The sequence below is a fragment of the Leuresthes tenuis genome, unplaced genomic scaffold (assembly GCF_036924035.1).
Source record: "Leuresthes tenuis unplaced genomic scaffold, fLeuTen1.0.hap1 SCAF_20, whole genome shotgun sequence".
NCBI classification, from domain to species: domain Eukaryota; kingdom Metazoa; phylum Chordata; class Actinopteri; order Atheriniformes; family Atherinopsidae; genus Leuresthes; species Leuresthes tenuis.
The window spans coordinates 12,834,672-13,121,351 of NW_027325374.1; the positions used below are offsets into that span (position 1 = coordinate 12,834,672).

General features: G+C 40.3%; 13 protein-coding genes across 22 annotated transcripts in view; 6 read left to right on the top strand and 7 right to left on the bottom strand.

Moving 5' to 3' along the window:
• The first annotated feature begins 4,381 nt into the window (after window positions 1-4,381).
• LOC140278105 (supervillin-like) lies at window positions 4,382-160,385 on the top strand. 2 transcript variants are annotated; one of them, XR_011909177.1, is made up of 29 exons: window positions 4,382-4,851; window positions 9,949-9,983; window positions 13,142-13,203; window positions 16,819-16,913; window positions 18,517-18,616; window positions 19,827-20,347; window positions 20,829-20,961; window positions 26,167-26,314; window positions 26,464-26,547; window positions 26,779-26,865; window positions 27,093-27,276; window positions 27,408-27,580; window positions 28,112-28,267; window positions 28,477-28,613; window positions 28,915-29,062; window positions 29,268-29,413; window positions 29,615-29,790; window positions 30,035-30,170; window positions 31,079-31,379; window positions 31,519-31,673; window positions 31,807-31,909; window positions 32,089-32,296; window positions 32,388-32,521; window positions 32,619-32,774; window positions 33,304-33,447; window positions 33,893-34,005; window positions 34,126-34,281; window positions 34,554-35,525; window positions 160,374-160,385. XR_011909177.1 is itself a non-coding variant. In XM_072373021.1 (28 exons), exons 1-28 carry the CDS (start codon window positions 4,466-4,468, stop codon window positions 34,638-34,640), a joined length of 4,464 nt encoding a protein of 1,487 aa, XP_072229122.1. In that variant the 5' UTR covers window positions 4,382-4,465; the 3' UTR covers window positions 34,641-35,768. The 2 variants fall into 2 exon arrangements, 1 of the variants encoding a protein (XP_072229122.1); XM_072373021.1 differs by lacking the exon at window positions 160,374-160,385 and having other exon boundaries at window positions 34,554-35,768.
• On the bottom strand, window positions 77,139-89,828 carry LOC140278172 (G protein-activated inward rectifier potassium channel 1-like). The gene is made up of 3 exons (XM_072373109.1): window positions 89,055-89,828; window positions 80,427-80,643; window positions 77,139-80,052 (listed from the first exon to the last, which is right to left on the bottom strand). The coding sequence occupies exons 1-3, from the start codon at window positions 89,721-89,723 to the stop codon at window positions 79,379-79,381; spliced, it is 1,560 nt and encodes a 519-aa protein (XP_072229210.1). The 5' UTR covers window positions 89,724-89,828; the 3' UTR covers window positions 77,139-79,378.
• znf281b (zinc finger protein 281b) lies at window positions 93,347-101,782 on the top strand. 2 transcript variants are annotated; one of them, XM_072373107.1, is made up of 7 exons: window positions 93,347-93,458; window positions 95,661-96,185; window positions 96,306-96,419; window positions 96,569-96,692; window positions 98,362-98,445; window positions 98,570-98,688; window positions 99,005-101,782. In XM_072373107.1, exons 2-7 carry the CDS (start codon window positions 95,733-95,735, stop codon window positions 100,628-100,630), a joined length of 2,520 nt encoding a protein of 839 aa, XP_072229208.1. In that variant the 5' UTR covers window positions 93,347-93,458; window positions 95,661-95,732; the 3' UTR covers window positions 100,631-101,782. The 2 variants fall into 2 exon arrangements, with proteins under 2 accessions (XP_072229208.1, XP_072229209.1); XM_072373108.1 differs by having other exon boundaries at window positions 95,666-96,185.
• LOC140278024 (uncharacterized) lies at window positions 114,349-117,867 on the top strand. The gene is made up of 6 exons (XM_072372913.1): window positions 114,349-114,405; window positions 114,590-114,645; window positions 115,759-115,796; window positions 116,343-116,430; window positions 116,681-116,942; window positions 117,028-117,867. Exons 1-6 carry the CDS (start codon window positions 114,349-114,351, stop codon window positions 117,157-117,159), a joined length of 633 nt encoding a protein of 210 aa, XP_072229014.1. The 3' UTR covers window positions 117,160-117,867.
• On the top strand, window positions 122,149-155,812 carry lrp2b (low density lipoprotein receptor-related protein 2b). The gene is made up of 77 exons (XM_072372914.1): window positions 122,149-122,215; window positions 123,646-123,756; window positions 123,939-124,061; window positions 124,558-124,674; window positions 124,836-124,946; window positions 125,492-125,608; window positions 125,722-125,838; window positions 126,141-126,284; window positions 126,756-126,872; window positions 127,047-127,175; window positions 127,557-127,726; window positions 127,909-128,132; window positions 128,352-128,558; window positions 128,652-128,854; window positions 129,071-129,211; window positions 129,552-129,761; window positions 129,926-130,118; window positions 130,455-130,580; window positions 130,662-130,792; window positions 131,180-131,317; window positions 131,425-131,703; window positions 131,809-132,048; window positions 132,164-132,286; window positions 132,411-132,527; window positions 132,685-133,062; window positions 133,189-133,437; window positions 133,593-133,801; window positions 133,966-134,150; window positions 134,244-134,472; window positions 134,568-134,745; window positions 134,921-135,049; window positions 135,220-135,386; window positions 135,615-135,758; window positions 136,235-136,344; window positions 136,550-136,724; window positions 136,997-137,210; window positions 137,457-137,693; window positions 137,823-138,014; window positions 138,094-138,566; window positions 138,948-139,395; window positions 139,493-139,658; window positions 139,775-139,933; window positions 140,025-140,314; window positions 140,703-140,906; window positions 141,036-141,278; window positions 141,857-141,982; window positions 142,133-142,252; window positions 142,422-142,553; window positions 142,807-143,008; window positions 143,096-143,391; window positions 143,729-144,248; window positions 144,348-144,503; window positions 144,746-144,916; window positions 145,020-145,243; window positions 145,331-145,508; window positions 146,250-146,446; window positions 146,578-146,823; window positions 147,316-147,444; window positions 147,978-148,097; window positions 148,430-148,546; window positions 148,632-148,748; window positions 149,415-149,552; window positions 149,759-149,881; window positions 150,560-150,688; window positions 151,327-151,458; window positions 151,669-151,794; window positions 151,997-152,140; window positions 152,246-152,411; window positions 152,550-152,678; window positions 152,926-153,146; window positions 153,293-153,475; window positions 153,807-153,926; window positions 154,510-154,672; window positions 154,813-154,847; window positions 155,029-155,168; window positions 155,456-155,539; window positions 155,705-155,812. The coding sequence occupies exons 1-77, from the start codon at window positions 122,149-122,151 to the stop codon at window positions 155,810-155,812; spliced, it is 13,626 nt and encodes a 4,541-aa protein (XP_072229015.1).
• Window positions 158,789-174,398, top strand: LOC140278106 (MAGUK p55 subfamily member 3-like). Of its 2 annotated transcripts, XM_072373022.1 has the most exons (20): window positions 158,789-158,982; window positions 163,204-163,356; window positions 163,632-163,750; window positions 164,204-164,281; window positions 164,409-164,489; window positions 164,963-165,100; window positions 165,422-165,503; window positions 165,871-165,956; window positions 166,061-166,135; window positions 167,396-167,592; window positions 167,689-167,753; window positions 168,243-168,260; window positions 168,754-168,795; window positions 171,567-171,632; window positions 171,905-172,063; window positions 172,175-172,255; window positions 172,809-172,902; window positions 173,048-173,156; window positions 173,403-173,522; window positions 173,647-174,398. In XM_072373022.1, the coding sequence occupies exons 2-20, from the start codon at window positions 163,320-163,322 to the stop codon at window positions 173,824-173,826; spliced, it is 1,827 nt and encodes a 608-aa protein (XP_072229123.1). In that variant the 5' UTR covers window positions 158,789-158,982; window positions 163,204-163,319; the 3' UTR covers window positions 173,827-174,398. The 2 variants fall into 2 exon arrangements, with proteins under 2 accessions (XP_072229123.1, XP_072229124.1); XM_072373023.1 differs by lacking the exon at window positions 171,567-171,632.
• On the bottom strand, window positions 174,186-178,205 carry psmc5 (proteasome 26S subunit, ATPase 5). Its single transcript, XM_072373025.1, has 12 exons — window positions 178,129-178,205; window positions 176,965-177,036; window positions 176,804-176,873; window positions 176,621-176,718; window positions 176,479-176,535; window positions 176,171-176,401; window positions 175,656-175,782; window positions 175,361-175,551; window positions 174,853-174,951; window positions 174,632-174,742; window positions 174,462-174,548; window positions 174,186-174,354 (listed from the first exon to the last, which is right to left on the bottom strand). The coding sequence occupies exons 1-12, from the start codon at window positions 178,150-178,152 to the stop codon at window positions 174,301-174,303; spliced, it is 1,221 nt and encodes a 406-aa protein (XP_072229126.1). The 5' UTR covers window positions 178,153-178,205; the 3' UTR covers window positions 174,186-174,300.
• Window positions 178,206-178,821: 616 nt separating this feature from the next.
• smarcd2 (SWI/SNF related BAF chromatin remodeling complex subunit D2) lies at window positions 178,822-188,061 on the bottom strand. The gene is made up of 13 exons (XM_072373024.1): window positions 187,469-188,061; window positions 185,892-186,094; window positions 184,827-184,869; window positions 184,618-184,740; window positions 183,910-184,029; window positions 183,148-183,243; window positions 182,664-182,765; window positions 182,401-182,562; window positions 182,115-182,212; window positions 181,491-181,626; window positions 181,259-181,381; window positions 179,997-180,098; window positions 178,822-179,916 (listed from the first exon to the last, which is right to left on the bottom strand). The coding sequence occupies exons 1-13, from the start codon at window positions 187,619-187,621 to the stop codon at window positions 179,863-179,865; spliced, it is 1,515 nt and encodes a 504-aa protein (XP_072229125.1). The 5' UTR covers window positions 187,622-188,061; the 3' UTR covers window positions 178,822-179,862.
• Window positions 188,062-190,677: 2,616 nt separating this feature from the next.
• atxn7l3b (ataxin 7 like 3b) lies at window positions 190,678-194,614 on the bottom strand. 6 transcript variants are annotated; one of them, XM_072373707.1, is made up of 9 exons: window positions 194,487-194,614; window positions 193,892-193,940; window positions 193,667-193,790; window positions 193,386-193,518; window positions 193,057-193,228; window positions 192,643-192,743; window positions 192,516-192,538; window positions 192,375-192,420; window positions 190,678-191,612 (listed from the first exon to the last, which is right to left on the bottom strand). In XM_072373707.1, the coding sequence occupies exons 3-9, from the start codon at window positions 193,715-193,717 to the stop codon at window positions 191,533-191,535; spliced, it is 606 nt and encodes a 201-aa protein (XP_072229808.1). In that variant the 5' UTR covers window positions 193,718-193,790; window positions 193,892-193,940; window positions 194,487-194,614; the 3' UTR covers window positions 190,678-191,532. The 6 variants fall into 6 exon arrangements, with proteins under 6 accessions (XP_072229808.1, XP_072229810.1, XP_072229809.1 ...); XM_072373709.1 differs by having other exon boundaries at window positions 194,435-194,614; XM_072373708.1 differs by having other exon boundaries at window positions 194,431-194,614.
• Window positions 194,615-195,303: 689 nt separating this feature from the next.
• On the bottom strand, window positions 195,304-199,946 carry LOC140278674 (nucleolar transcription factor 1-like). Its single transcript, XM_072373737.1, has 16 exons — window positions 199,661-199,946; window positions 199,395-199,570; window positions 199,133-199,210; window positions 198,765-198,920; window positions 198,622-198,686; window positions 198,452-198,530; window positions 198,258-198,313; window positions 197,941-198,085; window positions 197,754-197,795; window positions 197,617-197,685; window positions 197,397-197,452; window positions 197,118-197,307; window positions 196,988-197,035; window positions 196,854-196,916; window positions 196,401-196,469; window positions 195,304-196,313 (listed from the first exon to the last, which is right to left on the bottom strand). Exons 1-16 carry the CDS (start codon window positions 199,716-199,718, stop codon window positions 196,263-196,265), a joined length of 1,401 nt encoding a protein of 466 aa, XP_072229838.1. The 5' UTR covers window positions 199,719-199,946; the 3' UTR covers window positions 195,304-196,262.
• A 2,179-nt stretch (window positions 199,947-202,125) lies between these two features.
• On the bottom strand, window positions 202,126-208,725 carry slc4a1b (solute carrier family 4 member 1b (Diego blood group)). 2 transcript variants are annotated; one of them, XM_072372976.1, is made up of 16 exons: window positions 208,508-208,723; window positions 207,907-208,042; window positions 207,114-207,186; window positions 206,761-206,803; window positions 206,438-206,622; window positions 206,085-206,295; window positions 205,744-205,947; window positions 205,496-205,644; window positions 205,190-205,384; window positions 204,829-205,077; window positions 204,618-204,707; window positions 204,110-204,276; window positions 203,767-204,008; window positions 203,496-203,665; window positions 202,741-202,914; window positions 202,126-202,622 (listed from the first exon to the last, which is right to left on the bottom strand). In XM_072372976.1, the coding sequence occupies exons 1-16, from the start codon at window positions 208,704-208,706 to the stop codon at window positions 202,542-202,544; spliced, it is 2,568 nt and encodes an 855-aa protein (XP_072229077.1). In that variant the 5' UTR covers window positions 208,707-208,723; the 3' UTR covers window positions 202,126-202,541. The 2 variants fall into 2 exon arrangements, with proteins under 2 accessions (XP_072229077.1, XP_072229076.1); XM_072372975.1 differs by having other exon boundaries at window positions 205,496-205,947; window positions 208,508-208,725.
• Window positions 208,726-223,052: 14,327 nt separating this feature from the next.
• Window positions 223,053-257,314, top strand: ngfrb (nerve growth factor receptor b). Its single transcript, XM_072373409.1, has 6 exons — window positions 223,053-223,414; window positions 226,917-227,058; window positions 234,519-234,875; window positions 248,710-248,944; window positions 250,859-251,019; window positions 253,183-257,314. The coding sequence occupies exons 1-6, from the start codon at window positions 223,361-223,363 to the stop codon at window positions 253,524-253,526; spliced, it is 1,293 nt and encodes a 430-aa protein (XP_072229510.1). The 5' UTR covers window positions 223,053-223,360; the 3' UTR covers window positions 253,527-257,314.
• A 20,704-nt stretch (window positions 257,315-278,018) lies between these two features.
• Window positions 278,019-286,680, bottom strand: part of LOC140278906 (alpha-tectorin-like) — a 13,199-nt gene continuing 4,537 nt past the window's right edge. Inside the window, exons 7-24 of the mRNA XM_072373990.1 lie at window positions 286,171-286,571; window positions 285,507-286,083; window positions 284,826-285,409; window positions 283,871-284,423; window positions 283,185-283,783; window positions 282,927-283,081; window positions 282,149-282,549; window positions 281,812-282,008; window positions 280,890-281,285; window positions 280,520-280,803; window positions 280,157-280,434; window positions 279,932-280,051; window positions 279,611-279,795; window positions 279,356-279,516; window positions 278,870-279,121; window positions 278,596-278,755; window positions 278,404-278,506; window positions 278,019-278,312 (exon numbers count right to left, since the gene is read on the bottom strand). Coding sequence (XP_072230091.1) covers window positions 278,218-278,312; window positions 278,404-278,506; window positions 278,596-278,755; window positions 278,870-279,121; window positions 279,356-279,516; window positions 279,611-279,795; window positions 279,932-280,051; window positions 280,157-280,434; window positions 280,520-280,803; window positions 280,890-281,285; window positions 281,812-282,008; window positions 282,149-282,549; window positions 282,927-283,081; window positions 283,185-283,783; window positions 283,871-284,423; window positions 284,826-285,409; window positions 285,507-286,083; window positions 286,171-286,571 — 5,501 coding nt within the window. The 3' untranslated portion in view covers window positions 278,019-278,217. The remainder of the gene's footprint in view (window positions 278,313-278,403; window positions 278,507-278,595; window positions 278,756-278,869; window positions 279,122-279,355; window positions 279,517-279,610; window positions 279,796-279,931; window positions 280,052-280,156; window positions 280,435-280,519; window positions 280,804-280,889; window positions 281,286-281,811; window positions 282,009-282,148; window positions 282,550-282,926; window positions 283,082-283,184; window positions 283,784-283,870; window positions 284,424-284,825; window positions 285,410-285,506; window positions 286,084-286,170; window positions 286,572-286,680) is intronic.

Here is a 286,680-nt window from a genome sequence, read left to right on the forward strand (position 1 = left end):
CTTGTCAATTTGTTTTTCATTTCTTTTATTGTGCAGATTCTATTTTCAGACACACTGGTTTGAGCTTTCTTTTCCGAGGCTTTGACGTCTTTCTCGGTCAACCCCTATGTTTCCCATTTACAGCCATGCCATATTGTGTGTACTTGCTCCACGCTGTAGACACAGCTGACTGGGAACAACAACGTGGTTTGCCATACTTGGGGTTGAACTACCTCCTTGAAGAGGTTTTATGATCCTTTCCCATTGTTTCCACTGACAGCTCTTTTGTTGGGCCCATGTTTCCTGCCAGTCAGCCTGGTGCAGCAGCTCATAAAGCTCAGCAAGGACTCTCTTTTAACTGCAGACTCGTTTGCATCATTCAGCTTGTCACGTATTTGTTTAAGAAATACTCTTTTTTTTTTTTTTAATAAAAAAAATGATACGGATATCCCATATTTTGTGTTTTATTTCATTTGTTAAAAAAAAAATAGCAAAAAAATGTTGCCAAAGTTTTTTGTTTTGTTTTTGTTAAAGTTAGACATGCCAGAATTTCTTCAACCTTTTCTTACCATCCACGTCATCTTGGCTGTGAACATACTTCAGTCAATAACTCAAGTCTGCTCCTGTGCATCTAAGCCAGGACAAGGACAATGGTCCAGGTAAAGGGCCAAATCGAGCTGCAGTTGTAGGTCGACTCATCCATGCGTGTAACCAAGCTGACTGTAAAATTACTCTCTGCTACGCAGGAGCAAGTCATAAAAGGGCAGTTATTCAGCCATGCACATTTCAACCGTTAGATTATTTGAGTTACGAATTAACCAAATAGCCGATGAAGCGACAGAGCAATGTAATCTCAGAAATCTTCACACTTTTATAAGCCTCCAAGTTGGCATGTCTATGTGGAGATGGATTGGTTTTCTGTCAATCGAAACGTTGCTGTTTTGAGTTCCAAATTCCCTCGTCTACATGTACAGGTACGTCTTTTAACGAGATACAGAAAGCTAACATTTCCTCCTAATGTTATCCTTGTAAGTTAATGAGGATGAAAGTGTCTGCTAAATGAAGCCAATGCAATGTAATAGATATATGACCACTAGCTTTACAATGTTGTCTAACAGGTGTCATGTCATGATTTAACTTGTTAAACAAGTGAAGTCACGGTTTTATGTACACATACGTACACTACATTAAAGCAGCTCAGAAGCTTGAAACAACGTTGGTAATAAAGTGCTTGGATTTGACTTGAGGAAAGATGTGGAAACCTCCCTAAAGCATACAGGATGTTTACCGAGAAGGGGTAAATGTGTTTTTATCTAACCGAGCTGGAGGAGAACATCAAACCCACGCGATTGCGCGTCGCGGTTCTTAGACATATCATCATCTTTGAACTGTCTTGGGTGTTGCAACTTCTGCATTTGTGATATAGTGTCAGTGGGCCTGTAACAGTTGTTATGTAATCTTAAGAAACTGTGTGTAATCATTTGAGGTCTGTGCAGAGAAGTAAACATTTAAACTATGACTAATTTAGGTCTTAAAAGGAAATGCTAGCATTTATCTGGCATTGTTCTGAAAACAAAGGATCCTACAATTAACACAACTCACTGCCTTCTCATTGCTGTTACCTATCCCAGCTTTTGGGAATTATTTTGAACATATGCCAGGCTCATGAGAAACTTTCCTATTAATCGAGCTGCTATGATGAAGGACACTGGGTATAGTCGGGAAGTGACACATTTGGCCTTTGTTGAGACAGATCTTCCTTTCATAGCCAGCAACAACTCCCAGAGGAGTAACAAAAGTCAGAGTTCACTCCAGTGATGGGAAGCTGAGGATTTAGTTTGTTTACATGCCCTCTAGGAGCAAAAATAAAATTGCCCAAGTGGACTGGCAGGTAAAACCAGTGTAATGACATGCCTAAAACAATAAAAGTGACACAAAAGCCAAACTTGTTCTAAGATGTTTTTCTCTCTCTCCTGACAACACCACCTTTGTAATTGCATGTGCCACTGAATGCCTTTTGCATAGTCAGACTCAGCCCGCTCATTTTCCCCTTTCTGTTCGTGGGCAGCCTGAAGCAGATTAAGTTTAGCAGCATTCATCATCTCGCAACGTCACCGGCTCTCTTTTTCAATCTGGCACACTTCTGCACGCTTCATTTGTTTATCTTAAGGAACAAATTACCTTAAATAGGTAGGGTTTTGGTGGTATAAATCGCCTAACAAAGCAAGTACTGAGCTAGTCCACATTTGCTGATAGGAGTGATGATTTTTAATGTATGAGTCACCACTGTGTTCTCAGTCCCCCCCCCCTCCCTTTGTTCCTTAAAACAACAGTGACAGCTTCCAAACAAAGCGCCGGCGGGCCTACATGACCAAGCTTAAGTGTACTGTGTAGCAGTCCTTTTATAGGTAGAGGCTAAGGTGATTATGTAAGTGTGTCCTGAAATCAACATTCAAGCTCAGATCCTTTTGCCTTCATAAGGCAGTTCACTGACTTTGTTTTGGAGTTACACTAATTCCAAACCCCAATCTTAGGCTTATATTTCATATTTCAATTAGTTATTCTCTGTCCATGACCCATCAGAGAGCTTGAGTTTATTGCTGCCCTGATTTTTACTTGATTTTTCAATTTGGTAAATTATTCCTTGGATTCTACAACCAAAGCAGGCCTTCCTTTTAATTGCCTCACTTTTTAACCCTCAAAAGGATGTGTCAACTCCCATAACATCCCATTGGCATTGAGCTGTGTAGCCTAGAAAGCTTTGGGCTTGGTAGAAGTAGATTTACTGCAACCCATGGATGAAGCCTGAAATTTTAATTGGCCATGTGGTTTTCTTATTATGTAGTGAACTCAATTTAAAAGCTTTAGTTTCATCTGAGCCTGGGTACATACCTACAATCTGTTCTAGTTTCAGTTCTGTTCAGGTTTAAGAGACTATGGGCGCTCGTCACTAGACTAAGTTGGAATGGAAGTCAGCTGTGGTGATTTGTCAACTTACAAAACAGATGGCGGGTGGCTTTTATACATGGTGTAAAGAATACATTTCTCAAGCGAAAGCCTCGTATACCTCTCTTAAACTGCATTTAGATGTACACTTGGGAGGCACTCTAGTCTCTCAGTGTTTAACCAAGGACTGCTTTGTTTGGTGGATTACACACATGCTCTCCTCCACACACACACACACACACATCTGTAGACTTGAAGACTGATTCTGTTTACAATATTTCAAATCTGTTTTTCATTTTATTTATTTATCTTTGTGTAAAGGGGCTGAGAGTCCTGGTTTTGGACCATTACGTAGACCAGCAGGTAGTCAGGGGTCACAAAGGGTTCACTCAAAATGAGTTTGTTTTGCAGAATGGATTCAGATCGTTTATTCTTTATTCTGTCCTTGAACCATTCTTCTCTTTCCCCCCCCCCTTTTTTTTTTTCTCTCACTTTGACTCTCTCTCTCTCTCTTTACTCATGATGTCCAGACACAGTGCTCTCATTTGTTTCCTTCTATCCCACGAATGTGAGAACTTATGTGCTAAGTTAACTCCTGCCCTGTAATTTGAGGGAGACCAGGGGGCTGCATTAAAAAAAGTGTTTCTGCACAGTATAAATAAACCCCTCTCTTCTCCTTCTCTGTCCTAAAAATCATAAAAATACTTGTGCTGTGAGAAATGTCTGCAGAAAAGCCCTTGTGCTTGATGTGTGGAGCGGTCAGAAACGGCACCTAATGATTATTGCTGTTGTCAGCTGGCATGCAGTTAAGTGAGCGCAGTTTTCAAACTTGTGCATCCAAGCCTTTTGTGGTTTTCTGCTCTGAGAATACTTAATGGAACAAAGTGACTTCAGCTTCTAATTTTTTGCCTCCTAGCTGAAAGTCACGAGGTATTGAAAATGCAAAAAGTGCCGTTTTATTGTGCTGAAATATATGGAAAGGAGTTTTTATTAGTTTTCACAGAAACACGTAGGCGAAGCTTGTCCCTGCTTACAGAGGTTTGAGAGCTTATATTCAGTCTATAACACAGATAATATGTAGACACATCCATGGTCAGTTTATTTTCTGTGTTGTTTTTGTCATGAGGATTGAGTCATTTTAAGGTGAGGTAAAGTGATTTTTAGCCCAGGTACAAATCCTCTACTAAACAGGTAATAAAATGGGATGAAGAGGTTATTTGATATGCATTTAAAGGGGGGGGGGAGGGGCAGTTGAAAGGGCAGGGCTTGGTTTGGAGATCTGCAGTTGGCCAGTTTCCTATAAAATATTCAGATGTGTTTATATCCTGGTCAACCAGGCTGACAGTGCTGTAAAGGCAGTCCTTGAAAATGATATTATACTAATGATGTCCTCCTGCCTTTGTTTGCAGCACCGCAATGATTTTGATGAAGTAAGACTGCTGTCAAGGGAGCAGCTGCAAATAAAGTTGGAAACCTGAGGGAATCGCCAGCTGAGGGAATCACCTTGAATTCTATCACTTAAACGGCATTACATTGCATAATGGATGGGATAGATACCCTGCAGAGCTCTGCCCCAGAGACCAAGGCTGAGCGAATTGCTCGCTACAAGGCAGAAAGAAGGAGGGAGCTGGCTGAGCGCTATGGCAACACAGATGAATTCACCTCCAAATATGTCCGAAGAGACAGGAAAACCGCTGAGACATCTGAAACAGCATCTTCAGCGAGCAAGGAGAGAGAGAAACATGAGGATAATGGATCAGAACAAACATATACCAGGAGGGGCTTAAGGAGTAAAGTGGCAGACACTGTGGAGAATGTTGGTGATGAGCCTGCACGGGACAAAGAGGCCACTACCCGCTTCAAAGCAGGCACAATTTCATCCTCCAAGTCCGAGGTTGTCTCCATAAAGATGTCCTCTAATTTCAGGTGAGTTTATTTACATTAACACAAGTTCAAGCTTGTTTTGGCCATCTTTGATGCAGAACAGTTGGCGTGGCATAGAATTTCTAGAGATATGGCACACAAAGCTGTACAGGGCATAGTGACATAGAAGGCAAGTAGAAGTGGGCCTGCTGAGGAACTAAAAATGCTGCTGTATATCTCTCTCTTGCTTTTGACCAGTAAGTGGAGAGTAGGCAACAAATTGACCCATTAGGGGGGCACTTAGTGCCATTTTCAGTTTGAAGTAAACACAAAGGCTAGCTTTTCCAAAGTTTGCCTTGAGTGCGATGCACGTTGTGTTTTGCGGGGATTGCATACCAACTGTTTGTTTTGGTTTGCTTCAGTCGTACAAGGCCTAATAAAGTCTGTGAATGACAGGCCGGTCAGAGTGACTTGGAAGACCAATAAAGCGTGTTCATTGGTTGTAAGGAATGCTCCTGCAAGAATTGCATGCACATGGAGGGTAAGCATGTCCAATTGTAGGCAGGTCAGGCCGGGGATTGTACTGTGCACACATAGCTGGACTTGTCTGTTCCTGAAGAAACTGCCAGAGGGGATGTCAATAGCTGTGGGAGAACTGAAATAGACAGAGTGTTGAGATAATGTCAAAGTTTGGAGCTCACAGCTACAGAGTTATTGAGCTCAGCCAAGTTTGAGTGCCTTTAGCTTAACGAAGCATGATGCAAAATCCTTTTGATTGATTGCCCGTTTGATATTATGGGCTGATTATTGTATGGCTTTTGCAAAGGCATGTCCTTTCTTGTAAGAGGATTTTTAGAGAAATGCAGGCAATTGGCACATTGTGCAAGGCATTTTTCGGCTAATCTCAACTGTCAAGTGCTTACTTTATTTGAGACTCAATTTATCGGCAGTGGTATTTTTATAAAGCTTAGTATTGATCCATTCACCCTGACTAAGAAACACTTTTCTGTCTCACTGCAGATTTGTATGAAATTAATTTTCACAAAGCACTGGCTCAAGGCAGTGTTGAGAATATTTTCCAGCGGAAAAGCCTGAAGCACGAAGATGGTTTGACGTGTCGATGTGTTTGTCTCGCATGCCTTTCGTGTTAACTACTATCCTTGTCAGTTGTGTGATGACATGCATTGCGTGCGCACGGTCATTTTGTACAATCTTGTATGCAGGCACACAAAATACAAAGAGGGCAGTAAGCGGGTTACTGTTGTCAGTCAGTAACGGCCCAGCCGACACCAGACATTTTCGGTTCTACGTGGTAATTGTAGAGCAGTTTGTGCTCTTTGAAAGTAGCCTTTAAGAAAATGCAGATGTCTTTATTAATAAGGATACTGACTTGTATGTTCTTATTAATAAAGCTTTGCACATGTTCACAGAACCCTCATAAGCAGCTTGTTTGTGTCTCTGTTACAGGAATAGCATAAAGGAAACTGGAGCTCAGCTGTTCTAGTGATAATGAAAACTGTCTGACGCTTATCGGCGTCAGACAGGAATCCGTCTTGAAATTATAGTTGAAGGGTAACATTCCAAAACACATCACTTGACATTTACTGTCAGCTGTCTCTTGAAATGCTCACGTAGACTTTTTTTTTTTAATGTTTCACTACCTGATATATCATCCACTCTGTCTTTTTGCTGCTTAGATTTCACATCCGAGAGAACACGGATGATTAATGTTTGCATCTGAACCGCAGTATACATGTGCACAATTGAGTTTTAGCAAAGGGATTTAAACATTAAAACATTTTGTGCATATATTGAAGTCACGAAACAATTGCATGGAGAGCGGTTCACGGCGTTCAGTGTAGCAACGAGAGAGAGGAGAGGACCGGTTTGTTGAACTTGCACCTTCTCCACACAACTGCGTGTCGTCGGAATTACAAAAAGGAACCCCTCAGCTAGAGAGCATTCAGTTGACAAAGTAATGTTGTAACAATAATGTTGAAGTTAAAAGAAAAGATAACAGCAGTAATTTCTGTGTGTTGTTGAGCATGTGTAGGAAATACCAGTCATTTGTGCTACTGGCTCAATAGATACTGTTTTGGATTAATAAAACCACAGAAGGACGCTGGAGCTGATTATTTTTTCACATTCTCAAGGCAGAATTAAAAACTGAGCTTTCTGTTTTCCTCCAGCCAACTTGGTCCATTTTTTGACTCGGTGCTTTGTGTGCATGATATGATTTAGTGGAGCAAGAGAGGGGAAGTCTTTCCTAAGGGTTTAATTAATGAAGCAGTGGCCTTGGTTTGAATGTATTTACCTTTTTCTTTTTTTTTTAAACTTTCCCTGTGACTCACTGTGATCACTGTGTTCTCAACATCTCTGCTCTGGGTTCAACTCTTCTTCTGTGGGTAGTTTTGGCAACATCGAGCTGATGCGTGTCATCCTTCTTCCTCAGCTGATTGTCAAAGTCTGGGTTGGGCAAGTGTCACCTTGCCTTATGGTTCCAAAGAAGTCTGTTGCACCAGAGAGTCTGAGAACTAGATATGATTAAATGATGAGATTGCCATGTCTCAAAAACAGTCTTAAGGTGTTGAACGTGGTAAATTTAAAGACAATGGTGCTTTCATGTTCTTTTCTTTAATCGTATTTCCTACCATCTCCAAATACAATATGTTCTCATGCCATGAATACCGAGGACTGCCGTGTTCCAGTTTCCACTACTTCACAAAGCTGTAAGGACGCCTGCCGGCCCTAAACTGACAAAACTTTCCACAGTAAGCAAACCAAAAGCCCAGAGTTACTCATGGTGATAGACTGCAGTAGAAATAAATTTTCTAGACATAACCATAACACTCGTTCAAGGGAAAGTTTAACAATACTGAGGTAAATCAGCATTTTCACAACACTGTCACAGCCTCACGGGAAAGATGGTGTTATGTGAGACTCATACGCTGATGAGCAACATCATAACAACCACCTGTCTAGTGTTGTTTAAGGCAACCAACTTCGCTCGGACTTGCCAGAACATAGCAACAGTATCTCCAAGGTTATCCTAAGGTATCTGGCACTAGGATGTTGGCGGTGGATCTTTTGATCCTAAGTGTATTGGACTTGTTCTAGATGCTCCATGAGATTTGCTTCCAGGGGATTAGAGGCTGGGTGTTCCTCAAACCATTCCTGAGCAGTGTTTGCAGAGTGGCAGGGTGCATTCTTCTGCTGGGGGAAGCCAACGCCACGAGTAAGTGTTTTTATGGGTGCTATGTGTCATAGTAACATCCACAGAAATGCAAAGACCCAGAGGAATTGATTAGTATTTCTTCTTCTGTCAAATGCCGACACCTGCAGTTATAGTAGTTATGATAGTAACGAAACTTCTCTCCATGTTGGATCCTCAAATCAACAACAAGCCTGAGAAATAATAGCAACAGCAGCTGAACAACAGCATTACCTCAGTGATGTGGAAATGATAACCTCTCTATTGTGGGACAGACCACGCAAAGTTTATGCAAAGTCCTATTGAAGCCAAAATTAAAAGCACAAAAAACTTTAGAGCAGCTCTAGAGACAGAAGCCCACAGAGGAATGTGAGTCTCTTTGCTGGTGTCAGGTTGCGGGACAAGACGGGGCGTGATGGAGATGATAAGAGCATTAGAGTTTCACATCTGAGCAGTAGGCTGGATTTTTAGGATGTTGAAAACAATACATAGCGAGTATGACCCACAGAGCCACAAATACATTGTCCCTTTTGCTTGTAAAACACATCAGAGAGAATATTACTGATAAGATTCTGGAGAAGGAGTTGTTTTGTCATGAATATCTCTCCATCTGTTGTTAGATGTAGGATACACACCTACGTCACAGTTCTATGTAAACACGCCTAGTGTGGCTGTGGACCATTGGCAGCTTTTGTTACCATGCCAGCTAAAAAAAAATTATTTCTATGCTGGGAAGATTCACGAATCAAAGCCTGAAAGCTAACTCGACGAGCTAACATATAGCCCTCATCCACAATTTAGAGCAAAGGGAGCCTTTTTCTTTTTTTTTTCATTTTTTTTACCATCAATGCATATTTTGTTGTTGCAAAAACCATAAAGTGGACATGCTGAATAGTACATAAGTTTTCTTGTTTTTTTTGTTTGTTTTTTTTGTTATTTTTTCCCGAACGGTCAAGCAACGTATGGCCATACAGGCTGCTGCCACACAGGGGCATAATCAGGCATCTCTGCAGTACAGATTCGTGTCTGATGACATCACGTGGATTCCTTCTGTTGTTGATTGTTGCTGATATTGTCGGTCAGTGGTTTTAATGGTTGTAGCTGCTTGGTTTACGTTTTAGCTTTAGCCTCTGTTAAATGACCAGCTTTTCACACTAACCCGAAGTGTCCATATGTAACGCCTATTAACTCTCTTCCTCCTGTCCCACAGGGCAGTAGATTACAGCTGTCCTTTAGATGTAGATTATTGTAAGTAATTAACAGTATGAACTAAATATATATTTTCAAATGCAATTTTAAATTGTTTGTGGAGTTTGTCTCAACTGTAGGTTGTTGCACACCACAAGCTTCGTTACACAAAGCTACAAGAAGCATGCTGTCAGAGGATGAATTGTGGTTGCCACTGAACATTTCTTTGTCGGCCATTTAAAAATGCTTCGATCGGCCCAGATTTTGATCATGCAGCTTGCTGTCTGGCCTTCTTCAGTAACCTTTGACCCTCCCAGATGTCCACTACGGTCCTCCTTTGTGTTGAATTCAGCCCTCTCCCCTCCTCCTGTTACATCATCGCTGCTGCCCGACAGGCAGCTGCTGTCCCCATCCATTTTTAACAGCTATTACTTAGAGATGAATGGCCACCCTCAGATGCTACACAGGCAGTGCTTTTTCACCGCAGCAGACATGCTACCAGAAGAGAAGCATTTATAAACGATGTATAATACCTATCACATGAGGCACAGTAAGTGGCCTGCTGCTGTTTTCTTGTTGCTTGCTAATATTGGATCATGTATATTAGATTAGTGGAGTGTGCATTTGTAGATTGTGTTCATATATTTAAGACATATTATTGTGTTTCTTCCTACTTTACAAGCATCTGTTATAACAGATGTAATTTAATCACTTTATTATGTTTGCAAGTGACTTAATTTGTCTCTGCATCTCTCTGCTAGGCTGCTGGAAACTGATGACACAGACGAGCACAAAGGTAAGACGAACCCTCCACTTTCACACCACTGAAATCCACTATTGTTCCGCAGACTGCTTTCTCATTCAGGAGCTTTCTGTTACTCTGTCTGAAAGAAGCACTGAGCTCATTGCTTGTGTCAGATCACCTGTTATTGATGTGGGCTTTTAACTTCTAGTTCGCTGAGGGGATCTGACAGAAAATAAACTGCAACGTGCTTGGTTCTATTATGTTATTGACAATTCATGCAAAGTTGATGATTTACTAAAGGAAAAAAAGGCATGTTTGCACACTTTTTGCCCAGTAACTGTACGTTAGCGTGTATGCGTGATTGTATGCTTAAACTTTCTCCAACATATGGAGCTAAGCTTGTTTAGCAGGGTTATGAGCTGCATATGTGACTGTGAGCTTAGAGATGCAAACCGCCGTCAGAAGTCAAATATTTATTAGAATACAGAAGCTATTGTGTTTCTCGGTTCAGTTGAAAGATAAAGAAACCTGGTTTGTATTATTTAGCAATATTGTCAGTGATTTCCTGCTTCCTTGTTTTCTTTACTGTTCTCTACCAGCTTTCGTCAACCTTGATTATTTGCTTATTTCTCTCAGAGAGGTGTGTTCGAGTTCTTGTCAGCACAAGAAAAAGAAATGTAGGACAGAGAGGAGTGATAGAAGATAACAAGAAGCGGAACAGTTTTGTCGCTATTTGAGGACTAGTGGAGTAGTGTTGTGCAACTTATTTGCTCAACATAATAATTAGATTTTTTTTTTTTTTTTAGAGAACACTGCAGCTTATTCAGGACCAAGTTCATCCCTTTTAAATGTCTTCACTTAAGAAAACAGCTTTTGAAAAAGCTTTTTTATTATTATTTCTATAATAATAAGAAGAATAGTTTTTACCAAATGATTGAAATGACAATTTGATCCAGATTGATTTACTTTTTGCATGACATTCCTACACTTAGTAACAGAGATGGCTCAGGCAAGTTGGCAGATTTAAAAAAAAAAAAAAATGTTTTTATCAAATACAATATCATCACTGCAAAATATTCTCTACCAAAAGGGTGAATGATATTCAGCAAAACTTGCCATTAAACCACAAGGAGAAAAAATGAAGCTCACGCTGTGAGAAAATCTGAGTTACATGTTGAAAGCAGTCATGTTGAGGTAATATTCTGGTCAAATTTTGTAATCTGACATCTTTATCTCCATTTGCACAAGAGCACACCTTGAGGACATGTATATGACAGACCTGTTGCTTCATGTGCCAATAGATCAAAAGTAACACAGGCAAACACTGCTCAGTGATTTGTGTGCATTGCTTCCTTCACCAAATACCATTAGAAGAGCTTGTTTTTCCTCGCAGTCACTCTGGCTGGAGCTTATTTCTTGTAGGCTGGGTCTGATCTGTGATTAGAGGGTGTGAAATTCACATCAAAACAAGGACAGAACTCAATAGGAAGTTAATTTTCTGTAACATAGTATGGTTCATATTTTGTAATAATCTTCTCAGTCAGTATTCTGCCTGACTGCCATGAATATATTCACATTCAGTGGTTTTTCTATTCTTTTTAGCTGGATATTAATTTACTGCTTTTGTTCCCCAGCTGATTAATGTACCTTAGCTCATTTTTTTGGCTCCCTAAAACTTTTCAGCCAGGTATCATCTCTTTTGTATGTGAGAGCACTGGCAGTGTGTGTAGGGCTGTTGGAACTTCCTGTCCAAACTGGCTGAGGAGTCAGAGCTCTGAGCCAGAACGAACGCCTCTCGTGGTTACATCAAGGGCTTCCCTGACTCTTCAGCAGCATCTACAAGTCAGCAATACTTTGATACGAAACTCCTCATCAACACTAAGATTAAACTAAACCAGTGTTAACGTGACTAATAAACTGACTAAAGTAGGTGAGATGAGTCAGATGATGTGTTACAGGTGCGGGAAGCTCCAGTTTATATTCCATTTGACTTTTGTGAGTGTTGGGAGGACAACACCTCCGCTCTGAGTCATATTATGCAGATTTGATTTACAGCACTATTTTTCAGCGCTTACTGGCTTATATTTACATGTGGCTGTTCCCAGGTCAAAGGTCCATCCCATAAACCCTCAGCAGCTGTAAGTGAGTGGTCTTGTCTGAGGGAGACACTTGCAGAGTAGTCTGTTAACTTAAGTGGAGGTTTTTCCATCTCTTGAGTTTCTCTCTCTCTCCCCCCCCCCCCCCACTTCAGTTTTCAACCTTGAATAGTTGATGACTTGAAAAATATTGGACTAAAGTCAAAACTATGAGTGCAGCCTGAGTTGAGTCACCAGTCTGCAATGCGTGATGTTTCATCATTTGAAGTAAATCATGCTAAGCTCTGGACAGCAGGGGAGCTCGACAAAATAAATCAAAACTGGAGTTTTTTGGGGTTTTTTCTTCCACTGGAACCACTTAATTTGTCAGACATGCTATTATTCTGGCAAGAAATGTCACCTTGTCAGGGCAGTAAAAACAGATTTAGAGAGAGAGACTGGATTTGAGTGTGATGACTTAAGAAATCTGTTGTTTTGGAATACCATTAAATTTAATGGTTTCCTCTTGTTCAGATTAGAAGATTATATTCTCGGGGCTGTTTTTCATTAGATAGGTCACATGGAACTCGGTTGTCTTTGTCTCTTGCACAGATGTTAAATACAGCGTGAATGTATTCTTCCCCATTTAAAAAAGAAAAAAGCTAGATAAGTCATCTTTGATCTATTGCGGTGGAGACTCAGTGAATCCAATGTTGCTCAGTGACTTTCCACATTCAACCTCAGGCCTTTTTTTAGTTACCGTACCTTCCTGGTCCAAAAACATCTGGAAATCACTGGTGAAGCCAATAATGTCATCAGCGCTGTTGTTTACATTTTATCAAGTTTTTATCCCTCGCAAAGGACAACTTCCACTTGACCCAAACGCACTTGTGTCTGCGAGAGTGTTTGATTCGTTATGCCTTGCATAAACACTTGTTAAGACATCGTTTTTTAACTATGTATGGTCAGTGTTTGTGCACTGACATTGCATAAAGAGTCACACAGTCAAACTTAGGAGGTCATTCCAAGTTGACACCCTTTCTTATCATATGTTACACTACCAGGACATCATTGCACATATTAATTCTCATTGTTGCGTTCATGGTCAACGTTAAATGTGTGTGTTCTTTTCAGCTGAAGAGAAGCCTGCGGATTCTGCAAAGACAAGCATCACTTCCAAGATAGCTCATCGAAAGGTACGGTATTTCTAAACTCACCTTTTGGAGACAAAAAGCATGTTCATTCAATGTAAATCATTTAATCCTGGTATGAAGTCTTGGCTTACAGCGCAGCTAAGATTAAATTAACTTTAGATTTCGGGGTCAGGCAAGGAGTGGTTAGGGTTAGGGGGAGTTTTAAGTGGATTAGTACAAATCAGTGTAAAATCCTCTGAGGGGGTATTTATAACTTGCGATCCTTTCATTGTACCGTGTCTCATAAAAATCAATTTTGAACTAATTAGAAAAAACATGCAGTTCATTCAGATTGACTAGAAAATATAATAAATCCCTTAACCCCACCACTACCGCACTCAATTATAGCATTTTTATGAGCTTCTAGTGAGAGGCCTTCTAAAGCTGACTGTGCGGCAGAGTAGTTCTGAACATGAACATGCTCTGCTGGTCTATGATACCATTACTGTGTCGCCGAGGTGGCAACCTTCCAGGGTGAATCTCCAGATTTTTATTCATTGTAGTGTCTTCCAAAGAGCCAAAAAGCCTTATTACGGTGAATTGTCATGCCATATATCGTGTAGGATCATGAATACTGCTTCTCAGATGCTATTGTGTAGCGATTGTCCAATCAGGACGGCTTTGCTCGTTAGTGTCATCTATCCTTGTTGAAAACATTACATCAGCTCACTCATAGGTCTGTTGGGCATAAAGGAGGTCAAGGTCATAGTGAGTTTTCCACCTCCCTTTGCTTGATCTCCAGGTAAAGTTCTGCAGCCGATCCATTGTGCTGACAGATAATCATCACAGTTCTAATGTGTCCCATGTTTGAATAACTGTTAACATTTTTGATAATAAGCAGCAGCTCTACGAGAAACCTTTTGCCAAGATTAGAATAAAATACTCCTAAAAGCATCAAATATGACAGCACAAATGCAAGCTGATCAAAACTGATTTTATTAATTTCTAGCTAATGCCAGGGTTGTTAAATATTTCTAAAGTCTGTGGTTGATTCTTTTCATTTCACTTGCAGATGTACTCGCAGGCTTTTCCAGTGCAGCTGTTGCACACAATAACTCCTCTCTGGAAGTGTGCTCCATTAATAACAAATTGAGCCATTCCTTACGGCACTGAGTTTTCTGCACCTGTATGCAAGTCTGGCCAAAGTCATGACTTCAGCTCACACAGTCCGTGGAGGTCTTAAAGTGGTTGTGGGAAGAAAAGTTTTGAGGGCTAAAGGATGGACTCAGGAACAAAAAACTCGAATGCCCTCAATCCTGTGGGAGATATTCACATCTGAGCTTAAAAATTAACCGAGTATCTGGTTTTCCCAGGCTGCTTAGGTTTCAGAAGTGGTTAGGTTTCATAATGCTTGATGTAAATAGCTGTTCTAATTTGGCTTTTGCAGGCCAGGAGCAGTGCCAAGCTAGGCCAAGTGAACCCAGATGGTAGCAAGTTGCTTCAACCAACAAAACTTTCTGGGAAACAGGCTCCCACAAAGAAGAGAGCCTATCTTACTATCACGGTGCCCCTTCCCATACGTCCTTTGCTCTCTGTTATTTTAAGGTGTCTCATTTGACTGTCAACAGTAGTCACAGATGCTGCTTTTCTGTCTTCACTTATCACCCATCACTCATTTCTTCCCCACAGTCTCCGCTGATAACCGGTGAGTCAGTGTCTCCATCAGTTGAGGCAGAGTAGGAGTGAGGTTATCGTACATCTGCTTTCCAACAAGGATGAGGCAATAAAATGTGTCCGATGAGACCTTTTGAGTGAGATCCAACTCATTTATATTTCAGGTTTCCTGACTGAATTTCCTTAATGTGTAAATCTGTGTTGAAGGGGAAAATAAATCCAGCTAAGTGGAAAATAAGTTTGTTCTTTATGATCAGTGAGCATGGCTGAGTTTGTAGGAGGCTCCTGTAGTTAACGGGAGATTTTTGGTATTTTCCTCACAGCTGGAGATCCACTTACCTTCACCCAGGCACCCCAGGGTCTCTCTAAAGTGTTTACTCACACAGCTGCATGCTTCACACTGCACACAGGTTTGAACAGGACTCCGAACTGGAATCAGAAGCCAGATGCATTAAGCCTCTTTTTTTTCAATCAATACAATAATCATTACTCTGCTTAAATGAGAGAGTTAAATGAGAAGATTCCCAAAGATGTTTGAAATTTTGAGATTATTGAAACGGATTATTCCACGGCATCAGAAGCCAGACATGCTGGCTCATAGTGAACAACTAATTGTTGTGAGATCATGTTATTTTCCATTATTTTAACTATGAACTGGCAAAATATGGGCATCAGAGGAGAAAACCATGCGTTGTGAACAGTGTATTCACCCCTTTGATTTTTGAATAGACAGGGAGTCGGACTGTGAGTTTAACCCTGGTGATTGGGAAATAAAATCCTATAAATGAACTGCAATTATTCCCAAGAGTAGGCTTAACTTTAATGTGGAAAATGTAGTACCAGCAGAGCTCATATATTTCTATTTTAATTTCCAGAGTACACAGTACAGTGGCATGCAAAGGTTTTGGCACCCATAGAGTTTTGAGCTGTCAGATAAGTTTTACTTAGGTCTCAGACCTGAGCTATCTTGTTAGAACTAAGGCTTGTTTGTATTCATTGTTAGATTAGATCAGGATAAACTGTCCAGGCGTCTGAAACTTCATATAAATAAAGTCCAAAAAGCACTAGATGGATATATGAAAGTGTTTTCCAGTGACTGTTTTCTCACTTAATTGTTGAAATAAGAAGTGGTGGTTATGCTTGAGAAGAAAATGTTGAATTGTTAAAGACCCAAAAACTTTAACTGCTCAGAGGATTGCTCGAAGGGCAAATCAAACCCCCAGTCTGACTCCAAAAGGCCCCCAGGAAAATTTGGCAGTCTTTGTGTTGCTTCTCTGTTCTACTGTACAGAGTCACCAACAAGAATGTGACCTTTATGGGTGATTTGTCAGTAGAAAACCTCTCCTGCGTCGCCGCCGCAAAATTCTGCATCAGAAGTTTGAGCATCATCGTCTTAAGACACCCAATGCATTTTTAAAAACGTTATGTTAACTTATTCATGGGGAAAATTTCTCAGTACCCTTTTCAAAAAGAAAAAAAAAGAGCAGAGCATCCTCAAACAGGAACTGAAATGTTCTACTAGATACAGAAACATTTATAAGCTGTTCTACTTCTCAGTAGGGTGTTAAGTGGTGCCAACACAGCATTTTCTTTTATTTTCAACTGAAAATGTAATATTAAATGTCATGTTTTACTTAATGTATTTGGAGATCTAGTCATTTCTCACTGGCTTGGCCTTTTGCAGCAACAGAAATTCTGACTTTAGCATGCCACTGTAAACACAGGTAGGGGCAGGTAGATGTTTCGCGTGCATTCTCTCTAACTTCACTCACTCCTTTTCGGTAACACCCTGCCTCAGAATCGCACATCACAGTGCTGACCTCGGACCAGCTCAGCTGGAGTGCTGAAAGGGTTAATTGCTCTTCTTATAAGGATGGGTGGAGTCCTATATAGTGCTTCACTTCCTTTATCAAGAGTTTCTTTGCTGCTGGTGTAGGACTTAAGAAGGATTTCTTTGAAACTTGAGCCTAAGCTTTAGGTTCTGAACCCTCTCTCTGCTTGTAGGAAGCTGAGGGGAAGGATGATGGAAGCAGCGGCCATGGTGATGACAGAGTAAAGCATCAGCTAACCAGCAGTGACCAAGAGGAAACTTCTAATAGGTGAGTGATTCAGAGTGATTCTCATGCAAGCATGGTTGGACTGTTTTATTAGTTTATATTGAAACTCTTTTTCATGCCAACAGTTAAACTGGTTGGCTTTAATACACACAACACAAACAATTAGACTAATACACCTTGTTACTAGCTGACACTCTTGCATCGTACACCGATCAGACGGAAAAGTGCACATGGATAATTCCAGACCAATTGAAAGGCTATTGCATGCAGTAAACAGCTGCTGAGATGAACCAGATAAACCTGCCAGGCTTGCCCATAGCACCATACACTTCTTCCACACGCATGCACACATATAAACATACAAACTCTCAGGGTTTATGATAGCCACGGTAATGCAAGCTAAACTGAAGTTACTCCAGTAGTGAAAATCAGACTTTACTGAGCCCTGTTACCTCCACTGCAGACTGATCACTTTCTTGTCTGCATGGAGTCTGATTAGACTTGTAATCTGCAACCAGTTTCTCCTTAAACCAGGAGTCATTTGAGTGTGTTTCACTATGTCCAGGTGGACTTTTCAGCAACCCTTAGTTGCATTGCAGACAAAATGTTACCATTAAAAAAACACAGTTTTACATACTTAAGGTACTGTATAGAAATTGAGAAGCATGCAGAAAGCAAAAGAGAATTCTTCTGAGCGTTATTACCGTCTGAAATTCAAAATCAAGATCATATGAGATAATGAGGAGTTGTGCTTCTGCTCCAGTTTCATTGTCAAAGTGTCCTTGGATGAGATGCTGAAAGCCTAATTGCCCTTCAGTGTGTTAAGGAAAGATAGAAGTGCTATATGGATGAGCATGTGAGTGTGGCCTGTGTTTTAAAGTGCTTTAAGTAGTCGATGAGACTAGAAAAGCTCTGTTAAATGCATTCCATTTTCCATTAATACATTTTATGTTGGATGTCTATTATTATAGTGGGCAGCGCTGACTAGAAACAGAGACTGTGTTAGCGAGATGGTTAACTCTTTTCCTGTATATGTGTCACATGGTTTTCCTTGACTGATCCTCCACTTTAGGAGACAAGCAACGCACTTATTAATTCCACTGAGACATGAATACAGGTTCTGATCTATTCTTTTGTTCCACGGTGTCTGAGGGAAATATTGGGTCCACTTTACACCAGCTGCTAAATTTTTATTTTTTTCCTCCTCACTAATTGGAAAATTAGTGAGGAGGAAATTGCTTTGATTGTGTCTCAGCAGCACACACTCATAAGACCTGCTAACACAAACATAAAAGCTAAATTCATGACCCAAATGTCACTATTTGCTGATGATCCCATTTACCCATAACCGATTAAAATCACTCACACATCTAGATGCACTTTTTTCTATCCAGCACGGTGCTCACAACTCTGAGTTTATACTGTTGTTGTGTTGTAAGCACAGTCCCTGTTTGTGACATTTTTGTGCATCTGTGTAGGAAACAGCTTGATTACAAGTTCTGCTGAGATCACATGTGCCACTAGTCACTACTTTATTTATCCTTAGCAGAAGAAAGACATTTCTAGATTCTGGGTTTCATTTCTTGCAACAGCTGTATTGTTTCTTCATCATTGTGTCTGTTTCCACAATCATTGTCCATTTCAGCCTCTCTAAAGCTGATATCAGGAAGGTAATGGAGAAATCCACTGAAGAATCCTCCTGGAAGGAGGAGCGTACCTATTCTGCCACTACAGAGGAAAGCAAGGTCAGCTTTCTCTTAATATGTAAAGCGGTGTGTCTTACAGTGCAAACTATGATACTATGTTAAAAATAAGAGTTGGTTTTCATAAATCACCAAGCTCATCTATAAAAAGGCATCTCTGTGGACTATGTTTGGAAGGATTCTGTTTTTCTCCTCTGCTGTTGCACTGAAAAAGACCATATGTAGGCCAATTCCAAAAGTCTTACTCACCTAACTTTGGCTTTGTTTTTCCTTCGGTCTGGTTTAGTTTAATTTTTTGCGTTTGAAGTCGACTTGCAGATAATAATTCATGCCACTGACATAGGGCTGTAACATGGATACACACACACACACACACACATACATCTTTTTCCCCCTGTGGACAAAATGTTATAACTTAAACCTAAACCAATCTGTGCAGATAATTTCATTATCACCACATGCTTTTCCACACACATAAATGCCCACACACCTCACACACTCTGGTGATCATTAAAGCAGACCACCAGGTTAACTATGCTCCGTCACACTCAGCTTGGCCTCACAATCTGCTTCTCCTCTGAAATCAGCACGCCCTCATAACCTTTGGCCTATCAGCGAGGAGCCTGGTGTTGTTCCAGCTGCTGATGTTTCTTTAAAGTGATAACACACACAACGCATGTACCATTAATGGTGTGTTTTGAAGAAAGTAATACCATTATAAATTCATATTCCCAGCTTCAAAGTGTTGGATACTCTCAGATGGTTTGGCCTTGAAGCATCATTTTACGTGACATCTGTTCTCCATTATCAGGACTTATTTTCTTCCCAAATTAGTCTCACAGTTTTGTTGACAAATGACAAATGCTTCTCAATGCTTCTTGGCATAATGTTAGTTTTTCTTTGTTTGACCTGTTAATGCTTGGGTTTTCATATGATGTCATATGAGATATTTAGTTGTAATTTTTTACTTCTCTGTTTTAGACCCATCATCCTGCTCATTAAACTTCTCGTTAACAGCTGTTAGGCCATTGCAAGCAGAGACAGCAGTCGTGTGTTTTTCTTCATGGTTTTAGTGTATTTTAGTGTAACAGGCAAGCAGTATGAAATGGTTTATGTTGAAACTAACAGTGGAACTGTTTCTGTTGAAGAGGTACTTACATTCATCAAAAACCCACTTTAGGTTGCATTGAAAGTTAAGTGTTTTCCAGATATATTAAATATAATGACTGGTCTCTCTCCTCCTCTCTGTCAGCCTTCCAGTCTCCTCTCAGACAGAGTTTCTCCAGTCAGTAAGAATAGAGATGCCTCCCCCCCTCCTAGTCCTTCTTTCCAGTCCGCGTCCTCCCTGATGTACCAAGCTTCAGGGCCTCAAGGCATCAAGGGGATCCTAAAGAAAAGTCGCTCTACTAGCGTGGAGTCGGACCACAGCGAGGGCTCGATGCCTGAACACGTGCCAAGCCGACAAAGCAGTGTCACCCTTAGCCACCCTGAGAGCGGGGAGGAGGAAGAGGACGAGGAGGAGATGGAGGAAGAGGTAAACGGGGAAAGTGACAAAGAGGATGAGTCATTAACTGATGACATCACAGACGGTGCGAGTTTCAGCATGGTCAGAGAGCAGAGGGATGGCAACAGCGGCAGCAGCAGAGGGAGCTTTGAGGAGATGCGGAGTCCGTCGCCTGATGAGAGCCTGGAGAAGACCTCCTCAGTGTCTGAGGATGTCGATGAGCTGGAGAGCAGTTTGGAAGGAAGTCTGGGCTCATCACTTAAACAGAGGTTAGGATGTACACAAATATACATGTACTGAGAGAACAAAGCCTAAGTACTAAGTTTCTTTGCTAAGTAAGTACGCTCAAGTAGAATTTGGAATGATGCTGTTTGATGTACAGACCATAAAAAACGTGGCTCAGAGGTGGCTGATCTAGCAGTTGATACAGAGCAGCCACATGCCTGTCTGTGGATACAGAGAACTGATCACAATGAAAATGAACTAAATGTGAAGAATTTTTCAAGCAATTTGGTTTGTTACTCCTACCTGTTAAAGTACTCTAATGTCTGACTGAAGGTTTCTTCTATATATACAATATCACAACGAACCGGTGATCAGCTTAGGGCCAAGCGACCATGCAATCTTCCCAAGTCTCTTAACACCTGCACTTGTACTTGAAATGAATGTTTTTCTAAATAAATTCTGAAATTCATTCATTCATGCATCCATTCATTTATTCTGTCTACATTCTGTCTATTTATTTTTTAGACTGGCAGAGTTTAGTGGGGAAGGTGAGAAGAGGGATAGATCGAAGAAGTCAAGATCATCAGAGGTGATCCAGACGTCGCTGACTGATCGCTTCAGCCAGCTCCAAGATGCTGAAAATTCCTGGAAGAAAAAGGTAAGTTGTTGGCACGGATCAAACACTGAGTGTTCTGTCTGCTCCAAAGTTAAACAGTCTGCATACATGACACCTCTGTAAATTCCCTTCTAATATTTTCCTCCAAACCCAGTATACATATTAGAGAACAATTAGAAACTACTGTGAACTATGTACTGCTGCTTAAATATTTTTCATTATTTTTGCATGTTTTTCGCAAAGAGACCTGATATTGTGGATAAATAATGTAGTGGAGCCGCACTTAAAATGACCCCTTTCCCACAATTCTTTTTGGAAGCTTATTAGCATCAAACTGACTAACCGTACTGCATTCACAATGCAGTGCATGTTGGGTCACCAACGGCACCCACTTCTGCAATCATCTTTCTATGTAGCTTTTCAAAGCAGTACTGCATAATTTTTCAAGATCAAAATCAAATTCTATGCACTTGCTAATGTTTTTCCATAATTTAGTACTTATTTCTCTGTTATGTGACAAACCCAGAGTGCATATTTATTATTGCTTAACATTTTTATTGGTGTGCATTGCTTTTATAGTGACATCAAGTAGAGAGTTACCAGTTTTTTTGAGGGGGGGAGGTTTGGAGAATTGGCAGTAATGAGCAAAAACAGCCAAATATTACGGCTTCTTTTCAGCAAAGAAAGACTTGGCTTTGGACACGTTTCTCTCTCTGCTGAATCAGCTCATTTATCTGAGTTGCTGCCAAGAGGGTGTGTGGTTTGTTTAGGAGGGCTTGGGGTTGCAGAAGATTTGGGAGTGGAGATCCAGGGCTCAGCGAGCTTCCCAAAGAGAATGAAAGACACACCTTCTACCCCTTTGTAAAAGTAAAATTCTACACCATGACCAAACACCTGCAAGCCTTCCAAGCTAATGCTTCCTTTGTTTATTGGTGTTTGCGCTCCCCTTTTCTCTCCTCTTCTCAAAGATACAAAAATAAATTCCTCCATAAGCAAGCTGTTGTATTCATCATAGAATTTTTCCACTTGGACATCCCTAAAACATTTCCACATGGACAGTCCAAAAACATTCACTTGAGGTGATGTCATGTGTATTTGTACAGGGCATCTTCATGCCTGATGCCTGTCAAGTTCAGCGATCCTCTTCAGGGGATTTCTGGCTTTGGTTCATATTTCATCCAAAGATGAGCTCACCTTAGATCCACTTCAAGCCTGGAAAAAGCCGCTCTTTAATTCCCCACTCAAATACTGCAACATGATGTCATTTTATATTTGTGTGGTCTGTTTGCTTTAGAATACATGAGCTAAAGTCAATAGAGACTCATTATCACAAACCGACTCCTCAACACTTGCATGCACAAACATGGTCCAAACTGGGTTTTTTTTTTCTTTTCTTCTATCTGACCTTATGGCCTTTTGAATTTGAAGTTGCTGGTTACTGTAGACGCTACTGTAAAAGACTTGGGAAACGTGTTGCTGAAGCAGATAATTCATGGCTCGCCCAAATTTCTGGTATTTATACTGTGTCTGCATCAGCTCACATATGACCAGTTTTGTTTCCTTTTTTGGTCTCTCTTTTGAGTAAAAGCCATTGTTTTTCATGTTTTGGCGTTTCCTTTTATCCAAAGTTTGCACAGTTGGGTCAGATGTTTGTCCTTTTTTTGGTTGAAACGTGAAAGAAAGAGCAGTGGATGTAACATGTATGGTACAGATCATGATAGGGTCCAGATGTTTCCTGTTAGGACGGCTAAGCTTTTCTGCACACCATGGTGTTGTAAAGTGATGCCTTGTTGTAAATTTGATTTAAAGGAGGCCTGCTGTGTCCTGAGGAATGACTGTTAATCATAAGCTGTGTTGACGGATGGCAGCTTTTTCCCCCTTTAGAAAAAAAAACAAAACAAAACAAAACAGCTGCTCTGTGAGCATAAATGTAGTTCTGGGATAACATTAAGTCACCATTTCTAAATGTTGGTTAGAAAGTCCATACACTGATTGAAAAGCATTAGAAATTAGGAATTTTCTTTCAAGTCTCCAAGACTGCTGAATGTCTGGGTTTCATATTCCAGTGATGACTCAACAAAGCCTAGCTGGGTCTCCAAATTTAAAAAAAACACTCAAACTGCAGCTCCCACACAGGGACTGAAGCGTATTAAGTATTAGCTGGAAACACTGGTCGTAGTTTGTTAGTTTCCACAAAGTAAATGGCATATTTCCAACTAAATCTTGGTGCATTATCTCTAAATCATTGCAAATGGGTTGGACCAAGATAAACTTAATCATAGCATTATCTTGGGAAGCTTTAATGACCCCCACCCCTTTAGACCAAGTCTACCAATGGAGAAATGCATTTTTAGTTAAATCCAACTAGATCTGTAAGCTAGCTTCATGAGCTTATACATTAAGTATGACAGATTTATGCATACACGTTGCATTTTGTAACCATGTACTGTTGTAAACATTCCCGCCCCGCCCACTTTATGCCCCGCCCATGTATCCTTTAGTCTTCCATCTTCAGTCTCACGACAGTAATTCCCATCTTCTTGAGTCGAAAACTACCCTGCTTCTTCCCCATTTTCTACTTCTAATTCTCATTTTTCCCTTTTCTCTTCTTCTTGTATTCCCTTCTTTGTTTACCCTGCTCTCGGTCCCTACTGTCCCCTGCCTTCCTACAGCTTCTGCATACACCTGCAGACTCTTCCCTCTTTCTTTGACTTTGACACCTGCCTGTCAACCTTTCCCCATTCCTTCAGGTGAGTGTGTGCACATGTTTTTTTGCATGTGCCTATTTTGCACAGACTTGATAACTTAAAATGCTGCTCTTATTCATGTGTCCTTGAAAACCTCTCACCCCCTTCTGTTTCCCACTGAGAAACCAGAGCTGGTTTTGCCCCAAGAATGTGTTTTGCTGCTTCACAGGTGGTTGATATCTGTGTCAGTGGTTCAACTGAGGAGCTGCTTACACTGTACAGTACAGCAGGGTTGGGAAAAAATGGTTTCCTGTGGTGGTTTGGGGCCTTTTCCTCCCCTCCCCTCTCTGGGGTCCTGTCAGGCCAAGGTATTTCCCCTCTCTGATTGACTCCAGAGACTGGATTTTAGCTGGAGGGGATATGGCCGCATATTAGTATGTGAGAGTACAACAAGACCATGTATTAAGACAAATACTATAGTTTCTGTTTCATCGTGGTTGCAGGAGATTGTATTGTGATATAAAAAGAAGCCAGATGGGTCTTTTTTTTCTTCTTTTTTTTTTTTAGCATTAAATATTATCAAAGGTTTCATTGAGTCCTTTCGTGCAAAAGTTACGTTGTTGTGAAAACTCATTTCCTTACCCATGTCAGCAACAACAAACAAAACCAGCAAGCTTATTTGATGCTCATCTCTTGTTTATGGGTGGCTGTGGCTCGGTAGATAGAATGGGTTGTGCAGCTGAAGTGCTCTGGAGTGAGGGACTGAATCCCATGTTACGGGCCAGCATGTAAGATGGCAGCTTTGTTTGCGCTTGTGCAAGAGTGAGTGTGCATGCGTTTGTGTGTGTCTATGCATGCCAATGTGATCGAATACAATTCTTTGAACTTTGCTGTCAATGCAGGCTAATATTTGACCACAAAGGCAACCTGTTTAACATGAAAGGATATTAAAAGGTATGTGGAGCTTTTGGTTGACAAGGTTTAGAAATAACTGCAGGCAAAACTTGTCCGCTGTAATTAGTATTGATTTGATGAGTTGGCAAAAGCACAAAATCAAATGCATTAGCTGCCGTCAGGTTCTGGCTTTACATATTCCTGGTCATTATTTCTAAATGTTTTTCTTTGGGGAAATAAAACTTTTAAAGGAGGAGTCCTGGAGCGTTAACTGCACTCACTCTGCATACATTGATTATGCCTCTTACAGCTTGTCCTTCAGTGTACTTGGCAGACAACCGATACCGACCTGAGGAGAAATCTGTGTAGAAGATTACATTTGAATTGCTGCATTCGTCACATAATTGCACTTACACATTTTTCTTAAATTGGTCAGCTACATAGTTTGTTGACATCAGGTTAATGCTGGGAAAAAAAACTAGAGTATGGACAGCCTTTTTTTTTTTTACAAATTTCTCATGCCACATTGCTGCTCAGCACGGTTTCAGCCAAACATCTTTTTCTCTTTAAAGCTGCTGACATCTGTAAATGTTTAAATTGACTCTACACTGCGTGAAGATGACGACGGCCAGCGGCTTACACAGATCATCATTCATCCGCACGAAAAAGTCCTCTGTAAATTCAACCAAGCTATTTGGTTTAGGGAATCCCCTCTTTGGGGGGGGGGGGGTTATTTTATTGCCTTTAATAGAAATCCCACGCAGCACAAATTGTGATACAGTCGCGCTCATGAAAAGAAGTTGAATAACGCATCACAACTGGCACATGAATTTACAGCAAAAAAAACCCTCAAAGGTAAAAAAAAACAACCTCCTTCGACTTTTTACAATTGTCTTGTGCAGCAAACATTTTTCAGTCTTGGAATTACTTTGACTTGTGCAATTATAGAATGTAAATAGGTCTGGTCTTGCTGGGCTAGACTAGGTGTACCACTCATGGTGAGTTATACTCTCTGAATAGCTCATTATTTGCAAAGAAAGACAAAGTGGTGGCAAAATTCCATGCGGGGACATAAAATGCTTCAAATGTATAGGAGGTGAACATCATTATTTACTGTAACACGGCTCCAGTGGGACATGGGGGGCAGTAAAGAACCATTAGTAAATTTTTTTTATAGTTGGGTTTGGGTGAAAGATGGCCGCAGGACTAAATCACACAAGGGAAGTGCTGCTAAATAATGAGCGACGAATGGCAGTGATGTATAAATAAGGGTTTTGCTGTTTTCGTTTAAGGACTGGACATTCTTTATGTTCGTATTTATTGAAATTTCGTTTAAAGGTAAAATTCTTTACAAGTAGTTGCTCTTGGACAAAACCCAGCCTCTCCAGGATAAAATAGGAAGTCTTGGAACTTCTTATACTTGCATGCTACGAGCGTGCTCTTTTATCCTGAACCCTCACCGGAACACATAGTCATAACTCTTTTAAGTTTTTTTCATTTCACTCATTTGTCGTTTCTTCTCTGCGTCCTTTGTAACAGTCTGTTTTCGGTGAAACGAGGTGGAAACTGCATGCATTACCCACATTTTGTCCCTTGTTTAGTAAAAAAAGAAAAATAAATCCTACCATTTTGACATCTTAAGGCAGATTGTATTTGAATCCAACAGAAGTCCAACGTTGATCTGGAGCCAAAGATGTCGCTTGCAGAGAGGATGAAGATCCTCAAGGAGAAGGAGGAGCAGTGGAAGTGCAGAGGCAAAGGAGCAGCCAACGACTCGGTCCAGTTCACTGTGGCTGGACGAATGAAAAAGAGAGGTGAAGTTGTAGCAGTTTTTCTAATTCTGCTCTAGGTGGCCCAAGTAAGCTGGTTGTGAGGCAAAGACTAACAGTTGGAGCAGTTCACTTTTGTAGTTTGTTTTTGACTTTTCTCTTTTTTTTTGTTTTTCTCTTTGGTGCTCGATCAGGTCTCGTGTCAGATGCAGGAAAGGAAGAGTCACCCAGCATCTCTCTCAAAAAGTCTCATGCCACACCTGTGAAACCGCACGAAGGTATTAATTAATGGGACGTGTCTGTGAGCACTGCAGATGTGAAATGTAGCAGCCGAACTCAACTCTTCTATCTCTGTGCCTCAAATCTCTTTTTGATTCCAGTAGAATTCACATTTACAGTTTTACATGTCCTTTGAGCCGTTTCAATAGCTCCTTTAGTGTAGTAGCGTATTTTACTCAAACAAACACCAAGCCACCACCAATTAAATATGTGCGCCTTTTTCTGGATAGAAATCTCCACCAGAAGCGATGTCAAAGTGGAGGGGGATAAACGTCTGGACAAGCTGGAGTCCTTCTTAGACAAGCTCCACAGTAAAGGTACAATCCTCTTTTGTGTACGTTTTGTTTTGTTGTCTGTGTATTAAAAAAAAAAAAAAAAGCCCCATTCACAGCCTGTTCTTTCTTCTATCTTACCGAAACCTCGTCTTTGGTCAGCTCACTGAGAGCAAAACACAGCAAAAAAGCCTCAGTCAGAGAGAGAAATGTTCCGTGTAACGCTCCCCTTTTGTCCCGTCTGTGTCCTGATATCATGGTCGCGGTGTCAGGCGTGAGCAAAAGCAAGACATCCACCATCGAGGTGACTGCAGAGATGGAGAAAGAAGTGATGACGCTGGATGACGAGGAGACGTTCGGCAACTTCTACAAATCTGTCTCGCCCACGACGCTCCTGGACTCCAGTGTGGTTTTGACTGAGGAAGACCTCAGCCAGATCCAACCTGATACACCAAAGTTAGTCCATAATTACTCCAAATTTTCATCACTTTTCTTGCTAACAGAATTGTTCAGTTTGTAAACATTTTGCAACAATGCTGTCTTAAGTGTTTTGTTAAAAAATAAGTGAATAAAGATTCTCTCTTTAGACTCACGTCAGCTGTGGCAGAACACAAGCGCGCGGTGCGACCGGCCAGAAGGAATCAAGGCTCCAGGAACCCTCTCCGTGCTCTGGCCGCCCGTAACGACATCCGGCAGGTCTACACCGAACAGAGGCTTAACGTGGCCTCAGTGGAGACCAAGAGGATCCAAGTGGAGAGAAGTAAGATAGTTACTTATGTGCAGTAAATAAGGTTTTTACACAAGAGTCTTACACTGCCTAAACATTGCACCAAAAGATGAAGAAAAAAAAACCCATTAGATTACAGTTCATACAATAGATTATGGTAGTGAACACATTTAAAGTAAGTTGAAACTGCATGACATTCACTTTTATTTAAGAACTGAAGATCTCCTGAATGTGTTAGCAGCTGTGCTGGTCATTGGTTTCTTCTGCTTTTAGCGTGGATATTTTCAACATTCAGTTCCTCTTTGTGGATGTTCCTTAGTCCAAACTGATCTCTAGGATCTTTTCTGTTTACACAAGAGAAAGTGGGCTCCACAGCTGCATATACTTGCTTTGTAGAGCTCACATGGAGTTGGTTATTAGAAAGTGTGTGCTTCTAGAGGTTTGGTCACGTCACTTGATCTATTGATTGCAGATTAAGGAATAGAAATCAGTTAGTTAAGCCCAGTATCATTTCAACATTTAGTACATATTAACAATTGTCTTCTTGTTTTCTCACCCATTCAGTGGCAAAACATTCCAACCTGGCAGACGTGGCCTTGGCGGGCCTTGCCAGCAAGGAGAACTTTCGCAAGGTTAACCTGCGCAGTGTGAAGTCCACGGATGTTGTGACCAACAACAGCGCGGTGCCTTTCAATAAGCTCATGCTGATACGCATCAAAGGTCAGAAAACATAGGAGGATTTACTGTGTTTGTTCAATACAGAAGTTCTAAATGTTGAGCTGCCACAACTTTATTACAAAGGGAGCATATAAGATGGCTGAATATCAAAGGTGTATTTCCTGTGAATAGAAAATGAACAAACCACAAAAAGAGGATTTAGTTGTATTAACGTTGCAGTGATATGCAGTGAAAGCTGTTGTTGTCTGCAGGTCGGAGGCATGTCCAGGTGCGTTTGGTGGAGCCCACGTCCAACTCCCTAAACAGTGGCGACTGCTTCCTTCTCATAACACCAAAACACTGCTTTATGTGGAGCGGAGAGTTTGCCAACGTCATAGAGAAAGCTAAGGTAGTACTGTTCCCACACAAAGAGCCTCATACTTGTGGTTGTCTATTGTTGAACTCACTGGAAAGAACACATAGACACTTTAGCCTGCTCTCATAACTTTGTGTGAGTCGCAACTGCAACAGCTGAACAACCGTATATGGAAACCTATTGGATGACCTTCATTATGAACAAACTACTTAGCAGTTGAAACTGCATCCTGCGAGATGTGCCAGTCATTTTGCATCTTATAGGCCTGATAGCAGTCTCTGTCGGTGGTGGAGACCCATATTTTACAAATGTAATATGTTTTGTGTGACGCCAGGCGTCGGAGATGGCATCATTTGTTCAGGCCAAGAGGGACCTTGGCTGTAAGGCCCTGCAGGTAACTCTGCTGGAGGAGGGCATCAACACCGAGAGCAGATGGGCCAAAGAGTTCTGGAGCCTGCTGGGAGGAAAGACCAAATACAGAGGTACAGAAGTTGCTCTCTTCCAGACAGTTTAGCCACAAACCTTTGGACCTCTAATACGAAATGATACAGAAAGGTTCTCTGCCCTGTTCACAAGAACCCAGCTGCATTGGTCCTGTCTAACACAGGTGGACTGATATGACTGTCATTCTACACATATATTTAGCCCAATGAAAGTACTATGTGTGCGCCTGTGTGTGTGTTACAGGAGCAGGGGAGCCAGACGAGGATGAGCTGTATGAGAGTGGGGTGGTGGACTCTAACGGAGTGTACAGACTGCAGGGAGACAAACTGGTGCCTCATGAAGATGCCTGGGCCTCTATCCCAAGTGTTACTTTGCTCAACTCCAAAGAGGTAAGGTCACTCATATGTATCAGAGGTTGCTATAAGTATGGAGCATGAAAGAGTTTAAATTAATTTAACATCAGTAACGCTTCAGGAGCTGTGCAAAAAGTGCAGTACAAATTTCAAATGGTTTTGTTGTTCATGTTGAAGTAGCTGTAATAACCTTAACTTTCTCTTTTCTGTCCTCCTGCTGCCAATTACACATTCTAGGTCATAGTGTTTGACTTTGGCGGTGAGGTGTACGTATGGCATGGGAAAGACGTGCCCTTAGGTGACAGAAAAGTAGCTGTGAAACTGGGCAAACAGCTCTACAGTGGAAGCTACGACTACACCAACTGCAGAGTCAACCCATTAGATGCATCCTGCACAAACAATGATGTGCCTCAGTGAGTATTATACCAAAGCAGTTCACACTTTTGTGTGAAATTAGACATTTGCCATGTCTAATTTGAGTTTTCTACTTTTGCGCTCATGTGAAGTGAGCATGAATGCACAGATAGTGGACATACATATTTGTTAGATAATTTCTTGTGTTGTTATAGCCCCCTAGTGGATTTATTATAGCAGTACAGCTGAAAAGATGAGTCATTTTTTGTGTGTGTGAGTTTATGATGTCTGTGTGACATGCAGGCAGGGCGAGGGGCGTCCCAGCTGGGCGCTGTTTGGCAGGCTGTCGGAGCACAATGAGACATCTCTGTTCAGGGAGAAGTTCCTGGACTGGGCCGAGAGGAAGAAAGAGGAAGCAGCTCAAGCTGAGGAAGTCAAGGTTGATGAGATTAAACTAAGTGTCTCTATATTAAACGACACAGCTGCTATGTATCTGTTTAGAGTATTTGTGGTCACTGTTAGTTCTTGTTTAACCTTTTATTATGACACTCAGTCATCCTGGCAATGCTTCAGCAACTTAACTGGAGTGCACCTGTTCCTGATTTAATTAATTGGACATAATTAGGATACCATATGCCTGTCCATCTAAGCTCTCACAGTTGATGGTTGTCAGTGAAAAACAAATCCTTGAGGTTGAGAAAACTGTCTGTATAGCTGTGAGACAGGATTGTTTCAAGGCACAAGTAACCAATAAGTCAATGGTCAATATGAATGAGATCCAGAGATCTGTAGAAGAGATGGTAGAAACTTACAGAAAGACAGCCATTGTTGCAGCGATCCACCTATCAGGCCTTTACGGTTGAGTGTCCAAACAGAAACAATTTTTCACTAAAATACTGATGACAATTTTGCCAGAACAAATCTGAATGACTCTTAAGATCATGAAGGGTTAGGGTTAGGATCTCAACAAAGGCTGGACTGTTTAAACACAATAGCATGTCTCAATAGACACCATGACTTTGCACTGCTGCTTCCCAACCAACCGGGCTGAGTTTGAAACTTTCTGCAAAGACAGATGGGAGAATCTTCCAAAAAATTATGTGCAGAGCTTTTATAATTCCCAAGAATACTTGAGACTATTATTGCTTACCCGACCAAGATGCTAAGTGAAGGGCCTGGATACCCATCTAAATGATTAGGAGAAAAACAATTGTACTATTTTCTCATTTCAAGATAAATCAGAAACGACTTTGAATGGTCTAAAAAAATATGCTTTCCATTGTACCTTCTATACTGTGTGAAGTAACAAATTCCAAACTAACAGAAAGCCTTCTTTTATTTGCTCAGAGCCCAGACCACTCCATGCCACGCTCCCCTCTCGATTTGGAGCTGCAGCCATGTGATGCCAAAGCCCTACTGGACAACGAACCAGAGCCGGTGAAGACAGTTCTGGAGGGGGTTGATGTGCAGCGGGGTCACGGCCTGGTGAGAACAGAGGATGGGAGACAGGCAGCGTTGGACACAGTGGCTGTAGAAGCCTGGCACATCAGAGAGCACGGAGAGGAGGAACTGCCTGAGGAAAGCTTGGGCCAACTGCACGAGGGGGACGCCTACATCATTCGCTGGAAGTACTCCATCACCACACTTGGTGAGCTATGTGACAATAAGTTAGTTTAACTGTTGATGGTAATATGTGGATGGATTTTAAAGTGAAGTCTTTGAAGAAGTGAAAGTTTTTTTGTTTTTTTTCTTCTTCGTTTAATGTGGTTCTTTATCTGTTGTGTCAGTGGGGAAGCGGCAGAAACCCGGGGAGCTGAGCGCTGGAGGCCCTGGGCGAGAGAGGACCGCCTGTTTTTTCTGGCAGGGCCGTCACTCCAGCGTCAGTGAGAAGGGAACCTCGGCTCTAATGACGGTGGAGCTTGGCAGCCATCGGGGCTCACAGGTGGGTATCGGTTCGTCACAGACTAATTAGAAATGTCAAGTTTTAGAAAACTGTCAATGCCTGTGGTGTGTTCGGGTATTTGCTCATATAAATGTGTCCTTCTCCGTGTGTTTGTTTCTGATTTGCTGTGCAGGTGTTGGTGAGTCAAGGAAAAGAGCCCCCGTGCTTCCTGCAGCTTTTCAAGGGAGGTTTGACCATCCATAAGGGCAGTAGAGAGGACAGTGCCAACAATGGAGGTACGAGTGATGTGGAAGCTTTGATTTACTGTAAAATACTGTTTCAGAGTCATAACTACCAAAACATCAAACTTCTGCTAATACTCAGTATGCTAAGTATTATAATTGAGTCCATTATTGAGTTAACAGTCTAAAAGAGCATACTCCATACCATGCATGTCTCCTCGGCCTGTCTGCAGGTACTTGGAGGTTGTTTTGTGTCCGTGGTGAGGCTGAGGTGGAGGCCTCCCTGGTGGAGGTGGACTGCCAGCGTGCCAGTCTGCGCTCTCGTGCCTGCTTGGTGCTCCTTAATGCTCAGAAGAGCCAGCTCTACTTGTGGCACGGATGCAAAGCACATGTTGGCTCTAAGCTGGTGGCCAAAAGAGCAGTGGACAAACTAACCCAGAGGTAAGACGGAGACGTGCATGTGGATAAATGTGCGAGCGATTAACAAGCATGTGGCTGCGGCGGTTGACTGGTGTCTTTCTGCGTTTTCAAGGTGCCCGACGGAGTTAGGACTGAGCAGCACCAACAGGGTGAAAGTCGAGGAGGTGGAGGAGGGATCTGAACCTGCGGAGTTGGTCAAGGCTTTAGGCCCACAGGACAAGAAGGCTTATGACTGCATGCTGCAAGGTACGGCATGTCAAGCTACTTAAAGCCACTTAGAGACTTAGCGGTCAGAAGAGAGAGGGATCATCAATGAGTGTGCGTATGTGTGTGTTATTTGCAGATCCAGGAAAGTACAACTACACGCCTCGGCTGTTCCGACTGAGCGCCAGCTCTGGGATGTTTGAGGGGGAGGAGCAGCTGTATCCCGCCAGGGTGACGGAGGGAGTCATGGCGATGCCTTTCTTGCAGGACAACCTCTACTCCGCCCAACAGCCAGGTAACACTAAAACCAACCAGACACAAACAGAGATTTGTACATACACGTTTTAAACGATACAAACAGCTCTAAAAGTAGCTCAATTAATTTTTTTTTTTTTTAAAAACAAATAAAGTTAAAACTCTCAAACACAAACCCTTGAATTAAATTGAATTGAATACTACTTTATTAATTGCAAAATAGGAAAGAATTGTTGCTGCACAGAGAATTAAAACAGTCAGTCAAAAAATAATAATAATAAATCAGCAGCAGAGTTGTTTGTTGCGGGCAGGAATGAACTCCAGTAAAGTGCGGGATGTATTTTACTAATCCTCTATTTTGCCTTTGTAAATAAAACAATCCAAATCTGGGACAAAATGTAACGGGTTCTTCTTTTACTCGTGTGTAACTTTGTCTTGAAGTTTCATAAAATCCAGCTTAGTACTTTTTGTGTTGTCTTCCCTACAGACATATGTACTATAGCACTGTGTCCGAATCACACGTATTTAACCAAAGTAGTTAATCTTTTGGTTTTCTCATTCCCTTTCAGCATTGTTTATGCTTGACAACCGCATGGAGGTGTATCTGTGGCAGGGCTGGCAGCCTGAAGACACGCAGCGCACCGGATCCGCAAAGATGCGTTGGGACAGCGAGAGAAAGTGCGCCATGGAGACTGTGCTGCAGTACTGCAAAGGTTCGCACACAGGGACTCAAGTGTTTCTTGTTTTTGGCATCAGTTTATACACCTTCACATTTATAGAATTTGTTAGATTACTAATTGAAGGAGAGAACAAAATTGTTAAAGCAAGGAAAGAGAGCTGCTGTTTGTGGGAAAAAAAACACTGTTTGTTTCCCATGTGTAACAATCCAATCTTATTCAGGAATTGTTTTCTTCAGCCGTGTGGTGTAAGCCATCTTTTTTTCCACAAAGCGTAGGTAGTTGGCAGTGTCAACATAGTTTGAAGGCTCTCTGGAGCCACTGTTGAGTTGCAGTATTTTTGATGTGACACCATCTTTGACTTATGGAGACTAGTTGTCCCTTTTGATACCTTCAATTCATGTTACTTGATGGTATTTAGATCTGAAATTATACTTGACTTTTAATTCTTAAGTTATCTGTGTGGTGCTCTTATTTACAGAGAAGAATCCTCGGCGCCCCCCTCAGGCTTACCTGGTCCTAGCGGGGTGTGAGCCCCTGACGTTCACCAGCATCTTCCCCTACTGGGAGAAGGACCCCAGTATTACTTCAATGGTGGCTGACCTTCTTCTTAATGTTTTCTTCATATCGATAGAATCCACATTATCTAACTAAGCAGCTTGAAGTTGTAGAGTTTTGCACGTATTTATCAAATGCCATTTCACTGTGCTTCAGGCGGAGAATTCCAAGAGCAAAGTGGTCCTGGTGAAGGAGGCGCTGTCCAAGCTCAGTAAGCAGCAGTACTCCATTGAGGAGCTGACCAGCAAGCCTCTGCCAGAGGGAGTGGACCCTCTACGCCTGGAGGACTACCTGTCTGACCAGGACTTCAAGGTAGACGCACAACTTCTCAAGATGAGCTTGAATAGAATTCAAAAGGGACATTTCATAATGATATTCAAGCAAGAGTTATGAGTCACAATGGAAGCATGTAGAATGGATCACAGCTTATTCGAGCAGATGAATGCAGATTTAGATATTCTAGACACATAGATGTGCAGTCTATCAATGACTGCGTGAGAGCTGTAAGTACAGCATTATTGCACTTGTTGACCATCACCTTGTATAGATGGTGATTTCTGCCGTTTTATTTGATTGCTTTGTAGACACTTCTTGAGATGAGTCGGGTTGAGTTCAACGCCTTGCCAAACTGGAAACAGAAGAATCTGAAGAAGAGCAAGGGTTTGTTTTAAAAACACGTCATTTTGTACACAGATAATGTTTTTTTTTTTTTTTTTTTTATCCTTCTCAGCAGCTTTTCTTGCACGTTTTATTTCACTAAAAACAAACATCAAAACCATGTCATTTTGTAAAGGCTTGCAGCAAAGCAACTGTACAATTTTGTTCAAATGTTGATCTATTTTTAAAAAGTTTTTTTTTTTTTTTTTATGTTACCTTGTAACGGAACTATTTTATCCACCAATTATGTGCAATTGTTAATCTTTTTTTGGTGAAATATGGTAAAAAAGTATGGACTGATAGTTACCTTCACATTATAAATATGTAATATACCTGTGATGTGTGTTGATGTTTACTCGACTCGCGTGTGAGAATGTGTTTGTGGTTTTTAACCGAGGGGGATCTTTTACATTTAATGGAAAAGGCCGGCTCCAGGTGCAGGGGAGAAAATTGCCTTGTAAAAATGTCACACTTTGAAGATGGCAAAACAAATCAAAAGTTCCGAACACGATCCCTGAAAATTGTGGTTGTTTGATGATCTCAGACCAAGATCTAGACACGGACGTCTGACTCTTCCGTTGAAATGACTGCAGAAATGTATTCCCTCTTTTATCTTTCATTCTTTAAAAAAAATAAAAATAAAAAAAACTACTAATTAGCTTTATGGATAACGGTTTTAATGGAAATCTTTGAAACCTGAAAGTGTGGTACTGTATACTTTCTGGTTCTCATAAATAATTGCCTCTGTGCCGGCGATGGCAGCCCTCTGGTTGCTTGGGACCAAATCAGTTCTGTTTGTTTTGTTTTGTTGTCATTTATTTTATTTTTTTTTTGTCTGTTTGTTGGTCTTTTGGGTAAATGCACAACTTTAGAAGTATTATGTATGCATGTGTTTCGGTGTGTGTTTGAGACTGTGAGAGTGTACCTGCTGCATAAACTGCCTTTTATATTGAAACCTGTGCTCCTTGTAATGTTATGTTGCCTATAAAACTGCACGTGATGTCTGAGTTAGAAAAGCCTCTGCAGTCATGTATTCATTTGTTGCAATATGCATCTTATCTGTGATAAATAAGATATGTATTATATGTAGAGGCATGTATGGGAGTGTTAGTCAGACTCAGCATTCCCTTTGAAATAAAAGGGGGGAAAAACAATGTGTTCAGATCTTCTAAACTTCACCGGAGAGGATTTTTATTAAAACATCAGTCTTCCAACAAAATGTCTGGCACTTTTTTTTGTTCTTCCCTGGAGACATTTTGTCATAAGAGGTAAAGAACAGGTGTAAATCGTAAAACTCCATTTTAAGGCTGTGCTTACGTGACGTGATTGGAAGAAGGGCATCATTAAAGTTGTTTGTAACACCAGTTCCTCTCCTGCTAAAACAAGGGTCTGCAGTGAAAATGCTTCCTGTTTCAGTGCATATACAGAATATGTCTTTGGAAAAGCTTTTTTTTGTTGATGTTCACCATAAGGGTAACGCGGCTGTGCAGCCAGCAGTGTTTAGACTTGTATGTTTTAAGAATCCAGGCTACATGCATTTCGAAGCCAAATCCTTATGAACAGGACTTACAGGTGGAGATAATAACGGTAACGAGCCCTGCTAGCGAACCAGCTAACAGAACTGGAACTGATCCATCTTCTAAAGTAAGGAGAGCCGGCGTTATTGTCATCGGTGATATGCGAGTTAAACACAGTGATTGTTGTTGTTTTCACGTGAAACCACCAGGGAGCGGTGTCTGATCAACCTTAACTTTGTCTAAGGCTGAATAATTGATGAAGGATGAGCAGGATGTTAGAGATCATAACAAATAGACAGAAAAGACGGGGGAAAAAAAATACTTGTTTATGTTTATGCATAGACTCATTGGAAGTAAACCCTGTCAACAAGGGTTGGGAATACAAATTGGGTTCAGCCTGACTCGTGCATTGCAGTAGCTGCTTTGAACAACATCTGCTTATTAAGGATTCAGTGCATCTGTGAAACACACATATCGGAAAATCAACTGGTTCCCCTCTCCGTACCCTGATGTCACGATGATGCAGACAAATGTGCGGCAGCAAAGTTATTTCCACAACAGATGGCAGGAGGCAGTCCATGCTTCCCCAAACATCAACGGGGCGGCCAGTTTGTTTGTTTATCATACATCAACTTTGTCCTGCCTGCATTAATCAGCTGCCTAGCGCTGCCTTCTGGCTGAGGTGCCACAGCAACCCAGAGCGCCGACACGAAGGCAAACAATGTGGCTGCTAATACAAGGCAGATTTGGTTGAGTGATAACTTGCTGAATATGAAATGAATGAATGAGCTGAAATTTAATGGTCAACGGCTTTGATCAGACCACAAACCATGACTGAGAATGAGCATGAAGAGCTCCTACATGAGTACTTTAAGCGATTTCTTCATAACATATTGGTAAAGTGTATAAATGACTTCTTAATATTCAGGCTACCAGGATAATTTAGTCTTTCATTTTAATCAGCCCATTCTGATTTTACAGGCCTGGTTTTAAAGGTTGTGTACACAAGAGCTATACACACTGCAAGGAGTCAGGAGGGCCTTGGTCTTATCCCAGAGACCCAAAACAGGCAAAAGAGATGCAAATGAACAGATGGGACATAATGAAAAGGTTAGAAAATGGCAGAGGTGTAAATAGAATTATAAAAAGACTATGAAGAAACCTAGAGTGGTTGAGATGTGAAACAACAGAATGGGACACTTCCAAAAAAAACTTCCAAGAAGACATGCAAGGTATCTACAACATTGTAATAGGATGTAAACCGAGCACAAACAGGGTGCTGTGACCAGTCCAGGATATGCCCCACAGCCAGCCTTGTGTCAGCTGGGTTAAACTTCAGCCCCCTGCTGCCCTCAGAAGGACAAGAGCGGGCACAGCAAATAGATGGATAGATGTCCGTAATCTTAAAAGACGTGTTTGCAACACGTCTAAAAACTATGGGCAACAAAAGACTGGAGAAGTCAGTGTTCCTAAAAACCACTAGTTGGAAGAACTAATTCAGTTAATAGGCAACAAATCAGTGACCTGATTGGGGAGGGAGAGTCTCCTGATAGTAAAGATTGGCGGAGGGTCAGTGATCTGGAAAAAGACTGCATCTACAAATTCTGCCTCTGCCTTGATGAACGGCATTTTGTGCTGATTTCAAACCTTTAAAAAATAGACAAAAATAGCTCAGGTGATTTTTTGATTTCCCTCGTTCTTTGACAAATGTTTACTTTTTAGTGCTAAAAGATGTGATGAAGTCTTAACGGCTTAGCAGAAGTGGATGACATAAAAAAAAAAAGTCGATCAATTCTCCTCTGCTGCAGTAGCTTTATACGCAGCTTTGTGGACGTCTTCTAGAATGGCAAGATAGGACGTGAGAGTCGAAGAGAGAACTGTTCGGATGAGATGTAAGTAACTCACAAAGCAATATCAGCTGGCTTGCTTGGATAGAGAAATAAAGAAATAAAACCTCTTGTTTCATGAGAGAAATTTTGAGGCCTTGAAAATTTCATTGTGAGGTCTGAGCGCAGCAGCCAATATTGAACTGAAAGAATCCTGCAATAACCTTGGATGCCTGAGCGTGCCAATGTGTTTGTGGTCGGTGATAATGTTGTTAATCAATGTAGCTCCCTGACTCCCTGGTCTCCCAGCAGCACGCTGACTCTGGATCTCTGCTGCTCAGATGAGTTTGAGCGAGTTCTCCCAGACTTTTGAAGAGCTGCAGCGGGGTTAACGATCTGAGCTGTATTTACAGCTCGTTCTCATCAGAATATACATTGATCTATAAATCCCATTTGTATCCTCTGAAGTTTTTGTGCAAGTTGAATTTCTTTTCAAAATGTTTCTGTTCTCCATTTTTCTCTTCGGGTTAAGGACCTCTCATGTGTCAAAGGTTGCTTCACAACAAGCACTTACTTTTCAACTACTTGGTCTTTAACATAACTTTTGATTACTTAAATTAGTAGATATTTGTAGAGATTTTCTTTTTTTTTTTTTTACCACCAGCCCCAAATTGGGCTGTTTGTTCATAAAAACAGTAATAGTTTTATCTTTTTTTTAGCTTGTAACCACACCTTTTGCGCTTTATGAGTAAATAGTTGGGATTAAAATGTGACAAGTCATTTCATTGATGAAGGGAAGATCTGTTTTCTCTTCTGACTCCACGACCCTATTGAGGGCAAAATTGCAGTATGTGAAATACTGAAGACCTTCTCCTCCTCTTGAATGCTCTTGCATTATTTTAATAGCATCATGATTGAATAAGAAGTCTCCACCACTTTTTTAAAATGCCTCTTTTATTTCCCCCTTAAACTTGCACAGACAAACACACATTGTGAGCAACCTGTCTGACGTAGTTCATTAGGTGTTGTAGACGACTCAATTCTACAGTTGAGTTTTAGGTGTTGCAACAGTCAAAAGAGATCAGTTTATGGCATCAGTTGCATGTTTGTACCCTGCTGCTGACCTCTGCATTTGATTTGCTCTGCCTGTGTTGCTGGTCATTGGTGACAGGAAGATTCATCCAAGTAATATTTTGAAACCGCTCGGCCTTTTTCAAACTATTTCTATGGATGACCTTCGAGATGGTTTTGTGTTACGAAACATCTGACACATCGTGTTCTTCATCCAAACCCCTTCGTTACATTGTTTATCCATAAGAATTTTTTTTTTCTCCCTTATTTGCGTGCACACTTCCTGTCATCACAAAGTGATGCCCTTGGTAGCAGCTCAGTGACTTATGGAGGATTCATCAAAAGTTAATGGTGCATAAGTGGGTGTGTGCTTCTGCGCGTCCTTCTTGAATTGTCCTTGAATTTGAGGCAGTGAATTATCTGCAAGTGTGATGTCAAACACTCTATTATGGGATGAGTTACAGGCAGCAGGCCTCACTTTCAAAAGAGAAAAAATTGAAAATACCATTGCTTTCTTTTTTCCAATCAGAATTGTAGATATTTTATGCTAGTTAGAGAGGATAGATCAGGAAAAAAAAAACTGGAAAAAGTCTTATTGTTTGGTTGTCTTCGGGGACTTATCCATAGAAATACACGATTAGATCTAAGCTCCAGAAAGCTGTGGGCATGGTGGTACATATGTTTCTCTGATTGCTTTTTTGAAGGTTGAAATGAAACTTTGAACATCCATTTGAACAGAACATTATTGAACTCTCTCTGAAGGTTTACTGTCAGAAATGTTATCAATAAGTCAACGAGTACAAGTACCAACTAAAGATACAAGCAAGTTAGAAAAGTGCTATTTTTTAACTGAAAATTTGAGGCTTTTGGAAGATTTTCTCTTTTGTAGTAATTGAAATAATAAATAGATATTGTCACACTTGGAGAGAACACACATGCTTGGGATTAGAGAGCTGTTCCCACTGAGTCAATTACTGAAGTGAGCATTTGCATTGTCTGGTGTGTGATGTTGGCACATGATGATGGTATTTCCAGGCAGTGGATGGTGACAGTTTGCCCACTTCAAGATAACATGTCTGAAATGACCCACATACTAATGCTCCTTATGTATATAAGCTTGCTCCAAACGGAGAGAAAACAAGTTCATAAATTTTCATTCAAATTTTCTATGCCAACCGTATGCATACACATGAAGACAGAGACGCAGATCCCTCAGTGACAAAAGCCAAACAGTATCGACCCTGACATCAGTTCTGTTTCCCTCGGATGAGACGGGAACTGCGGATGACAGATTGATTGAAAGATCCTCCTCAGGCTCTCATCCATCATGTCGGCCTGTTTAATATCCTCTTGCTGCTCATTCCATTTGCTGGAAGGAGACAGAAAACCACTTAGGACAGCCTTGACCATCGAGTCACCCATAGAGGCTTTGGACCACACACAGCTGGGTCTCTGGTATAAGTACCCCCACAGAAAGCAAGGGGTCCATGATTTGTTCAGCTTGTATCAATACAAAAGGTTATTTACCCTGTCCTTCAGACAAGAAAGCTGTAAAACCTGTACCTGATAATGAATATGACTGAATGTTATAGGCTGGTAGTTGAGCTGCTTGATAATCTGATGCCTAAAGTTCTGTGAGGGTTTTTCCAACCTGGAATGCTGGAAGAAACTTAAAGAGATTTGCTTAGACTCCCCTGAGATATAGCTAATGCTGACGATGCGGCAAGTTTTAAATTCTTTTTTTACGAACACGTTTAAGTTAAGAATGAGGCTGTGAAGAGGGTATAAGATATTGCATATGTCAGCCATAACAGTTTTTTCTCATTCTACATAAGTTGTTCAGTCAAACACCCCAAGAAACAGCAGCACAGATACACAAAGAGCTATTTCTATTTCTATTTCTATTTCTATTTCTATTTAAGATTAAACACCTACATAGAAACCTTGGGAGGAGGTATTTCAGCATTTTTCAGCATTTTGTGTTATCTAAAGGTATAGTGAAAGGTATGTAGTGACAAATCTGAGGATCTCAACCAACTAAATACTCATCACTTCACCCTCAGCAGTGCACTGGAGAATCTATGGCAGCGGCGAAAGCCTCCTCTCATTGTTAATCAAGCTATCAGTTGATTAAATGTGAAAATGGATAAATGGAAATAGTTTTGAAATAGCTAAAGATAAAAACTGGCAAATTTAGCAAAGACTGATGGACAAAAAGACAATGAATGGATAAGCAATTGTACACAATACATTGAACTGTCAAAACATTTGTTTTAATGGGCAATGGGAAAGTAACTGCAGTAAAATATTTGGAGGTTATCATCAGATTCAAGAAAAGGACTGCCAGGGTCCTACTGACATGTTCCCCTTTTCTTTAGACAGTGATGAACTTTTTTTTTTCTTTTTAAAAAGCCATCTTAATGGAGTCATCAACAATAAGTTGGAGTCAAATAAAAAGCGGCAGCACAGTTATGCGAGTCAATTTTTTTGTTCCAAATAGAACGACGGAACTCAAATAGTGAGTAGGGTTTTAAACTTTGCATTGTTGACTTTAATATTTAGGGGCACAGCTCTTGGAGGTAACAATTTCTCCATTTAGGGATGCCGGTGAGCCATACATTTTGTCCAGATTTAACACCTTAGCATCAACTAGATGAATTGGCAAAAGATATCTGTAGATGAAGAGTCTGAATGACAGACGATCTTTGATCTTTGATCTTCAAACACAAGCGTAGCCTTGACAGTTAGCATCAGCAATGGCTCAAGATTTTCATCAGAACAGTTAAATGGCAATTGGTTCAATGTTTTGTTAAGACATTCACGTTTCCCCGACAATGCCTTTTCATATTCATAACTCCCTGACTCTCCTTTAGCATCACCACCAGACTGAGGGTTTGTTTCCTTTTTTGAAATACCTCAGTAACTTCTTGATGGATCATCATCAAGCAGATCGGGCAAGTTTAATTGAACGATGAGTGAATATGTGACGTTCCCTGTCATCCATTGTCCTATTTTCATCAGCCTTTTCCCAATGTAGTGTTACTCCTTTGTCATCGGCTGAAAGAGCAGCCGCAGCTGTGGTCTTCTGTTGCTGTGGTCCATCTGCTTCAAGGTTTGATGTGTTGTACTCTCAGACATCTTCTTCTTCACGCCGTGGCTGTAACATGGTTATTCGAGTTACTGTCAGCTCGATCCAGTCTGGACATTCTTCTCTGTCTCCTTAGGCACTCTGATGCAAAGAATTGCCTCTCACTGGGTCTTTTTTTTGGCATTTGTACAGCCACAACACACCACTTAAGTCACCTCTCTTCTCGATTCTTTAGATTTAAGCACATACTCATGATCATGTCCAAAAGCTGAAATGTGTGTTCTGCTATATGATTGCCTGTTTGAATATTTGTTTTAACAAGCATTCGGATTGGTGTAACTAATGTAGTGGTCAATGAGAGTGTTGTAATGCCAGAACTGGGTCTTTTAGTGTTGTGTGTGTAAAATTATGTGAATAACTTTAAAATCCAGTGGCTTTTGATACTTGACTCGCTTACTTTGTTTTATGAAGAATTGTAAGTGAGGAGAGGTCATGTTTGATCTAAGTCAAAAAGCTCAATTACTGGACTGTAAATTTCTCTTTCATCATCAGACAGCATAGAGCCATTGAGCTTTAGCAGTAAAAGCGGACCTAAATGTGAGCATTTAAAAAAGGAGTTTCACAGGCCTAAGGGATTTTAGTAAACGAAGACTGTTTTGTAATTGGCCCATAATTTCTATACATAAGACTCAGCTATGCCTGTTCTGTACTTACTAAAGTTAGAGAGTGTGCTTGCTGTCTAATCCTTGCTAAGCCTGTTGGGTTCTCTGATACAGCTAAATGGGGTTGCCTGCTCTTTCACAGGGAATATCCTCATATGGCAGAAGAAAACCAAATTACCTCAGCAGGGCTGCAGTTTCTGCCGTACATCATTTTCTTCTTTCCCACTCACTTCCAGTCTCTATACACAGTAATACCCTCTTTTCCTGCTTTTTATGAGGTGATTTACTACAAAATGACACTTTCATCGTTGTGTCACAAGGACCCCGCTGACTGAAAGCAACAATCTGTGCTAGCTGGCGAAAGTCGGGACAACAAAATGGGAGCGATTTTCTAGAAAATGTATTCAGTTTCTGTATGTTAGTGCTTTATTAACTACATCGTTTTTCCCCTACTTTTTTTTTATCCCTTTTCTTTCTTTGACCTCGATTTCTTCCTGCAGTTTATCCTTAAAGTTTCACTGGGCAGCAGTTAGGCTAATGTGTGTGTGCGTGCGAGTGTGTGCGTGCGAGAGTGTGCGCACGTGTGTGTGCGCACGTGTGTGTGTGTGTGTGTGCGTGCGCGTGTGTGTGTGTGTGTGTCAAAGATGTGTGCATATAGTATGAACAGGACGTCTTTTTCTGGGGCTTTTTACTCATATGTTTTGTGCTTCGAAGCACATGTTTTATTCCAAGTTTAGAGGGTTCCCCCATGAGTCTCTTGTGGTTACACGTCTTCAAAATTTTATATTTCCACTGCATGCAGTACATATGCGCCTCCTGTGATTTTACACACTCAGCTACGTAGATGCTGTGAAATTGCTTTTACGGTTGTTTACCGTTGCCTGTAATGCTCACTGCACACAAGCAGGCTGCAAGGGCATTAACAAATATAATCTGCAAAAATTCTAAAATGTAAATCACTCGCTGACTTCTCAGCTGAGTTTCAGTGTCACTGCAGGTGTTTTGCAGCGCAGCAGCATGTGCCTGACTTTCAGAGATGTTTTTCTCTGGCTTCCTCTCTCCCCCTTTCCTCATCTATTCCCTCCCTTTTTGCCTTTTCTTTCATTCATGGCTTGTGGGCCACCACCCTGCTTCCCCTGCCCTCCATCCTGCTCCCTTTCCCCATCTCTTTTAAATCAGCCATCAGCTGCAGCGGACAGGCTATTTTCCAGCTCAGCACCGACATCTGTAACTTGGAATCGAAGGTGCTCCTATGTACACCATTGAAGGGGGAGAAACACAATGTGGGTAATTTGGCCTTGATTACTTCCACCAAAGACTGACCCTGAATTTGTAGAGGACAAATTTGGTCCTGTTTAGTTTTGTGACATTTTCTATATAAGATCTTGATCTCTCTTTCTTCAGAGATGTCAATTGGTGCATGTTTTCTTCATCGTTGGTAAGCTTGAGTAATCTGAATTGTATGTGGTGAAATAGGATAGAAATGAACTGCTCTCTAATTGTCCCATGTGGTTTCCCTTGACAGGTTTTTCCTACGTGTCAAAAGTGTTTGCAGTGTCGTGGTTATACAAAAGGTGGCGGGGGTTGGGAGGGGGCTACAATTTAATTGCAGGCCTCTGCTGCAGTTGTGATGACAGGAGCGTTGCACTATTGAAAATGATGGGAACTCTGTAATTGTGATGAATGATGTGTGACGGTGTGCGACACTGAAACACTAGCCCCATTGTTAAGTGACACATCTGACTCTGGCTCACTGGAGGATAACGGGTCCTCACTGGGCCCTGAGGAAGTATTGAAGTCAGACAGTTGACACAATTCCTCAAGCTTGTGTCAAATCGCGCACACAGCAGACTCTGTCAGAAAGAATTCATATGATGAATATGCAGGCTGTACTGCCATGCAGGTGCAGACACAGTCAAGTTCTTTGTGATGTAAAAAAAAAAAAAATACTCTTCACACATCTGCAGAGCAGGGACACTGTCAAGTGTTTTTTCCCCAAGAGACAAAACAAACTTTAATTTTTTTTCTCAACAGGATTGTAATTTTCTCTGAGTAACATGGCTTGCCTTTGGTGTTTGTGCTAATGTTGTCAGTACCCCCAGCATGTGTGCTAAAGCAGCAAATGGAGAGGTGACGGATCCAGAAGATGATTTAGATTTTTCATTATTTGCTTTCTCCTTAATATCTACAAACATGCGGACGCATTTTTTCTTTTTGGCAGCATCCTCTTGCGGTTTATATATCTGAAAAATGCAATAAGGATGATACAACAGCAATATTCTACGAAAAGCTCCATTCTAGCAGCAGAAGGGACTCTCTGTGGTGCTCGGCGACGCTGCATTCATAGTGTTTTCATCATGTCTCACCTCAGTGCAGAACATTACAAGCATTAGCTATCAAGGGAGTTTATTAGTGGCAAAAACAAGATTTCCCCACAATCCCACCAGCACGCATTTCCCATAATGGTGCTCGTACACGTTGACATGTTTCTAACGTAATCCGTGTTTTGCCCCCCTTCTGTCAAGGGGTTATGGAAAAAAACTACTTTTTCCTGCTGCTTTATAGCCTCCCTGATGAGTTCTGCTCCTGCTGCCTGGTTGCATTTTATTAGCCCCTGATCCATCTCGGCATGACCCCGAGGTCATACCATAATGCCGATACAGTGTATTAATGCAAGGAGTTGGTTGTAATCCGTGGGTTGGTTGTAATCATTTGATGGATGATACAAAGGGCATATAATAAGATGTCTGTTTTGTGAGGAGGCAAAACTTTACTTGGTCAATTCATCTTTATCAGTACTCGTCTACAGTACTGAGTGAGGGTCCTTTTCTTTCTCCCAATGCAAGAAGAGGTTTTGTTGAGATCATTAAGGGGAAATTATTTTTCATTTTTCATGAATTGTTCCTGTGGTACCATTTAACCTTTGGTTCCTTACCATCCTCTCTGTAAAACTCTTGACTACACTGTTTACAATAAGCAGAATAAAGAGCTCCCTCAATTTTCACATCAGTAAAGTAGAAACTAGATTAACTAATTTTCTGTGAAACTTAGCATTTAGGGAGGACTTTTGATGTTTATGTACATGATTACTATAGGAGCAGATCAGCTCTGGGATATTTCAAGTTATTCTGAATTAGATTACTACTGTCCAGAGTATCCACGTTAATGCCCTGCCTTTCATCAAATAAATTCTTCTACATTTTGGAAAACACTTTTTTCATTCCCTTTTGTCTTGCCTACAGGCAGAACTCTCAATCAATCATCAACTGTTTGAGTTGATTATGATGGACTATTTCTTGATAAGGACTATTGAGTCGCTGCTTGTTGCTGGGCAAAATTATCATGGTGGCGAGATTTAATTTCCCACACATAACACCCCATGAAATGGAAAAGAGACATTGACATTGTCATTGCGCCCTTGACACAGAGAATGGGGAATGGAATGGAACGTGTTAACTTGTGAGATTTAGAAGTGTCTTTTTTTTTTCTTATTACCTTTGAAGAGAGCCAGGCTAGCAGTTTCTTCCATTTCAATTGTTTTCTGCTAGCTCCAGCTTTATAATTCAATCATTGATGCACTCTTTCAGAGTGACTGAACGCTTTTCATGGCAACAAATGGATTTTTCTCTTTCTTCTTTTAAAAAAGTGCAACTAGTTAGCACACTTTACCTGCAGTAAACAGCAGTCAGACCACTCTCATTCTGAAGAATTAAATAGTTTCCTGATGGGTGAGTTCAAACTAAGAGCTAATCGAAATGGGGTCACCGGAGGAGCAAATTTTCAACCATCTAAAACAACTCAAACATCAAAAGCTGCATAGCAGCTTGAGCGAATAATGTGTTACAGATTCTTGTTTTATGTTATTCATGAATCAGACAAATGTAGTGGAGTGGGTAACATGGTCCATGTTGCAACATGTTATTGACACCCTTCCTCTTCTCCAAAGTAAGAGCACTCTGACTGCTGTCTTCTGCAGATAAGGTCCTAAATAATTAATGAATAAAAGATTGATTACTAAATTTGGCTGAATAAAGTTCCTCTACTGTCACAAATGCAGCCTAATCTTTGTCAGATTGGATTTTACTGCTGGAGAGATCTCAGGGGAAACAAATAGGATGACAGGCGGATGCAGAGTTAGCTTTGTTGTTGCTCTTGGTAACTGATTAGCTTTCTTGTTCTTTTGCTCGGCTCGGTGGGTGAAGTTGCTGACATGCAGCTTTAAAAATCTGTCTGCTCTGTGCATACCGTGAATAAGAGGGGATTGAAGCTGTAGTTTATTCTTGAAAACATGTTTATATACTCCACCCATTTACTTTAGTGCGCTGTGTCATGACTTCATGGAAACACACAACTTTACAACAGCGGTGTGTTCGTATGTGTTATGTCATACATCAGAGACTGAAACATAAGCTACACCTAAGCTATCTTTTTATCATCTCAGTCTCACGGATGAAGCCTCAGTTAGCCACGTCAGTCCAGTTTCAGACTCCTTTTCAGGTGTAAAAATTCAAAATTCAAAACGTTCTTTGCTAACTTGCAAAACATGGCACTGTGACATACATGATGTGAGTTGTGTTGGACGTGTTCTGATTTCCCATATAGCCCACATTCAAACCCTTAAAAAAATGTGGATATCAGACCTGATTCTCTTGTGCTTCTTTAACAGCTGCCTTGGACTTTCTTGGCTGGATATTGCTCAAACTTACACTTTACATTCAGCCTCATTCTGTAAAAAATAAATCTGATTTTGAATATCCCTAAAGCATTTTAAAACTTCTACAATATCAGTGCAACTCTATAAAGAGGAAATACAGTATTATGCTTTTAGGATTCTTTCCCTCAGTGTGTTTTTTAGCTTTTTGAGACTTGGTCTGTCATGAGAAGAGACCTAAAGAGTTAAGCACTAAAACACAATGTACAGAATGACACTTTTTTCACTATTTCACTGTGGTAAACTGATTTCTGAACATCGGTCCTTTAACAAATATGTTATATCTTCCATCTGTGTAAACAGAGCATATCCATAAAAGGTCACCTGCTCATGCGTAAGATGCCCTCAGAATTTCACAGCTCTCGTGGACATCGTATCCCCTGTGGATGGCCAATGATCCAACCATGGGAGGTTCCCTTGCCTGACAGCACTCACAACACAAACTCTGACGTGAACGAAACACACTTCACTGAACACTTCCCATCCTGTCATCCTCCTTCCATCAACTCCATGCTGAGATTCATACACACATGCACACAAGAAATCAATAAATCTGTGCAACAGCTCATATTAGACACACTCTATTTGCAGCGTATACATTTATGAATACAGGCTTGCTCAGATACTCATAGTACATGTACAGTATGCTGTTTGAAAATCAATGCATGTCTGCCCTCCACTCCTGGGGCTTGATGCAGGTGTGCTACAGAAGCACTATAGATTAGTGGGGTTGGGTAGGGCTTAGTTTTAAAGAAACACCAGAATTTTGTGGGGCTTGACTGGGCTTTTTGCTCAGCTTCATGAGAAAGAAATGACAGGCACAGTGTACAGCACATGTCCCCTGGTTTTAGCTACTTGCTGGTTGGTAAATTGATTGTTTCAGTCCAGACTGAAATATCCCAACAACTATTTGATTGATTTTTTTTATTTTCATTGCTTTATTTAGCGAAACTCAGTACTATAGTACAGTACTATACAGTATGGTTGCCATGAAGATAAACATTGCCACAGTGCCAACATAAAGTCAAAAGGTTAATTTGCTAATTTAAGCAACTTTAATTTCTAATTAAAAGATGGAGTCCCACAGTAGAGATTCTCGGCTGTTAATCTGCGTTAATCACACAAATAATCATTTGGATTTTATGATTTGAATCATAATGAATGTACTTATGAGCATCATGCAATGTCAACTGTATTTCACATCATCCTCATTGTGAACTATTTTTTCTGTTTCTCTCTCACAGGATTCCAGACGGACCTACAGGTGGTTAATGCAGGCTACTTAGTACTCAGGTGACAAACAACTGCTGTGTATCGCACAGCTGGTGTTAGTCAGGTGTTTAGCAATACAAAATGGTACATTTCCTCCAGTTTTACTATAATTCTCCTGTCCCTTATTATCAAGTATTCAGTGCACTAACAGAGTTCCTTCAGCAGATTCCTTTTATTCTGCATATTCAGACGCATCCACAAAAGTTGTTTTTGAATGCTTTATTTGTGCACACTTTAACTTCGTTTCCTAAACAGCTTTAACAGCTCGATGTGAGGAAGTTCTTGCATGACTTGAGGGTGACGTGTCAGACATTACAGCTACAAATAAAAATAATTCTAAATGTTTCAAAGCTGCATTTAATCTGTACTCATGAACTAATGGCTGTTGAGGATTGGGAAAAAATAAACCTAAACTTCAACAGCCACAAATTTAATATGAAAATTATGCTAATTAGCTCTAAAATATGTGAATCCAGTTTTTCAGAAATCTTCCTTTAAGAAAAAGCTCTGTGGTGGCAAAAGTATTTCAATCCTTAACTTAGATAAACTGTAGCTGTTAATATCACATAGTGACAGGTACCTTTAGTGACAGGCATCTTTTTACAAGTGAAATTTGTGTTGAATAGGTTTTAAAGCAAAAGTGTGCGAGTATTTCCTCAAAAATGTCCTTAAAGTAGTACAGGAAAACAACTGAATTCAGGAAGATTTCTGCTGTGGTTGTTTTACGATGTTATAGTACATTATTACTTGTGCATTAGTGTAAAAGCAGTGTTTTTCTGTTGGAATACTTTGTTTTAACTCTGCTGTATCAAACAGCAACTAATTGTTTTCATGATGAATAATGTTATGGAATTTCTTTTTGAAATTTGTATTTATTACTCCAGCTTTCACAGTATAGATTGTTGGGTTGCGTCATTACATCTTATTGTATAAGATCATATTGTGCTTTGTGTGTGTTATGTTTTAAGTCCTTTAATGCAGCCTGCTTAGAGTTACTTAATTTATGGAATATGTATGCATATGGTTTTAAAAATACATAATATATGTTTATAGATATCTGTGTTTGGAGTGTAATTTCTGAAAAGTGTCTCTTTAACACACATTATACTTGTTTTCATCAGTGTTTTCTGATGGATATTTTCGAAGCTGTGCATTAGAAAAGTTAAGTGAAACTTCAATTTCAAGTACAACGTTTGCTTGAGGCAGTTTTTGCCTTATTCTTTTGTGCATCAGGAGAGATGGAAACGCTCTCTGGAAATCCATTCTGACGTAGCACGCTCATGTCATCTTTACTGACACATAAACAATTAGCGGCTTCTGCTCCCAGAGATAAACATAGCCAATACTTGCTGACATGGAACAATAACCGCATTGTACCCCGCTGAAAATCTCTCTCCAGTTTTCTGTTGTAACTGGTCAAGTAGACTGCTTTTTTATGATCTTTTATCTTGAAGTTTTTGCTTACATTTAGTCAAAACAGACATGTGTAACACTTGCTTGTTGGTCAAATGGAAACTCAGCTATTGATGGCGTTATTATGATCCTCTTATGAGTGATCAATAGTACACAACCTCCATAAGCTTTGTGTGAACAAGTGAAGGCATTGGTTGTGGCTTAGCTGCTGGCCATGAGATGGTCAGAATCTTAATTTGAACCTTAATTTTAAGCATTAAAATGTTCACATGCAGAGCAAAAGATCAGAGCTTTTGTCTAAAATAATTATTTCCTTTTACCTGGGCTGTCTTTGGGTTGAAGGAAAGAAAAGGAAAGAAATCTTCCTTGAGGCTTTCAGGAGATTCTTAGGAGTATTCTGGAGAGTTCTAGCCAGCCTTGCGGCTCGGCATTATGTCGTGGGTAGGCCAAGTGAAGTAACCTGCAACACGGAGTATTAGTTTTCTTGCCACTGATTGTTTTTATTTTTTTTACTTAGCTTTGTTTTTTTAACACACAAATAGCTGAAAGGAGAGAAGTTGGTTTTGTCACAGACTTACTGACAGCCTTTTTTCAGAAGGAATTTTGAATTGGACAGAAGGGTCGTCTAACCCTCAGCTAACTGCAGTAGCTAACCATCTTAGTTAGGGAAAGGATTTGTGAGGATTTGCACTTTCAATCAAGCAACTAGAAAAGCTTCACCTGGCTTACTGCATAAACAAAATACTTTAAATAGTACTGCTGGGAATGTTTATTTGCTACTCAACAAAATGTTTTTTGCAGTCAGGGTGGATTACTATCATCACTGCTTTGTATCGTGTCGGGTGGCATGTGCACTTGAGCTGGAATCTGTGGGGGTGGCGTTTTGGGTGTATTTTTTTTTTAGTAGGTGTTTTGAATTTGCCATCCTTTTTTTGATACAGACATCGATTGTGCAACATCTGTGACTCAGCATCCTAACAACTAACCTAACTTGACTCTTAGTCACGTGATCGTGTCTCTCAAATCGTGCATCGGCGCCATATTTTTGTAGTGTCTAGTTGTGTTTTTCAAGGTCCTTTTCATTACAAGATGATAGTGCTGAAGGTCTGGATGTGAAATACACATCTGCAACTGATCAGAAACTGACAGGTTTCAGACAGGCGTAGTCTTTTTTATTATTATTGTTATTTTGCATCTTTTTGTTCTTTCTTGTAAACTTCCGCCAGAAAAAAAAAAAGAAGCAAAAATTACACAGAAAGCAGTCTACTCCTGTAAAACAGCAATGCCCGATCTTAGCCTCTCTGGAAAAGATAAAGATGGTTAGACAGTAATAAACGGTCTTCAAGCAGGATTCATTAACAAGGTCTAAAAAAGGTCTGTTCAATGCAACAGACCTTGGACAACCTTGAGAAGTGGCGCAGCTTGTGTTGTAAAACCACAAGGACGCAGCCTGCTCATGCTGCAGGGGCCTTCCAGGATGGAAAGGGTTAAGCCGAGCCTTCAGACACATCGGCACAGTATCTGACGTGTGTATCACATGTGACAGGCTGAGAGAGTGGGCGTGATGGACCCCTGTGTGAGCAGTGACATGGGACAGAATGTCAGAGCCATATGATAGCAGTGAAGCAGCTGATTAACGTATTGAATGTGTGAAACGGAGGAGTGTTTTTTTTTCCTTTTTTTTTGTCTGAACTGTTGACTCGCAGTGCATGAGCTCGCAGCATGCATGTTTATCTGTGTGCTCATGTGGATCTGTGCGTGGACATGAGTGTGTGTGTGTGTCATGCATCTACCAGATGGAGCACTTGACAGTGAGCAGTTTTGGAGGGGGTGAAAGGCGACATTGGTATGATGTCACTGAGTCCTCTTCCTGTCTCTTTTTAATTAAATAATCTCTCTCCCCCTGTCTCACTCTAATTCCATCAGATCCAGATCCCCTTGCGTGCATTGCAGGGGCAGGTGTGTGTGTGTGTGTGTGTGGAGCGCAGGGGGTTAAACATGCGGATAAGACAGTGGGTGCAGTAAAATTCATAGCCTTCCTCATTTGACAAATGACTCTGTCAGCCTGTCGAAGGGCAGCAGCCCTCCATAGGCCCTCAAGGTGCCTTTCCACACATTCAGCTGCGATTGTAAGCATCTAAACCAAAAATCTGCTGCTGGTGCATTAGGAAAGTACAGTTAACACATTTGTGTCTCGCAGCAGAGTGCCTCCACCTTTAACAGGGATGCTTGTTAAAATGTTTTTCATGTTGACTTATTCCACAACATTTACACAGAGAGGGTTCTTCTATTCAAAAGGTTTTCAAAGTCATAAGCAGGGATGTTACAACCCATCATTAATGATAATGATTAAAAAAATAGATAAAAAAAAGAAATAAAAAGGGAAAACTTTGTGTTTTGGAAAACTTTTCATGTGATACAGAATTGTTTAAGGATTGCTCCAGAGGCATTTTTCTTTGATTGAAAGTGCACTTTGAAGTCTGATGAAGCCTTTTTTTTAAGTATTTAATTTTTCTGCACCACAGAAAAAAGGCGTTATTAAAAGCCCGGTTAAATTTGAAAGGTGAATAAAAAATCATTATAAAATCTGTTGTATTCATTGCTTTGTTTGCTAATCTCAAAATTCCATTGATTTTTCACATTTATTTATCTATTTATTCATTTTTACATGACTAAACAAAGTCCAGTAGAACAAAATCAGGGTTTTCATTTTTTCCACAGGCCCAAATGAACTGTGCAAACTAGCCAAACTGAACAAAATTTTAGGAAAGTGTTGGGATTTGAAATCACAAACTCACAATATTGATCCTGAATGTTTTTGTCCTTTTAACAACAGTAAACTTCCTCATCAGTGAAACTTAAAGAAGCTCACAAGCAACCTTGCACACTTTAGTGGGCACGTCCTTGCTGGAAATGCTGCGCCACATGTTGTCAAGATGAGGGTTTGGGAGGGATGTGGTTGATACGAGCTAGAACGAGCTTGAGGGATGCTCTTATCTGATGGGGTTGGGCACCAGTTGGTTCAATTAGTTGAATGGGCACCCCATATACTGAGTCCTGACCCATGGCCCTATGCTGCATGTCATCCCAATTTCCTGTCTCTTTCCTTGTTGGTTAAAGGCCTCTTGATCCCAAAAGATATTTGAAAAAAGTAGCATGACAACTAATTGTCACCAGTCACCTTGACTATGCTGCTTGTTTACATTTAAAGTTGGTCAATTAGCAGACATTTTTATCCAAAGCAACTGAAGAGTGAGTGTTAAGTGTATCTATAAATTTCTTAGAGCTAAAGCACATTTGGTTTCAATGGATTCCTTTTATCCACTTGAAAGACATTTGGTTTATAACAAGTGGAAATAAACTGTTTTAGCTGAAGTTCAGAAGCAAGACAGCTCCTCTTTATTATATAATTAACTACATACCTACCTTCTTGAAAATTCCTGAATAGTTACAAAACTGGTTAATTCACAGTCTGTTTGGAATAATTTTCTTACATTTACAAGTTGTAGAAACTGAATTTATTTTGCCCTATTGCACACACACTCAGTGGAGCAGTGGCCATGGACTGACACCCATCCAGCAAGAGTGGGAATTGAATCTCTGACCTTCCGATTATTGGACGACCCACTCTAACCACTGAGCCACAGCCACCAGTACATCAAAGGAATTGTTGTGAAGTTCAACGTGAAAAAACTCAGTTAAAAATCAGAAAACAAATTTCAGGCTCAAGCTAAGCGAGCATGTGAACATTGTTGGGGGTTTATGGGCCAATCGGGACACTTAAATGAAAGAAAGATGTGGAGAACAGTTAATCAATTTATTCGGCATTCACTCTTGAGGAAAAGTGGAAGAGAAAAGGGAGGAGTCTGTAGTAATTAGAACCAATTTTGATGGCCTCTTTGTTAAAGAAATGCCTCGAGCTAAAGTATACAGGAAGCAGTGGCAAAAGAAGACTGTTGACTCGATCTTTATGACTTTTGTTTATTGGGGCTGTTGTTGTCATGCAACAGATGAATTTAGGACTTATCTGATGGTGTTGGTTTCATTAAATAACCTTTTTTTGTAAATAAAGGAGGTTCATTAATGTCATCCTCCTCATACAGGAGTTGCGTTTATAGTCGCAAAAATAATTGGTTTGAAGTGTCATCCAAACAAACCTGAGGCCGAAGCCATTTCTAGTTGTTATGAAAGGTCTCAGTCGAAAGTGAGAAAAAAACTGTCATGAAAGAGTACAGCGAGACAAAATTAATCATAAAGTACAAATGAGGACATCAGCAAAGTTGCAGACAGTCTGTCCTTTCACAGTCTGCATTCACAGTGCTGCACTTGAGCACATAAAAGTGACAATGAATGAACTTTTCTGATTTTAGCTTTGACAGAAACTGTCAGACCATTTTCCAAGCAACTTCAAGCTTTATGCTGTCATTTCTAGTTGTAAATATTCTACTTTTGAAACACTTCATCATTGCGGCCTTTGACGATGTTAATAAATGTTGTTGATGATTCTGTCAGGCCTAAAACTGAATGTAAGCTGAGACTTAATGGAGGCTGTAGATTTGTGGTTTTCTCTACAGACTGATATTTAGTTAACATGTTTACGGAATTCAAAGCTTTCTCGTGCTAAATGTACAGCATTTTGAAATTCCAGGATCAATTAAAGGTTGAATAAAGTTGAACCAGACATTTTAAAACACATTTTGTCAACCATTAGCTACTTCAGTCCTGAAGAAAAGAAGAAAAGAGCAGAGACTGTCGAAAAGCATTGTGCAGGCTAACTCCTCAACCAGATTCAGCTATTAGCACCTCCCACACCATCCCACTCGTCCTTCCCTATAAGGATTTGTGACCAAATAAACTAGCAGGAAGTGGAAATGCAGGAAGTCAACGTGTTGACAAGTCGAAACTTAAGCAGTATGTTTGTTGGCAGTTTAGATATTTACTTTTGCTATCAAACTGTGGATCAACTCATACTGAACTGTCTTGACACTGATTGGCTATGCGCACACATGCACTTCAGCCCTGAAATTTACTAGATATTTCCCAGAGGAGCTCCATGTGCAAACGAAATTGTGTGCAGCATTTAGACAGCACTCATTATGGTGTTTACCCAGCCAATTACTTAGCCATGTATAAATGCGCCTGTCGATACTACAGAGAATCCACGTGAGCAACTGTGCATGCTAATAACGCTTGTTGCTTCTTACTCTTTTTCTGCTGGACTGTACACCTGCTGCTGTTGATTTGGAGGATGCTTCATCCTCTGTTATAGATTTGCTGTAAATGCAATATTTTCACAGCATCATTTTTGTGTCATGTCCAACCTCTTGTGCCCATATTTCATAGTTCATGTTTTTTCAGTAAAAATAGCAATTTCAACTGAAGAACTGGAAGAACTGAATGCTGATATGAGCTGTAGAAGTGTTTAAGTCACCAAACGTTTTCAGTTGGAAATAAGTAAAAGGGATTCTCTTTTATGTCTCTAAGCAGGGACACCTGAGAGAAATCTTCCCACTTCACAGTCCTCTTCTAACATCAGAAAGATGAGGAGGAGGGGGTTTCTGACGCAGTTCGATCGTCCAACAAGTACTTCAGCTGAAACATGCTGACACTTTTATGGAGAAATATCATCAATGTAGGCAAGTGCTCCTTTATTAATCATGTGTGTGTGTGTGTCTTTCACCATTTCTTTTTGCTTCAAACAAACCCTTCAGGGAGACATTTTGTCATAGTCAGTTGCTGAATGATTTGTCAGTGCCTCTCCTGGACAGCTCGGTTAAATTAATCACTTTTTATTTCCAAAACAATATTAGCGTGTTAGACTTTGGGAGAGTATGGCAAATTAGTGAGTTTGGCGTGGGTGGGCAGGATGTGACTCGCTGTGTTGTGGAGGGACGAGGGGCATTGTTTGACGGAGTTGGGTCAAAGTGGGCTGGTAGAGTTGAGCTTCACAGTTATGAAAGCAGCTCTGAAATGGAAGCACGTGGGCGCCAAGTGCCTCGTTGAAAATTCTCGCTTATCTAATTGCATGTCGACAAGTAGGGTGGATTAGGAGAAAATCACATGTGCACACGTCTGACTGTGTGTGTTAATTTCTCCCCTGCCTATTGTAATAGGCAACTGTGATATGAAATCCATATTATTGCCTGTGTGCTTTGTGGTTTGCAGAACCTGCTTACGTGTATTTGCCACTTACCTCGATGATGCAATTAGCTTATTTGTGTTTTTACAGTACCATTACTGTTTGATTGCTACAAATCATACTGTAGTCTCATGTGGATGAGCTTCCTCCTTTTCCACACAAGTGTAGCTGCAGTGACTCAGAGTGTGAGGCCTGAATAATTGTTGTGGAGAGTCAACACAACAGCTCCCAGATCAGTGCCGCCAAACCACTGACTCAGGTTTGAGGCAGGATTGCAGCAACGTAGCACTCCTCTTTTACAAAAGTCAACATATTATTCTGTGTTGTTTTTTTTTTTGTTGTCTATGAGGAATATGAAACACTTTTCTTTCTTTTCTTTTACATAAAACATAAAATGTACTGTATCTAAATTCTTCTGAGTAAATTGTAGAAATGAATTCATCTGTGTAAATCTTCGCAAGTAGCTGCTCTTTCTTTTTTTTTTCACAATAAACTCACGAGTATACTGTAACGAGTGTGGAGGTTCACCTTCTTGCCCAGGGAGAACATGTGGAGTATGGAAGACTCTACAGATTAGGGAAGTTTAGAGAAATACATTGGTGCAACCTCTATAATCTAGAGCTTAAATATCCTTCTATCTATAGTATCTGCCGATACTGATGCGGCCATTTTTGTTGTAGCCATTGATTTATTCATTAATCAATTCCAAAGTAATAGAAAACTATATATTAGGAGACTTTTATTCATATAGTTGTATTTCCTTTGATTAAAGTTGGTGCCCCAATTCAGATTTCCTTCTTTATTTTTGTTAGTTTATTGTTCATTCGAGTTCCAGAATTCTGATGAATCATTTATTAGCTAGAGTTAGACCAGAATATCAGCACTGTAAATCCCCAGACTTAATATTTTATGAGCTCTCTGCTGTTATTTGCATGTATGGCACATTGTGACCTTGACGTTACCATCAATCAGTGTGTCTGTGTGTGCAAACATTAATGATACATGAAAAAAAGACTGATTAAGACACTCCTTCCAGTTTGAACATTTATTTCTGCTTATAATCAGTAATGAGATACTTGGCTGCAAAGGTAAGCTTGATTCCACTTGGCTATGGGTCTCAGACCCTTTCAGTAATGTAAGCTATGAAATGATTGCTGGGGGGGGGGGGCAGAATCTTGTGTGATGACAAATGATGTGAGGAGCTGTGAGCATCTTCAGAAAAAATGACAATTAACTGAGAGACTGTAGCGTTCATGTTTCATTCATGACTTATTAAAAAAGGAGATGATTTTTTTTCCACAAGATCAGGTGTGCATTGATGTGCAGTGGCTGTGTGTTAAAGTTGATCCTGTTGTACTGCGCCTCGGAGACAACGGTGCATGAGCGCATGAATGACCTGAGTTCGACAGGAGCTAACCTCTCAGAGGTGCACTTGCGTGCACGCACTGCATGTGTTTTGCATGAGTGAGCATTTATCTGTGTAGCTGTATACAAATGAACTGAAGCAGTTTGGCCCCACATAAGAACAGACAAGCACATGTTCTTATCTTTAGGCTCCGGTTATCTAAGTAGCACTGCTGAGCCCTCAGATACTTCATCTTATGGAGTACACGGACCTTGATTCCGTTGTTTCAGTTAATCACTCAAGGATTCATCTGGAATAAGTCCTCAACTGCTGTGGATTGAAAGCATCTTCTGACTAACGACACAGCTTACTTTAAAGTGGCTCTTCTGCTTAAGTCTATTTTTAGTTAAAGTCTGTAAGAATGTTTAGTTTCCCGGTATTGGTGCTTGTACTTCTCATCATTAAATCAAGAAAAGGCTGAATAAACGCATCAACTGAGACTGCTGTCAACATGTCAACATTTAGCTCAGTATGAAATTTTGGACTGATTTAGACCTAGAACACAAGTCAACTGCTGCAGACGTGCACAATTCGGCTGTGCCCCCCAGGCTAAAGGCTGTGTCTAGCTTGGTCAATATGCTGCTGAAGTTGCATTGAAATATCAGGTCACTCAAATGTGAGTGTATAACACAAAGAGGTTTTTTTTATTGGTTTTTCACAGTTTAAAAACAACAGGAAATATTTTGCTTGCGGTACCTGTGTCTTTGATCTTTCTAAATTGATTGGGAAGTTCATGTATTTATGTTCTGGATACAAGCTAGAGACGTTTTTGTTACTGGAGATTTGCATTCCTACATGCAGGCAAACAGCACTGAAAGAGTTTTTTTTTTAATTATTATTGTTTCATCAGCTGATGATTAAACCTCTGGGAACAACATTTAAAGATAGCAGATATTGCTAAAAAAAAAAAAACCCAGCCAAGGCTCGCTGCATTACTTTTTATTATTCAATTACAGATAACTATAAAATGTTCATTAATAATATGTTTAGTCCGATGATGTGTTGATGTATAATATCCGACGCCAGATTGCATTTCTGCATATGGATTTTTTAACGGCATTAAAAAACAAAACCTACATAAATGGAATTGCTCAATACTACTCAGCCAAAAAATGGTAAAATCTTTAATCTGCCTTTGGACTATATTATTTAAGTGCCTTGAGATAACAATTGTTGTAATTTGGCACTATATAAATAGAACTGAACTGAATTGAATTGTGCCATACCAACATAATAATTTGTAGATTCATGGTTATAGAGTATAAAAGTTTTTGATCCATTAAATTTGTTGTAGACCATTTTCTTAACATTAACTTGATCTCTTTGCATTGTTGGCCATGCGTTTATATCTATAATCCAACATCATGTCATTGTTTCATGACTTACCAAAGGACTGAAGTTGCCTTTAAGTCCAACCTGAGGAAGGATCTCAGGAATCAATCCAGGCTCACTTAAAAATGTAAAATTGTCACAGAAACTGTAAAGATTTGCGGTTCTTCTGTTTTATTTTGTGACTTTGGGTTAGATTTCCATGTCTTGTTGTGTTTTTTTTGTTTGAGCCTTTTTTCATGCTTCTTTGTATTTTTGAGTTACAGCTTTGAATTAGGATTCATCTTCTGTTTATTTTAGTAATTTCTTGATATGCCTTTCAGTTTCTAGTCTCTCTTTTATGATTTGCATCATTTGTTGTTCTTGCTTTTGTTTATATTTATCAGATGCAGTCTTTGTCTTGTCTTATCTTGTCCTGCCTTGCCTCACTTCTGTTCTTATGATTATCATAGTTAAATGGTCTCAGATGCTGTCATCTGTCTCATCTGTTCCTTCTGTATTTAAGCTCCATGGTCTATCTCAGTGTTTGTCATATCCTCACCAGTGTCATCACATAGTTTATTCCAGGTTGTTTCCTGGTTTACATCTGGTTAGTTTCATCCTTTGTTTTTCTCATCATTTTCGTTTATGGTTATCCAGCCTGGCTGCCCTTTTTGGTTTGAGTTTAAAAATAAAACCTTCAGTAAGTTTTAGTCTGCCTGCGGCCTGCTGTCTGCACTTTGGTCCTCAACAACCTCCACAACATAAACTTTTTGCCGACACAATTTGCCATCTTGGCTAAAAAGTGCGCAGAAAAAGTGCTGGACATACAAATGAGACATTCTGCTAAAATACATTACTTTGAAAGTCATGCTGCATGGCACCACACAAATACACTTTGGTGTACAAATCACATTTTTTTACCAGAGACTGTATTGCATAAGAACACTAACACTGTGACCACAGGAACTTTTCCCAAGGACTGAGAGACCTTCGGAGAGCCGTTTCTATAACGCCCATATTTTGCCCCTATAGTAACACTGATTTGGATGTAGCACTTTTGAACAACCACTAACCACTTTTTTTTGTCTCTTGAATCTTCACTATAATATGCTGAATCATGTTTAATTTAATGTGAACTGCAGATGTCAGTGTTCTTACTGTTCTTTTCAGGACAACATTTATAGTTGGTCATTTATTTCCAGATTAATTATCTGGGCAGGCTAAGTGTGCATCTGCCTCTTACCATATATCTCACTTAGTTACATAACACAATAAACAGAGAGGTTGTTGTTATACTCCTGTTCAGTGGAGTGATGTGATTGTAAGCAAAGTAATCCATCAGTTCAGTTTATCTGATCCTCGAAGTAGCTTCATTTCGAATTACCTCCAATACTTAATTAAGAATGCAGTTTCAAGCCAAAAAATATATATATATAAACATGAACTGATGTTTTATGTATCGTCAAAGCTGCAAGTCTGTTCCAGTGTTGAACCACCCAATCACCTGTTTCGATTCAAGTTTCGTACATTCTCAGTTAGAGGCTTTTGAGCAGCAGCAGCCCTGACTACAGCAACATATCCACCCTGTACTTCACCTTACCACCTCGCAGAAAGCTGACAAGAAGCTTACAAATAGATTTTTCTCGATACAATGAGACAAAACCGGTGTCAGCGAAAATTCTGCTGTGGCCTTGTTTCGCTTGAACGATCCTTTCTTTCCTGTATGTAGCACCAGAGCAGCACTGCGGGCTGTGAGCTCTTTGCAAAACACAGTTGCTTTCTCAGACCAAAGGTATAAAAGAACATGTTTTAACTGTAATGGGTTATGCATTTTTAAACAGCTTAGTGCAAGAAAATGTCTTCCCTGTAGTTTTATTTCTTTCCTTTCTTTCTTTATTTTTATGTTTGTCCTCTTCTACCTCTCACAGTTTATCAAAGCTTCAGCTTTAAACTTTAAGGGGATCATGACTAAAGCACTGCACACTGATTTTACAAACCTATTGCAATCATACAATGAGCCTATTCTTAGCCAGGTTAGATAATATTACTTAAACTCAATTAGCAATGAAATGTCATTTTGAGAACAAATTTTAGTGGTGCTTCTGATCTTATGCTTCTCTGAAGTATTGAAATGGCTGCACAAGCTATTATCAAATCCCTTTTGAACAAATATGATTCAAGGAAACACCTTTTCAAACTTATCTCGAAACCTAACATATGATCAGCTTCAGGACCTTTGTGATGATGCCTATACAAAGTGATTATCTTAATCTTTGCACACAGAAAACTAACATATTAGGTTCAGGTGTCAGGTGTGGTGACCTGTGATTTCCCAATGGCCTTTTGAGATTACTTTTTCTTTCAGTAGCTTCATTTCACCTCCTGACTCCTCCCTGCCGTGTTTGTCAAAGCCACTTTTCCCAAGGATGCCACAAGGTCTGTGAGCTCACAAGTGCTGCGATCAAGATATTAGCATGCTGCAGTGTGTTGGTTTAACTCCTGGGACATGAATAATTTACAGAAATCACCAATTGTCTCCAGCCCTGGGGCTGAGAATCAGGACATTTCATACTTTTAGCTGAAACTGGGGGTTTAATCTTTAAACAAAAGCACATATATGCTGTGTGAGCATTTCTCGAAGGTCAGCTGAGGCAGAAACTCCCCTCAAGCAAAATTCAGAAAATTTCCCCTGACAATGAGCAATATATCTTTTTATTCTTACACAAGGCTGCTGTTGAAGAAACCCTACCAGGAGACACCTGAGGAAATCAAGAAAGACAAAGATACAACTGTGGGGAGTCAGTGTCTGTACATAACGTGCTTTAATATTCATATTTAAAGAAAGGTTATTATCAAGATTGATAAACATTATGGTAGTAAATAGCTTGCAGGCTGAAGAGTTAATAACTTGGAAGAAGAGACTTGGGGAAAAAAAATTGCAGGCTGTAATTTGCAGGCTGAATTTACGAGGCTGTCTTCTTTCCAAATAAGATCCCGTTGTTTGTACGAAGAATATGTGACCTCTAGTGGTTATAAGACTACAAAACCGTGCAAATTGTAAAATTAGTAACCATGAAGGTCACAGTTGGGTAATAGTTTCCCTAATTCCATATGTAAAGTTGTTATTATACAAGAATTCGTTTAATTCTAAGATGACTTATCTCAGTACAAAAAGTACAAAAAACTTCATGAAGGATGTGACCAGAATTCTTTTATGTGTGCTTGGCTGAGATTGTTTGAACTTGAACACCTGTACTTCAAAGAGCCAAAGTGAAACCATGTGTGCCATCAGCTTTGGGAAGAATTTGTATCCTATCTTGTGGAAAGTGCTACCAGACAGTAAAGCTGTTTTCACACATGTGAACCAGAGATTTCAGGTGAATGTACATACTGATAGTAATGGTAGAGAATGAGTATAAAACTGCATGATTGAGTTTGAATAGCTAAGTGCAGACCTGGAAGTCACTTAGACATTAGGCATTAGTATGTCTCTGACAACATCATCCCTGACTCGCCAAAGTTTCCAAATATCATTGCCTGTACAGTTAAGACTTTTATGTTTGTGTCTTCGTGTTCGTCTTCAACACTCCTATGCACTTGCCTCAATTGTCCCAACAACGAGTTGTGATAGCCACGCATGGGCTTTATCAGACATTACTTTGTATCAAGGAGCTTAAAGGTGAAAGTTCACAAAGTGTCGGATCTGACTTAGTTTGGATATTTGAATTTACACATGCAGCTCCTCCTAACATGGAGAAAAGTCCCCAGCAAAAACGACACATGCAAAAAGCTTTTGTCCTCTTTTCAAGTCTTTTTAATTAACAATTCATCAGTTATCCAACTCATAAAAATGCCCTCGAAAATTTGATGCAGTTTTGTCAGCATTTATGGACATTTCATTGCCAGAGGATCAAAAACCTTTTGCTTCTTACTTGCTTTTTCTAACAATGTAATTTCAAGAATTAGAAAGAAATTTGAAAAGCCACATGTAAATGCATATTTGTATATTTAATACTGGCTGTGGTGCTGAAATGCAGTGGTTTTGTATCTTTTAACTATGCAAATCAAGGATGGACATAATAGCTGAGAAGTAGTAGTAGAAGTAGGTACTCAGTTGATTAAATCAGAATAATCAAATCAATCAAGTAATCAAATCCAAAGATTTCCCAATTGATGAATCACAAGGTTGTATAAGAAACCACAGACCTGTGCAGAACGCGCAATGAGATTAAATCCTTCCCAAGCACAATTTGTTTGCTGTTAATGAAAATAAATGTAACCTTCCTCCACACACTGTTAAGAAGAAGGAACGTGAAGAGGCTGAGCAACAGAATTAGTCCTATGATTTCAACGTAAATATGTATCCCTGCTCTCGTTGTAGTGTTTACTAGTCATCGCCTTAATTCTAATTCTGTCTTTTGGACCTCAGCCTTTCGTAAATTGAACAACGGCTACATTGATTCACACAGAAAATGTTCACACCAAAGGCTCTACAGTTGTGACATGTCTGTGTTGTTTGTTGTTAACAGGTCTGCTTGTTTGCAAAAGCTACTTCACAAATGATTGGAAAACTCATCATTAGCAGGAAGGAGGACCATGAGAGTTTTGTGTTAGACCATCATCTTTTCTTTTATGCCCTCACTTCCTGTTTCCTGTTGGATCTAGGATCTGATACTAGTTTCGGACGCAAAGCCGATTAGGTTTAGGCACCAAATGTTCAAGCGTTCCTGGGAAAGCAGTGTTATGTGATGCACTGGGAGTGAAAGAAAACTCTCCTGCCTCATCTGGCACCATTACGTTTTCTGTATTAGTTTTAGACCTTTCAGTTTTCAGTCCCTACATGAACTTGTTTCGTGTCTGTTTTGGTTAGGTTTAGATTTAGGTTTAGGTTTTTAAAAAAAACAACAAAAAAAACTCACTGTCTTAACCACATGTTGGAAAGGTTTAATTTTCATTTCTCTAGTGTAAGGGATCCTATTCAAAGGATACCATCCCCCTATAAAAATGCTTCATAACAAAAATATGCCATGAAATAAAAGAAAGAAAAACCTTGCTGCTGTCAAAGGATAACAAATGCTGCCATGTGAGCCAAAGCAACTTTTCCACATTTTAATGTGAGACTCACACTGTTAAAGATCATTGTTTGAGCCTGGGTCCTAAAAGACTGGAAGAATTGGTTGAGGAGGTAATACGCCACCAGTCGGACATGTCTGTCAACAACGGCTTTAATGAGATTCAGAAAACAGATGAAATGCCTCTGACATCCATGTGTGTGTGTGTGAGTCACTGACAACCTTACTTATCTTAATTCTAATAACCCAAATGCCAATCATGAGTAGTAGGAAGTAGTCAGCGAGCAAACATCCTGCGTCTCAGCTGTCACAGATTTCACTGATATTCCTCCAAGCTCTGATGGAGCCTTTGAATGATTAGGTCACTAAGTTAGTTGTGAGAAACATGAAATAAGAAGCAGGATACTCATTACAGGGTTCCTGATTCAATCTGCATTCATCATGAAACACTGCTCTTTCATGTATTTCTGAGTATATAAAAGGTTATGCAAGGTTATCTGAAGTGTTTTGCACTGACATTTTTTCTGTGGTTTTTACTGAAGCTATTACAGCTTCCTGGATTCTAGCAGGAAAGGGAACCATTTCCTCAATTCAGCACTCTCTAAAGATCAAGTCTGATTTTGATTTGAGAAAAAAAAAAACATATTTTGTAGATGCACAATTGTTTTAACCAAATACGTTAAACACTGTTTTGTTAACAATAGCTCAAAAAGTCTTTGGAAAAAAAGAGAACAAACTACCAGTTTTTGAGAAGAATATTAACTTATCGTGGGGACAACATCCTGGGGGAACAAGTTCATCTGACTGTTTCCCCTCTATGGTAAATTAGAGCGTGGCAAGTCATATCAAGTGTGCTTCAAGACACAAGATTCACTATGAATACTGATGAGAGAGAAGGAGGTGCAGCGTCAATTTTTCTGGTTCAATATCTGATGACCATCTGTTGGGCCTGTCTCCTCACTAAGAAGTATTAAGATATCACATAAAGATCAATAGCATTGGCTGATGAGCGCTATTTTACAATTGCAGGTATTGAAAAAAACAAGCAATGTTTGGATTCAAGGATATGCTGTTATGCCGGGGGCACAATTTCTGAAAGTAAAAATCATATGATTTCTTTTTTTTTTACATCTAAAAAGAGCAGAAGTATGATTACCAAAGAAGAACAGGCTTGGGGCCTATTTGTGTAAATCTGTCTTCACCAGGGCTTGTTAAAACCAGTAGCGTCTCACAAAAAGATCCAGGCTGGTGTCAGCTGCCAAGCAATCCTTTAATTGATACAGGTGCAGCTGCTAATGTGCTGGTTTTACACGTCTATGTGTATTCTAACAAGACATTAGCTTTAGATTGGGGGAAAGGTAATATGAATAATAAACATATTCACAAGCTGAAAATACCCATTTTAGTGGTTTCATTGCCTCCACTAATTTGATTTCAAACTGAGACTGGCAGTCCAAAAAACCCAACTCAATTTCAGAAGGTTTTCAGGCATGGCATATTCCCCCAGACTCTACCAGTTAAAATTGCTGTCATGGATTGCTTGTGTTCTGTGCTTTATGTATCAGTAACTCATCGTTGTTCTGAGGTTGCCATTTGCTCATTTGAGTTTTTATATTTTGAAAGCAAAAACATCAGTTTTTTCTTGTTTTTTCTAATATCGCTTTGATCCTTTAATAAAGTTTTTTTTTTCTCTGTATCTACAAATTCTAACATACGTTACATATCCGTGACGCTCAGGTTGTTTAGTTTGCCTTACAGCTGTGCAGCTCTTACCGACTGAAATTTCAACCAAGTTAAATTGGTGCAGCAGCCTTTCATGTCAAGTAAATAATTTTTTGACAAGCAGTAGAACATAAAGTTTACCTTCCCGCTGATTTAATTAAAATATTTACTTTGTCTAATATAAAGTATATCTTGAATATGCAATGTAGGTCATGGTTGTATGATTCAAGTCTTCCAAACCATTTCTATGTGTGCTAATTACACAAACCTGCCTCTCTGAAACTATCTCTTCACAGTCCAATAGAGCCAGATGGCAAAGAATCTTTCTCTGGAAAAGATCTTTTTTAACCCTACCGACATCACAGCTGCCATATTTCCTTGTTCAAGACTGTACATGCTGCTGCTTTTCTTTTTCTCAAGGGCATTTTTACATGTGAGACACTCCTCCTCTGTAGATAATTACTTGGCAGGCTGCGCTACATTAATGCTGACACAAGACATAAGAAAGGAAGCCATGTTTGTCAAATCCTGGTGTAAGAAGATCACTTGACCCACTTTACTGCCAGAAGATATCAGACACTGTACTAGAAGGTTGCCAAGCATCCCTGAGGATATAGTTGTAATGCCCCTTTAAGTTTTATTGAGTCCCCTGTAATAGACTTGGCTTGACTTCTGCAGCATATATGAGGTGAATGCAAGGGCACACACTGAAACTGTCCTACCATTAATCTGTGCTTTACAGCTTTGAATTACAACGGTGTATGTGTATATATGTCTCTGTGTGTGTATAGATATATATGTGTATATATAGTAGGGTTTACTTAGCTTTTTCACAAAGGAAAGTGTCATTCCATATGTATAAACACCCAATTGGTCAAATGTTGGAATATTATGCCCACAAGTAGGTTTGTCAGAGCTAATCCATAATGCCAAAAACACTACTGAAACATTGACATTTGCCAGTAATCACAGATGGCTATCTCACTCTGACTGGAGACAAATGGTTTTCCCGTGAGTACAAGTCTCCTCACAGCATTAACTGCTTTAGCAACTGCTGACAGTCTGGTCACAGATGGTCAATGCACAAATTGTACAGGACGATCGTGTTAGCAATTAAAGAGAAAAAATAACCAATAAAATGGTATTTCTTTATGTTTTTTTATTTTCATTTTTCTAAATGAGTAAGTTACATTTAATACTTCAGGATGGATCATTCTAAACTGGACAGAGTTAGTGATTTTACAAAAAACGATATGCTCCAAGTGGGAATCGTACCTTTTAGCCTGAAATCAGTTTTGCTGCTGGGAGTGGATGAGAGGTACTTAAGTTGTTGTCTGAGTGATTCCCATGGGGAGTTGCTGGGTACATAATGCACTGCTAATTGAACTGAACAACTCCCAATTGATTGGGATACTAGAGCCAGTGAATTAAACTGGAAAACTGTCACTGCTGTATGGAAGGGTTCGACCTGAAGTGCAATAAATATTTCTTCTCCTGGCTTGTGCTGCATTGTTTTACCAAGGACAGACTGACATTGCGGCCAGTCTGGGACATTTGCACTCAAAATGAATGTGTTGGCCAGATTTTAGAGACTGTTTGCTCAGCTGTTTACTTTTTTCCCTCCAAACTAGCAAATGTGCGAGACACGTCCATTCACTGTTTTTCTGTGCTGACAACAAATCTGTTCCCAGTCTGGCATTTAAATGCTTGTTGTATGTTTGAGTACTGTTTCCAAAATCTCTTTGAGATAACTAAGTGACCAAAACACAGCCTTGTGTTCTCCTTACTTTCATTTTCTCCATATTAGCAATTCTACACCTATTTTGTATGGATAGTTTGCATCTATTACTCTGTTACTGTTATTGATTTTTGAAAATACAGCTTATACAACATATTGATTTAGTAATACCAGGCAAAACTCCATCAAGGGACTTTTTAAAAGAAGTTAGTAATTAAGAAGGGAAATTGAATCACTTAATAGCAATGACAAGTTAATAAATCAAGTGAGAGACTTCTTATCCAGTTTTAAAAAGTTATTTCACCTGTATCACAGTCATCCTCACTGTGGTGCAGATGATACTCACATGGTCTCAAACACAATATGACAACTATACTAAGAGTTTTCTTTGCAGTGCATTGATCACAACAGGAAAAATGACTTCTCACTGATTGATGTGTTGTGCCCAAAGCCTCACACAGATTCATTTTTACACCAGCGGTTATTGCAGTAATGTGTGGTGAAAATTTTATCACTGGGGGATTGGCTGAGCAGCTCTCCCTTAACCTGTCTGAGCATCAAATACTTTAAAACAAGTGTATGTTGATCTCAGTGTTTCAAAATGAATAAGTTATGTTAGCTATGTTGAACAGTTATGGAAAGATTCCATAAAGATTGCGTGCTTGAGAGCATATATTCGGATGTCTGAAGTTCTTTGTGTTGTACTGTGATTATTTCCATCTTGATCCATTACCGTTGATGAGAGAGCATTTGTTGTTAACTTACAGAATTAAACTGCGAAACAATTTTAGGTATGACCAGAGGAATAAGTCCAGTCATGCCAAAATTATGTTTCCGTTTGCTGCATTAAGTTGTGCGCCGGAGGCCCAGGTTTTGATGACAGGTAGCGTAAACATGCAGTATGATACAAACTTATACCAGTAACAGCCAGCAAGAAGGTGTCGCCTTTCTCAACAGCAACCCCAGAAAGGGAAGGCGGGGAGTGGGCAGGGTGAGGAGCCGCTTAACAGGAAGGGAGGGGGTGGGAGAGGTGAGTAGTTGCTCACCCTGTCCCTCAAAACAGGAAGAGTGAGAGAAGGGCCACTGTGCTTAAACCAAGAGGTATTTTGACCAAATTTTGACCAAAGCCGTTTCTTCCATTTCAGTAACAGCTCAGGAACTTAAAATGTTATCTTTAAGTAAAAGTATTTTTTAAGGGAGAAGAAGATAAATAGATTCATTAGAGAAGAAGGCAACACTGTGGGGGTTTAAATCACTGGGATGAGTGACCTATGACTGTTCTTCTATACATTATAAATTTTGAATGAAAAAATGCTATTTCTTCCCACGATCAGAACTAGGCCAGTAGGGCCACAAAAAAAACTGCATGTTGTTGATTCTGCTTTACTTCCTTAAGAGAGCACTTAGTTGCGGTCTCGTCGGTTAGAAAACTCATTCCGGCAGCCTTCGTTTTCTCATCTCAGCTCTCCTAGGAATTGTATTTTGGCATCCGGATATAATAAAAGGTTGAATTATGTATCAAATTTAATCTGCAAGAAGCATCCCTGACTCAATCAAATGGCACTGCCCCAAATAAGTGTGCGCTCAGATAATCAGATTTATATTTGTTGGAAACTATTTGTTTTGATAGGATACACCTGAACAAAGCTTGGAAATGTCGGGCCAGAATTTTTGAGGAGGAAAGTTTGAAAAGAAACGTAACAGGTTTTGGTTTTTTTTGTAGTATTTTCAGTGCTCAATTGCAGATTTTTAGGAGATTAATTTGTTTGTGTGCAAGTTTCAAAGGTTCCACTATTGTGTTTGCCTTTCCACTGAGTAGGTTACATATCATATGCCAGAGTCTAGACAAAGCTGTACTATGTGAAAAGGATGATGAAAATCCTTAAGGAGCTGAGACATCTCTGTGTCCCAGAAAATATGTAAATTTCCTGAAAATATGTTAATTTTAAGGGACGTGAACAAGTCCTCTTTGTGAAGCTTCTCTTTGAAGATCACTAAATTATCCCACATGGTGGTAACTGAATGTGTTACTTAGGTAATCCAGAGGGGGGAGATAAATTAATATGATGGAGACTGAACATCGCATGGCTAGTGCAGGCCTTTTGGAAGATAAAAGGTTTGGTGCTACTTGGTTGCTGTGCTGAAGCTGTATTTGTCTGCGCATATCAAAGACAAAAGAAGACAGGAGAATGTAGCCTTTGCACTCACTCAAGGTCTCATCTGAATCAATGCTTGAAACAGAACAGGTGTGTGGGAGAAGCAGAAAACAGAGTTCAGTTTTATTTGAATGAAAGAAGAGCAACATATACCTTGAAATAAACTTGTTTACAGCTTTGCAGGGATTAAAGTAGACAAAGGACTCATCTTTTCAGGCACCAAATCTCTATAGTTTGTCACAAGGAAAAAATTTTCAGTCTTTGCACCACTGAGGCTTGTAGTAATATAGTTCTCGGAGATAGAATCTTACCTAGAATAGTCTAGTGCTCTTTAAAGCTAGATGAAGTCAGGCATTCAAGAGGAAATGTCTTCCCCGAGCAGCATTTCTTACTTATTAGAAGATCGATCAAATATTTATTAGACAAGCATGTTGTTCCCAAGAGAGTTGAACATGCTCATAAATATTCCCTCACGTAGCTGTTTAACCATAAATGATTCTGCGTGTTTCACTTACTGTTCGCTGAGAAGTTTTACCCATTCGGAACTCCTTCCATTTAGAGCAAAGAAAAACCCTGTGAGGGCAATTACTCATTCAAAGCAGCGCTCACTGCTAAGGTGCTTCATCGGCTAATGTTGAGTGATTGTTGTGATTTAGCATGCACAGTGGTCGGATTGTAATTCAGGGTTCGAGAAACTCTGAGTGGGAAAAAAGCAATTAGGGTGGCATGAATGGTGTGTAATCAGTCTGTAAAATGAAATGGAGTGAAACAAGAGCAAATTTCAATCAAAGTCGCCCGGACAGGCATGTATTGCCTCAAAAATCTGATTTTCTTTATACCTCGGTAAAGGACTTTGCACAACAATAGCCTGAATATTCTAAGAAATGGACTGTATCCATATTGTTTTTGTTGGCTTACTGTTTACTTCTCTGCTTCTCTGACATGTTTAGGGAGTATGTGTCCAGCGGGTCACACCACATTTTGGTCACGGCTTCAACTGAGATTATACAAAACAAAGTGAAATAAATCACTTGGCTCAATTCTTTGAAATAGTCAGAAACTGGATCCTTCACATCTGTCTGTGGACCAATCACATTTAAGAAATATTTGAAACACATGCATCAACAGACACAGGCACGTGCCCCAATATTAATTAGCTGTTCCGTTGTTTAATCTCACACAGGAATTTTAACAAGATGGCAGTATGGAATCTAAAATGATAGCAGGAACAGTTATTTTCACTTACATCTACATTATCAAAAGATGTAATTTAATTCAATACAAGCTGAAGTGAACTCCAAAAGCGTCTGTGTCTGTACAGCCTTGTGCAGTATGAAACCCCATATTGAGAGTGTAGTAGTCCAATGTCAGTGCACGGCTTCAAACAACAGGTGAGACTTCATCCCGGAGAGGAGACGGAGCAAACAGTTGCCACAGCAACACAGATCATCTTACTGTTAACTTTATTCATATTAAAGAAGAAAATTACTTTTATGTATGAATATTCATAACCTATGTGGGAGAAAATTGTTAGCCCACATTGTTACTTTTACCAGTTGAATTCATGTTGAATTACACGTTTCACACACTTGGTTGGCCTTTACACTTAAAATGTTATTTGGGTGATGGGAGATTTATGTTCAGCAATACCCCTGGTTTGAAACTAAGTCTTGCTAGCTCCTGTTGCCATGTCACAATCAAATCTGAACAGTCACCATCCAACCCTTTTGGTGCAGATTAGCTGAAGTTTTAAGTGTTGAAGGGGCAATATGTATTTTATTGATTTTTAAAAAATATTTTTAGTATGATTCGGAAAAAAAAAAAGAGTCAAATATAAGAACAGCTTGTGAAGAAATTACAGGATTGATGTATCCTCTGTGGCAGAGATTATTACTGGTGTTAGCCAGTCGAGCAGCTAGCACCTCAAGAAGCAATTGTGAATCACCGAAGCACCATGTCTGTCCTAGATTTAACTTGAAAACATAAGGAGGCACTGCCCAGGTAGAGAACATACAAAAGTTAAACATTTTAACAACAACTTTCTCAAACGGTTTTCATGTCTGTGGCAGCCAGACATCTCTACATGCAGCAGCCAGCCACATGATGACCTCACAGCAGGGGGCCACTGCCTGAAGCCACATGCTATGTAAGCATAGGGTGAGAAATCAGGTTGCCTCAGCAAAACTCAGATACTAACCAGTAGCTCTCTTGTCCATCCCACTCTCCAATATCTGCTTTCCTGGGTAAATATTTGGGCTACAGACTACACAGCTGGAGTTTGAAAATGTTTCTTTCTTTTCCAGCGAGGCATAGCTCAGCACCAGTAGCCACAATAGATTGACTCGGCTACAAAAACAGCTTTGTAATCAAATTTGACATGACTGTTGCTTGAGTGATGCTTCTACTTCCATTTGCACAGAATTGTGAACTCTGAGCTACTTTCTTGTCATTTTTCATCCCTGGTTATTTTGTGGTTCAGCTGTTCCACTCTGTGTGATAATTAACAAGCACTTGCTGTATTTGTAATTTTTCTTGCACCATTTAGTCCTCCTACTTCTTTTAGTCAGTATCAAAAATCATGAATATCATTGCTCATTACTTCCCAATGAAAGGGATCCCTTCCGAAGAAAGACGGCACATCTTTGTTTAAGAAAGGATTTACACCACTACTTTTCCATGAAAATCTTTTGCTCAGGGAATAAAAAGTCATATTATGATGTATTAATTCTAAATGGTAAGATTTCCATAATACAAATTGGAGATGAAAGGACCTGAGTGACAGTGCTGATATGGTTCATGAATGAAAATGCTGAGATAAAATTAATTGGAGAAATCCATCTTTCAGGGTTTCTTTATACTTACCAAAAAAAAAAAAGAAATCTTACTTTTTTTTGCTGTTTTACCTGAATGCACACCAAAAAAAGCATTTGAGCTGATGTATAGTGACTTGTGGAGAAAGCAAAGACATAAAAGCTATTGAGAGTCTGTTGAGGAGAGCTGGAAAACAATTTTCTCTGTGTTGCCCAGAACGAGCCAGTGGGCACAACACACAGATGACAGCAGGAATAAATGATGGCCTGCGGTGAGCAAAAGGAAGTGTTTTAACATCTGTTTAACTCCTTCACCATCATTTGGACATTTTCCATTGAATAAAATATTGTTTATTTTTCTAAAGTATTAACTTAGTCTCTAAAAGATTATTTCAAACCCTGAGATAGTTCTTTATTTGTTTTTAAACTCAATTTTCCTACTCGAGTGATTATCAGCGGTTGTGTGCATTTACAGTAGGAGAGCATATTCGTTGTCAAGTGAGGGTGGAAAACTCCCTCTAGGTCATGTTCGGGAGTTTATTGGCCTCTCCCTCCCTCACTTTGCATTTTTCAAGTGATAAAAACAGCCTGATCCAGACTTATTCACCGTTCCTGCAAACCTGTAAATGACTGTATCCATGTCAAGAGGTCAATATACAACACAACTGAATCATCCCATCCCAGAAGAGCTTTCCGATGATCTCTTCACATGATAATGCAGCTCATGAAGTTAATGGTGGTACAGAGAAGCGACAGCTTTTTTGCTCATTGACTATGCATGAGCATCTGGTCAGTGTGAATGTGTTATCTGATCACTGTTCTCCCTCTGTAAGAGTCCTGATGTGTTTCCCTGGGCAGAAAAATAAACATGCAGGCTTGCAGAGCACACAGTCACGCTATACCCCCACATATGCCTCTATGGTGGCATATATAAATATATATGCTAGAGACCTGCATGTGCAGAAGAAGACGCAACATCACACGGACGCTGCATATATTGCTGTTATTTAATCCTTACAAGTGAAAGCACAGACTAGAGGGACGGTGACTGACTGAGTTCCCCCTATGCACATTTTAAATTTTTAGACCGGGATTATGATTCAATTACCTTGTCAAAAAGTAATCAATGAATGTTTGATCGACTTATTTTCTTGACTATTTGATATTCTGTTGGAATGCAAAAATGAAAAAGAAAATCATTAAGACATTGATTTTAACATAAGATTACCTTGGGAAATGAAGCTTGAAGTCAGATCTATGATGGACCAACAAATAAGCAAAACAAATAAAGAAATAAAAGATGGAGTAAATAATGATATTGAAAGGATTCATGAGTATTGACTTAAATCTTGTTTAGTTCACAGTCCTTGTGGATGAAAGAAAGCCTCCTCCTCCTCATTCCCACTTTTCTTAAACATGAAATGAACAAACAAAAATGAAAAAAATTGATTAAAAAAAGACTTGCAGTGCGATTGTAGCCCAATTGCAGCACTGCAGCTACCTAACCAGGGCCCAGTGTTTGTGGTTACTGCCACATAAAAGTATTTAAGACGAGACAAACATGAGTGAAACACTCATACCCACAACAACAAAAAGGTTATATTGGCCAGGTAAGAGTTTTCTTATTAGACACTGATCAACACTTAGGCCCAAGGTGGGAAATATGACCCGTATGAGCATTTATACCAAACCATGGAATCCTTAAAAAGAGGCAAGGAAGAGAAGGAGGTTTGATGGTACAGTTATGTGTGGTGCCTCCAGTCATTTGTGATTCCATGTAGACTATTTGAGACCGACATATGACATCTGTTTTTGTTTTTTTTTCTGAATTCATTTAGGTTAATCAAGGACAATACTTTCCAAAAGTCTTTTGTCACTTTCTGGCTGTGTTTAGGTAATATCATTACTTGGTTAGAGTTAAAAATTGAAACTACTTGGGAATAGCAAACAATCATGGTCAGAACTTAAATATTCTTTTAAAAATGCAACTGTTATATTCATGAAGGCATATTTTCACATTTTAGATGCAGTTGCTCAGTCTCTAAATGTCCCATATTTTACGAACACCATTTTAGGTTTATATTGACCTGCATAAGCAAATGACCTGTGGGTTCATATTTTAAGGGAGCTTAATCTTGACAGTATTCTTGGTAAGAGTAGTAAGTTCCAAGATGCCAGCTTTCCCCTACACACATAGGCCCTTTCTTTACTCACGAAAACAGGTATTTGCAAATGCAGTTTTTTTTTTTTTTTTTTTTTAAAAACGCCTTCAAGGGTCAACTGTTACATTTATGCGTGGAAGGGAATTCCAAGGTTTTCAGCTCGCAACAACACCTTGTTTTAGCGTAAGAACATGCGCTGATCTCTCCTTTGTTTACATGGTAATGGCAGACTTAGCCAAGAGAGTGCTTGCGAACAAGACTTGTTAGCACTTGTTACATGTTTGACCAAGAATATACTTTTTAATGACACGTTCACGTGAACAACTTGCTCCATTGTTGGGGCCGTAATTGTTCATGTACTTGCATGTGAACTACACTTCTTAGTGGAGGATTGCTCCAGGAGGCACACCAGCTGTTTTTATGTGGATAAAATGACAAAAAGAAAAAAAAACATGAACGTAGATCATAACTTGGAATACTTTTGTTCATAGTAGTCTAAATGAACTGATAAAAGGATGGCAAGAGGAAAAAAAAACTCTAAATGTGCTCAAAATCCAGTGTTCACATGGAGTTGTGTAATCCAAGATGACCCCGTATGACATCATTAGTGATGTCATGCATATTAGGTGATTAAATGAACAACCTTCATAAACGTTGGGTCACAGTTAATATTTTTCTTAATTTTAGTACCTTAGTATCTCTAACCACCTATAAGCAACAGCTTTTGGAATCTTGTCAAAATGAAAAAAAGAGAAACTGGCACCTAAAGGGTTAAATAGCAGAAAACTATTATGAGACGATACACGCATAGATGCACTTTACTGCTGTCTATGCATTTTCATAGATTCTTTTGAAAATATGCTTTGTGGACTTTTTGTTTAATTTTCTATTCTAATTGGTAAAATCCCACTTTTAAAAATACCCGTTTGTGTGCACTCAGCCATGGACCGTTTTGCCTCTATGACTACCTCCCTTGTCAGCTCAGAGGAGGATCAACTTTGACCCTTCATCACTTTCGAGCATAAAACAGACGCACCACTTAGGTGCGGCAGCCCCAGCTTGAAAGTGATGTGTGAAAAGGGCTTATTTCACATGTCCAATGACATTGAATTTTTCTTTTTTGTCCGCGTAGTTCTTTTTTTATCTGCCAGCACAAAAACAGAGAAAATCCTTTCTGCGGACACAAATTAGCACATGAAGTATTCATTCCTATTTCCCAAGCTGGACCATACTTCAATCACTTTCTGTCAGATGTATTTAAATGCCCTCCTGCCCTACACACCTTCTTACTTTCTATGTGCGCAGCTGCCACGGTAAACCATAATAGATCTATCTCACAACCTCTCCCAAAAACCCACCCTTCATTTTGTTTCACTGTCTTCGTCTGCCAGATGCTACTGATACGTTTCCTCTTCAGCAAACAATCGATTTGCATCTCATTTGATGGCGTGAATGATCATTTGTAAAACAGTACAGAGAAAGACAGAAGTGATGTAGAAATGTGATGTATACTTAAAAAAAAGATGTTGAATACTTTCTAATCAGTGCTGGTGCTGATTTAAGGAGATTGTGAGGACATGTTAATCTAACCTCACTGAAAGTTTTTGGCAGTTTTCATCAACTTTGCTGTGTAGATAAATTACACGAGTATCATAATAAGATCAGTTTGTTTTTTATTTTGAGCACTATCAAATGAAAATCTTCCTTGAAGCAAAATTCCTCATTATACATTATTATGTCTTTGTGAGGAAAGGTCTGTGAATTATTTTCACCTGATCATTTATCTGAGCCAATTTTGTCTTAAGCGAAGCGGAGGTCATCTTGTGTCATCAACCAGTTACATAATCAAATTTATTTTTCTGCTATACTCGGCAGTATGACTAATTAGCCCTGGATGTCCTCAGATGTCTAATATCTAGAAAATCGCCTTCATCTATATGCGTAGTCGAAGCAGAGCAAGTCGCGGAGCAATCCGGTAAACAACATGACTTATGTTGACTTGAAGGCAAAATAATTAGCTGAATCTGCAGCTGGAGGAGAAGGTCAAGGGCTTTGATTTCAAATAAGAGAAGGACGAAGGGAAGTTGGTTAACCTTCCAGCCCATGGTTATTTGCCACCAGAGGAGCTTCTATTACTCTGTACTCTTGCCCTCTAAAAGTGTCCTTCAATACATAAACAACTCACACTCACGTGTAAGGTTTTAATATTTGATCGGTGCTGGTTTAACTGTCCCAGCAGGTGACACGTGTGCTGTTGATGCATTCTGCAGGCTGAGGTAATGCTGGATGTTGAAAACAGCACGTACACAACTGCAATCATTCAGACATTATGATGCATCCTTCTTTATAAGGGAAAAAAAAACAAAAAACAATACTCAAACTTATGCTTTCAAAAAATTTATTATTTAGCAGTTGGAATATTAAGTTTATTTTTGCTTTATATTGGCAATAATACACATATCCCCTGATGTCAGCATCCCTGCATTCCCAAAGTTTTTGTTGTGAAATTAATAATCAAATTCAAGAGAAAAGAAAGTCTCTGGTCCAAAAGTGATTTGTGATTGCCTTTGGTCTCCCATGCGTAACGGGGTGATGTTCTGCACCAAGAGATTTTACCACTGTACTGTGGTAAACAAGTCAAATAAGCATGTAAATAAACACTTATTCAGTAAAAGTGATAAATACCTACGGTGTATGAACGTGACTTTGTGCATGATTTTAATCATTTTTTTCACCCAGTTCAGGTTGATTGATCATATGCTTAACCCTGCTCCCACTCCTTGCTTTTTCAAACTGCTTTGCTGCCGACGTGCAGACTAAATGAGTTTCAAAACCAAAACTGTGATTAAATTTTACATCCCTGATTGATGGCATTAACTGGTTTTAGTAACATGCCTAAACAGAGTGCGGTTTAGCAATTCCGAAAACAGTCTTGGAGCTTAAAGAATATGCCTTCACAATGCTTTTTTTTTTCTTAAACCGTCTACCCAAACCTTTAAGTGATCACAATTGATGACGGGAAAAGCAGCAAATTTGCACATTTAAGAAACTGGAACCATCAAACATTGGCAAGCTTCAGCTCTTCCGCTAGATACAATTTAAAATATTACATAATATCTCATAAGCACAACATTGTTTTGTATTTCAAAACCTTATTTATAAAAATAGAAAGTAACTACAACTTACAGAAAACTATATTGACATAAAAAAAAACATTTTTTTCCCTAAAAGATGAATATATAGCCACTGAAATTATAAATATTCAAGCAAGGAACCTTAGTTTGGACTTCTGAAGCTGACAGTTTTGTGAGGCTCAGATGATTGCGCTAAATGATCTGATTCAGTCAACAACTTCAGTCAACAGAGAAGTGGCCCTATTTTCCCCAAACAATGTAATAACCAATCACAGTGGAGCATCCATTCAGTTGATTCAATATCGCACAAACGCGTTCATGCTCACACTGAGCATGTGCAGTTTGCAGCGATGGTTGCTGAAGATTTGCCAGATAACATTCTTGGGAATCTCACAGACAGAGGTAGACAAAAGGCAGGTTGATGATATTTTGTTCAGCCTAGTCTTGTGGAATAGATTAACATTCCATTAGTAATGCATGTTGTTACTATGCATTTTGTTTATTGCGTGTCACTGTACTGCTAAGGGAGTATATCATGCCCTGTATGTTCACCCTAACCATAGACATTTTTTGTGGGTTTTTTTTAATGGTGACAGATAAAAAGCTGAAATATTGTATAAATGACATGCAAAAGGTGCCAGAAATAGCATGCTATTTACACACAAAACCGGGAAAAGCCAATTAGGTATGCTAAATAAATGTGAGTTATAAATAAATGAGTTGGGCGCCTGATTAATTGATATTTTCAGCTAGTTTTAAACTACTAAAAAAGAACAGGAAAAGTGGTCTAAGTATGAACCAATATCCATACACACAACACTGTGCTTAAAGACTGAGACTAAAGCTAATGGCTTTATGCAAAAAAATGGCAACCTTGAAATATGAGGACCTATGATGCAGTCCTTGGCCTTGTCTTTTAAGCTTATTGGCTGGACTTGCTGTTGATTGGAATGTACTTACTCAAATTCCAAATTAACAAATTATCTCCCTCTTAAATGTATTTATCCATTGAAAAGGAACCAACCTGCACACTCTTTACACCAGACACTTTGGCATGTTAACAAATCTACTGTAAAGCTATACAGGCAGCCTGTCTTGGTTATCTTTGCAAAGCATTGTCAAAACAATCTGTCACTGTTCTTGGGGAGGGTTTAGCAAATGGTCAATGCAGCTCATTTATAATTGTCACTTCAAATAAAAAAAAAGTAGAGTGGTTAATAACAATAACAAAACATTTGATGTAACTCTGTGAGCTTTAAATGAAGGAAACAAGCACATGGATAGAAGTGTTGGAAAGCAGAGGGGGGCACAGACGGTGATCTGTCAAAACTGACTCACAGTTTGAGCGGATGGATGGCTTAATAATGTTGTCCCTCTATTTGTGGCCATGGACAACTAGTAGAGAGCTTGTAGCTAAATGTGAAGCACTGAACAAAAATTACAGAAAAAAAACAAACATTATGTATCACAGTAGTTTTTATTTATATGCAATGCCCATCAAGCCTGTTTGAGTTTTTTGGGGTTTTAATTCTATAGTTAGAGGTCAACGATCGGCGTTCATCCTGCGCAGTTTGGCGGGCAGGTTGTCCTCTGGCCGACTCCCTACAAAAGGAATCTGGACTGGTGCTGGGGTCGGAACAGTGATATTACTAATTGCTGCTGACATTCTGTGTTTCTCCAGATCACCCTCCTCAGCATCTCCATCCAAGGACAACAGCTGGACCTGCTCCTCTGGTCGTGCTTGTCTCACTGTTGTGATAGAGCTTGACCTCAACCTCTGAATGCTAAGTGGCAGGTCTCCTGTGCTGGAGGCTCTATCCCCAGGGAAGGCTGGCGCTGTCTTCAACCCCCTCCACAGGTGCTCCTCCTTGGTGGAGCTCATGCGCTGGAGTTTTTTGGGCAGCCTCGAGGCCTGGTCGTCTGCGTAGTCTGCATTGTCAGCTGACAGGAGCCTCTCCCTCCGGCCTCCGCGGCTACTGTTACCCAGCAGGGGGGAGGAGGGAGTGGGTGCAACCGGTAAAGGGTTGGGTGATGTAAGTGAGGACTTCTCCTCCTGCTCTTTGACGCTGTAGGGAGGTGTGGGGACCTCAAAGGTGTTGTGGAATTGGGAGTAGTCTACTCTGAAGAACCCCTCTTCCAGGGACATGACAGGGAGAAAGCGATGGCCCCACAATACTTCATCCTCGGTGTAAGATGTCCTTGCCTGGCATGTCATACCTACAATAGAGAAAATTAACATAGCAGAGCAATATTTCAAATACAAACCATCAAAAGACAAAAAGGAGATGACTTGAGAGGTGACTATTAAATAAAAATGGGAAGTCTGCTGCACAGGAGCGGGGAATTGCTTTAGGGAAAAGGAGGAAAGGAGCATGAAAAAAGAGGCAACCACAATGGATAAAAACTTGCGCTATTGAATAATTAAAGCACATGAAATTAAACATTCTGTTCAATATTTTATTCTATATTACCGCAAAAGGCTGTATCCCACAGGCTAAAGGATGATGAAACAAATGATTAGGAGCAGAAGCTCTTCTGTAAAGTTACAGCAGGAAAAAAAAAGAAATGAGAAAATAAGAAATTGCTCTCACCTGTGGTCTCCACGATGCCCTCGAGAATAACAACAATCTCAAACTGCTCGTTCATGAGCGAACGCTGTGAGAGATCAAAGAACGGGCTCTTGGTGTTGATCTCATGGCAGATGGTTAAAGGGGACACCAAGAAAAGCTGGTCGGCCCCCGTGCCAAAACCTACGTCCAGCTCACACTGGTCCAGGGGCAGAAACTCTCCCTCTGGGGTCTGCCGAGACTGAAAAACCCAAATAATGAAGACATTCACATTTTTACTGCATTAAGAGTAATGACCATGAACAACTTTTTAATGTCCTTATACTGTACATTGCTGCTGCGCATCTTTTTCTTCTTCAGTTTGAAACAACCTGTTTTGACTCGAAAGCGAGTCCAGGACATCTGCTTATTCCATGTTTGAGGTGCGCCACACAAGCCTATAATCAGTCCAGTGTGACAAATGGGGAAATGACCAAGTCAAGGAAGAAAAGATAGACTACAAAAGAGGTGGTGTCAACCAGAGGAGCCCAAAGAAAAGCATACGATAATACATAAGAAACAGTCCAGAAAGAGGCACTTCACTACAAATCATATTGACCTAAAAATTTACCATGACCAAACCCTGCAAGTTAACAGGATTTGATTTTTAGGTTTGTAATATATAAAATCTAAAATCTAACCCCACAACCTCAGATGGATGGTTGAGTATTTCCATGTTTGACATTTTAGAAAACACTCCTTTTCACTTTCCATTTAGTTTATTTACATTCCGTGTACAAGAAAAGTCATTTTAGGCCAACTACAGAGAAAGTAAACGAGTCCAATGCAGGTCCAGTTATTTGAAAGTCAAATTCACTTTCAAATTCAAGTGTTATCCAGTTCAATCTCATTCAGTCAGGTGCAATCCAATTCAATCCAGTGTATCACACAGTGGGTTTACATGATTAGATTATAGCTATAGTTGGGTTATGCTCCTTATCTGAGCAAGGGTAATTATCCTTTGTTACATGGCGGTGAATGAATCGAATCACTGGCACAAAGCATGCAATACCACATGGCGCTGTACCCATTTCAACTATCGCTAATAGAGCCACTTCCGGTTGACGTCGGTGAAAACAGTGCTGAAAAGAGCCACTTTGAGATTTAAGCCACTGCTATTGGTAGCTTTATTTTAAAGCCCTGTGGGTGACTGCTATTCAGTTTACAAGAACACTTTAGTGGCCATTTTTCATACAAAACACCTGACAGGTACCATTTGTGTGCCTGTACTTTTAAACCTTGGATTGGGAATGTGAGCGAAGAAAAGAAGAGGCTACATGAAATAGCTATGACAACGTAATTTCTTTTGTCATTTGGAACAGGGATAGGGCAGGGAGGCAGTTGTTTTATTGTTTAATATTAGCTGGGGTGACGCCTGTAAACTCAGAGACTCCAGTTTTCGAGGACTGCTTCCATCATTCCCACTCATTGAGCAAGTAGGTGATAAAAAGAGAAAAGATGCATTTTCTTTGCTCTCAGGCTCAGTTACAGCTGTGCTGCTGCAAAATGATAGTACTTAAATATACTGTTGTGGAACAGTTTGCTTTACAGACCCATTGATTTTTAAAGTTGGGAAAGGCTGGCTACATTTTATTGGCTGTAACATTAACTTTTTTTCTGAGCGTAAAATGAGTCAACAAAAAAGAAAAATCTTTTTCCCACAACTTTGTCAGACAGTACAAGCATTAGTAATATATATACGGTATTTATTTTATTTTGAGACACCTCTTCAGAACATAAGACCATATTGAAACCTAGATTAAACTCAATTTAAACATGAATAAATAACCAAATGGTCACAACTGAAATAATCTGTCATTTACTAAGATTTTTATTCTGCCAATACTCAAATTGAAATATTTCTTTAGTCATCTTCTTGGCTCTTTAGCTAACGAGCCACTTGGTCCACAGATGGCAAACAGGCTGTCATTTGCATTCACAGTGATGCTGAGGACAGAAGAGTGTGACATTTCACAGGAAGACGTCTGTGCCCACAGATCCCTGGCTTCATGCCTTCATGAGGGAAAGTGTCATGTATGGGCCTACATCAGTGTTGGGTGCTCCCATAATACGCAGACTGGGAGGTTATGTTACATATCCTCTAAGGTTAAATCAGAAACTGAGAGAGCAAGACCGTTGGATGTCTTGCATAGACGTGTGTTGATGATAACAGACCAAGTTTAGAAGAAGAGAAGAAAAGCTGCAAATCCCAGCACCACCTACTGGTCTTTTATCTATCAGTCTTTGGGTTAGATCCTTTAAAGGAATGAAATGCTGTGATTAAATTTTGGTATTTCTGGTCTCTTTCATGTCTTGACAGGGTGTGCAGCAGGGGGTGCCAACACAGTGGGCTGTGACAAAACAATGCAAGCTCAGTTTTTGTTTCCGCCTAATGCCATCCTTCAAGTCACTGAGTCAGCCAATCCAACACAAGCGCATAGTCTGTTCTATTTCCCCTGTTTACGTTGTTGTCTTTGCATCCAAAGATGAAGTATTAAGTATAATAGGCTTTTTTACAGCTACATTACAGCTGATTTCCACCAAATTTCCTCTACTGGAAACCAACAAGTCCTCCAACTAAATCTGACACTGATAAACTGATGTGACTCATAACAGCATGTTGTAAGGTACCGCTCCTACAAGCAACAGGAGGGAAATACAATTTATACTACCGTTACCACATCAGAGCAGACGTCTTTTGTTTCAGAGGTCCATCTAAGGAGGATGGAGGGAAACAATTTTTTTAAGTCAAGAATTTTTTTCAGATTTGGCCTTTCCATCAGTTTTGATAAAGCAATACCTATAATGCACATATTTGATGGACAAATAACCCTTTTTTGTAGATACTAACTATCAGATCCAAAAAGCATCTATTAAATAAGACGGGGCCAGGCGAGCATTTTCGCAACTTTAGGCTAAGTTAAGCCAGCCAGTAAAAGCCCCCCCCCCCCCCCCCCCCCCCCCTCTGGAGTTTCTACGGGATCTTGAAATGCTGCTGGCCCCTTTGTGAAACAAATATTTCCAAAAAAGTCAGGTGATTTCTTTAAATGTACATTACACTACCAACTTTCAGCAGAATATAAATTGTTCTTCATTAAACAGCTTTTTGCTACCAGCCCTCAGCAGATTGACATTTAATGTCAAAAACAGGCAAAACAATGATGAAGACAGTGGAACTGATTTCCCCATTTTACTGTCAATCTCTCCTCTTCTGAAAATGCTTCCTCCACCCTCTATAAATGGCACATCAAAACAACAATTTTAAAAGCCATATTTGCTTAATAATTTACTTATGTTCCCAATTAATTTGATAACAAATTGTAAGTAAATTGCCGTTGCCAAAGTGCAGCCAGGTCCCATGTGTTAGTTCTGCTCTCCATGTCAGTGAGACTGGAAACCCATTTCCTGGGATGGGATATGTAAAATCCAGCTATAAAAGTGAAGCTTATAATGTTAATATACTGCTCATGGCTCCAATGACTACTGTAGCAAGGAGGTGTTGCAGCTTACCTCAACCTCTGCAAAGGAGAAATATGCTCGACTTCGAATGGTTTTAACAAGGAGAAAGCCTTGTGTGTTATCCTACTGCTGCTAAACAGTTAGTGCCACGGGGGGGAAATTAATGGACTTTGGAAGAGGTCTCGATATGGAAGGAGCGCTTAATTTACCAAGCCACCTGAGAGTCAGGGTGAGTGAAAGCAGACCTTATCCCCAGTGACTCACTTCCTCCTGTGTGCGACAGTGAGAGAGTGTGTGTGCATGTGTTTGTGCGACTGATGCAAAAAAAAAAACCAAAGGGTGACTATGAAAGTTGAAAAAGAAGCACATTCCTACACATTTGTCCTTGTGTCTGTTGTGAGAATTAGTTGTTGTCGACTTGTCCAGTTTGGCTTTGATCCCAGCATCAAACATCAAGCCATTCACAATCTATTCACAGTGACATTAAAGCCAATTCAATTTCATTGTCCCCTCCTCTCTCCTTTCTCCCGCTTTTTCTTATTGTCCATCAGAGTTCAGCAGTGGCAGATGTTGTGAGTCATGCTGACATGTGTGCCTGTCTGTCTGTCTTTCTGCTGCAAGCCCTTATCACCTGTCTCCTGCTGTGGACCAACCTACTGAGCCATGCTTCTGCTGACACTGATGAGCACCACCCAGCTGTCACTCCATCTCTTTGTATTGTAGTTTGGTCCCATTTGCCACATTGCTGCTGTTAACTGCTTTGTTCTCTTCCTTTGTCTGCGGGATTAACGTGTTTTCTCCATTCTCTGCATGCAAACCAGCTGCAAGCTTCTTCTTAACTCACATACCACCAGTGCTGCAAGGGTCAGTGCACCTCTGCATTCTACTGATTTATTAATGGATGCTGCATTAATATTAATAGAAACTCAAAAACTGTTTTCCCCTTCATTTAGGGTGTTACATGGTTTCTTGCACTTGTAAATGTTCTGTTTAAAGTTCATGTCATAATTCTCTTCCACTGAAATGCCCCATCTGTAGTTGGATTTTTTACTTCTTCAGACGTCCATATCATTATGAAATACATTTGCAAGATGTTTGCCTTTTGGCTCTACCTTGATATACCTCAAACAAACAACAATAAAAAGCATTTGCCTCCAGTGTTGCTAACTTTTTCTAATTTATTACCACTAAAGTTTGCAAAAAAAAAGTAACTAAAGGTCACTAGATGACATCATACTCTAATTACAATATCGGGGACATCATCACTTAACATTGCATTCTGTTCGGTTTCATCCTTTTACATCTGTTTTTTCCGGTTCTATGGTCTGCGCTCATATATGCTGTATATTAATACAACCAAATTCCCAATTTTTGTTGTCAGAGGTGACAAGCTGTGACAGAAAAGCACCCCATTATGTGTTCAACCATATTGCATTTGAAAGCATTGCAAGGCTGCTTCTCTTCTGTAATAAAATCTTGATTTTATAAGCATGGTGTTTATCTGACAAAGCTACCATCCACTCAAGTTAAAAGAAACACCTGTGCAGTGATTTTTGGATCTGTGAACATGTATGATGAAAATGTCTTGAACATTTTCTCTAAGTCACAGTTGGCTGTCAGCTGCCATGCAGTGGATACTGCTACACTTCCTTCGCTCTGTTGTGCTGGTAGCACTGCAGCTGCACAAGCATGAATAAGCCTGCCTGCTACCTTTTTCTCTCTAGAATGCATGACTCCCACATAGCAGACAAATAGATCCTGCCCTTGCAGAGCAATGTTGGCAACTCTCTTCCCTATAAAGTAGTTAAGGTTTATCCAAAAAGTGACTAGAATTGTCGCAAGGAAATTAAAAAAAAAAAGGTTGCAAAGGGAGTCTAAGGTGATGAAAATCTGAGGACAGGTGAGGAAATCTGATGACAAATACATTAAGTAGGTAACACTATCTGCTTTACACTCATTTTTATTAATCAGGTGACTGGATCAGACTGGGCTTTTAGACAGAAGGTAATGGGATGTGTTGCAACAAAGCAATATGGAGTAAAATTACATGTTTTCATTAATGTGTTAAAACCTACTTGAGCACCACTGGAACCAATTTCTGATCACAAATTTAGTCATGGCTTATTTAGAATTTGCCACTGCTCTTTCTTTTGTCAAAGAAAACCTAGCTAAAGGATGCAGATAATTAAAAAGGACAAATGTAGGATCACAACCGTGACAGAATGACATGCAGAGACAACATGATTAAGGTAAAATAACTCAAAGTAGGGGCCTTAAGATATAAGGTCAGTCAAATCCAGGCAAGTCCTGTATTTCCATTTGAACTAACACTGGGGATACTCTGAAAAGGAACTTTTGAAATGGAAAGAGAGACGCCTATCAGGTGCAACCACTTCTTTTGAACAGTTCTTAGACCCAGAATTCTATCCAGGAATAAAGCCACCTCCAGCACCACCATATGGATGGTGGATGGTGATAAACTGATTGCAAATTGTCAACCATATGCAGGATTGTTTGTTTTGTTTTCATTTTCAGTTCATAAGATGTTATTTTAGAAACAAACCCATACTGGCATAGGAAATATTTAGTACTTTTTACACTGAACAAAATTAAGTTATAAGGTTGAAACACTGCACCAACATTTGGTTATTATGACTTTTATTTAACCAGGAGAAGTCTTATTGAGTTGAAATATCTCTTTTTCAAGAGAATCCTGGTCAAGGCAGCAACATCATAACATGCAGAATATTATGTTTCATCATAATACTTATTTACGTCACTTAATTCTTATAACACAGCTTGACTAAATTCAGAGAGTCCAAATCCCATAATAATTCACAACCCATGCTTACTCATGACTATCCCATTATTTTATTGCTGCTGCCATGTCACAGGACATTTACACGGCTCTGTCATCTGGATTTACGGCTTCATGCCTCATTTCTCCAGTGAAGTTTGTGAGCCGGCCTCTGACTGTGACCTTGAACTGCGTGTTACCTGAACACAATCCACAGCATTGTTTCCAGAAGTGCTTGTGTAGCACTACGGGATGATATAGAGTGAATTCACCCAATAATACACCACTGACAGGCACGGTGATGTAGCTTTAAGGGCTCCAAATCAGCACAGCAGTGCAGCTACGCCGTTATCCTGCACACTGTTTCTAACTGCACATTTAGTCCAGAATCAAAAGAAACCAAAGGTTTTCTTCTGACATAGTCACTACATCTGTTTCGAGAGAGTATGCCAGTGTGCAAGAAGAAAAACAAAACTTCAAGAGACAATCGGTGAAAACACATTTCGATTGTTTCCCGTTTGTTCTGTAGGCAACTGATGACAGTGAATATGTTTTTTAACAGTTAATTAGGATGTCTATTCTGTCTCAAAAAAGCAAACACATAGATAGTTTCTTTTTAAAAAGATTACTTATTATTATAAATTATTATTTAACTGGCATAACTCACAAAAAAAGTTAATTGCATATAATGAATCAGATGATTTCTGAACAGAAGCCAGTGACAATTTAAATTAATACAAAATCAGAAATTGTCATACAGGTTAATTAAACCTGAGAGCTAAAGGCAAGACTGCGTGGCCAAGGATTTCAGTCCTGTATATGTGTAAGTATTCATGCAGCAGTTGTTATGCCAGATGTTGAAGCCTCCAAAAATCAAGACCTGAGACGGCCCCAACAGTTTTCTTTAAAAATGAATCCACAGAGATTATTCTATAAAAAAAATAGGTAATTGTGCCACTGCAACATTTTGTCTTGTCAACCATAACAGAAAGCATTACAGAGAACTATTAGTGTTGAAATGTCTGAATCCAGCTGTCCTCTGTGGGGGAAGAAAAGTCGATAACACAGCATTTTCTTTCTTGATTAGCCCTCTTTAATAGCTTGTTGATTGAGTGCAATCAAGAAACTGTATTTTTCTTTGACCTTCGAGACTACTAATTAAAGAAGAAATGATAAGGAATTGGAAAATAAAAGCCATCCCAGAGAGAGCAGAAACAGTATATTAAGTTAATTAATCTTGACGTTTAATGTGCTGAGTGACTTTTATTTGTCTAATAGATACTATTCAAATTCTTTTTAATTTGACAGAAACTAAAGAAAAAAACAACAGGCATTTAACAAAAAGCATTGCTTTCAATGATAGCATGTGTCTGGGTGAGATTGGAGTCATAAAGTAAGTCTTAAGGGTAGTTCTCATATACTGAAGGTTCAGAAAAGTCACTTGACATATACAAATAAGTAAAGCTGCTTTTAGACATCTGCTAAGGTTTGAAGAGGAGTACAGTGAAATAATGCAGCATAGTCACAACATATATATATATATATTCTGAGAGGAATTGAGAGGACTTTCCCCTGGTGGAGGTATGAGATAAAGAAAATGCTGTTTGGCACTAAAGTATTAGTCTGTTTTACTTGTGAGGTTGTTTGACACATGTTTTCCTCCTCTCTCTTATCATAGTCAGCACCAGCTGCCTCGCAGCTCTGCTTTCTACTTCTGGCTTTTTTCACCGCTTCATAAAAAGCTTTATCCCTGTCAGCTCTTCCTGTTTCAGATTTGTAGCGTTCTTACATTCTGGAAAGAATGACCGCGGAAGTTGTGATCCTTGTGGCCCTGTGGAGATTGATTCAATTGATCTTTTAATCAATAAGTACAGTTTCGGCTGTCCTCTGGGAGACCATTCTTCTCATCTACGGACAGCGGAAGCAGAGGCTGAACTTAGATATACAGCCATATGACAGCTATTCTGCTGACAGGGGAGGGGGCGCAGTTTGTGATGACCCAGACTGTATGTGGCAACACAGTAGGGAGCTCAGAAATAAAAGGGGGGCGGGGGGTTGAAACTGAATGGTGAATGCAGCTTTAAAGTAGGTCTTTGGGGGGGTAAATGATGAGTCATTAAAATAAACCTACGAAACAATGGACCCTCAGGGAATGCAGTTAACTCTGGGGATGACAATACAATTAATGCGGGGCTCGTGACGCGTTCACTCAACAAAATGAGCGCGTTCCGAACAATCAAGTGACGGTGATGATGACATTTCAGGAGTTGAGATTGTGCAAAAGCAATAAACTGGTGTTTTCCTTTTCTTTTGCTTTTTTCAATAGCCCGTATTGCGATCCTCGACCTGTAACCTACCTTAATGAGTTTGCACCTGATCTGCGCGGACACCATGTGGCTGTTCCGCAGGTTCCCCACTCGGAACATGAGGCACAACTTCCCGTCCCGCTGCGAAATCACCGCGTCCTGGCTGAACATGAGCGTCTCCGCGCGCTTCTTCGGCTGCGACATCTTGATGAACATGCAGCCGATGAGGAAGGCGTCCACAATGGAGCCCAGCAAAGACTGGAAGAGGAAAAGGATGATACCCTCTGGGCACTTCTCTGTGATGTAGCGGTAGCCGTAGCCGATAGTCGCCTCGGTCTCGATGAAGAACAGGAACGCGGAGGGAAAGTTGTAGACGTTGGCGACGCACGGGGTGTAGGACGACTCGTGGCCGGCGTTGCTCAGGTCGCCGCGGATGTATGCGATCACCCACCACATTGAAGCCATGACCAGCCACGCGACTGTATAAGTGAGGATGAAAATGAGCAGGTTCCATCGCCACTTAAGATCCACCAGCGTGGTGAAGAGGTCGGAGATGTACCTGCTGGTCTCCCCGCCAAGGTTACCGTGCTGGACGTTGCAGCGGCCGTTCTTCTCCACAAAGCGCTGCCTCTTTTTCTTCACAGGTGCGGAAAAAGTCATGCTCCGGTTGGTGTTCACCACCTGGTAGTCCTCACCAAATTTCCTCCGTAAAGCTGACATTGTATCAATCACCTACTTGAGACAAATGATCAATACTTGTGCAGAATTAGGCTCTTTGCGCAAGTTTGGTGCCCCCCACCCCCCACCCCCTGCCCAAACCATGCAAAAAATTCAGCGCGCTCCACGCATCCTGTTAGATGGAGATGCGCCTCTATCCAGTACTAAATGAATCGTAAGTGAGAGATTCTGCGCAATGCATGATACCGACTCGCTCCTTTACGCAGAGGGATCTCCTCCGAGTGCAAACTTTGAGTTCAGGTCTCATCCATGAAGAGAGAACACACCGAATAACAAAATCAAAGATGGTTTACAGTTGGATTCAAAGCCCATGTCCTTGATAGATCCACTTCAGTAAAGCTGAGTGGCGGGTTGCAGTGCGCACTTCTGCCCGTGGGATTACGTTCTCGTAGAGACTTCAAACTTAAGATTGTCGTGGTACTGCAACACGGATGGTAAGCCCCACTTTCTCAAGAGAAATGGGAGTGCTTTTGTGAAGATACACAGTTGGGTTGTTATTTCTTCTGCCTCCACCCAATCAGGGGAGAGCATCCAGAGCAAACAATGTAACCTGACCGCGAAATAAACGACATCCTTGATGACTCTCATTTTTTTAAAGATACCGATTTAAATGTTATATGTTCCAAATACCAATAAGATTATCTCGAGGAAAGGACTGTACACTACAACTGAGTAATTACGGTTTACTGTATAAGCAGCCCACTGCAAATTGACGGCTACTTAGTTCCCTCTAGTGTCCCTGCAGTGGAAGTAAACCTTCAGGGTAATGCCAGTAACTAAACTGTAAAGTTAGTGAGATGGAAGATTAATATTTCAACAAGTTGCATATAACCATGTGGAATATAGCAATGTTTTCATTACCAAATAGAGAGTGTCTGTCTCATTATGAGTAGTTACTCATGGTTTATCATCAAAGTTAGGGCTATTAACAGGATCATGAAAGCAGTGCTGTGATCCTCTGTGGCCGGGTGGTTCTCTGAGAGCAGTGATCAGTATCATGTCAGTTTTTCCACAGAACTGGATGTTGTATTGTTACTCTTCAAAAGCATATTATGAAACAAAGACTCAGAGGGATACCGGCTTAGTTTTAGCACTTTCAAAAGCCATCCCAGTTGAAGAATAATGCTGCATGAGGCTGAGAGAGACAGGAAAAAGAAAGACATGTCAGACCCGAAAATAAGTACTCCACAATGAATTGGTCGATCTTGGTGTGCACATAAAAGTGTCACTGAAAACTGACCTTTACAACAGTGGTTCCCAAAGTGGGGATCAGGGCCTTACTGTGGGCCATGAGAAACCAAATTCTCTAATCTTTGACATTTAGAATAATTTACCATTTGCTGCATGGAACCATGTGAGAGGTGGAGAGGGATAAATCAATATTTGCTGCAACTGTCTGCTACTCAGGCAACTGAGATATGTCTCCAACTATTTATTAGTTATTCCAGTTATTATATTTTGTAAATCTCCATTTCAAAATAATCTAAGATTCTCAAACAACATATGAGGATCATTTTTCCCTCTTGTATGGAGATAAGTTCAAGTACTAAGTAGCTTAGAATAGCCAAAATACTCAAGATCTGCCCTTGAGCAGTGTTGTTGAGCTCCCTCACGAGATTCACACTTCATCTCAATTATCATTTTTTAAAATTCGAATCACTTCTTTTAACCACGTCTTTCAGCTTTCACACATTCCGTATTCAAAAAGAGGGAGAACAGTGTGTTAACCGTATGAATGGCAATGAGATGGACTAGAAACAGATTTGTCAGCATTTGTCTGGCACAGTGTTGATACGAAAAGAATAGTTGCAAGGCAATTGTATTTGCTTGCATTATACAAATACGAGTTGGTAACCGTTAGAAATAGTGTATATTTCAGTAAGAGTAATACTTAAGCTACACTTTCTTAACCTTTGTCCGGGTGTCTAATAATGCATCTGCTGCCATCAGAGATTGTGCCATGAATCTAACACATACACGTAAAACAAGCTTGTGTCCAACAACATTAGTCAGCAGCAAGAGGGATTTCGACTTGAATTGAAAGATACAAAAAAAAAATAGCTGCTTTTGATTCATTTGACACATGTAACTATTAAATCATCTTTTTTTCATGCTTCTGGAGCCAATTTTACATTGTGGCATGATCAAGTGACTTGCAGGCTATACAATAAACAGTTAATGAAAACCATAATAAAATATTCAGTCAATTATTTAAGGTTAGTTGGTTTGCTGTTTGCCCTTGGCAGGAACACAGGCACAGGTACAGTAGGTACAGTATAAACAGCTAAATGGAAAGTACAGTAAAGTAGAGTAAAACTGTTCTCATACATACATGCATATATATTATTATCTGATTTAAAACCCATCCATTTTCTGTACCCACTTATTCCAATTTGGGGTTGTGGGAGCCTATACTGGAGCCTATCCCAGCTTTCATTGTCAGGGTACCTCCTGGACACCCAGTCCATCACAGGGCCACATGGAGACAACCATACACACTCACACTCACTTTAGAGTTACCAATTAACCTAACAAGCATGTTTTTGGACAGTTGGAGGAAGCCAGAGTACCCAAAGAAAATCCACGCATACAGATGGAAAACATGCAAACTCCACACAGAAAGGCCCCATCCAGGATTTGAACCTTGGATCTCCCTTGCTGTGAGGCAACAGTGCTAACCAGGACACCACAATGCAGTCCCTGACATTAAATATTAACTTTAAAATGTAGCAGTGGAAACAGAAAAGCTCTCACAACAACCTGCTTTTCTCAACCATAAATGCAATGCACCAGTTTAGATTTGGAATGTATGTTGTGTTTTGTCGGTGTAATTGTGTCCATAATCAGAAGAAAAAAAACCTTCCTTACAGCAGGTTCATTACCCAATTAAAACACCAAGAAACTATCTATGGGGAATTATTTACGTTCTTCCATACAAGTACCTACATAACCATTATCCTGCAGCCACTATCTTCGTTTAAGGAAGCCACATGCATTGACTAATCTAGTGTGAAGTGTATTCAGAAATAATGGTGAACCTCTTCTCTCAATGGCCTTCCTCTCTAGAAGTTTTTGGAGAAATTCATTTTCATTCTTCGACTCTGAATGTCCTCTTCACGGAAAGAGAAAAAAGTTCTGATTGGTTTTTAAGGTAAAAAATAAAGCAAAATACAGAGATATATAATCTGACAATAATAAAAGCAAATATGGTCATTCTATACTCCTATTTATTGCATTCAAAAAGAAACTGAGCAGTGGATTAAAATCCCCTCTAATTTATGGGGGGTGGGGGGTGTCAAAACATGTTTTTTTCTTCATTGTACATGTGATTGAATTTGGCCACATGTTCAGATGTTTAATTAAATCTACACAAAATAAAACGTCGTTAGTCACCCTCAATACCATCTTGATAAAGCCTTGGAAAACAAAAAGAAGGAAGAACTGTGTTTTTGCAAAATAGTGCGAAAATGTCCTGTTGGTGTATTGATCTCTGAGTTATTTCCATAACACACGTCAGTCTGATGGGGACCTCTCCACCTCCCCAGCCTTCGCCTGTCTCCTCTCACGACCCGTCCGCTACACCCATAATTCCTCGCGCTAGGACAAGATGGAAGAAAGCAGCGACCGCCGGAGAACAATGTTTTGGCAATAAAACCCCCGAGCGGCGAATACAGAGTGAATACAGGCACGTTTGTAACCAACTGCGGTCATGCGTAGGTGAGTGGGAAACCAAATGGTGTTCTATTTGTGTCGTGGGCTCGGCCTTTGTCGAGATTTACGTGAACGATTGTCTGGCTCGGCGCAAATGGGAGATGCACGGAGACCCAGCATCATTGTTTCTGTTGCATGGGCCGTAATGCGGGTTTTCAGACGGGGCAGCTAGCTGCTAACTAGCTAGCTCGTGGCAGCTTGATTGTTATAAACACAGCTGCTTTAAAGCGTGTAGTTTTACTACGTTTGGTCTGTGGATTATAAGTCTACATGGGGCCCATTGGCTCGGCAATATTTTCCCATCTGAACGTACTGGTAAGCGTTATCCAGTGGTAATTACAGCTAAAGTTAGCTATCAATAAATAGAGCGCCAGCCGTTGCTCACAGCCAGACAGATTTGATTTCACGGGCGTCATCAAAGCTGGGGAATTGGAGAATGAGCGATACGTGCTGCTGACCTGACTTCAAAGAAAATGTGCTTATCAATCTTATTTAATTTAATATTCTTGCATTTCTGTGCAGCTATTTGTAGCCTTTTTTTGCTTTATAAAGCTTTCAAAAAGTATTGACATATATATGGTTTTAAAAGCGTTGATAGCATTAAATATCTGGTTCTATTTTAGCGTTAGCTAGCTTGATAGCAACTCCAGGTAACATGCTAAAACGTTACATTGGCAATAACGAATTTAATGAGAAGTTATTGGCTGGAATGTGGTGATTTGTGTTCTCTTAACTTTCAATTTTGGTGCGGGTTTTTTTAAGGGTCAGAATTTGTATTTTTATGGCGTCTCGGTCGATTGTTTTGATTGAGGACGCAAAGATGCTTTGATTGTGTCGCATTGTAGCTGGCTAACTATGCTAACTAGCTGGCTAACTATTATGCATCACAAAAGCTCATCCGCTTTCTGTTGACTGCGGTTTCGCGTAGCCAAATGGTCAGCTGGTCTAGACTAAACAATAAATTCTCACGTCTTCGTACTTCCGTGCCTGTTAAGTTACACGTCCCTCTTAGTCACCGGACTGTGCCTGCTTTAGAAAAAATAAACGCCAAAATGAGTCACTAGATTTGACCCAAATATCGTTTGTTTTAGGCAAGTGTGCTGAACCGATTAATTCGCCTGCGTTGCAGCTACCGTCCTTAGCTTTTGCATTCATGTAGGGATATTAAGTCGAAAGTGGCAAGTGGTGTGGTCCAGGCATGCATTAAAGTGTGGGAACAATGGGGATGTCTGTCAAAGAGATGTAAAGCCTCTACGCGCATTTTATTTTTGCTTCAGTCCTGAGCATGTATGGTGCTAAATGCGGAACAATACGTGAGGTGGATTAAATGTTTCAGATGCCATCTTTGTTTTTTGTTTTTATAGTTTTTTTTAACGCCTCCTTGTTATCAACAGACTTAAAGAAGAGCTTCACTTCTGTTGTTTTTTTCTTTCTTTTTTTTTAATCTGAATGCAGAGCTGCACCATTTCTACTAAATATGTACACCAAACCCTTACAGAGCATAGCTGATTTATTGCATTCACCCTTAATATATGCAGTATCTGTCCTGGTCTTTTACTTATTTGTTGCTTTAGCAAATGGTGATGACTAGGCCTCTTACATTGGTTAAGATGTGATGGTGATATAGTTGATATATTTAAAATCAACCTGCTTTTGTTAGTTATTCAATTCCAACCTTTCAACCATTTCTTTGCAATTTGTCATTGTTATATTTCACTTTACTAGGTAGTTATTTGAAATAGAATAGTTTTGTGTGAACTATGTCTTTTCTTTCTTTCTCTCTTTTCCCCTTTTTAATTGACATGTTTTTTTGTGCATAGTACTGCAGTTACTCTGGTTATTTTCATGAAAGCCTACTCAAAGAACTTCAAAGATGATTATAGTGCCAGAGACGTGTTTTGTTTTTGTTTTTTTTTGTTTTTTTCAATTTAGTTATTTAGTCTTCTATTATAATCAGTGTTTTAGCATTTTAGGTTGTCAGTAAAAACAAAAATGTTTTCGGATCAAATGAATTTTTGAATGATCAAGAAAATGGTGAGATTTAAGGAATCATCTTATTAATAGCCTGTGTAAGAATTAACTGAAAAGACTAATGTCGAATGAGGTGTTGAGAAGAAATGCTCAAAAAATGTGGTCATCGGTTTGTATACGTTTCATGTCCCTAATCATCATGACAGAACATGACAGAACATCTTTCCTCTCTTTCAGGATAGTCTCCTCCTGCATTCCTCATTAGATTAATTACCCTCCTTCTCCCCTGCACAGTCCAAAACTACCACCATGAGTATTATCCAAGACAAGTTAGGTAACGAGTTTTTGCGCAATGGAGGCATGGACCCCAATTTTGCACCAGGTATGCTTATGTTCAGCCATTTGCCACCAGTCACCAGCTTTACGCGGCTGGCCTCCCAGTCTGTTATGGGGGAGCTTCCCCAGGAGATGATCCTTAAAAAAGAACGGGACTCACCCCCAGAACACCAGGGCGCCACTGGTGGGAACTCGGGGGGCTTCCTGCACAGCATGGGCATTAAACAAGAGCGACTGAGTGAGGTGGATTACAGAATGCCCCTCTACGGCGGGGGTGGAGGAGTAGGAGTGAACTGTGCTGGAGGCAGCGCAGGGAAGAGTGGTACTGACATGTCGGATATGTCTTTCGGCAACCACCACCAAAATCACCAGAACATGCTCTTGCATGACCTCAGCCTGAGCAACGTTCGTTCTTTGGGAGAACCGGTGAGAAGGGGGGGCCGTGGTTCTAAATACTGTTTAACATTCATGTATGGTTATGGATATGCTGCTGAGAAATTCCTGCCCCTACCATAACTTTGTGGCGTCTTTTTTGTGTCTCCTTAGATGCCTGGAAGAGCAGGCAAAGAGCCAAAAGAGTCCTCGGGTAGAAGAGGGCGGAGGAGCAACGGGGATGGGCAAGGAGGCAAAGCTCGAAGGAAACGCAATGATGCTGCAAAGGTTGCTAACTTTTTGTTCTGGCCTCTTTCATTACAGTAAAAATCAGTTTAGCTGAAAAGTATCATTACATGAAGAAATGGCAGTCTTGCTCTGAATTCAGATGAGATTTTGTTTTAATGTGCCCTTGCTTCTTGTCTTTCTTATCGTAGGCCATGATGTTGGATCCAGACGGAGCCTGCCTGTCCCCTAACTCAAAACCACATATCTGCGAGCACTGTAACGCTGCCTTTCGCAGCTCCTACCACTTGCGTAGACACGTGCTCATACACACAGGTAAGAGACATTTGGTGCTGTTTTTTTCCTTAGACTTAACATTTTCTTTGAACTAACCTATTTAGAATTTGTTCAACAAAGCAAAATGAGCTGATCGGTGCTTTTATCATTTAAAAATGGAGCCGTATGAGATGGAGACGGCATATTTTAAGATGATTAGGAGCGCACGGAAAGCAAAACGTCTGCTCTGCTATTCTACATTATTGTAACTGCATATAAGACAACTTTACACAAGTCTGAGGGGAAAAAAAAAAGAATTAAGAAAAGATTTGTGAATATAACACACACTGAGTGCCTGTGAGCTGACTTAAAACCAGACAAACACCGAGACCAGGGATGACTCGGTGATTACTCATGCATTTCTGGACGTCTTAGTCATTCTTTTTGCTGGGAAATCCTCTCTTTGTTTGACATCAGTCTTGAATGAGTAAAGGAAAATCCACCTTTTTGTACAAGCTCATTTAATATGTATTTATTTCTTTAGGTTTTTGTCCCAATTTTAAACACAAGGAATATGGTGTCGTTTTACAAGCATGTTTTCTATACTGTGCAATGTAATCGGTGAAGTTAGCTCAACCTTTCTGTCAAATACAGCCCGGTTTCCAAAGCAGTAATGTAATGTATTTTAAAGGAAGTAAACAATAAGTTCAGTTGAAATTAGTGCAAAGAATGAATGCTACATGTTGAAACAGATTTTGAAACGCATATGACTATTGTGCATACCTATCATTATTATTGTTGTTACTTTAAAGCTCACTTTGAATTTGATGCTGGGAGCACCTTTCAGTTAGCTGGAACAGGGGCAACAAGAGATCCATTTATGGTCCTTTTTTTTTTTTTTGTACAGATGAGGTAAAAAGAACATTAATCAGAGACTGGGTCGTTAAAGGGTTTGTACATAAATCCAGCAATCAGCCCTTGAGCTTGTCTGGAGCATCTGTGAATGTCTTCCTCAACTAGTAGAATCAGCATGTTGTCTGTCAGTAAGAAGGCTCACTCTGATTGGCTGTGGAAACAGAGGGTACAAGGCTTGTGCTGCCGCGCCCATCGGGTATAATCTGTAGATTATACATCCTGGCTGGCAGTAGAAGTCACCTTTGTGGTGTTGGTGTGCCGTTTTCTTTGCAAAGACACTGGTAATGTGAAGGGGGCCCCCAGAAGGAGGCCTCTGGCCGCCACTGGTCCTTAATGTCACTTTGGTATTGAAGAGCCCTTAAAGGTAAAGATGAGGAGAGGTTCTGCTTAATGCTACATTGGCAAGCGCTTCAGCTGTTTCATGCTACCATTTCTCAGCGTAATATTGCAGCGCTGTAGTGGATTTTATCATCTATTTTACACAAACTTCTCATTGCAGAAATGGCACTCATACATATGTCCCACCTTTTTTGGTGACATCTTTCTGGCATCAAATTCAAAACGAGCACAGACCTTTAGAAAAAAAGAAAACAGTTTTAATGTGTTGTCTTTTTACTATTTTTCACTTGGTTCTGTGATTTAGATTCCTTGCAAATCAATGCTGTTTTTACCATTTTAAATATTTCTCAGTGGACTGGGTAGCATTCTTGTGGGTGTATTTAGATACCACAGGCTCATGTGTCCATTGTGCCTATCCTGTCACTGGGCTTTAAATAATGTGGTGATGCGGATGGTTGTACTCCTGATTGTACAGGTGAGAGGCCTTTCCGTTGCAGTCAGTGTAACATGAGCTTCATTCAGAAGTACCTGCTCCAGCGGCATGAGAAGATCCACAGCGGTGAGTGTGGGCGGTTGGATCTGTTTTAGACTGGGAATGAATGCCACGTCAAGAGTATCGGTTCATTCTATAATCTTTGTTGGAGTGACACAGACTCTGAAACTGTATCTGTTGTCTCTTGCAGGGGAAAAGCCTTTCAGCTGTGACCAATGTAACATGCGCTTTATCCAGAAGTACCATATGGAACGACACAAAAGGACACACAGCGGCGAGAAGCCTTATCGCTGCGATACCTGCCAACAAGTAGGCCCTTCGTTTTTTATTTCTCCGTTTTTCACTGGTGTTTAGTTAGCTTGTAATTACAATCATTTGTATGCATTTTAAATAATGTTAAATGGTATTTGTACCATTACTCTTATCGCATGTGGGTTGTTTAGATTTTGTAAATTTTCATTCCCAAGTCTCTTACGTCAAGGTTTATGTTTTAATGTGAGGCATTAATGCTATACTCTATGTAAAAAAATCTAGATGGGAGGTTTTAATACTTTTTCTATTCGATGAAAACTAAGTCCACATTTCTCTATCTATTTAATTATTTATTTATGCATTTATTTTTTAGTTTTTCTCAAGAACAGACCGGTTACTGAAGCACAAACGGACATGTGGAGAAGCCATAAAGAAGGGTTTAGACCCAAGCATGCTGGAGCTCAGTGAAGCGGAGCTAGGCCAGGGCAGCTATTCACTCACTCAGGGAAACTCTACCACCTCCGGACGCAAGAGGGCAAAGTCCAAAAACGGTGAAGGTAGTGAGCGCAAGAGGAAGAAGAACACATCAGCAGCATCAGCAGCCTCATCTTCTGGGGGTATGGCCCGTGACCTGGGCCTGCAGGATTTTAACATGGAGCACCCCTCTGGCTCTGACCCTGCCATGCAGGGACGTAATCCTAAACTGGTCTTTAAAAAAACAGGTCGCAAAGGGCTTGATAAGGGCCTCCTCTCCTTAGAAGACAGTGCTGATGGAACAAAATTGTTGGGCCAGAAGCCTGGCTCCATGGATCATGTGGAAGGTTCGGGGCTTGATAACATGGGTCTACTCCAGGGACCTGGGGGCAATAAGACTGGGCCCACCACCAGCAGCAACTATGATGATGCAATGCAGTTTGTCAAAAAGCGGCGCTACCTCCATGCAGTTAACAATGACTACGGAGCCGGCTCACTCCACATGGCGTCCCAGGGCAGCAGTGTAATCCAGGGTTCTCTGGGGCCGGAGCCCACACTGGCCATGCTGGACTCATCACCGCTGGAACTTAAGCACGACAAGTCAGGCATTCCAGATGAGGTACTGCAAAGCCTGCTTGATCATTATAGCCATAAGCCAGAGGGAACACACCACCACGATGTGACTTTTGACCTGTCCGACCACCCGCACCATGTCGACCTCCAGCCAGCAGCCCCTGTTACCCCAGAATTGGATGATGACTCCCCCAACGGTGGTGACAAAACAGCAGTGATGAGTGAGTACTCCAAGTTCCTCTTGCAGGCTCTGGAGCGCACCAGCCACAGCGGGCCCTTCCCCAGCCTTGGTCCAACAGGGCCTTTCACACTCCTGTCCAGCAGCTCCAGTCCCACAGGGCCTTTGTTCTCTGACAAACATGGCTACGCCACATCTCCACTGGATTGTGGCTTCCCACCTACTGTCTCCTCTCCGCTGCCCCTAGCTGCCTCTTCATCAACCTCGTCTGTATCTTCCTCCAAGTCCCACTATGGCATGCTTGTTGGATCCCCCTCCCAGACAGGCTACCACCTCAGCTTGGAATCTACTAGCCACCAGCAGCTGACTCCATCTCAGGAGCTGACTGAGCAGTTGGAGAAGCAGCATTCCCCTGGCACCTTCAACTTGCCCCCCCAGGAGCTTACTGCCACGGCAGAGGGCTCCAAGGGGCAACAGCCTAAAGCTGGAGGGAACACTGCACCCACCAATGGCTCCACCTACCCAGACCTGTCCCCACTGAACCCCCCAAAAGAACCCACGTACCAGATCGAGAACTTTGCCCAAGCTTTTGGTTCCCAGTTCAAGTCTGGACGGCGGACCCCTCTGAGCTATGGCAGTGATCCTGGGGGAGAGGTTGACCACAGAATACGGACTCCAGTGTCAGAATTCTCAGGGTATACAAGTTTGTTAGCTGACGTCAGCGAGCCAGTGAGTACAGGATCAAAAACCCCGACAAGCCAAAGTTTCAGATAAGGGTCAGACGAGGTGAAGCCAGTAGGGGTCTGTTGTTACAGTCCATACAGTCCCTACACCCGCTCAAATTTTTGTTTCTGTAGCAAAGTTTTGTTTTTATGAACACTGCCATTAAATGTTAATACAAAAATGACCAGGGAGGGTCTTCTATGGCCTCAAATGCAATTTTTTAATTGAGAATATTCTCGTTTTTATTATGTAGTCGCCTATGTTTTGTTTAAGGTTAGTGATTTTTGATATGACCGTACCGTAGATTTAAATGTAATTTAAAACATTTAGAGGGTAGCTATGAACTTGCTTGTTTTTTTTTTTCCTTCTTTTTCTGTACCATTGTGTTTTATCAATCATCATACCATTGTAAAGTAATAATGAATAATGTTGATGATTTCAATAATGTTAACATTGTGGCAGGGAAAGGCCCAGAATTCAAATGGCAAAAAAAAAGTATATATTGTCTGTTACAAGAAACGTATTAACTCAGGAAAATAGGCGAAATTGTGTAATAAGACTTTGTATTATGAGATGCAATTAGCACAGTTTTTACAGGTGTACTTCAAGACTACAAAGCTTTGATTTTCTTTTCATTTTAATTTTTTTTTTTTTTAAACTTGCAAGAACAACAAATTTACAATCCATGATAATGGTTGGTTTCTACTGCGCAGAGCTTTGTCGAGATTATGGTACTGTTGTCTCAAGACGCCTAAAGTTTTTCTGAGAGCCACGTCTACACGAGTTTGTGAAATCCGTAGCGGCTTTCAGCCTGTTGTGCTCGTACGTAATGTTCGGAAGTGAACGTGTTTCAATATTGCTGACTGTTGTAGTGTCAGTTGATGAAACCTGTATAACCACACACTCCTGTGTGTGTGTGTGTGTGCGCGTGTGTTCGCATGTATGTATGTATGTGTGTGTGTGTGTGTGTGTGTGCGTGCGCGGAGAAAAAGCAGCTCTACCCAGGAGTAAATACATGGCTGTCTGTCTCAGAATCCAACGAACGCCACAAATCGGTGATCTTTGCATCATGCTGTTGCTGAAGTTATTCATGTTTTTTTTTTTTTTTTTTTTTTAAATCAAGCCACCACTTTTCTACTCCACTCCTTACTGTTCCTTTTTGTGTCAATGGAATCAAACAAGCACTTTTTTTAAAAAAACAAATCATTGGAAACAACAATAACCCATTCAATTTGCATATGTGATGCGTGATTATTATGCTGATGATTATTAATTTTATTTTTAAGAGGAGAAAACTGTGAATGGGAGCTGGCTGGGTGGGTCGGGGTATTTGATGGGGCTTTGATAGGGGTCAACTAGGCGTGAAAATGGGCATTTAAGGGTATCTTGTTTTGTTTTGTTTTGTTTCTTAAGGGTGGGTTGGGTGGGGGTTTCTTTTTCTTAAGGGTGGGTTGGGTGGGGGTTTCTTTTTCTTTTCTTTTTATATATATTTTTTTTTTTTTACGGTTTTTCGGGTGATGTTGCAAAAATAATTTGCCATAATTTTGTTATACAATATTTTGAGAGTACCTCTTTGTATTTAAGTGTTTTGAGAGATGGGCTGACATGCTGGAACGGGTATGTCGAATGCATACCCAAACCCTTTTATTTATTTTCCAATAGCCTCACCAGAACTCAGTAGCAGATATTTTTAGGCAAAAGAAAGGAAGAACAAAAATCCCGGACCTACACTCAGTCCCTCCAATTTCTTATGATCTTCTTGAGACCCGTGGTTTTTAATAATTTCAAGAAGCCGCTTCAGTAACGCAGTTCAGAAACAAAGTTAAGTTATGTCCACCTCCCTTACCCAAAATGCAGCCCTGCACTCACAAGAATGAACAATGGCCTTCTTTGTCTTCCGTGGCTAAAGCCATTCTGTCCCGGCAGCCAGGGTTGATATTTAATTTAGTTGATTTCCTGTGAGCCGTTCCCCCCCTTCCCCTCCCTGCCCCTTCCTTTTCCTATGAGCTCCACAGCCAAGAGACTTTGAAGCTGCTCAGATCACATGGAACAAAGACTGACTGACCAGCCACTTCGCTCCAGACACACTATGCTTTTTTTAAAAGAGAGAAAAAAAAGTGGGTGAGACGGAGGACGGGAAAAAAAAAGACAAAAAGATTGACCTAAATATACCTCATATCATTAAAGCGTAAGAAAGCAGGGACGTGCGTGTCATGTATGTAGTGGAAATATTTGTAGTATAGGTTCGACATATTGTATAATCTTTTAACACTGCCTGTGTTTACAATTATAGAGCAAATGACTCATCAAAATGCAAATGTATTATTTTTTTTTCTTTTCTGTAAAAACATCCGCACCGAGCAGTGTTGCATTATAGATGCCTCATAGAACATTCATTCTTCTCATGTTATATCCCTTATTTTTGTTACTTGCCATAATGTGTTTTGATATGATCTCTAGAAGGATAATGTTTACAAAAATGTACAAAAACACTAAAAATCTGTTCTTTTTTTTTTTTTTTCCAGTATGCATGAAAATGACATTTTGTACGGCTTTTTTTTCTTCTGTCACCTCAATACCAAATTTTTGTAGCATAATCCCCCCCCCCCCTCCTCCCCATATTCCTTTGTCTTATTCGTTCTAGACCCCCTCGTGATATGATTTCCCAGGCTGTACCTGTTATTGAGATGAACGGATTAGAGAAGCCAATAAAAACTTTTTGTTACAAAAAGTTCTCGTTTTTTGACTCTGAAAAATAAAAAAAAAAGCTTAAAGTGTTTTTACTAGATAATGATATTGAGCTCAGGTACTTGGACGTGAAGACTTCCATAATTGGCCAATAAAAGTTATTAAACAGGTCATGGTTTTATTGGACATCTGTCAACTGCACGATATATGTGGCATCCTTTTATACTGCATCTGTAATGGCCTGAAATGAGGAACAATTCTGCTCTACTTTCTTTGTGTAAATAAACTGTTTTTGCTCTACACTCAAACACAACCAGACAGAACTAAAAGTACCACACCCGAGAATAGTGGCAGCCACTTGATTTATTTATTTATATATTTGTTCTGTTTAAGCACTCCGAGTTTTAAAAACTAGTGCTCAAGGCATTTCTGTTGGTAATTCTGGAAAATCTAACCATTTATGATGAGTAATCAGGCTAAAGGAGTAGTTGTATGCATTTGGGAGCAGCTGATTGAGCTTTGCAAAGCCCCAAAAAAATGCCTATAATAACACCCCAAATCAAGACGAGTTAAAGGGGACATGTCGCCTTGTGAAGGCAGGAGCAAAACTGAGCCCAAGGAGGAGGAGGTTGAAATCCTCCATGCATTGTCCGAGGAGATCGCTGATACCTGGAATCCAGAATGCGGCTGAAAATTCCAGGGAAATGATTAGATCGTTTTTTTTTTTTTTTTTTTTTTTAACTTTCAGTAATTTCTTTCAAACACCCTCACCCTGTGACGCGTACACACGGACTTGAACAGTCCGTCCCCCTCTTCACAACACCTGTTTATTTGCCAACAGGTTTCTTAGCAATGAAGTGCAATAACACAGGTCATAAACTTTCATACGTTGGGGAAAAAGTGCTTCGCTCTCAAGTTTATAGTCGTGTGGTAAACCTGTGGCCTGCTCGCTTTGCCTGGAAGAGTTGGTACATGTTTCTTCTCGTTGGAGCACCATTAGCATCACAGTTCACAGTGTCAGATACATTGTAGAGGAGCTTGGCGGCAGTGAAGCACTCGTCTGTTGTTGTTTTCATGTTTTTCACTTTCACAGTCGACTAACAGCTCAGTGTCACTACGACATGGCAGTCACACCATACCAGCTGCTGGTCAAATTAGAATAGCTCCATAGCAATACTATAGCCACATTTATACCATAGCCACGTAAACGTTTCCGTTTCTTACAGTTTAATGACTTTTCTGAAAAAATGGAAAATCACTTCCCAGAATGACTGTGAAGGAGCGTCCCAATGCTGGATTATTGGCTGTACATTTCTGTTCATGTTGTCTTAAAGGAGTTCACCTGTGCTCCTCACAACTCACAAATGCATCCTAATGCATTCACAACAACCTCAAGAGGCTTCAACCATGCTTCCCTGCCACACTTTCAACTTTCCCAACAGTTTCTCAACTGGTCTCTATTTATTTTTCATCTATTTATTCGTATTCAATTGTTTTTTTTTTCATTCATCTATGTCAAATTCACACTGAAACAGTATGATGTGGCACTTTTATTGACGCAGGGGACTTTCCAGCCAGACGATGGAGCTGTTTTCTACCAAGTAATCCAGGATTTCCTTACCAATATCTTGTAAACTCAAATGCAAGACCAGCATGATGGATTATGCAACAGATTATTATGCAATTGATGTTGCTACACAAGTGACCTCTATTATAGGTGGTGGGTTTGGAATGTTACATGTAATATTAGCAATATTCTGTTGTTTCCGTCTCATCGGAGACTCTCAGAACAGACTAGTCACTTGCTTTATTTCAGGGAATAAATTAGTTCTTATTCAATTCAATTCAATTCAATTCAGTTTTATTTATATAGCGCCAGATTACAACAATTGTCATCTCAAGGCACTTGATTTATATAGTCCAATTCAAGTCAATTGGAATTCAATTCATTGTAATCATAATCCAATTAATTCATATAGAGCCAATTCAAAAAATAACATCCAAGCTAAGGAAACCAACAGATTGCACTGAAACTCGTCTTCAGTCCAATCTCCCGTCCTGAGCGTGCCTGTGGCGACTGTGGAAAGGAACGACTCCCTTTTAACAGGAAGAAACCTCTGGCAGAACCAGACTCAGGAAGGGTGGCCATCCGCCTCGACCAGCTGGGGTTTGGGAAGACAGAAAAGAGGGAAAAAATGGGGGAAAAACACCATAACACCATTCAAAGGATACCTGTTGGAACAGGGAAACACAAGTTAATAACCACAATAATGTCACATGTACATAAAATCATTTGAGAAATTAAACAGGGGGAAAAAGAGAGAAAAGTGAGGAAAGGTGTGACAGATGAGGTCCCCCAGCAGTCTAAGCCTATAGCAGCTTAACTATGGGATGTTTCAGGATTACCTGAGCCATCCCTAACTATAAGCTTTATCAAAAAGGAAAGTTTTAAGCCTAATCTTAAAAGTGGAAAGGGTGTCTGCTTCCCGGACATTTACTGGCAGCTTATTCCACAAGAGAGGGGCCTGATAACTGAAGGCTCTGCCTCCCATTCTACTTTTAGAAACTCTGGGAACAACAAGTGAACCTGCAGTTTGGGGGTTCTCTGTTAGGAAAATATCTTACTATTTAACTGTGTAAATCAAATCAGCCCATAATCACTGTACTCATCTTGCTTCCAGGCATCCAACACTCCTTAATTGTAGTTTTCCTTTGATCAGACTGACTTTTGTAAAACGGTCCATTGTGGGTTGTTTGGATGCTGTTTGGGTTGGTTGCAAAGCGCCATATATTCAATAATGCTTCAGTCGCTAACAAGGATTTCGGAAAATTGGTGGCAAATGCTTCAAGCATATATGAGCAAGTTAGAAAGAGGGTTAGAGGTTAAAATGTGTGAGCAGGGAGTTGGTTGGCAATCCTAGAGCAAACCTTCAGCAAACATGCGGAGGAACTAAACAAATGGAGACGTTTCCATGCTGGATATGACGTTTCACTTGAAAATGACAGCTAGTACGTGCTGCTATTAAATGCTTTGGATAATTTTGGTTGGACTTTGTAAAGAGCTCTTCATCACAGTCCTTAAATCACCATTTATGGGAACATATTTTGAAACAAACGTTTTCATCTGGGGCCTTCTATTGAGGAAACTTCTGGTGCTATGGAAAAAAATCGTCCAGAACTTTACCCCTCATCCTCAGCTGCTATATATACATTTAGGATCAAAGGTCTGTAGGAGAAAGACCAGCATTTTTCACCTTTGCCTTTCGTCTTATCAGTCTCCCTCTTCCTTATAAACGTTATCTTCTTATCTTCTAATCACAGTTGTCATGAGTCTGCCTCACTGCCAGGAACAGTTTGTTGTGGTTAAAGATGGGCGTAGCTGGGAGTGACTTTGGACTTTGTCAAGAGAGGCAGTTATTGCCCTGTAATTGCACCTGTGTTGACACGAAGCACAACAACATATTCATAAAACCTTCTGTGACACATGTAGCTGGTCAAGTACTGTCTGTAGATGTCTCTATTTGCAGGTTATGCCACCCTTCTAGCGCTTTCTGTGGTAGATATAAAAAAAACCCAAAAAACAGAAACATCAAACATTGTGAAAGATCGTATGGATAAGTGTGGTACAAGCAGCCACTCCAACCGAGCAGGAGATGGCGAACCTGCTGCAAGTACAATCACCTCATTAGTACTTTCAGGTGGACGTAGATCAGCCAGATAGAAGCTACTTCAAGAAAGAGGCTCTCTGCTTAGTGTACAAACCACATCTATTTCTTTTTTTCTTCTTTTTTTTCTTTTAGACACAAGCAGTTTTCATTTGATCATTTTGAAATCTAACTTGGCTTCCATGGCCCTCTGATTGCATATAGTATTTTCTGGCAATTTAAATCACCATAACCATTCAAAATGATTTATTCAGATTCCTGCAAGCCTTCAACACTCACAGAAACATATATGAGCACCGGAGGGTCAGCTTGGACTGACTTGTACAGCAACACAGCAGCAGGGTTAAAGTCAAACACAGGTGACTATAGGACAGCAGGGGTGATGTCAAGTTCATGTTGGCAAACAGCAATAAAAAAGAACCAGGTAACGAGGCTTTCTACAGGAAAGTTTAGCTTTGGCCTTCCTGCTTTTTAGTGTTTGCAGAAACAGCACAAAGAAATTTGGATTTCCTCAGGGGTAGCACCTGGGGCTACAGACAGTCAGGAAAGCTAATGAGACTCTAGTACAGTTTGAGACAAATCTGCCAGAATAAAACTGGTGTCCGGCCACAAAGTTGTATACATTCTTCTTTTTTTAAATGTATTTATTTAACGTACTTTCAGGAAGTTGAAGTAGAACATAAAAAGTCAAGCACAAACAAAACAACACATGACAATGAAAATGCACTTCTGTTCTCAACACAGTTGTGTTTGACGAGCACTTTATAGTCTCTATTAACTCATGGACTCTTTACCAAAGTTATAAAAAAAATTGTTTCTCCTTTTGTGGGCCCACAGGCCTATATTTAGATGCGTGGTGAAGCTCTTTGTCCAAAGGGTTTCTCTCCTATGTCAACTCTTATTGGTGGATCTATATTTTACTTGGGCAGAAAACCTTTCAGCAGTCACCTATCACTGACTTTTTCTCAACGTGTAATTTCAAAATTAATTCTACTTTTTGTTTTCACTCTGTATTCTGTGTACTGTAATGTTTCACATAATGTCGCTATAATATAATATTCTGTTTTTAGGGACTATAGATGAAAAACATCCTTGTGGCTAACTCTAGCTCTATGGTTATGTTTATTAATGTGCACTGTCCCTGTCAGATAAACCTAAATAACAGGTCCAGACTGGGCCTTTATTTGCACTGAGCGTAAAGTAGGTATCACTGTAATTACTTTATGCTAGTAAAATCAGAAAATTTATTTCCAAAAAGATAATAGAAGATTAATCCTTTTAGTCAATAACTGGATTGCTTTTCCCATGTGAAAGTTAGGAAAGAGAAGCAGTTCATGTGTAACAATGGTACCTGTCAGCAGCGACTAGATTTCAAGATATGGCAGAAAAAACTTATATACTATATACATACTTATATACTATATATACATACTTATATACTTATATACTGTATACATATACATACTATTCAACCTTACGTTTGTCTGCCAAAATAAGAAAATTGCTCCAACTTACACATAACACATGCCATGTATAATTTGTGCCATTTCTGTTCATGCTCTGTGCAAAACTAAGCAGGAGTTTCCAAATGTTTTCAACTATTGTTTCAATGTCAATATGTTAACATTAAAGATGGAGTTAAATATTTTGTAGTTTTGCTCTGGTCAAATAATCACCACAACGAGTTTAACCAGGTGAGGTTCATGTTTCCATCCTTATTCAAGGTTTGAAATGATACAGTTAGCTTTGCTTTAAGCACAAATGGGGTAGCAAGCGCTGCAGCCCTTTTCACTTATGAGGCATCCTTTTTAACCCACTCTTTGTATTTGGTCATTTGCACATTATCAAACAGAGGGGGATCAGTGCCTAATCATGTCTTCACACACAAAAAGCTGGCTTCATGGAATCAAATGAGAAAAGTTATAACTGCGAAGTAAGCGGCATCCACGGCGTTAACAATACCAGGTTTTCACTTACCCATCCAGAAAAAATCTGCTACCTCTGCACCATATTTCAGTCCTTGACAGCTCAAAAACAGTCTCCAGTAAATAAAAGCAACATCAGTATTTACTCTTGTTATGGCTCTTTATTTATTTTTTTGTACTTGCTATTTCAGGTAGTGTTCGCTTGCCAGGGGCCATTTTTGTAAGTACTGTGCTTTCCACTAACCTTTACAAATCTGCTCTCTTTTTGCTACTGCTGACGTCAGCTACTGCGTTCTCTTCTTCCTCTTCTGTTGGCTCCAGGACAGACTGAACACTATGGTGACTCTTGTCCTATGTAGTGGTACAAAGTTGTATTACAGCAAAGTGCAGTTCATCCTCAAATATCTACACCTCAATTGTAAAGTAGAGTACTTTTCTATATGATGTCATAGTTATTGTGTTTTCCAATTCTGTTCATATGTGTAGTTTAATTTTTTAATATTAACAATATTTTTTCTTTAAAGTGCACCTTTAAGGAACAGAACAAGCTTACAGTGTGTGTCAATTCACATATGCAGCTGGGATCAAGGTCAACCTAGATAAATCATTTTATGAGAGCAGGTGAGGTTATACTGTGACGTACTGGCAACCTGTCCATCATGTATCCTGATAGGTTCCAGCCTATCAACCCTGAGTTGAATTAAGTGAGTGTAGAAAATGGATGGATGGTGAGATTGTAGTTTTGTTAATATGAAAAGATTTTAGATACTTAACTTCAGAGTTACAATTTAAAACAGGCTTTTCAAGTAGTCCAAAGTTAATGTTGAATTCTTGTCAGCCTTTAATGTGTTTATTTTTAGCTTTTTGCAATGTCATTGGCTTATCTTACGCTATATAATGTCTTTAAATCAAAGGTTGCCCCACCTCGTCCTACTGGTCATCTCATTTCTGATAAGACTGTGGAAAGTGGGTTCAATCACTCTCTCAGAGGCAACATTTTCAAATTCATTGGTATTACTGCATTTTGCCTAATCCTGATGTGTGGACATAGTTTAGCTCTGAATAGCCCTGTGAAGGAATCCTGTTAGAGGAAGTTGTCTCACTCTTAAATGAAGACATAGAGAACTGCCATAAATCCATAAAACAAGGAGTGTTATCTGTAACTTGTACAGTCTGAACTAGAGCAACATGTGATAAAAGACGACCAAATGATTTCCTGAAAACCGAATGCTCCCATTTATATTAAAGCCAGATAGTTTCTCATTAATATAATACTGTCATATTGTGCATTTGTTTATGGGTTTACTAATTTTCCAAACCCTTTCCTGCTTTAAAAGCTGTTCATGGAGGAAAAGAGTTACTTCTGTTACGTATTGTATGCTGCACAATGACAAAAACTTCGTCCTTATTCAACAAACTGGTGTCAGTCCGGTTTTGTCCAAGTAATCTGAAAACAGCCATTTATTGAGCTGATATTTGCTTCTACATGCATCAAACTTGGCTTACACCAAATGCAGGAAGCTGCCATTCATTTCTTCTAATGTTCCCAGGTACATTGACACCTTCTTTCCTTTTTCTGTTTCACCTCAACAACATTTATTTTAAGTATTGGTTATCATGAGTCTTTATGGTTTTGGAGTAGGAATTTTGACAAAGGAATGAGATGTATGAACACATTTAATAAATGGCTATGAATTATTGAGGAAATATATGTAGTCTAACTAGGACTAAACTTACCATCTAATTGACTTTTACTACCCCATTTTTATTTTTCAGTATTTAATCTCTTTATTTTTTTCTTGACGTGGCTGGACCCATTTACTGACGCACCATCTGGTAGTCAATGGAAACAAAAAACAAAAACAGATATATGTCATTGGAGATTTATGAGGAGATAAATTCCTTAAAATAGTGTTCCCTTACGTTTTCTTTTCAAGGCTGTAATCACATTTTAGTGCACTGAACCACCCTAAGAGGAGTGGCTAATGATTAAAACTCCCCGCAGAGGAGGATTTCACTCACATCATCCAATGTTTTAAGGCACTAAAGCCTCATCTACAGATAGCCCTCAAAGCTTTTTTTCTTGTGGTAAGAATTTGGCATTCTGCTTTTTTCACTATGGCCAAGGAATTGAGACTCCTGTATGTCCTGTGGATTGTTGTTGCCGTGTTTGGTAAGTAGTCTTTTCTTTATTGTAATATTAATTCAAAATTACATTTTTATAAATTCTACAAAGGAAATGTTCTAGTCTTGTGATTTCAATATCTGGCTTTAAGAAACTGAATATCTGTGAAACTGTTTTAGGTTTTAGCTTAAGTTAAAGCAGAAAGAGATTATACACACAGATAAAGATTAAATAAGCTTTTAGGGTGAACATTTTCTGCTTCCACAGTTTTCTTTCTGTCTTAACCAGTAACTGAATTAGTCCCAGTGTCCTTTTTTTCACTTTTGGAAACAACTGTTCCAAAAGTGAAGGATCCTGATGAAAAATCTTCAGATCCGGTCAAATGGTCAAAATAATTACCTCCTATCATCTTTTCCTGAGCTTGTGAAAAAGATTCATGGGGTTGAGCACAGATGGTATCAAAAATTCCCTGAAACTACAAATCTTCAATAAATACTCTATCTGCAATCTTACCACATTGTTACATGTCCTATAGACCATATAAAAGAAAATATAGGACATTACTTTATTATCAAAGTTCATAACTGAAAAAGGAATGAAAATTTATTTTAAAAGTGAAATATTGTGTTGTCACAAGCTACACATACTCCTGTCTTCATATCAACGCACAGGAACCACAGTTAGTTAATCAATATAAAAATTGCGGCTGCAAGGAACGAACTGTGGGACGGAAGTCTCTCTCTCATAAAGAATGGATCCTATCCTATCCTATCCTATCCTATCCTAGCCTATCCTATCCTATCCTATCCTAGCCTAGCCTATCCTATCCTATCCTATCCTATCCTATCCTATCCTATCCTATCCTATCCTATCCTATCCTAGCCTAGCCTATCCTATCCTATCCTAGCCTAGCCTATCCTATCCTATCGGATCCTATCCTATCCTATCCTATCCTATCCTATCCTATCCTATCGGATCCTATCCTATCCTATGTTAAAATAGATAATCGAGCAAGCATTGGAGCTCTTTTCTTAAGCATTTAGAGACATAAAACAGCTCTTAATTTGACTTCCAGGTAGAGACTTCTGTGTCATTTCACTCACCAGGGAAGGTTCCTAAGCAAAGTAGAGTATTCGACCAGACCCTCCTTCTTGTCTTTCTTCTAACCATTGATCTGACAAATAAAATTCAAAACCCAGATATACAGTTTCCTTGTTTACATGACTGCTTTAGGCTTTGCCTTGCAGTCTTTTTTTTTATGGTTTGGTTTAGCCCACCAGCAATCAACTGTGCTGTAAACACTCACTGCACAGCTGTCACACTCCCATCAAGGAAGTGTCTTCATTCCCATTAAATCCTCTGGCCTACTTAATACATCACTTATTTCAAACCGAAAGTTGAAGAAACTAGTAAATTAGGGATGATACAGCACATGATACAGGTACTCATTAACATATCTAGGTGATAAAAGAGTCTTAATTTCCAGTCTCGTTGACACTGTTGAACTACTTTTAAATCTAACACCTAAACAAGACAAGTCAAAACAAGTGCATCGAGTCAACAATTCACGATATGAACGTCAACGTGAATTTGAGTAATTTTTTTAACCCGTTTCTTCTGATGGCACTTTGTTACCACCACTGTAATAATTATTAGAACAAAAATTAATTCAGAATAAAGAAATTGTTTTCAAGGTAATTATAGCTATTATCATAGTCTTAACCACAGTCTTTGGTTTCTTACACTGTGGACATCAAGGACGCTGGGCCGTGTTGTCCCCCCCTCCTGTTAAACTTGAATTCTTGTTGCTATCATTAATTATTTTGTTTTATCTTAATATCCATTGAAATTTATAGTCAAACTCCTAAATCATACCGCTGTATCATAAAGCTTTAGATAATCAGACCCTCTGATCCTGATAAGTCTCCTTTTTCTGAGATGTGAGAAGTGAATGTCTTTTCCTCTTGTGTTTCATGCCCACTTTCTTTCTTTTTCTTTTTATCGTTTTTGCTACTAACATGTTAACATTTTAGTTAACCAGAGATGAACAGGTACTAATTCAATTGTGCTACTTTAATTACAACAAACACCGGCTACATCAACAGCAACAGCTTCAGGTCTAACTGAAACTGAAATAGCTGAAGGTGAAACAGAAGCTACAAGTGGAGCAACAGCATCAACATCTATAAGTGGAGCAACAGCATCAACATCTATAAGTGGAGCAACAGCATCAACATCTATAGGTGGAGCAACACTATCAACAACTATAACAGCACCAACTCCAGATGTTTCACTAACAACTGCAACTTCAGCAACAAATAACACAAATGCAACAGATGCTTTAACAACAGAAGGTCCAGCTACAACTGCAACTTCACCAACTACACAGCCTCCAAGTAATTTACCCACTGTCCAAAGATGCAAAATTGTCTTGAATCCAAATATTAGTTCTATTAATGCCTACACTGTTGTGTGTGTGTTTGTGTTGGTGCTTCTTGTCCTTTAACTTTAAAGATCCCTGTAATTCAAACACATGTGGCCCTGGAAGCACCTGTGAGGCTCGTGCCAATCAGAACTTTGTGTGCTTGTGTCTGCCCGGTGATAGATACAATAATGAAACCAAAACTTGCAACAGAGGTAAGTGTTTTTGCACCAACACCTTCAATATGGGTTTAAGATGGGATTTATGTCTTATCAGTCAAAATTAGAAGCATCTTCAGAAAAGAGTTATAGATCCAGGAGATGGTTAAAGCACAAATGATGATGTCACACACTGGTTTGGGACCATTCTGCAGCCTCAAGCTCAACGTTTTGGCTACTAACAACTTGCTCTTTCGAAACCAGACATTACAAATGAGTGGATTATTTTAAATACATATGGTCACTGAACAGCAGATCCCTTGTTGACTATTTTACTCTGAATGAGACACTGATTCACAAAAGTACATCATGCTGTAAAATGTTAAATAATACAAATTTACATTTAATTTATCTATTTGTTTTTTCAAGCTGAACCCCTTGGTGGCTATTCAATAAGATGCGTGTTTAATTTCCTTTCATGTTCTCTTTCTCATTCTCGTATGCACCCCAAATTCCAATATATTGGTGTAGAAGAGCCGGAAAAGTGATTTTTGCATAAAATGTCCCCTTTAATACACTTCCTCTTTGTATGGACTCACTTGCTTTGACAATACTGAATCGGTATTCCTCCATCACCATCGTTAACAGTGGCGAGTGAACTAGATTTTCTGATCTGAAAGCAAAAAAGTGAAACTGATTTTTCCTAACTTTCCCTACATATTTTTCTATTTAGCTAGAGTTTTCCCTGGGCAGCTTGTCTTTGGGAGTAAAGACTTTGAGCAAGCGATGAGTGACAAGACTTCGCAAACATTTCAAGATACGGCAAATGACATTACTTCTGAGGTAAGCGATCAGTTATCTCTCCTATCTCTTAATTTCAAGACAATTCTTTAAATGAATCCTAGAACCTAGAATCCTAGTTGAAGTTATACTAACAGCACTGCCTAATCTCTTCTTCGCTTTTACTAATCTTATTCGTGTGGTACCAAATGCATAAACAAAATGAAACTTTATTTCCGATGTACAGATTGATAAAGCTCTCAGTGGTGCTGGATACGTTGGATCTATAGTGCTGGAACTACGGTACGTTTCAGAGTGACAACAGTACTATCTTCCTATTTATCTAAAACCAACGATTTACTGCACACTTACATCCAATTGCACTGAATCATCGTAGAATATCGTCATTATTAAGTGTGATATTTGTCTACTTAGGCCACTTTCCATGAGGGAAACAAGCCCCGGAGTAAATGCAACAGTAGAGATGGCTTTCGAAGAAAGTCATGAAATTACAAAAGATGATGTTAAAGATAAGATGGAAGCTATTCCAGATGCAACATTTACTGGTCAGTTTAATACTCATTTCCAGTGCACCATGATTTTTCAGTTTCCATTTCTTTTCCATGGTATATCCATATTTGTAAATTAATAATAATAATACAGTTGATTTATTTTCCTGCACCTGTCTAACTTGATTAAATAATGTGTTTTTATGTATGTGGTAGCTTTTATTCACTGGTGCATATTTTTCTTTTTTTTTCTAAAAGCTTAGTTTATTGTCAACAGTATGGAGAAAAAATGATAAAGCAGCTATATATGGGATCTAGTTATCAGTAATTTCACTATTCTGCATGGGCATGTAAAAATGACTTCCTGTTGTCACATGCAAAATGTGGAAATGTTGTTAAAAGTAGGTTATTTGCACATTATGAGTATATGAGCTTGTTGAAGTGAGGTTTGCCTTTTTCTCTTCAATTAAAGCCAGGGAATTGTGTGGAGAAAGTCCTTGTGATGACCAAACTTCAGAATGCAAAGAAAATGGTGGCATTTTCAGCTGTTCCTGTCTGGCAGGCCACATTACTACGAATTTCACTGACAGAACATGCATTGGTAAGAGCAACTTGGAGAGCAGAAAACAGAAAATGTGTGTTTGTGTGTGTTATTCTGACGGTTTACCTGTTATCCCTCATATTTTTTTTCAGCTTGTGTTGATAAAAAAGAAGTTAATGGCATTTGCGTCTCGTAAGTCAGTCAATCTATCTATCTATCTATCTATCTATCTATCTATCTATCTATCTATCTATCTATCTATCTATCTATCTATCTATCTATCTATCTATCTATCTATCTGTCTATCTGTCTGTCTGTCTGTCTGTCTGTCTGTCTGTTAACATAAACTTATTTTTTGTCTTTCAGTTGTTCATTTGGTTATTCTGGTTTCAACTGCCAGGACAGTGAGTATTACAATATATTTATTGGTGACAGCAACAACACATTTACAATACGACATTCAGTTTTACAGTGTTTGGCATGTGATGGCTTAAATGATCAAAAATGTCAGTGAAAATATTTGTTTCTCTTAGAATAGATGAATCAGTTTTCATGTCTTTGATGTGCAAATGGTCGTGGATGGTAAAGTCTGTAGTGGTATCCTTCTTGTCTGCATGTGTCAAAATAGGTGCAGTCTTAGCCTAAATCAATGAGAAATTCAAATCCATTCTGAACAACTTGAATGTTTAGGAATGTAAATCTATTGTGCTCAACCAAATCAGTTCTCAAGAACTGAACCAAAGCAAATGGAAACCGATTTTAAAAAAGTTTTGCTTTCAACAACGCATCAAGTCAGTGGTAGTGAACAAAGTAAATTACACAGCACTCTGTAAGTTGTTAGTGTATACAATCATCAGCTTTTTCCTTGAAAGGTGCAAGATAATCCTATTCAAGGACAGTTTTTGAAAAGGCTCAGTTCTGTGACTGATAGTCTCTTCCTTGTGTGTTAGATTGGCTGTACTTGCTGACTATCATTGGCTCCGTGCTCGGAGGACTGCTGCTCATCACTCTCATCGTTCTGCTAGTAGTGGCGCTGAAGTGAGTTTCTTGCCTTCGTCGTTTCCAGACTATTATCACTTCTGTCTTTGTCATGCTTCTCCGTCACTCGTGCTACACGCTAGCCTTTGTGTTATAAGCGATGTAAATCATGAACTTTCGTTATTGTGCCACGTTCGTGTGTTTATAGTTTAAAAAAAACAACTGTAGATACACTCATTTTTTGAAAAAAAAAAAGACTAATATAACTGCAAATGTAATGTGATTTAAATGTTCTATTTACTCTTTTTAGGTCCCCAAAGAAAAGCTCGAAGAAGAGCAAAAATGAAGACATTGGGAAACCTTACATCAGCCATTCTGCTGCCAAGGCACCACTAGCTAACGGCAGCTATTCCAATGGCGCTGTGGGTGGGCCAGCCAACGGCCTGTCAGCAAATGTAGGGGTACCTCGAATCCCACGGGCCACAAGCACTAACGCCTGGGGCAGCAGATCCAACCTGGAGATGACTCCCACCAACAGCCGGCAAAACCTGATCGCTACGGGGACAAACTTGGTGGGTATACTTCAGTGAGAGTATAAAACTGTGTTTTACTCAAATTTCACTCACAACTTTTCACTTTTTCTTCTCACTCCTGTAGAGGTTAAACGATGACCGAGATGACATGTTCTCATACTCCCAGACTCGACCCCAGACCAACCCGTATGCACAGTCACGACCCCAGAACAACTCCTACGCCCAAAATCGAGCAAACTTCAACCCATATGCATAGAGCCAAGGCCAGTCCAACCATTACTACACGATAGATGATGGAAGACGGCTCAACTGATTTCGAATAGCAATAAGTTGACCCAACATTGATGTTTCTCCAGATCAAAGATGTGTCTTAGACATCACACAACTTTGTGTCATTTTATAGTAAGAAATGAATAAGCAGAAGCACAATAGCTGCCTTTATTCATACATGTGCAATGTGTCGTGTGCAGTAATGAGTTTTATTGTAACATATGTCCTTTCACCAGTTTGACTTGTGTAATGGGATTTCTACTCTGGTCAATCATAAGCTGTCATAAGTCAGTCCTGTCTGACAATGCCCTCGTTATTTTCAGTATTTTGTCAATATTTGTCAGTTAAAAGAAATATCAGTTAAAGAATAATTTATTTTCATTAAACTAAAAACTAACATCCTTAGATCAAACTGACACCTAAAAATTACGAGCTGTGGAGCTCTTACCCATTTCATTTCTCACTCAAGTAATTATTTTACATGTTGACAGTTTGTGATGAGGTTGTGATCTCAGTTTTATGTTTAACTAATTTTTTGTGAATGAGGTGAGCTTCTTCTAGTTTACTTTTTTCCCCCTCACCTTGTAAATCAGCCAGCGTAAACTCACTTTGTGTAGAATGTTTATTAAATCTAGATTGTTTGATGTTCTGTTTTATATGACTAAGAAGATGTTTTATTGTTAACCACTTTCATGACTGATTTGAATTTGTCTTTCACCATAAAAATATTTTGCAAAAAGTTTTGTATCCTATTAGCTTCCATTTGTCATTGGTGTAATATAGCAATTAAATAAAGTCATAAAACATCGACTTTCATTCAACTCTGTCTCACAGGAATTTCCTCTGTGTTCCACAGAGAGAAATAAAAGCTTAGAAAGCTGGCGCTGGTTCTAACGTGTTTAGCAAGGGTTAGATCATTGTGTTAGAGTGACAACGAGTCACTTTATTTTAAACCTGATATGTCTGTTTAACACACATGTGTATATATAAAGACAAATTAAAAAAGTCTATTATTTCTATCCATATCTATTAACAAGTAACTTACATGCATCAGTATGTTATCATACTTTTGTGAAGTCCAAAAAGTGACCCTGCACCATCTCCGTGAATGGTGTAAAGTAAAAGATCTGCCATCTGCTTAAAGGTGGCTGCTGTGCAAACTGCTGCTGTCGCTTGTACCACTGGAGGGTACCAAAGTTTCACTAAGAGCCATTCTGTGTAAGAAATTAAAAATACGTCAGGCTCCTCAGTATGTATGTACATATCACTACCTCAAACATGCATGATCTACAAATGTTTCCCCTTAAAACGTGGATAAATAAAACGGTGTCCCTCTCCAAATAAGTTTTTGGTTATTGAAATAGTTTGTTTGGTTTATTTTCGATGTAACATAAGTCACGTTGAAATCGACACTTTTATTCCACATCCATCCATTTTTCCATCCATTTCTTATTAACTTGCATCAGCAGAATAACAGTGACAGCTGATGATGTAACATTTTGGAAAAGCTCACAATTTTCAGTGTGTGGGAATTAGTGAACAATTAATCTGCGATGTGGGATGTTGAAATTCTGAGGTACCTCGTGGCCAATAGGTGGTCTCGGTATTATCCAGTTGCTATTATTCCACTGTGAAAAAAAAGCCTCACATGCCAGAAATGAAATTAGGCATTTCTCATCCGTTGTTTTTGCCATTAGTCTTCAGACATTGATATAGCCTCACTTTCATTTAACCTGACAGAATACTGAGTGCTTCTTCTTTCTGCCACAAAGTTATAAACCAGTTGAGCAGCATTGCTGCTCCAAGGTCATACACTGTAAAATCCAATAAAGAAGTCAGCAGAAGCTGCCTATCATCAGTTTCTTTCATCGTAAATATGATAATGCCCCAATAATGTTGCTATAATCTATCATGAAAATGCAGCACACAACATCTTAAAGTAAATGATATCTTTAATTGTTAACCTAAAAAGGAGTGGAGTTTACGTATATATGTATCAAATAACCATCCACATTTCCTAAGCTAAAAAAAAACAATAGTGTACATGCATGTGCGGTTGCGTTTAATCAGTTGTGGGTGGCCTGTTTTAGTCCAAGTCTCACACAACAGACGTTTGTGAAAATGTGTCACAGAAAGAATAAAGGAGATTTCTGAGGGCTTCATGTTGCTGATGCCCATCGGTTTGGAAAATGTTACAAAACCATTCCTAAAGGAATTGGGGTTTCACTCACTCAGACAGGCAGACTGGGTACAAATGAAAATACTCAAGAGCATTGTTTCCCCTTTAAAGAGTGGTTAATCAGCGAAAATCCTTCCAAGAACAAAGCAAGTAAAGTCTGCAAACCCATAAAGGAACTCTGGGTAGATTCTTAGCAAATAAAGGCTTGCCTTTATTTGTCTTTAAAAGTTCATGATTCCACCATCAGCAGAACACTAGTTAACTATGGTATGCATAACAGGACAGCGAGGAGGAAGCTCCACCTCTATAAAGCAAATATTGCCTCCCCATCTGATGCTTCCTGAAAATCAAGTTGGCATGCCAGAGAATTGTTGGGGGAAAAACATGTTTTGCGTTCAGCTCCAAATAAATTCATTTTATTTTTGCTTAAATTGCTGGCATTGTGTTTGGAGAAAACGCTGTTTTCCAGCTTGAGGACATTAGCCCATATTTGAAACATTTGAAACCAGGATGTCCTTTCATCATAAGCATTTTTTTTTTTTGCTGTTTCTTGATTCATATCTGTAAGATGTCAATAAGAAAATGTTGGTGGCAAAGCATCCTGAACACAGCTTTTTGAAGTGTGTCTGACCTGGATAAGCATTGAACTGACATGACTAAGCAGCTGTTTCCAGACTGACCTAATGATAAGTCTCACATGACTGACCGACATCTTTCCAGATAAAATCCAAGATGTTCTGATATATCAAAGCACTTATTTTCATCTTGAGGAAGTCATTGCAGCAGTCTAGTTATTTTTTCTTCCCGCTTCTTGGTGTTATTATGGGCTCAACAGCCATATTAAGTCAGTTATGAAGTCAGCTGAAAAATGTTTCAGGGATGAAAGGACTAATGTGTCAGCGTGATTCAAAGAAAAGCTGACTCATTCAGTTATTATCAGTGGACTTTATTGTTGCAGCATATTTACTGGTTCACCTAAAAGATTGATCAAACAGTTGAAGTTGTTCAGTAAAACCAGGAAAGAGAAGGAGGTCTCTACACTCTCTCCCTGTCTGTCAACGATTCTATTTCAACATACTGCGGTTGGTTTTTAAAGCTATAAATGGTTTAGGGCCAGGGCACATCTCAGTTCTTGTAGTACGTTGTGACTGTCAAGTCACCCCAGATTCTGAGGAACAGAACTGCTTTCTGTCCTCAGATTTAGAACTAAACATGGAGAAGCTGCTTCCGATCTTTATGTACCATATATGTGAAACAAACTCCCAGAGAGCTGCTGGTCTGCGTCAACTCATGCTTCCTTTAAATCAAGCCTAAACAGTTTCCTGGGCACCGCTACATTTAATTAACTGATTCAATTGTAAGACTTTGATTAAAAACTTTCACTGCACTTTTCATTCTGTTTTGATTTTTTTCTGTGGATTTAGTTTTTTGTGCTTTTATGTTCTATGTAATGCACTTTGAGTCACCTACTTATTGAATTGTGCTGTATAAATAGATTCGCCATGCCTTGCCTTACTGCAGTGGTGGCAGTGTGCGCTATGAGCAGCGTAGTGTGTAGTGCCACCTGCTGACACGACACAACCTCGTTTACTTGCCTCAAACCAATCTTGGAAACGTGTCTGATTTCTGATTCTTTTTTTTCTGTTTTTTTTTTCTCCAAAAGATTCCTCCAGATTTGTTCAGATAGTGAATGGAAATCTGACCATTTGTGTCAGCGAATTCTGAGTTAAACACGTGATTCTAAACTGATTCTAACTGAATTTCAGGAGAGCATGGGTCATTCTACCGGAGAATGGTTAACAATGAGTAAACTGCATGTGTTAGAGTGTCCTAGCCTTAATTCATTAGATCTGTTTTATTAGATATCACAGTCAATGTGAGGAAACCCACCAACATCCCAGTTGTGGTAGCTCTGAACGGAGGATTTGAATAAAACTCCAAGATGATCTGCAAGACTGACTGACAGTAAATGGTAAGGTTTAGTTGCAATTGCTGCTGCACAGAGGTCACAACAGAAAGAGACAGCAAAGATTTCTATAACCACATACACACATGTAATATTGGATCATTTTCCTTCATAAATTATCAGTCGGTATATTGTCCCGTTTGTTTAACTGAGTGCTCTTTATTTACAAAAAGGTCTTAAAGGCGAAATAAGAGGATGTTTTCAATCTTTTTAATACCAAAAGTTCATGTGTTGCTCAAGCTTTTTGGCACCACTGTTTGCTGATGTGTGCATGACACACACTGCAAAAGTTCATGTCTAAATCATGTTCCTAAAAGTCTTTTATTTCAAGTCACTTATATGGAGCATGGAGGACCAACCTGACTCCCAAGAAGAATAATCACATTAGACTCAGACGTGAAGAACAAGGTTTTGAAGTGAATATCAAATGGTATGCTGAAATGTACAAACATGTACATTTAATCCACCATCAGTTGTTAGCAGTGAACTTCCTGTCATACGCATTCTGTTACACAAAAATGAGCTGTCACTTTTTTTTCTTCTTTTTTTTTTGCTGAGGTAGACAACATACCAACAGGTAAAAGTTAATCGTAGATGAAGTTTATGTAAAAGAGCAAGCCATAAAAAGCTGTATCACTCCATGTCACATTACTGACCTGCTGGTTGTTCGTGGTTTTACATCTCAATCCCAAAGTCATCATCCTCTTCAAGATCATTTGGGCTTTGACAGTCATGGGTGCAGATTGGGCATGAGCACACACACTTTGGCAAACCAACACCTGAGCTGTGAAAAGACAAGGACGCGAGAGAAGAAAACAAAGTGTTAAATCATGCACCTTAATGGTCTTCATCTTTTGTCTCTTCTGCTGCTAACCCAAGGAATTCATCTTGTTCAAGGTAAGTGTTCTCGCTTTTTTCCATCTTAGACATTTGTTAAAACAAATAGAGATTAAATTAAAGGAATAGTGACAACCGTGACAGAATATACACATATAGAAGTTATGAGAGCAGTAGGCCTATGTGTTGGTTTTTTTAAAATTTTCTCTTCTTCATCACACTGCTGTCATCACCAAAAGACTTTGGTGTCCTACTACTGTCATTTCTGGGATAGACAAAAAAAAAAAAAAGTTCAGCTCCCTGAAGTAGTTTCACACTTACTTTGACAAACTATTACAGAAAAAAGATCTATGACATTATTGGTCAATTAAGCTGGTTCTAAACTATCAAAATCTTTGACAAAACACAAGAATGCGAGGTCCCAGACTATATGCAACATGCAGAGAATTGATAAGCAATTATGCATTTACAATGAAAGTGGGTAGTTAGCAGTTGGTGTTTTACGCGTCACATACATTTTTTACTTAACCAAGGGCGCTAGGAGTCCATTATGTTCCATTTTGCAATTTTAGCAATCTTTCAGATCTGTGCCCGTATCTCACTGTTCTACAGAGCAACTGAAATTTGGATGGTTAGTGAAATTTTATGTTTATTTATCTATTCATTTATTTTGTGTAATGCTGCCAGGAAACATCCAATCAAACAAACATGATTCATGTGGAACTAAAGAATATATATGAATCCACAAGAGATACAAAAGCTAAAAACACTGAATTCACCCTTTCGAATACTGATAAATGTCTTGAAATGGCAGCTTGGCATGGTGCATGGTCACGAGATGGACTGTTGATTCATGGTGAAGAATTAACTTTCCTTTAAAGGCCAGATCACATGCTTTAAGGTTCAGACTCCGCACATAGAGAAATTATAAGTAATATAGCAGTCATAAACATAGTAATTCATTTGTCAAAGAAACAGTAAAATAGACTTTTTTACACCAAAGCAGCAGTAACATAAAACATTTAAATAAAAAGACTTTTTATTTTATTGCACCAATCAATTCACGAATCACTTCTTGCAGACAAGCGCATGAATTTATTAATGTACAATGAAAACTAGACTGATCACACAGCTGATTTAAAAAATTCAAAGAACAAACATTGTTATTAGACAAAAAAAGCTGTCCTATTCAATATGCAAAGTGTTAAATTTATTTTTATTATTCAGTCGTCACTAAGTAACTCTCTCATGGTTCTAATAATTGGTATCTCTTTGATAAATCTTCCACCTGGAAAATGAACAATATGAAATATTTTAACCTATCATATTCTTATTATATTTGAAACATAACCTTATTTGACACAGAGCACCAGTTTAAACAATTGTGTTATTTCAAATAATGAAAAAGAACTCTCCAAGCAGCTCATGCAGCGCCCATAAAAAGATAAATCAAACTAATGTTTTTGTCTGTTTCTATGTCTTCTCTACAGGGAACTGTGGCAGTAATGAGTTCCAGTGCACCAGTGGACAATGCATTAACATAGCCTGGAGGTGTGATGGAACTAAAGACTGCGCAGATGACTCAGATGAGCTTAACTGTCGTAAGTTTTACAACTAGTCGCAGGACTTTTACAATACCATGATGACATATGAATTTGTAGTTATTTCTTAATTTGGAAATCAACTAAAACAAAATAAATGAGTTGTGCAGAAGCAAAAACATCTAACAAAAGCACATAGCTCTGTCACTAAACAATTCACCTGCTTTGTTCCCTTGTGGCAGCACCGCCAGCCTGCACCTCGCAGGAATTTAAGTGTGTGACAAGTGGTGAATGCATTTCATCGGGATTTGTTTGCGATGGCGAGGAAGACTGCGTTGATGGCTCAGATGAACAAAGAACATGTGGTACAAAATACATGCTGAATGTTTATGTTAAGGAAAATACATATGTGATTTTATTCATTTTCTATAGATGTGTGTTAGTGCTTAAACTGGCTTTAAGTTGGGCATTCAAATCTGTAATAAATAAGTCTGCCTATGTGGAGCAATATAGACTTAAACCACTAGGTGGCCACATCATGTCAGTATAAAGCTCAATGTCACAGTACTACCAGAGTTCAATAAAAATGTTTAATTAGAATTCTAATGATCTTTTAATACTTAGTTCAGATCAGTTCAGTTGGGTTTGTTGATCTAACACCATTTCATAACGTGTCATTTTAAGGCAGTTTAGGCCGAGAATAAACAAGTTCAATAGAAATCCAATTAGATTGAGTCCAATTAAATCCAACCATGATCCAATATGTTGTAACTTAACTAAAATACAATGCAGTCTATTTCATAGTAACAATTCATGATACCACATGTGGAATCAATACCCACTCACTCAGTCTTATTTCAGGCGGACGTACCTGCAGCCCAGACCAGTTCACTTGCCAGGAGGGCCAGTGCATCCCCAGTAAATTCAGATGTGACCGCGTGAAGGACTGTGTGGACAACTCTGATGAGAACAACTGCAGTAAGACTTTCACCTAATCTTGGCAGCCTAAAATCATAATACTCATAATACTCAACATAATACCAGTAGGTGGACAATCTCCAATAACGTCCGAAATTTGTTTGATTTTTTATTGTTGCATTAAGATAAAGTTGTGTTCTTTCTTCCTCCTCTCTTTTTAGACTATCCGCCCTGCACTCAGAAGACATGTGCAAATGGGGCCTGTTACAATAACTCTCAGCACTGCAATGGCCTGCAGGACTGCAGAGATGGTTCTGATGAATCTAACTGCAGTGAGTTGACAAAATTCAAAGCAAACTTGGTCTGTGTATGTTTTAGTGATACCATGATTTCTGTTTGATAAACTGGGGAAATTTAACAGGCAATTTTGCCTTAAAACCCAGTAAATGAACTGATTTAGCCACACAAGAGCTGCACATACAAATCACACATTAATATATGAGTGGAAATAGAGAACATAGCTTAGCATATAGATAGTACAGAAACCTATCTAAAAAGAACAACATGTCACTTCCGGTCGCCATCTTTATTTAGACGTTGATAAAGTTTGTTTGCGTGGGGCTGGTAAAGTATCTTTAGAAGAAACGGCCGAACACAATCCTTCTTGACACTAGTTGTGGTTTAGTGAGTTAAACAAGTTAGTTATATCCCCAAAACGAACGGAAATATCAAACAGACAGTTGGTTTTGAACGGTTTATCTAATTGAGGAATGCTTATGTGAGACGTATCGAATTTCGAGACCTGTTCTTACATTCTTTACTTTACTTAGAATGTGATTAAACATTTAACACAGATTTTTTTTTTATCCATCTCCAGCAACTCAGCACTGTCCCCTCCACCAGTTTGAGTGTGCTAATGGCTACTGTATTCCATTTCCGTTTGTGTGTGACCACTGGAACGACTGCGGGGATAATAGTGATGAGCAAGACTGCTGTAAGGATTCAATGTGGCCGAACAGTCACTTGCACACACTTTCACAACAACGAGTCGCTTTTATTTCACGATAAAGAGGGGATTCACTGTTATGTGATGTACTTGTTCATTAGTGTACCCGAGCTGTAGTGGCAGTGAGTTCGCATGTTCCAGTGGCCGTTGCATTCCTCAGCGCTGGGTGTGTGACAAGTTCAACGACTGTGGTGACTTCAGTGATGAGAGAGGATGTGGTGAGAGAACTTGCTCATGCATGTGGGCTCCGATTCAGTGTCAATGGGGTTGTGGTATTTCTGAAATCATTGTGTCAGAAATGAGTAAACCTCAGCACAAACAAGACTCACTGCAAAATCATTGAAACTTTTTTTTGAAAAATATGTAAAGAAACTTCATAATAAATGTGATGATTAGTTATAAATGTGTATATTTCTCGATTAGCATAGTTTATATGTTGAAGTGAGTGACCGGGTACGTTTCATGGGGCAAGTTTTGGGATTTTTCTGTGTTTATACGCGTGTGTTTGTGTTGGTGTTAGATAGTAACTCCCGAGACTGTTACCCTGGTGAATGGGGATGTCCGGGCTCGGCGATGTGTATACCGGTGGCTAAAGTGTGTGACGGCAAACCCGACTGTCCTGGTGGTACAGATGAGACCAACTCCACAGCACAGCAGACCTGCAGTAAGTGTGTCTGACCCATCAGTTTTCCTCAGGAATTTGAGACATGTTCACAAACATGAATTTGAATTTAAAGAAACCGTACTGAGCCAGCTCTAAATGAGACCAAGTCTGATTGAGACCTGACTCAGTAGAGTTAAAGCTAGTGAAAAAAGCTTGTGAAAATGTGTTTTTGCGCTTTTATTAGACTGTAAATTTAGGTACGGGGTGTTAAACACGGTGTGTTGCCCCTATAAACATAATCGTAACTTTTGTCTTCCTTATTACTGCCCTCGCACACAGCTGTTTTTTTTTTTTTTTTAATATTCGTTTGCAATTTTCAGTAAGTTGTGACCATCATTATGATGATCTTGTGATAAAGTTTGAAACGACACTCTCCCATGGTGATAATAAAACAATAAAAACATTTTATAAAAAGCACAACATATAACTAGACTTAAACATGATGCTGATCAGTACAATTTCTATCCACAGGCCTGGATCGGTGCTCCACCTTGAGCTGTGAGTTTCTCTGCCACCCTTCTCCGCAGGGTGGCTCATGCTATTGCCCTGATGGCTTCATAGTAGCCAATGACAGCCGTACCTGTGAAGGTGAGTGCCACATTTCTCCTTTGAAAACACAGGCAACATCTGTTAAGAAGTGGATTTCGTCACAGTGCCCTGGTGCAATTGCTCTCAGTCAATTTCACGGAGTCCGGTTGCAATAGCTCTGCAATAGATCCAGTGTCCATACCATAAAACATGGCTGTTTGCTCTGTTGCACAGATTATAATGACTGTGATATCTGGGGGATTTGTGACCAGCTGTGTGAGGATCGTCCTGGGACACACCACTGTAGCTGTGCTGATGGATATTTCTTAGAGCAGGGTCATATCTGCAAAGCCAACGTCTCAGGTACGGAGTGACACATCACAAGGCGGTTTTATATGGCACCGATGAGCTGCTTTAGCCTGTGTGGTGTTTCAAAAGTAAATTTGACTCATTTAAGAAAACCAGAAGTTGTACTTTTACTTGCCTACATCATCTTTCGACAGACCAACTGGCTAAAAATCGCCTTTGACCTGATTTTATTTAAAAAGACATTCACTAAAAGCTCATTTTTCTCTTTGTGGTTAAAGAGAAGTTGCACAGATAATCATCTGTGGTTAGCTGCACAGATGATTATCTGCATGTTTGCTTCACAGTTATATATACATGTATATTTTTACTCACTCAAATTTCTGCTTCTAAAAGAAAATAAATTTAGCACTTGGTCCTTGCATTAATGTTTTTCAGCTGGATTACCACAGCTCATTTTCACCAACGGGGGTGATGTGATGATGGCCGACATACACGGGCGCTTTGTCAGAACTCTGGTGCCATCCCAGGGCAGAGGTTATGCTGTCGGAGTGGCCTACAACTGGCGCTCCGACTTAGTCTTCTGGAGTGATACAAATACCCAAAAGGTCAGTGTGGTTCACTGTTGGATGAGATTCTCGACTACAGCATTTTTTCTTCTTTCTTTGGTTCTTTTTTTTTATATTTGAGCAGTCTTTTAGCGACTTGGAGCTTGGCGGACAAAATGCATGCAAACAGTATGCATTTTTCAAGTGCAAGTTCACCGCAACCACTGTGACTCCTTTCCCAGGTTTATTCTGCCAGCTATAATGGGGATAACATAAAGGAGGTTCTGACTGCTGCGGTCAGCAGCGTGCAGAATCTTGCGGTGGACTGGGTCAACTTAAAACTCTACGTCTTAGAAGCTATGGTGGAGCGCATTGACGCGTGCGATTTCAACGGAGGGAATCGAGTGACACTGGTGGCTGAAAACCTGCGGACTCCTCATGGGCTCGCTCTGGACCCTACCGTGGGGTGCGTTTACACGCTTTAGTTTAGCAAAGCTGCTGAGCTTGCTTTGCATGCAGTGCATCGTATTAGCTGTAATTAGATGAAATACTTCCAAAAGACATCAGGGTTTTTTTTGTCCCCTTTTTAACAAGCAGTTTGAGTTGTAACAAACTATATATATATATACATATGTGTGTGTGTGTGTATGTATCCATTTAATGTTGACTTTTTGTGTGTTTGCAGCTACATGTTCTTCACAGACATGGGCGTTAACAATGAGGAGACAAAGCTCGAGCGAGCCTTCATGGATGGCAGTAATCGTGTGGAACTGGTCAAAAGCAGGCTCGGCACGCCAACTGGAATTACGCTTGATATTGTCACCAGGAGGGTCTACTGGTCTGACAGCCACTTTGACACAGTGGAGACAGTCACATACAGTGGTTTGGACAGGTAGGGTTTTCATTCAAACTGGCGTCGGTCGACCGTTTCCCTGCGGCGTTGCGTTCCACTTTACGGCGTATTTGACGGGTGGTTGTTTTTCAGGAAAGTAGTCCTCAACGGTGGAACACAGGCTCCACATCCTTTTGGGATTGCTGTGTTTGAAAACCACGTGTTTTTCACTGACTGGACCAAGATGGGCGTGGTCAGATCCAACCGGTTCAACGGCAGCAACCCAACACTCCTCTATCGTACTGCCAGTCGGCCAGGCCATGTTGTAGTCTCACACCCTATCCTGCAGCCAATTGGTAAGCGGACACACACTTTCAAACTGGTACAAGTGAGACACAGTTTCTCTACTGGTCATGGGTTCCTGTCAAACCATCGATTTCTCTATGATTGCTAAGCAGCGGGTAGTTTTTACCTACAACACCGACAAAGACTCTGCTTTGTTTGCTATAAGAAAAACAGTCTGAGAGACGTTGGCGCCTTTATGGACTGATCACATCCTTCATGTCTTACAGTGATTAACCCGTGCGGCAGACACAACGGTGGCTGTCAGCACATTTGTCTCTTAAGTCATCGCACTGACAACGACGGATTGGGCTTCCGCTGCAAATGTCGCTATGGTTACGACCTGCAGCCTGACCAGCGGACCTGCTTCAGTGAGTTTTTCGGTGACCGAGAGTGAAATTACCCTCTGTTTCTGTTGCACAAGTCAGTTTATTTTCCAAACTCTGTTCTTAGGGATGAGGCAACTGGTGAAAATTCTACAATTCAACAGTTTACACAGTTTTTCACAGCATTATTATCAAGTTGATACAGTAATGTTGCTACGTGAACCAAGACATAAACGTATACCTATAAAGTGATTGCTAACGACATTACAATAAACTATTTTTAGCCTATTTAAACCAGAGTATCCTTCAAACGGAGGGATTTATGACTTGATTATGTAGACAACATCAAAACCTGCAGTTAACCAGTATTACTCTCTTTGTACAGAGATAAAGGATTACTTGTTATTGGCCACCTCTCTGGCGGTGCGGGGAATCCCTCTGAACGTATCCTTCCAGGAGGATGTCACCCTTCCCCTCACGGGACTCGGAACATCTCTCTCTGGCTCCGCGGTGGAGTTTGATGGAAATGAGGAGGCAATCTTTTTCAACGACAGGTCTAGAGGTCTCGTCTATAAGTCAAACTTGAATGGCACAGGTGAGTTTCTTTTACATTTGTATAGTAAAGCACCGTTAAAAAGGCCACCAAGACCATTACATCTGTTGTGCAAATGCATTTAGTTAATTTGTTAAATAAAGGATTAATTTACCATGTATCGATTTGCTTTAAAAAAAATGTTTTTACTGTATGCACGCCATCAGTTCAGCAGATTTTGACAGGATACAGAGTGGGAAATATTGACGCCATGGCTTATGACTGGACCTCCAAGGTTTTGTTTTGGACCACAAGTTCCTACAGGTCAGTGGTGGCCTTCAAAGTCACAGACAAGTCCAGACGGGACATTGTTATTGGCCTGAGGAACCCGAAAGGAATTGCAGTGCATCCTAGTGCTGGGTGAGTGCTCCGATTTAGGAAGAGTCATCACTACAAAACTGTTTATCAGGTTAATGGTTTTTTTAGGTCACCTCATGCTTGCAGATGCAGAAACAGAACTATGCTTGGTCGACACCACACTAAACAAAAATATCTAGAGAATTATTCATTAGATGATTTAATTTCAACTTTTCTGCTTAGTCTGTTTTGCTTTTTAGGTGTTTCTGATATTTGACCATTGCAGCTGTCAGTTTCAGACTTGATTAGAGTTTAATATGTGAAATTATATCATATATAGGTTATAGGTTTCTTGATTAGTTTTATTTTTATTGCCGCTGATCAAATGTTGATCCACAGCTACTTGTTCTGGTCAGACTGGTACCGTCCAGCAGTCATAATGAAAGCCTACACTGATGGCAGCCATGCTGTTCCTTTGGTCAATACAACACTGGGATGGCCATATGGACTCGCTCTCGACTATACGTAAGTACGGTCATTCCATATGTAATTCAAAGGCTCCTGCTTTAGGAATTAAGACAGTAGCTTGTGATTGCTCTTTTACAGAATGGACCGGCTGTACTGGGTGGATTCCCTCCTGGATCAGATTGGTCACATTGGCATTGAAGGAAATGACAGACAGACGTTTACCAATATCGGCCAGATCACTCAACCCTTCTCTTTGACAGTTTATTCAGGTGAATATTTCTAATGCACACGTTCACACGTTTTCATCATGTTATACACTTATTGTTTATCTGCAACCTTTGCAAACTGTAAACTCTGATTATAATGCCTAAACTTCCAAATGTTCAGTGTTATAAGCCTGGCACCTCTGTTTCTACTATGCTGCTGTGATGTCTGGAGGATACTTGATTTAACAGCTGACCATGTGGTCACTCTTTTTTTTTTTCTCACTTTTTAAAAGCTTTTCATCTTTTAGCATACTTCATAAAAGAGATCATAGCACACAAATAAGATTTTATAGGTTTATTTCTTACTAAAATCACTCATACAGCTACTAATAGCTCATAATTCTAAGGACTAGTCTTATAAATGTTGATGTGGCTATTTTTCTCTTGCAGACTACCTGTATGTGTCTGATACAAGGACCAGAGCCATTTTTGAGATGAGGAAGAGGGATGGAGGCGGAAACATCATGATCAGACAAGGAATCACGGGCATCATGAACGTCAAGGCCTACACAGCTGACCTGCACAGCAGTAAGTTGGTTTAAAGTTATCAGGAATAATGAGTGGCTTAGAAGGTAGAACAATAACTGAGCTGTGACTTAGGCCGAAGTAAGAATCCTTTGTCACTCCTCCCACAGCCTTCACCAGCCGCTGTAAAATGGTGCCCAATGGGCGCTGCAGCCACTTCTGCTTCCCTACTCCCTCCTTCAGCCGAGTGTGTGGCTGTCCGTATGGTATGAAACTCCAGTCCAATCAGAGGGACTGTGTCAAGGACGATTCTGTGCCCCCCCCGGATAACAACTGTGGTGACTACGCTTTTGAGTGTGATGAAGGACGCTGTCGGCCCAACTCGTACCGCTGTGATGGGATTATTGATTGTGTAGATAAGACCGACGAGGCTAATTGCACTGATACCGGTAAATGTCTTTTGCTGTATTGTATGAAAACAGTTAAAGGGATTTGTATGTATTTGTAATATTGGATAATTGGAACAAACTGACAGCCTTGCGTCTCTTCACCAGGAGCAACCTGTTCTCCGTTCGCTTTCACCTGCAACAACAAGCACTGCATATACTCCAGCTGGCACTGTGATGGCATAGACGACTGTGGAGATGGTTCTGATGAAATGAACTGTCCCACTCGTGTCCCTACCACCTGTGGGGCCGACTACTTTACCTGTGATAACAACAGGTGCATCTCTAAAACGTGGGTGTGTGATGGCGACAACGACTGTGGCGATGGCTCGGATGAACACAACTGCAGTAAGTTTGCGGCTGCAACGCTGTTGTCAACCCTCCTCTGTGCTTGGTGAAATGCTGCACTCTGAGATGTTAGCCTTTGAATATCCTGTTTGACTGAGCTGTGTGCGATTGCCAGATTCAACCATCTCTTCGTGCCCTTCGGGCTACTTCCTGTGTCCTGACCACCGCTGCATCAGCAGCTTCTTCGTGTGCGACGGTGACCAGGACTGCTTGGATGGCTCGGATGAGAAAAACTGCGGTAGGAATCTATTTAAGGAATCTTTCTAATTTTGGGTTCGAAGATACATGATTTTTGTATCACAAAGTGTTTCTTTTTTCTTATGAATTCCATGTTTTTGGTTTTTTCTTCTTTGAAATTGAAGAGTTTTCCTGTCAGTCCTATGAGTTTGCTTGTGCCAGCGGTGACCAGTGTGTCAGTTCAAGTTATCGTTGCGATGGCGTCTTTGACTGCAGGGACCATTCAGATGAGCAAGACTGTCGTATGTTAACACTCACACAGAACTGTTATTATGATAATCAAATTAATTGCTGGCGCTTAGAGTTTCACATTAGTCTGCCAAGTTGCTAACATTTCTTTTAAGCAAACTGTTGCTAAAATGTTGAAAAGCCTTTTTTGATTGTCTCTGTCATCTCCAGCCACTCGAGGTCCAGGACTCTGTCATGACGACGAGTTCCAGTGCCAGACTGATGGTTTCTGCATACCGGACGAATGGGAGTGTGACGGCCACCCAGACTGTGAGGATGGATCTGACGAACACAATTCCTGCCCACCTGTCACGTGCGGATCCAACTTTTTCCAGTGCACCAACAAGATGTGCATCCCAATGAGCTGGTTGTGTGACGGTGAGAATGACTGCAGGGACATGGGTGATGAACAGAACTGCCCCACACCTCCCTTTACTTGCCCATCAGGACAGTGGCAGTGCCCCACTGACCAAGTGTGTATTGACCTGGACAAGTTGTGCGATGGCCAGAGGGACTGTCCCAACGGAGCAGACGAGTCCCCTATCTGCAGTGAGTATTGGATATTATGTTTATGCCTCAGTAAGGAATATTCATAGAAACAAATAACAAATGCAGAACAATTCAACAAAAAAAAGAATAAACGGCCTAATAAATGTAAAATACAATTTCAAAAAGACGAAGACGACTGCGTGCTGAACAATGGAGGCTGCAGCGACGACTGTGTCCAAGGACCATTTGGAGCTCAGTGCACCTGTCCACCAGGATTTCAGCTCCTCAATGACTCCAAGACTTGTGATGACATAGACGAGTGCTTGATCCCCGGTTTCTGCAGCCAGCAGTGCTTCAACGAGAGAGGAAGCTTCAGGTGTCACTGTTCAGACGGCTACCTTCTAGAGCCCGATGGACGCACCTGCAAAGCTGAAAGTAAGCAACAGCCAATACAAAACAAGGTATCGTTTGTCTGCATACCGCAGACAAACAAAGCATCAAAGTATTCTTTTACACTGTTTGTGAAAAGTATTGGTATGTTTGAGTACCTTTTTCGTGGATCTATGAACTGTATATTTCTCTCCCCTAAGGTCAAGTGTTAGCGGTGCTTTTGGTGGCCAAGCGTAGCCAGATCATCGCAAACAGGGTCTTCATAAGACCACCCCAGCTTCATCCACTGGTCACTGGTTCAAGCATTGTGTCTGTGGACTTCGACCGCTCGACTTCCAGAATCTACTGGGCTGATGCCTCACAGAAAAAGATATGGAAGGCCTACCACAATGGCACTGACAGACGGGAAGTAAGTGAAATGGTAGCAGACGAGGTGTGTGTTAAAGTGTAAGCTGTCGGGCCAATTTCTCTTAGTCGCCGCTGAATGTTTTTGCTGTAAATGAGTTCAGGCAGCATAAACTGAATTTAGTATTATATGCAACATTGTCATTGTTCAGCGTGTCCCTGTTTTAGGTCTTCTCCTCTGGTCTGATGGTACCTGAGAGTATTGCTGTGGACTGGGTGGGTCGGAACCTTTATTGGACCGACTCTGTCATGGAGAACATTGAGGTCTCTACTCTGGACGGTCACTTTCGCAAGGTCCTCTTAAACAAAAATGTGACCAGCCCCCGTGGACTTGTTTTAGACCCTCGTAACCAGTAAGCAAACTCTCTGAACAGGTTTTCAAAATGTATAATAGCATATCATTACATCCGTTTTATGGTTTGCTGTGACGCTGTTGTTCCTCTCAGTACGTACCTGATGTTCTGGTCAGACTGGGGTCAGAATCCCAGGATTGAACGAGCCAGCATGGATGGACTCTTGAGAGAAGTCATCGTCAGCACTAAGGTCTACTGGCCCAATGGCCTGGCCCTGGACTACACCACACGCAGAGTTTACTTTGCTGATGCTTACCTGAAATATATTGACTACTGTGATTATGATGGTCAAAACCGCTATCAGGTCACGGCAAGTGATGTGGTACGTGTTATTAATTGACATATACTGTAAGTCAGGAATGAAGTCTTCATTTGCGAGATAAACTTTGAAAACAATGCCTCACTGCCTCACACCAGGTTCTCCAGCACCCACACGGTATGACTATCTTTGAGGACAGCATCTACTGGTCGGAACGCTACACCAGCAAGGTGATGAAGACGAACAAGTTCCACGGAGGAAACATCACCACTCTGATGAGCAATGTCTACCAGCCCATGGGCATTGTTATGGACCATCCCATTAAACAGCCTGCAGGTAGCTCACAGTTAGACCGCAAAACCTACCTGCAAAGTTGTTGAAGTCTCTTGAATTATCTAGATTAATCAAGTATTGATCAAAGGGAAAAATAAAATGAACACATAAATGGATTTAAAAACTCACCTGAGTTATTGTTTTTAGACTGAAAGTGGCATTGTGCTTCTGTATTTAGCCATCAACCCATGCGGCGGGCACCTTTGCTCTCAGTTGTGCCTGCTCTCAGTCATGAGACCCAGGTACTACACCTGCCACTGCCAGTCAGGTTGGAAGCTGGATACTGACCAACGCACCTGTATCAAAGGTAGGTTTTCAGAACCCCTTCACACTGAATTGAATCGAGTTGAAATTGCCTGTAAATCAGTGGATCAGTAAAATGATAATCATAGCCTAGTTCTGGTTGGTAATACTTCGTATTCCCTACAACTTGTGTGCTATCGTGTTTTTCTTTGTTGTGTGTGTTTCCTATTCTAGATGAGACCCCCTTCTTGATGGTTGTGAGGGATTCTGTGATTTTTGGCATTCCCTTGGACCCCGCTGACCCATCCAACAACGCCATGGCCCCCGTGTCTGGCATCAGCCAGGGGAAAGACATCGACTTTGATGACCAGGAGCAGTTTGTTTACTGGGTCCAGAGCACTGTGAGTGCACATCTTAGGTTGCAGAAATGGAGAAATCGTCCAACGTGATTAGAATTAACTGTGATACTATTAAGCTTTTGAATAAAATGTGAATAGGAAACCATCATATTAAACTTATGCCATATTTCATGTTAGATTTTACTGTTAGCTGCTTGAGTTGATCGTTTTATATCTTTGCGGGACTGCTCTTGTTTTGATGCTTGTTCTCATATTTTACTGTAATATCAGGGTTCAATTTGGCGAGTGAAAACCAGCGGCACCAACAGATCCGAGTTTGCTCCGGCCGCTTACATGGGGTCACCATCTGGTCTGGCTTTTGATTGGATAAGCCGATTGATGTATTACACCAACCCCACGGGCAAATCCATTGAAGTAAGCGCCTCATAAAGACTTTTTAAGAATTTTAACGGGGAACATGTAACATGTCTGATAAAAGAATAAAGAGGAGTTGGAGGTAGATATTTTCAACAACAAATTCACTTGTTTGCATGTTTTTTTTACAATGGTAAATAATTCACAGTCACCTTTTTATACATTATGCCGTTATTCCAAGAGGGTGTTTGTTTCATTCCACATTCATACAGCAGCGGGATGCCATAAAGACATATCTTTGCTTAAAAAACAACCCATCAACAAAGCATTAAGTTCTTCATCTTGTATTAAGTCTGGAAATGCATGCTGAAGTTAAACTGTTGCAACTTCTCTAAGATGCGTAGAACCTTTGATTTTTATTGATAACATTTAGGAGTTTTTGGTGGTTTGTTGGTTGTCAGTGTTTATCTTTTTTATTTTTGTCTTTGCTTTGTTATTGCTCAAGTAAATTGAAAAAAAAAAAGCTTTGCTCTTAGGTTATCCGTGTGGATGGAAATGAGAAATACAGGAAGACTCTCATCGCCTCGACTGGCAAACCGGAGGAAACTGGAGAGCCTGTTGGAATTGCCCTGGATCCGGTCCGAGGGTAAAGCATCTGTGCATCGTTATGGGGGATCGGGTGGCTTATTTGAAAACCTAAACAAAGCCATTGATGTAGTATAATGTTCAAAAAAATTAAACAATGGCTGGATGTAAAACTTACGATACTGGATCCATCGAGCGTTCACACTGACTCTGCTGTATCTTAAACCTCCTCGGCTGTTTTTCACATCTACTCTCTCCCTCCACAGGAAACTATTCTGGACAGACAAAGGGTCAAATGGAGTCCCTCCAAAGGTTGGCAGCGCTGACATGGATGGAGGCAACCTCAGGAACCTTTACACGGGCAACATGGCGAATATTGGATTTATTACTGCTGACATCTCGACCATGAAGCTTTACTGGGGTGTGGCTGGCTCGGGCGTGGTGTGTACAGAATACCAGCTCTGCGTGTAGACTATGACCGTCAATGCAATCGGTTACATTACCTTTTTGAGATTTTTAATCTCTCCCTACAGACTTCACTTGCCTTTTTGTTTTCTGAAAACAATTAACCCGCATCTTTCTTTCCTCCAATTCTGTTCATTGTACTATTTTTTAGTATATTTATATTATTGGTGTGTTCAAATTGTTGTTGTCACCCCTTGTTCTAATATCACGTTTTGATTATTCTTAGTTAACGCTCTCTTTAATCCCAGATCGAGTGCGGCACCATGGATGGAGTAACCCGTGTGACCCTGGTCAGTGGCCTGTCCACTCCATGGGGGCTCACAGTCTACCAGGACCACCTCTACTACACCGACCTGGACTACGAGGTCATTGAGAGGGTGGACAAAAGCAATGGTGGCAATATGGTGGTGATGAGGAGCGGCATGTCTGGCCTGCGCGCTCTCAAAGTACACGCTAGAGACAGTATGTGAATTCACCCATTTCTGATTTAATACTGAGGTGTCTGTGCTTCAGCTTGTTAGTTTTTAATCCAGATTTTCCCCTTTTTTTTGCAATAATTGCTGTCAGTGTATGAGTGAGTGGGACTTTTTACCTTTTCAGTCCTTGTCACAACATAACATGTCAAGTTTCAACTCGTCCGGTTGCAGTAATTTGGGGTCCTACGATTTAGTAATGCTCACTTTCACCTCTTTGTCTCCCCCATATCAGACTCAGCGGGGACCACCAACGCATGCAGTTCCAACAATGGGGGCTGTCCTCACCTCTGTCTGCCCAAACCAGACAGTCAGAAGACCTGTGCCTGCACCACAGGGTTTATCGCCTCTCACGATGGTACCCGCTGTGAACTGTATGAGTCCTTCGCCATCATTTCTACCCCCAGCTATATCCGAGGCTTCCACATAAACAGCTCGGACCATTCTGAGGCTATGGTGCCTGTTGGTGGACGTATGTTGGCTTTTCGTTGTTTTTACAATATGGTGTTTAAGACTGTTTTGCATATTATATGATTTTATTCCTGGATGTTATTAACAGCTGTCTACTAACCACAGGATGTATCTGATCATTTCTTTCCAGCATCTTATTACATTAAGGACAAGTTAGACCTGCATATTGAATCTGGCTTTCTTTACTGGACTGACAACAGCACCTACTCCTCGTACAAGGGCATCACCAGGGCCAGAATAGATGGAGGGAGTTACAGCCGTGTCGTAAGTTCTGGCGTCGGACAGAGAGGCATCCAGGGTCTGGCTGTAGACTGGGTTGCAGGTATGAATCCACTTCTAACAAGGAAGTGTTGGGAGAATAACCCTCATCTTTTCTTACATTTCCCCATTCACTTTCTCAGGTAACTTGTACTTCTCCAATGCCTTTGCGAGCGAGACTTTCCTGGAGGTGCTGGCCATCAACACTACCTACCGAATGGTTCTCTTCAAGAGCTTACAGGACCAGCCCAGAGACCTGGCAGTCAGCCCCAAACTTCGCTACCTCTTTTGGACTGATGGTGGCCAAACACCCAAGATTGAGCGGGCCCTGCTGGATGGAACAAACCGCACAGTGTTGGCATCAGAGAGCCTGGCGTCTCCTCGTGGCCTTACAGTTGATTATACAAATGACTTCCTCTATTGGACTGATGATGTTCTCGATATGATCTCCCGCATGGCCTCAGACGGGACGCAGAGGCAGATTATCCGTTATGGGAGCCGTTATCCGTCTCCAACGGGAATGGCTATTTTTGGGAACAACATGCTGTGGGTGGATAAAAAGCTTGGAAAGCTGTTCCAGGCCAGTAAGGACCCAGCCAATACTACACAGCCCGAGGTGACAGTTTAAGTAGCTTCATTTAATACACACAGTTTTATCATGATGCTGTTATTTGTATGAACTGGGTGGTGCAACATAAAATATAGGCACAATTACAGAAATTCTGTGAAATTATAACCATTTCATAATCTTGTCCACATCAATATTAGTTGTTGTCATGTGTCATCCACACCAAATATTCAATTATTTTCATTACTGATTCATTTTGATTATATTTTTTTACTTAACATCATTATTATTTTCTTAGACAACACAAACTTAAAACAAAAACAGTTTTTGTAGTCATAGAAACGACTAAAAACTAAATGTAGACATTTAATGACAACGATTTGAATCCTTTTGTCTACTAAACACCAAAAATGTTTTCGATGTCACCAGGTAATCCGAGACAGTCTTGGTGGACTGACGGACGTTGCTGTGTTTGACTATCATGTCCAGCCTACATCTGCCAACCTGGTAGGCTTCAACCCATGCCAGGAAGACAACGGACGCTGCCAGCAGCTCTGCTTCGCTATTCCAGACCAGGAGAAACCTAAATGTGGTTGCGCACACGGGTCGCTCCTGAGCAACGGAGTAACATGCGGCTATGGACTGGATGAGTTTCTAGTTTTCAGCACAGACTACACGCTGAATAGCCTGAGACTAGACCCAGCAGATCACAGTGTTCCCTATCCAGCGGTGACCTTGGGCTACAACGTCATGGGTGTGGATTATGACTTCAAACAGAAAATACTTTTCTATACCCAGTATAAGGGGATAGGTCGGAGCGTAATTGGCTATGTCACCACAACATCCATCACCAGCCCTCCTGTCATTATTGCCTCAAGTGAGTTAAGGATTAATTGTGACTGCTCACTTCACCATTTCCTTCACGACTGTTTTTGTAACATTATTTGATATCCCGTTCTCTACTCACTGCTCAGACTTGGATGACCCAGAGGGACTGGCCTATGATTGGATCAACAAGCGCCTCTACTTCACTGACTACTACAGACGTTATGTCCAGTCAATCGGGGTGGATGGGTTGAATCGCTCAACGATTGCGCATGCAAACCGCCCACGAGGCATCATCGTTGACCCGTGCTATGGGTAAAAGGAGGAAATTATTATTTCATATGCAAATGTCCATAGATTGAGACTGGTGTTCAAGTATTAATGTTGAGCATCAATTTTAGCCATAAGCTGCCTCTTCTTTTTCTCCATAGTTACCTGTACTGGACTGATTGGGGCTCTCCGGCTAAGATTGAGAGGGCCACGCTGGGTGGAAACTTTAGGACAGCCATCATCAACAGCAGTCTGACAACACCTAATGGCCTGACTTTGGACTACGAGGAGAGGATGCTTTACTGGGCTGATGCCTCCCTGTAAGTCCAGATTTTCCTGCCTTATACAGTATATATCAGTTGAAGGGGACGGTTGTGCTGCAGCTTTTCTTTTTCCCTTTGCTTTCTGTAGAGACAAGATTGAGCGGGCGACGCTGACTGGTGAGAACCGACAAGTGATCGTGCAGGGAGTGCAGTACCCGTTCGCCATGACTGTTTTCCAGCAGGACATCTTCTGGACAGACTGGACGGCGAGAGCTGTCTTCCGGGCAGGGAAGGATGATGGCTCTGACTTCACGGTGGTAGCCCAGAACCTGCAGTACCGACCGAATGACATCCACATTTATGCCGCATCTAAGCAGGAGAGTTGCTCCAGCTTCTGTCAGCAATTCAACGGAGGCTGCAGTCACATCTGTGTTTCTGGTAAGGGCGGATTCATTCTTCCATTGATGCTGAAAAAAAGGCAAGGAATCCACCAAACATACATACAGTATATTTGTATCTATATGTGGGACCTTGCCTCAGTTTTTTAAGTTTTTTTTGTCAGTTGTAAATTTAGTGTAATAATGTTTTATTCAACTTTAATGGTCATAGTGGAATTATGATGATATATTATTATTGCTGCATAATTAAATCTTGAGTGCTTGGCTTCAAAAGTGTCACTAAATTAACTTAATCTTAAACTGCTTAAAAAGACACAAAGTACTGCTAATAGATAAGACAGATAAGCCCTAAGTTTGTCTCTGTGTTCCCTCTGGTTACTCTGAATTATTTAAACCCACAAATCTACTCTCCATAATCTCCTCTGCAGGTCCAGTTGGCCCAGAGTGCCAGTGTCCTCATGACGGGAGCTGGTATCTGGCAAATAACGGCAAGGACTGCATCAAAGACACAGGGAAACGTTGTCAGCCAGAACAGTTCACCTGTCTGAATGGCAACTGCATCTCAGCCAGGTGGAAGTGCGACGGCTACGATGACTGCCAGGACAATTCAGATGAGCTTGAAAGAGTGTGTGGTGAGAAAAGACCTTTGAGATATTCATATTCATTCCCATCTTGATGCCAATCTGCTCTGTTGTTGACATACGTAAGCAAACCTGTTCTACAGTTAGATTGCAACTAAAACTTCCTTTTACCCTACCTAGCCTTCCACACGTGCTCAGCCATGGACTTTACCTGTGACAACGGGCGTTGCATACCGTTAACCTACACCTGTGACTACACAAATGACTGCGGTGACAACAGTGACGAGCTGGGCTGCCCCTTCCCTACATGTAATCCTGCTACTGAGTTCACCTGCGCCAGCGGGCGCTGCATCAGTGCAGCCTTTGTCTGTGACGGCCACAATGACTGTCGAGACAACGCCACTTCAGACGAAATCAACTGCCGTGAGTCACAATAGGACAATCCCAGGATTGTCGTCTGGCGGTGCCTACACCACGCTTAAGACAATCCAAACTCTTTTCATGTGTCGTCCCACGATGGTGGAATGACCTGCCGAGCGCTACCAGAACAGGGGCGTCCCTGTCTATCTTCAAGAAACCCAGCTCTTCAGAGAGCATCTCCTATCCTAGCACTTACCTTGTACTTCCCTACCCCCTCTATCTCTGCACTTTATCTTTCTGCACTTCTTTCTATGCCTGCACCCTATCTCTACTCTGTCACCTCTGACAGAGTCAGACTAGTGGGTTCCTTCTATGTAGTTTATTGTTAGCTTTATATAGCTTGTTAAATCTTCATTTGTAAGTCGCTTTGGATAAAAGCGTCTGCTAAATACATAAACATAAACAATAACGCTGAGCAGGAGTTAGATTCATGAAAAGATCATCGATTGGTGTGAACACAACACCTATGGAGTGAATGCATGATTGGCAGGAAGCTACTCATTTGAAATCTGCAGGCTTTTGTTTTGAATAAATAACAAGCATATGTATCATCAAAACCTTTTTATGATTTTGTGCTCCAGCTGACCGCACATGTCCTACGGGCCAGGTCAAGTGCGAGGGAACCAACATCTGCATCGATCCTGATAACCTATGTGATGGCTATAACAACTGTGGGGACAACAGTGACGAGAATCCCCTCTTCTGCGGTAAGGCATTCCCGAAGTGAAAGTAAAAATAAAGTCAGAACACATTTTTGCTTTCTTAACACGCAATCACCCATATAGTTTATATGCTATCAGCTGCAGTTAGCGTGGCTCTGACTGTATATGTTGTCTGTGTGTGTTGTCGTGCCACAGCGGACCGCACGTGCTCTGCGGATCAGTTCCTTTGTGATACAGGAAAGTGCATTCCTCAGTCTTGGGTTTGTGACTCATTCAGTGACTGCAATGATGGGACAGATGAACCTCCCACTTGCGGTAGGTTGTCTATATTTACGCAACAGACGAGTACAAACTTTTCTTGGTTTATGAACATTGCATTTTAAGGACATATTTCCGCACATTCATTTAAAATATTATCATTTTGCATTTACAACTCGCAGCCAAATATAATCAAAGGGAATTTTCTGTCCTGGCTTCTGTGCAGAGGATCAAATTAAAACGTGCAATCCAGACCAGTTCACTTGTACCAATGGAAACTGCATCCCTCAGTCGCTGGTTTGCGATGGCAACAATGACTGCTGGGACAGCAGTGACGAGGCCCCAGAGCTGCAGTGTGGTGAGACAGCAGTTAGACATTCATTTATCACAATTTGTCAAGATAACACTCAGGCTTTATTTAATTTGTAGTTGGGTTAGAAGAACGCAAGTATCTCATTTAGGCTTTTTTCACAGCTCTATGCCATTTTTCATTTCAGTTTTGTATATACTTTTCATCTGAAGTCTGATTACAATCTTTTTGTAGTTGTTTGTGGCATCGCATTGTTTATCCAACCTTGATGAACCCTCTCATCTTTTTGTTTCCGCTGTAGGACAACGTACCTGCAGTTCTAACCAGTTCACGTGTCCGACCTGGTACCCGGGCCATCCACGCTGCGTGCCTTTAAGCTTCGTGTGCGATGGTGAGAAAGACTGTGCCAATGCAGCTGATGAGCTCCAGAACTGTCCAAACCGGACCTGCCATATGAATGAGTTTGCCTGTTCTAACGGGCTCTGCATCATCATCCCACTCCAGTAAGAGAAAAACGTGTGATTGATTTATGCAGTTCCCTGAAAACGAATTCGCTAACCAGTGAATGATGAGATCCTCCTCTTCCCCAGCTGCGACCGCGTGAACGACTGCGGAGACGGCAGTGATGAAGTGGGGTGTACATACGACACATGCAGCAGCAACCAGTTCACCTGTGGTAACGGAGCCTGCATCCCCTCCTCCTACACTTGCGACGGGGAAAGCGACTGTATGGATGGTTCAGATGAGACAGATAGCTTGTGCATCACACCTCAACCCACCTGCTCTCCTCAGCACTACTTGTGCTCATCAGGAGAGTGCATTGATAACAGTAAGGTGTGCAATGGGCAGAAGGACTGCCAGGACAACAGTGATGAAAAAGGCTGCGGTGAGACAAATTGCGATTTATGTTGCATTATTTTTCTCATTTGTTATTTATGAATGGTACCTCTGAGTCGGACATTATCAGGGAGGTTATTTAGTTTCAAAGACCATTAGAAACCTTCAGTTTTACCACAGTAAGGAAGAAAAAGGTGCTTGAAATATGTGTTGAGAACTTTTTGCTCAATCAAATATTGTCTTTCATGTTTAAAAATGTAAAAGATCTGTTTTGTGCTACCTCTGCGTTTGCTAATGTGTAAAAGTAAGAAAGTATGTGACCTACAGTTTGTCATGTCAAATATCGCCTTTTTTTCCACTTCTTCCTGTTTTCTGTTTCTGTTTAGGGGTCAACGAGTGTCGCAACCCTTCCGTCCATAAGTGTGCTCAACTCTGCACCGACACCCTTACTGGTTATTACTGTTCCTGCTACCCAGGTTACAAACTAATGCCAGATGGCAAAGCCTGCGAGGACATCAACGAGTGTGTCAGCACACCTGCAGTCTGTAGCCAGATCTGCGAGAATGCCTTTGGCTCATACCACTGCAAATGCGCTCCAGGGTACATCCGGGAGCCGGATGGACGCACCTGTCGCCAGAACAGTGGCATTGCCCCATACCTGTTGTACAGTAATCGCTACTATATCCGCAATTTGACCACCGATGGGTCCCATCTGAGTATAGTCCTGCAGGGGCTGTCCAACGCTGTGGCGTTAGATTTCGATCACTATGAGGAGAGATTGTACTGGCTTGATGCAGGGGCAGGAAAGATTGAGAGGATGCGTTTTGATGGAAGTGACAGGGAGACTCTGTTAACTGATAACAATGTAGCAGGAGCTGAAGGTCTGGCACTGGACTGGGTGGGCAGGTGTGTAAACATGGAGTTTTTCCACAAAAGTAGGAAATCAAGCATGCACAACTCAAGGGATGTCAGTAAGTTTTTGTTTGTTTGTTTCCTTTTCTGCAGAAAGATGTACTGGACGAATGGTTACTACAGCTCACTTCATGTGATGGAGCTGGATGGGCGCTACCCAAAGACGCTGCTGTCAGGGGGATTCACAAATGGAAATGACACCTATGTTGTCAGCCGACCGCGGGCTGTGGCTGTCAACCCTAAATATGGGTATTCACACTCACACACAAGACTTTAAATCTTTGGTTGACACCAAAGACAGTTGTATTCAGATGATTCTTTATTTTAGGTGCAGTAGTTACAGCTAATGATATTAACTGATTTGTTAGGGAAGTTGATAAAATACCTCCAGGAATACAGTGTCAGGCATTACCTGTTGTTTGCTTTTTACAGAAGATTTAACCTCTGCCTCGTCCCACCTCTTCTCTCCTTTCCTGTCGCTTTCCTCTCAGGTGGCTGTACTGGACTGACTGGGGGGACGCAGCCTATATTGGCAGAGTTGGCATGGATGGAACAAATGTCAGTGCCATTATCACAACCAAGCTGGAGTGGCCCAATGCTCTGACCATTGACTACACCACCAACAAGATCTTCTTCGCTGATGCACATCTTAACTTTTTGGAGTGAGTTAAGGGATAGTTTCAGACAGAAACTGATATTATTTATAATCAAGTTGCTGTACCTGCGATATATCTACTTTTATATCAACCTTGCTTATTTTTGTAGCTTTGCAGACATGGACGGCCAGAACCGGCACCGGGCTATTGCCGGTACACTTCCCCATGTATTTGCCGTTACTCTGTTTGAAGACTGGGTCTTCTGGACAGACTGGAACACGCACAACGTGGAGAAAGCCCATAAGTACACTGGCGAGCAGCGCACAGTCATGGGCAACAACACACATCGGCCCCATGACATTCATGTGTACCACCCCTACAGACAACCTAGGAGTATGTAAATGACAGTCGCATGTGTTTATGTGTTTATCGGCAGCAGACTCAAGTAATGTTTTTTATTTTTTTCTCCATATTTCCCAGGTGAAAACCCTTGCTTGTCACATCACCTGACCTGCAGTCATTTGTGTCTGATTGCACCTGGTGGGCAGCAAGCTTCCTGCGAGTGTCCAGATCATTTTATTGGCCTAGCTGTGGGATTTAAGATCCAGTGTGTTGCTGACTGCTCCAGTACCCAGTTCCGCTGTGGGGACAATGAGAAGTTAGTCAGATTGTTGACTGTCTTTTTTTTTTTTTTTTGTATCATTTGTTTCATTTTCTTACCATCAGTTCAGCAGTTTTCACCAAGACAGGCGTTCAGTGAACACATTCACAGACACTAGAAAGAAAGAAAACGCATCATTGTGTTAGTCTGACCAAAACTGGAGTTTCGTAATGCTTGTAAGCATGTTAGTTTGCCCAAAATTGTGTGAAATTTAACTTTTCAAACCAGATAGTGCAGTGGAGGATCGAATCACTCTGCATGCATACGCTCTACTAGACTCAAATGGGCCAAAATCACCATTTAAGTCATTTGAAAACAACATCTGCCCAGTAAATTCAGCTATCCTTAGATGTTCGATGACAGAGAAAGTTGGAAGCAGCAGAATGTCTTTAATATTTACTTACGCAGTCCACAGTGCTGTGGGACTGGACGTGCTTCAGTTAATAACACAGGTATGGTGGCCCGATTAAATTGTCAAGTTTAGCTGAAACTGTATTTTTACTCAACTGTTACCATACTGACTGACTCTAAGATGGACTGATTGCTAAACTTAAAAACTAACAAGAAATAAGATTAATAACTAGGAACTTAGTCAAATAAAGCAGGAAGTCAAAAGTCCAAAAAGGCACACTCAAAAACAAATAAAACAAGAATATAAGGAAAAAAAGGAGAATGTAAATGATGAAATCACATCACTTTGAACTTCATATAATTTTCCCATTTCTCCCTTCTCCTTAGGTGTGTTCCTATATGGTGGAAGTGTGACGGTCAGTCAGACTGCAGCGACGGCTCAGATGAACCTCAGACCTGCCCACCTCGTTACTGCCCCGTAGGCCAGTTCCAGTGTCAAGATGGCAACTGTACCTACCCTGGTTTCATCTGCGATGGACAGCCACACTGCCCTGACAGCTCAGATGAGGACGCCGCTCTCTGCAGTATGACAATCAAACCAAAAATCTCAGCAGATCCCCCAATGCTATAAAACGATCAAATTTTCGATATTTCCAATATTCTCCGATTGTCTTTTAAATGTCTGATTTTGCTCCATGTTTTTCTCTCCTTGCAGGTGATCACCGATGCGAGGTAAACCAGTTCCAGTGTAAAAACAAGAAGTGCATCCCTGTGTCCTGGCACTGTGATGGAATTAACGACTGCTCGGATGGCAGCGATGAAGATGCAGAAACTTGTGCCCAGAGGACTTGCCAACCAGGAGAGTTCCAGTGTGCCAATGGCCGCTGCCTACCATCAAGCTATGTGTGTGATGCCCAGGACGACTGTGGAGATGGTTCTGATGAGCCGTATGAAACCTGCAGTAAGTTTGACTGGCGGAGAAATAAAGACAGAGAGATACTATCATTTTAGACATTATAGTACTTTAGCCGGTGATCTTGTAGAGGCATAATGTCATCTGTAGAGACTGTGGCAGGAATGAAAAGCTGACTTCCCTCATTTCTCTTATTAGTCTGGGATTAGCAAAAAAGCTCTACTGTAATTGATGACGGCAGTGTTCTGTGGGTGAACAACTGACAGTTTAATCAAAGAGATTTATCTGTTTTTTCACTCATACAGTATATGATCAATATAGACTCAGTCTTGTCCCAAGAGTAATCTGAGTGAATTAATGATGTTATACTGCTTCCCATCCTCTTCTTTCAGCTCCTAATCACCGCCAAATCTGTTTTGCTCTGTTTCCCTCTTATATTCTTGCTGCCTCTCTACATCTTGAGTACTTCCTGTTTCACCATCAGTCTCACCAGTCCTGTCAGGTCACATCTTTAACTCATCTCTGTCTTTGCCTTCCCAGTGGGTCCCGAGTACAAGTGCGATGAAGACACGGAGTTCTCCTGCAAGACAAACTACCGCTGTATTCCTCAGTGGGCCCGCTGCGATGGCACCAACGACTGCATCGACAACAGCGACGAGGAAGGCTGTGGTCAGTGCTTATCCCACCGCTTATTTTTCAAAGTCTTTCATGGTGTGATGCGAAGTGTTTGCTTGTAACTACACTACTGTGACCTGTACAGCTATGACCTTACAACGAAAAGAAAAAGAGCATTGTCTTGAATAGCTGAAAGGATTTACAGCCCAGTAATCAGGAGGTTTATTGATTTGTTTTAGTCAAGGCCACAGCTGACCAAGACTTTTTTTTTCAGCTTGTTCAAGTGTTTTAAAGCTGTTTAGAGCAGAGAAAAATGTCAACAACATTTTTTATTATCCTCTAAAGAAAACAGATTGGAGACACAAAATGCATTAAATTATGAGGGACTCAATAGGCAGCCACAGTTTATAGATTCAGATTTTAGTAGTGAGAATGTGTTAAGGTTTTTGGAGCATACAACCTGTTTAGCTTTAGTGTTTTTACACCTTAAATACCACAACAGAGCCACTGCACACTGTTTCTGACCATATGTGGAACCCCCCCCCCCTTTTTTTTTTTCTGCTCCTTTCTGACTATTACTGCGACAGAGGAGCTGACCTGTGATCCTCTGGGAGATTTCCGCTGTGACAACCACCGCTGTGTTCCCATCCGATGGAGGTGTGACGGCACCAACGACTGTGGAGACGGCTCAGATGAGAGGGACTGTCGTAAGTGTCAGACTCTACATTTTTACGAAGAACTACTGCAAACCACTGAGCATTAGAAGGAGACACATGTCCACCCGACTTACCCAGTGTTTTTCCATCCTTCAAATCTGCCTCGTGATTTGAATGACTAACCTGTAACTTATAAAGATGCACAGAACATTTTTAGATGCTGAATTGACATATTGCTTGATCAATGCATGTATTAATTCGAGTTTCCTACTATAGTTGCGTAACTCTTATAACTGGGCCTGTGTAGCTCGTGTAGCTCACGGCTGCACCTCGCTCTGCTCCCTTACTGAAGAAATGTGTACCTCTGTGATTGTGGTCTCCAGAGCCACGGCCCTGCTCTGAAAGTGAGTTTCGATGTGACAACGCACAGTGCATCCCTGGAAACTGGGTGTGTGACCATGACAACGACTGCGGAGACAACTCAGATGAGCGAGATTGCGGTGAGCAGACGCTGCGTGCACACACACTTCCTCGCACTATTACCTGTCGTCAGCGGCACGCATTAACATCTTGGCTCTTTTCCAGAACTGCTGACGTGTCGCCCCGGTTCCTTCCAGTGTGACTCAGGTCACTGTATCCCCTCTGTTCTGCAGTGTGACGGCTGGCCCGATTGTCAGGATCTGTCAGATGAGACCAGCTGCCGTAAGTAAACAACATTCCAGGCTCCTCCTACAGTCTTTTAGCATACTTGTGTTTGTGGGTAGCAGGTCATCATTCAGGTTGGAAGGCTTAAAAAGGATGATCATGAACTGTTTCGGAGGCATAAACACATAAAACAACTTATTGAGAAATCAGATTAAAGGTAAACTTCATCTAAAATGTAAATATAAAGGTATGTAAAACTGTTCATACACAACATACAATACAATAATAGAAGAGATTTATAGCAGTTGTCTGTCTGTCTGGAGGAAAGTTACATAATTTCCTTTTATGTCTAATCGTAACATGTGGTCTAGATCCAATGAGGTTAAACTTTGGAGCAACTGGGACTCGACTATTTTGAGCTCAAGAAACCGTAAACCGTGTTGTTCCTACTCGCACATTATTTCTGTCCTCCACTGCTTTCATTCAGTTACTTCACAGGCTGTCTAAACGAGAGGAACCTCTTTAAAAGGTTTGAGATAGAAGAGTTTGCTGAATAAGACATGACCTCAGCCAAGAGTAGCGGTAGCCACACCTACAAATATAACCCCAAAACATTGAGGCGCTTTCGATTCTACGCTGGAGTTTGTTTGTTGCCTCTCACTAGAAAGTTTTGACTGGGTGTCTTTTAGGTAATAATTTCTTTTTTTTCTTCTTTTTTTAAAGCTACGCGTTACCCAGGGGGCCGTTGGTGTCTTGAGAGCCAGTTCCAGTGCACCAACCGACTGTGTGTGAGCCAGAGCTGGGTGTGTGACGGTGTTGATGACTGCGGGGACGACTCTGATGAACAACTCAGTTTATGCTGTGAGAAAAATGCCCTTAAGTTTGTTCATCTTTTATACGTCATTTTTTTCCGTGCGAGTCATTTTTATCCCCAATTCTGTTAAAATGACAAATTGTCACGTTTTTTTAATGATGTTTGATAACTGACGGTTCTGAGTCAGTTGGAAAAAGGAAAAAAAAGATGGCAATTAGGCTTATCAAAGCCCACGTTTGTGTGCGTTGAACAGTGAACGTCACCTGCGAGATGCCGTCCAGGTTCCGATGTGCCAACGGCTACTGCATTTACTCTGGACTGCTCTGCAATAAGAAGGATGACTGTGGAGACGGCAGCGATGAAAAAGAAGATCTCTGTATGGCTCACACTCATACGTGCTGCAATAGACACATCAGCACTTTTAGATCAACATTACAGAAACCATCAAATAGTAGCAAAAAGACAAGTTTGGGCAAAGTACTGATGTTTAAACGCAGAGAGAGAGCTGATATGAGATATATATTCTACATACAGATGCATTTGGCTTCCACAGTCAATGAATCAAGTAAAGTGCACTGTGCAATATTTTGCTGTTAGTTTTTTTCTTATTAACTGTAGACATAACCAGATTTGTGATGCGCTCGGGTTTAGCAAATACACCGCTTCTGATCATATTGTGCGATTTTCAAACATTACTCCAAATCCCACCGATGCTCTGAACTTTCCTCTGTGAGGTCAGTGAAATGGGAATGTAAAAAATGACATCAGCAACTGCACAGGCCCCAAACACGCAACGGCTAAGAAAATGTCACAATCAGCTTACATGTCAATCAAATTAGAGTGCAGAATGGAGGTGGACATTGGCTGGCTCATCTAAATCCATTTGTTTGTCAGCAAGATACAGTATTAACAGGCAGAATGTATCATGATAGAGTACACAAGTTTAGGGCTGTGAGACTGAACATCTCCACACTGTAGGGAAAGAACAGAGGTGACTTTTCATGTAAAAGACTCATTGCTTACTGTCGTTTCATTCTGACTGCAAACTTCACAGGCCGTGAGCCCACTCTGCCCCCCTGCACACTGGAAGAGTTTAAATGCATCAACGGCCACTGTGTGCCCCTGCCGTACGTCTGTGACCACAACGACAACTGTGGGGACCGCACAGATGAAATGGGCTGCAGTGAGTAACATAAACGGATACTCATTCCAACCGCCTGCCTGGCCGATTACATTTAGTTTTATCAGACAGACATGTGAGCTAACCGTGTGTCTCCTGATGTTTCCAAATGTAACGGAATAACTTGAGATTTAGGATTTTCTGGTTCAATAAAAAAAGAGTACAAGATTACAGCCTTCATCACAGAAAAAGGACATGATCGTCATCAGAATTTGACGAAAAATAATCAAATCTTCTAGTTTATACAAGACTTTTAACAGTTTTCAGAGGTCTGATCATCCTCTTAGCTCTCTTCCAAAATATGCCAAAATTTCCTGGTTTATGATTTAGTACTCCAGGTAGCATCGGGGGCTCTCTCATAATCAGGATAAGGCTTTATGATGCGTTGACACAGAAAGAATTAAGTCTCCCCTCCTGTGTGTTTGATGGAGCAGATGAGCTCCAGTTTTAATCAGTGCAGCTGTCTCCATGAGACGCACACATTCGGCTGTATATGGGTAAACTCCCAAGAAAGCATCTCAAAGTGTATTTATGCCGCAGTCTGTGATTTTTTTTGTGTTCCAAGTCTGCCTTCCTGCTTTCAGCTCGGTACAAAAGACGTTTTAAATGTGTCAGAAACGCTCTGTGTTGTCCGGTTCTAGATTTTGGCCAAGACAGAAACTGTGAGGAGAAGCTGTGCCAACACGAGTGCACCAACCTGAACGGCACCGGCTTCATTTGCTCCTGCCGACCTGGATACACCGTGGACCCAGACAGCACCTACAACTGCCTGGGTACACGCACACACACACACACACACACACACACACTCACGTAGACACTGGTTAATTCATCTAATTAAAAATCCAGGCGGCAAAACCAGCCTTCAGATCTGCAGAGAAGAGCAAACGTGGCCAGAACGGCACTTTCTGTCCTCGTTCGTGAACTTTACCACTTGTCTCCTCCCTCCCTCCCTCCCTCCCTCCCTCCCTCCCTCCCTCCAGACATCAATGAGTGCGAGGTGTGGGGTACCTGTCCTCAGATCTGTAAGAACACCAAAGGCAGCTACGACTGCGAGTGTGCATCCGGCTACAGAAAAGTGGGAGATGGCAGCATGTGTGAGGCTGAGGGTGAGAATTATCTTTTTAATGAGCCTTGAGCAGCATGAATTATAATAAGTAACTTGTCTTACTGAAGTAATCTTATCACTATAATGCAAATCTGATATCTACCGTTCGTTATTAATGTTCAGAGTTTGTGTTTGATAAACAGACAGTGTCTTTAGTTTCTTTATAGTTATCCTGATACATCAAATGTCCGTTTCTCCTGCAGGAGCATCTCCTCTGCTGCTTCTCCCAGAGAGCATTCGTATCCGGAGGTTCAACTTGCAGACGGAGGCCTACCACGACTTTCTCCAAGAGGAGGAGCGCATCATGGCTCTGGACTATGACTGGGACCACAACAACACTGGATTCAGTAAGACACACGGATTAAGGCTAAATCTAACGCTTACAGCTGCATCTGGCTCTATGCAAAAGGCAGTGAAGACAAGTGTTACATCGTGTTTTGGGGCTTTTTCAGGCATGGTGTACTTTACTGTGGCCGGTAAGGACTCTGTATCAGGTGCCATTAAGAGAGCGTACATACCTTCAGTGGATGACGGCAGTAATAACATAGGTGCAGCTGTTGACCTCGACATCAAGTACATCACCACACCAGATGGCATCGCTGTGGACTGGGTGGGCAGGTGAGTTTGCCCTTTTGTTGTGTCCTGATATGAGCTTTGTCAACTATTTCTTTCACTTACATGAATATGATATTGACATCAGAATTATTTCAGTGCATAGCCTCTTGTTAAAGATGTTTTTTTTCCTCTTATTTTTAGAAACCTTTACTGGGCAGACTCCAGGCTGAAGAGGTTAGAAGTGGCCATGTTAGATGGACGCTACAGGAAGCATCTTGTCAAGACTGATTTGGGTCACCCATCCGCTGTGGCGGTCAACCCTCGACTTGGGTAAGATGGACAAGAATCCCCTCTTCTCTCTCTGAGAAACAGTTTTGCAAACTATTGACTATTGACTATTGTTTCCACTTTTCAAGTGCAGCATTAACAGACGTCTTTCTAGCATTATCTTCAATTTGTAATATGTGGCCACCACTTCATGCCTTTAACATAAAATCTGTCAGCGACGTGCAGCTTTCCAACCAAGGCGTTGCAGCATCTTCGTGCTGTATGACTTTATCCATGTGTATCCTGTCAGGATGCTGTACTGGGCAGACCGAGGGGATGCAGCTAAGATCGAGTGTTCTTGGCTGGACGGACAGGAGAGAAAAGTTCTTGTAGCTGATGGCCTGGGTTGGCCCACTGGCCTCTCTATTGACTTCACCAACGATGACAGAATCTACTGGTCTGACTCCAAGGAAAGCCGCATCGAGTCTATTCTGCCTTCAGGAGAGCAGCGTAGAACATCAGTTTATATAGGTGAAGATTAGAAAGGAGGGCAATCAAGGAGACATCAGCTGAGATGACATCAAGTTCATCTGCAAATGTTGTGTCTGCAGAATACATTCATATGTGATCATAGTTTCTAACCTGAGGCTCATTTAAATTGTACTCCTCTTGCTTAGATGTAAGAAACCCCTTCAGTGTGAGCGTTTTCGAGGACCACGTTTACTGGAGCACTCAGGAGAAAGGCGAGGTGTTTCGACAGGACAAGTTTGGTCGCGGATCCAAAACCAAGCTGCTGACGGCTGGGCCCTGGCTGACTCAGATCTCTGTGTACCAGCAGCAGAGATACAACTCCATCGCCAGTGAGCTGCACACTCACATCTCACATCTCACATATTCAAATACACTAACCCCCCCCCCCAAAAAAACAGCATCCATATGTTGTTTTAAGAATATCACATCATGTGTTTGTTTTTTTCCATGTTTACAGTTGGTGCTGCCCTGATAAAAACCTCTTTTTGTCTTCAAATTAATAATTGCACTTAATACCAAAAGAGTAGTTTCTAGCATTAGTGATAATGCCTGAAAAAAAAGAGAAATGCCAAACTCAGAAAAAGATCATATGTCACACTTTTTCTTTTTTTTCTTTAAACTTAAATGAATGGATTAATCAAAACATCTCTGCGCTCGCAGTGAGGAATCCGTGTAAGGGAACCTGCAGCCACCTGTGTTTGCTCCGGCCGGGAGGATACACCTGCGCCTGCCCTGAGGGCACCAACTTCATCCCCGGCAGTAGCACCGAGTGTGACGCAGGTAAGAATTGGAACTTTTCGTCTTTCTCCGTGTGTGTGTGTGTTGCCAAAGCCAAAGGGCATCATGTGCGGAAGTTCCATTAATTAATCTGTGACCTTTAAGTGAGCGAAGAGATATGTGGGTAGTGTTTTAATTCCTCAAAGACGAAGCATGGCTGAAAGAGTCATTAAGAGTCAGTTGTCCTGATCGTTCAGGGTTTGATCCACCACCCACCATGCCGCCACCGTGCCAGTGTCAGAATGGAGGCACCTGCTACTTTGATGACAACCAGGCTCTCTGCAAGTAAGCATTCAGCTTCAGTCTTTGATTTGTGGTAGAGTAAATAATCGGTGGTGTCACTGCTGTGTGATGTTTCACTTCATACGCAGTGTTTTGAACTGTGACGACAGTCATTTGTATCTGTATTTGTTCTACAGATGTCCTCCAGATTGGAAGGGAGACTACTGCCAGACCAACGCATACAATGTGTTAGCGTCCTCAGGTAAGTCTGGTTTGATTTACAAAAAACAATGACAACGATTAAGATTGTACTCCGAATAAATCCCAAGTCTCTTTGTGCGTCTTTTCTCTCCCTCCCTGACAGTCGGAATAGCCATCGGGGTGACAGTATTGATTGTGGCTCTGCTGGTTGCTCTGGTCTATGCCGCCAGGAAGAAGTCTAACCTGCTGGAGTCACTTCGGAGCAGCATGCCATCCATGCCCAGCATGCCTTCTATGCCCAGCATGCCATCCATGCCAAGCTTCAGGTGAGACAAAGAAGAGAATTATTATCTGAAGTGATTGTCCCTAAATGTGAAATCTGCAGGGTTTTGATCTGTAAATGACTTGTTTCCAGCACCTTATCTGCGGCGCAGTGACATACTATTGGTGTGTTGATTAATTTCAGGAACGGTTTCACCCAAGACGGACTGAAAACAGAAGACACTGAAACCAGGCAGAACTCAGAGGCGGTCAGTTGTCAAATTTATCATCTGCCAAAAAAAAAACCCTCTATATTATAGAATATGGATTCTAGATTATTTTTAAGATCTGTTAAATCCTCCTTGTGTTGTTCCATTTCATTTCAACATTGAATGCCTGTATTTAACTGGCTTTTCTGCCTGATGTCAGGTTCCCTGCATATCAGTGTCCATGGTTGACACCAGAGATAAGAGCTTTGAGAACCCGGCATATGAGGCTGAGGAACAGCTTGCCTCCAACAGGATGCAGACAGCCACCACTGCTCCTGCTGAAACCAGCAAGGTCAATAAACAAAAATGGCTGCTGCTCGCCTGTGCACGGTCTTGATTCTGCTTACAGTTCTGCTTGCATAGTGGCGGCACATTTGCCCTTATCCCCTCCTGTGATGCACAAATTAATTTGATGTTTAGTAAGTTTCCACTGTTTTTGTTCTGTGCAAAAATAGAGAAGAACAAAAAGGGGGCCGTGTATTTTCCGTTCAGAGCGTAGAAAGCTGTGCATTTTTAAAAAAAGGAAACCACAAAGTTTTTCTACTTTGCTAACTTTCAACCCTATGTGTCCTTCCTCAGGATAACATTGCCAATCCCTTGTATTTGGAGGAGGTTCAAGCTGCGGACGAACCCACCACCACTGCACTGAAACCTGCCGATGAGGTTGGTTTCACAAGTGTCACAGAACAGTTTTACTTAAAAGCCGATCCCACATGAAAGAGAGGTTCCTAAAAGTAGATATCACCTCACTTTAAGTTTCACGTTGCATTTCTCTAACCCGTCATGCTCTACGGCTGGTTTAATAGTCCTGTTTTTAACCTATTTCAGGAGACCATGGAGAACCCAGTGTACAGCTCGGCCGTTAAAGACGTCACCTCTGCGCTTCCAGCTGTGTCGAGCTCACAGGTAGCCATGGAGACGCCGATCAAACCGTAACACCAGCTTTACTGCGGAACGGCTATAAACGGAGAGGACTGTGTTTGTCGAAGCGTTTTTAAAAGGCAGTGCGATATTTGCACGTGTGTAAACTAAGATTAACACTTTTTTTTCTTTTACCAGCAGTTTGAACCTAGTGAAGATGAGCGTTTCGGATCTTTTCAAAATCCCACATACACAGTGAGTCCAGCCAAGCGGCTGATTAGATTGCATTGTACTGTGTGTCATTTTTCTGCGCATAATGGCCATATTTTTAAATAAAGTCTTAGTCATTTAGATTATTAGCATAAATTAATAAACACATTTATTTTTGAATATTGTAACTAACTGTATGACATTAAACGGGACGAACATTTATTTTGCAGGTGACTACTTCTGATTCTGATGTTTGACACGATTGCTACAGCGGAAACCAGATGGGCCCACGTTCCAGGGTCATCCATTCACACTGGAAGATGCTGAGTTGACTGAACATGAAAATATCTACAGCTTGTAAAATAAGGAATTACAGTATTTTGTTGCACCTACAGGTGTAACTTTAACCTTCATTGTGTAGCCATTTCTATAAAAAAACACTTTTAAAGGGATGATTTGATGTAACTGACATTAGACTGGTTCAGTAAATAGATTATGTGAATCAAAATGTATAAACTTTTGTTTGTGATTGACAGTTTGTGTCGTTTTTGTAAATTTGGATTGTGAGAAGCTTCTTAAGTAAAAGTACTTTTATCATCAGTGTGTCTCCCACTGTTATTCAGCTTTGTAGACACACACACTTTTGTCTTGTCACTGGATTCAAATGGGACTGCAATTTGGTCCCCATATTAACAGGAAGTGCCCACAAGTTGATGTCCTGTCAGGTTTCCGTCCACATAATGGTGTAAAATCATGCACACACGCATTCATCAGTCCCTTATTCTCAATCCATAGTCTTACTAGTATCTATTTTTTGTAGTCTTGGCTCCGTTATTACCAGACAGAGGCTCCAACTGGTGTTATCCACCCACTGATCACAGATAGGAGTGATTTTCAGCTTCCATATCTGACCCACTGAACTGACGTGACATGCTTTGTCATCATCCATTTAATCACGCTGAGAATTTTCGCTGATCTCGGAACAACAGCAATGATTCTGCATATCTTTTGTCCCGCTGTCAAATGTGTCTGAACACATCAAGGTCTCTGCACTTTAAACAATGAGGCTAGCCACATGAGCAGAGGCACCAAAGAGAAGGGAAAAAGGAAAGGGACAGAGAAGAGGGAGGGAACGAGTGGATGGAGTGACGGGGGGGAAACAAAAGGGAGAGTCGGATGGGGTAGGAAGCTGTTACAGGTGTGTTCCTGTTTTATGCTTCTTGTTGATTCTCAGTCGAGGTTTTAAAATCGCTGGTTCCCCAAAAGGTATCAGCCAGTGTGTACTATACTTCTTACTGATAGAGAGAAATGTGGAGGTGAGGGCATGAAAAGCAGGGGATGGATTTGAGAAGAGCTGGCCAAAGAGGCATATAGCTCCCAGCATGTGCACACAGTGCTGCCTTTAGGGACTGTCAGAAACGCTGGAGCAAGTGTGAAATTGACATCACAATGGATAAAAGATAGTTGTAGTGTAAAAGTGAAACAGTTGAAGTAATTCTTTATCCAAACCAGGATCAGCTGTCTTTAAGTAGTTATGTAAAGAGGTTTTGCTATGTTGATTTACTCACACATGGCTGATAAATGTTAAATATGGGGGAATTTTACTCCATTTTACTGTAACAGCCAACATCCATATTATGTATTTATACATCAGACGGAAACAAACCTCTTCCTCTTTATCCAAAAACTAGTCTGTGACCTGTGTTCTACTGTTTTAGTAGTTGATAGATGTTTGTGTTTGATTTTATTCTTTCAGAAAATTGGGGCCAAAATATTATGGTTGAAAAAAAGATAAATCTGAGTGAAGTGACATTATGTCATCGTGACTTCATAAGCCAAAGGTCAGATTTTATGTGAAGTTTTATAAGCTACGAAATTAGAATGATTTTAGAAGAAATTTAAAAAAACATTTTAACTCTCTAATTAAGGTTATAACATTACACATATTTAATTTGTCATAAATATTTTTCTCTTTTGTCAGTGTAGAATTTTCTGCTGAAGGACATATGCCGCATGTTTTTAAATGAAGAAATTCGCTCATCCCTACCGTTGGGACACTGCAAATCTCGTAAACCAATACCTTTCACAATGGAACACAGAAAACACATCAAATGTTGAAAGTAAACCATTTAAAACCATTCATCTTGAACACAGCTCAAAAAGGTTGGGGCAGGAGCAAGAAGGGCTGGAGAAGTAAATGGTACTAAAAAGAAACAGCTGGAGGAACATAATGCAAATATTTAATCAGCAACAAGGCAATAACATTGTGTGTAAAAAGAGCATCTTAGAGATGTAGAGTCTCTCAGAAGTAAAGACAGGCAGAGGTTCAGCATTGTGGAATGAGTTCAGAATACCTTTCAAACAGGCTGAGTGATGTCATGGAAATCATTGCATAAACAGTTTTTACTGTGCCATCCCCAAATGTGGCCTTGTGACAAGCCATCTACTTCATGCATCCATTTTCTTGATCCAATAAATCCCCCACCTAATTCAGGAAGAGTTGATATTTTTCATGAAATACTAACATTTATATAGAAACTTCGACATGTTTCATGGTGTTCCAGCTGTTTTAGAAATGGGATAGTGTCATTTTCAGTGTCCACTTTGTATGGTTCGCCTAATTTAAGGAACGGCCGCTGACGAGAACCAGATTGGTCTATTAGCGGAATTCAAGTCCAAATTTGACGTTAGATCCATTTTTCGTGGTGCAACGAGGCGTTTTTGCTCTCGACTTTTCCTGCGAAAACGCCACAAGCCTCGATGCGCGGAGTGTACGAGGAGCCCCTGAAGGCATCAGGAGGAGAGCGAGGGGAGGCGAGAGCGAACCGACTGGAGGAGGGGGGAAGGGGAGGCACACTGAGCGAGACTGGATGAAGAGAAGAAATACAACCTAATGTGTGCCAGTCGGCTTGAGACAGAGCGAGCACACAGAGGGAAGAAAGGGCAAACCCAAAAGGTGGCCAGCTTGGTGCCGTGAGCGGTGTCGAGTCGAGACAAAGGCGAGACTGAGAGGAACGCACGCGAGCCCCGGCAAGGTAAGGATGCTTTCAATGCGCACTGACTTACCTATGCAAGGTTTTTTATTTTATTTTATTTTATTTTGTTAGTGTCGGTCTGTGTGTCTGAGAGAGAAAGAGCAACGCAGCTCAAGAGTTGATTTTAATTGACACAACTGGAGACTAAACCGTGTGGGGGGGGAACCATGTGTTTCTGCTCTGTGTGGGACGTAGGAGCCTAATTGTGCTGCATGTTAATGAGGGGTGTGTATCACCTGTGATTGACTCATTGTCAGCTCCAATAATATGTTTTAAAAACGTGGCGTGGAGGAAAGTAATGCCTGTCTTTAATCATTTAGGGCGACCGGTGGTATGGTTTAAAATTGGGTTCCTTTGATAAACTGAGTGGGAAGTGGTCAGATCAAACCGGGCACAGTGTGTGACCTCGGGGAGAAAGATGTGGCTGGCGTGACAGGCCTTTAGCTCTGACTTTGTCTGGCTTTGCTGCTCAGCCAGACAGACTTTTAAAGGTTTAGTGGCTCTCAGGAGAAGCCGAGGAGCCAGAGAGGTCTGGTGAAGGTCAGAGTTATGCACAGTGGGTTTAGTAAATGCAGCCTCGAAGCCTGAAAAGGATGCACCTTTGTTTCCAAACCTAGGAGACACATATCTGAGGTCTTTCTATGGACATGTTGCTGTGGAAGATGAAGACATTTTAAGAAAAAACAGTAAATGGAATAGATCAGATTAAAAGTGACTGAACGGACAGGTTAGTCTGAATAAAAATGCACAAAATTGAGCTGCTGAAAACCACACCAACCAACGCTCAATGCATGTTCACGCCTGGAGTCCTATTCTCTCATATCCATCCGTGCATGTCCTCCTCTCGCTTTGCAGCCCAGTTACACACATCATTGTGAGCTGTAGGTTAACATCGGCCACCAGTGGAAACCCTGCAAGCTTTGGCTCCCGATCACACAGACTGGCACGTTATGGGCCCGTCGAGACTCGGAGAGCACTTTTTGAAAGAGACTGAGGACTGCTGAGTTCCCTCCCTCGGACACAGATCCATGTTCATTCTCCTAACAGTGGGAGCTCCGGTCCAGCCTGGTCCTTCATCCTGCTGCGTCTCAAAGTCGGCGTGCTTAAGGCATTTTCAAGTGGTGTTCTTATAAGCATCTCCACAGCTCTGACCTCCCCTGTGTTAGATTTTATTTTATTTCCAGTGTGTTTTTTTGTTGTTGTTTTTATCTAGGCCCAGTTTTAGTTTAAGAGGGTATTTGATTTTTCTCTTTTTTCTTTTTTTTTAAATGACAATTGGCACAAACCTTTCTCTGAGATTATTTTTCTTCAGCTGAATGTTCAGCTGGCGACCTGTTTTCCCCCAGTGGATATTGGAGTAGAATCTGTCAAATCCAAATATGTCAGATGAGCCGTGTGGGTGGGCATCCTTAGGTGGCGGATGGACTGTGCGCACGCAGAGAACGCGAGGCAGATGGCATCAGCAGTGTTTTGGTGACCTCACCCTCCCTCTGCCTTCCTCTCGGGACCCATCCTGGTACGAGTCTGGCAAGCAGGTGGTACGCACGCATGTTTGTGTGTGAGCAGAGCAGGCGGACACATGAGGTTAAACTCTCAGAAAACACTGTTTGACGTGACTAGATACTGCGCCAGTGTCGAGTTTGACAACAAAAATAATCCAGGTGACAGTAAGCTGATCTGCTATTGTCTCTTATTGTCTTTCGGGCTTGTCCTGCTACTCTGCTACTGAGGTTTTTTTGTCTTGTTATTTCCTTGTCGTTTCTAATCTGCCTCATTGTATTCGTAGAAATCCTCAGCAACGCACACAGCTGCAAGCTTTGCCGTCTTACATCAAGGGGGCTGGATAAAACCACCATATGGCTAGTGGAAAACTTAAGTAACTGGAGTCAGTGAGATGGAGGGGGGGGGCAGAAAGATGTTGGGTTTAAGCTCATGTCAGCCTCTTGTAATTGGAGAGGGGGAGAAAGAGTCTGAGGGGAGGGGAGCAGAGAGGGAGGGAAAAAGATGCAGAGCACAGGCCAAGTGGGTTAAATGAAAGCAAGACCCAATGTTTTTTTTTTTTAGTTTGTTTTTTTTATCCCTGACGTCATCCCATCGTGTTTTGAAGCCATAAAAATGAAGCCTTAGTCTGAACGTTCACGAGTGCAACCGTTTTACAGTGACTTAGCAGCCCCGTCCCTAAATCATACCTCACTCTATTGTCAGTTTCACTCAAGCTCATTATGTATAAAATGTCAGATGCTCTGTAGAATAAGATGTGAAACTAGCAACTCTATCCATCAAATCTGGAAGAGACTGTCTATGAAGGCAACAAATCAAGTGTGAAAGATTAATTCTCCTATGGTTCAGCACAAATTCACTGTTTAACACAAGTTCTTATGGTAAAAAGTAAAGTTTGTCTCTGTTTCTTGTCTTTTTCTGGGTCCCATTTAAGCCAAACTTAAAGCCCAGGGAATGCAGAACTCTTGGAATGTTGCAGTCGCTGATTTGGAGATATAAGCCACAGAAATTTGTTAATCAAACTGAATGAAGCAAAGACAAAGATGGACAGATGCATGCATACATACATAATTCTCCCATATAGAGACTTGGACTCTTTTGGTGAATTTATTAGCTAGCTGTTGGGCTGGATGTAACAGATACTGAGTTTTGGTGTTATCATGATTCTTCTCTCCAGCAATAAAGAAAATATTCTAGATTTTCCTTTAAATGAAATGGCCTATTTGGAGAGTTCATATGCTACACTGCCGCCAGCTGCAAGCACTGCTTATATTTTAAGCATATGTTTAAGATTAGGACTTGGCATAATCACCGTCTGTGTGCTCACCTGGATCCTTATGTGACCCTCCCACAGATGCATGTTCCATTTTTTTAAATGGTGTTTTAGCCTCCCACCTACACAGCCAGCAGTTCCAGGAGCTCTTATAAGGTTAAACAAGGTGCACAGCAAGTGGGCTGCAGGAGTGTAGTTCTGCTGTTCGTTAGAATAGAGAAGATGACTTGAGACTCTGACAGCTGTGGAGTTTTAGAGAGTTACACTCTTTCGTCCTTAAACCATAGCTGCAGTGCCAAGTCTCTTTAGTGGTTTATGGTGAAACAACTGTGTGTGAAATGTATTCTTTGTAACAAGTGGCCCTGAATGCAGCACTTCAGTCGCCTGGCTTCCTGGGAGCTGTCATTTAGATTGAGAAAGAGTTGCCTGCCGATATGAGCAGTACAATAATTTAACCAGGCAAATGATAGCTGGATGGTTTGATATTTGACTGGGAGATGGTCTATAGAAACGGTGCAAAGTGTTTGCACATATCTATGAGACACCGATTGCACAGGATTTGTTAAAATAATTACATTTCCCTTTTTGTCTGTTGATCTATTCCCAATCAGATTAATATATTAATCATATTTTGTTTTTACTGAACCATAAAGTATATTAAAAAGCTCTTCTTCTTATTAAAACAGTTTAAAAAGTAACTTCAGCAGTTTAGTGAATCTCTTTTATTACTTTTACTTTCAAATAAAGCTATAAACTACATCCTTTACTGGTTCTAAGAGTAGTTAGAAGATGAGTTCTCGTCCTGAGCAGCAGCGGACGACTGCACAGAGATAAAAGGATAACAAAACATTATGTTGACACCAAACTGCAGGCCCTGTGAGATAGAACTGAGCCACTAAACAGGATGATGTGACCTTTTTTTTTTGTTTGTTTTTTAAGTTAAAGCCCAATTGTTAATACCACAGTGTTGCCATGGTGATGACAAAGTGAAGTGTCCTACTAGACAACAGTGGCCTGTATTATCCGACCTCGCTTTTCTCTAGTGTAGCAGTTAAAAGTTAAACGAGAGTGTGCATCGGCAACTATTAATTACAGAGAAACTTCAGCGCTGTAATGAGTCGGTCGATCACTGTCGAGGCAGAACCTACCGGAGCCCCTTTTACTGGCATTTACATGAGGAATTATGAGCTGCTCTGCGCTCTCGGATGGCATGACTAAATGTGTTTTTCATTATTTTTGGGGATTCATTACTTTGCTTCCACTGGCAGAAAACTTAAGTCTAATCATACCGTGGGAAGGTGAGGAGAAATGATCGTTCCCTAAACCTCAGATGCTATGTGCGGGAAAGAAAATCCTTGAAGTTACACTACTTATGTTGCATAATCTTTTTATTTTAGTGTTGATCCAATAGATTTCCCTAATGTGCTGTCACTTTGTTTTCTTTTCAGCTCTCAGCTGCGTTTGTGGCCATCAGCATACCTGAAGAAGGGAAGGAAAAAAGAGAACCCAAAATCCATCATTTTGGGTCCCTCCCTGTTCTCTTCGTCTCTGCATCCTCCCCTGAATGATCGAAGCCATGCCCATCGTGTCAGCAAGCGCAGGTAGATCCAGACATATGCTCGAGCTACTTGTTCATGCTCTCTGATGCTTTTTAGCTGTGCATGAATAATGCACCTGCTTTAAAATGGCAGTATTACATTATTACGGATATGTTACTATAGCGAGAAGAGAGAGAATACTGGAATACTCTTTGTTAATGCCGGTAAACAAAGTTAAGCTTAGTGTTGGCGGTCTTATTAGGAGCTGTCACTATACCTGATAGATGACTGATTTGTTAAACTGTTGTTAAATCTCCTGTGCTTTTAATTATTCACAGGGCTGCATGAGACTCTGGCCCTGCTCACGTCTCAGCTCCACCCCGATGCCAACCACAAAGAGGACCTGGTGTTTCTCAGAGATGTCTTCAGTGAGAAGAGCATCAGTTACCTCATGAAGGTGCAGAAGATGATGTCTGACGGAAAGTGGCTGCTGTATTTGTACTTTTTGTTTTTGTTGTTGACTACATCTGCTTTGGTCTTGTAAAACTTGGGCGGGTCTGTGCATTGACTATTAACCAACAAAGAAACTAAATGAAATATTCCACTTCTTAGCAAGCTGCAGCTACAGCCCTGTTCCAAAAATACTAAGATATTGTGTAAACTTTAGATAAAAAAAGTAACAGAATGCAGTGAAAAGGAAGTTCAGAAAAACTCTTATGTTGGACTCCTACTTCATTTAGTTATCTATCAGATTACATCCAAAAGAGTTCTGCAAAAAGGGGAAAAACTTATAATATTACCTACATTTAAGTGTCATGATTTATGGCAAACAGCTCTGTGTGATATCAGTTAGTTACAGTTTTCTGTATGTATGAATGACTGTCTGCTACAAATTTGTTGAACATCCCAGATCCACGAGAAGCTGAAGCAGTATGAGAAGTACAGCCCGACTCCAGTTCTACACAGCGCCTCCTGCCTGGCACAGGACGTAGGTGCAATCACACGTCACTACCAAGTAGAAGTAAAAGATACCTATGGTTTAAAGGTCATTTAGTGAAAGATTCGGTGCTGCGATATTAAATCTTTCAAGTGGTAAGTCTGATTGTGCTCCCCAGCTGGCAGAGGAGCTTCAGAACGGACCGCTGGAGGAGGACGAGCGAGAACTCCTCCTCCTGCTGAGCACTCCTCACTTGAAGGTACTTGCACATACATCTGGTCTCTCCTCGTGCTGATTAAATGCTGGATGCTGTCTCTCTTCTGTCGTTCCCTCTGAGGTTTGATCTCTTTGATGACATTGCCTCTCATTACTTCCACCCTGAGCTGCTCTAATTTTCCTCAAGTTGATCATCGATTACATAACACCAGCATCAGAGCTGTCTGCACTCTTTCCCCAGCCCCTGGATGCAGACAAGTCGGCCAGTTTTACTCTTATGTTATGGTTAATGGTTTCCTTGCGAGCTTTTAGGAGAAATGACTGAAACTGGAACACTCGTTCGCAGAAGCAACCATTAAAAATGTCGTTCCCTGCTTTGTCTCTTTCCACTTCGACTTTCTTGTTCCTGGATTGAGCCACTTTTAAAGACCTTTCTTTGTGTTTTTCTTGCCTTTGTGTTCTGTTGGTCTGGCTCTTGGAATTTATACGTCAGTGTTTTGTAAATTGCTCACGCAGGCGGTGCTGTCAGCTCATGACATCGTAGCCCAAAAAAAATTTGACCCAGTGCTTCCGCCGCTGCCTGAAGATTTGGACGACGACCTGGAGGAGGAGTCTGTGAAGATCGTGCGCCTGGTGAAGAACAAGGAGCCACTGGTGAGGTTATGACAAAAGTCTGTTTCTGGAGGAGCCTTTTCTTTCAGCAGTAAAAGAATCCATGCTAAAATGAGTGGTTCATCAAGAGAAGAAAGGGGTTTTGTTAAGAATTTGATCATATGCAGAACTGTAGACCAGCTGTCCTCCATTAATCCAGCGTTTTGGATTTGTTCGCTTAACTTTTAAGCAAATACCGCCACATTGCACATGTGCAGCAGTTTTGACCAGAGGGTTGTCTCAGCTCAGTAAAGATTAGATGTGTGTTTGGAAGTCAGATTTATCGTTGCATCCCTTCTTTTTTTTTTTTTTTTTGTCCAACAGGGAGCAACTATTCGGAGAGACGAGGCCACGGGAGCTGTGATCGTGGCGAGAATCATGAAGGGAGGGGCAGCTGACCGCAGCGGTGAGTGCTTTACATCGTGAATATCAGTTGAGGTGTTTTGATTATCTGAATAAAAGAAGAGCACCGCGATTGCAAGGGGCCATGGGAAAATAATCCTTTATCTACTGTAGTTGCTATATGTTGAATGTCCGTCTTATCAGTGCTGTAACTTGGAAGTGAGGAGATTACACTGTGTGACCCACTGAACTGTCAACAGACACAAAATCCTTGAGATTAGTGCCACGAGATTGCATATTTTGAGATTACAAACTTCAAGTGGTTGCCATGGCGATATCGTTGACTTTGTGCCGACAGGAAATTGCTTTTCTATAATGTGGTTCATGTCTGAAGCACTAAAAATAGTCTGTCCTGTGCGTTGTGTCTGCAGGTCTGGTCCATGTAGGTGATGAACTTCGAGAGGTCAACGGAAACCTGATAACCCACAAAAGACCAGAAGAGATTAGTCAGATCCTGGTAACGAGAAAGCACTTTTCCACGTGGGATCGTACAAGTTCAGATGCACTGTGTTGGTGTCGCTGGTGGTGTATGATGACAGTACTGCTCTGCTTTGTGATCAGTCGCAGTCGCAAGGCTCCATAACGCTGAAAATCATCCCAGCTGTTGCAGAAGAAGACCTCCTGAAGGAGAGCAGGGTGAGGACGCCGTCTGAACTAGTGTGCTGTGAGGAAGTGTAAAAAGAATAGTTAATAGATTGTGAGTTTGTACATATTGCTTTCATGGTTTGCTGTAAAATATTCTTACAGCAGGTTAACTTAGCCTAACATAAGGCTGGAAAAAGGGAAACAGCCTGCCGAAGATGTAAAAATCCCCCTGTGTAAAAAGAGAAGAATGAAAACAACAAATTGTGGTTTGAGCGCTTTTCTGTGATTTATATCTGGTTGTAGCTTCATATTTCTAAGGTGACAGTGTAGACTATGTTAGGGCTGAGTAAACATCGCTAACGGCAAGTAAAACCTTAAGAGACTAAAAACAAAACAAGTTTCCTTCACCGCTTTCTAGAGAAACATAAACAGAAGTCTTTGGATTTTTTTTTTCAATTCTCCAGATGTAGAAACATGTTCATGTGATCAGTAAAGAGTTTATTCAGAACTCATTTGTATCCAAAAACTAGTTAATGGAAACATGTCCACTGACCAGATTTGCACATTCACAGTTGATGTTGGAGTGGTGTATTATGCTTTTCAGTAATCACAAGGTTCACTGTTCAATTCTCAGATTCATGCTCAGATTTTAACAGATTTACTTTTTTAGCTGGTGAGTTAGCAAGTTTAAACAAAAAAAAAGGGAAAAGAAAAAAAAAGAGGGCTAACAAATGGCCATGGTAATAGAACAGTAATTACAAAGTCTTAAAAACTAATGAAGCATCTTCCTTTTGAGTGATTCACAACCATTTACATGCACAAGTATATACACACACTCTTGTTTTTCTATCTTTGTGGGGATTCTTCAGTGGTATAAAGCATTTTCTGTTCTCTTATTCTAACCCAAACCGTCACAGCCTCTCCTTAAACCCATTTCTAAGCCTAACCATAAAACCAGAATGTGACCCTCAAAAATCCCTTCAAACATGCAGGCCTCACAGTTTAGTCTCCCCAAACACATTGGACCCCACAAGTATAACAGTCACAACAGATCATTCCTCTCATTTCATGGGAAATTTAAAGCTACACAAGTTGAATAAAACACCTTGAATATCAAAGTTGATTTCATGGGGAGTTTTAGTCACTGATCTAATTGGTTTGGTGGCTTCATTCTTACTTTCCACGTGTGAAACTGCTACTGCTCAGGTCTGATTTTAAACTCTGTAACAGTGGAAATGAGCATACATGTATTTCCAAAGATATGAAACTGTTCCTTTGCTGTTTGAAACATAATATTTATCCTCCCTAAAGGCTTACCTGCGGGCTCTGTTTGATTACACACCTTTTGAGGACAAGGCCACACCCTGTCAAGAAGCTGGACTTCCATTTAAGAGAGGAGACATTCTTCAGGTTGTTAGCCAGGAGGACGCCACCTGGTGGCAGGCCAAGAGGGTGGGTGACTGTAATCTGCGCGCCGCCCTCATCCCCTCCACACAGTTTCAGGAGAGGTAAACGGCTACCATAAGGATGCTTAACCCATGTGTCTGTGAAGCTGTTTGACTGTTCATCCAAAAATGCCTCGTTTTGATTTGTTTTCCTTCCAGACGCCTGAGATACAGAATGAAAATGGGTTCCCTTCCTGCTCCCATGTCCCCCAAAACTCCCACATGTAAGTATCATTTAACTCAGCAAGCTTAAGTTGTCTTTAATTGCATATAAACCACAAATGTACAACAAGCTTAGCTTTTTGCTTTGAATTTAGGCTCAGATCAAATTCATACAAGGGGATGCAGAGAGGGATTATAAATAAGATAAGTATAATCTCTGAAAAATGATGATCCGATTCAAAGGTAAAAGGAAACTAAGGTAGTGAACTCCCACTGAAAATGTGTAAAAGAAATGCAGTAGCTGAGTGGCATGTTTAGTAAAGGAGAATCTGATTGACTCGGGTCATCCTCTGCAGACTTTATGTGATAAATCCATTCAGAAAACACAGAGCTCAAACACCATTTTTAATAATGGCACTTTATAAGACAGTGTTGAGCTAGTCTTGTGAGTCGAGATAAGATGGAATTAAACTAGAAGCCGTAGGATAGTGGATGCTGTACGTTAGACTGTGCTGTGATAATGTGTGTTATTCTTGCATTGCTAACTGTAGATGATCGGACTGAGAAAGGTATGTAGATGAAGTCTTCTTAGAAAACATGTCTCATCCCTGACCAGAACCGGTGGCCCTGAGGTGCAGAACACGAATCCAGAAACGCAACAAAAAGAAAAACGTGTTTCAGGAAACGTTTCAAAGTACATACTTTCAGAAAAGAAAAGCGACGTTTAAAAAATGCTCTTTGTTTTTGTATTTGCTAAAATGTTTCTATTTTGTGTTTTTAACCTCAGGGCCACCGTCACAGTGTTTTCATATCCAATTCATTTATTTAGTTTTTTTTATTATATGTATATTTTTTTTAAACCGCCCACTTGATAATCACAAAAACATTGCTCCTTGTGATTCTGGCCATTTGTCCCTTCTCATTGTGATCATTTTTGGACATTGCAGTTACCGTTGTACTATACTCCTCCTAACTGTAACTGCAGTTAACCGGCTGTGTGTTCCCCTCAACATCTCCCCCCTCCTCTTACCCTGTCTTCTCCTCCTGTTCTCCCTCCCACAGAAGACTGTGACAGTAAAGGTGCTCTGAATGGAAAGGATGTAGGTGAGGAAGCAACATCTGCTGGCTTTACACCAACCACTGCAACATTCCATGTTTGCTCGTGTTAGTCCATGTGCTAACTCATGCTTTCTTTTAGAGGCTGCAAACTATCACTGAGGTGTTAATGTTGATTGCTTTGTGTTGCTTTATTGGTTCTGGGCAGATGAAACCTTCCCTGAACTCCACAGCTTACGTTACACCTCACATCTGCAGACCTAATGTGACTGTTCTTGTGTTTTTTTTTGTGGACCTGTTTTGACCTGGGGCCTCATTTATAAATTAGTGTGTTGGATCCATGCAAAGAAAAGCAGCCAATTATGTACATTACTCTGTGGGCAGTGTGTGGCCACCTGGAAATGTGGAATCATGGATCAGCCTCATATCATGCACACTGCAGGCTCACATTTAACCAAAGGTGGTGAATGTAAAGCACCTCATGCAAGCTGGTGCGCAGACAGGGAGGGAAAAAAAAACGAAACACATTCCCAGACATGGAAACTGAGGCGTTTATGGGCCAGTAAAAAAATCTGTGTGGTCCCAGAATCCTCATTCTCACCTAATACGTGACGTTTGTCATCATATTTTTAATTTATTTCGGCAGCTGAGTGTTTCTGTCCTTGAAGTCACAGCTGGGAAACCGTCATGTCTTCACTGTTTTGCGTCATATCAACGGCAGATTACATGAAAATGAGTGTAATCTGTTCTGGCAGAACAGAGAGGTCAGTGGCGTTGATACAGCCACGGTAAAGCAGTTTTAGCATAGCATAGCACATAATACCAGTGTGAAGCCGGTATAAGTGTCGCCATACTATTTGATTTGAATTTTTTTTATTTTTCTCCCTCTGTTTCAAACTATTTTTATTTTGGAACAAACCTGCCGATTATGTATATAATGAAATTGGTTCCGTGGTTTGCAAGATGAGGTCTGAAGACACTTCAGGTTAGTCAGACTCATCTTTCCAACTGAGCACTGCTGACATGAAGAGCAAACTTAGTGTTTAAATCCACGTTTTCCAGTTGAAAGCTGCGCATTATGGCTCACTGAATATTTATAGTAAAGTAAATCTGTTTGATATGAAACAAAAGTTGATGAGTGGGATAATTACACACAAGTGGAATGCAATTATCTCTCATCATACATGCAGTTTAAGTAAGTGTCCACATCATACTTTTGTGTTTTTAGACCAAGCTTTGTTTTGTTATAAATGAGGTCCCCGGGTTCCATTTTCACTCATACAGATGAACTTGGACCAAAATCTTCAACATGGCTTTACTAACGATTTACAGTATGACATGACTCAATAATTATACACAAGTAGAATGTTTGTTTTAAAGATTTTGTTTACTAAAAAGTAATATCAGATTTAATTTTTTAGGTGTGGGAGCCAAACTGAAGTATTTGTACCACTCTTGGATGGATTGTGCACTTTTGTATAGCTACGGATCCCCAGGATTTTCCTGTAGTTGTCACCAAAATTATATCTGTGACAAGTTCTGAAATTTGGTTCAGACTATCATGTTTCACTTCGGATATTGATGTACATGAACTTTACTGTGGCTTGCAAAAGTATTCACCCCCTCCCCTTGGCATTTTTCCTATTTTGTATGCAAATGGGTACTTGGGGATTTTTTTTTTTTTAAATCTTTATTTTCAGATGCCAACAGCTTTGCAGATGCTAAATGACTATAAAAAATCTTTTTAAAAGTCGAGCCATTCTACAGCAATTACAGCCGCACATCTCTTAGGGTTCGTCCCCATGAGTTTATCACATCTCGCCACACTTTTCAAAGTAAAACTGCAGCATGCCGAGGGTCTCCTGAAACTCCGCCCCAATCTAATCTCTGGAAGATTGAAAAAGGTTTTCTTCAAGAATTTCCTATAATTGGCACCGTCCATCATCCCACGATTCTGACCAGTTTCCCAGTCCCTGCTGAAGAAAAACAACCCCACAGCATGTTGCTGCCACCGCCATGCTTACCTGGCATTATTAGGGTGACTAAAGATGGTGAGTTTGTAGCAGACTTGACTTTTTCCTCGATGTCCTAAAAGCTCATCTTTAGTCTTTGACCAGTGGACCTTCTGCACGTCTGAGGAGTCTCCCCCATGCCTTTTGGTCACATTTGTAGCTGGAAACAATGGCCCTTTTTAAAGCCCAGCTGTGTGGGGGGGGTGCAGTTATGATGGTCCTGTGGACAGATGTGGAGCTTTCCGGCTCCTCCAGGATTACCTCTGGTCTTTTTGTTGCCTCTCTGATTACTGCACCTGTGCCTGGTGTGTGAAGTTCAGTGGACATGCAGTGTTAGTTTTTTTTTATAACCAACACTGATTTGAACCTCTCTACACCTTTGTCCCTGACTTGTTTAGAGAGCTCCTTGGTCTTCATGGTCTCATTGCTGCCTGGTGATGCCTTTTGATTATCAGTGTTGCTGATTCTGGGGCCTTTCAGAACACTAATGGGGAGATGAGAACTTTATCAAGCCACTGTAACTCCTTGAACCTTTCGATTGAATCATAATCGCTGATTCCTCTAACATATTCTAACATATTCAGGATCCTGTTAGAATATGATAAGACCAGCAGGCTTTTTGTTCCGTATACGGCCGCTTCTTTGCAGCACCTCATGGCTTCTCATTTTGCATCACAAGTGGCCTCCTCTCACCCTACATGCCAGCTGTGCTCTCTCTGTGTTTCAACCTGGATGCATGGCTTCAGAACTAAGACTGCTTTTTATCGATTTAAGTCGGTTGAATAAATGGTCTAATATGAGCTGTAGTTTCTCCCAAGAGTAAGGCATCCCCTGCCTTCTGTGGCCATGCTTTCTCATGGGATTTTTACTCAGGTACTCTTACTGGTTTCTAATGGTGGTGTTCAGTGATTGTTGTGTGTGATGTATGGCGCAGGATTTGTGTTTTTTAAGTTTTAATCGGGCAGTTTGAGGATTCTTATTTGACGTTGCTCTATTGTCAGCTTTTCCTAATTAAAGGCGTCAAAGTGGCAGTGTGATCTGCAAAAGTTTGTGTATGTATGCAGAACAATGTTTAACGCTAATCCAAAGCTTTTCTACTCAGTCGGCTTGAAATGCCTGTCTTTTTCGGCATGTCTCGACCACAGCCAGCCTGCGGAGAAGTTTCCGCCTCAGGAAAGATCACCAGGGTGCATCCGCAGAAGCACACACTCCAGAAGCCACTCAAACAGAGTTCCTGATTTATGAGGAAGTCACACAATATTTGCCACGCCCTGGCGAGAGGCCCCGCCTTATAGTTCTGATGGGTAAGTGCACTGTGAGGTCATTTCAGGAAAACGACCTGTTACAGAAGGCAGGATGATGTGTTTAAGGTATAAATGTTCATTCTGGTAATTGTTGTGTTGGTGTGGTCACAGGATCATTAGGAGCCCGCATCACTGAGCTCAAACAAAAAGTGATAGCTGAGAATCCTCGACGGTACGGTTTGGCTGTGCCACGTAAGTGTTTTTGCCTTCGTTTTCCACTTGCACTGATCAGCCATAACATTAAAACCACTGGCATGTAGAGCAACACAGCTCATCAATGCAATGTTCTTTTTGGGAAAACCTGTGTCCTCACATTCATATGAATGTCGCTTTGACACCTACTGAAACTGTTTTAGCCGACCTGTCACCCATGTTGGCACCAGCTCTCTCCTACAGCATCAGCCGGACCTGCAAAAACTGCTTAGGAAGAGTTTAAAGAACATTCAAGAGTCTCAGGTGTTCACCTGGATGCACATCTGATGGCGAAGCCCAAAGGAGCCATTATTAAAACTGTTGGGGTTTTTTTTTTTGGTCACACCTTGCCTAATCAGAAAAGGATCTGTTCCACACTACGTGTGGTCATAATGTTCTGGCTGTACTGTCAGTGTATCTACAGGCTGACACGATAAACACACAGTTACATACATGCAATACAGAGGTTTTCACTGTTATTTAGAAACCTGAATTTACTTGGTCAGCATCTTTTTGTCCACTTTGTCTTCCTGCTGACACGTGTGGGCTGAAGACACGACTCGAGCCAGGAAGAGCCACGAAAGAGAAGGAGTGGAGTATCACTTCATCAGTAAAGCAGCTTTCGAGGCAGACATCCAGAACGGCAAGTGAGTATTAGAATAAAAGTGAATAAAATAATAAAAAGTCGTAACTCTAGATTTCAAAATAATGATAAATTGAAGAGTTCAAGAAATGTTTCTTATCTTTTAGCTCATACAGATTAAACTACTCAGTGGTGCTGTGTTTCTGCAGGTTTATTGAATACGGCGAGTATAAGGAGAATCTGTATGGCACCAGTTTGGAGTCCATTCACAAAGTGTTGAATCAAAGCAAAGTCTGTCTTGTGGATGTGCAGCCTGAGGTTGGTATTTTTAATCATTGAATATGATTTGTTTTTTACAGGAGTGTGCTTTGAGGTTTAATCTGACACATCTGGTTATTTTTATAAAATGTTTAATCTTGGACTTTAATGTAATTTACATGCTGACATTGGATGCTTCACAAAGGATTTCTTAATCTGTAAATAAGTTGCACAGAAGCCAGTGCATTTTGACGTAGATAAAGCTCCATGGCAACTATAAGAGTTTGTTGTTGCCCCAACATCCAGGCTCTGAAGACTCTGCGGACAGCTGACTTCAAACCATTTATCATCTTTGTGAGGCCTCGCATCGTTGATGGTCAAAGAAAACACTTTGGCTCGTCTTCCTCACTCGGCGTGGGAATCACGGTGAGTCACGTGACAGAAATACTAAGTAGCTAGAAGCTTTGTGTAATGACTGAATCAATGTAAAACACACCTTATATCAGCTGATGGGTAACAGATATACATGAATCCCCTCTGATGTCATTAGGAGGAGGATCTTCATGAAATGAAGCAGTCAGCAGAGAGGATGGACGAGAGCTACGGCCATTGGATAGACTACGTCCTGGTGAAAGAGGACCCAGTCAGTGCCTTAGCGGAGCTTCAGATGGTACTGGCCGGGGTACAGATGGAGCCACAGTGGGTGCCTGTGTGCTGGGTGAGGCACTAGCCCCCTGAGCTTCCCATCGGGGGGGGGGGTGTAAGGAAACAGACCCACTGTGCGGTAACAATGGAATGATCCAGTGTTTACTACCATCCCACATGTTGAGAGTTTGATAGCTGAGTGGTGTCGCCGTTGTAAATGACAAACGTTTCCATCAATAGAATGTCGTGTTGCTCAGTGAAACTTGGTCATAGATGCAGTGCCGGTGTACATACTGTAGAACTCTCACAGGCAAGCAGGCCACTCTGAACCCTGCTCTGTAACAGCAGCTGTAATGTAAAGTGCCATACTGACATGACTCTGTACTACTGCTGTACGAGGAGAAATGGTTTAAAATGAGTTCTGAAATAAAGAGCCAGACAACATTTTTCAGGGAAACCATTTAATTATGGATTTTAGTTATGCGACAATTACAAACCATAAACAAAGAAAGGAAAATATACATGTGTGGTTGTATCGTGCAAGAATACACAAGGCCTTTTACTTCCACAGCTTCTTGATAGACATGTTCTTCTCACTGTCTTTCTGCATGACCTGGTAAGGAGAACAAGGTGTTAGTGGGCAGGAACTGGTATTTATATATATAAAAAAAAAAAAAAAAAAAACCCATAGGCTGGGTTTGGCTTAATTTTTATACCAACCTTTGCCACAGCCATCTCGAAGTCCTCCTGGGTGACGTGAACTCTCCGCTCTCTCAGTGCATACATCCCCGCCTCTGTGCACACTCCCTACCATACACAAAATGAGTTAATTTAATTGAGCACACCACATTTTACACTTAAATGCTTTCATTTAATCAGCTAATTCTCACCTTAACCTCGGCACCAGAGGCTCCTGGCATCAGCTCTGCGATCTTTCTCAGGTTAATGCCTCGTGTCAGATTCATCTTCCTGGAGTGGATCTTCAGGATGTCCAGACGGGCCTGTTGGCGCAGAGTTGCAGACATGTTAAAGTGGATTATGGGACTGATTGATTTAAGAATTTGTGTAGCAATTAACTTAAAGTAGCATGCATGATGCAGTGAATTACGACCTCTTCATTGGGAGGGGGGAACTCGATCTTCCTGTCAATCCTTCCTGGTCTGAGCAGAGCAGAGTCCAAGATGTCGATACGATTGGTGGCCATGATGACCTGCAGAGAAGAATATAAATAAACGCTTCAAAATGTCTCTTGTTTGGCATTTATAAGCAACATTTGTGTATTTACCAGATGATCATGAAACTCTAAAGTAGCTGGGAGCTGATAACGTGTCAGATTTGTGTTCATTACCAACTTTTAACTGTTAAGGATCTAACATACTGCAGGTAAAAACTAATCAAATGTTAAGTTAAAGTCCTATATTTTAAATCTTTGTGAGGTTGGATTAATATCAAACTCTACCCCACTTCTGTGTAAAATCAGCCAGCTAATTATTTCCTCTTGATTAATTCTACAGTTCTGATAATACTGGCCGACCTGTGCATATTATGGAATACATATGAACTACACACTGCTGGGTGGCGTTCTCTTCAGCATAGAAAAACACAAACATCTGTGATACCTTGATGTTTTTTGTTGCCTCGAAACCATCCAGCTGATTGAGCAGCTCCAACATTGTCCTCTGCACCTCGCTGTCTCCACCCGAGCCGCCCTCCAGACGAGACGAGCCAATGGAGTCGATCTCGTCCATGAAGATGATGGAGGGAGCGTGTTCTCTGGCCATAACGAACAGCTCACGCACCATGCGAGCACCTGAAGCAACACGAGGAGGTTTTACAACCAGATTTACCAAAGGATCTAATAAAGGAAACTTATTTAAACAGATCCTTTGAATGAAGAGACACGTGGGAACTCACCCTCTCCGATGAATTTCTGCACCAGTTCAGAACCAGACACCCTGATAAAAGTACAGTCAGTGTGGTGGGCCACAGCTCGGGCCAGCAGGGTCTTCCCTGTACCTGGAGGACCGTATAACAGCACACCCTGCAAGCAAGCAGCAGAAGATTTAAAAGAAATCCTGTGACACATGCAGCGGCTGATAAATGAGCAAAATTAGAGTTGTGAGGCAGGATTAAATATAGTATTGTTTTAAATCACAGAGCTCTGTCTTTTTTCTTTAAAAAAATAAATCCAAAATCAGTAGATTAAGTATTAAATAAACTTGGATGCAACTCGAGAAATTGTCTTTTTCTTTACATTTTAAGTAAATAAGAATGTCGGACAGTTGCAGGATTTCAGTGATTTGATGACTCGACTGCAGCTGGAAGATATTTACAGACCAGTTGGCTTCAAATGTCAAAATATGCACAAAACCAAGAACTTTACAGATTTCATACTCGTCAGCTCAATAAAAAAAAAATAAATCGCCCACCTTGGGTTGTGCGATTCCCAAAGCCTCAAAAAGCTCCGGGTGTTTGACAGGCAGCTCAATCACTTCTTTGATCTCCTTGATCTGTTTATCGAGGCCACCGATCATTTCATACGTGGAGTCCGGCACCTTCTCCACCATCATGAGGGAGACCAGAGGGTCCACCTTGTTGGGAAGGATCTTATGCAGCGTGTAGCTGTCGTTACGCAGAGCCACGCGGCAGTTTGGAGTCACCTGGTCCAGAAGACAACCATTATCAGACCACTGACATTACCCGCCTAAAAGTTGACTATAATAGCTAAAATACTTACATCATTGATGTCAATGTTCTTGTCCACATCCACAACAAATTTTCCTTCTGGATGCACCTGAGTTGATTTAAGAGGAAAGTTCATTCAAACTGCAAACCACCAATCAAACTAGCATGCTGCGCAGTACTCCAACAGGACATACCTTGACCAGCACTTTCTTTTTGTCCATAACCCTGACCACTTCTCCCACATAAGACCCCTGCTCCTGTAATAACTGCAACTCCTCGCGAAGGAGGCGCACTGCGAGACAAGAAGAAGAGCCTGAGTGCTTTCAGGTTTGTCGACAGAACGAAAGGAAAACTTTACAAGACGGAAAACGGCGTACCTTTGGCATTGAGCTCATTTCTCTGGGCCTGCAGACGTCTGAGGTTCTGGCTCTTTTCGTTCACCGTTAACTGTTTGAAAAACAAAACCCCGCCGGTCAGAACTGACAAACAGAAAATGTGCGATTCTGAGTCACACTGACAGCTTTTTGTTTTTCCTCACCTGCAACTCTTCTATTTTAGACAAGTAGTACTGGCGAAGGCCTGATCCACCTTTACTTTCCCCCATCTCCATCTGTGGAAGTTAGATGGAAAAGTTAGTCGCACATTTCCTCTCAGTGAGATCTCCACTCGCACTATGGGCTGGAGCAGCAAATTAAAACCACATTCTTCTAGAATACATTTGCTGAATGTCATTCACAACAGATCTATGCATTTACAATCTTACACCACTAGTCTTAGCTCCTCTGAAACGTCAGTAAAGTAAGACAACAAGCACTATTAGATCCCCAGAGAATAGAGTTAATCTCATATTTGATCAACTGGAATAAGTCAAATTTAGGGTAATGTTAAGCTTTTGCGGCGAACCCAAGTTTTTCAGAGGCTGAAACCTAGGATTAAATCTGTATTTGGCCAACAATGACCAATTAATCATCTGTGAATATCTGTTCACTACGTTTTTTTCTCTAAATTCACACGTCGACAAGCTTTAAATGTTTAGCTGAGGATTCAGAAAACGTATTTATGAACAGTGATTACTCATTGAGCTTGATTAGCAAAGTTGAAACGTTGGCGCATAAATTAAATGAAAACTACTTTATCCTAAATGAAAATTATATACAAGATTACATATACTAAATACATATATTTGGAGTGCGCGAAATATAATTGCTCAAATGCTGTGTGAGCAGCAACAACATGAAAAAAAAGCTTAACTGAGCTCAGATGTAACGTTATCTCCTTGCTTTGGTTGGCGTCTGCTAGCATTAGCAATTAGACGCGATTCAAGTAACGCTTGGCAATTTCCTAAGAAGCTACTTGTAGTCACCAACGTGTAAATGTGAAAATAGACGAATGACTGCGACGAAAAGCTGCCACTCAACAGAAAATTAAGTTAGCTGAGGCCAGCCTAACTGAATGCGCACTTGACAGCGAGTTGGTTAGCCCTTTAGCTAGGTTAGCTACAATGAGACAGCAAACCGGCAGCACACAACACATTCATTGTTTTTGAATTAAGTCAAGTCTCAAATGTGTAACTACTGTCGCCAAGTAGTTCCTTGTCACAGCTGGATAAAACGAGACATTTCCGTCGGAGAACGTCGATCGCATTTCCTCGCTGCTGTGAGGATGTAAAGCACACAACAAAACTGCAGGAAAATACACCTACATGATCGATCCCGTCTATCTCCATCTTGAAATTTCGGCTTCCGCTTCAGAGCAAACCGGTTTCCGGTGGACTTCTTCGAGTTATTTTTTAAACTTGAGAGCGCACATCGCCCCCTATGTCCCACCCCCGCCTCTCCTCCTCGGCTTTGTAAGCTCCAGACCAGAAAAATGCCAAAAACTCTGCGTTTATGGAGGTGTCCAGACTTGTTGATGATTAATTAAACAAGCTTATTTGATTAACAGCACCTGGCTGCTATTTACCCTGTTAATTCCTGTGGAAGCAGAAAGGTTGGGCTTAGTTTTTCCACACACTGCTCCTGCATCGTGGCTTAGTTTTTATAAACTATTTTCCAATGTTATTGTTCAGCTAAGGTTGTATATTCCTACTTTTAAATCTCTTATCTTTATGCAACAGTACATGAGACCTTAGAATGAAAGGCGTCCTTACTTCTGTTTGTTTTTTTCCAAACACTGTTTGACTTTGTCCTTATTTGAGGAGTGGTGTTTCCGCAAAACCAGACATACCTGTTGAAACATCAGCCCCGCAGCACAGCACCTGAGCTGTGACCAGCCCGAACACGCGCAAGCATAACTCCGGCTCCGGTAACAGCAGCCATGGAGAGAAGACAAACCCGCGCCACTTATCAAAGCTCTTTTGTAATGATGTCCAAATTAAAGACGACAGCACAACAAACACTTGGAAGTACATTTATTGTAAAAAATACTTAAAATGTATAAAAGATAAAGGCTTTCGAACGACGGACAACATGCAAACGTCTTACAAAGAAGCGGTACGAAAATATCTGCACGCGACATTTCTCGTGTTCCACACAACAAATTTTGGCACATGAACATGGAATGTTTCAAGAACTTGTCAAACAAAAGCTTAACAAAAGAGAACTTCGATTCGATTCCTTTAAGTCTCTGCAGCGTTTTCTCTCTTGGTTTGACACTACAGCTGCGTTCCTATTCTGTCATCAACAGCAATGAACCAAAGCAAAGAAGCAAAGAAGCAAAGAAGCACACCAATAACACATGAAAAAAAGCATGTAAACATCCAAGGAGTATAAGAGAGAAGAGCTGATGAGCAACAACTGGACAGTGGCTTGTATACAAGTTAAATCTTTTTTTAAAAGGCGGAGCTCTAAAACAATCCCCTCTCTTGGCGAAGCAAATGTCCCACAAAGCAAAAACAACACCTAATATTGTAAAATGATTGTTATAAAAGGCTTCCCATTTCCACTTTTTAAGAATGAAAAATTTCTGGTTTAAATGTTTTATAGTACAAACACACACACACACACACACACACGCTGTAAGCAAAATCTACCACATCTCCAACACACATCAGGCGCCGTCCGTATGTGAAAGTTATGGCTTTTAAAAGTGAAGCTAAAAAGACGACATTTTAAAACCGCACGCGGATGGATGGTGGAAATACCTCAAAAAGCACCAGTGCTTACCAGATTTCAGCTATTTGTACCATCAGAAAAGAAAAAAAAGCAAAACAAGGCAACGATTATTCCAACAGGCTCAACATGGCAGACAATCAAAGGCAAACATTTTGTTTAGGACGTATAAATCATCACTTTGGTCCCGTTAAGAAAAACAAATCAGTGAGTGACGATGGCTTTGTGATTACTTTAACTTGCAAAATCATCTAGTTTCTTTCCAGTTGAGAAGTTAAATCTTTGATGAGTAAACAAAACTGGCTGTGACTCCTCCAGGATAGTGTTTAGGTGAGTCGGATACCCAACACCTGCTCCAGCTCTTGTCTTCTCTGCTGCACCTGTAACAAAGAAAGGGTCAACAAAGATCTGCTCCCAAACATCTGCGCAGCGCCCTGCTTTGGCCTCTGGTTGTACTCACTTTGGAGTAGACGTATCTGCCCACTGCCTCCGGCACCCAGGGAGCCTGGTAGAACTCAGCCTTCCTCTCGTCCTCTGGGTTTCCGGTCACATCTGTCATCAGCTGACGAAACAGAAAGGCATCGCTCAACACAAGAATCCACGGTCTCACAAGTACATGACATGAGCTTTGAAAAAGAAAACCCAATCAACACAATCTGCCGCTGCCCTCGGAAATCCAACCGAGAACTAAGTCGCAGACCGAGGAAGCCTCCGATCAGCGGGTTCTCTGGACACGAGCTCGTCTCAGATGGACAGCAGGACACATGTTCTGCAGCACGTTTCAGTCACTTTGGAGAAAACTGGTCCTCCGTGCCCAAGATGAAAAAGACTGTTGTCTGATGGTACGGGAGCACATCAGCAACCACCACTTGGAAATGTGAGAAGGTTTCATTGATGAAGTCAGTATTGGAATTTCAGAGAGCTGCTTCTTGGGGGCAAATGGACAGTTCAGCAGGACAATGTTCGATCTCATTTTGTCCCACTTACAGCAGCACAGAAACAGCGTCTGTGTGTGTTCAACTGGCCTGCCTGCAGTCCCAATAAGTGACCGATTGAACATTTATGGCACGTTCTGTTGAGCAAGAACGAACGCAGATTCTTTTTGCAAAACTACAAGAATTTAAATCCTTAGGTTTAAAATGAATTAAAATGTGTCATTAAAATGTGGGCCATGTAGCGCGGTGGTTTTTGGAGGGTTTTGCTAGCATTAAATTCAAGATGTTTAAATTTCCTCAATACGTTTTTTTTTTAAGACAATAAAAGTCATTAAATTTGCACTTGAGTCTGCAAACATACAGTTCACAGGAATTAAATGACAGATTTGACAAGTCTCAAGCGGCATCTTTGTTAAAAAAAAAGAGAAAAAGAGAGAGCTCATTGTGCCCATCCCCTATGAAATGGGATACACCGGCACTGGTTCACAAGTATACTGCCCAAATGATTTGCAATTAAAGCCTTGAATCGCGCTCACTCATGTTAGCTCAGTCCTACGGGCAACGCCGCATCGGATCTGGGTTGTGAAAAGAAGATTTTCAAAGAAACTCACACCTACATAAATGTGAACAGAACCAGTGAAAACACAGCAGCGATTCAAGGTTAAAGAGCAGAAAAAGACAACTGACAGTGCTGACAAGGCATTAATGACACTAAACACACATTGGAAACAGCTTCAAGCCTTTAGACTCAAACGCCACCCATAAGGACTCCAATGGAGAAATCTACCTTCAGATCTCGGCACTGAGACTTCAACCAGTCCTGGATGAAATCTTGTGGATTATTGCTGAAGCTCAGCATGAAGTCTCTCTCCGTCTTCAGCTGGTTGATGTACTCGATCGTTTCATGAATCTGAGGTGGAGACAAACAGGAAAAACACGTTTAAAATTGATATTTGAAAAAAATAATAATAATAATAATAATAAAGCTGTCACTGTCTTTTCCAAAAACATTCCCGGACCTTAATCTCAAGAGCAGCAATTTCCTGCTGGTTGGTCGTGGAGGACAGGAAGCTGTTCATCTGGCCCTTCAGAGGGTCGTCCACCTCCACGTCGATATCGTAGCACGCCGTCTTCTTCTGATCCGTGGGGTCCACACTGCTCCGAGGGACACACACAAAGAGCTACTGCTGACTCGGATGTGTCAACCATGATTTCTGGGAGCAGTTTAAAGGTTTGAGTCATCAAAGCACCGGATAGTTTTCCACGTCAACTTAGCCCATCGTGCAAATCACGACAGGTTTCTTTGCAGAGTGCAGAGCATATGAGGGTGCAGCTATGCAATGATTTCCCCAAGTGTTCCCAAACCCAAGCGGCGATTAGTTTTAGCTTCTGGCTTTGTTCCCTGATTACAAAGAGCTCTAATGTACAGCAGATGATACAATCATCACAATAACTTCCTTAGTATTATTCCTATATATTATCTTTATACCATTTTTCTGATAAATAGAACATTAAATCAGAACAGTGTTTTAAGTAATGCAGAATCCAGGCCTGAGAACAGAGACCGTGACAGAACAAAGCAGCAAAGCAGGCAAAACTAAATCCAAACATGCGAAGAGCCTTAATGAGCCACACTCCCATACCTGATTATGTGATTGATGATAATGGGGTCGGGGTGCTGCAGCAGGCCGGCCAGTTTCATGGGAATCTCAGAGAACCTCATGCGGGAACAGCCGAAGATCTGAGCAGCATTTCGTTAGAAAACAAAGGAAGAAAGATAACTTTTATTCTGCATCACGCAATAGCTGTACAGCTGATCTAGTAAAAGAAGCACCAACGCCTGACACAAACATAGAGAATAATTCTGCAAACTTAATATATCATCAATGCAAAATGTGATTTAAAAGAAATACGAAGTCCTACCATTACCTGTCTAAAATATCGGTTGCAGTTGATGTACTCCTTCTCGTGGCCATCCTGCAGCTTGTTGTTCTTGATGTAGAGCCAGAGCGCTTGCATGATGCTGGCCCGAGTCTGTGTGTGCACACCCAAAAGACGAGCCAAACGTGGGTCCAGTTTGTACTGAGGGGGCTGAAAGGGTGGGGGTGTGGGAAGAAAAAAAAAGGGCATTGGGACAAGGCGAGCGTTGTCTGCCAAAACTAAGAAAGTCAAATAACAAGAGAGAAAACTACCTGGTGGTCGAGCATAAGCAGAAGAGTGCACTTAACGTTCACGTCACCCGGCCTTTTGACCTGGAAACCATCCGTCTCTTGAGTGGTGGGCATTCTGTGCCACTGGAAGATGGGAAAAAAATTAATCAATCTGTCCTACAAAAGCTAATTGACACTAAAATAAAAGAAATCGCATTTTATGTGCACACTTATTTGCATTATGCAGATATCAAAAGAGATGTCAGATCCATTAGTAAGTGTGTAAAAGTAAATAGTCCAAGTTTCATTAACTATCGGGGCATCTATTAATGTAAATGACTGTGTTATACACTGTTGGCTTTGCAACATTATCAAAAACAGGAAAGAACACAGCTGCAATTCAACGTATTCATCAAAAGCCTGAGTTCCAATCTCAAAGGTTTTTTTTGGGGGGTTTTTGTGTGTGTGTGTCAAAGTGCGTCCAATTTGTGAGGCGACTGCATCCACACCTCTCATCGCGTCATACCTCCACTAAGTGATTGTCGGGTCCGTACAGCTCCTTGTCGAGCTCAATCACGAGGCTTTTGAAGAAAGATGAGAACTTCCTCTTCTGCTTGCCGGGCTGCGAAAACACAGAGAGAGAGCACAAAAGCGTGTAAAAATGCAGCAGAAAGGAGGAAAGGTTGCCTTCAGTGTTTTCTTACTGTGCGGAGTCAGTCTGCAGCTGCATTGTTTAGCTCTGACCACATTGGGGGTTAGGAACCGAACTGTTGAGTAGAAAAAGCTGTCGCACCCCCACCCTCTGCATTGCTCTGTCAAAGTCTGTTTGCTCAACGTGACCCCTTTCACTCCTTCCTCGACAGCCCTTTTCTTTTTCTCTTACTCCATGCAGCGCTCCTACGCACGTCTGAACCAATGAGCAAGAGCAGAAAAATTAACTGGAAAAAAAAAAAATCCTTCTTCTCTGGCCCCAGATGACACAATATGTTGGGCTGGAACTGATGGAGGGAGGGGAGGCATGTTAGCTCGTGGTATGAAACGGCCAGTGGTTTCAATTCTGCATTTCAACAGAGCGCGTGCGAGCGTGTGTGTGTGTGTGTGTGTGTTAGTGGGGTGGGATGGGAAAGCTGTAAACACACATCTGGCTGTCTGGTCTGAGCCAAAGACAGAGGCCAACCTAAATTTCCAGATTCTGAAACTGAAAAACTCAAAAAGTCAGAACGCGCCAAGACAAATGGGGAGACAGAGCAAGAGGATTCAAAATGTGGCCGCTGCGTTGTTCACTTACTTCCTCCAAGAGTTTGCCTTCCACTCGCAGCTCCCAGGAGGACACTTTCTCTGCCTCCTCTCCCTCAGGCTTGCTGGGAGTGTAAGTGTTGGAAATGTAGATCCGCAGCTTGCGCTTTTGCTGCGTCGTGAGAAGAAACGGGGAGATGCAAATTTAGGTCAAGATATACTTAAATATCAAGAAGTTCACTGCCACCGCAGAACGTTCCCCTTTTTTTTGCCTGCGAAAACTGCTGGCTCCATTATTCATCAGTACCAGGAAGGGAAGGGAAGTTTACCGTGCGGTAAACTCTGCAGGACACACCTGACCATCCAAACAGCTAAGTCAAATAGCCAAAGAAATTCACAAAAACGAGGATATGCCGTTTCAATCTAACGAGCGTTATGGATTCTGCTGTTTTGAGAGTCACATGGAGACGTTTTTGGGGAGTGCCTTGACATAACTTTACGAATCTTTTCGTGCAACTGTTACCTTTGAAGCAGGAATTTGGCTAGTAACTCGGCTGTGGTCTGACTGGGAGAAAAAAGTTTCGTGTTATCTGACAAAGCAGACCGAGTCCGATCGCGCAATCTGTATGGCTCCAGAAGAGCTCTCAGTTTACTTTGTGTATGCCATAGATGGACCAAAATGGAAAGAGATTAAACACATACTTGTTATATAACTGTAACAACGTTAAAAATGACACCCCTCATCCCACAGGAGACGTACCATGATAGGTTTCTTGATGGCCTCCTGGATCTCCATGCGCTTTCGGGCGATGGTCTGATCCAGCTTCCTTTCAAAGGCCAGGAGGTCCATGTAGGCCTGGGACTCTGGGACCAGGTCCCTGATCTAAAGAACCGCAGAATGCTGAGTACTGATGAAAGATTAACTGCTTAAATGAGTTGGGAAGTGGGGGGGGGCTAGAGTTTACCTACCCTCTGTGGCAGAACCTTGTCAGCCATCTTGCGTCTTTTTGGTCTAAAATGCACAAAAAAAGAATCACATTTTCCACAGCACTGTTCAATCAGGAGAAGACATTAACCAACCACATAAACATCCGTCTCGACAGCGCAGCGAAACCCATTTCTAAGAACATCACAACCTGAAACAGGGCCACGCTGTGTTGCGTCTCATCATTTCTTAATTCAATCAATTTGTGGGGAACGCACACACCGACACATGATACAAGATGAACTGAAGCACTATATTTGATTATCAATTATTTGTGGACATCTTCACAGTGCAACAACACAGTCTTGGTCAATATTAACTTTTTATTAAATCTGCTGAAAGCCTTCCTGAGGTTTCCACTTATTACTGTCACTGAGCCTACAAGAGACATTTTGTTTCTTTAATTAAATTCTACAGTTCTGAATTCATTCCTCAGTGCCATAATGAGACATCAGGACGGTTTGAGCGCTGTGGCTCACCATTCCTCCAATACTGGGAATTCGGTTACAAAATAAACCTTACAACACAACAGACTCATTGTGCATGAGGCTGTTAATGCTGCTTCACATTATGGCTCACAACATTTATAAGCGTGGCTTCACTGAGCAGTTTGAAGTAAAAAAAAAAAACAACCACTTGTGTCTGCTGCTATGAAAGCAAAGGCCAGTCATAAGATACTGGTATCCTCGTGTCTGCGTGAGCTGAGCTGCGTTTATACCCCTACGGCAGCTTTGGAAAGCATTTACTTATACATTTACGTACTTTTGTAAAGATCAATAAATGAGAAAATAAAAAATTCTGCCCGACTCTGCCGCTGCTTTAGGTAAATACTTCAATAAAAATCTGAAAAGGAAAGTTTTAAAGGGAAAAAAAAAAGGCCCACGTGTGACAAGCCTGCAAAAGTTAACAGAAAGACTTGTTGTTGTTGTTCTCTTCTAAATTGTGAAACCTGTTCAAAAAGGTTGAAGCAGAAACTATTTTAGATCCGGGGTTTGGTCCCTTGGCCTCAGCCTCCCCTGCTCTCACACAAACACTTCCCCACAGCTTACCCTCGTCTCAGGCCTCCCAGCGCCTCATGCTGCTGCTGCTGTTGGTGTTGGTGGTGAAGAAAACGTTTCCTTGAAGCATCCATGCCAGGGGGTCCCATGCCTGGCCTCATGGGAATGTTACCGCCACCGTAAGAGGGACCCGGCAGCTGACCCCCCATCGCCCCCATGGGGCCCCCCACTCTGTTGGGTAGCATCCCGAGGCGCTAAAGAAAAGAGGGGAGGTTACAGATGTGATTTCAGGTTCACAGATAGCCAAAAACTCCTAAAAGCCCCTTTCTCTTGCTTAGTGAGGGTCTTTACCTTTCTAGTTCTCTCAGATTTCTATTGAATGAAAAATAAATCACCATTCAAATATCCGGTAAGGACAATGGTCCGATTAAATGGGAACGTCAAACCAGAACTGGACTAAACTGTGCGTGTGACCGTACAGAGAATCTATGTACGTTGAACATCTTTTGAAGGAAATTTGAAAATCTCAGTTGGCTTTGATTTTATCAGCCCATTCACTTTTCACAAAACCAGGACGTTTGAATAATTCCACGTGAAATAAGTCACGAACAAGTCATGGAACCAGCCAAGACGCACGATCGGGAATATTAACCAAGATCACTAACACCACCAAAGTGCTTTGCTTCTCTAAAGGCAAAGGCTTATACCTTGCAATTAGCTGCACAAATTCACATGAAATTTGGTTGACATCACTTCAGGCCACGATTAAGCTGGTCCAAAAAAAGTTAAAAAAGAAAAGGTAACTGTAATGGGTATAGATCACTGAAACAAAATGTGTTTCTATATGTGATCGCCAAAGTCTAATTTTGTAAAAAGTTATGTGGGAAAACAATGTCTCCGCCATAAGCCAAGTACATACGATTAAAGTAATTAGGTTTCTAGTTGTGATGCTTTATTGTGATTTAACAGCTGCTTCATAGGCATTTTAATTCTGATGAACAAAACTGAAAATCCCGCCCTGTTCCCTTTGGCCTCTCCTTCAACAGAAACACAAATATCTGTCTCCCCTATGGCTCCAACTGCCAAAGCGGAGACAGTTATGATGGTGCGTGTCAGCTTCGACCACATAAAGCTGCAGATGGTGGCAAAACTGGGATAATGTATGCAGGCTTGCCCCTGCGCAGATGGCGGTGATGATAAACTTACTTTTGTTTTCAGTAACTGACAGGAGGCCGGGGGGCAACCACGTGACTTTCCCGTTCATACTTGAACAGAACATATTTGTGTGACACTTATTACACTTAAATGTCCAGGCTAATGGAATGTACGCCAAGATAAACGTCTATTAAAGCCTTATTAAAAAGTTGTACTCAATTAACCAAATGCAGGAAGTCATAACAGAGCCACTTCAATGGCGGAAGTAGCGTCCACAGGATGATATTTGAACAGTTACAAAGTTTGTTCTTGAGGGTAGTTTTTTTTTTTCCTTTTCTAGAAATCCTACTTAAGGTGTGTATTTGCTGTAAAAGGCAGCCATGGCAGCATAAACTTAAAACACACACGCTTAATACTATTCTCAGCTCTAACTTAGTGTATTTCATAAACAGAGGTCTATTGTGAAAACCAACCTGGGGGTACTGGGGAGCGTTGTTCATGCTCCGGGTGTAACCCGTCGGGGGCTGCGGCATCCCTGGCATCCTCATGCCCGCAGTGTGTCCAACATTCATGTGGGTCACATTTGGATTCATCTGAGGACCAGTGAAGCCCCCTCTTGATGCCATCTTCTAGATCCACAAGTGGTTAAAAGTGAAGGGAGATTAAAACAAATTGCGGTCCAAATAAAAGTCTAGAGGGCTTGGAAACGAACGACACCCGGGAAAAGTCGGAGAGAAGCTGTTGCGAACCGCCGTTACTTTGACTGAGGTCCGACTGGTTTGACAGCAAGCACCACTGTCTACAAAAAGCTAGCTAATGTTAGCTCGTTTCCGACCGTTTCAAGTTCCGGGATTTGCTTCTACCTTGTAACTGCTCGTTTTCTTGACACCAAGCGGTGACTGTTGTTTGTCTTCTCCCGCCCGCACAGAAATAACCAAATTAGAGCTACCTCACTGTTTGACTGGGAGGTTCGTGTGAAATATAATCCCTGACTTATCAACAACTCTGCGTTTTACAGCAAAATCAAGTTGTCTGAATCCGATCACTGCCCACACACACGCGATGCAAAAATGCTGCCTTTACAGCCCTCGGAAATTGAGATGTTCTACATTTTAGCACACGACACTGGTTTCCATCCGCTTCAAACGTTTAACCCAGGTAAGCAGGAGAGAAATAAAAGTTGAATCTGGATATATTTCTGTCGTTTATCTTGTTAAAGTAGCTCATTTTATGTCCATGAAATGAAATACTTGTACTTTGGCTTCTGATGCATGCTCATTCTCACTTTACGAGTCGCTATTCTATTGCGACATGAGTTTCTGCATCAAAACTGCTTCCCTCCATTCAGCCTACTTGCGCTCAGACAGAAGCCCAAACACATAATTCATTATAACTAAACCACCAAAAAAAAAAACAACTTCATGTTAAACGATAAACGAAAATTTAACATCAATTTCACAATGCACAACACTACTTCAGAAATGTAGCTGTGTTTTAGGCTCTGTAATGTTCTATGAATGGGGTTTGCTTTTGGTTGTCTTTTATGAGAATCTGTGTTGCATTAAATGATGTTTTCTGAAATATTGTTGTGTCTGGTTTTGTAGAATTAATAAATAAATAAGATGCTTCTTCTTTTTGGGCGTGCTCTGTGAAATGTGCTTTAATTTTTAATCATGTTTTCTGAAATGTTCATTTTTGCTCTTTTTGCTGTTCCTTGTGAGGTGTTTTCTCTCTTTTTAGCATTTGCTGACATGTTGTGTTCATTAAGTGTTTCGTTAAATGATGCTGGGCCTTCACTTTTGCTGTTGCTGAAAGGCTGTTGTTGTGTCAGATCTCAAGGCCACCACAGATATTTCCACCCCATGTCCAATGTCCTCCTCGTATCTCCCATCAGAGAAATGAGCAGTGGAGTCGAAGACAGACATCTGACAAAATGAGACGACCTTCCTTTGGGGGTACCACTCTACACCAACTACAATTAGATAGGACAGTTTTGTTGCAGCTCATTTTTTCTGTCGAGCATCAAATCTGTTCGGGACTATTTCTATATTTACTTTTTACAATGTAGAAATAACATGCGATGTCCCACTCAGACATCACCTCCAAAGGATACCTCCAATGTATCCCAACTTAAAGCTTCTCTGGCAAATTTCCTCTCTCTACATTTCTTTTTCCTCTGGGTGCCTTTCAGGAGTTGAGATATTGTTAAAAAAAAATGAATGTAGCTGTGGACAATTTCCTGGCTGAAATCAGACAAATGAAGTGAGCATTAGGTATAATAGAAGTTTCTTTTCACAGCTCACGTTTAGACTAAAAATAGTGTAATAGGACAAGCTCGGCTTTAATAAAGAGAGCTGCACTTGAATTCTGCACTATTGCATACCCTGGTTGGTTGTTGAAGAAGAACAATGGAACTGGACATTGAGTCTCACTGACACCCCACATGCGCTATGTGACTGTTGACAACAGATTTCCATGAACAACACGGCTCACAGCGGGTTATAATACACAGCTAATGGCTACTTCATTATTTTCCCTCACACACAAGGTTCAAATCACACTTTAGTAATGCCTTCCGGCTGAAGGTTGTGTGTTAATTAGTTTTTGTGTAGTCTCACATTGCAAGACCCATCTCCTTGAGTGTTGCTAAATTGTCAGAGCCACATGAGACCAATTTAAACTAAATACTGGTTATCTAAAACCTAGGGGGCTTTGCTGTAAAACAAAATTAGATACTAAACCATTAACTAACTTAGCTGATGTGGTGAAAATGTAGTATAAATTGCTGAGTGGTGAACCTGGGATCTCTTTAATTTAGGAGCCCTGCATCAGCTGACCCCTGCCGGTTGGCAGTGCAGCCATGCAACATAATGCAAGTCCATGGGGATGTGACAGCAGGGGCAGCCTAAGTTTTCATAGAGCATTAGAGTTCACTTTAGTTCCCAGGACATAATAGCTTAAAAGGTGAATACAGTCAGCCAATTGCTGCTGTTTTAAGTCCGTTCAGATCAACAAATGTTGGCCGTCCTTATTTTCTGGCATGAACATGTGGGTTGTCACAGGGACAACAATGTTGGAGTTGTGGCAAAACATTGAGATCAAAGACTGAAGAAGAATCCTTTGTTTGCCTGAAAGCATCAATGTGTTAACAAAAAAATAAATGGAAAAAGAAAAAAAAAGTATTGAAATGACCCATGAATTACCTGACATATTTACATATTACATTTTGAACTTCACAGTTCATGTAATGCTGCGGAAAGATGGAAATACTACGCTTTTGACTCCACAGCGTTGACCCGACCGCTGTGGTTGATTTACCACAGATTAGAATTTCAAAAACCCATCTTTAAACTGTAATCATATTTTGAGGATGTGCTCAAAATGCCTTTCCTAAACGTCACTCAATGTTGAAGTTTAGGAAAGGCACACAAAGGCAACATAAATGGCTCCCTCTTGGTGAGACATAGCATTTTATATAGCTTAAACTGGTTAAACCATTTTGTGGCTGCTATATCTCAGCCATCTACAAAAAAAAGAAAGAAAGACAGACAGACAAACAACCTTCCAGTTCCCTAACCCAACAAAATGACTGGATTGTTTGACCAACAGCATCCCCTGTTGGTCAGTACTTCACTGTCTTCTCGGGGCCTTGCTGTATGTTCAAATGAACACAAAACCCTGAGACAGGTAACAAATCATTTATTACGCTAGACAGATGAAATAAACTGAGCCATGATAGCAGCAATTCAACTATTAGAATATTTACACTATCACATCACACCAAGGACATATGTGACTCTTTACAATGTAAACACATGATACAAAGACAGACTTGAATGCTAGAAAACAAGCTGTTCTATCCACCAAAATGAAAAAAAAAAAAAACAAACAAAAGAAACCTGCTTTCTGCAGCAAACACCTGCCTGTACAATTAGAGGTTCAGTGACTGAACATTTCAGAACAGGTTTCCACAGGTGAACGACAAACAGAGCGGCTTGTGTTGCGATTCAGCTGTAGAACCATGACCCTGACAGTGAATGTGAAAATAAAAGACGAACCATTAGCAATGATTGTCTCAGACATTATTTTTCCCCACAAATGAGACTTCGAAGAGGCGAGGAAACGTCCGTACACCTCGTCCTTTCTGTAGCTGAAGAAACATAATAGCGTTTGTGCAGACTGTTGCACTTACACGGCGGCCCCTGCTCAACCAGTGAATCGATTCCACCGGTCGTCTTCTGTACAGCGAATTGTATATCGTGATATTCACCAAAAACAATCAACTAAACGACAACAAAAAAGAAAAAGTGTTTGTACGATGATTCTGTGAATAAAAATAAATCTGTCAAGTATAGAGTGGGAGCTCAGGACTGCTTTCGCAGAGCAGCAAACACCAAAATGTCACCTAAACATCAACGTCCATTGGTTTGACAACATAATGAACCGAAGCTGAAGTGCCATTGGTCTCCCTCGTGTGTGCCTTTGTGTGTTTGTTCACACATAATGATAAAAGAATATGCATTTGTAGCCGAGTGCGTTACTGAGAGAATGCCTCATCTTTCATCAACATGCGTGGGCTCTCCTGGTTGTCCATACGACGTCGAGGACCCATCATGCCTGTGCAGGAATTAAGAGCAGGACATCGTTCATTTGTTAAACCCCAGATATGGAAACTTATTTAAAACACAGAAGTGACTAAATAGTGTTACAGGAACTGGACAGTATGCAGACAATTCCAGCTGTTTGTATAACATGCACACAGGAGCCGCTCATCCCCTTTCCTGTACAGTTGCAGTGGGTGAAATATAAATTAGAAACACGATGCAACCATCTTCAGTTCTAATTAGTACAGAGAAGGCATATCTGCACGGTTGGTGGAGTTGTTAGCACTTTTTTTTTTTCACCTCACAGCATGAACATTTCCGGTTTGAATCATGACAACGTGTGTGCATGTTCTCCCTGTGCGTGTGTGGATTCTGTTCAGGTGCTCCAGCTTCACCCCAAAGTCCAACACCGAAAACATAGTGGTTCTAAATGAACCCAGGGAGTGAGCGTGAGCATGTTTGGTCGCTTGTCTCTCTGATCGGCTGGTGAACTGCCTCAGATGTACCCTGCCTCTTGCCCAGTGGCAGACTGGACATTCTGTCATATGAAACAATTCTGGAAATATGCCATTTTCTCAAAACTAGCACAAATTTGTGGACTTTTCACTGTAACATTACAATAGCTTTGACTTGCAGATCATGTGATTTGTCAGTCAGCATTGAGAAATATCAGTTGTCCATTATTAAAGAGGTCCTGTAACCTCTCAAAAGCTTTTCGGCACGAGTAAGATTTCCCAGGTGGAGTAAGTAAAAGAAAAAAAAAGGGAGCACTTACTGTTTTTATGCTTGAATGACTTGGATCTTCTTGGCGAGTTTGGATTCTGAGGTGCAAAGAAGGAAGATATTTCATTTGTTAGAGAAAAAGAATGATACGGAAAATACGAAACCGTTTACGTGATGAGAAAAGTTTAAGTACCTTATCTGATTTTCTTTTCTTTGCTGTAAAAGAATCACACACATGTTTAGATGACAAAAGGAGAAACAGTTCAAGCATTTCAATGAGACCATTTTTGTGAAGCTTAAATTCGTATCAGAAGCATCACCTTTCTTTTCTGCCCCATAAGACCAGTCGTTATCATTAACGTCGTCATTATCCTCTTGGTCACTCTCTGACTTGTTGTTGGTGTTGTTACCAGTGACTATTCTGTACAAGAAGAGGGCATAACACACACTCTAACTCAGCATTTCTATCTCAATTAACAGTTTGATCATAAAGTAAATGCATTACTGGGAAAAACTACTTTTTTCTTCTTCTTTTTTTTTTTAAAATAAAGATTCTGATTTTTGTTCAGGAGCCCTACACTCACTACTATGTGATAGATGCTTAGCCAGACAATGAGATCATTATTATTATTGTTGGCTTCGGCAACAATTTCACAAATAGAATTAGAGTCCAATAAACTCACAATATGTGAGATGACCCCAGTGTTCACTCATTTGCAGTTTTCCTGTTATACCTGCGGTTGGCTATGCGACTGCTGTTGCGTCCCATCCCGAGGCATTTCTCCAGGTGTGGGGCAAAGCGAGAAGCAGCAATGCTTCGACTGCAGTTGGGACATACACACTCTTTGTTTTTCCACTGGTTGTACACTTGGCCAAACACATCCAATCCAGGCTGGTCCACAATTTCTAGATAGATTTGAAACAAAATTAAAAAAAAAGTTAATGATTTATAGAGATGTTACTGCCTGGTTGCATTATTCTCTTATCCACACTGACTTTTCTCCCTAAACTATTAGCGATCAGGTGAAATAATCATTTCATGAGGAAGACTGATTGTGCTCACCAAAGTCCCTCATGCTTTCTTGGTCCGTGTCATCCAGGAAAAAATAGCCCTGCTTAACAGCTCGGTGGACCTCGAAGCAAAGACCCAGGCATGCATCCTCCACCAGGTCAGACAGGATGTCCTGAGCTAGGGCCTGGAAGGGTGGGTAGAAAGATTGCTATTTGTGCATGTGGTTACAACTGTGTGTTTGTATCCAACAGTTCTGCAGACATCATGTGGATGTTTTTTTCTCCCCCAAGTCTGTTTGCAGCATTATCACACAGTAGTCTCCTCCAATGTACCTCCAGCTTGCTGTTGTCCAGGCTGGACACTGAAACCTCCTCCATTTTCATTTGCCAGAACTACCAGATGAGCAGACACCGCTGTGGTCATGCTGTAGCGCAGCAAGCATTGGCCAAAACAGGGCTGCAGCAGGAGAAGCACAGTTAGCGACACGATGGCACGAAATCCTCCTGAAACAATGGATGCCAGTCAGGCTGTGGTCAGCATTTGACGCAGGTACTTACAACTGCACGTTGAGCACGGAGCCAGGGAGTCAGTTCCCACGATTATAACCTGCGTACGACACAAAACAGCAACTCAATGTCGTGGGACAACAGAGAGAGCGCGAGAGAGAGGGGGGAACCAAGCATGACGTTAGCTCAATACTCCCCTGCTGCTCCGAGAATTACCATTCAATGAAAGTAGCTTAGCTGGAACCGTGAAGAAAACAAAGAACAGGGCTATGAATAGGCTGCTGCTGCTGCTGGAGGAACTGAACATACCAGGAGGTTACAGGAGAGGCTATACCCTGCGCTCCAAACTACCTCTCCAACAGCAAGTACAAGCCACGAGCCAAACATGCAGCACACCGGGCTGGACTGTTGCAGCCAGTGTTACACGTTTATTGAATCACTTTGCAGCTGAGGAAACATCTCACAAAAGCGAGGCTGCTCGTCCCCGACCCGAACACCGCTGCTGCACTGCGGCTGTCCGCTTCTCCACTCCCCCCCAGCAACCCCCCAACAGAGGAAACGCGACACCTGTGCCAAAACGTAAAGCTCACCTACGTGCAAATACGGCAGCCACGGCCTCGCGAAGCCCTTAATTGAGTTTATTTACCGATTTCGGCAGGCATCCATCTTTACATCACAGAGATCAGACAGGAGCAATCGATCGCTGAACGAGTTTCCACGATGCGCCTCCTTTCTGCTGCCCCGCCTGCCGGGAGCTCGCCCTCCGCTCATCCAGGGCAGCATGTGACTGCGCGTTTCCGCGTGAAACTCGTGCTTTAACTGGGCTTTTGTGTGGATTTGCAGCACTCCATCCCATTTTCACGCCTCGCCCCCTAATTGTTCCCAGTTGTTTGAACGCCATCAACCAAATAAGAATCACAGATGTAAAAGCTCGTAAGAAACAAACGTTCCCAAGAATGTACAAACAACAAAATGTGGAGGGGAATCAATGGCAAAAAGAAATCCATGAGTTTGTCACAGTATCTTTACTGTGAGCCCACATCAGATGAAAACAATACAATCAAGTTGCTGAACAGTGGGACAGAAAATCTCTTCACCTGAGTTGCACTTAGTACAGTTGTCTGTTTAAGGGCCCCCCTGTTAACCCAATGTTATTTCCACTTTGGTCCATTCAGTTGTACCAATCTTTTGGAACATTGTGATAAACGGCGGTATATGTGTTATTGTCAGATGAACCACCTTCCTGATGCCCCCTACAATCTCCCTGCATCCTGAGAGGAGAACTCCTGCATTCAAACAATAGCTGTATCCTGACCGGAGAAACCTTTTCCAGGGCATCCTTTCCTCGACTCCCTTCATTTCCACCACAGGAACTTAGGCTTAATTTTAGCCCTAAAGATGAGCCTACAAAGGAGGTAGAAGTAGCACTAAAGATTTCTGATTCTTCTCATACTTTCATTTAATCACCATAATTAAGACTTTTTTTTAGCCGTAAACTGTCTTTTGTTTCATCATTATTCTACAACATGACGGATTTACTGACTGTACACTACAGACAGATGGTTTAGGTTCAGGCTTTAGCTTTTATTGTGAAGGAGAATATAGCAAAAGTTATGTTATGTTAGGTTTATGTATTTGGCAGACGCTTTTATCCAAAGCGACTTACAGGTAGGCAGATAGGTTAAGGGGGTCTTGCCTAAGGACCCCTACTGGAGGTAGTACTTTTCAGGCAGGGGATTAGTTGTTAGTTATGTCATCAACCCACAACAAAAAGTGAATGCAAAAGTATCTAAGAGGTAGTGGGAGCTCTACATTTTCCACAGTGGAGAGCATTTTGGGGAAAAGCCAAAGAAACAGGATTATGAGAAAGAAAAGATGACAGAAATGCTTCAGATCAGCTGGATGAGGAATCAGGCGACTTCATTGAAAACAAATAACATCATACAACATAAACTGACACCTTTTCCTCTCATTCAGCACAAGTTTCAGACATAACAGGTGGGTGCACAGTTTTGCAGCTGGCAGAAATGGCCTTCTTGCTGGAAAACACCAGCAGCCCTCATGTGACCGAAGTACGGAGAATTTTTCCTGATCCGTTCTGTCACTTCCATCATACCAAGTGTAAGTAGTGGTGGTGAAAGAGGAACTGAGGATGAATGTCATACATGCCTTAGACAGGGGGAATTTGATCGGATACAAGTCTTTTTCAGAAGTCTCTGTCTCGGACAGACTAGAGTTACAAAGGTCTTAAGGAGGATTGTCATTTGCACGGTATGAGATAAAGAAGTCCTGAAGTACTGTCCTTGCACAGGGCTTCCATGTTCACAAAGTCAGTCTTTTTTTAGCATCTTTTTATTTTCAGAATCTAGCTCGGAGTTGGACTTGTATGTGTGTAGGCTGCTGCTGTCCATCTCATCACCATCTAAAAAATTTCAAATATGATATCATCCTCTTCATCTTCCTCTTCTTCCTCCTGTGGACAAGCAGTTGAAATTTAACGAAAACTTTAAAAAAAACTAAATTCATTCAATTTTGAAAGCGGATACCAATTTTCACCAACCTTATCCAAGTCCAAAATGTGCCCCTCTGTGTCACTGCTGCTGATCACGATCTCTTCATCTTCTGAGTCCTGTGTGACGTAAAGCAGGTATAAACTCAAAGGAGACCTATTTTGCTTTTTTTCTTCCTTTCCCTAGTTCTTTGGGAAATGTCAGCGACATTATTTGGACAAAATTATAGCGACAGTGCAGCAGCTCCTTTTTAATCCATTCATTTCTAGCCCTTTAATTTGGACCATTTTAGGGCGTGCAATGACCCACTTGACTTCACTACCCCCATCTCTTCCCCAGGGTCTGTCTTATTAACCTCCGAGGCGTGTTATTAAGGCATGAGAGGGCGTGCAGTAAGCAGGTAGAGAGCTCAGACCACACACCAAACTGACAGAAAAACACTCGGCTGGCAATTTTTTCAGTCACAAGCAGCACCATACGAGGTCAAGGAGAGTCCAACTTACTGAGGGCTGTAGCTCTTTTTTGTCACACATTTTCATTGGTTTGTCCTCAAGATATTTCCATTTCTGCAAAGTGAAATGATTTTAGTGAACGGTTTAAAGTGAGCCACCCGAGATAATGCATTTGATGCGCTTACGGAGGGGTTACGTGTCCAATAATCCGCCTGCTCTTCTCGTCTCAGCGTCTACACGAACAAAGTAAAGCAATTTCAACTTCACAATCAAAGTTAAGAAGAAAATACATTACAAATGTTAAATCTAATGTACCTCAAACCACCGCCGCAGCAGCACTGCATATTTTTTCATCTTTAAATCCAGTTTTGCTTTTAAGCATTCCTTCTCCTTTGCGGAAAGTTTCCACCACAATTTGTTGGCTTGTACAAGGCGCTCCTTCTGATTTGGGATTTTCTCCTTCAGAAGTTGCAATTGCTCTTCACAGAAAATTTTATGTACAGTTCTGGGAGGGGAGGAGGAAAAAAGGTCTGTTTTCAGAAGTGTGACTGAATCCTCTATGGGACATGTCAGACATTTAATAGTCATACTCACGTAGATGGCATCTTGGGCTCACTGGATAATCTCTCCACATGTTTCACTGCGCGAGTCTGCACATTTTATAGGAAAAACAACAAACAAAAAAAACAAACTATCTTTAGAAGAACTTACCAAAACATAGGCTAAAATTCTGTGACATGATGAACTCAGAATACAGATCTAGTTCGGCTTTCCTCTGACTCTAGTTCTAACATAGTCATGAAATTGAGCCCACCTTTTTTATCTTGAGCTTTCCAATGCCGTTCTCTTTGAGGATCTTCTCCTTCTCCTCCTCACCAAACCCCTAAGAAACGTGAACGTTGTCAAGCAAAGTCTGTTGGACATTAGCTCAGGCCAGGTCTCATAACTTACCTTGAGATATTTGTCCATCTTGATCAGGTACTCTTTCCTCATCTGAAACAATGAGCAAAGAATGGAATTAAAAACAGAGAAAGTTCCCTAACAGAACCTTGGTTAGTCGTCTTTGAACATACACACGACACGTGCATCCATAAATCTGAGTGTTGACTTTGTGTACGGTATCAGGTTGTGGCCACACCTCTTTGCAGCGTCTTTTGTACTCTGCCTTCTTTGCGTCGCTCAAATCTCGCCAGTCACTGGCCCACACCGCCATCAACTTTTGACTTGGACCCTTGAAATGGATCGATTTGGAGTGCTCCTGGCAGAATAGTGCATAGCCATTGCTAAAGATAAACACACAAAGACATCAACATAAATATGTTCTGAGCAGCCAGCGAATTAAAGACTTGAATCTCTGCTAGCTTTAAATGGTTTTAATTATTTGGAGTCAAAAGTAAAATGTGACGATAAGGATACAGAGTCTCTGGGAAGACCTGAACAGTGTGTGCAGCTTACGGAACTGGCTTTGGAGGCAGACTCGCTCCATCCTCAGCACAGCCTTTCTGCTGCCGCTGCAATCAAATGTCAACAAAAGACCTTCTGTCATTTCAACTGCAATTACTCAGCTGAATATTACGGTTGCTCACATAACCATGCAGATGTTACGCAGCTGTTCATAACCGGGCATGCTCAAGGTGAAAACCACTTACATCTGCAGAGGCCTTCTTCTTCTTTTTGCTTCTTTTTGTGGGGACTAAGTGCTGAGAGGAAGCTTCTGCATACTGCTCCCTGAAAGATGAAGACTTTAATTGACAACAAAGCTACGCTGACTTTGCAGAACCTTTAAATATAATGCGTGGTGTGCGAGTTCACTTGATACCGAAAGTTCTCCATCATTTTCCCATATTCTTCAGTTGCAAGGTTAAAGTTCCTTCCATACTCGGCCTGGAAAAAGTCAAAACATTGTTTCTTGATATTCGTGGCTTTGCGACGAATGGTTAGCATTTTGAAGCAGCGCCACACCTTTTCGTCATCCGGGAGCTGACTGAACTGCTCGACTGCGAACTTGAAAACCTTCGACGTTCTCAGTTCAGGGTTCTCCATTCTAAACTTGGCCAAATTCTCCTCACAGTAGGCAGCCGTTGGAGGAATGGGTTTCTTCGGGTACTCCGGATGGATCTGCGGTAAAAAAAAAACAAGAAGAGAAAGCAAAGAACAAATACTTCACAGAATGAAATAGTTGACCTTATCAGACATCAGGTAGATCTCCCGTGTCACATTCCCGTTTAATTTACCCAACTGATGACCATCAAAACGCAGCCGGTTTAGACGGTTTGATGAGCCTGACATATTACCTCGGGTTACTGAGGGCTCGCTTTTTCTGCACTTACCTTGAAGTTATGGCTAGGATTTGAAATCACTTCTTCAGCTTCAACAATGAGCTCCGGCAGGGTACGAATCTTGCGCATCTAAGCAACAACAACAACAAAAAAAGAGAGACAATGACACAGAACAGAAAAACTAACTTGGGACAAGCAATTTTGTAGTTTGTGAGTCCAATACATCAAACAGATACAATATGAGGTCATCTCTACAACAGACTATTTGCTTTGTTAGCTGAAGGGCAAATTTAAAAGATAAAACGAGACTCACCTTCTGCATAATGCTCGTCCACTTTTCTTGACATTCCTCGGGGGAAAATGGGGAGAAAGCCACCTCATTCCAGTCTACAGCTTTGAGTCCTCGGCGATAAATGCTCCCTCTCTCACGGTTTGGGACGCTGGCTTTCAGTGCAGCAAGAAGCTTCAGGAGGTTTTCCTTATTCCACCCTTTAATTACAAAGAAATCATTTAAATTTGGAGTCTCATCTCAAGCAGACAAAAGATGTGAAGAATTAGGTTTTATTTAAGTGTACCTACCGGATTCTAAAGTTTCCATTCTTGCTTTACTTGTTTCTAACCCCAAATTTGGTTCCATATGAAGGTTATAAGTAAGCAGACTCCAGGAAACTGAACAGCAACATTAGCTTGTTAGCTAAAAAGTCTACCTTTTCTTTTTCAGTAGGCGCTGGCAACAGAGGACACATTTATCAAATGTTGCTGTTATCGTCTTGTTTACCTAAAAAGCTAAAAACACCGCACAACAGCAGCACATGGTGAGTGTTTCGGTTCTATAAACCCACATCCATACCCGCCACCATGAGGAATAGATGGGACCCAACTACAGCCAATCAGAAACTAGAAAGGAGAAACGTCATTAAAACATTGGTGGATCATGAGTTGAGCGATGATGGTGAAAGACAGGCGCCATCTACTGACTGGGAGGGTATAGAATAAGAGAGAGAAATCACCTGTCTGAAATATTAAAAAATTATTTGTAGCACGGGGTTAAACGGTCAATTTACATAAAATAAAAACGAAACGAACGAATCAAAACCAATTTGCTTTCCAAACGTTATCAATTTCTGCAAGTATTGTTGAATCACATTTTTAGTTACATCAAGTAAAACATTTCCATTAACAAAACAAATCTGAAGTATTTCTTCTTGATATGGATCTTTTCTTTTCAACCCACTGTCTTCCTCTACTCCACTACACTACAGAGGGATTTAAAAAAAAAGTTTTTTGTATTTGACATCTGTTTGATGGCTTGTAACTTACCAAAAATTAAGATTTTTAAATTGTTTACGGTATTTTGCTGGAGGCTAAATATAACTACACTTTTATTGATGTTTTTCCTATCGTTTACATGCTTAATAATCAGATGAGAAAAAATTGTGATACCTGTTTAGAAAATGAATGCATACAGAATTTGATTATATTGTACAAAATTATGTAACACACACTGGGAACGTTTTTCTCCACTGAGTACCTGTGCTTTAAGGAAATGTTTTATGATTGTGCTCATATATTTTTACTTGAGTATCATGTCTAGCTCAGGACTTAAAAACAGAACTAGATGGTGTGGTTTACAAAAGAAAATGATTTGAATGCTTCTTCTATCAGTGATTCTTTAACTTCTGGGTCCCTTACAGCCGCAGTCGCAGTTCCGAATAAGCTTTGTAATCTTGTGTGTTTTAGTGTTCCTGTCTCACATTTTTTTTAATGTGTAAAAGACAAAAATGATTATCATTATACCCTTTATTAAACTAGGAAAGTATCTCAATGAGATCAAAACTATTTGAGTATTCTGGCCAAGACAGCAGCAACAGCACAGTTGCAAAACAAAAGATGTCTATTACGAGAAGAACTGGACAAAGATTCAGGAATGATACAAACGCCTTGGCTTAATTCATGTGCAGATATCAATTAACAGAAACCAATTATCTTTCAAAGACAGAATCTGGGCAGGATTTTACTTCCCGTATTTCTTTCTTACTCCCACAAACTGCCAGAGGACTAATGGGTCTTATGGAGAGTAGCTTTTATTATTAGGAGAGAGACGACAAAAAGATTGTAGCACAGCATGCAAAACAATTCCTAACAACACACAAGAACAGTTTATCTCTCCCTGCAAAGCCACACAGTGGTATTTTCATTTATGCTTTCCAGTGTAACTCGTTTGAACGTCTTACCTAAAGATGTTTAACTGCTACAAAAGTTGATTCAGTTTATTTGGAGAAACTGTAAAGTCCCATCAGAGAAACAAAAACACACAGAACCCATTGCCATAAAGTGCAATACAGTGATTTTATAGTGTGTTTGGGCAGCTAATAATGATGTTCTCTGATTGTGCCCATGTACTTTTTAGATGTAATGAACTATTATACTATTAAAGAGAAGGAAGTTAAATAACAACAAAAATAGAAAAGTGCATGAAAGAGCAATGTTAATGTTACACATGAACAAGTCTCACGCTCTATTATTTAAACATGTAAAGTTCAAAACCCAACTATTAGAAGTGGCCAATGTGAGCGGGCCAGATTAGCATATTCATAGATTTCCATCTATTAAATGAGAAAAAAGATGAAGATGTGTTATTTTTTCAAAAAATACATTTCTTTTTATTGTTTTTGTGGCAAAACCATTTTGAGGAACACAGAAGGAATTTAAAGGGATTCATTGTTGGATTGGGACATTTTTTATATCTAACCTGCTCCAAGTAGTTTGCAATTGGTTACACAGCTGCAAAATAGTGAGTTAAAAGTGCAAAGAAATGAGTCAGAAATAGTCATGTGTGTAGCTCTACAACCCAACCCATCAAAGCTCCAAATGCCACAAGTTACTGTATGCAGTTGTGTCCAGTTGGCGAAATCAGCCAAAACGGTGTCTATGCACACAATTAAACCAGCTTTTGTAGCTTTCCATACAATAAATTATACAGCATCAATAGCTTATAAATCATATAATTTTTATTCAGAATTTGAAGGCTTCGTCGAGGGAGTCAATACAACGGTAACTTCATTTTCAACATTACATTCAGCTTGTGGTTGCAAGTGAAAAAATACAGGTGTGGCTTTTAATTTTAGATAACCGTTTCGCACTCTCAAGCTTTCCATCTCTGGAGTGCTGGCATGACATTTTTTAAAAGCATTCGTATTTTTATATCTATATTTTTTTTTGTAAAAATGCATATGTCAGATAAAGTCCAGCTTCAGAAATGCAAAAGATTTACCTGAGGAGCAGTCGAAAAACTTCCAGGAATGTTACTTTCAATAGAAATACTTATCATCTGCCTTTTTCGTGATAATAGATAAACACTTTGTGCTTGTCTATAAATGGAACATTATTTGAGCCTTGGATAAGATGAACGCATTTTTGTTGAAATGAAAATAGAGTCAGCAGCAGTCATGGAAGATGTCTACAATGGCATCTGAGTTTCACAGTACACATCCTGCCCAGGCTCCTCCTCAAACGTCACTTTGGCGTCATCAGCATCCAACTAAAACAACAAACACAGACACAGATGGACAATTGGATACCCACAGCCTGAACACTATTGCACTCTGCCCCAGTCTGCGTTTTCCAATGAATTGCTGAAAGGATGAGAGACCACTTACACATTTCATTTCCAGTTCAGTGAAGAGGCGGCCGGTCATTAACATGCGCAGAGGGATGGTGAGGATGAGGATGAAAGGTAGCGCGAGTGATATAGGACTGGACTTCACAAGCCACAAAACAGCAAGACACACTATCTGGATGGTCGTAAACAAGTGCATCCGCCCTGTGCTCACCTGCATCCAAATATACAGACATACATCAGGCCCACATATTCTCCACAGTGTGAATCACTGCCAAACAATGGGCGCTCTGTGTGACGTTCCCACAGATCTGTATCATGCTTATGTTTTAGGAAGTGTTGGCTTAATTATCACCAAAGCTGGTTCAGATGTGGAGCTCCACTGATCACACTATTTATGATCTTTAAAGCATGCAAAATTGCTGGAAAATGTGGTAGTTGGGGTCTTCCTTAATTATATTTTTTCTTTTGACACGTGGACAATGGTTAACAGGTCTGGACTGCAGATAGGACAGTTTATCACCTGGACTGTTTTAGTCTGGAGCTGTTCTGTAGTAATATATAAAGAATGTGGTGTGGCATTGTCTTGCTCGAAAAAAAACTAGAAACTAGATTTTCCACAAGACACGGTGGGATGTGAGATGAGATTAAGACTTAGCAGAGTTACATCTCATTGTCCATACTGTATTTGTTGATTAATTTCTCTATGTGTGAGTTGAATGTACCTGACTGTCAGTTCATGATCTTAAATTTAGCAAAACACAGTAGTTACAATGAAAAAAATGAGACTCTTACTCTGGTGGCATAGGGCTCATCAGGGTGGTATTTCTTGGGAATGAGAAGAAGCAGCATACGATCCCACAGTTGAATACCATTTAGTGATGTTACTCCCATGTAGAGGAATATCCCGAACAAAGCTGACATGGGAATCAGCTTGAGGATCGGCTCCATCAGAATTGACAGACCTTTACAAAAGCAGACGTCTCGTAAATCTGGTGTTCTGTATAAAATCCAAAAAGTCTGAGGTGCAGCTAAAGAGAAGACACCGAGACACAACAGCACCTACCAACAAGTAAGGCCACAACAATGCCACTGACTCTCTGCTCCATCACTTTCTCTATGACAGGTTTCGGTCCTTTGCTCATGACAGTGAGGGCGTTGGCGTGGGTGACGGATCGCACCGTGGCAGCACTGAGCCACGGCACACCGAATATCGCACTGAGCCCTCCCATCCCGACTAAAACCAGCAAGTCAAAGTGGAACCCAGAACCTTTGACCATCTTCCTCTCGGGTTTACTGATGATCAGACTGCTCGGAGATTTGAAGGGCGAATCAAAGTCAGGAAATGTCACACTTGAAGATACACTGAGGATTTAGTGGTTGACACTGAATGAGATGTAACGACTCACGTTGTGATCTGTGACTCCAGAAAGATGAGAATGAAGACAAGCAAGGCTGGGATGCAGGATGCAAACATCAACCAGACAGGGAAAGTCTTGTGCTCTCCGAACGGGTTGATGAGCCAACCTCTCTTTGCTGGGTTGGACACCATGAGACCTTTGGGAACAACCAGTTTCTGTGAAGGAAACATCACCAGTTATCAGTTCAAGATGAGTATTATTGGAGGCAATCTTTTCAATTTTGTCTTCAATACAACAGTCAGGTGCTCTCCTTTTTGATAGTGGCCATTGAAAGATGTCTTTCTGATTTATTGTCCATGAATGTGATGAAAAATAAATGGTCTGACTTTTGTAAACAGTTACTAGTATTTTGTTAATGAGTTAGCACTATTTCTGAAATAAAATAACCTTTTTTTATCTCCAAAATGGAGGTTGTGATTCACTCTTTTTCTATGGTTCTAAATCATTTCTGAAGTCATTGTAAACTGGGATTTTTAGCTTAGCATCATAGGCCTACCTGAGTATAGGTATCATCAATGTTGTAATCCACAACTATCATGAGGAAAATAGCAATGGGTACACCAAAGTCACCCATCAAACGTCTGACCTGGTGAGCATAGATGGAGAAAAAAAACAAACCAGTCATGATTCTTCAGTTCAATGTAAACAAAAATGTAATTTAACTGGAATTTGATTCAAGAATTTAAGACCATTTCCTGCCAACTCACCTTTCCAGGAAGAAATGTCCCGTTCTTGAACTGACGCAGGAAGTAGGCAATGAAGAAACAGCCTAACATGAGGCACATGGAGAGGAGGGCTGTGTTGGGGTAAGATGGTTTGATAGTGTTGATAATAAAAGTTATGTTGCCAGTGGCATTGTCATAGATGACCGTCTCTTCCACCTTTGGGTGCCAAGGATTTTCAATAGTTTCGTTTAGGTGATCATAATTTAGAATCAGTGGATGGGCCTTGAAGGTCTAAAGGAAGGTTCAGAGAGCAAATGTTATAGTGTAGGTGCAGTCACAGAGCACATGAAATGTGTGAGATTTCTTCAGGACAGATGTGCAAAAGATGATGATGACAATTTACCCTCCCCAGCTTGGCAAAAGTTTCATAGATGAAGATGATGGAGATGAGGATGGAGAAGATTTCCTGGGTGAAGCGTGAGATGAAGCGCACCAGGAAGCTGCCCTCACAGGCCACAATGACCACCACAATGATGACCAACCACACTCCAACCCACACCCTCCCGACAATATACTCAATGCCCTGAGACTTGCAGAACTGAACAAAGGAAACTGGGAATGAGGTGAGGTCTGGCAATGACTAAATGCAGTTTTATAAGCATCATAACAGTAAGCAATAAAGGATTGAAAAAAAATCTCTAAAACTCACGGCAAAGAAGGCCTCCTCAAACACTAAGAGAGGACCAGAGAAACCAATAACCAGGATAGGTTGAGCAGCAACGAAACAAAAGATGATGCCCTGAATGCTGGTGGATATGAGGAGCTCTGGAACTCCCATCATGTTGTCCACCTTGTCCGCTGAAAAAGCAGAGATTAAAAGATAATTATAAAGACTACTGCTGGAAACAAAGAGACCATGTAAAATATGACTGATATGTATAACACAAATATACACACCTAGCAGGCCTCCAAAGGTGATGGCTGGAGAGAGGGCAGCAAAGTAGATGAAGATGATGGCAGCAAGAACCTGGGAGTTCAGAGCGTCTGTGATGTCACTCTTGTAGTATTGGTAGCGCCTCTGTATGTCTCGCATCATCCCACCAAATGGTCGACCAGTTCGAGAAAGGGGATCTTCAGAAAGAGATCCGCTAGCAATGGAAACTGGGTGAAAATGTAAATGTGACGAGAATTTACTAAAAACTGAAAAACTTTAAAGCTGATAATTTTGTTTCTTTCAGAAAATTCAGAGTTAAGAAAGTCTGATTTAGTAGATTTTTGGGGGCTCTGATAGGACTCACCCCTGCGAGGCTTGGAGTCTCGGCGGAGCATGAGGTGAGACGACTGCAGTCTGTCCTGCAGTAGTTTCTTCTGAAAGCTGATGATGGAGCTGAGCATCGCCTCATTTTGGATTTCGGTGGGGGGAATGACAATGCTGCAGTCCATGAAGTCCACCAAGGCGTCAGTCAGTTCTTTGGCGGTCTTTGCTTGAATTGCTGCCTGATTAAACACCTAGGACAGTAGAAAGCGGAGTTGGATGTAAGGACTGAAGAACATAATATCTTACAGGCTCACCTTACAGTTGTGGGATGTAACTGCACTGTCTCTATGTCAGCACACAATTCATTTGTGAGAGATGTCTAAGCTTACTCACTTTATCAGCCATTAGTGCTGCCATGGCGCGGCCAGTCTCCTGGTAGTCCACGTCGGCTTTGCTGGGGCCAACTAGAACAAAGATAAAGCGCACGGGCACCGGGGCTTCCAAGGCTGAATCAAACACTACTGCCTCTTTCAGACGCACAAAAACAACTGTGGGCTTCTCCAAAAAGTCCAAGGTTCCTTGGAAAAGAGAGCAGAAAATATGCTAATTCTCTACAAACAATTTTATGTACACGGACAAAAGTGTGCACGAAACAAAAAACAGACACACTGCATTTCAGATTCTGCATGGCAAAAATAAAAGAAACAGGGGCTCACCTACAAGCACCATAGAGGCCTCAACTCGATCACTTTCATCTTTCTAAAGGAACAGAGAATGTCCAGACAAACTGAGCATACATTACTGACCAAATTTCCAAAAGCTGCGTACATGTCATGCTTTGCACCACTGAAAAAAAAGGTTCCTCTATGCATGCTATACATGCAAAAAACAAACAAACAAAAAAACTATTATGTTTAAGAAGAACAAATGGACACAAATGAATAGAAACGTGTTCCTTTTATTGGTCTGATCTGAAGAAGTACTTTCACCTTTAGGTTTACTGACACTGTCTCACCATTGTACTGTTATCAGAGTTTGAGTAAAGGGTCACATCAGTGACAGAACTCACTCTTTCCTTGACTGAAAACTTGTGCAGCTCTGTTCCGTCAGTCAGCATTTGGCTCTCTGGGTCAGATGATTGACTGGAGGGAGAAGCATCTGTTATGAATTTAGTTTCCACCACAATCATTATCAGTGTAGATAAACATTATTTGGGTGACATTTAAAATAATGATCAAGAAGTTATATGAATGTATAAAAAGGGAGATTTTTATGTATTTTTTCAAGCAGCCTGGACATGTTACTTCTCTGTTTTCCTGCCAGTTTCTGCCACATTATGCCACTCAGGGCCATTGTGCTTCTAAACTTCCTCAGTAAAAGAAAAGTTTAAGGTGGCACTCTCTGCCAAAAGATTGTTTCCAAAGATTTAGACTTAAGTTTCACTTGACATAGATGAATAGATAAACACAAACAGCGTTTGCTAACCCATGGCCTAACGTACTGATTTTAAGCACATGATGTTTAGTAAAACTGACTTGAATCTCAGAACACAGAAGTATTCACTTTGGCTTTGTGGCTCCATCTTGGATATTAGGAGTGAGCAGTCAAGCCCTGCTCTTAAACATTCAAGGTAACTATTGTACACAATGGTATTCTCACAGGCAGAGTGGTTTGGTGGTGAGATGGCGTCACATAATCATAGGTTTGGTTTGCACAGCAGCTACATATCACTTTCAACTTTCTCTGAGTGATATAGTAAGATCTTCTCCTCTCCTGTGAAGCTTTGGGTAATTGCTTTTGATAAATGCCCGAGTGCAGGTCAGTGAGTCTGAGTCAGCATTGGGTGATGTCTCAGAGGATACCTGCGGTTCTGGAACAGAGATTTAAGCACTCCTTCTCGATCTCCCGGCCTGATCTCCTTCTTGTTAACCATCTCGCTAACCATCTTCTCAGCGATGGTGGCCAAAGTCTTCTCCTCACAGTCAAAAATGGCCACACCTTGACAGAAGAAATGTTCCAAAATGCTCAACAGGATCAGGGCGTGTAGCAAACTCAAAGTACAAGGACTTTTATTTTGGGAACTCTTATGGTAAACATACTGTCAAAGGGAAAGTCGCAAATCGTTAAAAATAAGTGCAGTTTCTTATCCCACAGACAGTAAACTAATGCTGTTTTATTAGGTCTATATAGAAATATATTACAATAAAACATAAAGAAACAAAGACACTCAACAAAACTCACAAAGTAAATTTAAAACTTTCTCAAAATAAAGAGTTTCCCATCTCTGAACTTAAACTCAGTCCACTCTGAAGAGTGTGAATTTATATGCTATGTGTACTAATTACTACTTATCTACTACTAATCTACTTCTACTACAAAAAACAGCAGAAGTATACTTCTAGATTACTTTCAAACTCTGAATATCCTCCCATACTCATGCTCTGACTAACTTTCGTCACTGACCAGTGTTCATGGTGCGTCGCAGATGGATGAGGCTCTTGAAGGTGAGGTAGGAGATGTGCGAGGACGCCCACACCCCAGACTGCGGGTCCAAGCTCTCCTCGTATCCCGCCCATCGTCCCGTCTCCTGCCAGTAGGCCTGCTGATCCTGGTCCTTCATTAGCTCCCTCTGCTCCACGCACCACTGAAGGAACGGAGACATGCAGAGGTAAAGACATGGTGCTGACTGTGAGACAGGTGGAGTGTAGAGTTGGAGGTTGGAGGAGCAGGTCGATGAATTAGAGCTGCGCCGCCTGCAGGCACGACTTAAGCAAGTGGTGTACAACTGTGGTTTCACTGGTCACTGCATGCACGTCAATGTGAAAATGGAAACTTTTAAAAACCTGTAAGTTTAGAAAGTACATGTCTTTCAATTTTAGCTGAAACTATAATAAGGCATGAATCCTCTAAGTCCTTCATTGATCTATTTAGTTTAGTTTTTCTTGGTTGCTGTGATTCACTCTGTCTTGTTTAGCACCAGATTTCACCAGATAATTTCACTATATGAAGATAACAGTTTGGGCTGATACCTTCTTGGTTTGAGGACTCTGTTGCCATGGCTGCTGGTTCTCGACCTCCCAACAGAGAGGGGAGTAACCAGGTTGCAATCTATAAGAAGTGTCCTTGACAAAGCTGAATACCCTCTTCTGATGCTACATCTGACATATGGCCTCAGAGGCAGGTAAAGCAGAACAGACGATGTCCATCAGTGTGTGTGGAGCATCATCTCACTGATATCATTCCCACAGATAAACATGGTGGTGGCTTCATCATGCTATGGGCATATTTTTGTTAGTTTTTTTTTTCTGTGATGGGGCTTGATAGACCAGTCAGGCTATATATATATATATATTAATAAAACAAACAGAAATTCTGAGTAAAAATTTGGTCAGGGGTGCTTCAGGTTCTAGTGCTGGGGAAAAGGTTTAGATTTAAACTCTCATACTATCAGGAAAACACAGGAGAAACTTCAGGGAAACTCTGTGACAGACAGGACTGAGCCACCCAGAGTCTGGACAGAAGCATTTCTGATGGGACCTGAACATGCTGTGCACTCGTTTCTAACCAGGTGATTCTTTCAAATTCAACAAACAAAACACACACGATTTATTATTACAATCTGAATATTCCAAACAAATCTGGATGAGATTCTTTCGCCCCTAAAGATATTTTTAGGCCTTATTTGGTGGTTAGTGAAGTACAGATAGGAAGGTGGGAAAGAGCTTCCCCAGACAAAAAATCCTCTCTTCAGACCGGGATCAAATCAAATCACCTTCATGCTTCACTACAGTAAAAAAACAATTGATATTATGAGTGTTGTTTTGCAATGCTGCAGGCAGTCTCTTTTTGGTGGCACCAAAGTGGTCATGGATCATGTAAGATCGGCAAGCTGAAATGTGTCTAAAGTAAACATGGTGGCTGTCTTGCTTCAGCAAAAAGCTAACTGCAGGGTCTGGCTCACTGCTAATGTCGGACATGGACATGAATGGCGGCTCCCCCTTTACATGTTTAGACTGTCAATATGTCTCAAGCACGATTGTGCATGTGTGCATGCATCTTACCTGGCACTCTGTAAGGGGGGTTGCACTTTATGTTCCAGACAGCTAGAACAGACAGGACTGACCAAAATAAAGAGACAAAAAAAACAACAACAGATCTTCAGATCAACCATCACATACTTTATAAAAATGAACATATTTTCACTGATATCTGCATTCCAAAAATCTTATAATCTCATTTCATTTTGTTTAATCCTCTATAGTATCCATTTTTATCTCATGTCAGACTTAAAGTTGTATGTGACAACAGAAAGATTTATTTTCAAAACACAGCAGTTCAAAAGAGTGGAAAATTTGGATTAAACTGGCTAGACACTGGGCGGGGTACTGTTTTAGGGTCAAAACTTGATTTAAGAGAGTAGAATTAGTTTAAGGGGCTGTGAAATGCAGTATATCAGTGGGTATCATGCAGTCACAGAAGAACAGAGATCTGTGTATGTGTGCGTTTTACTTTTACTCACATTGTGGGGTTGGAAGTCAATTCATACAGTCAAACTGTGGGTACTCTATGACTATTTGGGCATAAATAGTAAAAATCTCACAACATAAATGATTCAATTTTAGACTGAAGATTTTCAGGATGGTGTTAGGTAAGGGTTCTTTCAACACTGGTATTAGTTTAGGTAAAGGGTATGAAATTACTTCAATGACACTCAATGGGTTAGGGAGTGAGTTAAAGGTTAGAATAAGACTTCAGGGAATGAATCCAGGCTAATGTATTGTGCAAAATGATTAATGTGTTTGTGTGCACTTGTGTGAGTCAATTGGACATTCTTACCCTGGTGTGTCGAAGACTTTGACAAACAAAATGTTATAAGAGTAGGTGTACGAGCAGAATGCAAACATAGGTGCATATGTCTGCAAATATGTATTTGCAGGTTCTCAAAACAGTGTCTCAAACAGCAATAAAATCTTACTTTGTGAATGCATCTGTCACAAATATACACATAAAAGTTATTATGTGTATAAATGTATTATCATTATCATTATATGGAAATATAAAATATAAATGATATAGAAAACATTATTTATGCATCCCAGAATTATATTTTTAGATCAATGATGTCTGCACATTCAGATATATATTTCCATATTGATATTTAATATTGTACTTCTGAGAGTCTTCACATACTACTAAACCTTTAGGAATTACCCATTTTTTTCTTTATTTCCCTGTAATTTTTCACGTTTTCTCTCTTATTTTCCCCTGATGTATTCAGTTTTAAATAGGAAACTAACAAAGAGAATATGCAGCATGAAGCCATGAAAACCAGCATCACCACACTGACTCAAAGACAATAAAACTAAAAGCGCATTTTACAAGAAGAGGGCTGCTACCATATTTTTCATCCCAAAAAAGCTACAGCTACAAAACAAGTTACAGCTTTGCTTGTACTTTTTTTTTGCCATTCATAACTGCAGCAAAAAAAAAGTGACACTTACCTCCGGCAGGCACTCGCCAAGCTGACGACGATGACAGGTGACTAACCCCACAGGGGCAAAAAAGCATGACTTTATAAAGACCACCTCTTCAAAGCTGCCTCTATTTGCATGTGTGGATGCACACTGTATGATAATGGGTGGGACTAATACATGCACAGACATAGACATGCACATGCACACTTTAATTCCCTGTGACACACTCCAACAGAGCAATGTGTTCTGCATAACTCATAATATTGATGGTAAATACAGTGACTTGGTATGTCCGTAAACCTCTCACACTGTGTCATTATTCAACCAGCATCTTACCACATTTTTTATCTGTGTTTAGAGGACAACAAAGTCTTGGATTACACTGCCAGACTGCCTGCTCACCTTCACTGAGGTAGAGAGTGTCTTCTTCCTCTTCCTTTAAGGTTGTCCACATCTTGTATCTGTCCATTGCCAGGGCCACTGAAACTGCTCAACTAAAAGTGGAAATTACTCAAGAATAGGCTGAATTTGAGCGGTAGCCGTGATTGTGAGGCATTAAGAATGCTGGATCTTATATAACCTAAAGTATAATGCCACTTTATTTCTGTTTTGAGGTGCCAGAGTGGTACAGAAAAAGGAAAGCGCCAAACAAGCAGTCTGGACAGTCTTCAACCATAAGAGACCTCATAAGCACTTTTTTTCTTTTTTTATCAATATAGACGTACATTGGCACTTCGTTATACTTTTATCAATGTAAGAATTTTAGATTGTTTCAAACTGACAAGAAATATTTTCAGAGCATTTGAAAATAGTGAAATGTGCATAAATGAAACAGCAGATTGGACAATACAGACAAAATATACCATACTTAATCAGCAATGCAAAAAAATACAGATATCATTTGACCATCCGTCAGCGCGCTTTGATTTTTATATACAATTAAATCGGACCAGAATTCTCTGTATTATTGCCCCACAGTGCTACACTGAAGGGCAATATAGTAAATATCTGTGAACAGAATTTTGGGAAGATAAAAGAAAAGTGTAGGATGTATGACTCTAAATTTAACTGACCCATCTATCCCTCCATTTCCTTTACCCGCTTAGTCCTATTCAGGGTCTCAGGGGGACTGGAGCTGATCCAGCTGCCATTGGGCCTACATCTTGCATCTGGAACTGGTCGCCAGTCCATTATAAGGCACTTAACAGACCTAAAAATCTAAATTAAAGTGTTTTGAAAGCTTTTCTTTTTTTTTAGGGGGGTGCAATTTAAAATTGGGACAGGATGTTGGCGCTGTTAAATTGTTGACGCCAGTGAAGTCTAAAACTGCTGTTAATCTTTGGCCTTTCTGTGTGGATTTGGCATGTTCCCTTTGTGCCTCATTTAGGGATTCTAATCTGATTGTTGAAATGAATGTGACTGTGTATAATTGTGTTTCCCTTTTTGTATTAGCCTGGTGATGGAACAGAATCAAAACAGTTATCGATTCTTCTCAGAAGTGGCATTTAGTAGCATTAGTAGTAATATTATGGCAGGAGTATTTTTTAATAATCATTGAACACAGGATACACACTGTAGACTGAAAATCTCTTCCAGACAGTAAATATGGTACATTACTGATAAAAGTCTTAAAAGTATTGTATCATGTTGCCCCAGACTATGTGTGTGTGTGTGTGTGAATGTATTTGCTTGTGCACGTGCGGTTTCACCTACAGCCCTGAGCAACAATCCAGCACTGCACCTCCTGTTATATCAGTGGACATGGTTTCTAGCTTTAGCACATAACACCATGTCATTCATTACAAAACAGTCAACAAGCGAAGTAATCAGTCATTAGAGACGATGTTTCCCGGTGGCTTTTCTCTGGTCTGCTGGTTTCATAACATCGTTTTCAATGAGTCGCACCAGTAAGCCTCGCACTGCGGTGTTGCTTGTGTTAGAAATTTTACCTGCGATTTAACACACTCTATATACCCACACTCACATCCTCACAGGTGTTTGATAGAAAATTGTGTCAGAAAAGACAGATGCGTTTGGAGATATCACATGTATGCACAGGCTACCTTGCCACATATTACCAGTAAATGTTTAAGAAATGGTGTTTTTCTGGAGCTGTTGCATGTTTCCCTAAACCTTAAAATGATTGTTTTATCTTAAAGAGATGATAACAATTTAACTCAAAGAAAAGTAATGAAAGGGACTGCTGGTGTCCCTGGGGCTAACTTTATCTACTCACTGCTGGGTGTTTTGCCTCCAGCCCTATCAAACAATTGGCCATGTATTAGTTATGTCATAAGCAAAGTAAAGCAACAAAACCTGCTTTTTTATAAATTTTGATAAACTTGTCTGATTTAGTCAAGGCTGAGGTGCCCTTGAGTAAGGCACCGTACCCCCATGCTCCCCGGGCGCTCTAATTGGCTGCCCACCGCTCCAGTGTATGGCATCTGTCTGAGTGTGTGACCCTGTCCATGTGTGTGTTCAACAGATGCCGACATGGATGGGTTAAATGCGGAGGATAAATTTTGTGTATTTCATGTATCTACATGACAAATAAAGTCTTAACTCTTAACTTAACTTAACTCAAAACAGTATTTATAAGGGCCAGGACTCAAAGGCTCCGACACCGTTGATCTAACCCCCTATTTATCTGGACAGGAAGTGGATAGAAGCTGTCCAGAGCAGTAAAGATTATGTCAGTCATCCACATCCGACTCAAGCAAAAGGGTTATCCTTTTGCTTGAGGATGACCCCCACCATTATTAACGTGACTTTAGTTGGTCTTCTGGGGGAAAAAAACATATAACAAAGCAGACAACCTGTTTTGCCTCCATCCCTCATTTGGTTTGTTTATGAAGACAATGGTGGTCATATAAACAGCACAGTGAAACAATTAACCTTTTAAGACTTTTTGTAACATGTCGAAGACATTCGCCCTGCAAGATATGATCAGCCTCTGGTTATTGATTAGAATTAATTCATTAATGCGAAAGTTATTCCAAACGGGTATGAACAAAATGCACGAATACTGCTAAACGAATGAGAATTGAGATTTTTGAGATTGGAACAGAGGAGTTGGATGTGTTGCTGGCATGGCTGCTCTGTCCGTACTGGGTGCAAGGTTGTTTTGACATTAGTTGTGAGTGTATTAACATTAGTTATTATCTACTCACCATATCTACAATAGCTACAAATTCCCAGTTTCATTCACAAAGTATTTCAGATGTATACAATGTATCCAAAGTATACATTTTAATAGTGCATTCAGTTGTTTAAATCAACAATTCTACAAACAATGTGATCAAATAAATCTTTAAAAAAAAAACTTTAAGATGAATTACACCCATAGTGGTTGTAAATTAAAAGGGTTCATATGCTACGAAAATGCCTCCCAATGCCTAAAACTGTGCATTATGGAGAATGGAGACAGAGGTGAGGAAAACTTATACTAAAATGATGCCTCTGAAGCAACCATGTTCTTCATGCCAGGCAGCTGTTACTGGCAAGGCAGCGTAACAGTCAATGTGAAAGTCTCCACTGACGCCAAGCCTGGGTGAAAGAGGCCTGAGATGACTTATTGTTGTGAAGAGATGCTGAATAAATGCCACCGAATTGATTTTTAAAAAGGGAAGTTAACTTGGTTAGGATCAGGCTTGGTCTTAGGCACCACAGGCAGTCAGATGACAAAACATTTATCTCATTTATAGTGACACTGAGTTGCAGCTTAGCAGACGGGAGACTGAAGACAACAGACATCAAGTGATCAGCAAGGCAGAGACACCTACTGAAGGTGTACTGCAGGTGGTTGCGACACTGACATTGTGGTCAGTGCTGTTTTGTTCCTTTTTCATCGTCATCCTAATTGCTTAAATAGTCTAAATGCCTCTGGAATGTGAGGTGAAACGTCTTTAAGAACCAAGAAAAGAAGTCCAGTTGTCCAGAATTAACACCCAATAAATACCATTGAAATGATTTATAAAGTGATAAAGTTTTACAGTAAAAAGATGAGGAAGACTTGTGCAGTTGCAGGATAATTCAGCTCAGCAGGTGGCAGTATTGTTGTATATATCCAAGCATGGTTCACAGAGGCAAAATCTTTGCGCTTTAGGTCCATTAAAAAGCAATGGATTCTCTCCAGGCTGCAGTTTCCCAGGTTTGAAAGACATAAAATATCCAGAAACTCAGTATAATGCAGTGTAACTGATTTTATGTCTTAAAACAGATCAGAACCTTCACCAATATATTTAAAAACAAAAAGGTTAGACACTGAAAGTAAAACGCTTATTTAAGTACACCTATGTTTTTTTGTCTGTTTTTGCAGTATTTTTCACATCTGCCTTTCCCCCAGCTTCTGATGACAGATTGATGACATCCTCCTGGACACGAATGACAGCAGTGTTGCACAAATCTGTGGACAGATCTGCCATTTTTTTCAAAGATTCACATTTGCAAATTTCTGTTGGAGGTCTGCTGTTGCTCTGCTTTCACATTTAAGAAAATCAGAAGGTGTTCACGTTGAATGGCATGCTTGACCATAGTTTTCCCTCTTTTCTCGCTTCCAAACTCTTGTGTGAATTTTGCCGCTTGTTTGGGTTCACTGTCATGCCGGACAATTCCTCCCCCTGACCAACCTGATGGAGTGATTATTCTTTCAGTACTTGAGGATATAAACTAGTGCCATTACATATCACCTTCCCCACATACACAGACAGAAAGTCCATGCAAAACACAATGGACCCCCATGTAATCCAAACAAATTCAATATGCTTACAAATGTTGATAATGCTTCTTTTCATCCTTTGCCAAAGTTTGCAATTTAATGCATTAGGCTTCCTTATAAACACGGATGACAGAGGCTAACTTGCCTTACATCATCATCGTGTCAGTTTCCAGCGAAACAATTACCAGTCTGTTCCTAAATGCAAGCTTGTGTAAAATTCATTGCATCATTTATGGGAACAGATGCAGTAATGCCCTCTGTGATGTGGCTCTTGCTCTGTGTACTATCCAGTTCTGCACCATCACTAGCTACTAACTATGATTCAGTAGCCTGATCTTGCTCTGTTCTCTCTTGTGAAACCATATCATTGATACAAATATGGCAAAAACTGGAAGAGTCTGTTTTTATAACCATGGTCAGATAATGATACAATGGTATAACAGAACGATACATTTAAAATACATTTCAAAACTATGCAGAGTTTGCAGGCTAAGTTTCTCATTTTTCTTGTCAAATCCTTTGTATATAACAGGCAGGTTGTATATAGAAGCAGATTCTACATTTGATGTTTAAAAAGAAAACTTATAAAAGCTCTAATTGTATGTTTTAACGTTCCCAGAATTTACAGTAAAGCTGCACAACATAAACAGTCCCCTTCCTCTGTGACTTTACTGTGTGAATTCATCAGGTTACGTTTGTGCCTCTAAGCATATCATCTGCTGGATCACTGTGTTGCTTGCATAATGGGCTGCATTGACAGTCATCAGCCTGAGGCTCCTTTTTACCCCAGTGTTTTAGACAGAACTGTGTCTGCTCAAATCTAATCAATACAAAGGCCAGTTTACTGCCCTCCACCCCCTCAAAAATTTTCCCCCAGTGTTTGCTCTATAAACAGGAAAATGAATAATGCTGTTATTAATGATTATGTGGACTGATCAAACATGTTGAAAAAGTCAAAATGTAAATGCACAGACATCGGTGTGCAGTCTGCACACAGACAGAATATCGTGTGTGCTGGCACATATATAGCTTAACCATGACTCAGACATTGTGGAACTCTTCTTATCTTTGTCTGGGTTCAGGCCAGGATATAGTTGTAGGGTCAAGTTTGTCAGTGAAGGAGATGCATTCACTCAGTCTGAGTTTTGCACAGCTGTGAGTAAGGCTAATCAAAGTATTCATTCATAGCATTCATTAAGCCTTCAGAGAAACATCTGAGAACCTTTATCTGCTACGGCCGTAAGGAGAGAAACAGTTCAAATAAAAGCCTTTTTTAAGCCATAACATTTAACTAAAGTAAATATGTAATGTAATGTATTAAAAGTGCAAGATTTTTAGAATATAAGAATAGTGATTAAGTACTTGAATAGATGAAATGTGATTTCCGCAACCATTGGTAAACACATGTACAGATTACTGAAGGGACTTAACAGGCCCAGGGGCCCAATAGGTCAAGCTTCCGCTTGTCTTTTCCCAGTAATGCATTGTAACATGTTTCACAGAAAGAGACATGCAGTTTCTTTAAAGAAGGGAAAAGGGATAAATAATATCACCTCTAGAGACAAGGTGGCAATGAAGAGATGTAAAAACACCAAAAATGTGACAACTAATCATCAGAAAAGGAATTCAGAATGAACAAAAGCCACGAGGCACTGAAACATGATCCAAATTCAATTCAAAAGCACTAGTGATTGTGCTGTTCACAAAAGACATGCAAGATACATCAAAATAGGACATGAAATTAGTTTTGAATCAGAAAGTAAACAACATGAAACACAGAATAATTAAAATTGGATGGAAACTTCCTGATAAAAGACACAAAAAGAACAGATTAACGAAAAGAAACAATTTCTAAAAAAAAGAATGATTAAAACAAGAATACGCCAACTAAAACAAAGTTTAAACCAACCGCAAAGAGCTGTATGATAGTGATGACCATCTTTAAAACAGAGAGCTGGAGGCCTAAGCCTGAGTGGCTATAGTTGCTTATCCTTGGTTAAATGAAAAGGGGAAATTAACAGCGTAGTTTTTTCACCCCATATCCAGAGTTGTCTATTTTAAATCAGTTTTATTTGTCAGACTCTAATCCTCAACAAGGGAAAAACAAAGCCTTTCATAATGAAATATTTATAACTTTATCTACGCAACCTGGCAGCCAGTGAACAGAGGATGGAAGGTGGATGTACAGCAAAGAGAAAAGAGGATAGACAGATCAGATCAATACACAGCAGATGAGGGATTCCCAGGGGAAGAAGCTGGGTTTGTTGCCATCTGGCCTCTCTGAGTTTAATCTTTGCCTCGGTACAGCAGGCCCACAATGAAATTAACAATATCTGCACTAACTCACCGGCTTTAACCCTTATTGCACATAATGGTGATGTTTTGTTGAACTCAAATTCATACACACATGTTGCTCATACACAATATAATTGGGGCTGCCGGCACAGCAGCACACTAAACATAACATGATATCACTCTCACGCCAGTTATTGCTGTGAGTGCTCTCTCTCAGTAATTCAAAGGGCTTCCTCGGCTCGTCATATGATGCCTCTACGTCTGTTACAGTACATTAGGAGGAGAGTTTGCAAGAAAACTGTGGATCGCATTGCCGGTGCTGTTTGTTCTCCTCTGTTGCTGTCAATGCAGTAGTGACAGGTGGGCTCCGGTTCTCAGGTCAGAGATGGTTAGAGGGAATACATGATTCATTTGCAGAGAACACAAAGATTCGTGGGTGTAAATTTGCATTAATTCATAAAATGTAAACAGAAATACAAGATGACATAGATATAACCACAAAATTTAGATTGAGACATATATAGAGATAAACAGACTTGCCTTTATTTTACTATCGTTGTGGGGAGTGTTTATTACAGTAATGCATTTCATACATCATTCCACAATCTTCCCCAAATCAGTCTTGACTTAAGTTTAATCCTGACTTGTGCTGTCAAGCAATTATATATTTTTTATCAAGGTTAATCAAGAGTCTGATCAGTTACTGTAAATCAATCTTATTTCCTAATCTGTAATTATTGTAAATATGTAAATATTCTCAAATCAAATATCTTTTTAAACCTCTACCAGTTGAGCCTTCCCTCTAAGAGGGTAGTGTGGTTTTGACCTTCTTTGGGAAGCTGGATTCATTAGAGAAATGGGTCCTGAGAGAGGTGCTGAAATGAATCATTATCAGCCACAAATAGTCCAGATGGGCCTGGTTTCAGAACAACTGTGATCTAAATCTTGCTCACAGTCACAGCTAACACAGTGTAGTCAATAATCAGCTATTGTGTTTCTGGAAATATTCTAGCGATTAATATGATACCAACCGAATCTAATAGCAAATCGGGAAACAGTTGCGTCATGTTTTAATTTGTGCTTCTGAACACAAAAATATCTCCATTGAGTGATACGGTGTTACAGCATCTTGTGAAATAGTCCCATTTTGGCTGTTGGGTCTCATTTGATAAGCCACAAAATCCGCAGTTTGAGGATGGAGGCGACGGAGAGTGGTGTTAAAAACCCAACTGCCAGGTGAGAAACTGAAGTTCAAGTGTCATCCTGACCACTGCTGTCTTTAAGTTACTTTACTCAAAAACCCAGTTCGCATTCAGTCACAGATGCTTTCAGGTTTACAACATTACCTCAAATGTTGTTTTTGCATTCAGTTGCTGTTTTTCTTGCTCTTTCACACTCTGTTTTGTCTCTGGTTTCCATGTTACAAACTACTTAGCTCTGGTTACGTATTAAGAAGAGCATGATTTAAGTAAAAAAAAATTCATGGCTTACATTTAAAGTGACCCTGCAATAACACATTCAATTCAGCTAGTTTAAGTTTTATTTACATAGCACCAAATCACAACAAATGTCATCTCAAGGCACCATAAAGATTCAGTCCAATTCAAGCCAATTATAATCCAATTAAATCAAACTGATTTAATTTCCTACATATCATGGCAGTTTCAAAGACAAAAACAAACAAACAAACAAAGTTGGCTATCTAAGCAAACCAATAGATTGCATCAAATTTTCTCTTCGATTCAATCCCCTTACCTGAGCATGACGCAGAGGAGCAACATTGGAGAGGAAATTATAAAGAAACCGCCAGATTCAAGGCAGGCTGTCATCTGCCTCGATCATCTAGGGGTTGAGAGGACAGGAGAGAGGAGTCAACAAGCACTATAATATCAAGCACAGGATACCTGCCTGATACTGTCATATGTACATATGCTCCCTAAAGAGAGCAGAGGAAAGTTGCCCCCAGAAGTATATTGCAGCATAACAATGGGATGTTTCAGGGTCCCCTGAACGATCCCTAACTGTAAGGTTTATCAAAAGGTAAAGTTTTAAGGCTATCTTAAAGGTAGAGAGAATGTTCGCTTCCTGAACTCATACTAACAGCTGGTTCCACAATAGAGGGCCCTGATAACAGAAGGCTCCCCCATTTTTCCAAACTCTAGGAACCTGCAATTTGAGAAGTGATCTGTTGGGAAAATGTCAAACAATAAGCTCATTGGGTTATGAGGAAGATTGGCCTCAGTAGTTTTATATGTGAGGAGAAGAAATGAAAATACGACTGGATACTACATCCCACATCATCAGCTAAACACACAAAACATGCAGGACACACGAAACAGAAGTCCTATTGGGATTTATTATTTTGACAGCAGTCATCAGGACAAATATAGTTTTCTGTTTTGATTTTCCATGAAACCGAGCTATAAAGGCAGATGTCAGTGGTACTTTGTTTTGTGGTTGGCTGGTTTTAATATCACCAGCTGTATGTACTCTGGTTAAAACTAAACTCACTGATTTGTTATAGCGCTTAGATAAACACAAACTGTTTTCGATCATTTAATCTTCACTTGCATTAATGGTGATGATCTCTTAGTTGTCTTAAAATCTTAAAATCAAGCTTTGATCATACAAAGGCCATCTAAATTTGAGGGATCCAGCTCTTGGGTTCCCAGTAATCACAGTGGTCTGCCAGTTTTTGGACCCCATAAATATAGTAAAACAAGCCCATTTTTTTCTTTCTTTTTCTTTTGCCACCTGGAACAGGATCCTTTTCTAGAAACCTGAGATAAGACAGTGAATGTCTCTTGGACCACCCATCCTCTCTCTGCGCACTGGGAACAGATGGTCAGTGAAAGAACTTGTGGGTACATGCTCATCTGTGATTGCAGACTGTATCAACGTATGTCTGATGAAGTTTTGTTCTTACATCTTTGTTTCACCCATGGGTTTTCATTTCCGGTGGACTGCTGAATGCATGAAGGCTTTGTTTGAAAATTGAAATAGATTTACAGATGGTTCCTTGGTAGACCCCATTTTATGTCAGGTTATTACAGCTTAAAACAGATTGTGGCAAAAATGGAAGACAGATACACTGAAGTTAATAACTAGTACCAAATCATCAAAAAGGAACTCTTCAAATGCTTAGAGGATCACCGGCACAGTTTTTGTCTATTCTGTTCATCTTTTTTTGACCATGACTATCAGCTTTGACTTTTTATTCCCATAGATGTTTAAAACTTAGACTCGATAGAAACACACCAGTGAAAATGATTTACTCACAGTATCATACTGAATGAGCATAATGGAGTTATTTCCCATCTTTAGCAGCCAGCAGAAAGGTCATTCAGTAATTTCTTTTTTTTTTTAAGGAACACTTTCTCAGGGGGTTTGGTTTTCCTAATGTCATCTCTGCATAAAAAAAACAACATTTCACTGATTGATTTCAGGTGGGATGTGAACTGACTCTCACATGCTGAAAATTAGATTTATCTATCCTGGCCCACATTAGTGACTCAGGAATGTATTTCCTTTCGCTCTTTGTGTCTTTCATTTTCTGTCCGTCTCTTTGTCTCATTGCATTCATGCATTATTTATCCACCAATCGCAGCACTGCTTCTTTTTTCTCCTCCTCTGTTGCCCCCATGCCCTCCAGTGCCGTTAGTCCTGACATGGTTTGTGCATTGTACAGTCGCATCAGTGTGATTTATGAGGTAAATCCATCTCTGTTGTACTGTAAAAAAACTTTTCAAACACTATGCAAACAGTCTCTTTGATTGTGTGCAGCACATTGCAGAGGGTGAGTGGTGTGGTCATGATTAGAACTCAGAGCAGAATATGATGAACAGGCAAACATTTTGCCTTTGGTGTCATCTGCCTCCAGCACTAGGTTGCCTTGGTTATCTTTAGTAGGAACAGCTCTGCTCTAATTCATAAATAACATGCAATATGAGCAGCAAACAGGCCAGATTACTGTTATGATAAAGATATATGTTTATTATAACAACCAAAAAAGGAAAACCAAAAAACTGTTGTTTTTGGAGTTATGGGGGTAGGGGTTCAGGAACAAAAACATCCCTGGCTGTTCACCTGATTTTGCAAAATGTCAGCGAACGTATACCTGCGTGGATCTCAGGTTTCTTGGTTAAAGGTGCATTCATACATTCAGTCCTCAGGGGGGAAGTGTTGCTGAGCTCTGCTGTGGCCTCTGTCTTCAGGCAGAGACAAAACAAGGTCAACCAGGCAAACGCAGACAGAATACTTACGCTTTGCTCTTCATTCACTTCTAGGGAGCAGAAAGTTGGAGAATATTTCAGTTCTCTCAGTCAGAGCAGACAACATGACAAATGATTTGAAATTTTCGTAATCTGTCTGGTGATAAAAAAAAAAACTGGTTTGTCAAACGAAACAATAATATCCTGAAGCATAATTTAAGGTAATTAAGATAGAAGCTCTTGTGCGTGTGTGCGCCATGTGGGCGTGGATAGGAGATGACTGCTTTCCTGAAGCTTGTTGAGCTGAGCGCTTCTGCCGTATGAGCTCGGTGCAAGACATGCGCACACAGACCAAAACCCTATGGGTCAGTTTGATCTGCGTCGAGTGTACGCATAGATTGTGTGTGTCGTCAGTGTTTATGGACTGACTTATTTTCACTTGTCAGCGACTTGACACTTGGAGAGTTTCTTCCTCTCTCTCTCGGCCGTTCTTTCACAACAAAACTATAAATAATTGCAAAAAGACGCAGCGATGACAGCAGTGATTATTTCACCTCGAAGTCACTGAGACCCGCATCCTCCTGCGTTGCATCCGATTGTTGACCCCCCCACTGGAGAGATGCAAAGAAGACACAGGATGAAGTCCGTTTTTATAGCAGTGTTACTTGGAGTGGTGAGTAGCCTCTTTTATAATCACTTCGCGAAATGTTTGCCATCAACTTTGCGCACCTGTACAGCCCAATAAGAGCACTTTGATAAGTGGCGTGAGTTTGTGAGAAAGTTTTTACCTTCTAACCTGTCGCGATCTTTAGTTTTTTACATGAATATTCCTAAACAGATCACTGCAAAAGTGTAATATTTCCCTACATCTCCACTGTCTACGACCTTCACATACTTTATGGTACTTGGTGTTGGCTCTATTAGGTTTAGTTGCTGGTAAAGATATCTCACACCTGCGCCTGTCCTGTCCTCTGCCCTGGCTTGACAATGTAAAGCAGAACAGATGTATGCTGCTGCCATTCAGGTTGATACTTTATAGCTTCTGTCTCAGTTACATTTGTCCCAGACAGACAGCAGGACAATAACTGACGCAGTGGGCACCATGGAGGAGCTCAATCACGGAAGAAAGAGATTGGGAAATTTCTGATTTACTGAGTTTGTGAAAGTTGGCCCAATATCACAAATCCCTCATTTGTCACTAGGGGATTTTTTTTTTTTTATAGAGAACCACATGACTTCCTATTCACACTAAGAACACTAACCAAACAAACACTCAAGAGTCAAAACACAACCACACCATTCACACACATAGGGAGTAACAGCATGACCACATGAGAAGGATGAAAAACAACTATTAAGATTATTAACACAAAGGATAATAATCCTTTGTGTACCAGAGGATACCAAAAACTCTTGAGAGTTTCCGTTTATAATCTCTCTGATTTATTTTGAGGTCACAAAGGCCCAGGAAGGAAATGCTTTTTCCGTAATCTGACGGCAGGCGGTCAGTCATGTCATGAGCTTGTCAAGGTCCAGGTTTAGGGACAGGCTGCATCCCTGATACATGACAGCTGCTCCAACTGATGGGTATGCATCCTCTGCTGGCTCAGCACATACAATATTGATAGACCACCAGCCCCCCCCCCCCCCCCAGCTCCTCCTCCTCACTCTTCCACTCCTATCTTCTCTTTATGCCTCTCTGCCTCTTCTTCTCACATCTTAAGAGGTGAGGATTCAGTTCTGTTGGTCATCAAGTTCTTGCCACCAGCGTGTCCAGTGCTGTTCAGGATCCATGTCCGGTTTAGAATTAGGCCAATGTGTAATGGCTTAACAAGCGCTGACAGCTGAGGTCCAGAGGTTAACTGTCTCCAATTTAAAATGTTGCAAAGCTGTAGTAAGACTATCTTAAGCTCTGAAGTTGTACGTCCAGATGCTTCTGCAGATGTGTGTGTTAATCAAACCTGTTATTCAAACTTCAGGGAAATTGGCTGTCAAAAGTTGAGGAGTGTAGCTCTTTAAAAAAAACAGTTACACGAATTGTGTCAAGCTACAACTTGCTAAGCTCTGCATCTGCATAAAGTTTTCTTGTAATTTCACACACTGTTTGCTAAAATCTCGATAGCCTCTAATTCACCAGTTTGCACAATTTAGCAGACATTAGTGGCGCACATTAATCTCAGGTTTGGTTTTTGAGTTGGTGCGGGGCTGCACCCACACCTGGAGCAAAAAAAAAGGGTCAAGGAAAAAATAAGCAGATGCCAAGCGCTGGAGCTTGGAGTCTTTTCAAAAGTGACATTTTAGAACAGGTTTGTTCACATGAAAGGTTTGTTGAGGCATTTGTGAGAATGTGTCGATGGGCGTGTGCAGCGCGTAAGGGGAAGCAGGAGAGGGATGAACGTGTGTAGTGACGGCTTTTAGCCACGCTTATATGAATACTTGTTGTGTAATATGAGCATAAGAAAAAGTATGTGCTGCTGTGTTGAGGACAACACTGGAGGAAAGTGACGAAAAATATTCCCACAGAGAGATTTTTTTTTTTTTACATGTGATCAGTTCTAGCTGATGAACATGAGCTGACTTTGTTTCCTAAAAGTCTTCCTCATTTAATTAAGATGCAGAATGTTTACAAATGATGGTGCGCAAAACATCTTAAGAAAATCTGTGAACACACACAGAACAGAGGATTGAATACCAGTCTTAAAGGTGAATGGGCCATGACACAAGGGTGATCATGGGCGAAAGGGAATGTGTGTGTACACGTTCATGTGCACACGCACACACAAAGACATAAAATGTCAGCTGACTCAGAGGTGCCTGAGGGAACATTTGATGTTTTGTAAAACTTCCATTTCTTGTCAGCAGCATTCCTGGCACACCTGAACCCTGACGATTTATGTCGAGCATACCACCTTTGCACAAATGCACTCATCAGTATACTGTACCAACATGTGTGTGCACATCCTCACACGTTGCGAAAGTGTACGTTTCATTCTAACATATGATGTGCCTCAAAGAACTCAGTTCAGAAAAAGCTGACTCATTTGTTACTCACTGTATGACATATTTTTTTCTTTGTCTGACTCCCAATCATACATGCTGTTCTGAAACAAAACCATCTCCTGTATCTAAATAGAAATAAAAAGAGGCCTACACTTTGTCAGAGCACAATAGTTGCTTTTATCAAGGTTTGCTTTGGAGATGATGGTGTGCAAAATATGAAAGATAAAAGCAGACTGGTGCGAGAAAGATTTAGTGTGATATAATGTAAGAGGACACGTCTTCTCAAAACTTTCTCTTAAATATGGGCACGACCAGGCTCAGGCATGGGTGTGTATATTCTCATGCATTTATGCATTAGCAGAGGCTTGCACAAACAAATTTACCTGTCAACAGCCAAGATAAAGCACTCAACCAGTTGCGCTTTAAACAATGTTTGAAGATAGGAACAGCTTAACTCTAGCTTTGTCTAGATGTTGTGATTAATGCATCTCCGGTTTGTACTTGTAAATGAACAAGTATAAACTAGTGTTTGCATGAAATCTATGCTCTCCTGTAGTGAAAATTGTGGTTTCTCAATGTTTTTGGCATGTGAACCTTTAATCTAAGCCACGTCCCTTTGTGACCTCATGTTACAAGTCCCATGCGTCCACGTGTTGAGTGATTTTTTGCCTCTGCAGGTTGTATTCAGAAGACAGATCAGGATAACCAATTATGCATTTCACGAGAGCCAAGAAAATCCAGGCGGAACCTGGGAAATTCATTTTGTTTTCCCATGTTCTGACCCTCTTGGCTGGGAATCACTGATTTGTGGTTCCAAAATAAATCCAAGAAGATTAAAAAAATAAGAGCGTAAGAGAAAAAAGGCTTTTGTTTATTTTCCCTTTCTTTCCATTCCCTCTACTTACGAAACACCGCCTCCCCCCACTCCTCCTCCACCCCCCCCCCCCCCCCCCCCCCGCCACTATTAGCTTCTAAAATAGTTTTGAATGAAGGAAATTTACTGTATTTTCACTACTCACGTCACACAATGCTAAATAATTCTTCGACTGAGACATTATGCAAAGTTTGGGAATTTGCAGATAAATAGAGAACTTTTGCGTGTTTCTGTATTTATAATTTGACGTTTTTTTCTGGATGTAAATGTTGCTATGCATGACCTCTCTGTTGACCGGCAGGTTGGGGCTCTGGCCAATATGGAGAATTGTATATCTAAACAGTATACGACCAATGGAGAATGCTGCAAGCAGTGTCCACCCGGCGAGGGCGTCGTCAAACCCTGTGGAGCCACTCAGACTACATGTGTTCAGTGCCTTGACAGTGAGTATTGCGAAATGGTAATTCGATTGTATATATGGCTGCAAACACTGGCTGTATACTAGAAAAATATGTAAATTAAAAGTTGTGACAGGGGCATGTTTGCTACATTCATGGGTCACCTCTTCTTTTAACAACACTTGGAACTGAGGAAACCAGAAAAAAAGTAAAATATATATATGTGTGTGTGTGTTGCACTATGTTCAATAAAATGTAGAGTTTAAATGCTTTGCAAAACATTACTTTTAGTTGTATTTTGCATTTTCACTGCCGCTTTCAAATAGTCCAAAATACTATTGTGTGACACCATAACATCTTTTTTAATTTGTTAAACAGCACAGTGTCTTTTTGGTTTCTGGTAGTACAGGCTTTTTGAGAAGTAATCTGTTGCACCATAATGCAAACATGATAACTGAGTGCACAGCAGAGACAGCTAGGGATGCCATTAGTTTTACAAGTTTTTGGAAGATACATTCAAATGAATCTGATGGCTGTCGATCCAGATAGTCTGTCCTTACTGAATAAAGTAAAAAAGTTAGAGGATTACCAAAGGTATTTGCATGCACTACATGAGCTGCAGTCGAAATTGGTTGATGCATTACCAAACATAACAAGCCACATTATTAAAAAAAAAACTTGCAGAATTTATACTTAATATAAAGACTGATTCTGTTGCATATTTGAAAGTAAACAAAATGCCAGACATAACTGTTCTCAAGCACAGCTTCCCCTCTCTTGGCCTTTACCATGTAGGGAGATAGACTGCATCAGACTGAAAGACAGCATGAGGACAGTGATACAAGGGTGGGACCAGCTCCAGATGTTGCAGATAAAAAAAATCTACAACAACAAAAAACTGCAGTTAGAGCATCAGATAAATCATATTATAGACCCTAATGATATAAAGCATAGAAGATTCAAATCTGGTACTGTAAACATGAGAAGTAACAGAAGTTTTCAAACTAGTAGTTAAGGTTGTCTCTGAGGTGAATTAATGCTTGAACATAGGGCAGTATAACTTAATATGTAGGTCAAAGATTTGCTTGAGCCTGTAAAGATCAGGATTTGTCCACGGACAGTTTCTCATAGTTTTCCTTGTACGAGTTCCCTGGCCATCCTGAGTCCAGGCCAGGAAGTAGCTGTCAACCTCTCTGGATCAGTGAATGATAGCAATCCATGAACGAAGGAGTCCCACAGTCAGAAAATTATGTGGTCTATAGGTCATGAGAGAAGTCGTAAAGAATGTGGAGATGGAAAAATTATTCATTCATATGTGTTGGACTTCAGTGGAATTATGTGAGTTATATACCCCTGATATATTACCAGATAACACTGAACTACTTACCATAGATCATTTTCTCATCTGTTTGTATAAAAGCTAACATTTTAGGCTCCAAATGACTTATTAGAGATGTCTCAGATGGTTCTGGCTTTCTGTTGCACAACAGGGAGGTTTTCAATGGTGATAATTATCATTCTACTTGTTTTGCTCAGACATGAACAGACAGTGACAGACCATGTGCACTCAATCATGGACATGAAGAAATACAAAATAAATAACTCTCCATCAGATAACATTATTTTGCTATTTTGAGAAAACGTCAGGCATATAGATTAGATCTGTAAAACAAGCATGTAAATAACTTCTTTGCTTTGGTTATGACTGTAGGACACTTACATTTTGGCTGAATATTTCCTACGATAAACCAACGTTTGGTTCCTTTGGTACCCACTTGAACCAGAAATTGCCCAGCATTAACAGCAAACTGATTAAAAAGCTTCTACCCTTTGATCCATGGCCCCAAACATAAGAAATGCTGTTTTATAATCTGTTTTATATAACTGTTGAGGGTCAACGACACTGACACAGCTCACCCCAACAAAGAGAGTAGGGAAGTGTAACCTGAACATGAAACTAACACATTTGGAATGGGGAAACAGCCTTAAATTTAGTTCATGCTTCCTCCAGATGTGAATGCTTTATATAAATCAAATGCAAAATTATATACATAACTCTACAGTGAGTGATGTCCACAACAGATGCAAACAATCTCCTCCCAGTCATATTCAAATATTATTTTGAACAGATGAAATTGACTTAATTGGCGAATTGGTGGAGGAAAATTTTTAAGAAAGTGTGCTGTGACTATGGTCATGTCATGTCTCTGAATCTGTTACCAGACAGAAATGAACCTCTTTATTGCAAGGAAGCATACATTAGCCTTCATGAGCCTATTAGACAGAAGCTGATCTTGCATGACAGGAAGATTCCCTGCATCCCAACACATGTCTGCAGGACATAGGAGATTCTTTACAGTCTAAAACTTGAAAAGCTCAGATTCACTTTCACTTTCAGGCTCGTCATATTTATTCTGGTATACCATGAATGGAGCACCTTTAGCTTATCCCTGGTAGTAACTCCCTTAGCTTATCCCTGGACCTGTGATAAAACTTAAAAACTTTTCATCTTCCTTTCCAGAGGCACTTCACTGCTTACACACATATTCTCAACTTATTTTGAGATATATAAATGTAAAGGTTTGCCTGATATTGTTGCCAGTGTTAGCAAATATTTAACAAATCTGAACCACTTCACCAGTGTTGTTTTAGCAACTTTTTTTCTAAACTATAACAAATCAAAAACATACTTATATAGGTGCCTTTGACCTGTAATCTATTTTTGTTCACTCCTTAAATCTTAAAAAAAAAAAGAATTAGAGGCCGAGAGTATTTTAGTTTGAGCGTTCTTTCTTTCTAAAACTCACTCAACATTAACTTCCACCCACTGAGATGCCTTTCCATGTGTTGTTTCATGCATGTCGCAAAGTTGATAGCATCGGTTTTCACACAGGATCAGTGCTTCATTTAATACAGACAGTAACAGGGACCTGGCTGAAGTGCTAAAAACGAAGGCCAGCTGAAACACATAGAGGCGTTCGGATGAATGAGCAGATAAGTGGAGATGAAACAGAACCTGTACAGTTGTACAGCTGGAATGGAGACATGGCAAACTTCTTAGCGAGTTAGTGGTTCATGCACACACACACGTACAAACATGTCCAGAAAAAAAACTCCCACGTGCGCACACACCACATGCTGCATAGTGTTCAGAGCAGATTAAGTAAGGAGTCCTTATATGGGTGGAGAAACAAAGGGAGGGATTCTTTGTAAAACCAGCAGCAAAAGTACTGTTATTCTATGATTTATTGAGGAAGGAGAAAACCCCCCCTCCTCCATCTGCCTCCATCGCCTCCCCCTCCACCCACCTCTCTCTCCATGCTGCAGCCAGTGTTATTAATGTATTGACTTGCATTATTGATGCATGGCATTATGATAATGGCTCTGAGAGCACTCATGGGGGTAGCAAGGGCAGTCTGAGTGTGTGTGTCTGTTTAAAGAGAGGGAGGGTGTTGTAAGAGATTATGGGGATTGGGTGAGGGGATAGCAGTACATAACTGGACACCAACAGGCACACATAGTGAGAAGGCCTGTTGGTGTCCACCCCTGAAACATAATTAAACAAAAATAAGAGGAGCCCAAATTTGACACCGTCAATTTAAGACAGAACTGCTCACTTGGATTCATCTGCTACTCAAATGACAGGGTGCTTTCTTTTCTTTCTGTCTGTCTATGTCTTTGCTCAGTGTCTATCTCTCCCCATCTCCATTTTAATCTTTGTATCATCAGAGCATTCACTGTGGTTGGTGGGCTTCTGAGTTAAAACTTGATATGCTGTGAGACACTGAGCTGTAAAGAGTCTACCAGGAGACTGCATACCAATAGCCTCCCGTCTCCAACCTCAACTCAGTCTGGAGTTGAAAATAAAATTTGACCTATGGTTATCTGTAACAATCTATAAAACAACTCAATGATCCTTGTTTAGCAAATGTCTAGAAAATTGTGTAGTTTAAGGTGTTAAAAAAGTGAAAATTGGCTGATTACCACTGAATAACACTATGTTATTGAATAACTTTAGGTTTTAGTAAATTTGAAGCTAACTTTTAGGGTCTGAACAATTCTTATGACCATTTGTCTTGATATTTTACAGACAAAACAGCCTACTTATAGTTAAAGTAATAGTATTTACTATACTAGCCACTCTTGATTAGTTTAGTCAGTCATATAATCTTTTGTATATATATGTACATATAAGCTTATGCTAAAGTACTGGCTTATACTTTGATGTTCAGAAAGATAATTTGTCTCAGACTATACACCACCGCTACTGTTCTTGCAATCTTCTATTTGTAATACTCCTGTCTCTTTAAGATCCCCTCCCCTAAAAGCCTGATCAGATTGCTTGACCCTGATCGGTCAACTGATTTGCTCAAAATTTGTAGAGTGCAAAGCAGCTGCTCAATCTTTGTTTGAGGCGTATCTATCTAGGTAGTCATTATACAAATGTGTTGCACAATGGCATAGATGAGTTAAGAAACAAAGACCTACATTACATACAAAGTGGAATATCAAATTTTCAGAGCTTTTACACATACAAAAAGCTATACTTTTAAGGAAAAGAGAAAATCCAAAGAGCATAAAACCCCATTTTGGTGATTTAGTTTAGCTTTTTGGGGCCAGAGATAACCATTTTTTAAAGTTTTGATTAATTAGAAATATATATTTTCTTGATTAGTCAACTTATTGAGTTATCAATACATAGAAACATGTTAAATTTTACCAACATACATTCTCAACACCCTACAGTATGGTATTAGATTGATTTAGTACAACATTAATGTTAATTGTCAAATGACAGTTTGAATAAGAATTTATATGGTACGCCATATGACAGAGATTTTAAAGTAATATTTTCAGCCTATCCTGATCTTCGCTATGAGTTATACACACACACACACCCACACACACACACACACAGACCAACACACACACACACACAAGCACGCACAAACTGCTTCTACAAATGGGTCTGTTGCATAATTTAGTGCATTTCCCAGTTCTCTATGTAGCTGAAATACAATTCCATAAAACATGCAGTATTGATTGCATCCTTTGCAGATATATCTGTCCTATGAAATCGTGCACATATCCAAAACATATGTGATATAATTATGTTTATCATATTAAAAAAAAAAAGTGCTTCAATCCCTTCAAGAAACTGTTGCAGTTCATTTATATTCCAGGAACCTCTTCCTGCTCCTAGTGACCTCATTGCAGTGGCATTTTCCTTTAGGGTATATGTAAACTAAATGACTATGTGAAGTTTTTATGATCCTAACTCTAAAAAAGGTAGGAATCTGTGAAAACTATAAATAAAAACAGAGTGAGAGAGCAGGGACCGACCACAGCAGGATCAGCATATGCCACTACAGTAAGAGCAGCATACTATTGGCTACTTTTACACTACATGGGTCGAAACATTGCATTGCGTTCTGAAGCCAAGAGCTAACGGAATGTGTTAATGCTAGCCACCGGTAGCTGCACTAAAATTTGCTGCTTAACATTTTGATTGTCTTCCTAGAACGTTTGGAGGAAATTATTCTCCTTGGATGTCTCAAAATTGAAATGGCTTGTCTCTTTTTCTGCCTGAAATGCAGGACTTGACAAATAGTAAAAAAGTATGAACAGAATTCATAGCTGAACCTTAAGTTGATCATTCTAAACAGTAAACATGTCAGGGACAATTTGTAATGCAGTATTTACTATGTCATGAAGAAAATATTAGCTTGTCTTGAATTTAATGACAGTAACAGTAAAGGTCAGTAACATGACTGGATATAAAAAGATCACCATCAAGAGGCAGAGTCTCATACTAGTAAAGATGAACAGAGGTTCAGCAATCTGCCAAAAAACAAACAAATAGCTGCATCTACTTTTTGTTACTTTTAATCAAATTGTAAAAACTTTGAATATTCTATCATCCACACTACATAATATATTAAGGAACGATTCAGATAATCTGTATGTCTGTGCTCAAGGAATGTGCAAAAGTCAGAATTGGATACCCATGACTGTTGGGAAATCAGGCGGTGCTTCATAAAAAACAGGCACAATTCTCTCATGGAAATAACTGTTTGCTCAGGAACACCTCCAGAAATCATTGTCTGTGAACAAAGTACACTGATGCTCCACAAATGCAGGTTAAAGCTCTATCATGCAAAGTAGAAACCATACGCGAACATGATCAAGAAAGGCTGGTGTCTTCTGTGCACTAAAAAGCTAATTTCAAAGACAGAAGCAAAGTGGAAAACTCTTCTGTGGTCTGACAAATCAAAAATTCAAATCAAAGCTATGGATGTTCTTTCCTTTGGACTAAAGAGAAAAGAGACTATTTTCCTTGCTATAAGTGCATAGTTCAAAAACTTGCATCTCTGATGGCATGGGGGTGTATTAGTGCCTATGAAACTGGCAGCTTGCACATCTAAAAAGATATATAAAGGTTTTAGAGCAACATATTCACCCATGCAGATGACTTTTTTTTTCAGAGGTAGCCCTCTATATTGAAACAATTTCAACAAGACAGTGGTAAACTGCACACTGCATCTATGGCAAAAATAATGGCTTCGTAGTAGAAGCCTGCCAGCAAGACCTAGGACTGTTGAGGAGCTAGAATCCTATAAAAGAAATGCAAACTAAATGCGACAAGATCTCTCTCCCAAAGGTCCAGCAGCTGGTCTCCTCGGTTCCCAGATGTTTATAGACTGTCGTTGAAAGAGGAGTGGATGCACACAGTGGTAAACATGTCCCTGTACCAACTTTTTTTAGACGTCAAATTTAAGATGAGCTGAAAAGTTTCAAGAAATTCAGTTTCAGAAATTCCCTATTGCAAATAGAATATTGGTTTATGAGATTCTGATTTTATTTAGATTTTAGAGTGTCAATTTTTCTGATATTGGGGACTTAAAAACTATATATATTCAAATTTGTTCTTCCAAAGTATATAAAAAAACTGAAAATATTGTAAAGCACTTTAGGAAATGTTCAAATGAAGATAACATTTTCCAAATAAAGATAAGTTATGTCATTTGGTTTCAAAATGATCATTGAAAAGTAGAATTTTTCTTTAAAAATCAAGTTTTATAAGCAAGCACCGCTTGATGTGGCTACTTGCAAGAAGATATTATTTCATGTATATTTTAGCAACTTTGCCTTTACTGAAAAGGCACCATTGAGATAAGATGATACAAGATCCTTATTCACTATGAGAGAGAGCAGAATTAATTTCTGTTGAATTATGTTTATGGTATAATAGGGAAAAAAGGCACCATGACGCAGGACTTGGTTGGCTGCATCTATTTGTCTTTTTATTATTTTTACTGTTTAAAACTGAAATCGGAAATTTTTTTCTTTCATGAATGTGGTTGTTTTCATTTTTTGTTTTGTTTTTAAGAAGAGATACAAGTATGAATCAGACTGATAATGGGACATTTCTGTCCTTATGGATGCTAAAGAAGAAAATATCAAATCTTTCTGTCCAAGTTAAATGTTCATTTTTTTTCTTACAGGTGAAACCTTTTCTGAAAACTTCAGTCACACAGAGAAATGTCAGCCCTGTACACAATGTGAAGGCCTGCATCGCATGGAGACACCGTGCACTGACTCCAATGACGCTACTTGTGTGTGCAACTATGGCTTCTACCTTAATGAGATCTCGCAGAAGTGTGAACCCTGCACTAAATGTCCAGAAGGTCGGGGCATGTTGTACAGCTGTGAGCCTGACCGTGATACAGTGTGTGAGGAGTGCACCGGGGACACTTACTCAGACCAGGAAAGTTCTCGAGAGCCCTGCATCCCGTGCACCACCTGTGATGATGAAGGGGTGTTACAGACCTGCACCCCTGTCAGTGATACGGTTTGTCAAGGTAAGACAATTAGCTGAATTTCATGGTAGAATAAAAGTGTTCTTGCATTTACTGTCTATTTAAGTCTCTGATATACCATTTCTTATAATACTTACTGCTGAGCTGACATGTTCCCTCTTTTACACTGTAGTTGGCTTCTACAGCATAATTTTATGCTATATGCATAACAGAATTTCTGTAAAATAGATGCTAGCAATATAATAGTTTTGTGTTCAAGCCAAAGTTTAACATTTTGATATTGGGACAAGTTCGATATAAGGATCAATATTACTCTCTTATATTACTCTCAGAGAATATATATATATGTATGTATATATATATATATATAGAGAGAGAATATCACTCTAGAAACACAACATACACAACACAGGAGCAGCTAATCGAAGAAGGCATGCAATTAATGTTTAATGAGTTCAAAGATCATATCTATTCAAATTGCTCTTAGTGAATTCCCAGGTAAGACACTCCAACTATATGCAATAACTTCAGAGCTAAAGAATCAAGTTAGCTTCTCTGCCAACATTGCCAGAACTAAAGTAAATTATCTGGTGCATCCAATAACAAGAGAACTCTACCCCCTTGCCACACTGTATCCAAATTAAATGAAAAATTAGGCTGAGGCTAAGAAAGCCTAAGCACAGGTGACAAGTGCTACAAGCCTGACTCTCTTGTTATATACAGACGACACTGAGAAATGCAGCAATGTTCTCAGTACACTCAACATCCATCATTAAAAGATAGAAATAGATTATACGGCGACAACCACACTACAGTTTTGGCCAACTAGCCCTATAGAGAATGTTTACTGCTGAAAAAATAGAGAATGTTTACTGCTGAAAAAACCCGGGGATAAAGCAGGACTTTTTAACTTTGATTATATTCTTTATCCTCAATTAAAACACTTATTTAAGGATTTCTGTGCTGTCTGACAAATAGCTGTGGGCTGATATCTAAACACTGAGCAAGTTTATGATGAACTTCTGTGCAGAGTAAAGTTGATTGACTGGGATCAACGCTCAGGGTCAGAATGAAGTGAAAAGAATATTTGTGAGCCCATATTTGCTGAGCAGACAGTGCAATGCACTGGACATCCACTTTATCCGCCACATAATCAGTTCATCTCAGTTTGACACTATAGGAGTTGTTGGCTCATCAAACTAAATGCCACTCGGAAGCTTGTCCCATTGTCTACACGGACTCATCCCGTCCAAAGAAACAAAGACCACAGTCTTTATTAATATTGAGGGTTTAGAGAGAGGTCATATCTGTGAACATGGTTCTGAATTTCTTTTATATCATTGCACCCTGTGGGTATCACACTCCAAATCACAAATTCCTTATGACTACAGTCACTTCTCATTCCAATGAACTGAAGCCTCATAGATTAAATCAACGCTTTTGTGAGATGACAATAAAAGGAGTCTGTTGGTCAGCCATGCAGCCCGTTGGTGCAGTAGTCTAAAAGATGTTGTGATCACAGTGACGAACACACAGCTAGTCTCGGGCTAAAGGGAGTCTTTTGTACCTCTCCCATGATCTTGTGTGGCCTGTGAGGGCTTCTGGTTTAGCCCTTGGGACTACTTATAGGCGCTTTAATGAGTAAAACAGAAAGAGAAGCTAACATAGACTATGCTTCACTTATTTGTGGTTCTCCAGCTTTTGAAAGTGAACGGGTTATCTGTTTGTTTGTCCTTTTGAGTTATGCCCTGTCACACCGGCATATTTATGCATTTTACTAATTATTCTTTAGAGATTAATTATGCTTTGTTTTGTATTTCCGCTTTTTTAAAATAGAGAATAAGTAAAGTGGTGAAAGATACATGGATTTTAAGTACTGAGCTACACTGAGTAACACTTTAAATATAATTTCAAGGGATCTACCCAGTCTGTACAATATACTCACAGAAGAGGTATTTTTTTGTTGAGCACATAATGTGAGTGTTATGTGGGTTACTGCAACATACAAGGCTAATAAATAGTGCAGTACATTTCCAGCGTTAAAAGACACTAAGAAAATAGACCACAGAAAGAAAAGACTAAGCAAAAGTGGACACACCATGCACTGATGTCTTCTACTAAGTACCCTGCTGCTGTAAAAAAAAAACTTACATTGAGAATGACACTTTAACAGCTTGCTTCAGCTTGTGGTCTCTGGAAAGGAAGTGTGGTGTTTGAAGACATGATTCATCCGAGATCAAGATATAAGGAGCCAGAGCTCCAATGCTAATACATCCTTAAGATAACAAACTAAGTATATATCATGATTAATGTGAATTTGCTTTGATTCCAAGCATGATGACTTACAGCCCACTGCATATGGGCTTCATTGTCATATGTTATTTCTTACTGTAACCCAATCATGCGCCTTTTATTCCTAATGTAATCTTTTTACCAAAGCAGAAGCGTTATCGGTGCTTACAAATCTGTGGCGCTGCCAGATGTCCATTAATGTTGTAGAGTCCATATCCATTAATGTTGTGGAGTCAGGCGACACAGGCCTGAAGGCTAAACATAATCAGGAAGGTGGAAGGACAGAGAGGAGCAAACAGAGGGCCACTGCCCATGAAAAGACAAACTGTAACTTGAGACACTAGATACATAGTTTAGTTGGACGGTGGAAGGACCAGAACATCATTTTAGGCAAGTGGGGATTTTTTTCCCTGTGATGACTTAATAGCTCTTTATGTGGATACAAACTCATCTGATAGGTAAATGGGAAGCCAATTTCCCCCAACCTCTCCAACAGGATTAATGCATGTTTTGGGTCGTTATCGTTCTCTGATACGTACTAATACTGACCAGACTTTGTTTGGCTAGACCCCACAGAGCTGAGTTTTTGAAGGGAAGATGCTTATCTGAAGAAGTCTGATATGACTTCATCTCATCTGAAGGCCAGTGAGCATGGTCAAAGGTTGAAGATCATGGGAGGCTTGTATGCAGAGGGGAATGACAGGGCAGCATTAGCCCCCCTGAGATGTGTAATAAACAACATGGTATAATCTTCACAATCCTTTCAGGGGTCAAAACAACAGTAGGGAAAATGAAGTCAACAAAAACTAATGGAACATCTAATTAAAGTGATATCTATTGTCATGTCACATATTGGCAAAAAGAAATTACAATTTCATGTGTTTAAAAGAAACTGAAAGGCAGGCAGGGTAACAGTCTATATTGTTCAAGACTAAATGTTGTATTATTAGCTATTGCATCTGGCAAGTCATAAAAGGTTGAATTTTGAACAGCATATTATTTATTGGCAATTTGATTATTTCTGTCATGTCATTAAGCAATGAAAGCAGCATCATATGATACTGATGTTATCAAATTAGGTAATTTCTCTAAGCTGTGCACCTGATCAAGAGGTAAACTGGCCAAAAAAAAATCTAAGACCAAAAACAGTTTAGAAAATAAATCACATTTTCTGGATTCTCTCCAGATATGGCCTCTATGGCACGATGGCATTGAAGACAGTGTTACATTTTCTTTTCAAAATATCTAAAATTGAATGGTGTTACAGGCATTGCACTTGTTTGGGTCTCATTTGTATAAGGAAGAACAGAGACCAGAGCTAGTCTGAGATATAGTAGCTTTAGCCAGTTCACTGGATCCTCTCTCCGGTGGTGTAACACAGCAATTACATTTCAAAATCTTTACTCATTGGCAGTAACAAATATGGCCTTTCTCATGGATAAATACCATGTGAAACAATTTGGGCCATACGTTTGTAGGTGTCACAGTGGCAAATGACACCATAATCAGAAAAAAATTAAATCTCTGACTTTATACAAACTTAAACTTTACTGTGCAGACTCAACACAAGGCATCATCATTTGTCATAGTCCTAACAGCAAATAAGCTTTTAGTTTGTAATGTTATTTTGAGGTTGACCATCTTGAAACATGCATCTTAGGTTAGTTGGTGATTCTAAATTGACCCTAGGAGTGAGTGTAAGTGTGCATGGTCATTTGTATTTGAGTGGCCCTGTGATGGAGGTGGCAAATGACCCGAAGGGATCATTTGCCACCTCTAGTTCAATAGCAGCAGGGACAGAAAATGGATGGATTTTGAAGTGGCAGTACAGCTGAAGCCATGTTTAGGCTGTTGGCAAGATTTGGCACCTCAGAAAATTGTATCAAAAAGTAAAGTCCATGCTTTGATTGAGGATGAAACTGATTTTGACAAATTTTTAATGAATACTTATATTGATATTTGTTGTTTCATAGACAGAATGCTTTCATGGATCAAACTTACATCTACTTCCTTCTCATCTGTCGTACTGCTCTTTATTCTCTTTTTAGAGGCCTACATTTTCAGAGCATGCCCACTTTTACACTTTTTATGGTAATACATCAGTGGAAGCCCTTACTTCTGTCTGTGTGAGGCTGCTCATTGGCCTTCCTCTTTCCTCTTTCAGGGGAGCTGAGATTAGGTTTAATCTCCCAAAATATTTAAGTATACTAAAGAGCATGAACTGTAATGGGGCAGCAACAATAGTTTAGGGTAATGAAATCAAACCCAGAGAAAGATTATTCAAAATTGCATTGTTAGTAGAAGTGGCCCGGCCAGCTATCACACTATGATAAGGCCATTTCATTGCCACAATTAAAGCTGAACAAGCTATGCTTGAGTTTGACGAAATAGGTGCTGCCTGTTCTTATCAGCCTGAGGTTCTGGCTTACAGCCCTCAAGGCCAGTTTCACTTCATGGCTCTGTTCTTCCTTGAGGTTGTACCCAGGACTGACAGGACCAGTACGGACTAATCTGTCACCCAAAACTTGTGGCTCTGGTTCAAAGGCAGCAAAAACAACAGGTTGGGATTTGCGGCACATGTGCAGTTATATTATTCATGCGCACACACGCACGAGAGGAAAGTTCAAAGGATTAGTTGACTCTGAGTCACAGCACACACACATACACACACAGAGCTATGCATGAGCTTTCGGGCACTGATATTTCTATGCACGGATTGAAATCAATAAGATGACTGATTGAACATTACAGATGGAAGGATAAAGGTTTAGAGGAAGAGGAGTGACTGGGTCAAGTCCATTTTGTTCTTGAGTTGATAGGTGAGTAGGGAGGGAGTTGTTTCCTTCCTGAGTTTGGTTGGCCTTTACAAGAAGAAGTAAGTTTGGTTTTTTTTGGTTTGTGTCAGATTTGCTGACTAGTAAGAGGCAGATGTACACTGTTGTTGACAATCCATCTTTTAAATATATCAAAGGTGACTAATTTCAAAACCTAATTTTGTCTTAAAGACAAGAGTCAACATTTTGCGAGAGGCATCATAGGTGATCATCAATGTGATCACCACCCGTAGGAGCCTAAAGTGGTGACAATTAAATTGCAAAATTCAAATCTCTGATATGGTACCTGCAAACAAGAAAATGACACAAAGGTGGCTGTCCGTTTTATACATACAGTCTGTAAATTAAACTTTAATCTTGGTTGGCTACATAGTTCACTGATTGTACATGCAGACAGAGGTTATGTCAGTGTATTGTTATGTACAGCATGTGTCTGTTTTCCACATAACAAATGACCAAAGTATGGCTGGAATTGCCATCGTTTAAATTTCTCTAAATTCAGGAAAGACCAGGGCAGAGTTTCTGACATGTATGAAATGCTGTTTGGCTTGACGGGTGACTATCTCAGTGCTCAGCTACATTCTTCTAAATATAACCACATTTTTAGTTTATGCTGAACCAATTCTTTTGGCCGTATATTCTTGCTTTTCAAAAGGCTAAAAAAAAACAAACAAAAGAGCCCACTAAGAACTTTGAATATCAAGTATCCCTCCTCAAGAGCTGCATGCTCATCACTCTATTATGTAGAGAAAGCACACTTAACAGACCATACAGGCTTAGCTATGGTTGATGAGCAATGATTGGACAGTCCTAGCATATGGGAGGAGCTTAGAGAACGCTCTGTTCCAACAAGCATTTGATAGACAGATGAAAAATGGGGAAAAATGATATAAGGGCAAAATGCCATCAACATTCCTGATTTCATGCGTCAAGAGTGCTGCCACATCAGTAGCCGTGAAGAATCCCCAACCCCAGTTTGACTTAACAATTCACTCTCTTTGTATTGCACAGTCACTCATTGTGTGACTTATAGCTTAGACCCATCACATCTACTGGCCTATATATCAACTGAGTTTGGCTGTATGGCCACATATGACCTTCTCTCCTTTACAGTCTTGCTCCCAGCTTCACACAGTATGAGTATTGTAATGATTCGGGAAGTTCTAAAGTTGAGTGTGTCTCTCAGTTGCCAAACATGTATGGAACCCAATGTCTCCTGCAGTCGCCTGCCATCCCTCAGGAATGTGCCCCCTGACATTCTGAGGGATATTTTTCAGGGGTGATGTGGCATGAGTGAATGATTCTGGTGGCAAGGGTGACCACAACACTTGCGGTTCGCTCGTGCCGTCAATTTATTGCCAAAAATCCACTGACGGTTTTGTCCTCATGATGATTTACAGCATGCGTTGGAAAATTGTGTCTTTGCCAAGTCAAGACTCATTTTCCCTGAAAATATTGTATCTACCATAGCTTCCTGAAGTAGGATTGCTGCACTGTGATACAAAGGGGGACAATCTAACTTCTGTCAAAGTGAAAGGCCACTTTGTAGTCTTTTTTTCTAATCTATGAGTTCAAGACTTTTCCAGTGCTTTCATTCTCTGTGATAATGTTAACACTTTAGTCATGAGTCCTGACTCTACCATCTTTGTTATTTAGTCTATGTAATTCAATTTTAGTTTGTACTATTAGTTCTAAAGTGAGGCGATAATAGGAATCAAAATGTTCCATGTTTCGAAGTACAATCAATTTCTTTGGTACTAACAGAGACTTTTCAGAAATAAGAGGGTCAGCTGAGAAGTTTTTTCCTGTCTCTGTGTCATGTGGTTTTTCTTGACTGACGCACCCCTTTAGGAGCGCAGATTCTGTTTCTTTCACCTCACAGTACCTCAGGGATTTTATATACTCCATTTTAAACAAGACAAACATCTTCTGAGCATTTCAACACTGACTTGGCATTCTCCAGACTAACAAATCTCTGTCTCAGCGGCGCACTCTTGTGAAATGAGCCAAAACAAGTACCTATTAGCATACTGAAAGCTAAATATATGAACCAAACATAGCTGCCCTATTCATACATTTGGATTTCAGTATTTAAACATTATTCCACCTTCTTTGACTAATTTTATGTAAACTCACACAAGCTTCATCTCCAACCTCCACACAACATCTAAGCTGTGCCCATGAAGGGAACATGTAGACCGTTAGCCCAACTTAAAATTAAATCTTTTGTTGGTGTAGTGGATCTGTTGTACTACTTTCCAATAAATTAAAACTGTAACTGTCAGCACTGTGAACAGCTAACAAAGAAATGGAAATTCTTTCCAAAACATTCTTGTTAGTGCTAATCAGTAAAGCATATTTTGGCAAAAGTACATTTTTGAAAATTGGTACGTGCCAAAATTACAAGCAAATCTGTACCTAAACTGTCCAACAGAAAATAAATTACAATGACAGCAGCATACAGGAAGGAAAGCAGAGAACTTCAGAGAGGAAAGAGACCAAGAAATCTTGTGAGAGTGGAGAGGGAACAGATGCTGAGAATGCATCCTGGTCGATAAAAGCGATGGAGTTACTCCTCTGTACTCTCGGGTTTCTCTGGTTGACCTCTATGAGTGCTGATCCCGTTCTGCCGCAGACCAGGCACACACATGCACTGGCACAACATACGCACACAAAGGGTATGTGCACATGTGCTCCCTGTACATCATCCCATCTACATACATAAACATTTAGAGGTATGGCTAAAGCATGTGCACTGAAAAATGATATGGGTTATTTAAGGTGGGACCTGAGTCAGAAGTCTCAAGGAGAAAAGTGTAAGGGCAAGAAAAGAGATTGACAAATCAGGGAAAGGATCCTTTATAATTTGGAATTTAGCTTGTTGTAACCACACTATCATAATTAATATTGTTATCATTCAAATTATTCAAATTATTCAAATTGTTGTTATTATTTGGAATTACATGAAAATATGCTGAGAGGCATTTTCAGGTTTTGTTTGCCAGCTAATAAAAAAAACCCATAAAAAACAAGCCCTTAAATCCAAGATCAGCCTGTAAAGTATACAGTGTTGAAAAGTCAACACCTGTGTGTAAAAGTCTGCAAAAGACTATAATTACAAGTTCTACTCAGGTGTGGCTGAACATAATCTATCTACCCACACACTCCCCCATTTAGTTATACACTTATGCGAGGGCTCAGAGCAATAATTTCTGTTCATATAATTACTCATTTCATCTTGGTAAGCACAAGCGTGCCTGCATTTCTATTCACAGGTTAGTCATTAGCAGACAAAGCCAGGCGGAAAATTCCAGTAATTTCACCAACAATCAGATTACACAAAAAAACATAGATATAATGAATGTCTGGAAAGAGTTACAGTGGAGTTATAGTTGACAGAACCTGTTATTTTGGAAGCACCACATTTTTAATTTTTCTATAATTTTAATGACATGTTAGCGTGTTCTAAAAAAAAAAGCAAACGACACCTGTAACACAGGATGCCTCACCTCCAGGTTTAATTTGTGCGTCCTGTTTGAGCCTTGAAAGCTGTGTGTGGTGTGGAACTGCTGTGTCAGCTCACAAAAGAGCCTTTAGTCAGTCTTAAAACGTGAAAAAACTAACCCAGCAAATTCTGACTAGCATGTTGTTTTTTTTGTGGGACAGTAACCTTACGTTAAAGTACATTTTATTGCATATTGAATTATAGGTAATCATACTTTCAAATCAAATCAACAACAATCTTCTATATTGTTGTACCGTATTTGCTTTGTCAATATGAAAAAAAAGTGTATTTGTGCTCATTAATGGGTACAGAATAGATGAATTGTTGCTGTATTGATTTTAAAGATGTCTCAGCATGATGACAAGAAGAATTGGTTCAGTAACCACCGTGTCCAAAGGAAACAAGCTGAGCTCAGCAAGAGAAGGTCCCTCCTCCTTGTACCCTGAGCATGTCACATTTGAGGCTGTTGGTGGTTCCGCAGAGGCACTCAGGGTCCTGTTTTAATTGCAGTTCATAGTTTAAGGGAAAAGGAGGACATGACAATGATATGAAAGATGTGATCAAGAGCTAGTATAAACTAGAGGTAAAAAGGGAGAGTTTAAAGATAACAAGAGAAGATAGGGACAGGACATTTGCTCTGGACAAAGAAGATTTTTGTGAACAGATAATATCCAATATATACACATTTCATGTGTATATATTGTATCTATATGTATGTTACAGGATAAAATATCTTGGGAGAGAGACAGACAAGCTATGGTGATAATTGTGATGGTGGTTTGTATTCATTCGTGTTTGTGTATCTATGACTGAAGACAGAAAGTTGCAACTTTATTGCTTAATCAGAGGCCTCGTCATATGATTTCTGTTTCTTCACACCTTCATTCTTTTTTGCTCATCTTGAATTTGATGGCAACAACACATCCCAGAAAAGTTGGAACAGGACCATGTTTACCACTGATTAGGATCCTTTTAACAACAGCCTTTAGACGTCTGAGAACTGAGGAGACCAACTGCTGGACTTTAGGGAGGCAAATGTTGGCCCCATTCTTGTCTGTTATAAGATTCTAGCTGCTCAACAGTCCTAGGTCCTCCTTTGTCACATTTAGCATTTCGTGATGCATCAAATAATTTCAGTTGATGAAAGGTCTGGACTGCAGGCAGGCCTATCCGGCATCCAGAATTTTCTCCTGTGAAGTTGTGCCTTTGTAATAGACAATATCACCAAGTGCTGTACAAGAGGGGTTAAGGTAAGTAAAATGTGTGCTCACAAAAAAACAACAACACTATAATTAAATGTGTGATAAATGTCTCCATTGCCAAAGGTTTTCTCAAAGAAGAACGTTTTCAGGAAAGATTTGAAGCTACAGCTACAGACTTGGTGTGTCTGATTTAAGTGGACAAACAGTTCCATATGAAAGGAGATCTAATGGAAAAGGGCTGATAGTTCGTTGTCACAAACTGTGATCTGAGAAATAGTTAGCAGGCCAGTATCATCGATCTCAATAGCAGGTCAATAAGTCTGGGATGTATTTTGGTGCAAGGCCAGCTTTGAATGTGAGCAGTAAGATTTGTAAAATTAGTATGAATTCTAACCAGGAGCCGATGCAGGAAGGAAAGTACAGGGTTCATGTGTTCATACCCTATTTTCCCAGGTAGTGAGTCTTGCTACTGCGTTTTGAATCACCTGGCAATGATGAAGGGAGCCCTGGCTGAAATGTGAATTACAGCAATTAAAGCCAGAACAGAAAAGTGTGCATAACCATTTTTTAGATAGATTTTTGTCTTAAGCTGGAAAAAAACTGACCATCATGTTTTTCTTAAGCATCAATACTAAGGTTAGAATTATATAATATTTACTCCTGCATTCCTTAGCGCCTAGGGGATGTTATTTGAAATACTACCGAGATAATGCTGCCCAATACCATCAGAGAAGTTGGCTTTTGAACTGTGCTTTGGCTCCGTCCATTTTAAATGAGCTTTGTTCCAGAGAACATTTGTGACATGGCAACATGTTCATGTGGGGCTTATACTCTGCACGATAGAGCTTTAACCTGTGTTTGTGGTTGGCACTGTGAAATGTGTTCACAGACAATGACTTCTGTTGGTGTTCCTGAGCTCCTGCAGTGATTTTCATGACAAATTCATAATTGTTTTAATACAGTGCCATCATCTGAGGGCCATTAAATACAGATTTTCAGACATGCAGAAAAGCCCCAAGTTCCCCCAACCTTCCATGTTTGTGGGACTTTAAAGCATGCACATACGCAATGTCCCTGTACGCATGAATAAAACAAAGTTATTGAATTACGTGCTGTACTGACTTCTTGGTCTTGGCTTTTCAGAAATTATGGAACCAATTAGATATAAATCTGATCATCATTTTATCAAGTTTGTGACTTGAGCTGCTGTGCATCATATGATGGTCCCGTAAGCTGCATCGTCCCTTGAAGTCAATACACACTGCATTACCGCCCATTCCTGGGAGCTTTTACAAAAGCTTTGCTACCCTTACCAGCAATGCCAACTCTTAAGGAAGTTGATACGTTTTTGTGCAACTTATCCTACAGCCTTATAAGAATGAATGTAGTCTAACTTCCTAAGAGCTTCAAACTATGTTGTGTTGAATTTATGCACCACCTCATTAAATTCACAACAGACTTTAACTGAAAGGCTAAACAAAGAAGCCCGTTTATTTAGGAGAATATTCACAAGGTGTTATAACATACTGTTTATACTGTTACATATATGTCCTAAGTTCTGAAAGCATCTGGAGGTTACTAAACAACAGCACATAACTTAATGAATCGAGCATCAGCCAGCTTCACTGACCTAGCGCTCAACAATGATAAAGCTGGCAAATAATCCATGCTAACAAAGTAGCAGGGAAACAAACAGGGATTTGTCAGTTGTGAATATCCAACACTGAATATAAATTAATTTGCTGCATGTCATGTGTCAGTTAAAACTGGCACAGAGGATTAGATAACACTGTGAGTCAACACATTTCCAGAAAGGCTTCAGGATAATTTGGCACCAATGTCAGCATTAGACTGGGTTAAGAGGGATTGATATCACAATAACTTTACAGGACATTTGGTAGATTGGTGTTGCCATAAAGCACTTATCACATCCTCAAAATTCCTTCATCCAAAAACCCCAAAGCATCTCAGTGCATCATCTAATAAGCGTTTTCGCCTCATTAGTGAAAAATGGCTGCCTTGCACTAAGCGGCTCTCCTGAGGTATGCAAAGTCCTTGGTAGCCAATGGGCTGATTTCCTGCTAACGATGTGAGTAAGAGTAAGTAAGTGACAAGCGAGGATAGGTTTCCACATCCGTGGTGAGGAGCAAACATGTCTGCTAATGGTCGGAGCGATGTGGGCAGGAGTGGATGGACAAGCGTGCTCATACCATTGTTAATGGTTCCTTAGGGAGGAGAGAAAATGACCGTGATGTGGTATCTAATGTGGGTGTTGACGTGCTTGTTGTGTTTGTCAGCATGAAAGGCATTTTGTGGTTACTCTTACTCTGGTGGAGAGAAGCTCAAAAAGTAGATAGATGATCTGCGTGTCTTGTCATATTTGTTCCATATTTAGCCTTTGCATACTTTTTTCCAATCGTATGTTCAGACTAGAAATATCCCAGCTGGCAGAATATAAAAGAATGTTCAGCATGTTTCTCCATCTGCTGCGACTTGTGGAGAGGCAGCCTTTGGTTTAGTTGACCTCTGACTTTAGCCATTTGTCTTTGAGCAAAAATATCCTCTGACTTGATGAGATTTGAGGTTTAGTCTGGAAATTTATGAACAGTGTTTACAATTCAGTACTGACAGAATTCCTGTCATTTACCCTTAAAAAAAAAGGTTTTTAGTGCCTTTCAGCTACTTTGCTGTTATATTTTTGTGTTCAGGACTGTGCAGAGACCATAAATGAGCAGGTGCTTAAAAAGAGGAATAAGAGAGGTCATTTTAAAACAACACACGCTAAAAAAAACTTCACAGTATAATCTGCTGAATTGCAGCTGGTAATACAGAATACAGCAGGTTGTCATACAACAAATCACATCATCATATACTGTGGTAAAATACAAAAAGCATGAAAATATACACAGTTCACGGCACAGCTTGCTACACAGTGACATTTCATACTTTTTAACCATAAGTTAGTTCCATCACCTCATGAGTGAAATCTGTTCTTTTTTAAAAAATAATTTATCTATTTAATTATTAAGAACTATAGTTACCAGCCCCTGCAGTAGTGGTGAAGGAAGTATTCTCATGTTGTCAAACAAGTATTCACGCTTAAGTAGCCTCGATCACTTCACTGGATAACGTTAACCCATGCATTCATGTAAAAGCAGGTTTTGACATTTTAAGTTTTATCTATTTATTCATTTATGTTAGGTGAACTTCACTTTGATCTATGTCATAACCAACTGCAAACGCTGGTTATTGTTTAGAGATGGATCTTCTGAATATTTTCAACACTAACCAACAGATTGGTTTGTAGAATTAAAAAAAAATAGGCTGTCACAAGTGCTCAGCTTATTCATTTTTGGATCTGCATATATGAACTTTTAAGTAGTTTCACTTAGGTATCCTATTTAATTCAGCGCTATTAAGTTTATATGTATAGTGCCAAAACAAAAGTCATCTCAAGGTACTCCAAATAAGAAACTAACAAATGCAAGTACAATTTGATACAGTCCATTTTATCCGTTGCAGCTCATTTGGTTAATTGGCAACAGGCAAAAGAGCACCTTAAAGAGGAAGTCTCTCTCCAAATCTCTCTCCAAAGTAAAGAGATTCAGCAATCTGCAAAGAACTGCCTCTCCTAAGTGTGGTGGCAGTGGGCAATAATAATTCACAATATATGTTCTGTATATATACAGTTTATATATATATGTTTTTGTTGTTGTTTTCCTTTGCCCCTCTTAGTGAAGAACAGTTAATTTCTTCCACTGAATGTCTTAGAAACAAAATGTTACCATGTTAGATTAGCTCTAAAGGAACATATACAACTATGCTGCTGCATTTTATCTTTGTCAGTTTTATCGTAGACATACATCTACGTTTTGTTTTTTCTAATGTGCCTCATGTAATTACATAAACGTTTTACTAACCTTTCAATGTTGTAAATGCAGAGTAAAAGCTGGGTATTGTAAAACTGCTTTGTTTTCACTTTGTCAGAATGCTCATAAAGAATATTTATCCCCCTCTCCCACATTTTTGTTTGTCTTGTGTAGTTCATAACTCGTCGCTGTCGCCAACACCATTCACTGGTTCTTCGATTCCCATCTACGAAGACTATACACCAGATGGCCTCCCACCAGAGGGCCCCACAGACAGCAGCACCACCACCACTAATGGTGAACCCCCAGCGAGGATCTACCAGGGGCTGAACGATAAACTCATCCCCATCTACTGCTCCATCCTAGCAGCTGTTGTTGTCGGTCTTGTGGCTTTCATTATCTTCAAGAGGTGAGAACAGAGAATCCTTGAATTGAAAACTGTATCTGTCATCCTGATTACAAGACAAGAATCTCCATTAGTTTTTGAAATGACTTGTTTTTGTTTTTTTCATTTTCTTTATCATCTCATCACCCTTTAAATATATGTCTGCACACGGTTTGTATTTCAGGCTCCTTACTTGATAGCAAAAAGCATCCATCTGAAATAATAACCACCATGATAACGAAGTCAATGTCTAATTACAGTTTGAATTTTCAGTTTCATATTTGATGAAATCATCTGCTGCTTCTCTGGCTGACAGTCCTCTGCTATCCCATGGGTCACAATATGCCCCACTAACCCTCTCTTCCTTTAAACCCCTACTAAATGTTGTATGTAAAATATGTTCAAGCCTCTTTGCTGTTTGGAAATAGCATGAAAAAACAGCTGAAAAAGCTTTTGGAGCAGCTGGTCAAAAGTCTGCTTTCCAGGCTTTTTCTTTAAGTCTCCAACTGAAAGTCAGAAGATTTTACATTAATTATACGTTATTATGACCACAATTGACTGTCTATTGCACCCAACAACAGAGCACCTTATCGAGAATGACTCAGCTGTATTTGTAAGAGCTCGATATGACTTTTCTTTTGTAACAGCCGCACTCTTAGGCAGCATTTCTTATGTGTTTTTTTAGTATTATTTGTGTGTAAGTAATCTGTGCTATGCAGCAACAATAAATTCACATCTTCAGGTTCAATGTTACTGATTTATTACTTCTTTTCTGCACTACACACTCGTGCTGTGGTAGGAGATCAATCATATTTCAATGAATTAAAGTTTTTAAGATAAAACTTTTTCCATTTTAAGATTTTATGTATCAGGAAATCATTTTTAAAATAAAAACAAAAAACCATCTGATTCTTGGCAGGCCTTAAAGTTAGTCAAATGCAACCTTGGATGAACCAAAACACAAAATATATTACACAGAGTCATTAATTCTTTAACAAAATTCAAGAAGAGCCAAGAAGAAAAAAAAGAAGTACCCCCCTATATTCAACTGCCTCAAGAATGATGTCTTTATGCTCTGTCTCTGACACGGGACAACTCTTCTTTACCATGATGCTTAAATTCATTGAGGTTTGCTGATATTCTGTGTTTGGTTTTCACCAAACATAGTGCCGTGCAGCAGCATTTTTCTTTTTGAGAGAAGAGATTTTTTTTCTTGACAAGCCATTCAAACAAGCCATACTTCTGCAGTCTTTGTCTCATTGTACTGTCATGAACTTTAACATCCAACATGCTAACTGAGACCTGCAGAGTCTGAAATGTAAAACTTGGGTTTTTTGCACTTTTTCTGATTGCACAGTGTGACTTTTGGATGAACTTGTTGGGATGTCCACTCTTGGGAAACTTGGCAGCTGTCTTGAATGATTTCTACTTGTGAATAATCTTTCTTACTGAAGAAAGATTAACTCCAAATTGTCTAGAAAATGACGTATAGCCCTTCCCAGATTGATGGGCAGCGACAACTGCTGCAGATCACCAAACTGCTAAAACTTCTGTTTTTATAGAGGTGCTCACACTTTGATGGTTAATATTTAATCAAGTCTTTTGATAAGTACGTCAGGCTGCTACTTGTCTTCATAAATCCTATTGAAGTGATCAAGGTGTACTTAGTTTTCCACACACTGCTTTTGCATATTGGCTTCATATTTGTTTAATTGATTGATTATATTCTCTTAATTGTAAGTCTTGGTAAGGATATATATATATATATTATTATTATTTATTTATATACATTTATATATATTATTTATTTTTTATTAAGTCCTGATGTGCAAAATCTTTTTCACATACTGTAAAGTATTGTGTATTGACAACACTAGTAAATAGTAATTTATTTTGCCAAACTTAGTTTGTCTTGTCTGTCAATTCATTCTCATTAAGGTGGAACAGCTGTAAGCAGAACAAGCAAGGAGCCAACAACTGCACGGTCAATCAGAACCAGACACCGTTACCTGAGGGGGAGAAGCTACACAGTGACAGCGGCATTTCTGTGGACAGTCAAAGTCTGCAGGAGCAGCAGGGCCAGACTCAGGCACAAACAGGTACACTGTAACACTGACACACACTGATTCCCGCACATACCTGCACAGAGGCCACTCCCCAGTTACTAAGAAATACAATACAGTAGTCATTCATTAAACTGCTGCGCTTGAATTGACGATATGGTTAAAAAAGAAAGCCAGTGTTGATCTTGTGCTGAATTCCCAGCATGTCAGCTTAAAGAAAAGAATTCCATCTAAGTAATGGGCCATCTGATGGCCTCACTGGCTGCAACTTAACTGCAATCTTACAAACTAACTGTAGCAAACAAAACTGACAGTGTTTGGGTTTTTTTTTTGGCAGGCTGTGCTCCTGTTGGTTTTCTGTCATGTCCCACCAATCCAGAGTAGGATTTTTTTTAAAAACTCCATGTCTAACAGTGACAGTTTATGTTTTTCTTTCACAGTTTATGTTTTGATTGCTGTTATGGCCAGGCTTTGTCACAGTTTATGTTTCGATAATTATGTTTTCAGGTTCTTTGTCATGTTTTCAGATTCAGTTCTTGTCGTGTTTCTCCCTGGCCATTAGCTTCACTCACGTCACCTTTTTCCTTGTCATCAGCTGCACGCACTCAGTAATCACTCCCTCCACAGCATTTAGTCTCCTGGTTTCCTTTCATTCATTGCAGAATCCTCACTTCCCTTTCATGCCAAATTCACAAAAAGCTAAGTCTGGTTTCCTGCCTCATAGTCTTGCCATAGTCATAGTAAATCATAGTCACCGTTATTCCTAGTCATAGTCTTGTTCAAGTTTTTATTCATAGTTTTGTCTCGTTTTCAGTCTTGTTTATTATTAATTGTTTATTATTAATTCACAGTTTAAGCATTTTTTAATCCGGCTCTGCCACGCCCTCTGTTTTGCCTTGCTCCGTGTTTTTGGAAATAAACCTTTTTTTTAATTGAAATAGCTGCATCTGGGTCCTACCTCACCATCGATCCCTGACACGAACTAGAAAATGGTAAATGAAATAAAAGACTGTAGTTAAGAGATGAGGCTTTCAAACAAGACCTCTGGTATCTGAAAGTGGAAATCATATCAAACTTTTGGTGTAGTTTTTTTCTTTAATTTGATATTGATTTAACCCGAGCTCATTGTGTGACCAGAGAATTGCCTTTTAAGTTTAATGTTGTTGTAAAAGACTATAAAAGAACTGCTGATGTGCAAAAATTTGGAAACCCTTGGTCAAAAAAGTGCTCTGATGAGCAAAACCAAAACAAAAGGGAAAGAAAAAGAGTGAAGCATTAAATATGGTCGACTTCTGTAACATTAATAAAAGACGATTTTTTTGGGTTTACTTCAATGCTTTTCAAGTTTCAAAAACCATAAATATTACAAAGGGCCCACATCTTCAGTACTTTGTACCACCTCCTTTGACAAGTCTCTCAGCTTAAAAAGGCCTTTTGTAGCAACTAAGTGTTTTTCAGTAGTTTTAGGAGGGATTTCCCCGCATTCTTGCTGCAAAAGACATTTAGCTCTGAGATTCTTGGGCCATTCACTGCTTTTCTGAGGTCTATCCAAAGATTTTTTGTGATATTCAGTTCGGGGACTGTGTGGTCCATGTCACAACCATTGACTTTGTGTTTTGGATGATTATCCTGTTGCAAAAATCATCCTCTTTTTATCCCTAGCTGGCTGCAAAGCGACAACAAAGCATGATTTATCCACCCCTATGCCTAACAGTTGAAGAGGACTTTGTCAGTCCTTAGGATTTGTTTTTAAATTAGCAGGCTGGATATGACCAGATTTTGTGAAGCTCATGAAGGGTTTTTAAAAAGACTCATCTATGAAGGTCATATTTGACCAGGTGTTGCTGAGCAGTAAAACTACTCAGATGGTACTACTCAAACTACTGATGGTGGGACAAGCTTTAACAAGTATTTATAAAGAATAAATTTTTTTAACTATGACTGTAAACATACTATATTTGCTAATAAGCTGATTTAAACGTAGGCCTTGCTAAAAGTTGCCTGTGTACATTTTCAGATCTTCTGTTGACCCCTGATTCACATTGAAAATATGTGAATATGTGAAAAAGGCCTTGCTTTCAGTTACTTGTTAAATGCCAGGAACTGGTTGGTGAAGCAATAGAAAAATAAAAACAGCATAGCAAATGTTTACTTATTAAATTGAGGAATAAAATATACCTTCTTAATTTCCCTCCACAGTTGTCACCATTGACGAAGAGCCTTGTTTGCTCCTTCCGCTCCACACCAGAGAAAAAGTGGAGAAGCTTCTTTTCAAAGGTGGGGAAGGAGATAACTGCAACCAAATGCAGGACAGTGACTGGTACAACCTTGCCGGCCTCCTTGGATACGAGGAGGAGCGGATTGCGACTTTCCAGCAGGAAGAGCATCCGGTTCAAGCCCTCCTGTCTGACTGGGCAAGCAAGGAGTGTGCCAGTGTTGACGCGCTGTGCACGGCTCTGCGTAAGATTAACCGCGACGATATTGCTCAGAGTTTGGTGCTCAGTCCGAGTGCTACAAAGCCAACTGCCACATCTGTAGTGTAAATCTAAACTATAAACAAAAACGTAACACCTGATCCTTAATCTTAAAATATTCCTTCACGAGTTCCTCCACACCACATACGTAATTCATGCTACAACAATAGTGAGGAGCCTATGAATCACTCAAGTCACTGATATCATGGTTGATAAAGGGAAAGATTCAAGCAATTTGAGAGAAACTTAAAAAATATTATTCTACGAACATCTTACAGTTAATTTTACAATTTAAGATCCACACAATGTCCAGCTCTAGCAGAAAGATATGTTTTTCTCTCAAGATATCATTCCATTTTGAGTTTGGAAATTGACCTGTCTTTCCACACATTTGACATCCCGCTTACCTTCCTCTGACTTTGACTGAACATGGAGCAAGTTTGTTGTGGATATGTAGCTCTTCAATTCCTTCAACTTGATCCTCTGCATCTTTACTTTCTTCCTAATCCTTAAACACGCATAGTCACAGTGGACCTTACTTAAAGCAGTCATTAGCCTTCTTTCCTCTAGATGTTTTCAAATCTATGCTACCAAAGAAGTGGAAATGTTTCTAGACAGTACCTGTCAGGTGACATTACATGCATGCCATTTTTAAATTTAGCTGGACAAATGGCTTGTGTCTGTTATTGCAACTGGATGCCTGCATACTTCAGAGTATCTGGATTTTTGCAAACATGACACACTGACAAAGTACTCAAGGATCATGTTAAATTAACCTGTTCACTGTCACAAAAACAAAGGCTACATCCATCTGTTTACTCTTATTTTGAATAATTGTATTAGATTCTGGTAAGGAGCAGCAGTATGTGTGGAATTTATTTCAACTTCATCTTCAGTGATTTCTGCAAGTCTTTTTCCATCAAGTGCTGTAAGAAGTGGTACCTGGACACTGCCAACTAGGTGGTCTTATTGGCCTTAGGTCATTAACCAAGGCAACACGACTCCAGTCTATCTGCATAACACAGTCCGCAGGCAGACTCCTTCACACTGAGTCAGAAAAGGGAAGGAACGGGACTTAAAACTTGTGTTACCCTGAAACAATCTCTTATAGTATGTGTACATAAGCAAACAAGTAGACACCCAGAATATAGACATAGACACACACTTGCAATATGTAGACATGCATGCATGTAATATACTTAACAAATACAAAAACAGATAGCTCATATATACATTTTCATTCTTATTCATTGCTAAGGGAACAGAAAACTTCAGATCCTGCCATGTATATGGTATGGAGCACTTTTCTGAGGGGACCATATATTGTTTATTGTCATTATTGGTAGCCGTGTTACCTAACTGTCTAATTTTATCTAAAATAATAGGATTTGCAATGGGTGCTTTAGATGGCAGCATGTAGGTACAAATTCCAGTGAAAATAAATCTCACACAAAATCATCAGAATGCGAAACAAAAATGCAGGGTCTCGACTCTCTGTTCACCTTTATTTGCCTAATTCTCAGGGTATTGTGAATATTACTCCTATTCTTGAACCCTCCACAACTGAATAAACAGCTCATAAGTATTTATCCAAGGGAGCGAATCTCGCGACTGACAATCTTTCTAAAAGATGAATAGGAGAGAGAAACTGGACAGAGGAAAAAAAAAAGGGTGTCTGGTTTCTTCTTTGTCTGGAACAATGACCTCTGGATAAAAGGCAAGTCAGCAGAGACAGAAGTCGAAGGATGTGTGATGAATTCTGACAAGGAGAAGCGGAAAAGTTTTGAATTACTTCAATGTAAAGGTGAAACCCAGGAATCTGCATTTGCATTAATCAGTTTGTTTAAGTTTCAGCTTTTTACTTTGTGTTGTTACAGTTTTTGTCAGTGTTGTCACTGTATTTACACTGTGTCGATTTTATCCTGCCAGCTATGGATTACTTGGACCTACTTTCTCTTGTTTTTGCTTGCTTTCTGTCATAGGGAAAATATTTGAAGGAGCAAATAGTTAACAATCAACAACTCACCAAATTTAACAACATCAGCACAGATCATTACTAACCTTAGTATACTGAGCGTCATGCTGTAGTGTTACTTTACATGAAGGTACTCTTACTACTCTCCAAAGGTTGTTGTATTTTAATTTGCAAATAATAGTTGTACATTGTATTACATTTCTGTTGTTATCCTAGACTGTAGCACCTATGTGTATAATCGTGTCTGTCCTTTTTGCATCACAAGTGCCTGGGAACTATTTCAGGTGTGTGCTGATGTACATTTATTGTTTTCAGCATTTTGTATGTATACTGTATGTCCTTTTTTTCACTTGTAAATAATTGTTCCATTTCTAGATTTTAGCTTTTAGTTAAAGCCTGAAGGGCGCCACTGTACATTATCTATGTAAACAGGACTCTGTTACATTTCAGTGCTGTCCCAGTTTAATGTAAAAAAAAATGGCAAAGGGAATGTGATGTTTTACTGAGGCAGTATACAAATTATTCATCATCCGGTATATTAATGTGGTGTGTCATTAAGGCGACTAAATTAAAAATAAGATAAAAACAGAGGTGAAAGGTCTTTGATAGCCCAATTTATATTAAAAAAAGTTGTTTTCCAATGTTTGTAAGAATGACACCATAATAGGCTGCACTGTGATTTGAAGCATTTTAGGTCTTAAAGTACTAACAGAAAATTTTTGCATTTGGGAACATTTATTTGCTGTCTTCTTATGAGTTAGCTTCCAATGACACTGTATGAAACATCTCTGTTCTTGGCTGATGCTATCTTCCAATGAAACTCATGAGATCATGAGCAGAATTTTTGCACAACTTGTGAACTCTCATCTGTCATAATATCTCCAATTACAAGGTTGTGAATGCACATAGTGGAGGGAACTAACAGGAACTCTTCCTATGAACTTGGTAAACATGATCCTATTTCGAAGCAGCACTGTTCTGCCAGTACCAGACAGAGCTAGGTTAACTGCTTCCTCCTCTTTATGCTAAGCTAACTGGTTGCTCGCTATTATTTTAGCTCCTAAAATGCATCTCCCAAAATATCAGGTTTCCTTTTCCTTTGACTCAAAATAATCATTTCTGAAATTTGCAGCCTATGTTATGAACAACAGTTGAGAGTTAAACAAGTTAGGCCAAGGATAATTTGTAAGTCCGATATTCATCATTAAACATGTTAACAGGTCATATATTGAAAGGCAGCTCCCAGTTGTCCTGAATATCTGAAAAGTTACAATATAGTGAGTAGTAACAGATCACCCAAAACATTTAAAAAAATGAATGAGTCTGTCAATAATTACATTACATGGTGTAAGGCCTAATCTCTGGATTTTCTATAGTTAAGAAAGTATTATGGTTTAATGATTTTGTTGAATACTATCCATCACTCGAAGATGACAAACCCTCTGTTCTACCAGAAGAGAGTGGTACAGCACATCATGTCCTCCTGTAACAGGCAAAACCTGATGATGGAGGCTCTCTTTGGACAGTATTTGTTCACTCTGTGAAGTTTGGTGGACAGAGAATGAACCTTTTGTACAGTAAACCCAGTTGAAGGTAAATGTAGTGATATTGCACTTTTGAGACAAAATACAGAGTAATTACACAAAAGGGGTCAGGGATGGGGTGGGAATGTAAGGGTGAAAGACTGTCTTTGGTTTTTGTGCAGTTTAGGAAAAGTCATGGTGATATAGTTGACAAGACTAACAATGAACCAGGACTGAATTGTACAGATCTGAGAAACACTGAATGTTCCTTGTAAACTAATACATATACTGTTGTATGATTAATGTGAATTTGCTATATTCCTACAGCAGACAAGCAGTAAATAAAGCTCTTAAATTCACTCATTCTCTGTATTGATCCACAACACACAAACACAAATATACATATCGGTTCAAAAGGTCAGAGTGCTCAGTAAATAAATGACACCACATAATCAAGAGAACAAACAATAAAATCATATTTACAAAATTAATTGGATTTTTCTACAATTAAGTGCTATTACTTCATTCCTTTTTGCTGTTTAATGCAGTATTTATTATGTTTTAATTGAAATGAAAATAGAGGAGAGGAGAGCTTGCATCTTTTTACGCAAGCAAACATACAAATTCTACCAAACTTAGCCAGTTAGCTCCTATTAGCTAAACCAATGATAAAGACAAGCTAACTATAGCAGTGTGGGTTTTTTTCACACGGAAAATTGTAATAAGTTAATAGGTTAATGTTAAGATATTGTAATCATGTCTAAGTTCCCAATCACAATATGGTTTTATTTTGAACTAACCCTGGGTTGTTTTTATAGTTTTCTCTCAGAACTGAGAAGGCCTGTACAATTTCCTTTCTGAGTCACGAAAGTTCTTTGACGTGTAACTCAAGCCAAATGAGACAGACTGATTACTGGAGGCTTCGGCACAGTAAGCGATAAAAGAGAAGCAGGATGGGGGGGTGAAAAGGGGCCAAAGCAGGATGAACTAATTCCTCTTAGGCCTCATTAAACTGACTCCATCAATTATGGCGTGTGGTCAGTGGCAACGCAACACTATCATAATAGCCTGTCAACACCACTGGACTTGGCCTGGTGAGTGATATAACATAATTAATGGTGCATGAAATGGCACATGCCAGCTTCATATTTTCACTGTGCTTCAGTCAGTGGTAGTCAGTGTGAAAATAATATCAGTCAGTGTAAAATATTGTGATGGATTAGTGTTTCCTGCTGTTGTTTTTTTGTAATTCATACATATACTAGCGATGTAGAACAATATTTTTCAGTGTGGTATAAGATTCCATGACATAGTGTAACATAAAACACAACGTGTTTGAAAACAATATTAAAAAACAACTTTCCATAAATACTTAAAATGGAATAATTGTACACATTAAAAACATAATGATACATGAGCCATATATAAACACAGTAGTTGTGCAAATAGTTGTGCCAGGTATGTTCAGAGATATCAAGTCTACTATTGTAAATCCACATTACTTTGTGAAGTAGAATTGAAATGACACTCAAGCTGTCAAAAACTATACATAAAAGAAACCTCATGCTCACTTCACTGTATTCCCAATCCAATTAAACCTGATATAACAGTCTTTAACCTGCATACTTGCTCCCTACAGTCTGATCTGCCTTTGTTTGTTCAGATAAGAAATGGCATAAGCAGGTTGTGAAACAGTTGCAGTATCCAGTATCAGTCTCTAACTGACCTGTGGTTCAAATGGAAAACACATTGCTTAGCTAGCTCCTGCTAACCTCCAGTGAGTCGTTATGGAGGAATGCTTGACATGTAAAGAGAACCATGTGTGCAGAAGTGACATGTGTTGGTGAAAGGGGATAAGTCATGTTGAGTTTTGGTGACAGGTTGAATTTTGCTTGCATGTTAAAGAAGGTGAAGAAAAGTTACTGTCACTGAGCGACACTGCTCGTCCATTTTGAGGAGCCACACCACTCCTTTCATGTAAGGAGTATAGCCCAAATGTAATGATTGATTCTGCTGAGATAGTAGAAAGAATTCATGCATAAAAAAAACATTCTCTTTCAAAAGAATAAGTAAGGTGATCAAAGCAACTGAATATCTTTTATTCCAAATAATAAATAGCGTCTCATTATACTTTAAAAACTGTATACAAGTAATAGGTAATACTGCATTCCTGATATTATCGCTGTGTCCCCATCAGTGCTCCGAACTTGTTAGTTTCAGAATTTGTCAGTGATCTCATATTTCCTGTGATTTTCAAGGGAAGAAGGGAAGAAATTGTCTTTGGAAAAACTCAATTAGCTGCGTGACTGTTCATCATAACAGATAATAAAAAGTGCACGTGTTACCAGCAGAAATTTCTTAAGCAGTGCAACATCCAAACCAGCATGAAAAAAAGGACAAAAACAAAAAGAAGGATACAATATGACCAGAACTATTGCAATAGGCTGAAATATACTGAACTAAACTTGAAGAAGTGGTTTGAAATCTTGCAACTACACTTATTTGCTTTCTTGAGAAGAGTCTGATATCTGTTTGGTTAATACGGAACCACAACCAATAACTATTTAACAAAGCTTAGCACAAAATCTAGGTTATATTTTACACAAATCCAAAATCCAGTGGTGTTTACATCAGCCTAAACCCTGGAGTTTAAATGTAGCGTGTAGCCACAAGAATGTTACTGACGGTGAACTTTTTTTCAAATGTATGACTAATATATTTTCAAAAGCCATTTCAAACCATCTTAAATTATTTGTGATAAAACTAAACTATTTGATTTTAATTCACAGAACAATGATCTCAATTCAAGCTCATTAAAATATAAGAAGAGAGAAAATCTGAATAAAGTTTTAACAGAATTATTGAATTTGGGCATATTGCATGGTCATAGAGAAAACTATTAAGTTTAGTGTCAGCCTTTATAGTGTTACAGTATGAATATAGTGATTAAGAACAGAACTTTAAAGTTCGGTATCTAAAATATTTTCATGGGTTTTATAGAATTATACTCAGACTGACGCTAGTATCTGAACTACCAAAGAAATATGTCTACTTGACCCCATTTTGTAACCTACATGTCTTTTTATGGCTCATACCAAACATGTTAGCACAGTGTTCCTTTAAAAGCCCTCTCTGAGATGAGGTCAAGGGTCACAAGCATCTTCATCTGTACAACTGAGCAAATTACCTCTCTGAGCGTCTCTGTGGACACTCAGCAGGATGATTAACGACTGACTGGAGAAAGTCTTTAGATCATCCCAGATGAGAGCACACAAGCACTTTTTGGTTATGGTGGACTGTAACAGGAGATCTAACACGGGGCGCGGCTTTTGAGAACAGCTAAACGGTGTTCTGGGGTGGGACAGTGGAGAATAACTGACTGATCTTCCGAGGTCTAAGGTCATTGTCTGACAAGGTAACAGGGGTGAAGCAGCGGTTTTGTCTTTCTTGCATACAACTAGGTGTGAATTTGAGGTCAGTTTCAATTAGTATCCTAATTTAGAATAGAACTTGAAAGAATGGAGAAGGCAGGATTAAGGATAATTCAGCTGAAATCCGAACTGACACATTAAGATTAATTAAATTCTTATATGAACAATAATGCATGTTTACAGGAGATAACTATTAATAGAAGTAACTTACATTTTTTTAACCATCTTTACCCATTTTATATGTCAAAGTTTTTTCAGGTTATCATGTTGGCAGCACATTACTTTCATTAATACAAATCTGGGAGCAACTGGATGTAAGCAAAGACAGTAATCATCACCTGTTATGTGAACTGTGTTATTATATGTGACATTAGTTGTTTTTCATGTTTTCATGTTCATGTTTACATTTATTTTGCTTTCTATCCTGTATGATAGTGTTTCTCAGGGACCCGCTAAATGTTCTGCTGTGTTCTCCTTCACTATTGAAAGAGGACCATGTAACCCATTGCTCTTAAAAGCTGTCCATCTCTAAAAATTAAGTGCTGTGGTTTTCCCGTCTGTTCTATTATTCTACTCTTCTTCATCGCCTATCACCTGCCTGTGTTTGCTGGAGCACATGGTCGGGCTCTGCCTGCGACCCACACAGTTAAGTGAAGAATGATGAAATTATATCTCTGGTATGAGCAAATGGAGGGACGAAAGGATAGAGAGGCAAAGTGGGAAGGAGGGTGAGTCCATTCTGTTTCCCTCTGAGACTAAGGGAAATTATATTAGGCCTATAATAGAGTAATTTTTCACTCTGTCCCACTCCGGTCTATTATACAATTCCTCCTCCAGTCCTTTCCTTTCTGCTCTCTCATCTTTAAAGACAGTGCAGCGTCATAATAGGGGTTGCCCTTCCTATTTCTACCTGAAAAACCATTCTCTTTTATCTATTCTTGATTGTCTACATAGTACCTTGTGGTTGTGTCATAGAATATAAACAAGAAAGCTATTTTTATGAGCCTCTAATTGTGTAGACATGAGGTAAAAAGTTATAAATGTTAAGAACAACTGTACAAATTGTTGGTAAATCAAACACAACCTGTTAGTTAAAGAGTTGGGACACTGCAGAAACTGTTAAAAGTAAACTAAGGTAAACTAAGGATTTTTCTTGTTTTTTAAAAAATGTGCTGATTTTAATCCCACCAATGAATTTGAAAAAAAGAAAAAGGTCAGACAAGGACATGTTTACCCATACACTGCATCAGTTGCTTTTTTAGACAAACCCCAAGACCAAAAAAACAAAAAAGTTCAATTTTATATGGAGGATCTCAATAGATTATGGCTGCATTTTTCTGTATTTCATGTCAAACAATGGTAAAAACATGTAAGTGGGGGACATTGACTCTTTTACTCTGGAGCCCTGCTGTCAAAATATAAGCATTGTCTCTATGAAATACGCTTTAATGCTGTATGACTGTACAGTATTAATGGTGCCTTCACAGTCGTACAAATTACCCATGCAATGAGCAGTAATGCAACCCTATAACGTCACACCTGCTAGCTTTTACACTGTATGCTGACAACAAGACAGAAAGAGATGTTCACAGATGATGGTTTTCAGAATAGTCCTTGATTCCATGCAGTCTGTTGCAGAATTGTGTCTGTTCTTCTTTTGACATTTGGCAGAAATCTCCATATTCCAGCAATCAAAGCTAAATAATTCTTATTTACATTTTCTATAAATGCAGCTTATCAATAAAATAAACAGGGCTGTAAATTGAACAGTCAAGGCGAGGAAAGACCATCTTGTTCAATGAAGGGTTATAAAAATATCTGCTGCTTTAAAGCAGGTGATGAATGTTTATGATGGGAATGTGCTTTGGCTTTAATTGTCTGCACTCGTTCTATTTCCAGAGAAGCTTTAATGTGTTTGGCTGGAAATGACAAACTAACAAACAGTGACACGATCCCCACAGCTCGATTCAAACACTTGTGAGCTGGATTATTTGTTTGTCACATACTGTAAAGTAGAGGAAATGCCATCAAGACATCAGCGCTTTAATTGCATTTCACGCAAAGCCACATGTCCTTTTCAGTGGTTCCATTTATGTGTGTAGTCTGTGTACCAGATGCTGCATAATACGGTCAACCCAGGAATCTATCTTGAGAGAAACAATATGTCTTTTTGTCTCTACAAACAGGCAAAACATTTTAAAAAAGAGAGCTGATGTTGACTCACGTCCCAAGTCCATGTGATTATTTTGTACATTTCCTCATTTTGATTCTTTTGTTAACTCATCCTGACAAGTGAGTCACTGAACCGAAGGAACTTTCATGTCAAAACACAGAAAAGATCTACAGCGCACTGACAATTGCGCCGAGACAGTCATGATACCTTCAAAGACTGATCTGCACCTGGAGGTACAAACCTGCTGGTGTGACAGAGATACTCTGAGCCAGTTGTACATTTCAAACAGCGGTGGGTTGGAACCTTGTTGCCACTTATCATGTAACAACTTCTCATTCATCATAGCTTTTTTCATGGATGAATCAGAAAATTGCATTCTATCATGGAAATATGCTAAAAATATGAGCAACTGCAAGTTCTGTAGAAGAGTGTAATGTACATGGGGTTGTTGAACACAGTGCTTTGACAGTTTTTTTCTGTTGGCTATCTTTAGATATAGTATACGTTCATAAAGTTTTGGTACTGCTGTGTAGAAATCACTGCTCCTCTTTCTAGCATGTGTTACCCACCTGGATCTGGGGCTTTAAACAGGGAGAACAATGGTTCTAACATGTTATTAGTAACTAATGTATAACAGACTAGGACGTTTTTGTGGTGAAGAATGGGAGAGAATGTGGTGTTTATCCTGGATAAAACCTAGACTGTTGATAACTGATACGCTGCCCCCTGAGGTTCTCAGCTGTAGCTACATTAGTGTTTTTAATATAAAGCTTAGGTTAAGTTACCATAGCAGTTAAGCAGCAGTAGGCAGAAATATCCAGGCTTTTCTTACTCAAACATAAGCCATAACATATAAATGGTTACACACAAAGGAACTTTTTTAAAGGAGACATATTACGAACATTTTTCACGTTTTTTTTCACACTTACACAATTTCCTGAAGTCTCAGTGAAACATCTGTTGACACCACAGCAACTTGTTTTTCTTCCAATTATTTACCGCTCTATTCGACTGCATCATTTTGCAGCATGGACCGACCCACTTGACTCTACTCTGCTCCTCTCTTTCTCAGGCTCTGCCTCTTTTGAGATTTGTAATACTCAATAACCATTGGAATGAGAGAGCATACAGTAAGTAACCTGGGAGCTCAGACCACACACCAAACTGATAGAAAAATATTTGACTGGTACTTTCATTTGTCAAATATTTGAATTTCCCTCGATTGCAGTGACATGAAGTTGGCCATGGGTCAGCTGGTAGAGTGGTTGTCTTCCAACCAGAAAGTTGGAGGTCTGATCACCAGTGCGTCCACATGTCAAACCTCTCAGTGAGCAAGACACTGAACCCCACATTGCCTCTGATGTGTTCACTGGTGTTAGATTGCAGTGAAAAAGCACTGCATTCTGTGCTTACTACAGAGTACATATTTAGAGTGTCTTTGTGAATGGGTAGCACATGTAAAACGCTTTTTAGAACATAGATAAGTTAAAAAAATTGCTATGTATGGACCATTTTTACTATTTATACACACAAACTACTCTAATGGACTCCTAGAATATAAATAGGAAAGTAGAAATCAGTATATGTCCCCTTTAAACAGAGCCAGGCAAGCTGTGTCCCCTACATTCAGTCTGTGTGATAAGCTAAGCTGCCTCTGGCAGTAGCCTCTCACACGAGTGGCATCAGTCTTCAATCTCTCAGCAAGAAAGCGAATTATAGCATTTCTCAGAATTACCACTGATTATACCTTCTTGAGTAAAACATTCTAACTAGCAGGGTGATCTGCTATGAGCTGTGTTTTCTGGATGAACGTACAGGAAATTGAAACTAGTGTCCCCATATTCTGCCGCCTAAAATCTGATTAGTCTTTAGACTAGCCAAGGACAAGCACTGATGTTCTGCATCTCATATAATACACAGGCTTGAGTTTCAATCCAGGCAACCAGCCTCAGTGGTGAATGCAGGTATAGAGTGATGATCATGATGTCACATTGATATGGCCTCTAAATAAAGGAATGATGTAATGTTGCACAGTGGATGTAGAAAATGACAGAGGGACAGATTACTGTACTCCAAAAAGATAATACAGTTCTCTAAGAGGACATGGAGCTTTCCCACATTTATCCAGACTTCAAACTAAGAGAAAGAGCCTGTGGGTTTTTTTGGTTCTTTATCCCTGTGTTCTTTATCCAGTTAAGATATTGATACCGACGCGAGGGAGTGTTTAATATTGTTCTGTGAATAAAGAACACCATTGTGCTGAAGAAAAAAACATGCTTACACAAACCTGTTCAGTCACCTTCACAAGTTGATAAATAGCATTTTAATTGTACCAAATAGGTTTAAGAAGAAACTTAAATTTCTCATAATGACCTTACAGTTCCTCACAATAACAATATTTCCATGACGGAAAGTCTCATGAAGGATCCCGCAGTTAACACACAGAGTTTCTTTCCACTGTATAGCTCAGGTAAGTTCCTGGTTTGCTGATAGACAGGAGCCTATTTGGTCAACTTTGGAAATGTGGACCTGGGGCAGAATGCGTACCAACTTGTCTGTTTGTGATGCTGTAACAAGGATTATGTGAATCAAGCGTTCGAGTTCTACTTGGGCTGTTTCTGATAACAGAAAATCAGACCACATCAGGAATATTTGATGAGCTTTGTTAAGCTTATAAACAAACAACTAAAATTGGTTGAAAGAGAACCTCAGTGGACTTATGGGTAGCTACTGTTTAAAAGACTTTTGTGTGAATTTAATTCAGAGAGGCTCATGTTGCTGATTGGAGATAACGCTGGTGAGCACCATTTATGGGGCCTGTGGAGGAAGAACCACACAGGCTCACTCTGACACATCCCCTCAGGAGAAACATATCTGTCAAAACTGGAGAAAGGTATCTTCGGTGTCACAAGGTCTTCAAAATCTTCTCTACGGTACATCTCTGGTCCAGTAATTATCTGAAAATCTAGAGAAAGATGCCTGCAGGTGCACTTCAAGACATTTTCAAAGTGTACTATCTTTTTTAATATTCTTGTAACATTTTGAAGAAATTCAATGTCAGACGGTTCTGAAATAGCTGTTGAAATGATACCAAATAAGGTGTAGTCATGCTACCCCAGTGATACGGAAACATTTTAGTTTTGTGCGGTCAGGCATGGAAGAGACGACTGTGCCCCTCAAAGTTTGAAATGCAACAGGTTTGCACCACAGGAATATGGGCATGAAGTAGAAAAGGAATTATCTGCATATCTTTTGTCACCACGTATTACAAGACAGGACTCTAAGATATGGAAATTACAAATGCAACGCAATTTTTTTTGTTTGTTTGTTTAAAAGGTGACTATTAAAAAACTGTATAGACAGGAGTAAAAAAGTTCTAAACTGAAAACTAACATGAAAAAGCCCCACAGGAAAATATGCAGGACTGACTGACTGACAGGGGGAGCCTCTGGTGATCTGGCACTGAGCAAAGGAAAACCTGCAGAAGATCTGCTGAGTGAGTTGATTTCAAATGAGGAGCAGGTGAAGTAATCAATAACTGAAAACCAGGTGTGGTAGATGAAGTTAAAAGACTAGAATACACATGAGAGCTGCCATCTCTTCAAAATAAAATTGGGTGCAGAGTAGCTAAACAGTGGGAAGTAAAATGGGGAAAAAAGCAGGAACCCAAAAGACAAACTCAAAACCAACACACAATTTGGATTTGCATGCGTACTGTCAGTGCTGTCAGGACCTACAGCGTTTTCAGAACCAGTCTAACAACTACCATTTCATCTCAGGGAACAAGCCTATAACTCAAATAACGTGAGGGGATGATATTACACTATATCCTGTGCTGTGTTGGATCGCAATTTCTAAAAGTCACAACTTTCTGAGACAATTTGCAGCAACGCCAAGTCTGATGGTCAGACAGAAATGCCCATCCAAAATCAAGCAGCCCCTGCGATTGAAATATGGCATTTGTCGTGTAAATACAAGGGACATAGTCAAGAGTAACATAACGACGCTGGCTACTTTTTGAGCTTGGCTTCTTTTAATATGTAGATGTTTCATTATTTCTGCCTGGGCTATGGACATCAGCTTCACACCGCTCGTCTCTTTTTGTCCGTGATTTGTTGCTGTCAGCCTCTGAGCCTTCATGTGAGACGTTGCGGTTGGTAAATGTGCACTTCTGTAACGAAAAAGAGACAACATGTGGCAGGCAAAAATCAGGAATAAATCGGGACCCTACAGCAAACAAGAAAACCAGGGAAAACTAACTACAATGCTTCAATGAAAGAGTATCAAGGCAACTTGGTACTTGGAACAATGAAAATCTAGGAGTATATAGAGACCTACTAAGTCAGTGATGATTACACATGGAACACAGATCTGTGGGAAAGCTGAATATAGCTCTGATAATGCTTAGTTTTGTTCTTAGCTTTGTTTGTTTCTCAGCTTGGTTTATTCACTTAGCAAAGCAAAGTACTAAAGCTCCTCTTTACAAAGCCAAAACAGAAATTTTAAGCAAAGATAAGGCACCCAAGGAAAGAAAGCAGTGCAGAATAACACAATGAAACCAAGAGACCTGACGTACTGTTACACTACCAGTCACTGCTGAAAATCCTGGCAAACAATACAAACAACCGATGTTTCAAAAGTCCAATTAATTCCTAATCTAGTCTCATCTTATTTATCCAGTCTGTTTCTGAAAGCGATACACGAAGGCTGAAAAATCCTCTCCAACATATTTTCAAAATTGCCATGAATGTTTAGTATATGGGAATGTAAAGACCTAATTCATATTTATTGAATTTGTGTAAACAGATTGAACTGACAAAAGCAAGACATTTGTTAACCCTCTGGGCTTTTCTCCTCTTCATTATGGGCCTCGACCTCCTGTGCTGAATTGAACCAAGAAGGTCATCGTGTTTGTCTGGCACACAAAACTGATACTTTGGCATTCACCCTTATGTTTCTCAATCCCATACTCTTCTTCCCAGTCCAGATCTCTACAGAGGTAGTGTCAGGTTCTGCCACAGTATCAGCTGTCGGGGATTGGAGTCAGATCAAAGTGGGACACTGAAAAGAGTGAGATCCACACCCCAACTCCAAACCATACAAAGAAGCTAAGGAGCAAACCCCTCTCCCCTGGGAGCTGTAATGGGACCGATTATCCCTGTGCACAGCCATTTGGTCTGACCCGAGGGAGCCACAGTGGAGGACAGCGCACAGCCAGAGCAGCTTCGTATATGACTATCAACAACCCCTTGGCTCTCTGAATATTTGCTGCACAATTGCAACACACCCTAAACTCAGAAGACGTACGTCTAGTCTATCTGTATCTATGTTGGCCTGGTGTTGTTCCTATCTGCTGCATCATAAAGACTATCCTCTCCCCTCCTCACGAACCATGAGCAAATTAAGTTATGACCGATCCGCTGCCCAATTTATCTCAAATCCTCGCCAATGCAGATCTAATTTCAGCCTCTTAGTACCACAAACAGGAAGAAGAGCCAGTCGATAAACAGCCCATGGTCACTGTTGGAGGGAGTGACGTGGTGGTGGAGTTATGAGATGGGGTGGAGGAATATGGTAACACAGTTGAAGAGGAAAGCAGGAGGGTTGTTATTATCCCAGTCCATCACTCACTCCATCAGCCCTGGCTTTCTAATTCCTCGGGTAAACCTAATTAGAGTATCCAAGCAAATTAGCTAAAAGCATTCTAAGTAAATTGAAAATACTCAGAAAACTGTATGTAACTGGGTTGTAGTAAATTACTTAAAAACAAGGAATGAGATATGAATTTTGGCACATAAAACAATTCTTGTTTACAGATTATAATAGAGGTAAGAGGAGAAAGAACAAGGATATATAGCTCTTGGACAAAGGAATAGTAACCTCTTTATCCTCTTTAATTCCAAAGCGATTTCTCACAGACCTTGTTTCCATGATATCAGCACATAATTCCAGCACATGACTTGCCTTCACAAAGGTAAAAATGCCATCTTAAAGTCAGTTCGCTGCTTTGTTAAGGAAAACGCATCAGTTTCCTGGTACAGTTAAGGCAATGGAAGGCAAAAAGTCGTGCACTTGTCACTCCTCAACATGGCAGCTGGTGACTCTTTCACCAAACATAATCCATCAATCCATGTTCCTTACCAAATCTTTTTCTTTTTTTAAGTGCATTGACGTAAAAAACAATAATACTTCGACTCCAATCCAAGAGACCTTATTTTCTCCTCTCTTACCAAGTATTGTTTACACTTCTTTTTGTTTATTTACTGGCCATTTGGTTAGGTTGATGCTTGTACATAGTTAGGCACCAAAACTACCAAGTATGGAGCCATTCATTCATATACCTTCTTCATTTTGTTCCAGGTCGCTTGGGGCTGTAGTCCCTCTGACACAGTGAGAGAGAAGGAGTACACCCCGAACAAGTTGTCAACTTGGGCGTCGGTTTTGAAATATCAACAGTGCGTGATATTGACATACATGTCTATTTGCATGGGTCACTTCAAGTTAGAAAAAACATGAATGTGTCACGCAACAGAAAACTTTTCATTCGTGGTAATGAATGGGATTATTTTTGTTTGTGACATCCAGCACGACTTTAAAAGTATCTCAGTATGATGTCTGGTTCGTCTGTCCAGCACATTTTGTGTGTTTAATTCCTCACCAATCTGTAATTCAGGAAAATTACATATTGATACAATACTCCATTACAGAGCCAGTTTTAATGCAGTCCATGATGTTTTCCAAATCTTAAGCATCTTGCTTTTAAACCGGAAACTTCATCAAGTAAAATTGTAATGTGTAACAATTATTAAACAAGTGAAGATGCAAAGAAACATTTCCAAGTAAAGTTTCTTGAAGGAACTAGTCATCGATATTGACTCCCACACTTGGTAGTTGAGTGTTTAGTACCATCCTCTAACCCCTCTGACCGCCAAATGGAGTCATTTTTGTGGTCTATAGAATGAAAAAAACATTGACTATTTTGTCTATGAACACAAATCAATAGATTAGATATACAATACTATTTAGTGTTTGGCTTGAAACTAGAATTAAACTGACCAAACTCTTGGCCTGGAAGCAAAGACAACTGCCTTGAATAATTGTCTCTGCTTCATCCCTCTGCTCATATAGAGCAAATTACAGCCGTCATGATATGTGATTTTCATAACACGATTGTTGAGGCCAAGAGCATTCACAATAATGATATTTTTGTAAAATACTCTCAAAAATGTCTACATAGCTGTTATTATAGAACAGTTTTGCCTTTTGAGTCTGTTGTCTCCTTTTTATGGCAACTGAATTACACTTTTCAAATAGTACTTAAACCATTCTCCAAATGATTTTATCAGGTTAGCTCAAAACACAAATCATCATAAATGATCATATATCACCAACACGATGTCAATTATTCATGTTTTTAATGGCACAGTTATTGTCAGCTCTGGTACATTGGCAACAAATGCTACTCTAAATGCCTCGATTATGAAATCAGGCTTAAACATTTTTTTTGGAACGTGCTGATACTTCAGTTTTGTTTAGTTTTGACAACTAGCATGGTAGTTTTGTCTACAGTGCTTCAGGCTCTGTGGATATCATAGTTCATTCTGTGACTTGACCCCCCGAGACCCAAGTGAACAGTTTCTGTCTTCAAGAACTTTCTAATTTACACGTTAGGCCAATTTTCAAAATGTATACAACCCTAAGATAAATGGCTGCTGGCACACATTTTATAATTGCCATACAGCTGTGACACTCATTTACTTGCATCTCTCTGTGCAAGAAAGATTAGCTTTTTAGCAACATAAAAACTTAAGAATAAAAGTCCGTTCAGGGTACAAATCCCTCTAGCAAGATGCAACGCTGTACAACTGAAGCTCGGATATTAAATGTTTTCAAGACATAAAACCTGAAGTTGCATTATTCATTGGAGAACACTCAGACAGACAGACAAGCACAGAAAGGACAAAGAGTCCCACACAAAACATTGACATAGGCTCTATAACTTTTGCAGGACACAGATCCGTACAGGTCCATGGACTAAAGGAAGGAGTCATGGGTTGATAGCAAAACCAGATGGCAGAAGGAAGCCCTCTGGTAAACCTCTGATCTAATATTTCAGATGGCAGACTGATGGAAACAACATGTCACAGACAGCACATCATTCATAATTACAGCCTTTATATTACAATGGATCTATATGAAATTAATGAATTGATATGGATGACCAGAAACAACACAATAGCGCATTGACAAAGAGAGGCTGATGAACAAAAAAACGGATGTTTGTTTTACTATATTTTAAGTGTAATGGGACGAGGTAAAGTTTATACAACGGGGCAAGCCAGTAAAAAACTCCCATGAGTCCTTAGTGAGACACAAAATTTCATGTTAAATCCACAGAGTGTGGGACCGATTTTGCTGAGTGTTGATTTTTCACACATGAATCAATTTCTTGACTTCTAGGGTTGCAGCCTCAACCTAATGACCATTCAGCCGTCGCAGGAGTATACAATTCACCACAGAAATCTAATTACTCTCAACAGAAACAGCAGGATATCAAGACAGGTGTACAACAAGAAAACAAACTGAATTACGAACAAATTACTGTGCTCCCAGGATGATTTTTAGTTCATCCTTGAATCTCTTTTGTCAAGAATTTGAATTAGAAAACAACATTGAATTATCTCTATTCTGGCATTATTATGATCAACGAATAAAGAAGATCATGTGACAGAAATAAAGAAAAAGTTTACCCAGTAATACCAGGGCAAATTGCCCAAATGGACTCAAGTTCAGATTTAATTATGTTGTGAGCTGCAGTTCACAAGTGGCCAGTGGTGTTGACATGTGGGGTAGGAAACGGGGAATAAGCAGGTCAGACGTCAGATAGGACCCCTGCTGACCCTGCCAAAACACCACACAGGGGACTTAAGAGGGAATCCAATTTGACCTAGTGGGCCCTCAGCATCTTGTTAAAGTCAACAAGCTGTCACTCATGTTTCTCATTTTCCCTCATCCACCACAGAGGTTGCCTTCCCTCTTCCCTTTTCCCCCCTTCAGTCTGTCTCCTACTTTACCTCCTTGCTTTGGACACACCTCCTCTTCAAAGTAAAGGCCACTTTGAAATAAATTGTTTTTAAAAATCACTCTGATGATTTTGTCTTAGATATACAAACATTGTATGTAATTACCCGAAAATGTCATTTAGTCAATGAGTCTTTTGGCTTTTTTGTTTTTCTTCGAGCCGTCCATTGTCAGTCCACAGTGGGGCGCTCTACATCAAGGAGAGCATGATAAAGTGGCCGCATGACAGCAGTTTACAAATCAAAGATAAGGTATGACTCACCACATATGGGTGCTGTTAGATCTGACATAAACGTGTGGAACCAACTCTGTGAAACTTTAGAAACAGAATTAGGTTAATTTAGTTAGATACAGGAGAGATGACCCACAGAAGAGAACGGAAGAAAAAGGGCCGACCACAAGATGTGAGAGCTGACAGGGAGGGATTTTAGTTACCTTTAATTGTGAGGGTTGTGATACTCACAGTTCTAATCAGAGTTGGGCCACTGTCGGTCACTCCCTCTCCTCTTATTAAAGAAATTTTCTTTACTTCCACTAACGGGACTTTTTTTTTTAAGCGAATCTGCCTTGCCCATTTAAGCAGATGAGCTTCCCGGCTCCATAGATTTAAGCACAGCTTACTTGTTCTGATTCAGCAGTTTGCATCATTTCTTGTTCGCACAAGCATGACCAAAATGCAGTCATTGATTAGTTTAAGAACATTATGTTGGTCCTTACTAATGTAACATTTGTCCGAGGTTATTTTGTGCATTCGTACATGAAAGGCTATGTTAGATTTGAACAATATCATTACTTTCAAAAAAGGATAAAGGGCCCACTAGGTCCTCAAATTTTCTGATCTATAAAGAAAAAGAGAAGTTTAAGTCTCATCATGAGGAATCTCAATCTATCAGTACTGGAATAAGGCTTCAGGTTTTTCTTAGGTAAGTAGTAAGTACTAATTAAATACAATCAAATACCACTTTACAAATAGAATTTATCATTCTAAAACTACTTCAGAGAAGTGGTTCTTTTACTATTACAATTTTGTATTTGCATAATGTCTGCCATGATATAAAACAAAATCCCACTGCTGATGGAGGCCATCTATTACATATCAGGCTATAATTACATTCAAATAATCTAATTAGTATACTTTTTTTATTCAGTTTGACAGTTGTTTGTAAAAATTTGCAGTCCTTAGTCCTTGAGCTCAAAGTGACCCCTCCATAATGTTTGCTTTGCTGTTAGCCTCAAAATGAACAAACGTATGAAGAAGATTAGCAGCAAATTACCACATTTAGAAAGAGTACAACTGTGAATAAATATCCCAAATAGCTCCTTAACTGAAACAAACCACATGAGTTACCTCAACTTTTATAATTATAATCTGTATAAAAAGCCTTGAAGCAATATGTCATAAATTCTTTATATGTTTGTGTTAAAATCTTAATTTGTCAAATGATTTTTGACATGATCATTTTTGCTATTAACTGTAACTATGGCAAAAGTACTGTATGAAGTATGAAAAGTTGTATCAAATTTATATTCTGGTGTAATTATGACATATTCAGAGGTCTCCAAGTAAGGCTTCCTTTTAAAAAAAAAAGGTTTACGGTGTTTCACTTAATACTCTGTTTCAACCACTAGTTGTCACTGCTGGTGGTCACTGTGCATTTAACTTAGTTAAACTCTTTTCCATACTTGTAAACTTTTGCAGTAAAACCATCTTGTCGTTCAACATGTTGCTTGAGCCTCCCGGGTATTTCATCAGATTTGCAGAGAGCCACAGTGGAAACTATATATCATTGGCTCTGAGTCTACAGTTTACTCTCATTCATGTTCGCATGTTAACTTTGAAAGCTCGAAAATACCAAATAAGCCACAAGATTATCCTCCCAGTGGAACATTGTCAGAGCATGAAAGCTATTACATAAGAAACACAGAGCAAACCAACAATGACTACTCAAATATAAAGAGGGTGTTGGTTCTCTACTACTAAAGATGAACACGTGCACATGTTTTGGTTTTGAAAGCAAACAAGAAATGCCTCAAATGCTGATGAACAACATCAGACCTTTTGAGTTAGAGACTTGAAATATGATGTGTAAAGTCTATAAAGTCACATCAGAATATGTCAGGCGAGAGCTGGAGAGTCAGTGTCTCACTTTAAAGTCTGTGCCACAGTAAGGCCAATGACAAATGACCTGTTGTTGGTGTGTGGCGAGTGCAGTGTCTGCTGTATCCCATTCTGCTGTAGACACACCATTAGACAATGATGAATTTCACACGGAAAAGCGCAGACACAGGAGACATGAGCTCCTTCAGTCTCGACTCCCTGCACAACAAAGCAGCTCCAACAAAAAGAGTGAAACGGAACCTGTTGGCTGTTTCTTTCATGTCGAAAGGTAATCGTATTGTGCTGATGATTCGGATTGATTGTTGTTATTGTTACATGTACATGTCCTCCACAGAACAGGTTTAGTGATACAATGGAAGATTGGCTTACTTATACTATTATACTTTACTTATTTCAATATTACTTCCACATACAACAATACAAGTTTGAGAAATCTATCTAGAAAATGTGAGAAAATAGCCTAATATTTCCTTTTCTTAATGTGGAAAATCATTAACATGATTCAGAAGCAAAACTGTTAGTCAGCATCAACCCCTAGAACATTTTTTTTAGGTAAAAAGTAATAAACAGCTTTATTCATTGTTTATCAAGTGCCTCATTTATCATTTTTCTCTCTATTGTTAATGATTGATAACAATGATAGATGTATTTAATGATAGTAAGATCCATCAGGCTAAAACCAAAAGAGGTGCATATAAAAAACAAAGAGCCATGCAGTGATCTTACACTGCCCTCTAATGTTGTTGAGAAAAACTACCATCACCTAATACCAGGACCTATTGGGGACGAACAGTTATTTTCTGTAAAATGAACAGCTTTTTCGGTCCTGCATTGTCACTACTCTTCTCTGTTCATCAAAAAATGCTCCTCATTCTACTTTTACTAGACCTAAATTTAGAAAAAAAATTCTAAAGCTATTAAATCAGGGCTGAGCTATTAGGCTATTGCCAACTGATTCATATGTTGTGAATTCTGTAGATTTTTAATGAAGGAGTGTCTATTTTTTTATCTTTCTATACCAAAGTTTTGGTAGTCACCAAACTGACTAATAAGGTCACCACTGATATGATCTGACCTGAGACACTGCTGTGTTTGATCCTTTTATTGAGAATTTACAGCTGTGCAGTTGTTGCATCTCAAAAGACACAGGTGAACCTGGCAGTGCAGGTAGATGGATGAGAGGTTAATAAAAGTGACACCATTCTGGACCAGCTATGCAGTGCCATCTACTGGATTAAGACACCTGAAACATAGTAAAAAAGGTAGAAGTTACAACTGTTGTAGGCTGGGGAGAGTTGGTTGAAAGGTGCCCCGTTAGACTTATTTCATTAGCTTCAATTATAAGCTAAAAAGGGCCAAACTGCAACATCTCCTTTACTCTGTGGTGATGAGATCCCAGGGGACAGAGTAGCTGGCACAATGAAAGGCATTGCCCGGCAAGAGTCTTGAATGGTGGAGATGTGGCGTTCATCGACTACCTGTTTGCAATGCAATGTACAACTTCTGGTCTATTTCCATTTTAAGGTTTCTTTCTGTGCTAATACGAAAACAGAAGCCAGCATCCTCATAGGGTATCAATGACTGTATGTATCTTAATGCTTTATAAGGTACATTGAGAAATATTGGGATATAATCCATTCATCATTTAAAAACCTTTTAAAAAACGGGCACCTCCTCTGGTGCAAAGCAAATACACATGAGTGATATCATGAACAGTCTAGCAACCCACTGCCTAAACTGTTGGTTTACATGTGAGGGCTGTATATCCAAAAAAAAAAAACAGCAGTACTTTAAGAATGTGATTCACATGGACATTACAGTAGGTCATAGAGTAGTGCAATGTTGATGTTTTACAGAGCTCAGAACTGCAAAGGCAGCCACCAGAATAGCACAACACCAAAAAAAAACCTTTAAGAAACATGCAGTAAAGCTGCTACCTCTCTACAGGGTTGATGGCCACATCCATATGCAAGGCCTGAGCCAGCAGATATTCACAGCAGAACTGTAAGTGGATGGTTTTCTTACGACTAATGATTCCATCATGAAGGTGCACAGACCCCTGGATGGCATTCTCACAGAGGAAATACGTCCCATTGCTCCTTGAGAGGAAGAATACAAAGAAACATTTTAGAACATTTTGGAATCTTAAATATTCCCCAGAATATATTCAGACTGTACCCTGAGAACTGTCCCGCACAGCTGGCCATCATTGTTGAAGTAGAACACTAGTCATTCCCTTTTGCAGGAGTCATCTCGAAGATGGAGAGTGCTGGAGTGGAAGCCTGCTTCGAACATCTGGCAGCGAGAGAGGGACATGGTGCCTGAACTTCTCACTCAACTGATGGATGAGACTGTCAGAGAAGAGAACAATCCATATGTTGCAGCATGGTGCATGTCAGCCATACAGCCATTTGTAGAATAAATCAAAGTCAGTGACTTTTACAGTTAAAGAAAGTTAATGTGACATGTAAATCTTTTTTATGAAGCAGCTGCTTTGTAAAATGGTTTAGTGATTTAGCATGAAACGCATTTAATAATGAAATAAGAAGGTTTTAACTAAAAATGTCAGCACCCATAGCTCTTATTGTCAGGTCAGTGATGATGTTCGTCACAGAAGCAGCCGTGCACACCGTCCTTCTCACCACACCACTCATACTCTGTGCAGTCCAGCTCTTCACAGGGGTCTGAGTCCGCTGAAAAACATAACCATGAAAGGATTAGACATAAAAGAGATTAAGCCTAAACCAAATAATCTCTGCCGCAAATTAGCAGGATTGTTGTTTTGGATACCCAACGTACCACAATATAAAGCAAAGCGCCACTCTGGGATGTCCAACCCCAATACCGAGCAGGTTCTCTTTCACTTTTGTGTGATTTGTGTGATTTTTCAGGATGGACTGTTTTTAGATTTTTAGATATTCCAAGGGATTATAGTTGTTATGTCTTTAACTTCTTAGCAAAGAATAGAAAGTGTAGAGCCAAATAGCTGACAAACATGTTTGTAGTACTGAGAAAAGTTTGATATTATTATTAGTGATCAGATCAAAAGACCCTTCAAAAAAAAAGGGAAAAAAAAGGAAAGAAAAAAAAAAAAAAAAAAAAAAAAGACACTTCATGGGTTTTGTGTGTTTTCAAAGATTCTATTGGTCTTTATTGTTCTGCTGTGTCATTTTACACTAAGCCACATGTTGTAATGTAATGTTTGATGCGGATACAAATGCTGGCAAAAAAAAACTAATTTTCATTCACTGGACATTTAATATTTGTTTGATGTGACAGAGACAAACAGCCCTTTATCATGCATGAGGAAACAGGGAAACTCCACTGGTATAGATAACACCAAAGGTCTGACAGCTTTCCCTGTGTTATCAAAAATCAAACCTTAGATAAAGCAACACACACATGAAAAGATCGAAAATAGGTAAGTGAAAAAAAAAACAGTGAGCGTCTCAAATCACATGGTTTGAACAAGTAAAGATTATCAAATATTTTGTTCATTTACCAATCAGTTTTATTGTAATGACAATAAAGACTTATTATGACACCAACAACCATTTCAGCAGATAAGCCCTCCTTACAGTAAATGTGCTTGTAGAAAACATGATCCAAGAATGAAAGACATCTGTAGGAATGTTAAATGAGGTCAACTGGATTGTTTACAAGCAAATGTAATAGGAACTTGATCGAACTTGAAGGAAATCAAATGAAATCAGTGTCTGTGGGAGATTAGAACTTAAGTAGATGGTCCCTTTCAGTACTGTTAGTACTACTTGAGCTTTCATTTATTGATGGGAGTAGTGATTGATTCAAAGGTGGAATCTAAATTCAGGTATTTTTAATCAGTTGGATGATGATCAATGCTGCATTGAAGGTGTTGGGTAAGTGATAGCTGAACCCTGCCATATACCTATATACATATATATATATGAGCTATATAATCCAAAATGACAAACATTACAAAGAAAATACACCAAAAAAAGTGTCAAGCCCTACCTTAACAACAGCATTCATTTATTCCTTCATTGGCACTCAGCATTATACATAAATACATAATACGAGACTTTAATCTTATTAAGCATACAACAAAAAATAATTTCCCAATAGTTCAGATAATTAACATTTTGCATTTACTGCTGCTAAAGTGTACTGTTTAAATCAAATACTTGCATTTAACCGAAGCATCTTTATACACTCAAGACTAATATGGCATCCCTTTAAAGACATGAATCTCCACAAAAGAACCAAGAGGAAGAAGCCAGGAATGCATAAACAATACAAAAATATTTTAACGCCAAAGTGCTACACAACAGTGGCCCCTGCTGTTACAAAAGCAAATATACAGTTGTGGTACTCTGTTTTTGACCATTTCATACTCCAAGGAAAAGCCTTCACAAATAAAAATTTCAAACAAAAATAAATGGATAATGAGTGAATTTAAAATTCAATTCCTCTTCAATCTCACAAGACCAGCGTTTTGACCGTCAGCAAACTGACAATCAGGGTAACGGCTGAAGTTAATTGGCCTGAAGTGCTGCTACTCTGGACCATTCTCTCTGTAAAAGAAAAAAACGTGACAGATTGTGTCAGTCAAGCTCCATTTTATCTGAAACAATAGAAAGCAATCAAACCGTGAGAGGGCTTTACCAATGCTGTTTGGCCTCAAGACCAATGGTCCAAGTGAAATGCCTGTAGTGTCATGGAATGATACATCCCTCCTAAATCGGTTGTGATGACCCGGGTAGCAGTGCTGCGGGAGAACAACAATAGAGGCTTCTACAGATGCAACACTTTATAATCTGTATTATCTCATCAACAGCAGGACATTATCATACTTACAGCTGTGCAGTTGTTGTTTCTCAAAAGACACAAGTGGACACTGCAGTGTACATAAATGGATGTAAAGTTTGTAAAGGTGAACATCCTGAAGGAGAAACGGGCCGCAGTGGAAATCCCATTCTGAATCAGCTCGACTGTTCCATCTTCCGGATTCGGACACCTACAAAACAGGACAGAGGTAGAAGTGAGAACGTCAGCGGCAGACTGTAAATTTAAAAAGTTAAGTTGTATAGAAGGATGGGTCAAGGCAACAAAAAGAAAAGAGGTGTCTTACTCTGCAATAATGAGATCCCAGCGGACAGGGTAGTTTGCCATGTTGACTGGAGTCGCCCAGCATGAGTCCACAACGGTGGAGATCTGGTGTTGATCCACCCCATCTGTCTGCACCTCCACATAAAAGGGCTCATCCACATCCATTTCAATGTTTCTGTCAGTGGTGAGGCGGAAACGGAAGTCTGCATCCTGGTAGGGGATCATCCTCATGTGATACAAACCACGGCCAGCTGGAAGCTTCTTACTCACAATGCTGTTGGGAAAATGACAACAAGTAGTGTGACCACTCTGTAGGCATTACTGTCCATAATCTGACAGTGAATTGTTCCTTCTAGTTTTAGATTGTCAAATAAACTGATTTTGTCAAAGCAAAACCAGCTGTGAATCTTTGACTCATTCAAGATTTATCCACAAGCTTCTCTAGCTAGTTTAGATGGTAAGTTTATTAAAGAGGGTGCCGAAGAAAATCAGGTGCTGACGGAATCACCTCTCCCCGGGGTTGATGCCCACAGCCATCGACAGAGCCTGAGTCAGAGGGTATTCACAACAGAAACGCAGATGGATGTTCCTTTGACGACTGATCAGACCTCCATGAGGATCTACATCGCCCTGGATGGTATTCTCATACGTGAAATGGGTTCCATTGCTCTAAACATGGTGATGACGAAATGGTATAAATCAATAATAATAATAACAACATCTTTCAGGCTGCGCTAACAATATTCTGGTCTTAGAACTGTACCCTGAGAAGTGTCCCACAGAGCTGATCGTCATTGTCAAATTGGAACACCAGACGTCCGTCCTCGAGAGTCCCGTTACATCTTTCATCTCGGAGATGGAGCGCACTGGAGTGGAAGCCTGCTTCGAACAGCTGGCAGCGAGACACTGACATGGTGCCTGAACTGCTAGCGCAAGTGATGAGTGAGTCTGGTTACCAGAGAAAGAAATAAGAATATTTTTAGAGGTTGGTGACCAAATAAGTCAATTAACGTTCATTTAAAAAGAGTGGAAATACTAATGCTCAGCAATCTTAAAAACAAAGTAGGGTTTAAAGAGTCCTCACCGTAGCTCTCATTGTTGCGTCTATGATGGTGCTCATCACAGAAGCAGCCATACACACCATCTTTCTGACCGCACCACTCATACTCTGTGCATTCAAGCTCTTCACAGGGGTCTGAGTCCGCTGAAAAACATAACCATGAAAGGATTAGGATTAATAAGGATTAAGCTTAACCAAATAATCTCTGCCGCAAATTAGCAGGATTGTTGTTTTGGATACCCAACGTACCACAATGCAAAGCAGAGCGCCACTCGGGGATGTCCAACCCCAATACAGAGCAGGTTCTCTCATAGGCTGAGACAGCGGAACACAGCATTCTATTGGCTGAAGTGTAGAGGCAGAGATCGTATAGACAGGAAGTGTAAAATGGCTGGGGGTCAGAGTGCAGGTGGCAGGTACTGAATGGACCGCTGCTGTTGGTGATGACGCTGCAGAGTTCAGAATATTCCTCTATGAAGCGACAATCACTCAGCCCACCCCCGCTTCGGTCATCAGTGGATCCGCATCTAGAAAAGCATTTAAATAGTTAAGATTTGGGGCATTTCTGTACCTTGTCACAATGCACAACACTGTGCGAGGCTGCAGTCTCACCCTGGTCGGCTTGTGGATGACTTCCAGCTGTGTCCAAACTCGTTGTCATTTTGTGCCAGCGTGCCATTGGGCAACGCTTTATCATCTGAAGGATTACCGTTGAAGTTCCCACACATCCCTGTGACTCTGTTCTGACAGTGTCGGCCCATTCTGACCAGTAGTGTGCTGTGGCCATCAAACTGGACTATGAAGTCAACAGCATCAAACACAATGTAGCTGCCCTGCCTTAACACCTGAGCTAAGGTTCCTGTGGTGGTGGGAAGAGACACCTCAGTTCCATTTAGCTGTGAGGATGAGAGATCAGAGAGTTAAACAGGAAGTCAGGACAGAAGTAGAAAGTTCCTTCTTTTCCAAGTGAGTAAGAGTTTACCTTTACTCTTCTGTTGGGTCCAAGTCTGACATGCAGACTCTCTGTTTCTTTTGAGAGGTATATATCCACCGCTGACACAAATGACACAAGGTCGTTGCCACGGTGATTGTTGGTGGCTACCACCTTGAACTGGGTTTCACTGTTGCTGTGGCCCACACTCTCAGTGATGACGTAAGAGCATGTGCCCTGGAAATGGGCCAGTGCTCCATCAAAGGTGATGTAGTGTGGGTCACCCCACACAGTGCAAGTGGACATGGCATCATAACAGCCCAGCTGGCCATCCCTGATGGTGCACTCTTGTGCAGGAGTGCATGATGCAGGAGAGCAGCGCAAGTCATTGGGAGCGTGACATTCACATAGCTGGGAGCACCCGTCTGTCCAGAAAGACTCACCAGCCTGCACGGTTGGAGTAAAAGAGGGAAAAAATAAGGCACTAATAGATAGTTATTATTATTTTTTCCATGTTGTATATTGTCTTTGCAGGCATTTGATCCACTGTAATACTTTGCTGTAAGATGATAGCCCCATTGTTTGGTACCAGATTTGTTATTTGCGCTTGCTAAGTAGTGGGTTACAGCTTAGCTGAATTACTTAAAGATATTTGAAACTAGATGGCAAAAGAAAGTAACAAGTTTGACAGGTTTATCTTCTTTCCTTGAACCAAAACGTTCTTGCTATTGCAAGGTAATTATCAGAAAGTACAAAAATACAGTATATGAAGGATTGAATGAAATAGGAAAACCAAATGCTTGCATATGAAATGTTAGTATTTACGATTTGTCTGTAGCCAAAGTTGCAAAATAAAAATGTATCTGCATCATATATTATGAGATTATTTTATTCAATCCTGCAACGACGTCCTCTTTACACTTATGTAAAACAACTTTACAAGATAACCTTAAGTGGCATAAAAGTGACCTACATTATAGTAGAAGCCATCATATTGGCAGCCACAGCTCTCCACAGGAACACAGCTCGCCCCACTCCTGACAAAGCCATCATCACAGAAACATCCCTCTGAGCAAACATGCTCACAGGTGGCATCAGTGCTGCTGGCACAGGTGTGGCCACAGTCTGTTCCACACAGCTCATAATGACTGTTGGCTGAACAGTTCACTCCTTAATATGTGAAGAAATAGCGTATTGTTAACAAAATATTTTCGTCTCTCAGTCTAAAAAGTAATGGTTTACAGTTTGACAGATTATTTCAGAAACTTATTGCTAAATTACTTGCATATTTTAGTCTAAAATTGACTCACTGCAGGTGGTGTTCTGTCTCCAAGGGTAAATTCGGACATTAGCAGACTGACAGGCACTGACATACGTTTCAATGGCCCTGCAAAGGAGATCCTGGCCCCCATTTCCCGCCACGCAAATATCAAACACACAGTCACTGAAAAACGGTGCCGGATCCACCTGCTCATGGCAGAAGCTGAAGGGGCCATCAGCTGCCTGGATCACCTCACACTGAGCTCGAGCAGATCTATCATCATTGCACTGTGGGCAGGCAGAGCCACAGCCATCACTGCAGGTGTAGTTGCCAGGCACCTTCCAGGCTGCCCCAAAAACATCTGGAGAGGAGACTAATACTCCAGCTGGAGTGTGGAACTCATCATTTGAATCTCCATTGAAATTTCCACAAAGTCCACATGTTTTTTCTCTGAAGGAATAAAAAATATTAGGGACCATATTATATCTTGAGCAAATGAAAATGAATTTACATAATATTTTCTGTGCATATTAAATAATGTATGTCAAGATTAATATAAAAAAAGATTTATCAATTGAATAGAATTTTTTTTAAAACAAATACATAGACCATAAAAACATTAAAAAACCACAAACTGTTAAGACAATTGATAATACATAGTGACAATGACTGGAAACTGTTAAATAAGAAAGGAAACTAAATTGAATCATGTCTGGCGCAACACTAAAAAAGCTTCTGAGGACTGAAGTTTTTGGCAAATGTATACAATATATAAGTAATTTCTTAAGCAAAAAACTTTAATCTGCGCTATGGTGATCAGTTTATACCTGTAAGTTGAAGGTACAGAGATAGACACTGTGCTCCATCCATCGTATGTGATGCTCAAGCCAAAACCTGCACTGACAAATGTTTGATATCCACTTGCGAAAATTGATATGTTTCCGTTCAAGAGAATTGGTAGATTTCTTGTTATGCCATTAACCTGTGGAAAACCAAAATGAGATGAATTAGTTATTTCTTTTTCAGTGTTTCAAAACTACCTCAGCTATCATCAGCATTTCTCTCGCAGAAATAGTAAAACTCACCTCTACCATACCCCTGTTGTGCCTGGACATACGAACTTGATAGTCCCACACGTTCACAAAAACTTCAGCTGTGATAGAAACTGGAAACCCATTCCATGGCTCATTCTTAGCTTCAACAGAAAACTGATGGAGTTCATTGGTTTCATTACAAAGTGTCGCTAGAACATAGCGGCAGGTTCCCTGGAAGTCGTAGGCCCTCCCATCAAAGGTGAGGTAGTGAGGGTCTCCAGAAGCAGAGCAGGTGCCATGAGGGTTGGGATGGCAGCCATACTCACCCTCCACCACACGACAGGACTCCTGAGGACCACAGGAGTTGGGGAAGCACTGGACCAAACCGGTTGTGCCATTACAAGTGCACAAGTTCTGACACTCCTCGCCATCCCAGAACTGCTCACCACCTTGCCGATAGCGTCCTTGGTGATAGCAACCACAGGATGTTGGTTGCACACACTGGTTGCTGTTGAGGACAAAACCATCATCACACTGGCACCCATCCTGACATGGAGTGTCACACGTGAAGGGGAAAGAGAGACTGGGGCAGGCAGAGGGACAAGAGCTTCCACAGAGTTCATAATGGCTGTTTGAAGGGCAGGTTAGCGCTGCAGAAAAAACAAACAAGTTAATTCAAAGGCCATTGCATGTGTTAATCTCAAAGATGCCTCCTTCAAATGAGGAAAAGTTCTCACCACAGCTAGTTGCATTCCTCCACTGTCCCAGAGAAACACCCTTCTGTTGACAGATGAGTGCATAATCGCGTAGGACCTCACACAACGTTGATGCTGGATCACTAGAGCCACTGATGATATCTACACACACATCAACCTGCTGCCATGGGTCCACCACGGCCCAACACGGTGTGAACGGCCCATGTGGTGAGCTGAGAATGCCACAGTACTCACTAGAATTGTAATCGGTTCTAGAATTACCAATTCTGCTCTCCACACAGTGAGCAGCGAGGGAGCCATCTCGCCAGCTGTCCCCAAACACCTGAGAACTGTTGACCAGAGTGCCATTGGGTGTTTGAAAGTCATCATATGAAGGTCCATTGTAGTTTCCACAGAGTCCACCCAGTGAACCACTGTAGACTCCAGGTGCAGTGATGCGCACATAGTGAGGCCATACTGTTTGCACTGTTACACCAAAGGCAGTGCGAAGGATGATACTGTGAGTGCTGCTTTGGTGAATGCGGATTCGGTTTGACCCAGAGCTGAAGGGTAGTCTGATCAGCTGACCATCAACCTGCAGAGTATTTAAACAGCTATTGTCAAATTTTCTGGGGGTGACAGAGAGGTTATGGCAAAAGTTCAAGAGAGAAAAATAAGTCTTCAATATGGGGTTCAAAAGAAGATCATAGTTATGGAATTTAGAGCATTTCTCATGAAGTCATGGGGATTTTTGTCAGAATTTAGTACCTCCACTATTTTGCAACTAAATCACAAAAATATGAATGAATGGCCAGATGTTAGTGGATGTTAGCTACTTCAAATCTAGTGATTGATTTGGCGTGTTAAGATTGGACTTGATTGGACAGCTGGATGTTACAATTTGTTTGCAATGTTACAATTTCTGAATTTTTGTCAGTAACAGTATCCTAGAGGGATTTATGTTATTTGACTCTTGAAATACATTTCAGTCACCTACCTTAACTTTGCTGCTGCTTGCCATCTCAATGGTGACTTGTGTTCCCTCTGCCTCAAACTTTAGCACATTTGAAAAACCTTCCTGGCCTGTTGGCACTTTTTCTGAAGTCACCATAAAGTGTGGATGTTCAGACAATCCCATTACTTTGGCTAGAGTAAGTCGACATGCCCCAGGATACTGGTACATCAGCCCATCAAATGTATGATATGACCCAGGGCCCCTGTTCCAGCATGTGGCGTAGCTATTTGGTCTGCATCCTCTTTCTCCATCCTCTACATGACATGACTCATGTGGGCCACAGCGGTGTACGTTGCACGTCATAGAGCCATAACTGCAGCTACAACGCCTCCCGCAGTCCTCATCTAGTATTACAGTTTGCCCAGAACGATAGTAGCGACCCTCAAAGCTGCAGCCACAGTCAGCATGAGGGACACAGACTCCACCACTGAGGATGTAGCCTGTATTGCAGATGCAGCTCTCCTGATCAGGGAGAGGACAGTTGTGGGTGGAGTTGGGGTTGACGCAGGTGGGTGGACATCCTGTTCCTTGGGACTCAAAGTGGCTATTAGCTGGACAGGGGATTTCTAGACAAAAGGAAACATCATTGATTTTTACATTAGGGAAATTCTACCGTGCCACAAGTTATATTTTTTAGATATTTCAAATGACTGACAGACATACCACAGAAGCCAGGTGTCCGCCAGCTTTGAAGTTGGATTCCATTTAGTTGACACTGACTTGCGTACACATTCAGGGCTTGACACAGAATTGGCTGGTACCCTCCACCTACACACAGATCATATACGCAACTCTCTGTAAAAGTCCCTGGAGGAAGTTGTTGGTGGCAAGAAGCAAACGGTCCAGAGCTGCTTTGGAGGATACCACAGTGAGCAGTGCTGCTGTATAATGTTCTCTGAGCCCCAGTGCAGGCAGCACAGTCCAGACCTCCACACTGTGCCTCACAACCAGGGTCATCATCCCCTGATGCTTTCCAGCTGTTGGCAAAAACCACATCGGAGCTCACAACCTCGCCTGCACGGGTTCGAAAGTCATCATTTTGGCGATTGTTGAAGTTTCCACAGAGGCCACATGTTGCATTTTGGTAAGTGTAGGGCACACTGATCCGGACATAGTGATTTGTGTCATAAGACACCATCAAGCCAAAGTCTGTGCTGACAATCACAGAAAAACCGGATTCATAGACCTGAACCGTGCCATTACTAAGGGAGAATGGAGTTGTGGCAAAGTTTCCATTAACCTGCAAGCAAACCAACATACAAAAAGTTAAAGATATGAAAAGAAATTCACAGTAAGTCGTTGTTGTTGTAAGTTTTGTTCTGCTAACCTTAGCTTCACCACGGCGTCCTTTGACAAGCTCAATGGTTTCATTATAGACATGCACTTTGACCAGTCGTGTCCATGAAACTCGAGTGCTGCCTCGGTGCTCGTTCTTGCCCTCTACTCTATAATAGGGCAACCCGTTCTGACACTGTTCTGAAAGAACATAAGTGCAGGTGCCCTGAAAGTGAAACACTGAGTTATCAAAGGTGTAGTAATGTGGATCACCACTGATGGTGCAGGTGCGTCTCCGCACTGTCTGGCAGGAGAACTGGAAGGAAGTTGGGCGACAGATTTGGGAGAACGAGCAGGGCTGGTTGGAACACTGCAGGCCTACACTGGTGCAGGTGCACTTCTGTGCACAGGTGTTGTCACTCCAGAATGAATCACCGAGCTGCACTGGTTCACCTTTGCAGAAAATGAAAAGAAGAGTTTTTTTAATGGCTTTGATTTTCACTTCTAAACACTGTTGCAATGAAAATCATTCAAGTTTTTAAAGTTTTGCATTGCATGTCTA

What these genes read in the sequence shown, in the direction of transcription:
- slc4a1b (XM_072372975.1), bottom strand. Translation starts at nt 208,706, where the DNA reads ATGTCTCCGTTCCTTCAGTGGTGCGTGGAGCAGAGGGAGCTAATGAAG. An exon ending in GCGACGCACCATGAACACTG is followed by an intron (nt 208,043 to 208,507) that starts GTCAGTGACGAA and finishes TCTTCTGTCAAG; the next exon opens with GTGTGGCCATTTTTGACTGT. An exon ending in TTGATGATACCTATACTCAG is followed by an intron (nt 204,277 to 204,617) that starts GTAGGCCTATGA and finishes TTTCCTTCACAG; the next exon opens with AAACTGGTTGTTCCCAAAGG.
- ngfrb (XM_072373409.1), top strand. Translation starts at nt 223,361, where the DNA reads ATGCAAAGAAGACACAGGATGAAGTCCGTTTTTATAGCAGTGTTACTT. An exon ending in TAGCAGTGTTACTTGGAGTG is followed by an intron (nt 223,415 to 226,916) that starts GTGAGTAGCCTC and finishes GTTGACCGGCAG; the next exon opens with GTTGGGGCTCTGGCCAATAT. An exon ending in CCAGACTCAGGCACAAACAG is followed by an intron (nt 251,020 to 253,182) that starts GTACACTGTAAC and finishes TTCCCTCCACAG; the next exon opens with TTGTCACCATTGACGAAGAG.
- psmc5 (XM_072373025.1), bottom strand. Translation starts at nt 178,152, where the DNA reads ATGGAGATAGACGGGATCGATCAT. An exon ending in CTAAAATAGAAGAGTTGCAG is followed by an intron (nt 176,874 to 176,964) that starts GTGAGGAAAAAC and finishes TTTTTCAAACAG; the next exon opens with TTAACGGTGAACGAAAAGAG. An exon ending in GCAGAAATTCATCGGAGAGG is followed by an intron (nt 175,552 to 175,655) that starts GTGAGTTCCCAC and finishes GTGTTGCTTCAG; the next exon opens with GTGCTCGCATGGTGCGTGAG.
- LOC140278105 (XM_072373021.1), top strand. Translation starts at nt 4,466, where the DNA reads ATGGATGGGATAGATACCCTGCAGAGCTCTGCCCCAGAGACCAAGGCT. An exon ending in GTACTCCATCACCACACTTG is followed by an intron (nt 31,380 to 31,518) that starts GTGAGCTATGTG and finishes CTGTTGTGTCAG; the next exon opens with TGGGGAAGCGGCAGAAACCC. An exon ending in GGACAGTGCCAACAATGGAG is followed by an intron (nt 31,910 to 32,088) that starts GTACGAGTGATG and finishes GCCTGTCTGCAG; the next exon opens with GTACTTGGAGGTTGTTTTGT.
- lrp2b (XM_072372914.1), top strand. Translation starts at nt 122,149, where the DNA reads ATGCACCTTAATGGTCTTCATCTTTTGTCTCTTCTGCTGCTAACCCAA. An exon ending in CTCGGATGAACACAACTGCA is followed by an intron (nt 132,049 to 132,163) that starts GTAAGTTTGCGG and finishes TGCGATTGCCAG; the next exon opens with ATTCAACCATCTCTTCGTGC. An exon ending in CACTGAAACCTGCCGATGAG is followed by an intron (nt 155,540 to 155,704) that starts GTTGGTTTCACA and finishes AACCTATTTCAG; the next exon opens with GAGACCATGGAGAACCCAGT.
- smarcd2 (XM_072373024.1), bottom strand. Translation starts at nt 187,621, where the DNA reads ATGGCATCAAGAGGGGGCTTCACTGGTCCTCAGATGAATCCAAATGTG. An exon ending in TGCTTATGCTCGACCACCAG is followed by an intron (nt 182,563 to 182,663) that starts GTAGTTTTCTCT and finishes CCACCCTTTCAG; the next exon opens with CCCCCTCAGTACAAACTGGA. An exon ending in ATCATCAATCACATAATCAG is followed by an intron (nt 181,627 to 182,114) that starts GTATGGGAGTGT and finishes CCCTCGGAGCAG; the next exon opens with TGTGGACCCCACGGATCAGA.
- LOC140278106 (XM_072373022.1), top strand. Translation starts at nt 163,320, where the DNA reads ATGATCGAAGCCATGCCCATCGTGTCAGCAAGCGCAG. An exon ending in TCCACACAGTTTCAGGAGAG is followed by an intron (nt 167,593 to 167,688) that starts GTAAACGGCTAC and finishes TTTTCCTTCCAG; the next exon opens with ACGCCTGAGATACAGAATGA. An exon ending in GCAGACATCCAGAACGGCAA is followed by an intron (nt 172,903 to 173,047) that starts GTGAGTATTAGA and finishes GTGTTTCTGCAG; the next exon opens with GTTTATTGAATACGGCGAGT.
- atxn7l3b (XM_072373712.1), bottom strand. Translation starts at nt 193,717, where the DNA reads ATGAAAATGGAGGAGGTTTCAGTGTCCAGCCTGGACAACAGCAAGCTG. An exon ending in TGGACAACAGCAAGCTGGAG is followed by an intron (nt 193,519 to 193,666) that starts GTACATTGGAGG and finishes CCACCCTTCCAG; the next exon opens with GCCCTAGCTCAGGACATCCT. An exon ending in AGTCGCATAGCCAACCGCAG is followed by an intron (nt 192,744 to 193,056) that starts GTATAACAGGAA and finishes CTTCTTGTACAG; the next exon opens with AATAGTCACTGGTAACAACA.
- LOC140278674 (XM_072373737.1), bottom strand. Translation starts at nt 199,718, where the DNA reads ATGGAACCAAATTTGGGGTTAGAAACAAGTAAAGCAAGAATGGAAACT. An exon ending in ATCCTAGCCATAACTTCAAG is followed by an intron (nt 198,921 to 199,132) that starts GTAAGTGCAGAA and finishes TTTTTACCGCAG; the next exon opens with ATCCATCCGGAGTACCCGAA. An exon ending in AGAAGAAGGCCTCTGCAGAT is followed by an intron (nt 198,314 to 198,451) that starts GTAAGTGGTTTT and finishes ATTTGATTGCAG; the next exon opens with CGGCAGCAGAAAGGCTGTGC.
- LOC140278172 (XM_072373109.1), bottom strand. Translation starts at nt 89,723, where the DNA reads ATGTCAGCTTTACGGAGGAAATTTGGTGAGGACTACCAGGTGGTGAAC. An exon ending in TCAGGTGCAAACTCATTAAG is followed by an intron (nt 80,644 to 89,054) that starts GTAGGTTACAGG and finishes TGGGTTTTTCAG; the next exon opens with TCTCGGCAGACCCCAGAGGG. An exon ending in GGGCATCGTGGAGACCACAG is followed by an intron (nt 80,053 to 80,426) that starts GTGAGAGCAATT and finishes TCTCTATTGTAG; the next exon opens with GTATGACATGCCAGGCAAGG.
- znf281b (XM_072373107.1), top strand. Translation starts at nt 95,733, where the DNA reads ATGAGTATTATCCAAGACAAGTTAGGTAACGAGTTTTTGCGCAATGGA. An exon ending in ACACGTGCTCATACACACAG is followed by an intron (nt 96,693 to 98,361) that starts GTAAGAGACATT and finishes CTGATTGTACAG; the next exon opens with GTGAGAGGCCTTTCCGTTGC. An exon ending in GCATGAGAAGATCCACAGCG is followed by an intron (nt 98,446 to 98,569) that starts GTGAGTGTGGGC and finishes TGTCTCTTGCAG; the next exon opens with GGGAAAAGCCTTTCAGCTGT.
- LOC140278024 (XM_072372913.1), top strand. Translation starts at nt 114,349, where the DNA reads ATGAGTGACAAGACTTCGCAAACATTTCAAGATACGGCAAATGACATT. An exon ending in CTGCTAGTAGTGGCGCTGAA is followed by an intron (nt 116,431 to 116,680) that starts GTGAGTTTCTTG and finishes TACTCTTTTTAG; the next exon opens with GTCCCCAAAGAAAAGCTCGA. An exon ending in TCGCTACGGGGACAAACTTG is followed by an intron (nt 116,943 to 117,027) that starts GTGGGTATACTT and finishes TCACTCCTGTAG; the next exon opens with AGGTTAAACGATGACCGAGA.